This window comes from Talpa europaea (genome assembly GCF_964194135.1).
Source record: "Talpa europaea genome assembly, chromosome: 10".
Taxonomy (NCBI): Eukaryota; Metazoa; Chordata; class Mammalia; order Eulipotyphla; family Talpidae; genus Talpa; species Talpa europaea.
In genome coordinates, this window is record NC_140077.1 from 108,601,624 (window position 1) to 108,862,367 (window position 260,744).

General features: G+C 42.5%; 3 protein-coding genes across 8 annotated transcripts; 1 reads left to right on the forward strand and 2 right to left on the reverse strand.

Moving 5' to 3' along the window:
- Positions 1-38,637: 38,637 nt before the first annotated feature.
- On the forward strand, positions 38,638-225,081 carry SLC10A7 (solute carrier family 10 member 7; the record flags this gene model as incomplete). Of its 6 annotated transcripts, none has more annotated exons than XM_084244755.1 (12): positions 38,638-38,737; positions 44,113-44,195; positions 49,177-49,313; positions 50,565-50,640; positions 92,190-92,228; positions 174,635-174,670; positions 188,782-188,865; positions 193,881-194,076; positions 194,975-195,026; positions 202,938-203,011; positions 224,210-224,355; positions 225,052-225,081. In XM_084244755.1, the coding sequence occupies 12 exons, from the start codon at positions 38,638-38,640 to the stop codon at positions 225,079-225,081; spliced, it is 1,053 nt and encodes a 350-aa protein (XP_084100881.1). The 6 variants fall into 6 exon arrangements, with proteins under 6 accessions (XP_084100881.1, XP_084100882.1, XP_084100884.1 ...); XM_084244756.1 differs by having other exon boundaries at positions 193,881-194,046; XM_084244758.1 differs by lacking the exon at positions 188,782-188,865 and having other exon boundaries at positions 193,881-194,046.
- Positions 168,597-169,466, reverse strand: LOC311178511 (large ribosomal subunit protein P1-like). Its single transcript, XM_084245157.1, has one exon. The coding sequence runs from the start codon at positions 169,455-169,457 to the stop codon at positions 169,110-169,112; it is 348 nt and encodes a 115-aa protein (XP_084101283.1). The 5' UTR covers positions 169,458-169,466; the 3' UTR covers positions 168,597-169,109.
- Positions 225,082-243,636: 18,555 nt separating the features above from the next.
- Positions 243,637-253,362, reverse strand: REELD1 (reeler domain containing 1; the record flags this gene model as incomplete). The annotated part of the gene is given in 6 exon segments (XM_084245599.1): positions 243,637-243,802; positions 245,988-246,187; positions 248,298-248,463; positions 250,368-250,386; positions 250,389-250,589; positions 253,323-253,362. Coding segments are annotated over 6 exon segments (792 nt in total).
- Between the last annotated feature and the right edge of the window lie 7,382 nt (positions 253,363-260,744).

Genomic DNA, 260,744 nt, shown 5'->3' on the forward strand with positions numbered 1-260,744 from the left:
GGTGAATTCTCTCACCCTCCCACGCTTCTGACTGTACCCAATGCTTGTATGTATAAATAAATAAATAAATATATAAAAAAATACCCTAGCATCTTAACAAGTGTCCTTTATTTGAAAATATTAAAATTTCCCCTCTTCAAAACACAAATGCTGTGTACCCTGTGATACCATGTGCCCATACACCCCTTCTTTGGTTTCCATGGGCAAAGCCAACTCAGGCATTGTCTACATTGTGTTTACCTGGTGTATGCATTCATTTTCAATTATTTTTGTCTTTTTTGGGTATTTATTTATGCACACAAGAATGGGGGTACAGGCCAGAGGTGTGAGGGGTGAGAGGATTCACCAGAGACAGAGTGGGGAACAGAACAGGAAGACTGACTGAAATACACTGCTGAGGGGAGCAGCGGGCAAGTCAGGAGAGGTCTGCTGTGCCATGTGGGCCGTTCCCTGGCCGGGGATCGAACTTGTGCTGCAGCAACTGCGTAACCTTCGTAGGCTGTGTCTTAACCCCTTGCACCACCTGGGAGGCCCTGTTCATTTTTTAAAGTATAATGTCATTTCTTCATAAATGAGAACATACTGGGCCTCCCCTGGTGGTGCAGCGGTTGAACGCTGGGCTGCGAGGCGCCCCCAGCCTCTGCAGTGCTGGTTCGTTCCCCGGCTGCCAGCGAGGGTCCCACAAAAATAAATAAATAAATAAATAAGAACATACTAACAATGCGCAGTATCTCAGAAGTTGAAAACAGTAACGCTGATAGCACTGAATAGTTTTGTACCACTCTTCCAATTCAGTTGAGCTGAGAAGTCACTTTTATAATCTAAAAATATTTATTTATTAAAACTATATTAATACTTTTTTAACCAATACAAAAAAGATGACACAAATATGTGATTTACAGAACTGCAGGTGAGTCATGCCAGATCCCTGTGCAGGGAATTCCCAGCACCAACCTCTTCCATCCCACAGGCAGAGCAAGCCCTGTTTAGAGCACAGTCAGCTACTGGCCCTGCATGGTCAGCCTCCGCTCCTGGATGCTTTCCTTCTGCTACCAGCGTGCACGTCCAGTTCTGCTTCTTAGAACAGACATTTCCCTTCCGCATCCACCAGCCATTGGAGAAGTACTATGGCCTGGAAGATGATTGATTGCACCCATTCTTCTGCAGGAGTTTCCCGGTGGCATTAAAACCACAAATTCAGCTATTCCTCGGGAGACATCTGGTATCAAAGATAATCTCCCCGGGGATTGACTTCCCTGTCCAATACTTGTCCATTCCAGATGTAAACCGTCTAGTTCTTGTTCCTCATCTCCAGAGAGACTAAGGGTTCGGACCCTTCTCGCTTCTGAATCTCGTGTTCGTAGCCTCATCTTTCATGGTTTCTCGTGCCCTCAATGGACTAGTTCAGACAACATGACGAGTCACTGGCACAGTCATCTGGCTACACATTTGCTCTCTTCGCTCCCTTACCTTTCCCATATCAAGTTTTCTCCACTTTCTGTCTACAAACTGCTGATTTCACTGGACATAGTAAAGAGCGTGGGCTAGTTTTTCTGTGTGTCTGTAATATATTGGGACTCAGCTTTTTTCCGCTACGGTGTAGTTTGCAAAGCTAAAAACTGCATTTCCCAGACTCTCTTATAGCTCAGGTACTGGCTCTCATGGAGAGCAGAGGCGTGGATCTTTTCCTTCTCTGTCGGTATGACTATACAAGAAGCAGAATTTCCTCAGATCCACTCAGATGCGTCCACTAAGACGGTATATTCCTGAAGTCTGCAGTCCCCCCACTGTCCCGCATTGCTCTTCTTTCTGATTTTGGTGGAGCTCCCAGGCCTCCTGGCAGGCTAGCGCTGCGCCATAGTCCCAGGAGTCACTCTGGAGTCTGCTGCTTCAGCCTTTCCTAATATTTTAAGTATCTGTCCACGTTAAACTATCTCTGCTTGAAATAAATTAGGATTTTGAAAAGTTTGCTTCCTTCTACTTCTAGGAATCTCTTTTAAGAAAATGATTAAGTCCTCCCTGGCGGCTCAGGGGTTACGTCTCAGTGCCGGCAAGCTAGCACCAGCCACTGCAGCATTAGTTATGAGTTAGATCCGCTGCCAGGGAACTAACCCACGTGGCGCATCAGACCTCTCCTGTCTCGGCTCTCTGCTCCCCTCAGCAGTGTATTTCAGTAGATCTGCCTGTTATGCTCCCCACTCTGTTTCTGGTGAATCCTCTCACCCCCCCATACCTCTGGCCTACACCCCAGTTCTTATACGCATAAATAATAAATGTTTTAAAAAGAGAACAATTTAAAAAATGCACACAAACATGAAAAGCAATGTTGTTTGTAACAGTGAAAATTGATCACATTTAAATATTCAGTAATAGAGAAATGGTTTAATAAACTCTAGTAAACCATTTTATTAAATAACACTCAGTCACTGCAAGCATGTTTTTAGGGAATGTTTAATGACATGAGAAAATATGTCATTTAAGAAAAAGCAAACATGGTAACAAAGGTTCTGTTTGTTCAAAAGATAGAGATAGATGCATAGAAAACTGAAAAAAATAAACACTTCATTTAAAATGGCACATTGTGAGAGATTTTTCAAATTGTCCATGATGAATCTTTATTTCTCTTAATATCAGAACTCTATGTGTAGATTTAGATATGGCTATGGATATAACTTTCTGGGGTGCCTACTTTTTTTTAATGTAAGATTCATTGCATCTCTTATTTAAAGTGCTATGACTAAGTGATCCATCAGCTGAACCATCAACCAAACTCCTTCACTATCATGAGCTGCAGTGAATATTTATAGATTGGAAATGGTATTTAATTGACTTGAGAAGGATATATGTTGCCACCCAAGTTTTATAGTACATCTCTGAAATACAGAGAAGCTTACAGGCTTATCTAGAGGAGTTGGTGCAGGGGCAGGAGGGCACAGAGCTCGAGCAGATTCGGGGTAAAGGAGAGTCCTGGAGCCCTTGGTGGCTTTCTCCGGCCCTTACTGAGCTTTTACATGTAGTGCAGCAACCAGGTACACGGCAGGCAGGGGTGCCGGGGCCCAGAGGCCAGCAGGTGTCCAAGCCCCCAGGTCTTCACTCTGGCCTTCTCGGGCTTCTTTCTCCCCTTCTCTCTCCTGCCTCTTCTGCCTCTCTCCTGCTTCTCTTGGCAAATATCTCAATACTGCAGTCATGGCCACAGTAGTAAACAACACAACTATAACAATGTAACAAATGCAGGTGCCCCTTCAGGCAGGGTGATCCTAACAGCAAGAGGGCAGAAAAGCCTGAAAACCGTTTACCTACAGAGGCTCTCCAGGACAAGAAGTGCAATTTTATATTTCTTAATCTAATATTTTAAGATTCTATAAAATATCCTGTTGACAGGCAGCAACTTAAACAGAAAAGGGAATTGCAAAAATAAATTTTTGGAAGATATTGGAGAACTATGTAAGCAATGAGCTTCAGAAGAACTAAAATTCTAGGTTCCGGAAGGGCTTCAAAATGGTGAGAAAACATGAGGCTGTAGCTGGAATTCTTGCTACTTGTGCAATTTGAACCGGCAGCAATTAGTTTCTTAGCAGAACCAAATCACTTGCACAAAAAGAAAACATCATTTTAGATACAGAATCAGGTTTTCAAAAAAGATTTATTCATGCATTCAAGAACTGGGGTATAGGCTAGAGGTACAGGGGAGTGAGAGGATTCACCAGAGACAGAGTGGGGAGCAGAACAGGAGGATCCACTGAAATACACTGCTGAGGGGAGCAGCGGGCGAGACCGGAGAGATCTGCTGCACCATGTGGGTAGCTCCCTGACCCGGGGTGGAACTCATGCTGCAGTGACTGTGGATAGTTTCCAGAGCGGAAATGTAACCCCTTGTGCCACTAGGGAGCCCCAGAATCAGTATTGGATTTGATCAGCCAATTCTAATTTGAAGGAAGGGAAATAACTTCAGGGCCTGGGTGGGTCAGAGTAGTGAAACTTGCATGTAAATGCCAAGCTTTTGATTAGGAGTAGAAATAATTATGAGTTTATCCCACAGGGTGTTTCTCCTTTTTCCTCTCTCATGCTCTGTATCTGCAGAGTATTTTATAAAACTTCACTGAGGGGAGGAGGGTGAGCTGGCGAAGAGGCCATGGTCCTTGCCTTACCTTGTTAACACGCAATTCTGAATGCCTTTCTTGACTGCAAATTCCTGCTGTCACAGAGGTAAGGGAAGCCATAGATGTGAGCTGTGGACAGAATACGGTCAACATTTAGAGATTCTAAGACATTTGGTTTCTCGTTCCTTTTTCCTGAAATTTCAGCTGGTTGTATATTCAAATTTTACATGCGGAGGGCCTCCCTGGTGGCGCAGCGGGTTGAGCGCAGCCCTGTGAAGCTGTCCGCAGACTCTGCGGCTCTGGTTCGATTCCCGGCCAGCCAGGGAGAATCCCACATGGTGAGGCAGGCCGCTCCTGTCTCACCCGCTGCTCCCCTGAGCAGTGCTTTTGGTCTGTCTGCCTGTTCTGCAAACCGCTCTGTCTCTGGTGAATCCTCTTACCCTCCCGCGACTCTGGCCTATACCCTAGCTTTTGTATAAATAAAAATAAATCTTTAAAAAAAAGATTAATTCCATAAATATAAGTCTATTAGACATAATCTGTTATGCCTAAAAGACATAATTCCACGGTAATTTTAGCATCGAATCACTATTACCTAAAGCTGAGTATATTCACATGTAGATTTTTTTTTTTATATAGAGGCATGTTATTTATTTATTTGTTTGTTTGTTTATACAAGCACTGGGTACAGTCAGAAGCGTGGGAGGGTGAGAGAATTCACCAGAGCCAGAGCAGGGAGCAGAGCAGGCAGAAGGACCGAAGTACACTGCTGAGGGGAGCAGCGGGCGGCAGGAGAGGTCTGCGCGCCATGTGGGACCCTCCTCCAGTGGCCAGGGAGCAGCCGGGGATTGAACCAGCGCCTCAGAGGCCGCGGGCAGCTTCGCAACCCAGCGCTCAACCGCTGCGCCACCGGGGAGGCCCTCACATGTAGATTTTTTTTTAAAGATTTATTTATTTATACAAGAACTGGGGTACAGGCAAGAGGCGCGGGAGGGTGGGAGGATTCACCACAGACAGAGCAGGGAGCAGAACAGACAGACGGACTGAAATACACAACTAGGGGAGCAGCGGGTGAGACAGGAGAGGTCTGCCTCGCCCTATGGGATTCACCCTGGCCGGCTGGGAATCGAACCTGCGCCATGGAGTCTGTGGACAGCTTCACAGGACTGCGCTCAACCTGCTGCGCCACCAGGGAGGCCCTAAGGAATTAATCTTAATGAAGAAATTCTTCTTCAGCATCAGTGATAAAAAGTAGGACTATCATCTCAGTTAAAATAAAAGGAAAATAAAAGGAAAATAAAATGTATTTTGGCTCAACATTTTTATTAGAGTCAAACATTGGAATTTGATGAAGTGACTTTTTGGACTTTAGAAATGTATTATATACTTAAATTTGAAGCAAGTCTGCCTGAATATAGGGGCATACGAAATAATGTGGGACATATGGGTAGTTACTCAGAAAAACTCAACATGTATTCTTAGTCTGGTTCCTCTTATCTGGTACCTGTGTTAGCATTTGACTTGATCATCTAAAACTAGCATAATGAGTATTCAAAATAAAGTTTTGAGACTTACCATTCATTGGGTTTTAAATGATTGGCATTTGATTGCAATCACATGCTTGTCACTTTATGTACTGACATCTCTTACTTTCAAGGATGATTTTAAGATACAGTGAACTTTGATATTAATATAAGGATACCAACTATCTTTTCATTCTACTTTTGATTAAAAATTGATTTAATTTTTTTGTTTCTTTGTTTTTTCATCTTATTAACTCTTTCCATTTTTTTTAGTAGTAACCCATACAATTGTACCTTGTTCATTTAACAACTTGAAAAAACTTGAAGTTAATTGATACATTAACCTTTCTTCCAAAAAACATTAACCTTTCTTCCAAAATATGTAGCATCCTAGAACAATGTTATTCCAGTTACCTCCTCCCCAAATTATAATGATTTCTTTTTAACATGATAACTTCTGTGGGAAGAATGGAGAGTAGTAGGAACAAAAGGGGATGCAGGGGAGCTAGTCCCGAGGCATTGACAAAGGTCCAGACAGGTAATAATGGCAGCTCCAACTGATGATTGATGCACTGACAATTAGGTGCGTGCTTGAATACATGGAAATCCAGTACTATCTCACACACTGTAGCTGGTTTCAATGTGTTACTATAAATAATAGCTAATACTAATTGTGGGCCTCTGTGGATCAGGGCACTACAGTAGCACTTAAAATGGCTTCCTACTCTCATGCTCACATAAGTCCTGTAAGATAGGACTTCACCCCCAGAGAGACGGAAGGCTGCAGACAAGTGTTTGGCATAAGGAGGGTAAGAAGCCAGGCCACAGGGTTGACAGCTGGGCTCCCAGCTCTGATTCAGCATAGGAAGGAACCATCCCCTTGAGAACGAGAGGTTTAAAATCACCTGCTGTTGTTTGCTTGTTTGTGTTCTATTTTAAAGTAAATTTCACTATACTTACCCTTCCATTCTTGAAACTAAGAAGGATGTTAGAGAATTGGAACAAGTGTGAAAATACAGCCTTTTCTTTTTTCATTTTTACTATCTTAGGGTAGAGAAATAAATATGCAATTTCTCTTTGAACATACTCGGTTGCATAATCATTTGTACTATCTATTTTGCACTTTATCATTACCTCTAAGCTAATCATTACTGAAAAATAGTCTTTGTATTAAAAGGCTAAAAGATTCAAAAGGCTGTCTGTTCTATGTATGTAATTTTTTAACAACTAAATGTTGGTTAAGAGTGATAAATTTAGTATGGTATTATTTATGGGCAATCCTAATTTATAGATATTCAGAGCTCCCCAAATTTGTTTGCAATCTCATCTGCATTTCTGTAAAGACAGTAGTTTCAGTCAGCACATATAAAGGGCCTACTGTGCTTTGGGGGCTTCAAAATATGACTTGTTTTTGTGTCCCAGGAATTACTATGAGGCATGTGAATCACTCCCATTTTACAGATGAGGAATCAAGCTGAAACAGGTTCAGTAACTTGCTGACAGTCACACAGCTTATAAATAGCAGAGTTGGGATTTTAACACAGGTCAGCTTAAAGTCTTGGCCCTATTACACCATTCCTGACAAAACTCAATAAATCTATTAAGTCATAAACGCAGCTTGAACACTATTCCTAACAAGTGAGACTTTCCCTGCTCTCCCTAAGCTTCCCCAACCCTGAGCACTACAAGCTTTGACTCTTTCTCAGTCCAGAGGCCCAATTTGCTGTAATGTTGGAGCAGCCCACAAACTAGAATTTCTCTAAACCCAGACCTGATGCTGGATAGAGAATCAATTTCTGGGCAGTTCCCATAGCAGCGGGGCACATGGAAGCCCCAGTGACAGAGAGAGGCTGAGAGCACACCCTAGGGGTGTGGGAGGTGGAGGCAGACACTTGGGTCTGAGCAGAGCTGTGTCAGGTAGTGTCTGAGAAGGTTCAGTTTACATATGCAGGATGCTGGGGAGACATGCCAGAAGGACAGCAATTTTTCTTAGATTTGTATTAAGGTGAGGAAATTGTATATATTCCTTCTCTCTCCATAAATATCTTACTGGGAAATAAATGTATTTCAGCATAGTGGAAGGTAAATGAATTTTGGTAAATTAATTCATAACAGGCCTCCCTGCTTCATGTCTGAGTAGGGTTTTGTTTCTAATACTCTCGTGACCTTAAGCTCCACACAGAGAAACAATGTCTAATTTGTTTTTGTAGTTTCTATAAAAACTAGACGTAATAGGTATTCAATAAACATCTGATGAAAGGAATTGAATTGCATTCTTGAGGACCAACATATTAAAATCAGAAGCATAGTTCCTAATAAACTGCAATGAAAATGTTTGAAGAAGACAAGATTCAGAAAGTAGATAGCATTGTCATACATTAGCAAAGCTCTATCTGCTCGATTTTTACTTTAAGCAAAATGTTTCCAACCTCTTTTTAAAATCATCAACAATCTTTTCAAATTACTATTGAAATGTGGGTTGCCATTGCCTGAAGAATAAAATCCAAACGGCTCTCCGTGGCCCATTTGACTCTGCAAGGCCTGATGGGTACTTAACTTTTCATCTTCTTCCTCATGGTAGTGTCTGCCCCAACCTGTCAAAGCCAACCAAGACTTCACACCTGCTGTTCTCCCTGCTGGGAACAAACCTTTCACTGGTCTTTCATGATAGTTGAGTCCATTTCTCCTAGGTTGAAATTGTGTTCCCTCCATACCTTACATCAAGTTCAATAGCATATTTTACTGACCTTGCTGTTGATAATCCTGTTTCTCTGCAGTACATGAAGAACGTCTTAGGGACACACACACCTTAAAGATTTGTTTTCTCAATGCCCAGCGTAGACAAAGTTTTCCACCTATGTTTATTATTGGATTGTGTCAGTAGCTAGCTAGGTAAAAGTGGAAATTATGTCAACACTGGGAATTAAAAGAACCAGTTGTTTATTTTTGTATAGCTGCTGTCTCAGAAGCAGGCGAGATATTAGAGAGGTTTTCAGTGTGTGGTAGAAGCAGGCCGGTGTCTTTGTCTTGTTCAGAGTGGAGGGAGTGACTACCCAGAAGAGTGTAAAAACTTATAGTTGAATATGCATATTACAAGCTCAAATGTAAGCACTACCTATATTACATTAAAAAGCCCGGGAAACATAATAGTGAGTGAACAAATAAGGGACAGAATAATATGAAGCCTCCTCCGCCCTCCCCCTACCTCCTCCTTTTTTCTATTTCTTTTTCCCTTCCCCTAACCCCTTCTCCTCCTTTTTTTTTGATGCATATTTATTGAAGCTACGTTGGTTTGCAATAATTCACAGGTTCCAGGTGTCCAGCATTCTCATTTGACGCCTGTCTGTTGTCCATCACAACCATCACCAAGAGTCTAGTTTCTTTCTCCCACCTCTGCCCCGCTACCCGTGTCACCAGCCCTGGGGCATTCTCAATGGTCAGTTTCATTCATTTGTGATAGGCTAGGTTATTCATTTCAAACAGAATGTATTTGAGTCATTTGTGTTTCTTGAGCATCCCCCCTGCCAGGCATGCGATGGTGGGTTTGTGCAGCTTCTTCCCGGGCAGCCTGGAACCATGACAGATGCTTCATTTCTGGTTTGTTTTGTTTTTTTTCCCCTTCAAATTATATTTATGGAGGCAAAGTGTTTTGCATCATTTATCTGCCTTGGGAGTTATAGGTTTAAACCTCTACCAATGTTGTTTTCATACCCTGCCCCCCACTGGTGCTCCAGGATCCTCCGCCTTGCTCCATTGGGCCTCCCTCTCCCCAAGGGTCACTTCCTCTGTCCCCCTCCCTTCTACTTGCTCTAGTTCTGAGAACCATAACTGGTGCCCAGCCTCTGCTCCTGGAGCTTCCTGCCGTCACAGCCCCAAGAGTCCTTTCCTCTGATCCGCCAGGGTGCCACATGTTTGGGTAAGACTTTCTAGATGCTGTTGGGTTCCAGCCATCCCCGTGTGAGACGTGTATCCATATCATCCAAGTGAGCTGGTGTCTCCGAATCTCCTTAGCCACATGTTAGAGCCAGCCGTTTAGATTACTAATACATTCTGTAGTTCTGTTCATTATGTTGATGCCTATCAGGTTTACTCCTTTAAAATGACGTTACTATTCCACATTAACTTCCTAATCTGTATCTACAACACGCACACACTATGAAAGTCAACAGTGCACAGTATGTTAAGGAAAGTAACAGCTTCCTGTCCACCTCATGGGCTATTTTTTTTTTCATCTCCCTCCAATGTTTTCCTTGCTGTTGAAACCTGAGGAGGGTGCTCAGGAAATATGTTGTGGTTCATCTTCTCCCACAGACCATGCATGTTCTCCCAGAATCTTCTGTTCCCTTAGCATTGGCACATCATTTCTGGATGACTTGATTGTATCCTTAATAGACTGCCAACTTCTTGAGAGATGGGATAATCTCTCTTATTTGATTCCCACATGTATCTGAGCATGTGGTACAATAGATATTTTACAAATGAATAAGTAACATTACTAGGTGTTTATGATAAAATGGAGTAAGATATTGTCCTTAGATCATAATTTATTGTAGTCAAAGGAAAGACCCAGTGCTTCACCCATAACCCCCTTACTATTTCATTAAGCATAGGACAACTTCCAAATGTGTTTTTTTGCCTGTGACTTTCTCTGACTACCTGAGACCCAAAGGCAAGGGGTTTAGTGCCCCTCCCACCACCAACGGTAGCCCCAACCAGTGACTGGTGGGACATGGGGTATAAACAGCCAGTTCCATTGCCCCTGGCGGGATAACTCTCAGCCAAGTTTCTTTCATCTGTCCCCAGGATTTTCAAAGATTGAGTCCCAGTTACCAATAATGGTAACTTGTTTGAAAATGTACCAGCTGATACCAAAGTCCTGAAATTAACCTTGTTGCCTCTAACTGACCTAATTGGACCTTTTTCCCATGATGAACCAATCATCATCCTGATCTGATTGGCCAGACTTGGGTCACATGTCCACATTTGGAGTCAGGGATGGAACAAATATCACCAGAATCACAAAGAATAAGAATAAGAAAGAAAAGGAAATCAGAGACCATTTCCAGAAAGTACTGTGATTAGATGTGGAATAGTAAAAGAACAACTATGTTCCATTATAGACTGAGAGTCACTGAAAAAGAAAAAAGATTTTTTTCATTAAGATTTATAGCTACTCTGAATTATTTATCAGACCTTCTAAGGAAAATAATATTTCTCTATTTTAAACTTTTCCAGAGAGTCTAAAATGAAAGATTCCTTTTTTAAGTAAGAGAGATACATTTCTTTGGAGAGAGCAAGATACTATCCACCTCGGTGAGGCCATAGGCCAAGCGCTTGGATTTTACAAACATATTGAAATATTATTCACCTCTGCAAATATACTGAATGGACAGGATTTTTCAAAATAATATTTTAAGGAGTTTCATAAAGGGATAAATATTTTGAGCAGCTCGTCTCAGAAAGTGTGAGGTGTCAGCAATTCAACATACTTGAAGTTTCTCACATTAAAAGGCCTAAAATTTCTGAACTTACCTCCCTGAAGTTGTTCCTTTTTGCTGTTAGTAAAATCCTCAAATCCAACGTATTAATCATTTCACTGGACAATCTTATTCTTTTACTCTCTTACCTTCTACTTTCCTAGGAACTCTAAATTTCTTATGAGTTTAGTATTTCAAGTACAAGAATAATAATATCCCCTACCTTCAATTTGCAGTTTAACTAGTTAGCAAATTGCTGACTCCAGGTGTGGATGGGCAGTTCAATCTTATTGCAACGCTCGTCATTTATTTGAAGGCAAGTTACAGAAACAACTTAAGTGCCCAATGACAGATGAGCAAATAAAGCAGATGTGGTCTATATACACACGTGGACTACTGCTCAGGTTAAAAAAAAAGATGAAATCTTGGCATTTATGACAGTATGGATGAAACTGGAGGAGATTATGCCAAGCAAGTAAGTTAGAAGGGGAAAGACAAACATCAGATGATTTCACTAATGTGTGGAGTATAAAGAAACAAAATTAAGGGACAGGCTAAGCCAAACCCTTGGTATCTGACTCAGAATTGAGGCTGCCAGAGGGGAAGGGTAGTGTGGGGAGCAGTGGGGGAGGGGGCAAAATGAACTATGGTGGAAGACTAGGGGTGCCTTATTGATGGATAACATACATTTACAGAGGTGTGGACCTGTACCTCTAAATCATACACAGTGCTGTAAACCAACATCACCTCAATATAAATCAATCGATCAATCAGTTAGCATGGTGATTTGGGGGGAAGTTATCTCTTAAATCACCAGCGACAGGAGAGGCCTCTCCTCTGAATGTGCACCCTGAGCCATTTCTCTGGATGGGGCAGACAGGAAGGGCATCTACACATGTTTGAGAAACTCAAGGGTTGGGAGCGGAGGGTTCATTTCTTTCACGGGTCCATTTTTCCTAATAGCTCACAATCTAAAATGTTGGGAGGAAACACTGGTCAGGAAGCTGGGGACTGGTGAGCAGAGGAGATGGGCTTGAAGACTAAGTCTGCTTCCTGAGAAGCATCCTGAGAAGGTGAAAAAGAAACGACCATCAAGCCAATCCCCTAAACCTGGTGTGCCCTAAGAAACAGCTTCAGTAACTCTGAGAGTCAGAGAGACTCAAAAGGGAAGGCAGTAGTGAAATTCTTTAGACCATAAAACTCTGGGGCGAGGAAAGAGAAATTTTCTGCAAAGGCCAATACATATGGTATAGAAACATTTTTGCAGGCAATTTTGTGTTCCCTTAGACATCCGTACACAGATGCGCTGCCTGTCCCCTCCAGGGCTGCTTGGGACATTTATGTCCCCAGGGGGATCAACTGGAGCTTGACTTCAGTTAATATCAATGTGAAGGAGAGTTTCTTTTTAGCAGAAAGGAAATCTTTTGTGGGGGTAGTAATTGCTGCAATGAAATTCCAGTTTGACATCTGTTCCAGATTCACCTGCAGCTGTTGCTTGCCTCCTTCACAGCAGCTGGAGGGATGGCAAAACACAAGATGTGTGAGAGGAGGAGTTAGGAGAACAGACTGTCCGCAGCTCCTTCAGCCCAGCAGCTGAGTTGCACCAGGTTACCCTCTGCAGCGGTGTCTGGACTCTGGCTGCATAGCGGAATCACCTGGGAGCCTGCGAAAGCCTGATGTCCAACCTACATGCTAGACTCAAAGACTGTCACAACTGAGGTCCAGGACTAATCATATGTAAAACACCCAAGGCGTGCAGAGGGCTGCTGTGGTTGAGAACCACTGCCCAACAATCTAGGACTTGTGCTTTCCTGTGGGTGGGCATTAGAAATGAAGGAGAATGAAACTGTAAGAGGTAAAAGCAGCTGGGGCACGGCATGGGGACAGGACAGATAGAAGGGGTTCCATCTTTTAAAGACTTGATCATCATGTAGGAGACACACACTGCTGGAAACACATTAGAGTTAAGGTATATTAGAATTGGGGACTTTATAGTGTCACATTAACATCCACCTTACTTATATAAATTAAACTCATGTTTTTGGTTTTGCACATTAAAGCAGTTGAGAATAAATTCAGTTCTCTAGTAAACAACAGCCCTTTGAACAAAAGAGAGCTATGTTCTACTCCCTCCACATGCACACGCCACATTCCAATTAATGCTAATATTAATATATCAACTCAATAGTAAAAGACTTTTCTAGTCATAGTTACTTGTCCTCTCTAGGCCCCTGCAGTGTAGGCATTAATTGCTTATTTCCATTTTACAGATCATAAATGTGAAGCTTGGAGAAACTAATACTTGACCACAATCACATTTAGTAAGTGTCAGTCACACTTTGGCGGTGGGTGCCAAGGGTCACCCCAAAGTGACTGGCCTGGACAATGATAGGGAGGGAAGTGCCATAAACCAAGGTGGGGAGGGCTTCAGGGAGGGGAGAGTCTCAGGAGCTCAGTCTGGAATGTTCCGATTAAGATATCTATTATACTTGCATGCAGTTATAACGTCAGATGACAGGTGGATATGTGATTCTGGATGAGAGAGTTTGGGGCATAAAACCTACCTAGGCTGGTGTAAACTGTGTTTTTGATCATAGTTTGTTACAAAAAGGAAAGTTTGGAAACAGCTTGTATCAGTCATAATAATCTAGAGATTTCACAGGATTAAATTATTCCAGGAAGTTAGTAGCTCATACAATCATTGAAAGAGGGAAGAGTGGAGGTCAGGAAAATTTTCAGGAAGTCCAGAAATCCAGGAATGGAGAAGCACTGCTCCATAGACCTTGATGGAAGAGGACACAGGTTGAGGGCCCTGAGAATAAGAAGGTCGAGGTAGTCTAAACGTCCTCCGGAGACGGCTCATGAAGGTCAAAGAGCTGGTAGTGCAACAGAACCGTGGTTGCCTTCCCTAGTGCAACTCAAGACATTTTTTAAAAAGTTTATTTATTTATACATATAAGAACTAGGGCGCGTAGGGGAGCAGTATGAGAGTGGGGGAGTAGAACAGGTGAATTTACTGAAATACACAGCTGAGGGGAGCAGCGGGGTGAGGCAGGAGAGGTCTGCTGTGCCATGTGGGTTTCTCCCTAGTGGGGGATTGAACTTGTACTGTAGTGGCTGGGATTGAACTCCTTTTGCAGTGGCTGTCGATAGCTTGATAGCACTGTCTTTAACCCCTACGCCAGGCAGCTCTCTTTAAAAGCTAGCTGCCTGGGGATCGAACTCGTGCTGCAGTGGCTGCAGATACCCCAGTTCTTGTATGCATAAATAAATAAATTTAAAAAATAAATTTAAAAGCCAGCTGCCAATAAGAGACATAAGCACAGATGCAACTCTGAGTTTGTAAAATGCATATTTCCAGCTCACCACAGAGCTGGAAACTGATTCATTAGTTCTGGGATGAAGTCCAGGATTCTTAACAAATACCATAGATGATTTTGTGCACTGTGATAAACCTGCTCTGAGTTGCTTGCAAACTGGAAACTCTTGCTAGAAATAGCTACTGAGAGTTAGATTTTTCCTTGATTGTTGCTGGAGCCCCTACTGCCAGAGCCACTACTAACAAAGAGCAACCTTTGGAAGCATTATTATTACTCAAGTATAGAAAAATGCTGAAGATCTCCATTATTCCATAATGCCCTCCATTATTCTAGAATGAGTCACCCTTAAAGGAGTAGGTCAGGGTCCATTGGCTGCCTAAATGCTGGGAGGAAAGTAGAAATTTCTGGTATTTTCTTATAATTCTTCATAAAGAGAAGAAATAATAATTCTCTCCAGAAAATTTCCTAGAGTTTAGCTCATACACTGGTCTTTGAATCTTTTACAGAAATCCAAATAATAATCAGGCGCTCAAATGCCAAGCCAGGATGGTGTGTCCAAAAGAAAGTTAGAAAATACTAACTTTAGAGCTAGTCTTAAATTTCAACTATTATTTGATCACAGGGGGTATAGGCAGAGATAATCACATGACAAGTATAATGTGCAAATAAACAGCAAGCAAATCAACTTTTTGGGAGAGTTGCAGATTTTTTTTTCTTAGTAAGGTTGAATTCATTATAAGGGAGTTTGCTTGGTTTTTGTGCTAGAAATTTGTTTAATCAAGGTATAACTGTATTAATTTTAAGAAGAGTTTCAATTAGTTAAATCAAACCAGGATTTCAGAGGGTACTTGGTATATTTTCCTAAAAATGTCTTATTACTAGCAACCACTTAACAGCCCTCAACTATTCAGCTCAATCAATTAAATTAATTCCATGAAATAAAATGTGCAATAGAGATGATATCTGAGATCATTTTTATTCATGGTTAGAGACTGTGAAGATTCTTCTGACAAGCCCTTAAAAATCTTGTGGGTGATGTTGGAAACTTCAATGTACAAGTGCTGATTCAGTTGGGGGCGGGGGTCCTCCTGATTTGATAAGAGTCAGTTCTACACAGAGAACATGAGAAGAGCAAACCCCCAAGCTATACAAAGGCTGCTAGAGTTTCCACATGCTCATTACTGAAATTTTCTAATGCTGAACAACTGAAGAATATGAATATGCAAAGCTTGGAGACTGATCAGCGTCTGCCTCTTTCAGCCTGTCCTCCTTCTGAAGAGGAAGTCACTCTGCCTTTGGCTTTCTAAGCTCAGAGTCCCCAAAGCAAGCAGGAGAAGAGAGACAGAGGGGGTGGGGGTGTTTATTTTTAAAGTAAAAATGGAATTTGCATTTTACAGAGCATGTAATTTCAGATAAAGGTTAGAATTGAGCCAGTGACTTCTCATACATTTTCCCACAAGATTAGTGCACATGGTTAGCCAGAAATGAAATCAGAGAAATCCCAATGGTCTGGCATCCTGAATTGTGGTCTGCAAGTTCCTGCAGTTTTCTTCTCTCTGATTCTGTTTTTTTCAGCTAAAAATTAAATAAGCGAAGCAAAAGCACCAGCACGGGCACTTTATTTTTTTTATAACTGTTTTCATGCTCATTTTTTAAGAAGTCCTTGTCCTTTCGGAAAATTGGTACTGATTTTGTTCATCCTGAGAAACATTTTTACAAGAATGATTAATTTGAAAAAGGGCGTCTCCTCAGTCTACCAGCGTCCCATACATGTTACCTAGCGGTGAAGACACTGCCTTGTCTCCTTCACACTCCATTTGTGACCTTCCTGCCCTTCTCCAGGGCCAACAGCAACCAAACTAGCTTGGGCCAACAGCACCACCTATTGATCATAGCATCAATTGCCTAACAAAAACAAGGGGGCTTAGTAGCTGCAAAGCTCTAGCTTCCCATTTTACCTGCACTGGAAACTGTGTAACATCTTTTTCTTTAATTGCAAGTTACAAGGGCTCATACTATGGCAGTCACCAAGAGAAGCCCCAATTAGTGCTCATCATTTAAAATTACTTCTCCGTCTGGCTCTGTCTATCTCTATATGACCTGACCTCACACCCTTTCGTACGTACCATACGCTTTTCCACTCTGCCCTCTGGACGAATACTGGATGATTTCACTCATTTGTGGAATATAGAGAAACAAAGCCAATAGCAAACTCTACAAATCTGACTGTAGAACTGAGGCCACCAGAGAGGGAGGCGGAAGATAGAGAAAAATGTATCCTTTGGAGTCTAACGGACTATGGTGGAGGCCTGTGGGTGCTTTGGTTGTGGGTGTGGTGTGGTAAAAACACCTGAAGGGGAAGAACCTATACCTCCAAACCATAAACAACTCTGCAAACTAATGTTACCTCAATAAAAATAATTAAATAAGAAAAACAAATGGGCCTCTCTGGTGGCCTAGGGGTTAAGTCTTTACGCTCTAACTGCTATGGCCTGATTTGGATCAGGCCAGGGAGCTGACCCACATGGCACAGCAGACCTATCCTGTCTGGCCTGCTATTCACCTCAGGAGTGTATTTCAGTAGATCTGCCTGTTCTGCTCCCGACTCTGTCTCTGGTGAATCCTCTTACCCCTCTCCCCACATTTGCCCTACACCCAAGTTCTTCTATGCAAAAAAAGAAAATAAAAGAAGAGAAACAAATTTCAGTTTTATAAATATAAGCTTATATATATATATATATATCTGAGGCCAATTATGCCTTTGCCATCATTGTCCAGAGATGCTCTGTAGCTCTTGCATTAAAAAAATGTTATAAATTTTGAAATTAAATTCAACAAAATATAAATGCAAGGTATTCACTTCCAGAATTTGCTCAAGTTTCTCTTCAATACTTCATTCCATGAACTTACTTTTCCTTCAGTTCTAGCATTTGAGGTGTTTGCTGTGCCTTACCTACTAGGGGTGATCCTGGCCCTGGGCCCCAGCATGGCTCAGTGTGGCGCTCTGCTCCTTCCTCAGCACTGTGTTTGGTGGGGAATAAGGGTCTCTGCTTGTCCATTAATTTTTGTTTCACTGAAATCTAATTGTGTGTCGAGGATGGAAACTAGGCTTTTAGTGGTGACCATAATGTAGTACACCTGCTGTACACCTGAAACTATATCATGTTATAAACCATTGTTACTGCAATAAAAACAACGTTTAATCAATATTCCACCCTGCCTGCCTTCCTCTTAGCAGTGACCCCAAACACCCACGCTTGCATTTCAACCTCTGATTTTTAACATGTTTTTCATTAGTAAATGCGTTCCAAGCAGTGAGCGAATGAATGAACCTTTCAAACACAATTCAAGTATAAATTAGGAATACTGCTTCTTCTCAAGCAGGACCAAATTTGGCCAAAGAATTTCTGGTCTGACTGGGTGAGTGTAAATGAAGGCGAGGACAGGGTCCATGCTGGCAGCCCCCCAGGGAAACCAAGACTTCTGGGACACTGGGTTTATCCTTCAAAAGCACAGTGTAATGTTGGAGACAAGCACATTTAGCAGAAGTAACCAGATAACACTCAAGGTGACCAAGAGAACTCTGGAAACTCATTGGAACCTGAAAAAAGGGGGCTTCAGATGTTAAGTCCTGAGTCAGGGAAGATTCCAGCTGTGAAATACGTTGGCAACAAAACTTCTTCTGTTACTGGCTCCAGCTCCTGAGCTCAGAGTAAAGCTCCCTCCTTCCCAGCAGAGTCCTAATATGCAAACAGAAAAGTCAAACGAGGAAGCTAACAGGAAATTGTATCTTTTCAGAGGTCAAACTGGCTGAAACTTTTGAATAAGGTACACAAGGGTGAGAGGCCCAAGACCCTGGTGAAATCAGGACTGTGTCCCCTGCAGCCACTCAAGTGAGTGGGAAAATAATTTCATATCCTCATGCCTGGATTTTAAGTGCAGAAAGCAATATAGTGTGGCAAAAAAATATGGGATATAAATTTAATAAAATGAGTTTTATGAGACGCAGCACCACAGAGCTTCCCTAATTAAACTTTATCCTCACGTTAGGGCAATTTTCTTCTTTTGGAGACCAGCCTATCCTTTATTTCTTAACTTCCTATCTTTTTTTTTTTTTTTAACTGGGAAAGCAATTATTTTTACTAAAACCAGTGGACAGAGCTCATAAAATGACATTGTTTTGCTCACACTCTGCATTGTTGACGGTCTGGGGGATTAAGAATACACTTTTGGGAGGGGAAATAGATGACCAGGGTAAGTATTACTTATCATAGTAGATTGTGCCCAGGATTAAAATTTTAAGCTGGTTTTTCTGGAAGAAGATTGGAAACATCAAAAAAAAAAAATTGGAAGCATCTTTTTTAATACAGGAAAATAGTGTTTCCTTTGGAAACAAAAAAATCAAATAGATTTTATGTTAAAAATATTAACTGGTAGGACCAAAGAAAAATGTCCCTCCAGACCCTTAAGTATATTTTCTTCGGTCAGAAAACTGTACTTGAACCAGTCACCACTGCTAACCATGTCATGAAAGCAACTCAAGGTGAGTTGCCTGCACTGAGGCTAACATCCACCGGGAAGTGCAGGGAAATAGTCGTGACACAGCGGCTCCAAACGTCTACTATTAAAAAATATACGTCAAGGGGCCTCCCCAGTGGCGCAGCGGTTGAGCGCTGGGTTGCGAAGCTGCCCGCAGCCCCTGCAGCGCCAGTTCGATCCCCGGCTGCTCCCCGGCCAACAGCGCGCAGACCTCTCCTGCCGCCCGCTGCTCCCCTCAGCAGTGTACTTCGGTCCTTCTGCCTGCTCTGCTCCCCGCTCTTGTGAATTCTCTCACACTCCCGCGCTTCTGACTGTACCCCGTGCATGTACAAATAAACAAAACAAACAAATAAAAACATGCCTCTATAAAAAAAAATATATATATACGTCAAAGTTCACTGTTAAATAAACTTTCCAGCTATTGGAGAACCGCCCCGTTGAATACCGAGCAATATCCATTGATAAAGGACTAAATATAATTTAAATATAATTTCATAATTTAAGGCAAAACCCACATTTGTCATGGTGTTGAATCATTTGATTTGTTATATTGAGTTAACTTTTGGCAGATAGATGATAGATGGATAGATAGATAGATAGATAGATAGATAGACAGATAGATAAATAGATATTTAGAAGAACGCTAAAAAAAATGAGCTCTAGTCCCTTTAAAACAGTTGTACTGAGGGGCCTCCCTGGTGGCCCAAAGGGTTAAGTCTCAGCACTATGAAGCTATCCACAGCCACTGCAGCACATTTGATCCCAGGGAGCTGACCCACATGGCACAGCAGACCTCTCCTGCTTCGCCTGCTGCTCCCCCTCAGCAGTGTATTTCAGTGGATCCACCTGTTCTGCCCCCCACTCTGTCTCTGGTGAATCTTCTCATCCCCCACACCTCTGGCCTGCACCCTGGCTCTTGTTTGCATAAATAAATAAATAAATCTTAAAAAGAAAATGAAACAGTTGTACTGAAATTTGAAGAAAGGGATAGAACAACCCCTTTCCTTAAGGATAACACCATTAGGTATTTTTTTTTAAAGATTTATTTACTTATGCATACAAGATCTGGGGTACAGGCCAGAGGTGTGAGGGGTGAGAGGATTCACCAGAGATAGAGTAGGGCACAGAACAGGCAGACTGACTGAAATACACTGCTGAGGGGAGCAGTGGGCAAGTCAGGAGAGGTCTGCTGCTCCATGTGGGTCAGCTACCTGGTTGGGGATCAAACTCTTGTTGCAGTGGCTGCAGATAGCTTCATAGATTGTGTCTTAACCCCTTGCGCCACCAGGGAGGCCCCACCATTAGGTAGTTTTGCTGTTTCTTTACAGCAAAACCCCTAACTTATGATGGTAGTAATACAGCATGCCACGTTTTTCCAAGTCAATATTTCTCAAGATAACAGTGCATCCTACCTGCTGGGGTTCTATAAAAGGCCAGTGGTATTGGCAGTAGCCTCGGAATATCTTTTTTGAGAAAGGAAGAAGATGCTGACCACCAGATGCCCTTTGGATACAGATGTTACGAGATCACATACTTCAAAGCTACTGTCCAAGATGGAGTCAGGAGAGTCTCCGTAAGATTAATTGGCTTTTGTTATTTGATTGCTCTTCATGGAAATAAACCTGCAGTAATTCTGCCATCATGCAGGGGAAGCTGTGAAAGAAGAGAAGGGAGGTGGAAGTAGGAGGTCAATGAAGAAAAGAATCTGAAGAAAGGAACTCTGGTCAATACTGTAATTGTTTTTCTTGAAGAAAAATTGTGAATGTAAATATAGACTGTATTTGCTGGACCTCATTAAATAAACCTAAATAAGATGAGGCCAAGTGTTGATTTAATCGAGGTCCTTTATCATGACAATGTAGGCGTTCTTAATTTCCAAGGGCAGAATAGGAAAATTTAAAAAGCCATCCAGCGTTCAGGAATACTTTGCTTACTATTTAATAAACCTTTGTTTATGCCTAGAGGTGCCATTAAATTGCCAGGCAGGCATTAATATACAGTTCACCAGGGACTGGCAGGTATGGGGATATTGCTGGTGTTTCACTCAGGCTGCCTCACTGTTCCTGTCTACACAGCTACAAGACAGGAGATTTTTTAAAAAGTTTGTGCTTTGTTTATATCTCAGTCTGTTTTTTTTTTTTTTTAATCATATTCAGAGATATAGCTATGCATGTTGTGGATCAAATAACCACTGTAGTAGGCTTTTAAAAAAGTCACCTTGAGACATTAGCACTGTGATTATAGCAGAGGATAATTTAATTTCCTTTAATTTGAAGAAGTGGCTGAAAATATGGTGGTTGGTGCTGAATCACAGGTTTTGCCCTCCTTCAGCTGACCCTGCAGGACTTGGCATATAGTCTAGAGTGAAGAGGCTGGGTGCACCTAGGGGGGTAATGAAGGCGACGCCAATTTCTACCTGGGCAAACTTGTGCCAATGATGATGTATTTCAGAACATCAGTCAGAACATTGCTATGAAACTGGAGCCTGAATGTGTTTGGTATGTTAAGTCTAATTATAGTAATTAGATTATAAATAATTCATCCTGTATCAGTCCAGTGCATGGCATTTCTTTGATGGGTGATCTGGATTTTTTCTCCAGCATTTAAGACATAAGCTTGCTACCGCTCCACATTATTTTTTAAGTTATAATTCAAATTAGAGCATAGGAATTCTAGTCAATGATTTAAATGCACTTTCAGGCTCTTTTCTGGGGCTAGAGGCAAATAGCATGGGAGTAGGGTGACAATAAGACAGCAAGCCTGGCTAAATGGAGCTGTTTTCCTCTGCTGAATGGAGACAGTGCATTCTTAACTTTCTGCAACTGGTAGAACTAAGTTACTGCCCAGCACAGGCCCCGAGTTTGGCTATCTGGTGTAGCTTTGGAATCATGGGGATTAAAGGCCTGTTTCAATTCCTCTTAATATACATTTGAAAGGAACATTGAGCTAGGTAAAACCTGAATACTAACTGCATGTTCTAGCATAACTAATAAGGTAATGAGCTATAGTAATTACCCCCAATCATGTGCATATGTATAAACACTAAAAATAAATATTGGGTCAAATGCAAGGGGAACTTGCAAAAATGTTTTGAGAATGCAAGTCTGGGCGTAGCTATTAAGATTAGTGGTACAGGGCCTCCCCAGTGGTGCAGCAGTTGAGTGCTGGGTTGCGAGGCTGCCCATGGCCTCTGCAGCACCAGTTCGATCCCCGGCCACCAGGCGAGGGTCCCACATGGTGCACAGACCTCTCCTGCCGCCCACTGCTCCCCTCAGCAGTGTACTTGAGTCCTTCTGCTGTTCTGCTTCTGGCTCTGGTGAATTCTCTCACCCTCCTGCGCTTCTGACTGTAACCAGTGCTTGTATAAATAAATAAATAAAATCTTTAAAAAAAAAAAAAAGATTAATGGTACAGGGCCTCCATAGTGGTGTAAGGGGTTAAGACGCAACCTATGAAGCTCTCCACAGCCACTGCAGCACAAGTTCTATCCCAGCCAGGGAGATACCCACATGGTGCAGCAGAACTCTTCTGACTCACACGCTGCTCCCCTCAACAGTGTACTTCAGTCAATCTGCCTGTTCTGTTCCCCACTCTGTCTCTGGTGAATCCTCTGGTCTGTACCCCAGTTCTTGTATGCACAAATAAATAAATCGTTAAAAAAAAAAGATTAGTGGTTCTTTCCTAGCAATTCCATAAAAATGAGCCACCAGCAAGCACAAAAGGGTGTGTGGACAAGAATGTTTGGTGAAGCTTTGCTCGTAGAGGCAGAAGATAAGACACAAAGGAAACCTTCCTTATGAGGAGGTAAAAGAACTTAACCTTTTAAAGTTTTAGGGTAAACTGTGGTTCTGTATCCCATGAAATGCTATATGTTCACTAAAGAGAATGTGCTAGATCTGTGTGTAAAGTAGTAGATTTGAAGGGATTTTCACAGTATGTGTTTCATTGAGAAAAAAATTCTAATAATTTTTATAGGAATAGTAATAGGTAGTAATAGAAGAGAGAAAAGTGATAAACAATTTAATAAAATGCATGTTCAATAAGATCCTATTTGCTCAAAATTGTACCTGGAAGTCCTCACTTAAGCTTTCTTTGTTCAATGTTGATAGAAAAAAACCTCTACACCCAGCTGTGATCACTGCCTGGGTATATATTTTTTTAAAGATTTATTATTTTTAAAATTTTATTTATGCATACAAGAACTGGGGTGTAGGCCAGAGGTGCAGGGGGTGAGAGGATTCACCAGAAACAGAGTGAAAAGCAGAACAGGCGGATCTACCAAAATACACTGCTGAGAGGAGCAGCGGGCGAGACAGGAGAGATCTGCTGCGCCATGTGGGTAGCTTCGGTGGCTGCTGCTAGCTTCATAATGCTGAGACTTAACCCCTTGTGCACCAGGGAGGCCCTCGGCTATGTTCTTGAGTAACTTCACATTAGCATATGAGATCAACCCTCAAGCACATCTTCTGGAAACCTGGAAATGAGACAGGAGTGGGCTGGAGCTGGACTCCACAGCTTGCTTTGCCAGTGTCTAAGTTACTTGTTGAGCAAGTTGTTCTTTCTGAGTCCTGATTTCTTGAAGGCGGCGTGGAAATCAGAACTCAAAATTCAGTGCTAAGCGGTTTGCATAGATGAACTGATCTCAGAGATCCTGGTACTCTGATTATTGATAAATACTCATTTCCTGACTTCTTGGTGATAAAAAGATAAATTTCTATCAGCATCACCCTTCCCATGTCGTTCTAGTCAAATCGAGCTGGTTTAATCTTAGGAAATAAAGATTCTTAAGGTAGGCCTAATGAATTACCCTAATTGTTTGTAAGTGCTATAGAATAAAAACCAGTTGACCTTTGATTTAGAATCTGGGCATCACAGAAGCAAGTCCTGGAGCAGGCTCACATGGTCTCTTCTGCGGTGTCCAGGGACCTGGGACAGAGGGCAGCGGGAGGGGCCTTCAACACAACAGACTCATTTCAGAAGTCTCCTCTTCCCAGAACCCATTCTTCTGCTCTCAAGAAAGTGTTATTCTCTTAGGGGCGATAGAATTATGCCCTCTGCCCGCCCCCCAAACCTTTTGCCAGAGGCTGACTATTCATATACAATCCTAATATGCCCATACTTCCATGGGGAGTAGAGTTCTATTCTGCTCCCCTAGATACCCTCTGTGATGGGCTTTTGTGTGCTTTCCTTTGAACACTGGGTGCGGTGATGATGGGGGAGGGCAGTGTAGGTTATTTTCCCTCCCAGAGTTGTTACAAGGATAAATGAAATGATACTCATACAGCACTTTAGGATGTTCTGATAAAATGCACCTTTGTAAATATGAAGTATTCTAAAAGGCCAGTGACTGCAACTTCTATTGAAAATAAAAAGTGCTGACAGCGTTTTCAACCCTGGAAAGTAAGCACATCAGCTTGAAATTGAAGTGCACTTTGCCAGGAAGCAGCAGGCTGATCACCTATATGGGTCCTTACTGCAAACAAGGCTAAATGTTGCTGTGCACTGCTCTGATGTTTGGAAGCATCTAAGGTAATGGTCAGGCCCTGGGTTCTTTGTGACCCAGGTGGGGCTGGGTTTTAGGACCTCCAGGATCATCACAGTCTATGTCAGAAAGAAAGCAATGATAGTTGTGAGGGGAAGGGAGGCAGAGGGATTGAGATGGGGGTGGGAGGAGCCTAAGGGACTATGGTGATGATGCATGAGTGGAATGGTGTTGGAAATTCTATGGGGACGACACCTGAGAAAAGAAAGCAAACACTGTAAAAAAACAAAAAAAAAGAAAAATGAACAATGATGTAAAATATATATATATATAAAGAAATTTTAAAAAAAAAGAAAGAGAAGATAAGACATCTTGTTCATAAACTGCAGCACGATCCAAGCCTGCTTTTGTGGTTAACTCTGGTCCTTGGGGCATATGAAAGCCATCCTATCAGGGTTTGCCTGAAACCCCGAGACTGTAAAATCTTCAACCTGGAGACAGAAGCAAAACCGTTATCTCTCAGGTGCCCACGGTCTGGGCATGAGGCCATGTGGAGAGCTCTGTGGATACCATGTTACCCACTGACAGAACACTGGGGGATGTTCTACATTGTCATAGGGCACTGATGTGTTTTAGATTCTATCACGTAAAAGGTGGTCCAGGACTATTAGAGACCACACACTTATTTAGTGTCCTGGGTGCTATGATCAGGCGCAGACTGGGCAGTGATGAAGCTTCTGAGGTGAGTCATGCCAACAATGACTACAGGGAGAGCTGGGAAGAAAATGAATTTGGGAGATATCACCCTGGTATATACCCCAGGCAACTATGCAACTGGGACCTGATTCCAGAGTAGCTTAGAAGAAAGCTTCCAGACTCAGCAATGAAAACACAGGAATTTTAGTAAGAGGCAGTGCGATCTCCACTGAAACAAGAGAACTTCTCAAACAACTATGACCATGGCAACTGCATGTGACTTGCTGGCTCATAACCTCTTTCTTTGCTCTACCATGGAATTTTCCTTTGCCCTATTTGCCTTCCTGATTGAAACACGGAATGACGCCTCTGTTTAAAAATTCACAGAAGAGGGCCTCTCCTGCTGGCACAGTGGGTTGAGCGCAGCACAGTGAAGCTGTCCGCAGTCTCTGCAGCGCAGGTTCGATTCCAGCGGACCAGGGAGATACCCACATGGTGCGCAGACCACTCCTGTCTTGCCCACTGCTCCCCTCAGCAGTGTTTTTGGTCTGTCTGCCTGTTATGCTCCCCACTCTGTTTCTGGTGAATCCTCTTACCCTCCGGTGCATCTGGCCTGTACCCTAGTTCTTGTATGCATGAATAAATAAATCTTTTTTTAAAATAAAATAAAAAATTCAAGGAAGAAAAATACAACCTAAAAGTAAATACTGATTGCTGACACACACACAAATAATCTTTAAAAAAGTGTTTGTTTTCAGAAATTTGAATTCAATTTCCCTAGTGAAGTTCCTAACTACATGAACTTTCTCTTTCTTCCCCTCACCTCCCTTGTCTTAGCTAAGCTACTTAAAATGGTGCCTGAAGCAAATCGGGTGAATTAGTCGTGCTGGGTCTCTCACAAGTGCAGGAGGTATACTTGTTATTATTAAACGTCTAATTGACTTTTTCTCTCATCAAGAAAAGGAATTTTGAACGTCTTTGATATTCCTTTTGGCTCTGTTCTTAAGTAACTTGAGGAAAGTTGTTAACACTTTGGTGATTCTACGTGTATTTTTTTTTTTTTTAAAATCAGGAAAATTGTATGGCATTGCCCTGTGCAAAGATTCTAGAAAGGCATTAGGTATCTTGCATCATGGTGTTTATCATTAAAAAGTCTGAGACTTTCATCTCTTTCTGTTCCTAAACTCATCCCACAACTATTAATGTCTGGGGTCATTGTTGAATTTCCCTCTGTTTAGGTAAGGCAAAAATGGCAAAATACAAGATTGAGTATCTGTTGAATATTGATTATTAACTCTATTTCTAGGTGCTTTGCTATATTTAACCCTCATGACAATCGTATGAAGTAGGTGTTATTAACCATGACGTGTTTCATTAGGGAGTGGAAGTGGCACCTGCTTTTCGATGACCTTCCTGTGCAGTTCTGAAAGGTAACATGTCTTTCTATGGTTTTTGAGAATGTTAGTTCGCCCAGTATTAACCCGTTCCTTGGCTATTCCGTCTACCCGTGAAGAAACAGATCAATAACAGTGATCACATCATTTACCCAAATGGTGGATGTGGAATTTGAAGCCTCCGTGTTTGCACTCTCTTTATTCCTAGGCATTTTAAGCAAAGCCTTTCAAATTGGTTTTAGAAATGTATTCACCTGCAATCACCACTTAGCCTTCAAAATAAATCTTTAGGTAGATGACTAAAATGATCATGACAAAGTCATAAAGCATGAAAATGGAATAATTTGAAACATGTCTGTTCTTTCCCTCTTCATTGCTTTTGGAGTGTTTGGTTTTAGGAAATTCAACAGGTAGGAAAATTCTATGACATGTGATAGACACCAGCTGTTTGTAATGTGGTACCAAGTGAGAAGATGAATTATTTCTTTATTAAGGGGAGGAAAACAGACTATTTATGAAGTATTTTAAATTACTTTTCCCTTCTAGAAAACAATACAAAAACAGATTTGTCTTGTTTTGAGGTTGGTGATTTCTCATTCTTCACTTGATCTTAGCCAAAAGGCGGAGAAGCGATGATGATTTCTCATTCTTGAGGTACTCGGAAGTTTAGGCATGCTTCCTGTGGCATACCTCAAGCCCAGGGACCCCTGCCGTGCTGAGCAAAATACCTGTCATACCTGTCAGATACTCCTAGTTTTTTTGTTTTTTTTTTAAGATTTATTTTATTTATTTACACATATAGGAGCTGGGGTGTAGGCCGGAGGTATGGAGGTGAAAGAGACAGAGTGGGAAGCAGAACAGGCAGATCTACTGAAATACACTGCTGAGGGGAGCAGTGGGCGAGACAGGAGAACTCTGCTAGGCCATGTGGGTAGCTCCCTGGCCAGGGATCGAACAAGTGCTGCAGTGGCTGCGGACAGCTTCGTAGTGCTGAGACTTAACCCCTTGCGCCACCGGGGAGGCCCTTCCCTGTTCTTCTTAAAGTTAACCCAATGAAGACATGGCACATAATCAGAGGAAATGAAGATCTTATTCTTTGAGAAAAATCCCAGTCTTCTTGCAAGTCCATCAGAGCAGAGAACCAGAAATAGCTTTTTTAAAAAAGATATTTCCATTTAAAATACAACAAATGACAAATCCGTTCTAGGGCCCTTTGGGGATTTGGCTGCCAAATGCTGATGTATCACCGAAACATTTATTTGGTAAGTAATGTTAATGATATTCTCAGAGCTCTGTGTTTATTGTTTAACACTGCTATCATTTATTGATGACTAATGGCCAATAAACAGAGCCCCTTGCCTTTACTCCGGCTTCTAGTCAGTATTTATGGATTAGGCCCATTAGTCTCCTTTTGAAAGCCATTGGGACAATGCAGCTGGTCCCCAGCTGACGAAGAGATGCGGAAAACATCATCTGCCACTCCAGTAAAGACAAAGACATGAACTTGCAAGGAAGATGTGCTATTGCAGCCACAAAGAAGCACTTAAGACCAAGTCCTCTAGTGACCTAATGAATATCCCTAAGCATCTAGTAACAGGACTCACCTTTTCATTCCAGCTTCTATCTCTAACAGACCCCATGTTCTCTAACATGACCCCACAAGAGACAACAGGACTACAGTGTTGAGATTGTTTCAAGGAGGATAAGTAGGCAGGCACTTAGGAATGTAGAAGAAAATGTAGCAATAAAGGCAGGATAAGGAAATTCAGCCACTGGGAACAAACGGTACAAGGTATATGACACACAATTCAGAGAGAAATACATCCAAAAGACACAAGAAGTGAAAACACACTTTGTGAATTTGTTTACCACATAAGGGGGAAAGTGATAGCATGCTCTTCCTTCTCCAATTTTTTTTTTAAAGATTGGTTTTCAGTTTTTTTTTAAGATTTTATTTATTTATGCATGGAAGAATTGGGGTACAGGCCAAAGGTGCGGGGGTGGGGGGAGTGAGAAAATTCACCAGAGAAAGAACAGGCGGATTGACTGAAATACGCTGCTGCAGGGAGCAACAGACAAGACAGGAGAGGCCTGCCGCGCCCTGTGGGTCAGCTCCCTGCCTGGGGATTGAACTTATGCAATACTGCAGTGGCTGCCAATAGCTTCATAGTGCTGCGACCCAACCCCTGAGTGACCAGGGGGCTTCTAAATTGAATTTTTAACTCCAGTTGATGGCCCATCTCAGAGGACAGAGATACAACTATATGTAACTTTTTAGGAACAGATAAAAATGTCATCTGGAGAATAGTATTATGTTGGGCATTTTTCTCAGAAATATCAAGTGGGCGACCACTCCATAAATGATCTCTGGCCTGCCCTGGAGAATGCAAGCAGCTACCCTTTCCCTGGAAATCAACCTTAAATAAAGTTATCCAGGTACTCATTATATATATATTTTTTCCATAATGACATATTTATTTTAAACAACAAAACCTGCATTACTCCTACCATTTTGTACACACACATGCTTTGGAATCTTCCCTTTTAACCTTAGTCATTCTTCCTAATGGAGCCAGCCCAGGTCTGTCTTTGTTTTTAGCTTAGCTAGTTTTTCCAAGTGTTTCTGTGATATTGTTATGCAGAGTGTTGGCTTTATTTCTTTTATTTTTTTCTATCCTTCATCATTTATTAATGACACAGATTGTGTGATGAAGAGTTGTCAACATTATCATTTTTCTATATTTACAGGTATAATAACTGCATTGAAGTGGATTTGTCATCTAATAGCCTTAAATGATCTCTCTCTTTCGGGCTGCATTTCCCTCCATTATTTACCGTGCCTCCCAATAGCTCATCATCCACTGCTGTCTCCTCTCCTCTTTGTCCTTAATTTCCTGAGACAGATTTCCACTTAAGAGACTGAGAAACTATTAGATGGAGAGTTTCCACAAACCACAGGAGCACAAGGTCTGAGGCAGAGACACGTCCACCCACTACAGGTTAAAGGAAGAAAGTAGCCTTAGGTCTTCCGGGCTGAGAAACCCAGTCACTACCAGGAGGGCAGCACCACATTTGAACCGGGGGAATCGCAGCCCTCAGGAACACAATTACAATGGAAGCTGAGTGCCTAATTCCTGTGCAGAGAAAAGAGATGTGGCTATACACCTGGCTGAGCGTGAAACCAGGGCTCCGATATTTGACTTGGAATTTTCATGACTGTTTAATACTAGTTTGTGAGTTGGGGAGATCCCATATCAAAGAGGAAAATAGAATTCTGCTCCATAATGCATCTTAGCAACACTTAGAGACGCAGACTACCGGATATTTATTTGGGAAATTAGCTAGCCAGCTACAATATGTTTTCAAATTATGCATGCACTGGAGTATTCCTTTGCAGTTAGTAGAGCATTATATGTCTTTATCTTTGTTATATTCAGAATACAGAAAAATAAGTCAGCTTTTCCTTTCACAGTAACATTTTGGGGCTAACAATATTCACTAGTATAAAAAGCATTCTCTGATCAAAACAATTGTCCTTAAGTATGTTGTGGTGGAGCTTTTCATTTAATTTGCAATTATTTCAAATGATTTAAAGGAATACAAGTGACTTACTAGCCTGTCCAAAGAAAAACAGAAAATAGTATCACTCTGCTATATATCATTTGCACATATTATTCATCAGTGATAAATACATTTAAGGGATGAATGACTGAAGCAAACACTACCATCTAAATTATATTTCTAAGTATGGCTGGGTGGCCTTTTCTGTAACTTGTCTGGAGTTCTACACCTCAGATCTCCTACAAGCCCTGGTTGAGAAAGGACAAATTCTTGATGGAGGGGTGGGTTGAGTTAGCGGCCTCAGAACATGAAAATGTTGGTCAGTATGGGGTGAATTATGACAGCGTAGGCAGCCAACTTGGAGCATATGAAAGGAATGAATTGTTTGACTTTGAACCTAAGATTTAATAGAGACTCAATTTCAAACTTTTCACTTGTTTTTCATATAATACTCACCTCCTGCTAATTAGATATTTATTAAGTTCAGAAAAGCATTTACCTGGTGTCTAAGGTTAAAAACTAAGACCCTACTCCTTGCCCAGCAGGCAGGTTTGGGAGACTTGACTAGATAAGGGAATTGATAAGGTTGCTATGGGGACAAGACTTTCCAGCAGAACTAGAAAAACCAGCCCTGCTCCCGGAATGCAAAAGCAGACAGGATGTGTTTCTGCGTCAAAGGCCAGAGCCTGGGACTTGCACAAAATATTGACAAATAGTGACACTCCCTAAATTTGAAAGCAGCTTCATATTTGTCAGTCTTCTTGAATAAATGAATGATATAAAGCCCACTTTTTTTTTTACATTTTATTTTATATATTTTTTACATCATTTTTCATTTTTGCACAATGTATGCATTTTCGTCAAAGCCCACATTTCTTTCTTTTCTTTTCTTTATAATATGTTACATGTATTTTTCTTTTAAGATTTATTTATTTATGCATATAAGAGCTGGGGTACAGGCCAGAGATGCAGGGGGTGAGAGGATTCACCAGAGACAGAGTGGGGAGCAGAACAGGCAGACTGACCAAAATACACTGCTGAGGGGAGCAGCGGGCAAGTCAGGAGAGGTCTGCTGTGCCATATGGGTTGCTCCCTGGCTGGCTGGGGATCGAACTCGTGCTGCAGAAGCTGTGATCGGGTTGCTCCGTAACAATAGTACGGTGCTTAACCCCTTGTGCCACCGGGGAGGCCCCAAAGCCCACATTTCTTTTATTTATTTATTTATTTATTTATTTATTTTTATAAATTTTATTGTTATATTCCCCATACAATTGCAGCCCCCCCATTCTGACCCCAATCCCTCCCCTCCCGCCCCCGTCCCCCCAAAAGTGTCTCTGGTTCATAGTTTTTTGTTGATTTTGATTTTCACTTTCTTATAGTTATTCATTTTCCTGGTCCCTTATTTAAGTTTTCTAGATTCCTGCTATGAGTGAGACCATCCGGTATTTTTCTTTTTCTTTTTGGCTTATTTCGCTGAGCATGATCCCTTCCAGCGCCATCCATGTTGCTGCAAATTGCATGTGTTTATCTTTTTTGAATGCTGAGTAATATTCCATGGTATATATGTACCACATCTTCTTGATCCAGTCATCTATTTTTGGGCATTTGGGTTGTTTCCAAAGCTTAGCTATTGTAAACAGTGCTGCTATAAACATAGGGGTGCAGGTGTTCTTTGGAATTGATGTTTCTGTGTCCTTTGGGTAAATACCTAGGAGTGGAATTGCTGGATCATATGGAAGCTCTATGTTTAGTAGGTCCAGAAATCTCCACACAGCTTTCCACAGTGGTTGGACCAGTTTGCACTCCCACCAACAGTGCAGAAGAGTTCCTTTTTCTCCACACCCTCGCCAACATTTGTTGTTGCTAGTTTTTTTAATATGTGCCATTCTCACAGGTGTAAGATGGTATCTCATGGTAGTTTTGATTTGCATTTCCCTGATTACAAGTGATGTTGAACATTTTTTCATATGCCTGTTGGCCATTTGCATTTCCTCTTCAGAGAAGTTTCTTTTAAGCTCTTCTGCCCATTTTTTGACTGGATTATTTTCTTTGTTGTTGTTGAGTCTCATCAGCTCTTTGCAGATTTTTGTGATCAGTCCTTTATCATTAGTGTTGGGTGCAAAAATGTTCTCCCAGTTGGTGAAAGCCCACATTTCTTAACCGCTTAACTAACTTGATAATCCTGGGTTTACCACTCAGGTCTTGATTAGGCGGGAAGGAGAAACCCGAATGTACAAAGTTGTGGCAGGGTCTGTTCCTTCAGGAGGAAGAGCATCTGTCTAAGAGAGCATCTTTCTCAGTCCTCTTTCTTCACTTCTGGTGGTAGCCAATAATACTCATTTTGGAGATACATTCCTCCAGCCTCTGCTTCTTTTTTTTTTTTTAAATATTTATTTTTGTATTTATACAAGCACTGGGGTACAGTCAGAAGCGGGGGAGGGTGAGAGAATTCAGTAGAGCCAGAGTGGGGAGCAGAACAGGTAGACGAAGTACACTGCTGAGAGAAGCAGCGGGTGGCAGGAGAGGTCTGCGCGCCATGTGGGACCCTCGCCCGGTGGCTGGGGATCGAACCCACACTGCAGAGGCTGCGGGCAGCTTCACAGCCCAGCGCTCAACCACTGTGCCACAGGGGAGGCCCAACCTCTGCTTCTGATGTGGTTTTTTGAGTTATTGTGGGGTCCTTGTAACTTGGGAACCACGCTGGGCGCCAAACTGTTGTAGAGCAACCCCGATACAAAACGGGGTGCCTGACTGTGGGTCCTCACCCGCGCGCTTAAAAGGACTTATCAATGCTCTACTGCAGGCACACGCGAAAGGTTAATAAAAGGTTTATTTACAAGGGAAGGGGAAATGAGGAAATGTACAGCTCAGGGAGAAAAGTGGGAGACAAAGTTTTAAATGACTCCTACCTGATCCACCTATCAGGAGTCCCAAATGGAATCCCAAATGGCGCTCTGAGAGCTGGCCGCGAGCCAGGAGCCCTGAAGCCAGGAGGAGAGCGACAGCGAGCCAGCCCAAGGCCCACGTGTTTGGTTTTTATATCCAACCTGGCTGCCCAACTCCACCCTCAGGTCCCAGCCACCCTCCCTTTGGTGGTGACGGGATGTGTCTTTCCCAATGTCTTGATGGCTTTAGTCTGGAGTGGGGGGTGGGGTCCACAAAGCCTGTAAGGGATTAGCTCAGGACATCATTTCCCCCTAACAGGTCCACTCTGGGAAAGATTTCACTAGAGCTCCCATTTCAGCGGCATGTGGCGAGTTCCCCAGGCAAGTTTCTCCACGAGACAGACACATTAGTTATATTTAAAGAACAGGTTTATTAGGGGAAGGGAGAGAAGAATAAAGGACACTTGTATAGACACAAGCAGGAGAGCTGCCCTGAAAGGGACAGGTTTGTTAGAAGAGGCCTGCGTGGTTGCAGGTGGGTGGTATTGAGGAGTGCTGCCTCGCTGAGGGAGGTCAGTGAAGTCCTGGCATGGTACAGGTCACAGGCAGGCAGGAAGGCTGCTGCCCTGTGGAGGGAGAGAGTTGGTGAAAAGAAGCACCTGCATACTCACAGGGAGGCAGATGGACTTCTGCCCTGAGCCTTTGCAGAGACTGCAGGGATATAGTCTTCTGTTTGGGAGGGGTCACTCCTTGTTAGCCTTCAGGTTAGTTGCTGATTTTGGATAACTATGTCGAATCTGAAAGGGGCAGGAGCCTCCGCAAATGGCTCAATCTCCATATTTTTACCTTTGGGGTCTGTTGGGCTCAATCTCCATATCTTTACTCTTGGGCCTGTCCTCTAGACACTCCCTACAGCATCTGATACCTGGTTGGATTTTATGCTTTGTAATCTGGGCATTGGCCCCTAAGGATATTGGTTTCCACAGCTGTGTCAATGGCTATGCTAATCTCTTCTACCCCCACCTCCTTGTGTGAGCTGCGTTTCTGGTCTTGTGGTCCTGTTACAGGGCAGGAAGAGGGGCAGCCCAAACCCCGCAAACCTGCCTATTCTAAATGGGATCTGACATATACCGCATCAATACAAAACATGTGATTTTAATGGGAAGGAACTTTAATACAATTAGGAAACAATACAGGAAAGGCAAAGAATATAGTTTCTAAATCAAACGCCCAAAGTTACCCGTCCCCTCGTGGGTAAAACTCCATCCAAATGGGATTGGCCCAGAGCAAGGCCCCAAAGCCTGCCACAAGTCTAAAGCATCTTCGAGTGGGGACCCACAGAAAAGGGTCAGAAACAACCGGACAAGCCCGGAAGAAAAAGAGCAAAATCAAAATCAAGATAAAAGCCGCCAATGTCACCTCCCCACGGATCTCACCCACATCTGTGTCACCCAGTCCATGACCAAAAGGCAAGCGCAGTTTCTTCACATGTCTCTAGGCTCCATGTGCCTCTGTTATAGGACAGGGAGAGGGGCAGCCCAAACCCCGCAAACCTGCCTATTCTAAATGGGTTCTGCCATCCGCCGCATCAACACAAAACACATGAGACTTTAATGGGAAGGAACTTTAATAAAACTAGGAAACAATACAGGTAAGGCAAAGAGTCTAGTTTCTAAATGAAGCACCCAAAGTTACCCGTCCCCTCGTGGGTAAAACTCCATCCATATGGGATCGGCCCAGAACAAGGCCCCAAAGCCTGCCACAAGTCTAAAGCATCTTCCAGTGGGGACCCACAGAAAAGGGTCACAACCAACCAGACAAGCCCGGAAGGAAAAGAGCAAAATCAACATCAAGATAAAAGCTGCCATTGTCACCTCCCCACGGGTCTCACCCACATCTGTGTCACCCAGTCCACGACCAAAAGACAAGCACAGTTTCTTTACGTGTCTCTAGGCTCCATGTGCCTCCTCCAGGTCTCCTTCTGGCTCCCCATCCTGTTTCCTTCCTTCCTCAGTCTCCTCTGCAGCTTCTCTCCCTGCTCAGCTCCACCCTCCCTTGGATGGGGCAGGAAACCTGGAACCTCCCCCTTTCCTGGGGACCACCCTGTTATAGTACCTCCTTTTCAGTTTTTTTCAATTGCTGTCCTCCATCACTTTAATTCGGCTCGTGAAGTTCTGTGTGTCTTCCCACCAGTCATTGGGCTTATGATCCATCTGAATGCAACATGACCACATCTCGACTAACTATGTCTGCAAAAGCTTGATTGCCAAGTGAGGCCACATTCTGAGGTTTCAGGTAGACATGGATATTTGGGAGGATGCTATTCGATACAGTAGTCACCTCATTCTGAAAAAGGGTATTTGCGGACGTAGTTAAGGATCTTAAGACGAGATCATTCTGGATTATGAGGGTGGGCCCTACACCCAATGACAGATGTTTTTATAAGAGACACACAGAAGTGAAGGCAGAGCAGAAGACCAGGAGGCAATGTGCAGACAGGCACAGAGACTAGAGTGATGCAGCCACTGGAGAAAGTGGCGTGAAGACGAGCTGGCGGAGAGCCAAAATGGGGGACCCCCCCCCCCAAGCCCACATGTCTGGCTTTATACCAAACCTGGCTGCTTAACCCCACCCTCAGGTCCCAGCCACCTTCTCTTTGGTGGTGATGGCATTTGGAGTTGCCAGTGTCTTTTGGCTTTGGTCTGGGGTGGGGGTGGAGTCCACAAAGCCTGTATGGAATTAGCTTTAGGACATCCTTTTCCCCCTAACACAAAGACACATCCACCAAACCTGATTTTGGACTCTAGACTTCCAGCACTATGAGAGAATCAATTACTGTTATTTTAAGGTATCCAGTTTCAGGTATTCCAGTAACTACAGGAAACTAAAATAGGCCTTAACAGAATAGGATTCACAGTGCATTGTATTCTTCTTTAAGTTCTATTCAAAACAAAGAAACAAAAAACCTTGCCATGAATTAAGAGTCTGCTTTAAATAGATCAAAGAGTTCTTGGTAAACAAAAACTTGTGAGTAGCCATAAAAGGTAAACTGGCTCAGTTTCTGTAAGCAGACTGTTTAATGTTTTTTTTTTAAATTTTTTTAATTTATTTATTTATGCATACAGGCCAGAGGTGTGGGGAGTGAGAGGATCCACCAGAGACAGAGTGGGGAGCAGAACAGGCAGACTGACTGAAATACACTGCTGAGGGGAGCAGCGGGCAAGACCAGAGAGGTCTGCTTTGCCTTATGGTTTCTCCCTTGCCTGCTGCTTCAGGTTGCTTCACAGTGTAGTGCTTAACCCCTTGCGCCACCAGGGAGGCCCTAATGTTCTTTTAATACAACACATACCTTCAAAGACAGATGTATGACTCCTGAATCAAGTAAGAAATTGCTAGAAGAAACCAATTGTGGTGTAACTTATCTTTCCTGCTTCTGTACTTAACCTCTTCTTGCCTGACAATTAACATTACACTTTAATCACACCTCACGTGTTCTCTTCTTTCCAGGTTAAAATGTTCAATGTCCTGTGTTTTCTTAGTAAGTTCCTTTTAATCACAGGATTCACCTTTTTAAACATTTGATTTTTTTCTTATTCTTTTTTGAATTCTTATTTCTTTATTCTTTTTTCTTATATAAATTCTTCTTAATTCTTTTTTCTAATTCTTTTTTTCTTATTCTTATTCTTTTGGGGGTGCATCTTCCCCTCAGTGTATGTGTAATTTCACCTGCCACCTAAGCTCTAGTGCAGTTCCCACTAGGAGGGTGATGCCCTCTAGCGACCCCCCATTCCCTCCCCCTCTAGTACCACTATATTTTTCTGAGTCTTTTTTAAGAGTTGTTTTTGTTGTGATTTGTTAGTTCCTTTGCTGTGGTTATTTATATGCCACATAGGAAAGAAGCCACCTGATAATTATCTCTGTCTGATTTATTTTGCTTAGCATAATCACCACATTCCACCCATGTCCTCACAAAAGGCAAGATGGGATCTTCTCATACCAGAGTCATTCCACAAAGTCTATGCACCACAACTTCTTTATCCAGGCAACCCTTGATGGGGCAAGCTGGTTGTTTCCATGTCTTTGCTATTGTGAACACTGCTGTGACGATTCTTTATTTTGCTGCTATTATGACACGTGGCACGGAGTCCAACCTACAGCTGGGAAAACAACTGCGTAGCTGGCTCAGTTTGGGGCCATCAAGTCCTATCATTAAGATAAAACTAAACAGAGGAAATCACAGACTGAGTGGCTTTCAACCTTAGATAAACTCAGGGTCTGAATCAATGAATCCTAGAAATCCTTCCCAAACCTCAAGTTTCAAGTATTTGAGTATTTAAGTATTGGATGCCGGGCCACCTCCAAATGCCAAACTATGTTTTATTTACTTATTTATGCGGGGGCCTCACGGGAGGGTTAGAAGTTCATCACCTGGATCAAGTCCTCAGTCCTCAGAAAACACCCCAGGGAGGGATGCCTGGGGGAGGCTCACACGCGGAGCCCAGGCCGGCCGCGGCCCCGTCACCACCGCCTCCACCTGGTCTTTTTTTCATTTCCCCCTGGGGCTTCTGCCCCTCTTCCGAGGATTGTCCTCCTCGCTCTTGGGGTGGCCAAGCTCTGGGGGCGCCCCGAGACCGCGCCCTGGCGCTCCCCGCACTAACCACCTGGTCCCTCACTCTGCCCAGGTGAGCAGCCTGGAGGGGGCGCGGGCACTCACCCGGCGCCCCCGAAGGAAGGTCCGGGGCCCACCTCTCAGCGGAGTGGGGGGGATCCCTGCGGTTGTAGACAGACAGGGGGTTCCGGCCACGCGCCCACCACAGGTGACCGACCTGGCGGGTCCCGCCCGCCCTCCGGGGCGCAGAGGACGCGGGGACCCTGCGACGCTGACGTCTGCGGGGTGCTTAACTTTCCACCCCCCCCCCGGTAGAGATCCCCGCACGAGGAAGCCGCTTCGGGGCGCGGGCTCCCCGGGAGCGGAGAACCCCGCCAGCGCGCGGCCGCCCCTGCCCGGCCCACGTCACCGCCGGCGCCGGGAAGCACCGTAATGTCTGGAAAAAGCGCGCCCCAAAAACACCCGCGCCCCGCCGCCGCCTCTCGCGGAGACACCTGCCCCGAGCGCTCGCCGGCTCTTCCAGCTGCCTCACAGCGAAGCGACGGCGGGTCCCTCCGGGGATGTGCCCCGGGGGCGCGGGCGGCTCTGCCTAAAGGTGATCGGAGCGGGACCTCGATAAGGGCAAGCGGTCGCGGCGCCTGTCTGCCGCCCCCGCCTCAGCCACTCCTGAGCTTCCGCAGGACTGGGCCCTGCCCGCGGGCAGCCTCTCCGCGCCGGCCGGCCCGGCCCGGGGGTCCGCCGCGGAGCAGATGCGCCCGGGAGCCGCGAAGACCCGCGCGGCGGGGCGGAGTGCGCGCCGGCTCGGAGGAGTGCGGTAGTGATGGCGGCGCGCAGCGAGCCTTTCCTGTCACTGGGTACTACGGCGCCCGGCCCTCCTCCGAGCCGCCCGGCCGGGCCCCCGGGCTCCCGTCTACAAGTGGCAATTTGACTTGCTCTGCTGCATGTCAGCAGGCGCCGTGCAAAGTGTGGAGACGGCCCGGGGACTGCGCGATCGCGGCTTAAAAAGGAGAAAAGCCAAACAAATAAACAAAACCCGCCCTCCCTAGCCGACATGCGGCTGCTGGAGAGGGCGAGGAAGGAGTGGTTCATGGTCGGCATCGTGCTGGCGATCGCCGGGGCCAAGCTGCAGCCGGCCGTGGGGGTGAACGGGGGTAAGTGCTGCCCCCCCGGCTCCGCGCGACTCCCGCCTCTGGACCGCTCTGGAGTCCCGGCAACGAGGGGACCCCGCCTTTGGAAAGTGTCTGCCGCTCCCAGGGGGCCCCCCCAGCCCTGGGCTCCCTCGCTGGTCTCTAATCTGACACCCCCAGAGAGGGTTTATAAGCAGGAGCTGGGCGAGGGAACTGGAAGCAAGTACCTGTGCCACCGGCCGGCCGTGCGCGTCCTCGGTGGCAAGTTGGGAGGCAACTAGGAGGAAACTTACTCCTCTGCCTGCCGGGGAGCATCCTACCCAGGGGCGCAGGGCGCCAGGAGCCCCTCGTCTGCTTTGGAGGGGGCACCATTATCTTGTGTGGACTTCTGATAAGGCCTCTGCCCCAGCGTTTAAAAAAACATTAATCGGTGAGGGCAGAAACAGAAAAAGGCCCCCCCCACCCCCTGTTCTCCTCCCACTCAGATTTCGGGGCCCACATGTGGGAGAGTCAAGGTTTTGCTGCAGTGGCTGCCGCTTCAGAAACTCCCAGGCTGACTGACACGTTGCACTTTTTCATTGCAGGACACCACTTCCGTGTGCCCTGGCCTCAGTTGCCACACTGCAGCCTCACAGACACAGCCTGTGTTGGACTGGGTGTCCTGTGTATTTTGGCGAGGAGATGTAGGCAGGCTACAATCACACCCAGATCTCTGAATAGTGGGAGCCTTGTAGTATGAGGGTAGGCATTGGTGGAAATCGCTGGAAATATCATTAACCATTTATATCTCCCCCTCCCTTTCCACCCTTAGACAACCATGTCCCAGTTTACATGAACATTCGTTGCAGGTCTTCAGTTCATTGTCTTTTTCACCTTGTTGGTCAGTGTCTAGAGTTATTGATAGTTTTGATACATCAGTCATTCAACAGGGGCAAATAAGGACAGAAGTGAGTACATACTTTTATGCTAAGAAGTGCCCAGGAGGAGAGTTGAAGCTCTTTGTACCTTTTTTGGTAAAGAATGATGGCAGTGAATGAAATGATCTCTTAGGACTGCCGTGGTTCCTTCTACCCTCTTCTACCCTCCTCCTTTCAGAAGTAGCTGCAGGGAATATTTTATAAAGGGAATTATTTCAACAAAGATAGTGGGAATTAGAAACCTTTTTGTTTATGTATTTTTCTGCCCTATTTTCAACTTAGTGTAAAGTGTGTAGAGTAAGTAACTGTGAAATAAAGCTGTGATGTGTCATGGTTTCTCTTTCTGAAGGTATCAGTGTCTGGCATTGCCTCTTTGTGAAAGCTGGTATGTCACATTCTGTCATCTTAGTGCCATTTCTAGCTAGATAGTAAGAATTAAAGTTGGAGGCTGTCTTCTTGGTGATCTGGCATGTATATATTCACTAGCTTTATTTGCACACTTTATAGTTTCAGATGTTAGATTTTTTTATTTGCTTAGTGTTAAGGTAAAATTACAAGTGATGTATGATCTTTAGGTTTAAATCTGCAGGGGCTAAGTTTGGTCAGGTACTTTTTATCTTACATTCCCAGGATGCTGGGGGTGGGGGGTGGGGCTAGGGTTATTGGAAATCATTTTCCATCTGTGACATGTGTGAGATGAGTTCTGTAATCCTATTTGTTCCCTTAGACTCTGCTTCTTAAAGTCTTGGTATATTATTATACCATAGAAATGTTTTTCCCCCCACTTGTACTAATACTTATGCCATTGATCTAGCATAATTCATTTCTTTGTATAATTTTAAGAGTAGAATGTGCAGAACTGTAAGAGACCTTTAAAGTATTTTAAACCAACATGCTTCTTGTACAGTTGAGGCTACTGAGACCTGAAGTCAGGTGAGCCATTCTAGGTTAAATTAGCTAATTTATATAAGAGCAAAGGCTGGAGACCAGATACCTCCCACTTCCCCCTTATACTAGTTGCAAAATCCACATAAATTCTCTTGCAAAAAAAAAACATTAAAAATGAACAACCATTATTAAGAAAGGCTCTGTGTAATAACATTCCGTGCCCTGAATTTTAGCTCGCAGGAACAGAGCAGAATCAGCTAATCCTAGACAACAGCGTGCTCAGGTGACTGCTTTCAGCGCTGTCCATCTGCAAATATTACTTTTTCTAAAAACAGAAGTTAAACAATTGTGTGGGATTATTTAGTATAGCCTGGCAGGCTAATCTTGCCTCTTTAGTTGAACTTTTATTTGAATGTCCCACTTGTAAGCCCTCTTAAATAAAAGCAAACCTCCAAAATAATCCCAAATAACATTTAAAAATTTTTTTTAATTTTAATTTTTTAAAAAGATTTATTTATTTATGCATACAAGAGCTGGGGTATAGGCCAGAGGTGCAGGGGGTGAGAGGATTCACCAGAGACAGAGTGGGGAGCAGAACAGGCAGACTGAGTGAAACACACTGCTGAGGGGAGCAGCGGGCCACATAGGAGAGGTCTGCCTCGCCATGTGGGTTGCTCGCTTGCCCGCGGGGGATCAAACTCATGCTGCAGAGGCTGTGTATAGCTTCATAGTGCGGTGCTTAACCCCTTGCACCACCAGGGAGGTTGCTAAATCACATTTTCATTCCACTTACTGAGATAACAGAAATCTAGGAACAAGGATAGGAATGGTTGCTGTAAAATCTTTGTCACAGTCTACTCTTTAGAATGGTCTTTTTGCTGTAAATTTTAGTCAAAGATTCTGTTTTAGCCCCAAAGTAGATGGGGTGTGCTGGCTGTGAAGATGCATCTGTGGACAAGACCCTGCTCCTGACTGCAGCCGTGTTGCCAGCTCTAGCTCATCCTGTATAGAAATGCTAGAATCACCGCTGTGGGCAGAGCCACAATCGATTAAAAGTAAGGTCTCATCAAAAACAGGTGATTAGGGGCCTCCCCGGTGGCGCAGCAGTTGAGCGCTGGGTTGCGAACCTGCCCACGGCCTCTGCGGCGCCAGTTCGATCCCCGGCTGCTCCCCGGCCACCAGAGGAGGGTCCCACATGGCGCGCAGACCTCTCCTGCTGCCCCCTGCTCCCCTCAGCAGTGTACTTCGGTCCTTCTGCCTGCTCTGCTCCCCGCTCTGGCTCTGGTGAATTCTCTCACCCTCCCGCGCTTCTGACTGTACCCAGTGCATGTGTAAACAAAACAAACGAACAAACAAATAAACAAATAAATAAACATGCCTCTATAAAAAAAAAAAAAAAACAGGTGATTAGAGGAAAAATAAATAATATGAGCTTTAAAAAGCAAGATATTTAAAATTCCTGGGCTATGTCTACTTTCAAAACAAGAGTAGTTTTTTGGCCTTAAAATTTGCTTCTAAATCACCTTCCTCAAGTTGTTGAAGAAATATTGTTTTTAAATGTAAGCTGCCAAGACAGATTCACTCGCAAGTATAGAAATAATGTACCACTTAAAAAAAATTCTGGCCAGCCTTTACTGCCCTAAAACGTAATGCCCGTGGATTTGGCTTCAAGCTTTTGTTCCCTTTTCTCAGCTCTTCACAGAATATTTGGTGTAAATGCCAAGTGTAGTACCTGCTCTGCTCCCCGCTCTGGCTCTGGTGAATTCTCTCACCCTCCCGCGCTTCTGACTGTACCCAGTGCATGTACAAACAAACAAACAAATAAACAAATAAATAAATAAATAAAAAGAATTTACTGTGACCTGTGAGGAGATCACTGCAAGTGTTTAAAGTATGGTAGTTGCTCAATAAATACTGAATGTAGGATTTTTTCCTTAGCTTGAAATTGAGTGGTATTTGTAGGTGCGTTTGAGGGTTGCAAGGAATGGACGAACATAATTGTGGGCTTGTTGTTTTAGTTGTTTTTGTTGAAGTTGTATTCGTTTCCCAGGCCTGCGACAACAAATTACCGCAAACTCATTGGCATGAAAAAAACAGAAATTTATTCTGTCACAGTTCTGGACACTAGATGTCTGAAGTCACGATGTCAGCAGGGCACTGCTTCCATGGAAGCTTCCAGGGGGTTTCTAGTTTTTGGTGGTTACCAGCTCTCCTGGGCATTTCTTGCCTTTACTAACTCTAGTCTTTGCTTCTGTCCTCCCATGGCCAATGCTGCACTGTTTGTAACTTTGTTCAAATTCCATTTTTGTAGAATATCAGTTACTGGATTAGAGTTCATCCTAATCCAATAAAACCCCATGTGAAAAGACCTTATATCCGGAGAAGGTCATTCTCCTAGGTTCTGGGTAGGCATGAACTTGGGTGTATGTGTGTGTTGGGGGGCGGGGGTGGGAGGGTGAAAGCAGGGGGCTACATTCCTGTATTCAGTCCAGGACTAGAAGGCTGAATAGGATGTCAGATATGAGATGATCTCAGATTTTAAAATGTTGGTAGATGTCAGGGTTTGTCCACCTGGGCACGGCTGATATTTTGGGCGTGCTAATTCTTTCTGGTAATCCTAGGCCTTTCAGATGTTTAGCAGAATTCCCCACTTCTCTGTCTGTCAGAAGCCAATGATACACTCTTCTCCTCTTCTCCTGAGTGATAACAACCAAAAAAAAAACAAAAACAAAACAAAACTCCAAACGTTGCCAAGTGTCTGGAGAACCACAGGTCTGCCTGGATAAAATGACCTTTTTTTTTCTGAGTCCTGTCTTTTAAAAGAATGTAATTTTCAGGTTCACACATTAATTCTTGAAGTCAATTGTGTGCAAGCCATGAACATAAATAAATATTGGGTTTGCCCTTTTTGTCCTCACAGCGCTGAAATGACTGGGGTGATGAAACCTCACTCCAGACAGGGTCTTCCCGAGGGCAAGAATCAGGCTTGTTTGACTCACCACAGTGTGCTCAGGGCCTGGCACAATTTAATAATAATTACCGTTTTAACAAGATACCGTTAAGAGCTCTGTGACTCTATATGCATTATCTCATTCACATAGTAAGTGCTTCATAAATATTCGTGGAATGGATACTCTGGGGCAGAACCGAATGCATGCATGAATACAAGCTTTCATTTCTGGTTTCCTAGGAGTAAAATCCTATTTGCTAAAGAGAAGGCGACTTCTGGTTTTTTTCCCCTTTGGTTCAGGAAATTTTGATTGTTGTAAAAGCAAAAATCACATCTACTGGGTAGATATAATTAGGACCTGTGTGGAAAACAGGTAGCCTGTGCTCTGGTGTGACAGTGCAGTTTCCTTCTGTTCTCCTCGTCTAAGGAGACTGTGCTGAGCTGGACAGCCCAGTCCTTGTCCTCTGGAAAATCCTCTCTGGAGTTAGACCACATCAGAGCAAATGCTGGACTATCAGGACAGCGATGGGCTAGGGGCACACTAAGACTTAAAGCGCTGTTTGTGCTCCTCCAGTGGACTCTTCCATCACACCAAGTTATCTACTGGAAATTCTTATCTAACGGAAACTCATTTCTCTTTCTAGGACCGCTGAAACCCGAAATAACTGTCTCCTACATTGCTGTGGCAACGATATTCTTCAACAGTGGACTGTCGTTAAAAACAGAGGTATTGTTACTGAGGGCCACTTGAAAAGTAGGGAGAAAAATGTATTTTGTACTGTTTTGAAATTTCAGAATCCTTTTGCAAAGCTGTGTGTAGCTGTGGTCTGAAGGCTTCACGCAACAGGAAATAACTTGGACCTGTGTTTTGTACCTACTGTGGTAGACACCTCATATTTGAGTGTTATGAACCCTGAGGATATAGTTTTAATAGGGCACTTAAATTGAAGCATCTTCCTCAGGTAACAGCGGTTGCGTCAGTGGTACCCAGGGTGACACACGAGACCAACTGATGTTTAGTTGGGGGTTGCATAACTTTTGTGGGTCATTTTTTTCTTCTCAGGCCAGAAGTTGTTCAAATGATGCTTTTTCTGTTATAACTTCTAACTCAGTTGAATCTTTCAAGAGAGTTTACTCTTTGCTAGCATATCTGTTATTTTAGCTCTTTTAAGAGAAATATTGGTATTTTTCATATTAAGTCACAGTCTATCTTGAGAACATAGAAGTAATGTTATTTATCGATCCAGGTGCACTGAACATGGGATTCTTTTAAAATGGAAGAAATCCAGACATATTTTATATACAAGAGAGGAAGGAATGAGTGAAATAATACCGATTTGTTATTGAAGAAATTACATAGAGCTTGCCGTTCTAAGATGCTTATTCTTATGTAGACAGGGAAATTTCAGTATGTATAGGAAGGATTTTTTTTGGTGGGGGAGAAGCTTAAAGTTAAAATTTTGTTTCAGCATTATGCATTCCCTTTATTTAAATTTAGTTTTTTAAATATGAAGTATGATTTGAGTGAAGACCAAATTTAGTTACCTCCTTTTATAATCCTAGTATTAAAAAAAAAGGGTTTTACTAAAATTGTATATTCTGTGGTTAGCTTTTCATTCGGGCATTGTTGATGTAGATTGGATCCCAGAGTATTGTTTATGACTGATAAATTGTATTTCGAGAATGCTAAACAGTCTCACTGATTACCTGCTCTGTAGGTAACTGATACTGGACAGGATTTCCTAAATATGTCAAGTTCCCATTTTTATATGTTATATTGATAGGAAAGGGCTAAGATGAGTGCTTACAGGACACAGACATTTCTGTCAACACCCGAGTTCTACGATTGGCCTTTGAATGTGGGGCCTGGTGATGCAGAAAGACATTTGCCACTGACATGGTGCTGATCTTCCTTGGAGGTCTTCCTGCTGACCTTGGCTGATAATCTTTGCGGAGCCTTCCCCATGTCTTCTGTTTGAGATGTTGCTCTAACTACATGTCCCCTGGTGGCAGCCCAATGGCTATAGCTGTTACTTATGCCCTAGGAAATCTGGCAAGATTTGATCTTCCCCTCCTTAGCTTCCTGCTTAATGCTATTCTGTAAAGGAGCCAACTTTGTGGGATGCAGGAACTAAAGAAGGAAGAATGTCATAGATTTTCCCTGGGGATCAAATTCTTCTGTCAGCACCAAGGAGACCTTCAGAGCCATCCAACTAATTTGGATCTAATGATGAGATGCCTTGATCCTGTGCTCTATCTCTGTATCTAAGGAGCGATCAAAGCCATTTCCTCCATCAAAGGCCTTTTTCAAACTAACAGACATTAAGACATTTTCAAGATTCATTTAACTTAAGAGGCCCTAGATTACATCATTGCGTAATGTCAAACCATCTCTAAATTCTGCTAATTTCCTGGGCAACCAAATAATTTTTCAGTTAGGTGGTAGCGGTTTATTGTTCTTTGTCTTGTAGTTAATAATCTTAAATACAGTGGGGGACTACTACTTTTATATCCTGTAGGTCCTAGAATAGTGCATTTTTTGCACATATGAAACAGGACGTTACTATTGACTTAAGGGTCTTTGAAAACAAAATAAAGTTTACACTGGTCCCATTAAATTTGATTTATACTGAACGTTTCATGTAGTATAATTTATATACTGTCATAGTGATGTGTATTCTAAGATTTTTTTTCTAATTTATTAAAATGATAAAAAAATCATGTTAATACTTCATGTCAAAAAGATTTCATGCTAGATCTTTAGTTTTATGACTAGTGATTGCTAGTTTTTAAAGTATCTATTGAACTGATTTCCAAAATAAGATCATATTTGAAATGTATCTTTATATTTATTTAATGCAAACCTACGGTTTCAGAGGTTTGTCTCTTTAGCTGGCTGAGGCAGACCAGTCTCATCAACAAGTACCTGTCAAGTCCTGGCTACAGGTACTGACTGTGCTTGGCACTGGGATAGAAAAAAGATGAGCAGGATTGTGTGGTCTGGAATAGGCTCCTGATTAGGGAACTTTACACAGGCTTGTCTTTATTTTTCTAAACAGATTTTTTTTAAAGTTCCATTAGTTTGCAAGTAAAATAGCAAATTCTAAATTTTGGGTTTACTGTTTGTTTTCAGCCCAGAGCTATGAGACTGACTTTCAGAAAGTGAATCAAATAAAGGTCAAATAAGGGTTAGACGGGAAATTGATGTGTAATGAAAATACTTCTGCATCCCAGTCAGAGCGCCTGCTTTTAAGCAATTCTTGATGCTGTCGGTGAGAATCTGGTGTAATCAGTCTGCCCAGTGTCTCCTTAAGCTTATTTTAATGGAATTTGACCTGTATTACATGTGAATAAACAAAATGTCATGCAGAACCAACTCTTCAGTTATTCATGATGGCATTTATTTGAGAACTTGGGCCCTGACTTCTATATGGATATATCTGGAACAATTCTATTTGGGATTTTATCATGTTTCCTTGCTTTTTCTTTCTTAGGATTAACTTATTTTTTCTTTATGGTTGTATGAATAAGATAGGGAAAGTACATAGCACTCGATTTTTGTGATTGTCTTGAAAATCTCTCTTAGGGACATTTCATGCCTGTTATTTCCTGCTGTTACACGAGGACTCATAACGCAAGATGATAGGCCTTTGCGATTCATTCTTGCTGTCTTCTTTACTGTTCCGTTGTTCTGACACAATGCCATTTGCTTTCCATTGTCATGTGTCTGCTCGGTTACTATTTTTAAAATGCATTTTATGTCTTTGCAAGTTTTCTGATTATGGAAGTGCTAGTTATTGATTATAGAAAGATTGGAAAGAAGAAAAAATAGCTACTATTAAAATGTTTTTTTCTAAGATTTATTTATTTATGCATACAAGAATTGGGGTACAGGCCAGAGGTGCGGGGGGTGAGAGTATTCACCAGAGACAGAGTGGGGAACAGAGCAGGCAGACTGACTGAAATACACTGCTGAGGGGAGCAGCAGGCAAGTCAGGAGAGGTCTGCTGCGCCATGTGGGTATCTCCCTGGCCAGGGATCAAACTTGTGCTGCAGTGGCTGTGGATAGCTTCGTAGGTTGCCTTTTAACCCCTGCGCCACCAGAGAGGCCCCTAAAATCTGTTTTGCAGGATTTTTTTCTAAACATGTTTTATGTATAGAATAATTAAAAAATAAAATGTGTGTGTGTAAATATGTGTATATAGATACACAATCCATAGGCACATACGTAGTCACATATAATCTTATTTTTTCATGTGACATTGTAGATAAAACTTTTTCATGTAATTTAATATTATAATTTAATTTTTCCTTCTGTATGTATGTGATTTACATCTTGTTTAATTTAATGAACATAAGTGAAAAGATACAAAAGTATATGTGATGTGAAGCCTTCCTTTCCTCCATCCCCACCAGATATCTAGTGTCCTTTGGAGATAATCAATGTTAACAGTTTCTCTAGATTTTTCTGGAGATATTCTATACAAAACATACATCTGTGTATTCCCCCTTTAACTGAAGTATTTTATACTGTTTGCCACATTACCTTATTTACTCAAAAAACATATCTTGGAGGTTGTTTCATAGCAAACACAAAGGGCTGCCAATTTCTTGATGTTCAACGCTCCCTGAGACAAGGTTCTTTTTTTTTTTTTTTTTTAAGAGGCATGTTTTTATTTATTTATTTATTTGTTTGTTTATACAAGCACTGGATACAGTCAGAAGCGCAGGAGGGTGAGAGAATTCACCAGAGCCAGAGCGGGAGGCAGAGCAGGCAGAAGGACTGAAGTACACTGCTGAGGGGAGCAGCGGGCAGCAGGAGAGGTCTGCACGCCATGTGGGACCCTCCTCCAGTGGCCGGGGAACAGCTGGGGATCGAACTGGTGCCGCAGAGGCCGCAGGCAGCTTCGCAACCCAGCGCTCAACCGCTGTGCCACCAGGGAGGCCCCTATTTCTTTTTGTATGCTAAAAGGATGCCATTTTATGATTGTGTCGTGATATATTTTACTAGTCCCCTAGTGATGGACATTTAGATCATTGGCAAGGTTTTGCATTTACAAAATACTGCAATGGGTAACCTCAGAATAGGCCATTTCCCATGCTGGGAGTGTGTGTGCAGGATTCATTCCTGAAGGTGAAATTGCTAAGTCAAATGAGATGTACCATTTAAGCTGTGACAGGTCTGCCAAGTCTGTGCAATGGTGCTAGGTGTGTAGGAATTCGTTGCTGAGAGAAGGGATGAGTTGCCAGATTTTCTCCATAGGTCGGGTGACAATATCCCTCTACTGGTGAAGTAGGGGAGGACCCCATGTTTCCATGTCCTGTCAATACATTTTTAACATGATTTATAATAAGTCATTACCTGCTGGTTACACCTTAAGTTATTTAATTATTCTCCCATTTTTGGACATGTAAGTTGTTTCTAGATTTTAATATTAGCGATGATGCCGTGATGCTCAAGTCTTATAGGTAAAAGATTTAGTGATGAAATAAGTCCAAATGAATGTTGACTAGACTTATTGTGATGATCATTTGTAATGTATACAAATATGGACTCATTATGTTTTATACCAGAAACAATTAAAATGTCACATGTTAATTATGTGTCAATTTAAAAATAGCCTGATTCATGTAATGTTGTTTGTGTACTAGTTTCTCTTCATAAATGGTTTTTTTACACTGTTACTTTGTGTCCTTCATTTTTGCAGGAGCTGACCAGTGCGTTGGTGCATATAAAACTGCATCTGTTTATTCAGATCTTTACACTGGCATTCTTCCCAGCAGCAATATGGCTTTTTCTCCAGCTTTTATCAATCACACCTATCAATGAATGGCTTTTAAAAGGGTATGTTCAAACAGTTTGAAGGCTCCACTTTTTTTTTTTTTTTATAGATTTATTTGTTTATTTATACAAGCACTGGGTACAGTCAGAAGTTCAGGAGGGTGAGAGAGTTCACCAGAGCCAGAGCTGGGAACAGAACAGGCAGACTGACAAAATACACTGCTAAGGGGAGCAGCGGGAGTAGCAGGAGAGGTCTGTTGTGCCATATGGGACCTTCGCCAGTGATGGGGGATTGAACCGGCGCTGCAGAGGCTGTGGGCAGCTTTGCAGCCCCGCGCTCAACCACTGTGCCACCAGGGGAGGCCCTGAAGGCTCCAATTTTTAATGGGGACTCTCTAGTAACATTGTTTCTGTGGCAACTATATACAAAGGGACTTAGGTGCGATCTCTTATGAGAAGAAATAAAAACATTTTTAATTTTATTAGTCTTTAAAATGATTGTGTTTCATCAAGGAGGTTCGTTTAGGAATTTTATGACAGAAACTTAAAGCACCTCATGCCTAATTTTAAGGTTCTAGGAGAGACATTTTTCTGGGAATTTTAAAGAGATGTGATGGGAGAAGCATGGAAGGACTGGAGACTGTAGAGCCAGCACACACATGCATCATGAAGGCTGTGAACTAGGAATTTTAATTTTTGCATTTTTGCAAAAATTTTTAATTTTTGTATTACTAAGTATATATAGTAGCTCCTGAGTGTAACATGTGCCTTTAGAATAGACACGAAAGAAGAGATTTATGGGGAACAAGCATTTCCCTTTTCACTTATTCTGTTTTATGTTTTGTAGGAGGGCTGAATTAATGATCAATTTTTATTAGGTTCTTTTCTTCCATTATATATATTGCTATGATTATTAAAAGGCTTTAATGATCTTTAAAGCTTATTCAAAGTGGTTTAAACTAGCCATATTCTAGCATCATGGCATAATAGCTAAAATTCTGAGCCAGGAGCCCAAAGGTGGCTCTCTGACTTGGCCATCATGACCACACTTGCTGTAACCTGATTTTAATTATGTAGGAGTTTAAATAACTGAAAAAATAAAACCACTGGAGCCTGGAGATCATAATGAAAACTTAGAATCCAGGCATCTGCAGCCTCTGTCTGAGCCAGGCTGCCTCTATAGTGTTGTTTAAGGCAACAGAGCACAGGCATCAGCTGTGTTTTACTTGCTCAGCACAACTTAGGCTGAATGTAGTGAAGACTATGTGTGACTGAAAAAACCCACTTATAATTGCATTTTCTTTTATTTTGCAGTTTGCAGACAGTAGGCTGCATGCCTCCTCCTGTGTCTTCTGCAGTGATTCTAACCAAAGCAGTTGGTGGAAATGAGGTCAGTTATGGGGCTCACTGCATTTAAATATAAGTGGTGCTGAGGTTTTATTTATATATTATTTTATATATTAATATCATATTATATAATATAATACATATATTATAAGGTTATATAATATATTCAGATAATATATATTATATAGTTATGTAATATAATATATAATATTACATATTAATATTATATCTATTACTTTATGAAGAAGTCATGTTACAGAAAATGCATAACCCATAGCAGCTTATTAAAGAAGGGGATGTGTTCACATATCACATATTTTTGTGTTCACATAAAATTGGTAATGTTGTGTGGAATTTAGAATTTCAAAGAGGAGAGCAAGGGAAATGAGTGCAACAGAGATGGTGAGTTTTCTACTTCAGTGGGAAGTTGGGAAATAGAGGACAAGGAACCCAACAGACTTTTTCATCTAAGTTATATGCTGTGATCATTCTTCAGGACTTAAAATATTTGTAATAAACTAAATTCATGGGAAAAGAATCATTATAATTGTCATGGCAAGTGAAGATGATATAAAAAGGAGAAATGAGTCCTGATTTCTAGTTGTAAGTTCAAGAGCCAGCTGCTGTAAGGACTTGTGGCAAAAGAAGAGCATTTGTATGTTGAAATAAAAAAATTGGCCATTTCAGAAGCTACTTATAGGTGGTTCTTCTTGGTTGTGCGGCCCTGCCATTTTATACTGAGGGACTTTGCTTTGTAATATCTTGTTCATCCTTTTCTACTTATATTCTTATTATTTTGTATTCTTAGTCCGCTTTCTTACATTCAGAAAAGAATACTGTTGAATGGGGAGGTTGAGTGTGATTAGTTGTATCAAATTCTGCTGACATGAGTTGTCTAAGTGAATTCTGAAACTTGACCATTAAATTAAGCTACATGGAAGTCATTGGCAACCTTGACCAGTCATTTTTTTTTTTTTTGATGAAATGTACAGGCAAAAGCTTGTTGGCAACGGGATCAAGAAAAAATGGGAAGAGAGAAAGCAGAAATAGGAAGCATAGCTCATTGTTTTGAGATCCTTATTGATAAAAAGGAAAAGAGAAATGGGTCTGTGTTGGGGGATAAATTAAGATTTTTTAAATGTAGAAATGATAGCATGTTTCCATCATGATGGATCTGTACAGTAGGGAGGTAGCTATTGAGATAAGGGAATGCTGGGATGCTTTATTCCTCAAGCAAGAGAGAATGAAATTGAGTTATGTGGGCTTCTGTGGGAACTTGGGCCTTTTATTTATCATTATAGCTGGAAAGGCAGAGTGTGTGGATACTGAATCGTGCAAAGGGATGTCCTTCAGAATCTTCTTCTGATCCCTTTTTTTAATTTTCTTAATAACTGAGAGTGATGATGGGGTAGGCGGTATTAATCTTGAATGAGAGGAAAAAACACAATTGCCCTCTACATTTAGCCTCATGGCGTAGCAGTGGAATTGACAGATTGTTGGATTTAACCAGCATTACATTATGCCAGATAGTTGCCACAAAATTAGTGAGATAGAGTCTTGGACTAGTGCCTACCTTGATTATCTCTCTAATGCCTTGAAACAATTTGAGAAGTCTCTTTTGGTATATTTGAGAACACTGTTAATTGGCTAAAAAGTGTCATTTCTTTCTTTGTTTCTAATCTGATTCCCTAAAAGCTTCTAAGGCTCAAAATCCTGTTTGTTCACAAATGACTTTTGGCATAAGTTCAAAGTTCACCCATTTTCTTGATATTAACATATAGTATTAGATTCTTGTGAAGCGTATTTACATGTTCATTCCCCAGTAGACATTTAAATTTTTTTACATTAATGTTGCCTATTAAGAATGTTGAATTTATGAATATCTCCTTTGTTTTGTTAAGTCATCAGTCTGGTTCTTTAAATGTTTATGTTGTACAACATAACCATTATCAGGCATTTCTGTAGTGCTGGGTGGTAAGATATTAGCTGTTCTCAAATATTGAAAATTGAGCTGTAGATTCAAAGCTAGCAAAGTCCAGTTAGTAAGTTCTTCTGATGTAGAATGAATAGACTATTTTTATTTATGCTAGATACTGAAAGAAAATGATCTGCAAGTAAAGATATTAGATAATTTTAAGTTCAGTGTTTTTCTAAAATAATGTCACAAGGTAATGAATTTGTTGAAGTAAATGTAAGGGGAGATTAGTCTCTTGTGTGATATATTAGGAAAAAACCTTAAAGATAGGAAGTGAGTTTATTGGTGCACATAAATAAGAAGGTCCAAAAGTCAAGGTCACTTCCAGATGCCATTTGGTGAAGGTTTTGATGCTACGCTGTGATTCTCTGCTCTGTCTTGCACATAGTGGCTTGGTGCTGTCATGTAGGAAGATTACGGGGGCGCAGTCCCATACTCCTCTGTTCTTTCAAAGTCTTCTTTGCAGTGTTTATGACATATAGAATCTTTTTTCCTTGCAGATTTCATGTTACTATGCTTCTTTACATTTATCTTATGCTCTCGTATGTTTATATATACAATGTTAATATGTATTCATATGTTTAGTATATGCTCTTCTGCATTCAAAAGGATATGTGATTATGTAGCATGTTTTTATTTAGTGATTTGGGGGATGTATCAGATAGAAGAGTGTCATTCGAAAGGTTTCTTTTATTTTTATTTATTTATTTTTTAAAGATTTATTTATTTATTTATACAAGAACCAGGGTCAGGCCAGATGCGTGGGAGGGTGAGAGGATTCACCAGAGACAGAGCGGGGAACAGAACAGGCAGACTGACGAAACACACTGCTGAGTGGAGCAGCCGGCAAAACAGGAAAGGTCTGCCTCAGCATGTGGGACCCTCGCTGGCCAGCCGGGATCCAACTGGTCTTGCAGAGTCTGTGGACAGCTTCACAGCGCTGCACTCAACTGCCTGTGCCACCAGGGGAGGCCTGGTTTCTTTTATTTTTATTTTGCAAAGTTGTTGTATAATTTAGGAGGAATTTTTTCCCATTAATTTATACACCTATCATTTTAAATGCATTTTTGGATAAAACTGTTGTTTAGCAGAAGATTTTGTCATGGATTGAAAGAGTTGAATGCCTTTAAATTCACAGCTTGTACTTTGGTGAGAAGTAACCTCGTCAAGTTAAAAAATGTTTTCTGGTTGTATAAATTCAGTGGTTTTGTGTCAGTGAGTCAACTAGAATTGATAATGTTTTTACAGCAGAAGGAATTCCGTGTATTATATAATGATGTGGGATTATCCTTTAGGTGTTTAAAATGAGATTTTTTTTTTTTAAAAAAGATTTATTTATTTATTTATACAAGCACTGGGTACAGTCAGAAGTGCGGGAGGGTGAGAGAATTCACCAGAGCCAGAGTGGAGAGCAGAGCAGGCAGACTGATGAAGTACGCTACTGAGGGGAGCAGCGGGCTGCAGGAGAGGTCTGCGCGCCATGTGGGACGCTTGCCCGGTGGCCGGGGATCAACTGGTGCTGCATAGGCTGTGGGCAGCTTCGCAACCCAGCGCTCAACCACTGCGCCACTGGGGAGGCCCTAAAATGAGATTATTTAAAGTTATAGCTGATTGACAGTTTTGTTTTGTAGCTTTAATATTTTAAACCTTTTTCATTTAAATACCGAAAACATGGTTAGGCTCTTTATGTAATTGCTATTTATGCATTCCAGTGTTTTAAATGCAACTTTTCAAAACTACAAGACTATAGAGGTGCTGTCGGTATGGTCTGATTGGTGGTGCTAGATTATGTGTGTGTGTGTTCCTTTTTAAAATGACAGAAAAGGCAATACGACTTGGTAAAAAGGTAGGTCAAAATGTTTTCTATTTTATTCTAACATGGGAGACAGAATAAACACTAATTCCTTGCTTAAAACTGTATACACTCATTTGGTTTAAATTTCTGTTCCATATGTTAAGTCCCATGGTGAAAAAAATTACTATTTTTCCCACAACCTTCCAAAGGTTTTAAAACTGACAGGATTTGTGTGAAGAATTACCGTGTTTAAATTCAAGTAACATCTGCCCTACCAGAGGGATTCCTTTCATAAAAGTTTCTTTTCTTCTTCTTTTTTTTAATGAGTGCTTTTTTTTTTTAAACATTTATTTATTTATTTTTGTACAAGAACTAGGGTATAGGCCAGAGGCAGAGCAGGGAGCAAACAGGCAGATGACTGAAATACACTGCTGCCGGGAGCAGTGGGTGAGACAGGAAAGGTCTGTGCGCCATGTGGGACCCTCGCCAGTGGCCGGGGATCGATCCCGCGCTGCAGAGGCTGCGGGCAGCCTTGCAGCCCAGCGCTCAACCATGGTGCCACCAGGGGAGACCCCAAAACATGGTTATTTCAGCCATGAAAATAAGCAACCCTCACCACTAGCAGCAGAGCACTGGCTGCAGGCATGTATGTTTGCTTGTTAGTTGTTGTGTTTCTCAAAGTGAAATCCAGAGATGAACTGCAATTGCATGACCTGGGCTGATGAGGGGGAAAACGTTTTCTATTTTTACTCTACACCTGTTGGATTAGACTATGTGGTGGATGGGCCTCTGGAGTCTCCTTTTTAAAATGATGAAATCCACCCTATCTACAAAAGGTGTGTAAAGTGCATGTATGTATCTGTGTGTGTGCGTTTCAAGAGGAATAATCAGCACTGCTGCGTGTACCCTTCAGCTTGAGAAACAAACGTGCTGTTGGTCCGTAATTAAGCACCCGCTTTACGCGGACACTGTTTTCTACTATGAGGAACAAAAAAAAAGAAAAAGAAATCTGGTGCTTGCCTTGGAGAAGCCGGAGTTCAGTGTGGACATTCCACCGTTCAAAACCTCTATGTCATAAATCTTACAACCCAGGCAAAATAGAGTGAAATGACTTTATATTGGCTCCAATCCTCAAATTATTGGTGGAGGAAAAAACAAAAGGCACCCCAAGTGAGTTGAGCCCCACTCAGCTTCAGTGTGGGGGATCGGGACTATGCTTCTTGCAGGTGTTTACACAGCTGGCCTCCTTAGGAAGGCGCGCTACTCTCACCATTGAACACATTAACTGGCATTTTAATCATATGTTAGTTAGCAGCTTGGAGGATTTTAGAGCCCTTTATTAGTCCTGCAGGATTCCAAATACTTTTTTAAAATTGTGGTAACGAGGGTTTACAACACTGTGAATATTTTAGGAGTACAGGTTCATATGTTTGTTTGAATGTTGCTGCAGCACGCCTGCCACCCAAGTGCCCACCATCGGCCATGGAGCTACTGGGTTCCCCCGGCCCCCGTGTTCCTACTCTTCTTCTCTCTCCCCACTTGGTAGCCTCCGTTCTGCAGATTTCCAGGGTTTGTTTCCAAATACATTTGAAAGACAAGTTTTGATTTCAGATGCAGTAGAAAGGTAACAAGTTAAAAGTACGTGAGTGTTTAATTCATCAATGGGGTTACTGCCCAGATCTCTACGCAGGAAATTTAAGAATGTCTCCTGAGCAAAGAAAATTATTACATGTGGTGAACTCTTTAAGTCCTAGACGGAGGTCATGGCAGCCTGAGTGTATTTAAAAAAGGGTTTCTGTCTGCTTGGAAAGTAAATGAAGCCCTCATTACTAACTTTAAAACCACAGCTATGAGAAGGCTTGTGCCGGAGGTGAAAGATCAAGATCATCACAGCCCAAGTGGAGACAGAAAGTTCAATTTCTGACTTATCAGGGAGGCATGAAACATTTCAGGGTTATTTTGCATTATCAGTGGGGAGTTGATCTGGCTAATCCAATGCATGAAGATAAGATTCATTGAAACATTTATAAAGGCATTTAGAGTAGATCTAATCAGCAGAGAGAGGCCTTGAAGTGAGAGGGAAATCTGATCTGTCAGTCACTGCCTCCCCAGTGCAATCCCTTGCCTGCCTGGGCCTTGCCTTTCTCTTCTGTTAAATGGGGTTGGTTCCCGCCTTTGAGTGCAGTGCAAGTTTGATGGTGTCTTATACCCAAAAAAAGGCTGTGGTGTGGAGCTCTCTTGCAAGCTGTCAGGTGTACATGCTCCCAGCCTCCTAAACTCCCTGGGAAATGGTAATAGATTTTCCTCTTTGACAGATGACAGAACAGAAGTAACAGCAGTAGCAACAAAAAGATTTCATGTTCCTACTCTTCTTCCACCTGTACCTTTTAACTTCGGTCGCACCTTCTAGGTTGGGCTAGCCTTCTTCGCACGAGCAAGAGTTGACTCTTCTAAACTGTTGTAAACCTTGTTTGAAACATGCCTAGTTTCTGTCCCAAGGTTTTGTGTGTGACTTAGAACTCTCCTTTAGCCCCGCAGTGCCTTTCAAATCGTCTTCCATTTCTTTTTTTTTTTTTTTTAAATTTTATTGTTATATTCCCCATACAATTGCAGCCCCCCCATTCTGACCCCAATCCCTCCCCTCCCGCCCCCGCCCCCCTAAAAGTGTCTCTGGTTCATAGTTTTTTGTTCATTTTGATTTTCACTTTCTTATAGTTATTCATTTTCCTGGTCCCTTATTTAAGTTTTCTAGATTCCTGCTATGAGTGAGACCATCCGGTATTTTTCTTTTTCTTTTTGGCTTATTTCGCTGAGCATGATCCCTTCCAGCGCCATCCATGTTGCTGCAAATTGCATGTGTTTATCTTTTTTGAATGCTGAGTAATATTCCATGGTATATATGTACCACATCTTCTTGATCCAGTCATCTATTTTTGGGCATTTGGGTTGTTTCCAAAGCTTAGCTATTGTAAACAGTGCTGCTATAAACATAGGGGTGCAGGTGTTCTTTGGAATTGATGTTTCTGTGTCCTTTGGGTAAATACCTAGGAGTGGAATTGCTGGATCATATGGAATCGTCTTCCATTTCTAATTCAGGAGCTGGTTTCAGTTCTCGTTCTGCTCTGCCTACCTGTAGCCTCTGACACCTTGTCCACTCCCTTCTGCTTCTCTAATACGCTTTTCTCCTGATTCTCTTCCTACAGCTCTCATCACTCCTTTGCTCCTTGCCTGGCTCATTTCTCATTCCAGGGACCTCGTTTGAAAGCCCTCGTTTGGCATGACTGGATTCCTGTTCTGAGTCCATCTTCTCTTTACACTTGAAGTCCTGTGGCCCTCACCTTTGGGTCCAGCTCTGCCTCCAGCATTAGGCCCTGTCCTGACCTTGGCGGGGAGTGTTTAAGCCATGCTGGCTCTGCACGCGGTTTGCCACTGCAGCTGTTGTATCTTATTATAGAGAATTTGATTATTTTTACCTTTTATTTCCAAATGTGGGGCATGTGTGCTTTTTAGGTTCTGTGATTTTTCTTACATCACCTCCCTGCCAGTTACCGATACAGTTGTATTTATGAAGTTATTACTGAAAATAGGAAATTTATTTTCAATAAATTAAATCTAAGATAACTTAGCTCTTTTCCCTGGCCTCATCCCCAGCTAGCTGTATAATCTTGGGGTTTCTCTTTTTCTGTTTTTTAGTCCATCTTGTGTGGGCAGGGTTGTTTCAGATGAAAACCCTTGGGGGGAAAAACATGAAGAGACCTAGGTTTCATTTCCTTGTCAGCAGACTTCTGCCTGGGCTGCGTCAGAATTCATCTTTTCTTCTGCCCACAGGAGGATACTTTTTGTGCCTCTGTGGTGACACTCACCCTTAATCCGATGTTTTGGGGGCATGCCTTTGGCTCTCCAACAATTTTTGATCACTCTTTACAGGAACTGATTTTCTTTGTATCCCTTTCCTGAGTATCTGTGATAAAAATGGCAAAGGGGGGCCTCCCCTGGTGGTTCAGGTGGTTGAGCGCAGCACTGTGAAGCTGTCCGCAGCCTCTGCAGTGCCGGTTCGATCCCTGCCGGCCGTCGAGAATCCCACATGGCACAGCAGACCTCTCCTGCCTCACCCGCTGCTCCCCTCAGCATTGTATTTCGTCAGTCTGCCTGTTCTGTTCCCTGCTCTGGCTCTGGTGAATCCTCTCACCCTCCCGTGCATCTGGCCTGTACCCTGTACCCTTGTATGCATGAATAAATAAATCTTTAAAAAAAAATGCAAAGGAGGACTCAGGAAGCTAGAGATGACTCCAGTTTCCCCATAACCCTAAAATGGTCCCAACAGAGTTGCTCTGAACATGAGGAAGTCACTTACATCGTGGGGATTTCTACCATCGGATGTTCTTAATCTGTCTCTCATATATTGAAATGGTGGCAGAACAAAGGGGGTAGAAAGAGCAGAGTTCTTTCTAGATGAGATATCGTTTCTCACTGATGCAAGTACATTTCAGATCCTGTCCAAAGGGCTTATGTGGGAGTTATTCAAGAGTTTACACTACACAGTGTTGCTCATTTACTGAGACTACTGAGCCTTCACTTACAGACTTGGAGACAGTGTGATGCAAAGTTCCAGTCTAATTACAGTTACATTAACTTTACACTGGTTGGAAAAGAGTAGTTTCTCAGACCTTGATGTGTAAGTCTAAAAATCAGTCTGAGAAATTAACTATATGAAGTAAAGCATGTATGTGTGTGTGTGTATGTGTGTATAAACACGTACATATTTGTATATAAGTACATGTATTATTTTCACATTTTGTTTGAAGCACTTCTGAAGGTAAAAGGAAAAAAGCCTGCTTTAAGAAACAGTTTGCCAAAGGTTGATGAAGTTTTACAACTCTTGGCCCAATTCATTATGAACTGATTATCAGTATAGACAGAGAAAAAGAAGTTCATGAAGTTAGATGCTTGCTAGTTGAAGGAGTCTTTTACTTGTTGGAGGGAGCCTGACCTCAGGTCTTACAAAGCCTCTTAGAGAGAAGAAATGCTGGCATTTTTCTGCTATTGCTAATAAGGGCACCACTTGGGATGCACAGAGCCCACGGCTGGACAGCCCTGGAACAGCTGTGGTCAGTTGCTCCTCCTGAGTGCAGCAGGTCGCTGCTCACCTGCTTGGTCCCTGCTGGACCATGGTGAGCTCTTGCCATCCAAACAGAAGACTGCTTCCAGGGGCGTGCCCTGATTTGGTCATCGCTCGCAGTGCTTTGCACATATTCATTCCATTTAGCAACCTTTTGGGAGGGAGGTTATTTATCCCCCTTCTATAGATGAGCAAACTGACGCGAGGAGAGATTAAGAAACTCGTGTAGGGTTATGGAACACAAAAGAGGTACAGCTAGGAGGCAGGCCCAGTGCTCTGCTTTCAGTGCTAGTGCTGCAGCCTCCCTTTACTGCCTCTCTCGAGTTAACTGGAGGTGGGCAGATGTCCCCTCCAGCTTGACCTGGCTTACCTACCTGGACAACCTACATGAGAAAAATAAAAGTTGACCTGGCAATAGACTGCAAGGCCAGTAATGAGGTGAAAAACGATCCCTAAGGAGCTGTGTAGGTATTGATTTTCTGCATGACTGGAAACCTCCCTTCAGGAAGCTTTGCCAGTTTCTCTGCCAGGGCTCTGCATTACTTATCTGTCAGGCACAGGGAGCAAAGAAAACTGTAAACACCGGTATGTCTCACTGAGGCTTTCCTTAGATGGCAGGCAGGAAGATGTCTTTAAAAACCTTGTTTTTTTGAGGAACATTGGTTTACACACAGTTTCAGGAATATAGCATCACACCTGCACAAGGGCCTGTACCACGCCACGCCACGCCCACCACCAGAATTTCAGGTACCACTCACCACCGTCCAGTCAATGCCCTCTCCCCTTCTGCCCACTCCAGCCCCCCTCCCCACTGGTAACCACCTTTCTTGGTCAGAGGTAAGGGATTGTTTTTGTCTGTTCTCTGCCTTCTTTCCTTATGAGGACCTCTGTTTCTTATTCACAGCTCTATCCTCTGTGCTGAGTGCAATGTTGTCATATACCAGGGCCATGTATTTGACTAAGTGAATATTTTTGAAGGAATTTGTTTGACTCTAGTGGCGTCCAAATCTTGATTACATCGGTCTTAGTAAGACAATACTTCACAGCCAGTTTCACTTTGTCTTCTGTTAAATAAGCTTCTCTAGAGATATCATGCAGTGAGCTGTCTCTTATAAAATTCTTGCTTCTCTCAGTGTCTCACACCTAGCCTGCTTTGTCTGAGCATCAGCAGCCACAGCCGTTCACACGGTGGCAACCTCCAGAAGTGCTGGCTTAGTGCCTGGAAGGAACTGAAAGATTTCTAATGCTTGGAAGGAAATAAAAGACTTGTATTCAGTTGATCTGGTCTGGAAGGAAATAAAAGACTATATGGTTGACTTGCATGTTAGAGACCTATTAGGTGATGAAAAACACACACAGATATTTTAGTAGCTGAGTTGGGATTTTAGTCTGTTTTTTTCCCCTTTTTAATTTTGGATGATCTTATGCTAGCTAGTCAAGTGAATATCTCATGTGGGAAAATGATGTTACTATCAGAAGATATTAGTAGATACTTGACAGCTATTTTTTTTTGAATGAATAATAAGGAATTTCTTTTCCTTATTTAAAACTTCTGTATGCAAGTTTTAGTTTATGTAGAATTCAAATATATATATATACACACACACATATATATGTGTGTATATATACACACACACACACACACACACACGAGGAGACTGTCTTAGGTCATCTCCTATTGTGACAAATATGTTTCAGAGGGTTTTGCCTGTCTTATGAAATGCTTTACCTATATATTCCCTTTCTAACTTACCAAACATGGGATGAAGTAGATGAGACTGGCTGATATTATATTATCCTCATTTGTGTACTTGGGAAAATTACAATTGAGAGATGAGGTCCCATGAGGTCACACAGCTGGGAAGTGTCAGTTCCTTCTCCAGAACACTCTCATCCCGTTGAACAATATATCGAGCAAAACAATAAAACAAGAAAAATGAGTTACAAAGATAGAATAGCAAGATCTTGTGTTGTCCCCTCATTAAAGGTAAGAGATGAACATCAGAGTACTATTAAAACAAATTATTGAGCACTGGCAGTTTGCAGGGTGCTGAGGAGTGGGAGTAGAGTACAAAGGGAATCCAACCTACCCACAATAGATTGGTAATGAAATGGAAAAAACTGGTAGGACATTGACAGTGGGTGATTGTGAAGGAGCCAGAGGGTTAGTAAGAGGGGTTTGGAGAGACCCCTATAACTTGAGCCAGGCTTGTGGGTACTGGGTGGAGAGTAAGTCTTGGGAAGCGAGAGGTTTTCTAGTTACTGCATTTTAAAATAGGTCTCTACAGTGGATTAAGATGATAAACTGGTTGGAAGACCTGAGAGAACGGGTCTGATGGAAGGAAGCTGGTGCTCATAAATGCTGTCCCAGTGGCCTAGTCGATGAAACACACCTGCACATGGCACAGACATGCAGGCGGGCTGAGGGAGCAATCGTGTTGTCTCTGCAAGTGTTGCTTTCTTATAGTGAGTTGATGGCAGAATGATAGCTCTGCAGTGCCCCCGAGATAGCAAATGGGAATGAAATGCCAGACACTGGGTGTGGGTGGTCAGGGGCAGAGGTGGGCCAAGCCTGTGTGTCAAACCTCATGGAAGTTACAGAGCGAAAAGAAAAGATTTCCGCCACCCTGGACAGAGGGAGGTTCTTCAGTTACTTCCATTTCCCGCAGGATGAAAAGGTGAAAGCAAAGCTGAGGTTTCCTATTACACCTCAAGCATGCCAGGCTTTTTGCCTTCCGTTTGTTCTGGTTCCGCAGATGCAAACTCTACCATGCAGATGCAAACTCTACCATCGGGAATTCAGTCCCACCCAAGAACACAGCAGCAAGTTATCCCTTTCCAGCAAAGGTTTCTCTTGTATCTGAAACCCTAAAACATGTGCCTATCTTTTCTTTAAATGCTATTTCTTTAAAACAGATTACCACTTTTCCCCCTGATTGATTACTTTATGTAAAATATTTCCTGGAAACAGATATATGTCATTTGCTGCTATCTTGTTAAATGACTAAGTTCACCTATGTGAATGTGCTGTGTGAAGTCTTCCGGAGGTCACATTAGTAAAAGGTGTAGGAATGGTACACTGACCAAGTGCTAAGAATATCACTCAATGAATAGGGATTTTACTTATTGTACTGTTATTGCTTTTAGACATAAAATTCATAATAAAATTGCAACAACCAAAGGTTTGTTTCAGAACTTGTAAGAGATGCATTTCTATAGATGTAATCCACACCCTTGGTCCACCTTGGATTTCAGCGTCAATTTAAGCAGTCAGTTCCCAGTGAGCTTACTTTCAGCTCATGCTTAGAATCTGGTTCCCCCACCCCCACCCCCGTAACTCCTCCTCTGGAGTCAATGAGGGAAAGAAAAATTCTTTATCACTGGGTTTAACTTCTATCTGCAGAGTAAGTTTCTTATTATTGCCAACCGTCATGAACAAATGTTTGGACAATTGACAGCATCACATAGGATAACTTCGGAATAGACTTTATCAGAGAAATGACAAGCCAAAGTTCAACAAGAAGAGAATCATGCACATTCTCTCTCTCTCTCTCTCTTTGTTGATAATTATGTACCTTCTACCAACCCTACATTTTATAGGTAGAGAATTTTAAAGGTTAGAAATCTTGTTCAGTTTATCCCAACTAACTCAGTAAGTTAATAATGGGCCTAAGTTTAGAAAGGTGTCTCCAGATTGTAAATTAGTGTTTATTCCTTCCTACCAGTGGTTCTGAAAGTATATCCTCTGCAGCAGAATCACCCACCCATTTGCAGGTGAGAAATGTGGTTGCCTTAACCCATTCCAGCTCTCTCTGCTGGTCTGTCTCGTGGGTTTGAATATCACAAGCTCTCTGGTTTTACAACCTCCTGTGAGCACTTGGGGTTTTCATGCTTCTGGGGAAAAACACTCGGGGGTTGGGGGATCTGATTGGTCCAACTGGAGGCATGTATCATAATCAATTAATAGATCAGAAAAAAATGTATTCCCCCATCTAAGGATAAGCCACAGAATATCGGTTAGAGAAATGAATGTTAAAGAATGAAAGATAAATGTAGCTGGACAAGAAAAAGAAAAAGAAAAAGAAAGAAATATGTTTTTTAAATAATAGAATATAATAAAGTATACTTAATATTGGAACTGCACTGAATATAATTCAAAGTAATGTGATATTTAGAAGGCACTTAAAGAGCTGAATTACTTTTGGATCCATTATAACTTAATAGTGTGCAATATTGTAAAAAATATCTCATTTGTTGTTTTAAATTTTCTCTCTTGATTCTTCTGGAAATGAAGATTAATATTAATAGTTTTGTTACTTAGCAGCAACATTCCTAACTCTTAATCTAATTTCTAGATATCTGGGGAAATTTTTGAAATATTCTTTCTGAAATCCATTTTATTAATATGTTCTGGGACTGATTTTGTGCTAACATTTTTTTTCTGTTTCTTGAATGAAGATGATAAGACTATAAATTAAAGTGATTATTTATGATTCTGATAAACATTATACTTCTTTGGTCACGAAGAGACATTACAAAGAAAAGATCTCTGAATTTTTATTATCTTTGACTTTTCATATTATTATGTTTCTAATATAATTTCTTTTTACAAATTGTGACAAAATATACATAACAAAAATTTCCAGTTTATCTTTTTGAAGTATACAGCTCAGTGGCATCAAGTACATTTGCATTGTTGTATAATCAGCATTACCGTCTCTCTCTGAACTTTTTCATCTTCCCAAAGTAAAACTCCATAGCCATTAAATATTAATTCCTGATTCCTCCTTCCCCATCCCCCAGCAACCAAGTTTTCAATTTTCTGTCTCCATGAATTTGACTATTCTAGAAACCTCATATTAGTGGAATTGTATTTGTCTTTCTGTGACTGGCTTATTTCACTCTGACATAATTCTTTTGCTGTACTTGGGATATTATTTAATCATAAATGAATTATTATTGCTTAAAATTGTCTTTCTTACATTCATATTCTGACAGTTTTCATCTGTAGTGGAAATTACAATGGATATTAATAGCAGATAGTGTGATGATAAAATAAGATGTTGGAATTGTTAGCTTATGAGAACAGCACAAGGAAGAAGTCACTATATAGTTATGTATCTTTAATATTACAAAGATAATTTAAACATGAAACAAGGACTTTCTTCTAATGGTCGATATGAGGTGAACATATTAGACATTTTAGTAATCTGCTCTTTTCTATTGTCCTGTATAAAAACAGAAACGTGACATTGTAGTGCGACATTTGATTTCATAGATTATCCAAATGTATTTGAAATAAATAAAAGGGGTTTTTAGGATAAAATACTAAAGTTCCTGGATTAAGCAGTTACCCCGTTTGACTTCTATTCTATTTGTGTAACAAATGGTACATTATTTTTTCTTTCTCAGAATGTATAGATTGTGGGAATTGAACAATAATCCTTAAAAAGGTATTAAGATGTTGATGATTATTTGTTGCCTTGGGGAAAATATTGATGATCTCTGTCCCTTCAAAAATAGCATTTTGTCCTGGACTTATCTGTTATGAGGCTTACATCACTTCTTGCTCCTTCCACTTGGATGCCTCAGAGACATTTTAGAGAAGTACACTTTAATAAAATCTGGTAGATTGGTAGCTTAAATTCTTTCCCAAAATCCCAGGCAAAACAAGAAAACAGAACAGAGAGTTTGATATAATGGGAGTCTTACACTGTCTTTTGCAAATTGCAGACATTATCCCACAATTTTGGTGTAATCCTTCAGCTGACAATTAAAATCTTTGTTTTATCAGTCATCACCCAACCCTAACAGATGGGTGAAGAATTAATCTTATTTGTATTTTTCTCCACAACTTCTTCTACACATTGTAATATTTGATGATTAACATTCAGTGAATTCTTAAAGATGATTGATGGGCCTTCAAGACAGAATATATACATCCTATTTAAATCATGCCAGAGTAAAACCACAGAACAGAAGCAATCCTAAGACCCCTGTAGAAATTCGAAGACAATTTTGATACTCTCGTCCACTCAAAAAGAAAATCTGCTAATACTGTAATGTTTTTTCCCTTGCCAGGACCCTCCTTGCCTGGTGTCACTTCTTGAGCTCTCCTGGGAGGAGATTAGTCTAAAACAACAAAGTAGCCAGATGTCTGGTTCTGAGTGAGTCCCAGAGGCCAGGCTACTGTAGGCAACTGAAAGATCAAAGATACCTGAGAATGACTTATGGGCAGATAGTGTGTGTCATTCCCATTATTAACAGTCTGAGAAAATTTGTTTCTCTAATTAACCCTTTTGTTGGAGTAACCTTAAATTTTAGTGAGTCTATTTCTCTTTTGGATAGGTTTTCTTTTGTGTAGTTTTGGGAAGCGTGCATACCAAAAAAGAGAGACCAAAAGGACCTCCTGTGTTGAATGGAAATCTCTGAGTTGTTCTTCTTATCCAGAAGAGATATGCTCTCCGGTGTGTGATCATTTGGGAAGAAATAAGTGGGTGTTATGGTTCTAAGTTAAAATGACAAATGAATAGTTAGGAACTACATATTTTATATGTGGGGAAAAAAAAAAAACTGTTTTTAAAACTCCCACCATTACTTTTCAAGTACTGGGAATTCAACTTCTAACTGTTGTAGAGATTTTTTTGGACTAGAGCTTCCTGGTCGTAAAATGGATTCAGAATAAATCCCCAGCAGTGGGAAAGCTGAACCTTATTAATTGTTGACCTCTGTCTTTTCACATTGGTATTATGAAATGCTAATTAAAAATTCTTGTTGTCCTTTACCTGTTTGTGGTATAGGTAGTTTTACGTAGTTTAGATATATAACTTGGGAAATAGGAATACATTTGCTATTTTAGGTTTGTCTTAATCCTAAAGCCTCTGAAAGCTTTTAGCTGAATTTATTCGAGGCGATATGTAAAAATCTAATCATAACTTTTGATGACTTAGCCTCTAGATGAGAGTATCAAAACGACCAAAGATTTTGGCTGGCCTTGCCCCTGGGTTTCGGTTCTTTTCAATATCATTATGGAACAACAAAATCAAGTAACAGCCTTATTCTTGCCTTCTTTGGCATATAATCCTAAACCGTTGTTATCAAGAGGAACATTAGGCAGCGTTAGCACTTCAAAGTGCTAATAGCGCATTGTTTAACATCTAATAATATAAACTTGGCATGAAAACTGTAAAAATGGCTTTAACTCTAATTGAAGATAGACGTGTAGCAAAGTACAGTGCAGAGATTTCATGCTCTCCGTGTGGTGGCTAAGGCTGCCTTTTAACTCCTAGAGGAAAATGTAGCTCCTGGGAGCAGTTTTAAGGATTAATTGATTTATTTCTTTGTTTCTAGACTTATGTATTGAAGCCAGGATAAAATTGGCTTCTTGCACAACAAACTAGGGAAGCAGTTGTATTCTTTTTTCAGGCGGGCAGAGTTTATTGTTACTTTAGTGACAAAGGGCGAGCTGTGATTTCACCTTTCTACCTGTTGCTGTTGCTGGCCACTCTGTGTGAACGATACCATTTACCATCACGGAGCAGTTCCTCGATCTGTTTTCTTTTTTTTAGTGCCAGTTGAGTCAGTTATGACCACTGTACCAAAAATATTTCTAAGCTCAGTTAATGGCTTACTTTAAGCAAGAGTAACACTACTTTCCAATACGGCAGCATTATTGCCGATTCCTTGGAGTTGGTTTTATGGCAAAATGTGAGAGTCATGTTTCCAAGACCAAGGTCCGGCGGGAGAAGCAGCGTTTCACTCTACTGTGGTCCCAGGGTCTGTTCTTGTTCCCTTTTCCGAGGAGCTACTTGTGTCTCCCTTCTCTTCTCCATGACACAAATGCTTGGGCACACACATATAAACACACACATATTTAAAATACGTATATGCGAAGCAGAAGCCCCTAAAGGACTTCTGTTTTCACAAAGTCAATGTTACTGGCGAATGACCTGTTAATATATTCATTTTGAGTTGCATTGTGTATTGGCTCCCCCCTCCGCTTCTGCTACCTTCCATTTACTGTGTGGGCCATTACTGTAGGTGTCACCTCTTGGTGGAATGGTTCTCTCTCCACACTGTGTGTTGAGAGTGTTTAATTATGCTTTGAAAACATATTTTTGGGCCTCCCTGGTGGTGCAGGGCTTAAAGACAGTGCTATCAAGCTATCACCAGCCACTGCAGCTGACCAACATGGCGCAGCATGTTGGTCATGAGCCTCTCCTGGCTCCCCCGCTGCTCCCCTCAGCAGTGTATTTCAGTAGATCTGCCTGTTCTGCTTCCCACTCTGTCTCACCCCCTGCACCTCTGGCTTACATCCCAGTTCTTATGTGCATGAATAAATAAATCCTTTTTAAAAAAAAACAAAAACAAAAAACACATATTATCAAAGAGTGTTAGCTGTTTACTTCCCACTCTTTATTTACTCTCCCTTCCTTACTCACAGGCTTCTGTTCCCGTTGCTTCCTCTAGCCTGTTGTAAGGGTCAGGAATGGACACAGTGCAGGTTTTCTAATCCAGCAGACCAGGTAAAAGAGGAGTCAGAGTCCTGGTTTTTTTTGCAGGTCTTTTATTGGGGTTACCAGGTACACGGCAGGCAGGCGTGCTGGGGGACGGGGAGGCTGGCAGGCCTCTCGGCTTCTGCTACTTCTGTCTCGGCTTCTTGGCTTCTGCTGGTGTCCCTGTGACACCGACCTTAAAAGCCCAGTCTTAGCCCAGGTGAATCCCATCTACCTATGCCCACACCCTACTCCAGGTGCCCGCCATCAGGCATGCCTTCAGGACCGCAAGGATCCATCATCTATCCTGATGGCGGGAGGGCAGAAAAGCCTGACATTTTTCCTTACCCTACACCTGTCATGTTTTGTTCTTTTTTTCTTTATCTTTTAGTTCTTATTTCTGTCCCAGCATCTGTTGTAAGCTAAGTTGTAAGAACAGGCAAGTAAGCTTGCTTTTTAAAATTATTTGAATAACTTAATGCATGATGCTTTAGTATTTGAGTGGGTATTGAGGTAGTAAATGTCTGTAACTTTTTGTGATAGAATTATGTGCTAAAGAATAATGCTTGGGCCTCCCCGGTGGCGCAGCGGTTGAGCGCTGGGTTGCGAAGCTGCCCTCAGCCTTTGCAGCGCCGGTTCGATCCCTGGTCACCGGGTGAGGATCCCACATGGCGCGCAGACCTCTCCTGCCGCCCGCTGCTCCCCTCAGCAGTGTACTTCGGTCCTTCTGCCTGCTCTGCTCCCCGCTCTGGCTCTGGTGAATTCTCTCACCCTCCCGCGCTTCTGACTGTACCCAGTGCTTGTATAATTAATTAATTAATTAAAAAAAAAAAAAGAAAAAAGAAAGAGACATGGTTAACTGCTGGGTTAAAAAAAAAGAATACTGCTTACAAGATAAATCACGTTGGCTTTGTTAGAAGGCGGTATTCAACATGCATTTTAATTTCTCTTGATTTCAAAAACTTTGAGATTAAATGTAAATCTTAAATTTTTCATTTTTTAAATCTAGGATGGCTTGAAAGATCTTAACAACAGTTAATTTACTTAACTTTTAATTTGTTAGTTAAATTTACTGAGTTTTGATTTGTTAAATTTACTTAGTTTTAATTTCAGGTAATGTTTTTCCTTACCTGAGGTTGGAGTGATAGCCTTGAAGCACCTGTTACTGTTTAAAATGATTGTAAAATTGCCTGAGAGTGTGAGGTTGCAAAGTGGTAAGATTAGATCCCGGGGGGATGGGCGGGCTCTTCCCCCACGGCAAGGGTGGGATAAAGTGCACTAGAGGGGCGATCATGGAAGGTAAGTTATTTTGGGGTACAAAAATAATCAGTTCTTAACCTCTGTGACTTCTAACTCTGCTAAAACAAATAACAGCTTAATAAAAAGCAATTGAAAATTAAATATTGCCATAGGTTTATCCAATATGAACAATTGGTAGAAAAGAACTGTTTTGGGGGAGGAGTTTTTTTCTTTTTCAAGTAAGATTTACATGATTAATAGGAAATGAAACTGTAGCTGATAGATAATCAGGTACCTGAGAATAATGTTTGGGAAGCTGTGTTTCCTGAAGATATGAGGCTCAGTTATTTTAGCCTGGGGATTTTGCCTGGGGAAAAACGTATGTGCCTCAACAGCTGAAGGGCTATTCAGAAAGAAACAAAGTAAAATGGCATCTATTTTAACGTGTAATTTTGATATTTCATACTTAATCTTATCTGTGGCAGAAATGTCAAAATATTCCAGCTGCAAACCACCTCTGAAGCCATATCTACACTACCAAATTGAACTGGGTAGATAAAGTCCTTAGAATCAAACAGTTTTCCTTGGGGAGAAGAGGGTCCTCTCGAGGTAATTCTCTGGAGGGAAGGGAATGCTCCGGTAGAATCAAAATGAAGATGTGATGTATTTCAATTTATAAGAATGTACAACCTAAAGAAAACAGCTATGGGGAGGGGAAGGGCAGATTTAAAAACTGGCACATTATGCTTCCCCTGAAATCTGATTTCTTTCACAGCCTTTTCCATTCTGTTTGTTCCCATTGAAAGTTTGAAATAACACTTCCTTCATTCATGTTGAGTTTTGTTTTTTAAATTTTAACCTCATCCAGTATGGAATTACTTGTGCTAGAAATGGTTCTAAAATGCTGTCCCTTATTCCCTCCTCTACCATCCTTCAGAGATCAAATTATTCTAGCTGTGTAAGTCGCTGTTGAAGTTAAAATCGAGTTTTACTAATGGATAGCTAGGTTTCTGCTTGCCATCACTGCTTTTCTTTGTTTGCTCCAGAGTGGACGCCTCCTGCCCCCGCCCTAGAAGGAAGAAAAGTGGTAAAATCTGGGCTACCAGTTACCCTGTCAGCACGTGGCTGTTGTTTATTGTTTTTTAATAAAAAATCAAGTTTCTGTATTTAATGACTAGGAAGATGCATTACATTTTGTTAAACGTAAGTAATTATGAAGAATAAAGAAAGTTAGGAATGCCCAAAAGATCAAAAAGGGGATATGTGTAATTTCGCTATTTAACACATATATGAGCATTAATTTTTATTATTGAGTTTAGTATTTTGTATTTATACTTCCATCAGCATATACTGTATCATGATGTGGTGTTGAGAGGCCATTAAATAACTCAGGCTTACTCACAGAAGAACGAAAAAAAAAATTAGTCTTTTTCTCTTTTATTTGTATTTTCCCCAGATCGTTTAGTCAAGAGCAAACAAGTTTGCTCATAAAGAGGGCATTTACCTTCTTAAAAAAACCCCTCTCTGATATGGAGGGAGGTAATCCCAAGGCTGACATGCTGGGGGAGGGTCGCCCTCATCTGTGAATGTGCTGTACAGACTCTCAGTGCTACAGTGACAGGGTGACCCCGGGCGTGTAGACATGGCCCTTGATACTGAACTTTTACTTAATTATTAGGATGTATATTAAAATATCAGATTGTTTGGCTTAACAATCTGATTTGTTCCCTATCATTTAAAATTCATAGAAATGTTAGATAAATGCACTTTGGCTTGATTGAAGGATTCTTTTTTTTTAATTAAAATGGCTGTTAAAAAACCCAAAATGTAACATTATAGAAACTCACTTATTAAAAAGAAATCCTTGACTCACATTTAAAAATTTAAAAAAAAATTAAAAAATAGAAGAAATACCTGATCAATGGAAAATGTTTCCGTGGCCAAATTGGCGGTGTCATGCTCTTTTAAATAATGCTATTTGTAATACTCCTACAGTATTTTTTCCCATATGAAATTAAATGTCAAAGTATGCACCTTCTTTGCAACCTTTGTAAGGGGCAATTTCATTAAGAAATGAGATGACTATGTTTAATATACAGAAATGAATTCTAATTTCAAGTATGCTCATGGTGTTTTAAGGATGATCTGGTGTAACATAAATAACATCTTTTTAGTGGAATATACCCCCTGGCTATTTCTTATTTAATGGTTATTGTGACTAGGAAGGAAAACCCCACATAGATTGAAGACTCCAGAAACTGCGGTGTTAAAATAAAACATGTATTTCATACATGCATACAGTAAAGAAGCATAAACGTGACACCAGCTTCTTTTAAAAATGAGTCTTCAGTAATAATTTAGGGTTTAAAACAATACTTTTGTCCTGTCTTTTGTGATTTTCTTCTCCTTCAGTCAATCATAGTGATCCATACAGTTCCCATATGAGGTGATCAGCGAGCACAAAGGCCTGGGCTTTGTGGGAACTTTAGAACATGCTTGGATAAGAATTTTACAGACTATACTTCAAGAAGACATTGGTATAGCATTTCCCACCAGAGGAAATGATGGTGATGGCCACCATTTTGGGTCTTCCCCATCCCTCCCAACCACGATCTCCTTGAAAGACTCTCTACAGCATCGGTGACCCAGGCTTTTGTACTTGAAATCTGGTGTTGAGTCTCATTTCTGCCTACTGCAGTGCTATTGCCTTTAGACGACCAGAATTTCAAAAGTTAAAAGGGAATAAGTCAATCTCCTGGAAACGATGCAGAAAGGTATATTCAAATCGTAAATAAGGAATTGCATTGAGTACATTAAGCAGACAGAGAAAAATGCATTTCTGTCTTTTGTAGGAAGGTAATTGGGCACCACTACTTGGCAGGAGCTGGTGCTATTGAGCCGGCTCTGGCTGCCACAGGTTGACAGGCAGGTGATCAGGCAGCTTCCGCCAGGGTCTGCACAGGAGGCCTACCTAATATGCTGTCTGCCCTGAGGGCCTATGGGAACACAGTTGGATTATTATGTTAATGCATGAGCCTGCTGCCCTCTTCCTATCCCAGCTGGGTTCCCTGTTGTTAGGAACTGCTTCGCACTGACAGTGGAGTAATATGCTTCATGATTGAAAGGGCAAAGGGGCTTGGAAGGAAAAAAAAAAAAAAGAATAGGGCCAGCACAGATATGTAAATGAGGGGAGGAAGTCTGTAGGAAGATTGCACTGCAAGGAGAGAGAGAAAGTTTATTAGCTGAAGTTCTTTTTCTTGTAGCACTCTGAAAAGCCATTCATTTCTTAATTAATTGCTGGGCTTGTTTCCCTGCCTCGGTGGGCCTGCAGTACATGGAAGCGTTTTCCAGAAACAGGCACTTGGGTTGATTTGTGTTCAGTGGAGATGTACAGCACCCGCCCAGGTGGAGGGCGACAGCAGTGCATTTTCCCACCACCCCTATTTTTAAAAAATAGGGGAAAGTTAGTTTTCTAAGGTGCTGAAGGATTTTATATTTCACGTTAGCATCACTTTGCTTTCTCTTTGCTTTTGAGGTAGCTTTAGAAAGCTGCGTGACGCTGCATTTGGGAAAGGGAGGTGAGGAGATGCTTGGCTAGGATGGAGGGATCTTTTCTTGGGTTTAGGAGTTTGGTAAGAGGAGGTGGCTTCAACTGCACCATAAGTTGTTTTCGGATGAGGTTTTAAATGTTGTTGCCATAAGCTAGTGAGGAGAAAGCGTGTGGGCTTCTGTGTCTACAGACGTTGCCAAATTCTGCCTCTCTTAACTGCAGCTATCCAGATTTAGAGAAATTCCTTTCCCTGCCCCCTCTCGCAGCTGTAAAATGGGTGTAAAAGGAATTTTAAATGAGAGGATAAAGAATCGGAAATCCTTTAGTCTGACTCAGAAGTATTTGCTGTAATGATCCTTAACTGCCATTATGAGTTATCATTTTCAGTTACTAGACCGTTATTTTAAGATGTATGGCTTTGTACTACAGTGGATTTCAGGAGATTATGTATTCCCTGAGATTATCTACCTTTTGTTTTTCACCAAAGGGGAGTGACTTCAGTTTCAACCACAATTTGAGACTGAAAAATACTTAAATACACATTACTTAAAGAGAGAAAGACTCCTCAAGCAAAATCCTAGCATATGTTCTTAAGCAATTAGTTTTATAGCAAGCCATACTTGAAATGCTAAAAGAAAATTGAGTGGAAAAGAAAATCTGGTTGAGTCAGTTTCTAGAGATATTGTTTAGTGTATGCCAACATTTAGGAAAGTTTCTAGATATTGCTATATGTGTAACTGTTTCTGATACATTTGTTCACTTAAAACTAACTTAAAATGGCAATATGTGGTGGAGAACAGTTTTAAATATATCACCTGTGATTTGTGCTTTCCTAGCACTGATCACTGATCTATTGCATGGAGTGATATCCATAATGAGCACTTCGTATACCTTTGAGGGATTGGGACCAGGTGGTCTTTGAGATGAAGCCAAAGCATGTCTCATACCAACAGACCCTCCAGCATTCCTAAGGCTGTGCAGATTTACCAGGAGGAACTTGAGAAAAATATCTATAGACCAGCAGATGCAGAAAATCATTTAGACACCATAGACTAATAGGACGGTTACCATTTATCTCATGAGAAAGAATTCACCTGATTCTTTCTGATCATTCTAAACCTCCAGTGAAAACTTTGTCAAACTTTGAGGCCGATAACTGGTGTTAAAAAGAGACTCCTTCCTGAAAAGGCAGTTGACTCTACATCTTTGGGGTCAGGGGAAGAGTCAGTTATGTTTAAGTAACACTTCTTTATGTTATAGAGGAGTTCTTTTATAGCGTTACAAAATCCACTTAGTTGGTTACATACATGGTGTAGTGTGTGTGGTGCATGTGTCCGAGTGTGTGTATATATATATATATATATGCCTGAATATACATGTGCATCCAGGAATATACCTATGCATGCACAGCTCTATAGAACATGTCTATCTGTATCTCAGAATCAGCCATATAACAAGACGTGTTCCAGGAGGAGGCCTAGTCAAGCACATTCCTGAAAAATAACTTTTTCTTCCCTATAATTTCATTTTATCTAGCTTTTGTTTTTTTTGTAATATTTCTGTTTTTATTTTTTTGTTGAGGCAGCATTGGTTGACAAGACTCTATATGATCTAGAGGCATAGAATCAGACTCTCCCCATGTGTGTACCACAGTACCCCACCACTTGGGTACTCGAAGTCCTCCACTATAGCCCCCAAAATGTTAAGTTTGAACAAGAGTTGATGATAAGACATAGAAGAGGGAGGGCCTTTCTGGTGGTGCAGGGGGTTAAAGACAGCGCTGTCAAGCTATTGCCAGTCACTGCAGCACAAGTTCGATTCCCTGGCGTGCCAGGGAGCAACCCACACGGTGCAGCAGACCTCTTCTGTCTTGTGCGCTACTCCCCTCAGCAGTGTATTTCAGTTGATCTGCCTGTTCTGTTCCCCACTCTGTCTCTGGTGGATCCTCTCCCCCCACCCCCACCTCTGGCCTACACCCCAGCTCTTGTATGTATAAATAAATAAATCTTTAAAAAAAATTAAAGACATTGAAGAAAAGATATCAGAGGCAGCCATAGGATCATGAGATAGGTAGAAAAGTCAAATTACTACACCGCTTTATACCCGGTTGTTCTCCCACCACTAGTGCGGGCTGCATCCTCTCCTGTGGGCAGAACATGCGTGCTGTGTTTAAATAAATATGAGGAAAATCTGTGTTTAAATAAGCATTTGTCCAATGCCTGTTTTCTTTAAAGTAGATTTGGCTTTGACACATTCAATTCTACCTTGTAGGCTGAAATGTTCTCGAGGACAGGAATTACATATTTTTAAAAAAAAATCCCAGTTCCTTATCTACAGTAGGAATTCATCAAATGCTGCTGAATGAAGACTTGCGTTGATTTTGATGATAATATCCAGATGTCTGTCTGTGGGTCCCAGTGTTCGAATCTCCTTTACTCTTAACCAAGGAAGCATTATCCCACGTGCCCGTGGGCAGCTTTGTGAAGTTGCTGAGTTAAATGGCCAACCTCACACCAATAGTAACTTCTGACTGTGCCGACCACCTGCCTACCTCCACCGACCATTTATACCACTTCTACCCTCTCCACATTATTTTACGAGAGGCACAAAAAAAGTCCAGAAATGGAATACCACTCAACTGTTAAAATAAAAAAACAAAAAGAAAGAATGCCTTTCAGGACCAAGTGATGGATCTTGAGGGGTTATGCTATGTGAAATAAGCCAGAAATGGAAAAACAGTTACTGGATGGTTTATTTCACTCATGGAATATAAAAAATAAACTATATTTTTAAAAAGACTTGCCTCACACCCCCTGTCCATCTTCTTTTTTCTTCCCACCTAAATATATTTGTCTCTATCTTTTACAAATTTACCAAAAATGTTATCTCAGTTTCTGGATTCCTAATTTATCATTGATTAATGGTTCTTACCACTTTGTATTGTGATATTACTGATGATGATATAGTTAATAATATTTATTAAGCATTTACTATACTAATGCTTTACTTGAATTGTCTCTTTGAATTTTCACAAAATACTAATGAGTAGAGACTAACATTACACCCATTTTTGAGATGAGGGAACATATTTGAAATGATTAAATGTGTTTGAAGTCCTCTAGCTGGATTCAGACCTACATAAGCCAAATCTAGCACTCCCTAGTGCCTGCATATCAGGGTTGTTCTAGGGGGTAATCTACATACAGAAACACAGCCCTTTGGTCCCAGTCACTGAATTGTGTCCCTATCTGTGTGCAGCTAGTTTGGCACATTAAGCATAGTCATGTCACATAGATCTAAGACAATGGATCATGGATAAATGAGAGAAAACCCAGGTTAAGGAGTTTTTCAACCTTGCTTCTCAGGGTTGACTGGGTAAACAGCTTAGTGACTTGATATTATCGATAATGACTACCTCAAAGGGAAAAATAAGAATTAGCCTAACTAGTCTCCTTTTTGTTCATAAAGCTTTTTTGTTCATAAAGCTTGTTCATAAAGCTTTTTTTTAATTTTTAAAATTTTTATTTTTTTTAAGATCTATTTATTTACACAAGCACCGCGGTACAGGCCAGAGGCTCTGGAGGGTGAGAGAATTCACCAGAGACAGAGCAGGGTGCAGAACAGGCAGAAGGACCAAAGTACACTGCTGAGGGGAGCAAGGGGGGGACAGGAGAGGTCTGCCGCACCATGTGGGTATCTCCCCAGCTGGCCGGGATGGAACCAGCTCTGCAGTGGCTGCAGATAGCTTCACAGCTCTGTGCTCAATCCACTGCGCCACCAGGGAGGCCCTGCACTAGTTCTTTAAAGAGAAACTGGACCCTGGAGCTCACCCATAAGTGTACAGACAGCGCCTGGGAGGAAAGTTACCTAAAGGATACTTGGCGTTGAGGAATAAACCAGTTCTCTGCCTATGAGAAAGCTGCTCTGAGTGCTACACACTGATTGGGAGACCGTGGAATAAACACGGTGTCAGCAAGCCCTAGCATTTTGCAGAAAGAACCCTGAGGTGCCCAAGAATGGGACTTCTTGGGGTATTTTCTCAAGTCATCACCGGAGTAGACGGTGTCTGCTGAGGCACTGAAATCCCAGTGGCCTATCTGAGAGGATTGTAGCTGTGTTGAAATTTGAAGGCAGGTGCTGTGTCCTGGACGTTCTTCCTAAGGTGTCACATTTATGACACTGCCCTTTTGCAAGATCCTGGGTAAGAGTCCAACCTTCATCACAGATTCATTTGGCTTAGTTCTGTCAACCACTTAACATCGCTCGGACTTATATTTCTCCTCTATAAAATGGAATAATACCTCAGCAGGTCATTTGGAGGGTTAAATGAAATAATGCTGTTTGGCACATAGAAGATGCTTAGTAAATGTCAGCTTTTTTTTCCTTCTGTTTTTGAAGTGCTATTTTGAAGGAAAAGCAATAGAAGTTGGGTCATTTCATCATAAATTCCTGGATCAGAAAAACAGCTTTTGTCTTCTACTCTTAAAGATTTTGATGTATCATCTCATTTAAAACCCTGTGAACTAATGATCTGGGGGTTGGATGGGGGTGTGAGGAATTCAGTTTGGTTAATGAAAGCTCTTGGAACTGTATTGAAGCTAGGTTAAGTGGGAACCAAATGGGGCCATTGCCAGTAATTTTGGAGGTAAATTTTGTTTTTATTCTTGTTTCAGTGCTTTTACTCTTTGATCTCATTTTTATTCCCTTAGGTTCCATAATAAAGTCTTCAGCACTATACATTTTTATTACACATCTTTTTTGGACTCCAATTTACATTTCAGATAATATAACAAAATGTATGTGTTTCAAATATTCACTGCATAATTGTGATTAGAACATGTAATCCCTCAAAAGATGTTAATTGCAATTTAAATTCACGCTGAATTTAATTAAGTGAGTTGGGTATTAGAAAGTAGATGTAAGGAGTAGTTAAGGGAATACATTTTTTAAAAGCATCCATTTTTTTTTTTCTAGAAATGTAAACCTCTTTCAACTTTAAGATGAGAAAATGAAGAAAATATAGAAGAGAATAGGAGGAAACAGGTTAAAGGACATACAAGAAAAATCTTAAAACTATTTTCATGATTTGCATCTTGAATTTAAGCTAATTGTGGTCAAGGAGGGAGGGCTAGTTTGAATAACCTCATTTATATTCTGAAAGGGTCTTTCTGTACTTGTTAACTCTCTTGCTGTCTGATGAAATCTTCAGTTAAACTGAGATCTTTAAGAACTGCAGAGAAAGATTGGAAAGAAATGGCAACAGAGGTCTTTCAATTCAACTGTTATCTAGTGCTTCCATCCTCCTTACTCTGTCCTGGCCAACGGGGTGTTTTATGAATGATTAGATGCAATAGGCACTTTGTTACAGAGACCATTCATATTTAAACAGTGCTTTCCTATGATCACATCACTGTTGTAAAGGAAATACAGAAGAGCGTTGGCAGAAAAACAAGTGCCTTATATGTTCTAATTTCTAATGAATACTAAAACTTAAAAAAAGTGCTAAGCAGTGATATCAGTGATTGGAGAATGAAATTATTATTAAATTCATTAGTTGGTGTTGAATCTGAAAATGGCATTTCGACAGGCTGCTGAAATAATCTGCCTGTAAACCTCATTTTATCCTTAAATTTTTCTAGGAACACATTTGAAATCAAGAGTCTATGTTACGATGACCTAACCACAGTTTTATTTTATTTTATTTTTTTTTTTAAATTTTATTGTTATATTCCCCATACAATTGCAGCCCCCCCATTCTGACTCCAATCCCTCCCCTCCCGCCCCCGCCCCCCTAAAAGTGTCTCTGGTTCATAGTTTTTTGTTCATTTTGATTTTCACTTTCTTATAGTTATTCATTTTCCTGGTCCCTTATTTAAGTTTTCTAGATTCCTGCTATGAGTGAGACCATCCGGTATTTTTCTTTTTCTTTTTGGCTTATTTCGCTGAGCATGATCCCTTCCAGCGCCATCCATGTTGCTGCAAATTGCATGTGTTTATCTTTTTTGAATGCTGAGTAATATTCCATGGTATATATGGACCACATCTTCTTGATCCAGTCATCTATTTTTGGGCATTTGGGTTGTTTCCAAAGCTTAGCTATTGTAAACAGTGCTGCTATAAACATAGGGGTGCAGGTGTTCTTTGGAATTGATGTTTCTGTGTCCTTTGGGTAAATACCTAGGAGTGGAATTGCTGGATCATATGGAAGCTCTATGTTTAGTAGGTCCAGAAATCTCCACACAGCTTTCCACAGTGGCCTAACCACAGTTTTAAAGGCAAAGATTTTCCTATCTTTTAGTCATTCTTTATTTTCATTTGTCGAGAGAGGGAGATTTTTTTTTCCTCATGTTTTGAATAACTCACTCCATGAGGGGAGGTACAAACCTCATCTAGACAGTGAGCATGGCTACCTTATATTTTATAGGAGCCTGTGAACTGGCAATTTATTTTTTTAATTTTTTAAAGATTTATTTATGCATATAAGAGCTGGGGTACAGGCCAGAGATGCGGGGAGGGGTGGGGTGGTGAGATGATTCACCAGAGACAAAGTGGGGAACAGAACAGGCAGACTGACTGAAATACATTGCTGAGGGGAGCAGTGGGCGAGACAGGAGAGGTCTGCTTTGCCAGGTGGGTTTCTTTCTGGCCGGCCGGGGATCGAACTCATGCTGCAGAGGCTGCGGATTGCTTCATAGTGCTGTGCTTAATCCCTTGCGCCAGAAGGGAGGCCCTGAACTGGCAATTTAAAAACAAATTTCAAATGTTTAAAAATGTTCTCTTAGTGGAAATATTTCATGTGAAAAATCAGGTTTGGGAAGCTCTGTTTTTGTTACATGAGAAATTGAGCAACCTCTAAAATGGTTCATGAATCGGAACTAGACTTTACCTGTGCCATTTTAAGAGTAGTTAAAGAAATACATTTTTTAATGAATTAATAATAAGCTCTGTTTTAAAGGAAATTAAAAAGTCTATTTTACCTAAGATTCTATCTGTGGCTTTAAGTATTTAAACCCTCATCCATCATGCTTTCAAACCAAAGTCATTTCAGATAATTGTCTTCATTTATTTCTCTTTATTTATTATTTGAATATCTTCTTTTATTTTCAATTTAATTTCCCCCAAATAACTATTTGGATCATGGCTATCAAGGTGTCTTCTTTTAATAACATAAACTTGCCATTATTCTGAAAAAATGACTTTTTTCTTTGGGGTCAGGTTCACATTCTCACATAAACATTATTATTATATTTTTAAAAAGATTTATTTATTTATTTATACAAACACTGGGTACAGTCAGAAGCGCAGGAGGGTGAGAGAATCCACCAGAGCCAGAGTAGAGAACAGAACAGGCAGACTGACGAACTACACTGCTGAGGGGAGCAGCGGAAGCGGCGGGAGAGGTCTGTGCGCCATGCGGGACCCTCCTCCGGTGGCCGGGGAGCAGCCGGGGATTGAACCGGCGCTGCAGAGGCTGTGGGCAGCTTCGCAGCCCAGCGCTCAACCGCTGCGCCACCAGGGGAGGCCCATAAACATTATTTTTGACCAATGTCTTTTTCAAGAAAGGTGTCACACTCAGTCATGTCTTAATACATGCTGTGTGATAGCATCTCCTAGTCACGTGCAATATTCCAGAAGGACAGTCGAAAATTTTATCTTTTGTACTGGTTGAAACTTTTTCATCACTTATTTTTTCTTATGACATAAGCAGTATGTATTCCTAGTGGGAAATCTAGAAAATAAGGTAAACAAAACAAAAAAATCATAATCCCACTTGTCAGATCACCACATTGATATATTTATGTGATTCTTCCCGACTTTTATATCTGTGCACGTGTATAATAAGAGGAGATCACATAATACATACTTTTTGTAATCCTATTTATCCATGAACAATATATTGTGAATACGTCTCCAAGATCTTCTATCACATTGTTTTTAACGACTGCTGTTCTCATGTGTGACTATGCAGTGATTTATTTCATCCTGGAGAATTTCTGCTATTAAAAAAATAATATTCTGATAAAGATGCTTTCAGCTCTATCTTTTCTTGGATCTGTATTATTTTCTAGATAAGCTTTTAAAAATGTGTAGGGGTATTTCTGGGCATTTGAAGATTTTACTCTTGACTGCAATGCTTGAGTAAGGTTAGGAAGGACGTGAAGACATCTTTTCTCCTGAACTCTCATCAATGAAATGCATGGTATTTAAAAAAAAAATCATTACCCATTTGGATATTTTTCTCTCCATGCTTCTTTTGTCTCCTCTTCTCAATGCAGGTTGATCCATGTTGTGAAGATAAGGAGTTCTTGTCATATTTTCTGCTGTGTCAGGGGAAGATATATTTAATAAATATTTTAATTTCACACCCCCTCCCAAACGCTATACGCTATTGTTCACATTTCAGAGTAAAACCTAGAAGGCAACATGTAAAAAGTTGCTTTATTTCTTTTCGCTTCAGTCCAAAGAAACACAATGTGTATTTGCTGAATGTGCTGTTTAACTAGCTCTCTAACCATGTTATAAATGGTGCCTGCAGAAGGGTCTGGGGACAAGACCTTAAAGCTTTTTTTCCTTTTTTTAATCACACCTTAGGATCTTGGAGAATCTGAACTTATATAAGACTGTTTGGGCTCCTGTTATTACAGTGAAACCTTCTGAGAGTATCTTCTCAGGTAATTTTTTTTTTTAGAGAAAGTCACTTACAGATATAAAACGTTTGACCAGAAGAAAGCCTCAGGTTGTCAGAGTTACTTACACACCGTTGTTCAGCTGGGCCTCTTTATTAAATCATCTCTTGGCAGTCCATTAGTTGTGGCGCTACAGCTATTGCATGGCCCACTAAGCTAATATACGGTCAATCACTAACAGAAGGATAACCTTAATAAAAATTTGAAGTCGATTTAGTGCTCCACTGCTTGCTGACTAGTGTTTTACGTTTTAGTGTGTCTATACAATTTCCATTCTGTGTATTTTTGAAATTCACATATATCTTACCTACATAGAAGAGTAGAGCCAAATAAAGATTAATGGCCTAGAGAAAGAAGAATGCTCGGGACCTCTTTCTAGGGATCCCGACTCAGACGCTGACCAGACCGTATGACCTTGAGCAAGTCACTTCCCGCCCTGTCCGATCCTTATATGTCAAATTAGGAAATTGGGAAGGTGTTCTCTAATATTTCTTCCTGTGTTACTCTGTTATTTAAACTTTAAATTCTGCTGAATGTAATGCCTCGAAGGTTTATTTTTTAAATCTCACTTTGCATTTACAGGGAATAAAAAGAATTACTCTGTTCTGCCCCCCTGTAAAAATTTGAGAAGCTACATTGAAAAAAAAGGACCACATTATTCATTAGTAAATGATATAGGAGAAGCTCACTGAAAGTCAATTAACTTTAAAAAAAGAAAACATTTAGTAGTAATTACAGAAAACTATGCTTAATTAGTTTGTATTTTGAAAAAAATAAAATTAAATTATGAAAACAAGCTTATTTTATAATTCACTTAAAAATTCAGCTTATATTACATTAGTGATTATATATTCCCGAATTCTTGGCATTAATGAAGAGAGAATCAAATGCTGTGTTGAAAGGTGGGAGAATTAGTGTAATTGTCCCAAGGTGATTGTATCAGGACATGATGTTACATCTCTCTGTCCTGTTTATTTTTGCAACTGCAATCATAAAGATATAAATGGAAATCCCGGACCTTTGGGTGTACCCTTATAAGAAAACTGTAATCCTGAGTAAATGTAGCACTTTCAGTGAGATCAGTAAATTGTTCTGTTCACTGATTGAATCATAGGAGGTCATGGGACCCTTCCTTACCCCAAATTTGTAGCCACTAGGTTGGAAATACTGGTGCCTGGGATTCTGAAAGTGTGACTCCCATCTGAAGTGAGGGTAGCCTTGTGTAGGACTGAGATTTCAAACTGTGTGTCTGAGCTAATGCCAGGTTAGGACCAGAACTGTGTAGCGTACGCTTAGTTGGTGTTAGATCAGTGGCATGAAAGTGGCACTGACCCTATGCAGTAAAAAGCTTGCCATCTTTGCTCTAAAGATGTATCAGTATTAACATGGTTTCCCCCCCAACCCAAGAATCATTTTTTAATTTCATTGACCACCATTGGTATTGTTCTGGTTTTTATTTCTTAATTTCTTTTTTGTGCTCATTTTGTGTCTTTCTCTAATTTCTCATACTTTTAGAATTGCGCCATCTCTTGCCATCAGGTGTTAGGGACGTCTTGCTGGTCATGTTCACAGCTTGAAATTGGCCATGGTGAGAATATTTAAAGGCTAGAAATTAGAGATATTACAAACTTGTTTCATATTTGGTGGTGTCTTACAGCTCATTTTTCAATGTGGGGAGGGAGATTATGGGTAGGCTTCCTCCCACCTATAAGCAGTTCTTACGCACCAGCAGGGTGTCTGAGAATTGAATTCAATTCTGAGTTGTCCACCTGGAGAAGGTATCAGACTGCACCACCCCCCACATTATTAGCTGGGCTTCTAACCATCCAGCTACAGATCAGAGATTTCCATCAATCCTTCCTCAGACCTCGGATGCCCTTTACAAGCCCAGATTATTATCTGTGCTTTTGACCAATTGGCTGTAAACCAGAAGTTTATACCTCACCTCAAGTTTGATTGCTGTGCTAAAGTGACACACAGATCTCAGGGAAACCATTCACTATCTAGATCACTGATTTATTACAAAGGCTATGAATCAGCAGCCAGACAGAAGAGAAGCATTGGGAAGAGAAGCCTATGGAGAAAAGGCACGGACAGAACTTCCATGCCCTCTGCAAGTTGCCATTCTCCCCCAACTCTTCATGAGCCCTGTGACTATGAACTGGCATTCCTCCGCTCATTCTGAGAGCCAGTTGTGCAGACATGTAACAACATAGTCCTTGCAATAGCAATAGTACAACTCATGTGTGATCTTCCCAGGGGTCCTATCTTAAAAGGATGATCTCAGGGCCTCCCCAGTGGCGCAGCGGTTGAGTGCTGGGTTGCGAAGCTCCCCTTAGCCTCTGCAGCATCGAGCAGTTCGATCCCCGGCTGCTCCCTGGCCACCGGAGGAGGGTCCTGCATGGCGCACAGACATTTCCTGCCGCCCGCTGCTCCCCTCAGTAGTGTACTTCGGTCCTTCTGTCTGCTCTGCTCCCCGCTCTGGCTCTGGTGAATTCTCTCACCCTCCTGCGCTTCTGACTGTACCCAGTGCTTGTATAAATAAATAAATAAATAAATAAATAAATAAATAAATAAATAAACAAACAAATAAATAAACAAATAAATAAACAAATAAATAAACAAATAAATAAACAAATAAATAAATAAATTTTTAAGAAAGGATGATCTCAAATGAAAAATTACTTCAGAAAAAGAAGGGACTTGCTAGTGAAAAATGTGATATAAAATACAGATTTTTAAATGTAGAATTTTAAAGGAGATTTTACATCTCTGATCTTAAAGACACAAGGATTAATATAGGTAGGTTCCATTTGTACGTGATTTCAGCATAGTCCTTTTGGAAGAAAAGTGCCTTGATTAGATGATCTGCCGAAGTCCACTGCAGTTCTGTGAATGTATGGTAAGTTATTTCCCAGAAGATGGTAGCAAAGCTATTTTATTGCTAATGAAAAGCTGATGAGAGAGTTATTGCAGAGGGATTGATCCATTGCCCTCTTAAGAAGCTCTGAGATTCCCACACCTAAGGGATGGAAGAGTGCAGAAATAACAGAGCTGGGTAGCTAGAGTCTAAAATTTGTAAGAAACATTAGATGCTTTGACATAGGTTGTCACTTACATTTTGTGGATGCCCTTCTAAACTAAGTGTTAGGGGAATTGTGTTGGGGTGCTGAGAGCTTACTGCTTGTGTTGGCATTAAATAGAACTTCCATTAATTGATCAGAGAAATGCTTGCTGTCTATCAAGTGGGAGGTATCACACAAGCCCACTTGAAAGGACACTTTAGTTGCTCATTTCTGTGCTGCCGTTGCTCTTTGATCTCGTTGATCTTGGATTACACTGGTTAGGATGTCCATCTTCTAGGCTCATCCTAGGCGCCTAAGATATTTCTTTTTGTATTCTCGATGCTCAGCTTAGTAAATCACTTAATAAATTTTGTGTTGAATGAGTGACTAACTACAGGGACATTATTTTACTCCTTTTGGGCAGGACATAGGAAGCACAAAAGATGAAGGACAATTAAACTTGAGGAACAGTGAGAAATTGGCATTTTAAAAATGTGTAATGTGAAGCAGGTGTCATGTTTTAAGTTCCCTTCCACTACGTATTAGGTATTTACAAGTGCTTAACAAGTTATTCATGGATAAATATGTATTGTCTGGTTAATAGTTGAGACTCTGAGTTACATCCACTGTTTGTTCCTCTGAAGTGATCAGTGTTAATATAACACATGATTTATTAGTAGGTGTTTCTTCTTGGTATTTTCCTCAATTTCATCTAATTTTTAGCAGACACTGAGCACTGTAATATGTAATACAGCATTGTTCAAAGTTTGCCTAAAGATGAGAGAATTTCTAAAATGTCACTTAACAGGTAGCACTGTGTACTTTTTTCCATAATAAATACTAAGTCAGTACAGAAATCTTGAAAATCAAGGAAAAGCACAAAATTTAAAAAAAGATTCATAATCCTATTACTCCAGTGTAACTACTACTTATATTTTAGTGTAGGCCTTTTTTTCCCCTATAGCTACAAATATCTGTGAAAAATAATATGCAAAATAGATGGCAAGTGTACAGGGCACATCTAGAAGATGAGCTCTATTATGGCTTTGTCACCAGCAATCTGGAAGAAAGGGCCTTTATGTCTCTGAAGTTCTATTTCTTCATTTGTAAGGGGATTGTCATAGCGTCTAAGAGCCCTTCCCCTTGACAACTCTGATGTCATTGAAATCGAACACTTCCAAAGGCTGAGATTTCAGGATGCAATTGAAAAGTGTTGATTAAGTTTATGTTCATCCCAATTATGAGGCACATTTGAAATCTTGAACTTGTGTAAATATTTGCTGCTGATATCACTGGGTTTTGTTCTTATGTGCCAGTTATGCTTGCAGTGAGAAATTTCTCCTGTAACAAGAACCACCCAATGAATTGATGAAGTTACTTGAGCTAATAAATGTTTTGAAGGACATGCAAAAATAATTCTTGCAAACCTTTAAGCATCCTACCAGAAATAAGAAATATAGGCTCACCGCTATTTTAAGTACATCGTATTTTATCAGCATCCCAAGGAGAAAATCAGAGCAGCTATGTTACTTAATTCTTTTTGCACCTCAAGAATATTGATTTTGTCTTCCCTCCCTTACTGCATGCATATTTGAAAATGTAGATTGGTATGCAAGAACTATTGCATATTATGCACCAAAGCTTTGAAAGTGTTAAAAGCTGTCTGGATTGTCTTGGAAGGGTGAGTTTGCACCTTAAACAATTTTTGTTGAGCAGTTAAGATGTCCTTTTACTCCTGCCTTTTTGTAGTAGGGTTTTTTTTTCTTTCCCTTCTCTGTATGCATTTTAACGGTTATTTAAGAGTCCCTGTGTGCTTAGAAAGGAATCTGAATATATGTGCCTTTTAAAAAAAAAACCTCAGCACAATGTCGGTTATTCCATCAATACCATCCAATGACTGGGAGCTGCAGTTGGAACAATATGTAAAAATACAGCTTGTGAAAGATTTCCTTTATTAACTGTCATCATCCGCAGAATATATGTTCAAATAAACGTTGTGTAATAACTAAATTTGAGATTAATAGGCCCCTTAAGAAACAGCGAAGTCATTCAGAATAGTCAGTGAAAAATAGGCTGCAAGACTGTAACATGCACATATCGTCCTGCTTACATGCTCTCTCTGGTGTCATTCCCATTTATCACTGTCGGCGGACTCTGTTCTCATTAAAACACTCTTGCACAAAAGCAACTTAATTTTCTTAAGAGGAGAGGACACCTGATTCAATTTAGCACACAGAAACAGTAACTTGAATATATTTTTTCCTGGCCTGAATTGAGATGAATAGTTACAAACAAGAATAGCTACTCCTTCCCTCTCCCCCGCCCCCTTCATTTCAAGATAAAGGATATTAAATAGTTTTTCCACTGCTATCAAGATATGGACCTGTAGAAATTGGCAAGAAATGGAGCTTACACGCAGGAAAACAGCTGGATATCATTTACTTTTAACTTGCATATATACGAACTTCTGCTCATTTCTGCAATAGTTCTCAAGTCAAGAATTAAAGTGGTCGTTAATTTGAATGGTACATGTTCTAATATCAATCTTTCCTTCAATTGGTATATGCCTGTAGCAGTATTCTAGTCTCCATTTAGATTTATTTGTGGAGGGAAAATATTTAGCGATGATTTTGAAGTAAAATTACACTTTTCAGCCATTGCTGCTTAAAAAGCACAGCACCACAAATGGTGGAATGAAGTGAGGAGTGTTTCTTTAATGTTGAGTGTGGGGTATCAGCTCCCATTATAACTGCTGTTCTGTCCTTACTTTTCTGCGGTGTGGGCCAATGTACTAAAATGTAAGATGGGCATGCGTAACTCAAATTTCACTCACGGTGAGATTTACTCAGTGAAAATAGTGCAGTAAGCAATATTAAAATGTCCTAGCCATTAGGGTGCTTCTCAGAAAGCCAGTTGTAATTGGCTTTTAAAACAGACAGCATAAACTTTTCTTAATTTTTCGTTTGTTTGCATTTCCATAGCACTTTACAAAATGGCTTTCAAGTAAAAAGAAGATATTTTGCATTTCCATATTTAATGAAGACCCAGCATTGGAACTCAATCTTGTAGCTCTGTGTTTTTTGTTATCTGAATGGATACTTAGAAAGGAGATAAATATTAAGTTCAGTCCTTTCTGTGAACTGGAGGCTGAATGATATAAATTTACACAGTCAAGGCACTTTTCCACGGAAAGACAATGGACTTTGGTTGCCCACGGTCAACACCGCTGGTCCATTTTCTTTTCCTTATTTTCCAATGATGTGCCAGGCCATGTGCGGCGGGAGCCAGAGGTTATGCTAACTAAAAAACAGGCCACCTCACATTTAGATCCGAGAGGAAGCACTTTTGATTCTACAACCTGCTTAATTGTTCTTTATTATTTCCTCTCTTGTTCAGCAACGTGATCATATCAGTTCGACTCCAAGTAATAGAAAGCCAGACTAAAAGTGGCTTCAACAAGAAGGAACTTACTTTACTCATCTCCAACTTGCCTGGAGGGAGGGGTTGCTGGTGTTTGTTCTCTGACTCAGTGACATTAGAGTGTGCCCTCTGCATTGCTGTTGGCCTTTCTCTCCTGGAACAAGAGAGCTTTCTTTGCTCTAGGCAGGAGGAAGGCAGGCCTAGAAACTAACCCCCAACCCCCATCTAGAAGCTTCTAGCAATTTCTCTCTCACTGCCCAGCAGCTTGGTTGCATAGTAAACTCACTCACTCTTCCCTTTTTCTTCTATTCTTCAGTCTTCTTTTAAAACTCGTTTCTTTCACTGAAGGTGTACAGATTGTCTCCTGTTTTCTTCTACTTGTTTTACAGTTTTGCCTTCCAATTCTAGGTCTTTCACTTACCTAGTATTTTCTTTTCTAGTGTATTGTAAACAGGCCCGTTTCTTCTCCTTTCCTAGCTGCACTGGTCTTATCCAGCTTTCTCACACTGTAATTTGTTACTGTAAACTCCTGTGTAATGGGAATTGTCTTCTGTGGGAATCCACTTTATTCTGGGTTAATGAAATGACCCCAAAGAGAAGTTGCATTCGCTTCTTTCCACTGGTTTTTGATCAGTTTTGCCTTTTCATTTCTTTGAATCTAACATTAGTTTGGGATTCTAGAATCCCTTGCCAATGTAAGGTCAGGTCTGTGCACGCTCTTGATAGAGGCCTGTGGTTACTTTCTTGACTTTGCAAGTAGAGTTTTCTAGTTGGTGGGCAGCCTGTGCAGTGGCAGTGGCCAGTCCTTCCAATGTTCTACTCTGCCTGCTGCAGGTTCTCAGTGCCAGGTCTCACCCACCGCTGGCCAAAGCCTGTCATTCTCAATTCCTGGGCACAAGTTCTCATTTACTGGTTCATCAACTCCTGCTTGACTGCTCTGGCTTGGACAGCTTCTACATGTCTAGCTACCTGGCTGTGTATCTAGCACCTGGCTGTATGTCTGGTTCCTGGGTTTTCTGATTTTGTTTTAGTTTAGCTGTGCACTTAAAGTTTTGCGTTGTTAGGGGTACTGTTTGGATTTATACTCTGTGCTTCCCGAAAGGCGAAGTTTTGATCCCCAATAAATGCTCTTTGTTTTAAACGAACATTAAGTGGTTATTATAATCTCTAGCAAGTGGTGTGAATTTGAGGATCACAAACATAAAATCGCTCCTCACGTACTCCGGGTCCCCACCCCATCTTCTTCCTTCATGGCCATTCTGGAAGGTCTCATGGTTTTCAGGCCACTTTGGTTATAAAACTAGTCATATATTCAGGAATTAGGACTAATTCTTTTGGCATTAAATAATCCAGGGCAGTTTAGCCTAAAATCTCAAATTCCCTTCTATCTCAAACTCGGTCCAACTTGTGTTTTTACAGCAGAAAACTAGACTCTTTTTCTTTATATCTACACCCATGAGAAAACTTTAAGCATAGAGGAGGCTGGGCCAGAAAAGGGCATGGTCTGATGGAAGAAAAGAGAACAGTGCTAGGCCAGCATTTTGAAAGGTTTAGATAGAATGTCATAAAAGAAGACTTGGATGGGCTCCACGGTGTTCATATATTTGACGAATCATAGGTGCTGGTTGCCTGGTGAACCAGCCCTGTGACCTGAGGGCTGGACTTCCTAGAAGAGGAGAGGCCTGGAAATAGAGGTTAATCTCCTATGGCCAATGATTTAATTAGCTGTACTTATATAATGAAAGCCTCCATCAGAATCCAAACAGATGGGATTTGGACAATGTCTGGCTTGGAGCACCGAGAACATACCTTGCACTATGTGTCTCATCCATCTGGCTTTTCCTGAGTAACATCTTTTAAAAATAAACTAGAAATCTAGTAAATAAACTGGCTTGCCAAGTTCTGTGATCTGCTTTAACAAATTACTCCAAAATGAGGAGGGAGTCTTGGGAATCGCCAGGTTCTCACTGGTAGACCAGAAGTCCAAATGACAACCTGGCCTTTCAGTTGGCATCTGAAGTGTGGATGAGGGCAGTTTCACTAGAGTGAGTCCTTAACTTGTGGGAGCTGATTTTCTCTCCAGGTAGATAGTGTCAGAATTGAATGACATTGTAGCACATGAGCTGATATTGGAGAATTGCTTGGTAGTTGGGGGAAAAACATTGGAGGAATCATCCACACTGTTTCGAAACTTGCTTTTTTGCCTAAAATATCTTAGCTTGCTCTCACACCAGTGTGTGTGTGTGTGTGTGTGTGTGTGTGTGTGTGTGTGTGTATATATGTATATATATATACATGTATATATATGCCCATCATCTTCTTTGCAATGGCTTCTCCTTTCTGATACTAAAGGAGACATGTACCCAGAACCATAACCAGCCATTTACAAATGATTGCCAGATCTCATTGCACAGGAAAACTGGGTGATAGTGTCAGAAGGTGAGTTCAAATCCAGCACCACTGTCAGAGAAACCATAAGTTGGCCCATTGCCTTCATTGCTCTCATAAAGTGCAGAACACAGTCATTCATTGAAATATATCACTTCTGTTTGGGTATAAGAAGAGAACTAGTGGGGGAGAGGATGGCAATTTGATCTGAGGAGTAGTTGATACTGATTTTATTTTGACTTCTGAGTCTTTTTACTTCTAGGAATGCAAATTTTAAAATGCTGGGCAAAACCATCAGTTACCTAGTATGAAGTTGGTAAGAAACACAGGAAAGAAATGAATTTGAAAGAGAGGAGCACCCAGGAAGAGACATCATTCCTTTACCAAAAAGAAAGACTGGCCCCACTTTAAATACAAAATAGGGTCTAGAAGTACACTTGGTTGGTGGGAAGTGCATTTTATAGAAAGGAAGGCTGAGCCGTTGTTCTCACCACATCTCTTTTATTGACACTGCTTTTCTCTATACAGTAAACCTTTTCCTGAATCATCCATATTGGAATTCCAGGAAGATGTCTTAAATATGTTGCTATAGTTTGCAGTTGTCAACTGTAATGTTTTATTTAGCTCAATCTTTTTTTTTTTTTCCGCTGCTCCCTGTACAACACAGAACACCATATGCCATTGTCCCTGTCAGGAAGCAAAGGTTTCCCTGCTCTGTGCCTGTGTCGATGTTTATGCCACAGAGAATCTGTGGTCCGGTGCCATCTTTTATTGATAGGGCCAGCAAAGGAGAAATCTAATGAAATTATCAAAGCTTTGAATTAATTATGAACTTGAATAGGAGAGCTAAGCTCTCTGGAGCCAAGGATCTCATTACCCATGCACTCTCATTGCATCCTCTTCTGGAGCAGAAGGCATTTTCAGCTACAGTTCTTAGCTTGGCTTTGGACTTTATTCAAACTCGCTAAACTGACATCCTCTTTTTACTGCGATGTGGATGCTAATGTCCATGATGATTAATTTAATTTTGCTCTGGATCTACAGGAGATGTCAATAGGTTTCTCTACCCCCTCCTTTTTTTTGCCTTTTATTATTATTTTTTTTCATCAAATTGGATGCTATGCAAGTTTTTGTCCTTTTTGGGTAATATAGAAGCTTTCAAGATTCGGGTATAGTTTCATGGAATATAGTGATTGAGTTAAAAGTTAAGAGCTATATTATATCTACAGTGTATTCCCTGGATATTTCGGTAAGCACAAAGTCAAATATTTCTTCTTTGAATGTTGAACACCAAATGGAAGTTTCTCTTGCTTGTTTCTACTTTAGAGTAATGTTATGGCAGTAACTTCCATAATCTTAACATCTTTGTTCCTAATGTGTGTTGTTTGAGAACCACAGTTCTCACCTTGTGCTGTGACTTATAGCACTTATGCTTCCTGATAGAGAGTAGTTAATGCTTGCTTTACAATTCTGATTTCCCTTTTCCCAGTAATGTGAATTTGTTTTGATGAATAAATTAACCTGATTGTTTTAAGTCTAGTAGCAAAATCAATAACAGCAGGTTTCTATTTACTGTTGGTGATGGTTCTTTGATGCTATCATATAGGTGCAAAGCATCTCATGGCAAGCCTTTTCTGCTTGCTTTTGAGACCCATTATTTATGAATTCCTAAGCAGCAGCTCATCTGTCTTAGTAAACTACAGGCCACTGGCAGTTTTTGTAAGCAGTGACTAACTTTGCTTTATAGAGTCACTGTTTAAAGGTTTTGAATAGTGGGGGATGGGAGGATGAGAATCTTTGCTTTTCCTTTTCTCATTTACTTTCAATGAGTTGTTTTTCCCCATTTATTTTCTCCCTAGGCAGCTGCAATATTTAATTCAGCCTTTGGAAGTTTTTTGGTAAGTAAACATAGTTCAAAACTTATCTGTTATAACTTTTGTTGTGATATTTGTCTGAAAGACATAATGACAATTGGATTTATTTTACTGTTTGTTTAAATATAGAAATTCTTGAATTTTTTCATGTGTCCATCATTCATGCACTGAAGAAAATTAGTTATTAAATAAAGGAAATGTCCTCTTGTAATACAATTTGGAGGCTTGGGTTTAATATTTCATTTATTGGATTCAAAGAATCCATTAAAATACTGCATGTCTTCTTATAGAGATTATGTCAATGTATTGATCATCAAATGAGGTCCTTAGATTATTATTATTATATATCACAGGGCTCAGGATTTTGATAAGGGAAACATGACCCAGCTGGTCGGAAAGGGAATGCTAATTTACTTGTTGACATGTCATTTATTTTGTACATTTCACTGTCAAAGAAGCTACTGTCTTAGACATTGTGAAGAATTCTATGTGAAAAAATTTGGAATGAGGAAATAACTAATGAGTAATTTGCAAGAAAATTTAATGCTTTTTTGAGATATCAACTATAAATTGTTTATAATAAGATTAAAAATTGGTTCACCTTCCCAAAGTGGAAACAATATGATTAGAAGGAAAGTACTATTTTAGCATTTTGAATAATATTTAAATATACAATGTAATGAACATTTGATTATATTATAAAAGAATGAGAAAGAAATGGAGTTTTCCATTAATTGAATATTTTCATTTATACCCTAAACTTTGCTAAATTTATGACAATAAATCAGAATATTATGTTTTTAGGTGTGTAATTCATTAACAGATAATTAGTACAGTGATTTACAAATAATTAAGACTAAATCATTGTGATGTAAGCTAATTCATGAACATAGGTGAAATATCAATCACTTCTATTTAAAGTGTTATTTGTGTTGAATGTATTCAAATGTAGTTGAAGTTTTTAAACATGTTATATATGTTAAATCTGCATAATAGTATATAGCTTTTAATGTCCTATTGTTAAAGAGGTTTTAATAATGCAGCTTCTGCAAAATATATCCTTAGTTTATCTTATTTTTAAAAGAACAGTGTTACTCCTAATGTTGTATCATCATTGAGTTTTAGAAGAGAGGTTATAGAGTACAATGAAAATGACCTCTTGAGTTACTCATTTTAGACTCAGTAGTAGGTCTTTGTTTAGAGGTCTTTATTTCAGGTGTCCAAGCATTATTTTCTATATGTTGTCATAATCGACAGAATAACACCTGTGAAATATCTTATTAGGAGCCAATTTCTTGGTTGGTTTAGAATCATACATATCTACTATCAAAGTATAGTTTACTGAGTTGGCTCTCTTACCCTTTAAAATATGTAGGGTAATTCAGAAAATAAGGTTCAGGTAATTTTCTGAATAACTGGCAAAATATGTCTCTTAATTGATTGATAAGTTTACTAAGTATGATTTGAGCTTTGCATTGACTGTATGAACATGAACATATCATGACTTTTGTTCTTCCAGGCCCAACTCTTTGATAAGATCAGGTGAAATAAAACTTGTCCTAGGGGTTTTTTTAGGATTTTTATTATGCTCTTCCACTTGTAAGAAGTTGCACGCTCTTGATCCTTAGTTTTCTCCTTTTTTCCTCTCCATAATTTCTTAAGTGAGTTAATCACCCACAAGTATGTATTGGTCTCATGCCATACAGAGGTAGTTTTCTAGTCAATGGGAGAGGGCAAAGAAAGATGGCATGGCTTGTTCTACTAAATTCTAAGTGGAGATGACACATAGGAAAACAAATGCAATGTAGTAGTTAACAATTCAATCAAAAGATGTAACTAGATGATATGTGATGTCAAATGGCACAGGAAATACGCATTCTGAATTCAAAGGTGGATAGATGCAATTTCATGGCGTGGGGCTTTGAAGTATGATAGAACTTAAGGAGTAGAGAAGAGAGGAGGGGAATGGCTTGAGGAACGGCTGTGAGGCAGAAGTGTCTTTTTTCATGTTTCATTCCCCTCCTTTATATTTCCCCAAATTGAAAATTACCACAGAGGGTTTGAGAATGAAATGTTTGATTAGAGATGTTTTGCTCTTACACAAGACAAAGATTTTTCTCCTCTACTTTGTAAAATCTGGTAGAAGGCTAATCAGGTGTAGGATAGTGACTTCATGGTCTCAGTGTTCACCAAGAATCTGATCTTTGTCCACCACCCTCGGTACTGTAGATCTTCCTTCCTTAGGCTTGTCTGATGGTACAAGATAGCTGCTGGAGCTCCAGCCTAAAAGATATCTGGATAGCAAAGCCTTCACCTTGGGAAAAGACCAAAGAACTCACCTAACAGCTAAGTCTCTTTTCTTTAAACAACCTTCCTGGAATTTCCAACACCATGCTTGCAGTAATATCTTACAGAACTTAGTCATAGGATGACACCTAACCGCTGGAGAGATTGGGATGTGTGGCAATTTGTTAAGAGTTAATGATTGGATTTCTGTTACCAAGGAAGAAGAGAATGGGTGTGGAGAGGTAGCTAGCACTTTCTGTGTATGAGCAGTGTGTGGCAGTTGTCAAGAATTCAGAGAGATTAATCGCAGTCGAATGCTACGGAAAGCCTTAAGGGAGAAATAGTATTTGAGTTGGACTTGGGAAGAAGTCTTCTTTTAAAGGGAGGAAAATTCCAAATGATAGCTTTTGTGAGTTTTTTGGTTATTCTGAAAGGGGAATTGTTATTAGTCTTTTGAGGAAAATTTCTATATAAGTGGAAAATACTTACCAATCTTTAAAATTCAGGGTTATGGGAAGTAGCACAGTTTCTGGAGTCACACTATTTGCAGTTGAGTCCTTACTTGACGGAATGCTAACCTACCCATATGACCTTCCCTATATATAAAATGGGATAATGACAGTTGTGGTGAGGATTAAACTATACAGTTGTGAGGATTAAACAGAATCATCTGTATAGAAAACTTGCATGACATGGGAGGAATAACCAATTGGGTTTTGCATTAACTCTCCCATGAATTTTTTTGGCATGACCCTGGCCATCCATAGAATGAAGGAACTGGTTATCTAAAGAGTTCTAAAATACACCAAGGTCCTCATTATTCACTGGTTATCGGGGCTGTTTCTTTTGTCTTTACCTAATGGAATGCATAAAGGGTATTTATTTCAGATTACATTAAATTTTTGAATGAAAGGCTTTTATTAGAAGGATTTTTGAAGAAAGAACTCTGAGGGCATTCTTGTTGATTTTCAGACATCTGGGTTTACCAAATAAAATTCCTTACATATTTATAGTGAGTTTAATAATGTCCCAGGTCTAATTAAAACACAGTGTTTTTAAGAACTAATTGTTACAGAAAACTGGTTTGTTTTTTTTTAATGTAGCTAGGCTGGTAATAACCAATGATAGATGAATTCAATTTACATAAATTTCAGACCAAGAGAATATTTTAAAATCATGCCACAGAGGATTGCTTTAAGTTAAAAAGTTAATGTCATTATCTCCTTCTCTCATTTAAATTGTTTGGTTTACAATAATTGTGAAACATAATAAGTGTTCTGAGATTTCCCGCTCCATGAGATTTTAATAAAATTTGATAGTCAACCTAAATAACTAAAATGTTATTCACAGACGTATATTTTCCTATGTAAAGTCATGTATTTCGAGTGCAAACATCTCGTGTTGCCTCTTCATCAAAAGAATTATTTAATAATTAGATATTGACAACTTTTTGAAAAATTCTTTCTCTAATTTAGAAAAATCCAACTGTGCTGAAAAAACACTTTGACTCCCCCCACATTTGTTAGATTTTAGCATTGTAGATTTAGAGGCTATTTTCAGTATTTCCATGCTTGAAGAATTATAGGTGAAGGTTTAAAAGGAAAAGGTAGAACTTTTTCTTTTTAGACTCCTAAGCCTATTTTTTTTCGTTTTATTGGTATTTTGTGATCTTACAGGGAAATGATAGTAGGTGACACAGTTGATCACACCACGGTGAGTTCCCAGTCACTGTGTCACACAGCATTACAGCAATCATGGCAACGTAAATGCAAGAACTTCGAGACAGCAGCAGAAAGTGATAAGTAAAGTTAAGTTAGCTTTGAAAATGCACAGCGCATTGTGTACGAAAGCTAGGAGAGTCTGTTCATTCTCTCAGTGTCTTCATTTAATGTATCAAAAATGGATTTCTTTCATATAATTCTTTTCTAAAATAGTCATTGCTTAGTTGCTGGGACTACTAAAATTAATAATTTTGTTTCTTTTTATGCACTGGGTTAAAAGGCAACCCAGTGCCTTGAGTTGAAGAACTACTCAGCGCATAACAATTTACCCAGGGCCTCCCGGGTGGCGCAGCAGTTGAGTGATGGGCTGCAAAGCTGCCCGCAGCCTCTGCAGCTCTGGTTTGATCCCTGGCCACCGGCAAGGGTCCCACAAGGCGCCAGCCCTCTCCTGCCGCCCACTGCTCCCCTCAGCAGTGTACTTCATCAGTCTGCCTGTTCTGCTTCCCGCTCTGGCTCTGGTGAATTCTCTCACCCTCCCGCGCTTCTGACTGTACCCAGTGCTTATATAAATAAATAAATGAAATCTTAAAAAAAAAAAAAAGAATTTTATAAAAGCAAAAAAACAAAACAAAAAAAAAAAACAATTTACTCAACTATTGTTCTTGCTTCTTTGTTTTGCTAGGTCCGCCATTACAGCCCAGCTTTGTAGGATGAGTTGAATAGTTAACAGACTCTGTTGTAGTTGCTGAAAGAAAAGAAATCTCAAATACAAATGCCACATCTTATAACTTGGGTTGTATGCTATATGTTTGTCACCATCTCTTATTTTTCCTTTCTTGTACAAAAATATGCTTAGTCCAGCTTGGAATGGTCAGAATGGAAACACATTAAGTTTGTTGTTTGTTGGTTGCTGGGCAGCACTGCTTTTTAAAAATCAGAGTAGGATCTCAGGTATTAATGAAGAGGGTCAAGGATGTTCGAGACTCAACTGTTAATCTGGTTTTCCTTTTTCCTCAATCTAGGACGTCAATTTGTAACTTAATTCATGTTTATGGAATACTAATTTTGTGTAATACTTAAATTAGGTTGATTTTTTTTTTCTTAATTTGCTAAAAGTCTTAAACCCAAATTATTCAGTCGAGATCATGGTTTTTCTCCTGAGAGTTCAAGACTTGTTTATAAAATAGATTTTTATTTTCATGAAGTTGACTTATTGGAACTAACAAGCAACTGAATTTTTAAGCAGCTTTCAGTACCAATAATTAAGCAAAACTCACACCTTAAATTTAAATTTATTTTCAAGCAAATCTTTATGTCCACACTGTAAATGAAAAAGTCTCCTCTTGAACTGAAACAAAATAAAATTGGGGAAGAGCTAATATTCAGCTTCAGAAAAGCTGCTGTCTGCCCGAGGCTCTGCGTCTGGCCTCTGCCCCACTTTTGACAAAAAGGCAACATCGGTACCAAGCCAGGAACTCTCCCGACTGCAGTCCAGAGGATGAAGAGGTTTCTTGGAGGAGAATAAGTTACCCACTCGCTCTCTGTCCTTTACGTCCCTTTGTCACCTTGCTGTGACATTCACTTTTGGGCAGCACTGTCTTACACTTGGGGAAGCCCTGTCCCCAAGGTCATTCCCCAAACACTTCTTCCGTGAGGTACATCCAAACTACCTGGAGGGGTGACACAAGGAGACCCTCCAGCTCAGGGACTCTGGCCACCTGCACATGGTCCTGCTCTTTCATTAGAGCATTTTGTGTACACATCACTTGTGCAGAAGAGCAGGATGTGTGTGCACCGAACATGTTTATCAGGTTAAAAATACGCTCCGGTGTGTAAGGAAAGCCCTGCAGTAGCTGCCTCTGGATTTGGTTCTAAGCGAACTCATATCTGAAGTATAGTCATGGGAATAAAAATGGTCTTTGTTACTTAATAAAAATGTATAGAATCCTTACCTACTCCACTTGGGCAGCATGATGCTCTGCACAGTCTGACGGGACTTGTGTAGCAAGTAAATGCATTAGTCACAGTGACCATTTTTCTTGCAAATTTGTGACATAGATTTAATTATAGGAATGACCAGCAACTTACAAATCTAATTTTGGTGGAGGCTGAGGCCACTTTTTTTTTTTTATTTTAATAATGATGGATTTTTTTAAAGCAATGATTTCATTACTATTTAAAGAAATCTACTGGTGTAGAACTAGCCAATTGACTGAAGTTATTTTATTAGCCTTTAACAAATGCCATGTAGTTTCGATTTTTATTTTTATTAATTTTTAAAATGTCATCATCCCCAAACTGGAAAAGTACTTACTTGCTTCTGTACTCATTTAGGTAGAAATAAATAAATACAAATTTGGGAAGGAGCAGGGTATAAGAGGTCTCTTAAATATCATGAACCTAGTAGTTGGTTAAAACCAAGACTAATTTCCTTAATTTAAATTCAACCTACTGTAGAACTGCTTAGTTAATGGCCTTTAGGAGTTATCTATTAACTACTAATTGATGATAATGTGGTAGATCTCATTTCTCTGCTTTTATTTCTTCAAACTAAAAATTTACGATGATCAGTATATTAAGCTAACATTTGGGGGTGTGGGTATAATGGAATGGTGAGCTGGGCAAATAAGTTTCCTGTCTTCATCTGCATGACAGATTCTTAAGGTGAGAGTATCAAGCCTTGTGGCATCTGTGGGAGGAGTTTAGTGATTTTCCATTATTAATATTCCTCATTGACCGAACCCACTGCCATATCAAAATAAATCTGGACTTGCAGAAAGAAGCAGAAGGGAAGCAGAGGACTGTATACACTACGGATTCTGCCAACCAAAGAGAAACTTCCCTTTAAATATTGACCTTTGTGAAGAAAGCAGTGTTAGACATCCAAAGGCCATTATGGACTCAGGTTTTCAAGTAAAAATTTAGTGCTCCTAAGAACAAGTCTGTGTTCTTGGAAATGGCAGATTGTAGTTGGATGAAAATTTGAAAATCAGAGAATTTTTTATTTTTTAGCCCTGATTCATTGCATGCTATTGTTTTAGCTTTCTAGCAAATTTGTGAAACATTTGTGGGCTTCCTACTATGTACCAGACTCTGAGATAGGTTCTAGAACTAAAATGCAAATAGGCTATTATGAGGTTCTTGACACGTAGGAACTTAAACTTTTTGGATTTAAATGACATTTTTCACATTGGATTTAAATGACATTTTTCACAGTGAGATTGCCCAGAAACCTGATTCTCTAAGTGGTAATGATTTGACCCCACAAAGTTTGAGGACTACTTGTGTTTCACTATAAAACTTCAAGTAAAGTAGATTATCATTTAAACAATCTTCCATTTTTATTGCAACTCCAAAGAAATCTGAATTTTATTTTAAGTTTGTGTCTAGTCACTCGGGTGTTTTTAAAAAGCAGTTTAGTTGATCACATACTAAATTTAGTTTGTAAGTATATCAAATGATTGCTTAGAAAAGTGTCTTACCTTATATAACTTATTCTTTGGGAATATGGTGTTAAAAATTAAGATTTTAAATCTATTATCATTATAGTATATGTTTACTATTGAAAACTACCAATAGAATCAAGTAGATAATATTACTATTGGCATCTTGGTGTATGTACTTGTGTAGCACATAGTTACAAAAATGTTATTACTTTCTATAAACAATTTTATTTTCTGCTTTTTCCTTTTTATCAGCATATGTGAACATTTCCCTATGTTCTTATTGCTACTGTCAACTTGATTTTGCTTTATATGATGTATAATAAATGAATGGTGTTCTTTTGGAGGGAGTATTGGTTTTTATTCAGTTCATTTCCCATTGGTAGACCTGTGGGTTGCTTGTATTCCTTTATAATTATAAAATATCTGCCACAAATTTTTTTGCATAAATATTTGTGATTCTCCCTTTTAATTATCTTTAGCAAAAATTCCTAAACGAGGAATAACAGATTAGAATGCTATAAACTTTTAAAATTTTCTGATACTGCTGAATTACTCTCCAGAAAATTTGAACCAGATTATCATCCTATAATACACATATACAGAAATATTAATATGAATTTTCCTCATCTATTCTAGATAATTTAATTTTTTGATTGAGAAGTTGATCTTTTATTTTGTTATATTGACTATTGAGACTCTTCTATTATAAATTATTTGTTCCTATCCTTAGCTAATTTCCTTTATTAGAATGCTTATTGTGGTGTGAAAGTGTTCTTTATAAATATCTTGAGGACATGAATACTTTGTCACATGTGTTGCAAATATTTCCCTATGTATTTATATTTAACCTTTTTTTTTAGTGAATGAGATGGATTGATTTTTGGTGAACTGAAATTTAAAATTATTTTAAGTCAGGTTTATTAAGGTATACTTTTTTATACAGAAAAATTAACCCTTTTTAGATGTATAATTCTGTGAGATTTTTCAAATATACATGCAGTCATGTAACAACCTAACTCAAGATAAAGTATATTGCTTTCTCCTCAGAAAGTTCCTTCATTCCCCTTTATAGTCTGTCTCTTTCCCCATCTCCAGACATTAGCAACCACTGAATTTTTTGTGGTCTCTATACCTTTTCCTTTTCCAGAAGGGCCTATGAATGGAATCACACAGTATGCAGTCTTCAAGTCTGGCTTCTTTCACTTGTATGCTTTTGTGATTTATCTGTGTTACTGTATGTGTTTATCAGTACCCCATTCCTTTTTTTTTTGCTAAGTAGTATTACATTATCAAATACCAGCTAAGGAACTTTGGGCTGCTTCCTTTGGGCAATTATGAATAATAAAACCTTTATGAATATCTGTGTATAGGGTTTTTTTAAAGACATATGTTTTCATTTCTTTGGGGGAAACCTAGGAGTACAATTGCTAAGTCATGTGGGTATGTATCTGTCTAACATTATGTGAAATCACTAAACAGTTTTCCAAGGTGTAAAATGTACCATTTTACATCCCTGCCAGGTTGCATAAAAAATCTAATTTGCTCCACATCCTGGTCAGCCTTTGGTATTACAGTAATTTTTAGTTTAGCCATTCTAATAGGTGTATAGCAGTATGTCATCATAGCTTTAATTTGTATTTCCCTAATGGGTGATGATGTTGGATATATTTTTAATGTGCTTATTTGTTATCTGTATATCTGCATTGGTGGAATCTCCAAATATTTTGCCCATTTTTTAAAAAAATGAGGTTATCTGTTTTCTTATAATTGCATCGTGATTTTTAAAATATATTTTGGACACCCCATTTACCAGATACATATTTTGCAGATATTTTTATCAGTCTGTGCATTGTCTTTTTACTTTCTTAACAGTATCTTCAAAGAGCAGATTATAAATTTTTATGAAATCCAATTCATCTATTTTTTTCTTTTATGACTTTTTTGTATTCTATCAAAGCAATCTTGTTTAACCCAATGTCACAAGGATTTTTCTCCTATGTCTTTTCTTCTAGAAGGTTTGTAATTGTTTGTAATATTTAGATGTATGATCCACTTTTTTAAAGTTTAAAATTTCTTACTGTGGTATAATTTACACACAATAAAATTAAAAACTTGATGGTAAAATAGTTTTATTTGGTTGAGTTTTAAAAATTGTTGCTGTGTACCCAAATTTGAAACAATATGTAAAATATTTCTATCACCCAAGAAATTTCCCGTGTGCCTTTTTCTAGTCAACACCCTCTTTTCAAGTGACACTTTATGATTTCCATCAACATAGATTAATTTTGTTTGCTTCTGAACTGCATATAATGAGATCATATTGTATGAATTCTTTCTTTTCTGGCTTCTTTCTTTCAGTATAATACTTTTTAAGATCTATCCCTGTTACTGGGAATATCCATAGTTTGTTGACTTTTATTACTGAGTGGTATTCTATTTTTCCATCTTGGTGTTAATGGACATTTGGGTAGTTTCCAGTTTTAAACTATTAAGAATAAGGCTACTGTGTATTTGCTTATGGTCTATTTCCATTTGGACGTAATGTTTGTATATGGTATCATGCATGAGTTTTGATTCCTTACTTTGCGTATGGTTGTAGAAGTTTAAATTTTTATATTGGTCAAATATTTCCTTCTTTTCCCTCATGGTTTTTTCTATATCTTTGATTCTTATAAGCCCTTCCCTAATCACAATGTCAGATAAATTTTTCACATGTATTTTATTTTAGTTTTATTGTCAAAATGCTTATGTAATGCATGTTAAAAAGTCCATTATATGGGAATTCAGTTTGTACAAATAACAGTTTGAAAGTACTTCATTTGATTATGGTATCATAGGGTGAAGAAATGAATTTCTCTTGTTGCTATCCCTACTGGGTTGGGATTTTGACATATATGCTTGTCCCTGAACTAATTAGATCAGTATTCATGACTGTTAAAAATTGTTTCTCTATCTTAGGATATTACACATGACATTAATGCAATTACTTAAGATAAAATTATTTGTTTGAAGTGTAAAATGGAGACCAGCATAGAAGAATGAAAATTGTAGAAACCTCCTTTTGCTCACTCTCAATTTAATTTGCAAATATTCACCCAACTTTATGGTAAAATGTTTTTATTTGGGGCATTATGTAGAAAAGTGAATTGCTCTCTTAGTAACAGGGTCTCAGATAATAGAGACCTTTAAGAAATAAAATTTATAATTTTGAAAAGCTTGCTCACTTTGATTTTAACTTTTATAATTGAACAGATGCCTCTGGCCAGGAGGGGGAAATCTCAGGATGTGAGTGTGGTATCTTGGAAATGGAAATCAAGCATTATAGATCTCCAGGCTCATGATGAGAACACTGATTCATATTTCACAAGCTCAGTGGTGGTTATACTCTGAATTTACAGCTTTTACATTTTCTTTCTCTTTTGCTAGAATCATCTACTATTTCCATTCCTTGGGAAGCTTTTTCTGTAATGTTTCTAATAGTAGAGTAAATAAATTAAAAATCGCTGCTTATTTTTATTCCTTATTATGTTAAAGTCATTTTAAATTGTGAACTTTTAAGTCTCAATAAGACACATGCTAAAAGAAATTTGTATTGCTATTTATATTCAGCATTGATTTAGAATGGGGGTGGAAGCTCATTTTCACATCTAAATTTGATATGGGATAATTTGTAAGTTTTTTTCCTTATAATAACTGCTGTGACTAGATGAGCAGATTTATTATTATAATACAGATTACCAACCCATATGCCATTATTGAAATAATCTGTTTTAAATATCAAAAATTGCTATAAGTGTGATTATTCTGTACATTTAAAGAGCTGAAGAGTCATAAGTAAGAGGCTCTTAAGAAGTAAGTGCTGGGCCTCCTCCGTGGTGCAGCGGTTGAGCGCTGGGCTGCAAAGCTGCCCGCAGCCTCTGCAGCGCCAGTTCGATCCCCGGCCACTGGGTGAGGGTCCACATGGCGCGCAGACCTCTCTTGCTGTCCGCTGCTCCCCTCAGCAGTGTTTGTAGTCCTTCTGCCTGTTCTACTCCCCACCCTGGCTCTGGTAAATTCTCTCACCCTCCTGCGCTTCTGACTGTACCCAGTGCTTGTATAAATAAATAAATAAATAAATAAATAAATAAATAAATAAATAAATAAATAAATCTTTTTTTTTAAAAAAAGGAAATTAAAAAAAAAAGTGCCATTACATGATACTGTGGAGAGTCTTTAGCCTTAGAGAAAAGTGTTTCATCATTAATGTTTATCCTTTAACAACTTGGAATATGTATAATATAATTAAATTAACAAATGAGAGCTAAGTTTCTAGCAACATCATAAATGAAACTGTCTAGTAGCCAAGAGAAGAGGTAAAAATAAAAGTTAGCCTGAAGAATAGAAGAACCAATTTAAACGTAAATGAAAACTAGGTCAAATCCATATCTGAGGCTCAGGAGAAGTACTTGGAAGATAGATATGAGTAAGAAAAGGAAGAGAAAGGAAAAGAAAAGGAAAAAAAGCCAACATGATTATGAGAATGTTGGACTTGTAATATTGGCTAGCAAATGCCAGCCTGTGTAGTTCCTTCTTTCAAGCATTAAGTGGCCTCTACGGTGGCCTTTGGCAGGTTCATCATGCAGAATTTTGCTTTGTCTTTCATCTTAGCACTTCTCAGAGGTTAAAGTTGGTTAAATGAGATATTGAAAAGAATAAAAATTTAAGTTGGGCTGAAGGAACTTTGAAGAGTGGTATATCTCTATATGATGGAGAAGAGATAGAATTTTAGGATATTCGAAGGGATGGGAACCTTAATCAGACATCATTTTTAATTTTTATTTATTTAAATAGTTTTCTAAATGCAGGAATCCTCCTTTTTTTTTTTTAAAGATTTATTTATTTATTTATACAAGCACTGGGTACAGTCAGAAGAGCGGGAGGGTGAGAGAATTCACCAGAGCCAGGGCAGAGAGCAGAACAGGCAGAAGGACCGAAGTACACTGCTGAGGGGAGCAGCGGGCAGCAGGAGAGGTCTGGGCGCCCTGTGGGACCCTCGCCCGGTGGCCGGGGATGGTGGCCGGGGATCGAACCAGCGCTGCAGAGGCTGTGGGCAGCTTTGCAGCCCAGTGCTCAACCGCTGCGCCACCAGGGGAGGCCCCTTAGACATGATTTTTTAAAGGGAAAACTGGTCCATTTTCTTAGGGTAACCTAAAAATTATATGTGTGCCCTCTGTATTTATGATAGCAGTCTAATAGTTATTCAGAATTCCAGATCACTAACAGCTGGGGTATTATTTGGAGCAGGATGACTTTTCAATAATTAAAATCAATGATAAGAAAGGTCACTTCTATTCATCTGTACATAGTGTATGTAAAATATACATATAGGTACAAATATATAAACACACAAGTATATATGACATAAATAAAGTTTATATGTAGATTTACTTGTTTCTTTTTCTCTTCATTTCCTTCTACAAACTGAAGTGGAAAAATGAGTAGAAATCATTAAAAAACAGAGAAATGTGGAGGTTTCTTGCCTTATGCCCTTTAATTCCCAGGTATTTTCCTTCAAAGATGGTTGACTCCTGATTCTATATCATTAAATGTCTCTGTAGAATTTTGGATCTATATATCATGTAGTTTCAAGCCAAACAATTGTTGAAGTCAAAAGGTTAAATTCTCAGCTCTAAAAAAGATTGAATATAAACTCCCACTAGTGCAGACAAGTGGTTTTAAAAAAAGGCTGATGTATATAACAGTAGAAAACACCCAGATTAGGAAGTAAACTTCCTTTTGCAATAGAACACTATCACTCTTTTTTTGTATGAATTTTCCAGTTGTATTTGAAAAGTACCACGAAGAGCTCCCTATGGAACAATCTCAACAAACAATCCCTAGTGTTAAAACAAATTTTCCATCATGGTTATTTTTTTTATAGGCTGTTATCAACCTGGTGCCATAATCACTAGGATTTTTAGCAACCAAAATATAAACTAGTGAAAATCTCAAAGAGTAGTATGTATCTCTGTCGTCGTTTTCCTAGGTATATCCATAGTTGATTCCCTTTTGTTACTGAGTGGTATTCCATTTTTCCATCTTGGTGTTAATGGACATTTGGGTAGTTTCCAGTTTTAAAATATTAAGAATAAGGCTACTGAGTACTTGCTTGTGGTCTGTTTCCATTTGGACTTAATGTTTGTATATGCTGCCATGCATGAGTTGTGATTCCTTACTTTGGGTTGGTTACTTTGCCTATGGTTGCTGGCCTTTCATTTTTATATGAGAAATGTAAGTAGTGAGTCACCTAAACAATATATTGTAATATGTGTTTTTAGAAAATATAAACAAACTGGAGGGAGAAGTTTTTCTCTTTGAAGAAAGAGAGAATGAATGCCACAGAATTCTTAAGGAAGTTTTTCTTCCTTTCCTGAAAATCACTCTTTGATACCTCAAAGACCTTCTTTTCTTAGCTTTAGTCATTTCTGGCATAATAGTAGCCCTGAGCAGAATCATTTCCAGCAGTAATATTTTTTTTCACATCTATTTGACTCATCTCACATTTTTAAGATATTGAGCCTCTCTTCGCCAGATACACAGGTGGCGTATGCTTTGTAAATTTGCTCTAGTCTTGTTTCAGGAACCGATTCAGAAACATGTAACGGGGGTGGACTCACATTAGTCACACTCATTGACAGTGATGTGCAAAGCAGATTGCCAGTCATTCATTGGGAGCTAGAAAAATACAAGAAACTCTGAGACCCTTGGGTGGATGCATTCTCTCCTCATATGTAAATTCACATAAGAAAGTATTTTAAGTTTACTTGATGGGGATGGAATCAGAGGAAGGAGCGGTAGGGAAATATTGCCCAGGTCTGATTCTGTCAGTCGACTGTGAGCGGATGTGTCTGGCTCCGCCACAGGCCGCGTTGACCCTGGAAACAGAGAGGTCCTTCATTTGGACCAGAGATCTTCTTTCCCAGATGGTGCTTAGATAGGCATTGCTAATAGTTGCTTGTAGGTGCTTTCTCCCTCCTCCCAGTGCAGATGAACTAAAATGATCAGGAAAGGGAGTCCTGGAGGTTAGTAAAAGAACGACTTGAAAATTGAGTATAGCCCTGGAGGAGAAGATCAGCTTAACAGTGGATAGAGCCCAGCAAGGGCAGGGACCAGCTCTCTTAGGCTTATTGTTCTCTCGCCATATAGGTTCACACAGACATTCGTGTACATATATATGCACAAGCATATATACCAATATATATGCGCACACATGTGCATAGACTAGATAGATTTCGAAAGATATAGATATAATAGTAGACATAACGCTGGCATATAGTAGATGATCAATGTATTATGAATATTTGAATAGGTGGGCAGTTGTAGGCAAGGGACCTCCCTGAGCTGGGCAATAGCATCGCCTGTCTCGGGGTGCCTCTGCTTATCCTCAGTCAGCACCCTGACAGTCTGGGAGACGTGCTGGATGAGATCCCGCTTTTTTGGGGGCATAAGCTTCCGTGTTTTGTCTCCGAGCGAGGGGTCAGGTGATCTGTGCCGAGAGAATGTCCTCTGCTTTTCTTTTTGGAAACTTCTGATTCAGCCTCCACTTCTCTACTGCCTCTCCTCCCCATCCCATACATTTGGGGATATGTTCTGTGAGCTTACTTTTCTATTAGTTATGCTTGCTTGAGTTTATTATGTTATAAACCTTATTTTCTTCTTAAAAATAATTTTGGCCTTTCTGACAGTTCTATGCGTCGATTATGGCTAGATGGTGAAGAGAGATTCAACTGGAATGGATGGACGATGGCTTCAAGTTTGAGTTCATAGTGATTTCAGTTTTCAAATTAAAATTCATTTTAATTAGTTAAAATTAAATTTTCACTTTTAAAATGAAAAGTGTAAAATAGTAGCACGGACAAAATTCTGTTCATCAAAGGAACAAATAAATAAAAGCCAGTGATTCCCAGTTAAATTAGGATCAAAAATGCTCATAAATGTATAACTTAAAGTAAATTTAAAAAATCCTAAGCTTTCAAAATACCCCATCCTATTTCACTTTTGAAAATAGCATGGCAGTTTAGCTCAGAAGCCCAAGCAGAGAGCCTGTTCTTTTATGATGCGAGGGAGTTAACATGTTAATGCTAAGTTGGGTTACTTGTATTCATCAAGAGTAAAAAAATCAGCCTTGTTTTAGCGCCTAATTTAAGCTGCACCAGACATTCACATTGGAATTTTAAATGCTGCAGATGAGAGATTTGTATAGGAAGTGGAGCTCTAATGGCTAGGACCTACTCAGCCTCTAACACTCTCATAATTATTAGCCATGGGACCCTTGCTGTTAACATTGGACACTGTTTGAATGTTTTGTGATAATTTATAGGGTTGATTACTCCAGCCTCAAGTGGAACCTTAGGAAGAAGAGCAGCAAATGGTAAATCTTTGTGACGGTCCCCGGGGCAGCATTTTACTTTGAGGCTCTGAGTTATGTGGGTCTCAACCTCTTTTCTGTCCCTGGCCCTTCCTGTGGCTCATCGTCATCATCATCCGTTCAGATAATGTCTGTTCAGAAATCACCCGTCCCGGGGGAGGTGGGAGAGGGGAGAGTCCTGTTATAAGCACACTCGCTGCAAACCTTTCACCGAGCTGTCAAGGTGACAAATGTTTGTCCTTAAGGGAACACTGGAGGTTAAATCACCAGTGTTTCTCTCACTTATCTTCTTTCCCATACTACCCCAGCTCTTAGGCAAATTTATAGCTAAAAGAAGCTCAGAAAATTAGGCTACTCGTAACCTTTATGGACCTTGTTCAGGGATGTTTTGTGCAAGCTCCAAGTCGTGACTACATTATGTATCGAGGTCTAAGTAATTCAAGTTTGCTACAAGTCATTCTACCAGTACCTTTTTATTTCAGGGCTTATTCAGGAGGGAAAGATTTGGGCAAGAAACATTTAAATTTTGAGAGATAGTGATGGCAGTTTACTAATAGCACTGAGACAAGGTGAGTGATGATTTATTTTCACATCAGCCTATCTGAAGGGCGTACACATCCTCTCATTGACAGACACCAAAAGCTGCAGAGTGGCCCTGGATTTCTTCCTCTGCTTTTGGTGCATTCCATTCCATCCTCCATATAGCAGACAGAGTGAGCCTGAAAGGTGTAATTGATCTTGTCATTTTCCTGCATAAAATCATTCAGTGTTTCTTGGGATAGATACCAAACCCCCTGGTACAGCTTCTCAGATCCTACATGATCTACCCCTTGCCTTCCTGCCCTACTCCACCCCATGCCACCTCTTCACCCACATGGCTGCTTCTGGTTTCTGATGGTTTCTTCACTCAGCAAATACTTCACTGAGTTTTAACTCAGTATCGAGGTGACAGAAAAGTACTAAAGAGACAAAAATGAGGGCGCTTGTATTCTAGTGAGGGAAATAACAAATCTATATATTTACAAATAAAATATGTAATATAGTAATTATTTAAAATATTAATTATATATGTTTACTTGCAAACTGTTTTAACTACTATATGAATATATGCATATATTAATAGTGTGGAGAAGATGGAAAATGGGAGGATGATTGAGAGGAAACTAGAGGGACTATAGTTTTGTTTTTAAAGATTTATTTATTTATTTATACAAGAACTGGGGTACATGCCTGATGCGCGGGAGGGTGAGAGGATTCACCAAAGACAGAGTGGGGAGCAGAACAGGCAAACTGACGAAATACACTGCTGAGGGGAGCAGCGGGCAAAACAGGAGAGGTCTGCTTCGCCATGTGGGATTCTAGTGGGCCGGCCGGCATGGAACCCGCACTGCAGAGGCTGCAGACAGCTTCACAGCACATCGCTCAACCGCCTGTGCCACCAGGGAGGCCCACTACAGTTATTTTAAGAGGTGATAGTAAAAGTTGGTCTCACTTTGAGCAGAGCCATGAAGGAGATGAGGAAACAAACCCTGAGGATATTTGGGAAGTAGTGCTCCATATAGAGAAAACCCAATGTGCAAAGCTTCTGTGTAGAGAAGTTGCCAGAATAGAGTATCTGATAGAGCTAAATGCAGACAGATAAAAGGGGCCAGGTTATGTATTAGGGCCTGGGGGTGGGGGTGGGGCTATTGAAAGGCCTTTGAGTTTGTATCCCAGTGAGAGGGCGTTAGTGACTTGAGTTGCGAGCTGCTGTAATGAAATGCCATGGACAGAGTGGTTTAATACAGGCTTACCGTTCACAGCTCAGGAGGCTGGGAAGCCCAAGAGCAAGGTGCCGGCTGATTTGGTTCCTGCTGGGAGATCTCTCCTGGCTTGTGACCTCCTTATCAGGTCCTCACATGGGGGCAGGGGGAGGAGGGGGAGGAGGATCTGGTGTCCCTTCTCTTCCATAACAAGACAATAGTCTTTTGGATTCAGACCTCTTTGTTTTGACCTCATTTAAACTGAGTTTCTCTAAACAGAATCACATTGAGGGTTAAGGCTTCAACCTATGAATCTGGGGGAAACACAATTCAGTCCATTGCAGATGGGAAGACATTTGAGAGCTCTGAGTAGACCTGCGACATGATGTCGCTTAGTGACCAGGGGTTGCAGGACTAAGGACAGGAGTTGGGAGACCCATCGGCAAATGGGTGCTCTCAGCCAGCCAGGAAGTGATAGTGGTTAGGGCTAAGCATGGGGTGCTCAGCCCCCCTGATTGCTTGTGTGTGTATAGCATCTTCTAGCCCAGTCTTTTACCTACGTTTTGCCATCGAGCGCTTGTGAGGCAGGCGCAGTATTATGAACTGAGACTTCCAGGGAGGCTAGTTCCAGAGCCAGGCTGCCAGGTTTGCGTTCCCTCACTGTGGCTGTGGTTCCTGAGAACAGCGGCTGTGCCCAGCTTGCAAGATGTGCAAATGAAATGAAATACCCTGTGTTAAATGTTGATTAGAGAGCTTGGCAGATTAGTAAATAATACATATTAGATGTCATTGGCTTTGTCATTTAATAGATAATGAAATTAAGAGTCAAAAAGGTCAATCTGTCCAAACTTATCCAGCTAGTAATGAGAAGAATCACAGCTAGAATTCAGTTGCACTATTTCTCGTATGCGCTACTTTCCTTTTTATCCTGTAGCTGGTTCCATTTTAAATCAGAGGAGAGTTCAAGTTGTAGAAAATAGTAAGTTTCCTTCTTTTCCAATAATCTGTCACTTGAACTCTTCAGTGCGCCTTCTGACTCACATTCTTTCCTTCTGATGGGGTGTGTGTGTGTTCAGGAAGTCCAGTGTTTAGTTTCCCGAAGTTGTCCAAAAGCTTGCGCTTCCTTTGTATTATTAAATGAATCCTTTTTGAGATATCGCTTAGTTTCTTTTTGTGGGTTTCTCAGTAGTTCACTGTTTCATTAGGAATGACAGTATGGATTCTGGGGCTTGTAAATTAAGACTTTAAGGAGGTATCTGCTCCCCCATCTGACTTTTTGCTTCTGTTTTTGCTTGTGCTTTGTACTGATGAGCAGTACGTAGATTCTTGTAGGAAGCCCAGGTCGAACATCCATACAGGCTCTTAGAAATTATTTTCTCAGTGAGTTTTGACTACCCATAAATTTGATATCAGGCCCATGGCCGAATTTTAGAGTTGGCTAGAAAAGTTGGGAACAAAGCCGTGGTGTTTCCTTCCCGGATCACCTGGGCTCTCCAGGATCCCTGTACAGGGGCTGTATTGAATGTTGTTATCTAGAAGCCTCCTTTACCAGTGCTGTCATGACTGATTCAGATTTCCAGGAATTCACAGCCTCCCGAGGGCCAAACCCGAGCAAGTTGCCGATTAGTTCCAGGATCTGACTGCTGGTGTGTTTGTCTCACCCTCCCTTCCAACCAAAGACCTAGCATCTGACCTCCCAACCCTCCATATATCCCGAATTTCGTTTCTGCAGTTCTCGAAGCCTCAAACTTCGCCTCCTCACTCCCTCTGTCCTTAAGAGTTTCCTTGCATAAATATCCTAAATTTTCTCCTTTTGTGTTTGACTGTGCTGGATTTGACCCTTAATCTGTAATAAGCATTTAAAGACTTTAGAAAATCCTTTCCTCTGAAAATCTCTTTCAAGACTTTCCCTCTCTAGGAACTCAACAAATTCCAACTTGACTGTCAAAATGGAATAATGACTTCAATAAGCTGTGTCACCTGCTCGCCATGAGAAACCTAGTGACTTCACCTGAATGGCCACAAGGAGTAGTTGGATACCAAAGATAAAGATACAGTTGAATATGCTCATCATATTCTGAGGTTTTTCTTTTCCTTTACGAGCAAGATAGCTTTATTTCATCCTGGCAGGTAAATTATAACTTATTAGTAGCAGAGACCTGTAGGAAGGAGTGTCAAGCAGAGGGTGAAAGATGGCAAACTGAGAGCAAGAGACAAAACCATCCAGCGTGAGTATCTCTGGACGGATTCCTCAGTTAGGGACACCTACTCTGACCTACTTCACTAGCATGGGAGGGGACTGCTATATTATTTGGCAGGATATACACCCCAATTTTCCCTCAGCAATCTATAGCTGTAAAACATTAAAAAAATGATTATTACATTAGGTGAAACTTTTTGAACAATGTAGAAAAATAATATGTGCTTGAATGACTTAAAATACTTAGAATTGAAGTGTCTATGTGTCATAGTGGGGTGATCGTGGCTATCTTGAAAAAAATCAGCATACATAGAAAATACTACTCTGTAAGCATCTAGATTTATGAGGCTGTATTCCTTGCATATTCATATATTTTAAGTAAGTATAGAAATTTCAATGATCCTTCAAAATCCTTTCAGTTCAGTCTAGTAGAAAATTTCAAAATTCATTTTTCAAATGAATTATGAAAACTAAGATGTATTTACTCATTTCGGCTGTGTGCCTGGAACTAAGCTAGATGTCAGGAACAGAGTGGTGAGCGAGCCAGGCATTATCTTTGCCCAGGTGGAATTTACATGCAGATAGAGATGGGGACAATATAAAAAATAAATACTTTTTAAAAAAAGATTATTTATGTATGCATACAAGAACTGGGGTACAGGCCAGAGGTATGAGGGATGAGAGGATTCACCAGAGACAGAGTGGGGAACAGAACAGGCAGACTGACTGAAATGCACTGCTGAGGGGAGCAAACGGGTGAGCCAGGAGAGGTTCTGCTTCGCCATGTGGGCCACCTCTCTGGCCAGGGATTGAACTCGTGCTGCAGTGGCTGTGGGTAGCTTCATAGTGCTGCGTCTTAACCCCTTGCACCACCAGGGGAGTCCCTAAAATAATTACATTATAGTAAGTATTATGAAGTGTGGTACACCAGAAATTGTGCATGTCTAGTCCAGTTCTTTTCCCCAACAGCTCTATTTTTCATCCTTTCCTAAGGTCCTTGCTCTATCAGAGAACCTCAGTTTTTAAGTATTTTGCTTAAATCCTGCACATGCAGTTGTTTTATATAGGACTAATAACATGAGTCATTGACAGTACATTGGCTGACAGTCAACACTTGGCTGATATTTGCACTGATAGACCCAGAGCTTTAACAGAGGTGTTGCTAGCCAGACAAAGTTAGAAGTGCATCATTTTAATAACAGCAAAACAGTAACAAGCTTAAAAAAGGCATTGTGTCCCTTACAAGTGACATCAGTCATTTGCATTTCATTTTTTACATTTCTTTGTACCAAAAACAGGTGTTCATTGTAGAGGGGCATAGACACTGTTATTTTTCCTATACAGGATTAATATACACCATTAACTGATAGCTTGTCATAAAATTATCTTTTGATGAGATAAAGAAAAATCCCTTCCAGAAGTTCATGGGAATGATTCCCGAACTCTCTTCGGCCAAGTAATTATTTTCATAATGCAATTTTTTTGTTAGATGGACAGAATAAAGATAAAAGAGCACCATAGAGATAACAGCCTACTTCACAGCTGACTGGAGCAGGTGTTAGAAATGCAGATGAGGTGTGCTGACTAAAGACTGGACAAATTCGAAGTGAAAACGCCGCTGGTCTGCATGCGGCCCTGTGCTGTTGGAAGTTCAGGTAGCTGAATTATTCATTTTGTTGTGAAAAGTAGTTCAGGAGTTAGGCAAGGATGTCTTTTACATTTAAACTGTTTTCTTCCCTTTTTCCTTTTATCTGTGCTTGACAAGCCAAATGAACTTCATTTTCAAAGTTTTATTCAAACAAGTCACTGACTTAACAGCTCTAGCTGGAAACAAGACACCCAGGAACAGACAATGCAAAGGTTTAAGTGACAATTTCAAGCAATAGAAACTAAAAATCCTTTTTATTTCTCACCTGTGTGGTGAGGAAAGCCACTGAAGACGAATGAGAGCAGCTGGCTAGTCTCCCCAGTGCGATACACCATTTCCCCCGCTGGGAAGAAGAGTTTAAAATGGAAGCCACTCGCAAAATTTTACCATTGAAGTTCTGACTTTTTTTTTAAAGATTTATTTTATTTATTTATGCATACAGAGGGGGCGGAGCAACATGGCGGCGAGGAGACGCTGCGAGTAAGATCTCCCATTAAAAAAAGTTAATAGGGAGGAAAAGCGGCAGGTCCCAGTGAGAACTGGGACACGGAAGATAAACGGGTGACTCCAGCAAACTGCCCGAAGAAGAAAGTGGCCATAAAAGAGGACGAGAAGGGAGGGAAGCGCAGAACCCTGCTCCCCTCCCCCGCCCACAGAGGCGGCACTCTCCGACCGGCAGAGACGAGGGAAACAACAAACCAAAACGCCCAACAAGAAAAACGGACGCAGCAAGTGGGACTGTGAGTGGAAAGGAACTATTGCAGCCACCACACCCCGTGAACGGGAGAGGCGAACCCTGCAGGATCCGCCGCGGAGGTGAGCTCCAGGCGCCATTAAAGAGAGCCACGCCCCCCAGGAGGAGACCAGCACCAGCACACAGCCCCGGCCGCCCGGTAAGGTTGCGTGCGGAAAGCGGCGCGGATCCGGACCGGATCGCAGCTGCCCAGGTCCCCGCGCCTGCGACCTAGGCTTGCGGGGAGACGGCGGAGGCCCTCCCTGAGTGAGCAGGAACAAGGCGCCCAGGCAGGGGAGCGGGACTCAAAAGGCGCCATTCCCGCGCCACTGATCTGGGCTACAGCCCGCGTCCTGGAACTGAGGGCTTTGGAACTGAGACCCGGGCGAGGCCCTCCCTGAGTGAGCAGGAACAAGGCGCCCAGGCAGGGGAGCGGGATTCAAAAGGCGCCATTCCCGCGCCACTGATCTGGGCTACAGCCCGCGTCCTGGAACTGAGGGCTTTGGAACTGAGACCCGGGGCACGAAATTAGGGGGAGATGGCGGAGGCCCTCCCTGAGTGAGCAGGAACAAGGCGCCCAGGCAGGGGAGCGGGATTCAAAAGGCGCCATTCCCGCGCCACTGATCTGGGCTACAGCCCGCATCCTGGAACTGAGGGCTTTGGAACTGAGACCCGGGGCACGAAATTAGGGGGAGACTGCGGAGGCCCTCCCTGAGTGAGCAGGAACAAGGCGCCCAGGCAAGGGAGCTGGATTCAAAAGGCGCCATTCCCGCGCCACTGATCTGGGCTACAGCCTGCGTCCTGGAACTGAGGGCTTTGGAACTGAGACCCGGGGCACGAAATTAGGGGAAGACTGCGGAGGCCCTCCCTGAGTGAGCAGGAACAAGGCGCCCAGGCAAGGGAGCTGGACTCAAAAGGCGCCATTCCCGCGCCACTGATCTGGGCTACAGCCCGCATCCTGGAACTGAGGGCTTTGGAACTGAGACCCGGGCACGAAATTAGGGGGAGACGGCGGAGGCCCATCCTGAGTGAGCAGGAACAAGGCGCCCAGGCAGGGGAGCAGGATTCAAAAGGCGCCATTCCCGCCCCACTGATCTGGGCTACAGCCCGCGTCCTGGAACTGAGGGCTTTGGAACAGAGACCCGGGGCACGAAATTAGGGGCGTGGGTTCCCCACGACGGTGGGGCACAAGGCAGACACAGCACCCCAAAGCCGTTGAGGTGTACCCTACCATCCCCGCTCTGCTCCCTGTCCAACGGGGTGGAAAATCAGCTCCCCAAGGGCTCTAGGAGAGATCTCTGGCACCACCTAGCGACTTGAAGCCAGCAGAGGCTCCTGAAGGAGCTAGTGGCCAGCTGGGGAGTTTGCCCACACCGGGCCCCTTCCGAACAAGTAGTCTGAGCCCACAGGGAGAGCGAGCACCCACAGCCGGGGCAGACCAGGTGCGCAGAAGAGTGTGCCTGAGACCAGACACGCAGGGAGTGTGTCCCACATCACCATTTTAGAACAGGGACATTTCTTCAGTAAAGACTACCTGCAGAAGGCTTCCTCAGGAGCCAGAGGTGAGCGGGGGAAGTTCGCCCACACCAGACCCCCTCTGGCCTGCAGTCCAAGCCCAGAGGGGAGCAGGAACCCACCGCCGGGGCAGACCAGGCGCACAGGGGAGTGTGTCCCTACATTGGCATTTTAGAACAGGGACCTTTCTCCAGTAAAGACTGCTTGAAACTGACAGATGACTCCTGGAAGAACCAGAGGGGAACAGAGAAGCCCACCCAAGATGCCGGCCAGTCCCAACTACACAGTGTCCCAACGCATACGGCAAATTAGAAAACAGACAGTAGGGAAGAGAAGAACCACACGCAACCTAGCAACTCTCCAGAGAAAAAGCACACCACAAAAAGAAAGCCAGCCCCCAGATTGCAAAGACAATAACTTGGAAGAATTTCTGAGCCTTCCAGAAAGAGAATTTAAAATTGCCGTGATTAAAAAACTAACAGAAGTCATAAAGGAAAACAATGATAAGGGAAAAATAATCAACGATCAGAAGAATGCAATTGAGTCCCTAGAGAGGGAAAACAATGGTCAGAAGAAAGAAATTGAGTCCCTAAAGAGGGAAGTAAAAGAAATGCAGGAGATCAAAGAATTAATGGAAGAACTAAAGAATTCTGGGAAAAGCAATGAAAGCAGAATAGATGAAATGGAAGAACGAATAAGTAATCTTGAAGACATAGAAATAAAAAGAACCAAAACAGAAAAGGAAAGAGAAGTACGAAGGAAAAAGAACGAGGAAAGACTTCGGGAACTATCTGACTCCATGAGGAAAGGAAATATAAGAGTTATAGGAATACCAGAAGGAGAGGAGAGAGATGTAGGAACAGAGAAAATATTCAAAGAGATAATTGAAGAGAACTTCCCAAATGTGAAGAAGGAGCTGAAAATTGATATACAAGAAGCAAGAAGAACACCAAACTTCCACGACGAAAGGAAAAATACAGCAAGACACATAATAGTAAAGCTCCCAAGAATCCAGGACAAGGAAAAAATAATGAAGCTGGCAAGAGGGAAGAAACAGATAACATTCAAAGGAAAACCAATCAGGCTGACATCAGACTTCTCCGAAGAAACACTACGGGCAAGGAGAGAGTGGAGGGACATAGTCAACAGACTCCAAGAAAACAGATGCCAACCAAGAATACTCTATCCCGCAAAGCTCTCCTTCCTCTTTGAAGAAAGAATATGGACCTTTCCAGACAAACAGAAACTCCGGAATTTCATTGCAACTAAACCCCCACTCCAAAAAATACTACAAGGAGTCCTAAAGCCAGAACCTCAGAGGGACGAATAACAATGAAAGAAGGCCAAAAAAAAAAAGTTATTAAAAGAATAAATAAATAAAATCAAAGGAAAGACAAACACAATGGCAAATACAGATGTTAACATATCAATAATAACTCTGAATGTAAATGGACTAAACTCTTCAATAAAAAGACACAGAGTTGCAGCCTGGATTAAGAAACAAAACCCAACCTTTTGCTGTCTCCAGGAAACACATTTAGCTACAAAAGATAAAAATAGGCTCAAAGTTAAAGGATGGAAAACAATCCTACAAGCAAATGGACCAAAAAAGAAAGCAGGAACAGCTATACTTATATCAGATAAAACAGATTTCAAACTCAAAAAGATAAAAAGAGACCCCAAGGGTCACTACATTATGATCAAGGGGACAATACTTCAAGAAGAAATAACACTCATTAACATATACTCACCAAACGAAGGAGCACCAAAATATGTCAGACAACTGTTGTCCTCTCTGAAAACAGACATCAGAGAAAACACATACGTAGTGGGAGACTTCAACACACCACTATCAACAATGGATAGATCAACAAGACAAAAAATAAGTAAAGAAACTAAAGCTCTAAATAAGGACCTAGAGCAATTGGGCTTAACAGACATCTATAGAACACTAAACCCCAAAAAAACAGAGTACACATTTTTCTCAAGCGCACACGGATCATTCTCCAGGATCGATCACATACTGGGGCACAAGACAAACATCAACAGATACACCAAGATTGAAATCATATCAACCATCTTTTCTGACCATGAAGGCATCACACTAGAAATAAACCATAAAAAGAAGGCAAGGAACTTTCCTACCTCATGGAGATTAAAAACCACACTACTGGAAGACCATTGGACTAATGAGGAGATCAAAGAAGAAATTAAAAAATTTTTTGAATTGAACGACAAGGAGGACACCAATATCCTAAATGTATGGGATGCAGCAAAAGCAGTAATAAGAGGAAAATATATAGCAATAGAAGCTCACATCAAGAAACAAGAAAGAACGCAAAGAAACAACCTAATCTCGAAGCTCAAAGATCTAGAAAAAGAACAACAAAAAAACCCCAAAACCAGTAGAAGAAAAGAAATAATAAAAACCAAAGCAGAAATAAATGAAATTGAAACTAAAAAAACAATCCAAAAGATCAATGAAACCAAGAGCTGGTTCTTTGAAAAAATCAATAAAATAGACAAACCCCTAGCCAGGCTCACAAAGGAAAAAAGGGAGAAAGCACAAATAAACAGGATCATCAATGAAAGAGGAGAAATCACAACGGACACAGCAGAAATCAAAAGAATAATCAGTAACTACTATGAACAGTTATATGGAAACAAGTTTAACAATCTAGAGGAGATGGACAAATTCCTACAACTCTACAATCACCCAAAGCTAGATAAAGAAGAAATAGAACACCTAAACAGACCAATTACAATTAGCGAAATTGAAATGGTAATAAAAAACCTCCCCAAAAACAAAAGCCCAGGACCTGATGGATTTACAAATGAATTCTACCAAACATTCAGAGACGAATTAGTGCCTATCCTTCACAAACTCTTCCAAAAAATTGAGAAGGAAGGGACAATACCAAACACGTTTTATGAAGCCAACATTACACTAATACCAAAACCGAACAAGGACAACACAAAAAAGGAAAACTACAGGCCAATCTCCCTAATGAACACTGATGCAAAAATCCTCAATAAAATTTTAGCTATCAGAATCCAACAATGTATCCATAAGATAATTCACCACGACCAAGTTGGATTCATTCCAGGGGCACAAGGATGGTTTAACATCCGAAAATCAATCAATGTTATCCAACACATCAACAAAAAGAAATATAAAAACCATATGATAATATCAATAGATGCTGAGAAAGCTTTCGACAAAGTGCAACACCCATTCATGATAAAAGCCCTTGAAATTCTTGGGATACAAGGAACATACCTCAACATCATAAAGGCCATCTATGACAAGCCAACAGCCAGTATCATTCTCAATGGTGAAAAGCTGAAAGCAATTCCATTAAGATCTGGAACAAGACAAGGATGTCCACTCTCACCATTGCTTTTCAATATAATACTGGAAGTCCTAGCCAGGGCAATAAGACAAGAGAAAGACATCCAAGGAATCCAAATAGGAAAAGAAGAAGTCAAACTATCACTATTTGCAGACGATATGATATTATATATAGAGAACCCCAAAAACTCCACAGAAAAGCTAATTCAACTCATCAATCAGTTCAGTAAAGTGGCAGGATACAAAATCAACACGCAAAAGTCAGTAGCCTTCCTATACACAAACAATAAATCTGAAGAAGAAGAAATCAAAAAGACCATCCCTTTTGTTATTGAAACAAAAAAAATCAAATATTTGGGAATAAATCTAACAAAAGAGGTAAAGGACCTATACAAAGAAAACTATAAAACACTGTTAAAAGAAATAGAAGAAGACACAAAGAAATGGAGAGACATCCCCTGCTCATGGATTGGAAGAATAAACATTATTAAAATGGCCATCCTTCCAAAAGCAATATACAGATTCAATGCTATTCCAATCAAAATTTCAATGTCATTCTTCAAAGAAATAGAACAATTATTGATGAAATTCATATGGAATCACAAAAAACCCCGAATAGCCAAAGCTCTCCTGAAAAAAAAAGAAGGGAATGGAGGCATCAGACTCCCAGACTTCAAACTATACTACAAAGCCATAATCATCAAAACTGCATGGTATTGGAACAAGAACAGACATACAGACCAATGGAATCGAATAGAAAATCCAGAAATAAACCCACAGATTTATGGTCAACTAATCTTTGACAAAGGAGCAAAGAATATGCATTGGAGCAAAGAAAGTTTGTTCAATAAATGGTGCTGGGAAAACTGGGTCGCTACATGCAAAAGAATGAAGCTTGACCACCACCTCACACCATACACAAAAATCAACTCAAAATGGATTAAAGAACTAGACATAAGACCTGAAACCATAAAATATATAGAAGGAAATATAGGCGAAACACTACGTGATTTGCACATCAAAGACATCTTTACAGACACATCACCCAAAGCAGTGATAGTGAAGGCAAAGATAAACAGCTGGGACTACATCAAATTAAAGAGCTTTTGCACAGCAAAAGAGACAATAACAAAGACAAAGAGAAACCCCACCAACTGGGAGAACATTTTTGCACCCAACACTAATGATAAAGGACTGATCACAAAAATCTGCAAAGAGCTGATGAGACTCAACAACAACAAAGAAAATAATCCAGTCAAAAAATGGGCAGAAGAGCTTAAAAGAAACTTCTCTGAAGAGGAAATGCAAATGGCCAACAGGCATATGAAAAAATGTTCAACATCACTTGTCATCAGGGAAATGCAAATCAAAACTACCATGAGATACCATCTTACACCAGTGAGAATGGCACATATTAAAAAAACTAGCAACAACAAATGTTGGCGAGGGTGTGGAGAAAAAGGAACTCTTCTGCACTGTTGGTGGGAGTGCAAACTGGTCCAACCACTGTGGAAAGCTGTGTGGAGATTTCTGGACCTACTAAACATAGAGCTTCCATATGATCCAGCAATTCCACTCCTAGGTATTTACCCAAAGGACACAGAAACATCAACTCCAAAGAGCACCTGCACCCCTATGTTTATAGCAGCACTGTTTACAATAGCTAAGCTTTGGAAACAACCCAAATGCCCAAAAATAGATGACTGGATCAAGAAGATGTGGTACATATATACCATGGAATATTACTCAGCATTCAAAAAAGATAAACACATGCAATTTGCAGCAACATGGATGGCGCTGGAAGGGATCATGCTCAGCGAAATAAGCCAAAAAGAAAAAGAAAAATACCGGATGGTCTCACTCATAGCAAGAATCTAGAAAACTTAAATAAGGGACCAGGAAAATGAATAACTATAAGATAGTGAAAATCAAAATCAACAAAAAACTATGAACCAGAGACACTTTTAGGGGGGCGGGAGGGGAGGGATGGGGGTCAGAATGGGGGGGCTGCAATTGTATGGGGAATATAACAATAAAATTTATTTAAAAAAAAAAAAAAAAAAAAGAGCTGAGGTGTAGGCCAGAGTTGTAGGAGGAGGTGAGAGGATTCACCAGAGACAGAACGGGGAGCAGAACAGGCGGATCTACTGAAATACACTGCTGAGGGGAGCAGCGGGGGAGACAAGAGAGGTCTGCTACACCATGTGGGTAGCTCCCTGGCTAAGGATTAAACTCATGCCCCACCGGTTGCCAATGGCTTCATAGTGCTGAGACTTAATCCCTTGCGCCATCAGGGAGGCCATGAAGTCCTGACTTTTTAAGATGAAACTGAGGTTTCTCAAACATGGATTATGTAATCTTAAATCAGGGTTACTTTTAAAGGGAACTATCACAGTTCCTGGAATTATTTCTGCTCTGATTCTGGCTCACTGGCTCCCCTTGTTATATGGCAGCCCATTGGGTCCTAGAGGTTGATAATAACAGGGAAACACTAGCTTTGGGGGAACTTGGCTCACCTTGGGAGACCCAGAGAAGCTTAATGTATGTCAAGGAGGAAAACATAAGCATTTAAAGGTGAGGAAGCTATGAACATCCAGATAGGCCTGTGTTATATGTGTGTTCGTATGTGTGTGTGTGTTCGTGTGTGTGTTTGCATATATGTATGTATGTATTTATCTCTATAGAGATTCTGAATTACGGAATTTATGTATTTTGACTATACAAATATAGATTTAAAATGTCTTGGCTGCTAAGACAAAGGACTTCAGAGTCCAAAAGACGTGGATTAAAATCAGATTTCCATCACTTAAAAGCTGAGTGACTCTGGCAACTTATTAACACCTTTTGACCTGAATTTCTCTAAATGTAAAATGAGAACAATATACTAACAATTCCCGGGATTGTTAAAGATTAAATTCCAAAGACTAGGCCTGGTGTGTTGTAGGAATTCAGTGTGTCTACTTTTTTTTTTTTTAAAGATTTATTTATTTATGCATACAAGAGCTGGGGTACAGGCCAGAGGTGCGGACGGTGAGAGGATCCACCAGAGACAGAGCAGGGAACAGAACAGGCAGACCGACTGAAACACACTGCTGAGGGGAGCAGCGGGCAAGTCAGGAGAGATCTGCTGTGCCATGTGGGTTGCTCCCTGGCTGGCCTGGAATCGAACTTGTGCTGCAGAGGCTGCGGATTGCTTCATAGTGCGGTGTTTAACCTCTTGTGCCACCAGGGAGGCCCTCAGTTTGTCTACTTCATTTTTCACTGGGCAGAAGTTTGTGTTATAGAAAACCCTACCTTGCTATATGCTCATTTTAATTTTATAGAACCATTTAAGAAACAGTAAAGCTACATTTGAGACTTGATGCAGATTTTTTCCAATTTTGATTGGCTTGGTAGAGATTTGGGGAGAAATTTTGAAATAGATTACCTTTAATTGGCAGACTGGTATATGGAGAAAAGTATTAGATTTGCAATCAGAATATCCTAGTTCATTTTCTGAATCTTTATGTACTGACTTAGGACTATAGATAAGATCTCTAATCTACTGAATCTCTATTTTCTCATCTGTATAGTGGGGAAAATAATAACAATGCCTCTACTATCTAATCCTATGAGATTACTCTGAGAATCTGATGAGACAATATGTGTGAGATACTTTGTAAAATATTACATGTTCTTAAAAGTGAACTAAGCTGTTATCATTTGCAATTTTTCATTCTCAAATATATCAAATTGGCCTCTTCCTGTGGGAAGCCGCAGTGATGCTATGAAATATTAATATTAATTGCTTATGTCCACAGCAAAGGATATCACTTTGCACTCTCTTACTGGTAAATTAAATTAATAATTTGACATGTAAATTATTGACATATACTGGTTAATGTTCTTGGGTCATACTTCGTTAGATCAGTTGTTTACCCATAAGACCCTGTTTCAAAATTCCTCTCACTGAGTGTCAGCCATATATTGGAAATGTTCAAAGTGTTAAATTGGCTTTAAGAATACATATTTGCTTCCAGGTTTTCAGTTCAGAGATTTTTTTTTTTTTTTTTAATAATTCAAGATCTGTGTATGGAATGAGTTGTAACCCTTCCCCCACCTGCCAAGGTCATGTAAAATCCTAACCCTCTAGTGTGATGGCATTTGGAGGGAGAGCTAATCTGTAGGACTAGTGCCCTCATAAGAAGAGAAAGATACCCTGCTTCGGAGCTATGAGTATGGTAAAAATGAGTAGCGTTGAACCCACTATGCACTAGTAAGTTTCGCAGTGGTGACGGCATTAGTAGATATGAGGACATTAAGTAAGCCAAGTGGAGCCGTAGCGCTGATGTTCCTACAAAGTTGAGAGGTATCGGGTGTGCTTCAGGTTAAAAGAAAAATTGACTTAAAATCTCCTGTCCACCAGTTTATATAAGTCTACTTTAAACAAGATAGCTTTAACAAAAATACTCATTGATAAGAAGACGGAAAGTAGACAATTGCTAATCTTGGTTCTGATGTTCAGCTATGTAATCAAATCCTGGACTCCATCTCTCTACTCTACTCTACAAAGCTATTGGTCTTTTATCCTTATGCTTTGTTACCTCATGGTCACAAAAAGGCTGCTGTTGCTTCAGGCATTGTGTCTTTCTTCAAATAGGATGGAAGGGGAAACGCATCACTATGAAGCTTTCCTCTGATCTCTGTCCTTTTAATAGGTAAAAGCAAACATTCCTAAGAGGCTCTCAGTAGAATTTCTCTAATATTTCATTGATCAGAAGTTAATCATGGGGTTATTGCTAGCTTTAAGAAAAGGAGACAGGTCTAGTATCTATCAAAAGAAACAAAATTTGGCTGAGACCTGTGCTTCTTGACCTTCTGCCGTTCATGGCACACACAGGAAATGGTTGCGTGTATTGTACATCCTGGTGGTAAAGAGACTCTGCTGTCCAGGCCCTGGCCCTCTGCTCCTAGGCTTAAGAGGAATTGATAGCCATGCTGAGCTGCATTTGAGGCGTTGGTTAGTTGAAATTACTAGTTTTGGCTACTCTCATTATAGCCTATATTGGACATGTTGTTATCTCAAAGAAAACAGTTCTATTAGCAAAAGATGGGAATGGCTGCTAGGCATGCAGTTATTAGTAGCTGTTTGCTTTAAAAATTTATACTTGATTTTGGAATATGCTGATTGGATTTGAATAAGTGTGGGTCTGTTATTCTCAGAAGCCTCTTTTTTATTTCCTTTAGTAGTGAAACTATTACGAAAGAGGGTTGGAGATGGAAAGCTGACTTCTTTTTCAGCTATAATTTCAACCTCACTTGTGGTAGTATGAATTACTCTTAACACATTGGGTTATCTTGGTCCTTTGTAAAGGCAATGTGATGGTAGGAAAGGATCCACACCCCAAATGAACCGGCTTTGCAGATGAGAAAAAAAGATGCCCAGTGAAGTGCTAAGGAAGGAGCTTAGCAAGGAGGATCCCTGACAGGTGGGTACGCATTGACTTGTTATAGCTGAAACTGCCCAGGGGAGTCTGGCAAATCATCAGGTCTCCAGTCTAGCCAATCAGGATGCTCCTGAGAACAGAGTGGGGCAGGTAGGAGCTGCCACTGCAATGAGTTTCAGGGGGATGCAAGGCTTTTCTCTGCAAAGAGCTAATGAGAGCTGTGGGTGAGGATGTGAAACTTTAATCTTCTGCGCTCCAGAATAAATAGATGGAGTGCCTCAGGCAGAAACAGGAGATTAGGTCACATATTAGGTATTTAGTGATAGTCTTAAAAACAAAATTTTCCTATAAAACAAGCGTTCCTTACCCTTGAGAATTGGAATCCTGGTAAGTTCTGAAAATTTATATTCAAAATTTATTCTATAATTGCATATGGATTTTTCCAGAGAGAAAGGCCATAGCTTTTATCTAATTCTCAAAGATTAAAAACAGACAATCTGTTGAATGCTTAAATAACCCAGACTGGAAGCAATTTTCCAGGTCTCATTAGAGTGTTTTTAAGAGAACTACCGATTCTGATTGTTCTATGACCTGATAATCTGTTTGAACAGTAATTTTTCTTTGATGTATACTTTGCAGTATGTGGCATCAGTGGCTTTATGGAAAGATATACTTCTCTCCAAAATATTCATTATTCCTGACTGTACCAATTCAGTTTTTCTCCGGAGGAAGACATAATGTATATTATAGGATGACCAAAATTATGCATTTTTTTAAGAAGTGATATTATAAAAGTCATAATATAACTCCAAGAGTATATATCAATCTCCTAGAGTATATAGAAGTAAAGGTAAACTAGTTATAATAGTCAAATGCTTAGCTATTTACTAGTTAATCCAGAATTTGACTGCCCACACTATCTGGTATTTACTTAGTTTGGCTTATAATTATAGCAAGATAGTGAGAGATGTGAGAGAGAGCGAGAGAGAGCCCTGTTTTTCTCTATTATAAAACAATTATTAGTTCTTCATTGCCTTCAAAGTTATTTCTGTCCTTTAGATGTGTGTTTAAATAATTTTTCCCCTGTGGATGGAGCTGATAGTATTTTCCAAATTGATTTTCTAGCTGTAATATTCCAACCATATCTCAAACCTCATTAAAGCCCCTTTCATCATTTCTCTGACTCCATTAGTTATGGCAGCATTTCGAAATTTGGTTTTCTCAGTAAATTTCATTATTGTGGTTACCAATTCATTATAAAATGATCACAGGAGCAGGAGGGAGGGAAGAGGAATTGACATATGAGAACAAAGTGAAAGATTACGACTCTGCCTGGAAAATAGAAAGCTATCAAATCTTGAATGCACAGAAAAGGTGAATATGGACCAAGATGGCAGATCTGTAAAGACAAAGATGAAAGTGCATTCTTAAAATTCTTCAAAAATTAGAAAGAAATCAAGCTACTTAATAGGGACAGGAAAGTAACTTTAAAAGCTTTTCAGAACTTAGGAGAAACTAAGATGTAGCAAAGCTTTCTGTACACTCTGGACATATCCTAAACAATTATAAATATTATTATGTTGAATAATGGTCTCTTACTTTAAAAAAATCATATTCTCTGGACCATTCTTTTAGAAATATAATTTTGTACTGGTTAGCCAAAATGGGATCTGATCTAGAAAGATAATCCTTGTGCTGTTCTTACACAATACTGGCAAAGCCAGTGCAGACACATCAGTAAAGACAGCATGCTCAGTTTATTCTGACAGTGATGCATCAGTGAATTCGTTCTCAGTAAAGGAAAGCCTTTATATCTGCAGTTCACTGTAACAAGGAAGCAAAAAACAGTTCATGATATTTTAGTCTGTTATATATAAACAATTCTGACAGATAAAAAGAAACAAATACATATACTGACAGAAAAATGAGCAAAGGTCTTTAATTGACCATTCACAGCAAACCAATGATGAACAAGCAGTAAACTTACGAAGAGATGTACAACAGCACTGCCAAGTGTATCAGCACAAATGAAAATATTTCTCTGTTTTTTGAAATGAGCAAAGTTTAACAAGATTGACAAGTTCTGTTGTTGGTAAAAATGGAAAGACTTTGAAATCCACACTGTTGATAGGTATGTAAGTAGATATGATCTTTATAGATGGTAGTTTCCTAATATAAATTAAATTAAAATGGAAAATGCTTAGACTAGTAAGAGCAGTAAGAATAGCATCAAGCAGAGCTACCATGGATTTGTGCTGTGCTAGCCCCTCAGCGTGCGTTATATTTCTTCCTCACAATAACTGTTACTACTCCTATATTGTAAATGCGAAACCCACAGAGTGATACAACTATTATGTGATGCAGTCAAGATTTGAAATTACAGTTTTATAGTAGCTCCAGATTCCATAAGAATAACCACTGTGGTGTCCAGTCTATTCTGATAGGACTGTTACACATCTGGGAATGCATGTGAGAATCATCCAGTGCCCAAGTTGTGCACACAAGCATATGATCTGCCTTCACAATTGGGTGCAGAGTATATGTGCAGTGCCTTGAGATACTTTAAGGCAGTTCACTGGACCTGAGATCACTGCAGAGACCCAGCCAAGTGACACCATCATGTTGTCTGAGGCAGGATAAAAAGTTCTTTTGTTAAAAATGGAAACTCCAAATCTGTTCCACTGGTGTTTGTGGAATATAAATGTATACTCTTTTCATTAATACTATTTTAGGGCCTCCCTGGTGGCGCAAGGGGTTAAGCACCACACTATGAAGCAATCTGCAGCCTCTGCGGCATGAGTTCGATCCCCAGTCGGCCAGGGAGAAGCCCACAGGGTGCAGCAGACCTCTCCTGACTTGCCCGCTGCTCCCTTCAGCAGTATATTTCAGTCGGTCTGCCTGTTCTGTTCCCCACTCTGTCTCTGGTAGATCTTCTCACCGTCCGCACCTCTGGCCTGTACCCCAGCTCTTGTATGCATAAATAATTCTTTAAAAAATTAAAAAAATACTATTTTACTTGCCAAGACTAGACATTAATGTAAAAGTTAGTTCTAGATAGGAGTTGCAGAAACATTAGATTGGGTGATAATTTTCCAGAATTAGTAAAATACGTATCCTTAGATTGAAGTTCACCAAGACCCAAGTAGGATAAATCCATTTAAATCCACACTTATGTATCAGACTAAATTCAATATAGTAAAGATGACAGCAACTTCCAATAGTACCAGCAAATACTTACATAGTGGTTACTTTGTGCCAGGTAATCTTCATATGCCATAGGAATATGTATTGACTCATTTATAGGTAATAATTCACTTTTAGCCTCATGTTATTGAAGAGGAAAATAAGGCACAGAGAAGTTATTACATTTCCCCAAGATCACACAGCTAGTATGTGGTCAGGCTGGGATTTGAACCCATATATCTAGATCTCAAGTGTGTGCTCTTATCCACTATTCCTACTACTCAAACTTTTCATAACAACTGGAGAAAAAGCCAGTTCTAAAACAACAATTAGTTTGACAGCTGACTTTTCTAAATCAGTAATAATGGCTAGAAAACGAAAGAATGTTTTCCAGTGACTGGCTATAAAATTATTCACAATCATTCAAGAGTGAGGCTGAGCTCCTCTTCCTCCTCTTCCTCTTTCTTGTTCCCTTCCTTTTCCCTCCTCCTTTTTCCTCCTCTCTCCTCCTCCTACACCTGTGTCTATGCCCCACTGACACCTGTGCTTCTGATTATATTTCTTCTGTATCTGCTGCTTCCTCTGCTGGTGTTGCTGCTTCTCCGCCTCCTCCTTATTCTTCCTCTTCTCCTTCCCTCCCTATCCTCATCTTTTCTTTTCTTTCTTTTTTTTTAAATAGAGGCATGTTTTATTTATTTATTTATTTGTTTGTTTGTTTGTTTTGTTTATACATGCACTGGGTACAGTCAGAAGCTCAGGAGGGTGAGAGAATTCACCAGAGCCAGAGCGGGGAGCAGAGCAGGCAGACTGACGAAGTACACTGCTGAGGGGAGCAGCGGGCGGCAGGAGAGGTCTGCGCGCCATGTGGGACCCTCCTCTGGTGGCCGGGGAGCAGCCGGGGATTGAACCGGTGCCGCAGAGGCCGCGGGCAGCTTCGCAACCCAGCGCTCAACCGCTGCGCCACTGGGGAGGCCCTCCTCATCTTTTCTTTAAGAAATAAATTTGTTTCCCTTCCCTTCCCCAGAGGAACTGGAATTGGGGTGGTCTGTGGGTCCAGGGCTGAGGAGTCAGTCAGGAGCAAGGGGATGTTGGCCTCTGAAGAGGTGACAGGGATGATTTTGGGAGATGGATAAGACTGAGGGTACGTCAGGGCTGATAGGGCCAGGAGACTAGCTATTTGCAGGAGGATTGGGATAATTAGGCCTAAAAACCACAAGGCCATTCAGAGATACACAGGAGCCAGCTTGAACGGACATGTCTTACTTAAATCTGGAATTATTTGGCATCAAAATAAATCATGATAGTAAAAGATGACGACCTACGGAATAAAACAGAAATACAGGAAACCACGCTGATACAAATAAATGAGAGAATAAACAAACGAATGGGAAGAATTCAAAGCAATAAGCATAAAAGGAACAGCGGAACAGTTAGAAAATCATCATTTGCAGCTATAATAGAATACTATGAATTTGAAAAAAATTGCTAAGAATGGATGGGAGATAGACTTTTAGGGTGATCCCTTTGCAGTATACACAAATGTCATGTCATATGTTGTACACCGGAAGCTAATATAATCTTGTCCATCGATTAGACCTCAATAAAAAAAAGAAAATCATTTGGCACATATCCTCGGACCAATACTGACAATCGAGTCTGACGTGACTCACAATAGATGTTAAAATGAGTTCATGAACGTTAATAAAGGAACGGGGTGGCATTTTCACAAAGTATTTTCATTACAAAGGGAAGCATAGTAACTTCACTGAGGAGAATCCTGGAAGACTTCCCCTGAGCCAGTGACTGCAGTGAACGACACGGTCACGTCCAGACGTGAGACACTGAGGAAAGCAGGCGCACTTGGGTGGTGCTCCCTGCAACACCAGGTCACCTGCGCATACTCAAGATGGCGGCCCAGGTGAACCCAAGCACAGATGCGCTGCCAGGTGACCTTTACTCTTCAAGAACACTGAGGTTCTGAGAGGCAAGGAAAGATGAAGGAATCATTTCAAATCAAGAGACTTGGCAATTAAATGCAATACATGATTCTAGATTAGGAAAAGATCAAGATAATTAGTGAAACTTGATTAGACTGTGGATTGGATGGTAGTATCAGTATCAAAATAAGCTCCTGATTTAGTGGGTTTTACTGTGTTGAGGTAGGGGGGTGTCTTTTTTGTTTATTTTAAGAAATAATACACCCAAATGTTAATGGTATATCTTCTTGGCAATTTAGTCTCAGTTCTGAAAATAATGTGTGTGTGTATGTGTAAATTTTATTTCCTTGCAAACAGATCAGCATGATAATTTAGTTATTACCCTTTAACCTGGTTTATAAAATGTTTCATAAAGCTTTTTATCTTCGTTGACCATTGGAACCCGAACCACCAACTGCTGATTCAAAGCACCCCAGATCACCAATGCATGACATTTATAGATTTTGACTTCTTATTTTCACATAATTTCTTGTTTATATATTTTAAACACATGTCACCCTTCCCATGGTGTTTTGTCCTGGGAAAGGTGTGGTGTTTAGAGTCGGGCAGCCTTGGTTTCACATGCCCATCCTTTCTAGCTGACTGTGTGAATGAATGTGCGCAAAATTCTTAACTCTTTTGGCCACAGTTTCCTCATCTGCTGACAACTCAGGATTGTCACCAGCAGCAAACTTGGAACCATGACCAGTGTGGTGCTGGCACCTGGGCGCAAGCAGCCAGCTTTTCCTCCCTCACTTCATCTTTCCCCCCGCCTCTCACCTGCAGCCTCGCTGTGGGCCCCCAGGCACAGGGAAGCACGAAGCTTATTAACAGGGGACCACAGGAAAAGGGCTCTGGGCCTGCCCTTTTGTTCATATTCATCTTCCCTCCGTGTATCCAATTCTTGCCTTTATTTCTGTAATTAAGTCATCCATCATCATCCAGAAGATGAACCAGGCCAGACAGTGATCATAGTTTGGGGGGAGGAGGGGCGCGGCGCCCAGGAGGATGAGAGGATTGCCGAGCAAAGTGGGTCCCAGGGTGACCAGCCCCTGACGACGGAGTGAGGAGGTCAGGAGAGAGGAGGCCCTTCCAACCTGGAGATGATTATTGTCTGCTCTTAGAGGGGCTTGCGGCCTAGGAGAATACTGATTGATCTTAGCCCTCTCGGTGCACCTTTGACTCCTTATTCCACAAGCAGCGTCTTGGTGTCATAAATGTTTGCAATTTCTTCCCTTTCATTGATTGCCTCATTTTCCCTTTGTCTTTTTTGGGGTGTTTTTCTTACTGCTAACTTCTCTACACTGTCATGTAGGAATGTATATTCTCTAAACGTCAGGGTACATTTCATGCAGTCTTTTTACATGTTAATTATTTCTAATTCTTGTGTATTCTCCCCCCTCCCCCTTCTTTCTTCCTGTTCCCCTCCCCCTTTTGCCCCCCCCCCTCCTCAACCTGCTCCTCCTCTTCCCCCTCTCCTCCCCCTTCCCCTTCTCCTTTGTCTGCTGCAAGGCCAGGCTCATAAACCTCATATGTTTGTGGGGAGAGTCGGAGCGCTAACTGACAGTCTGTCCATCCATCTATCTGTCATCATATATGAACTACAGCCAGTTCAGTGGCTCTGAAGCTTAGCCCAGCTCTTTTCGTTCCTTGGAACCAAAAAGCTTATGAAAAATCCCACAGGTCTAGGATTAGGGTTTTGCTTCCTTAAAAGATCTCACGTGCTGAAATTCTGAGCCGTATCCTTCGTTCTAGTCCAACTTCTACCACAAAAGTTGAAACATAAATGTTTCAATAACTGTTAATTCTATCAGTGACTCCATAAATCAGTCAGTATCCTGCTTTCCACCCTAGTATTTGTACTAAAGCCAAGAAATCAGAATGGAATTGACTGTGGGCCTCTGCTGGATCGTGTGCTTGAAATACCTTCCACTTCCTTCCCAGCCACTGCTCCGGTGCCTGACTCATCTGCCAAGCAGAACTTGAAACAGCTATCCCGGTGTGCTCTTGTAATGCTGCCTCCCTGCCTCAGCTTGCTCCAATCCAACTGACCTCGGACTCTCCTTAGAACTTGACCCTGTTCTTATCAAGGGCACTGGTTCCACTGTTCAAAGCCAATGGTGATTTCATCTTCCCGAAACACTTGGCTGCACAATTGGTCACAATTGGACTTGTTTCCTCCTCATTTCTGCTCCTTCTCCTGGGTTTCCATCTGCCTCACTGACTGCTCCTTCCTAGTTTCCTATGCGGGTTCTTTGTTCTGCTTAAGTGCTAAGCCTCATGGTTTTATGCAACTTCAAAACGGTCGTGTTACCAAATTGACATCTTCAGCTCTGACTTCTACCCCAACGCCAGACTCATATTTCAAAATGCCTATTTGTTGTCTTGTGTAACTGGAAGTCCAGAGCTTGGGCCACCTGACACCACCCAATGCCAATAAAGTAAGATGGGAATTGAATCTTTAAGGTGCGCTTTAATCAGACAGCCAGCAATCAGGAAGATGGAGGGGGACGAGGGGTTACTCAACACCTAAAGACGCTGCCTGAACATTTAACTTCCAGCTGGTTCTTTATAGTGGGTTGAACAAAGACAGTTCAGTAGTAAGCAGGCCTTCACTGCCGCAGGAACCATTTTCAGCCCCCAGACTCCTTATTCCCCCGCCAGACACCTGGCCTTAAGCACAGCTCGAAGCTCCTGTGCTGATTCTGGTCTTCAGATAGCTCTGGCTCCCCACATTGCAGATGTGTCCTGGGGCTGGAAAATTAACTCAGAGCAGACAGGCCATAAACAATGTGTGTGCAGACTCTTCCTCCACCACGCCTGGTGCTTACCTGGTCCCCCTTCCTACCTCCTGTCATCACCTTGGATGCCTAAAGGGACCTCAAGCTTACCACACGCAAAATAGTGTTCTCAACACGCCTCCACCCTCCTCAGTATCCCCTGCTTCAGTGATGGGCTTGGCCCATTTAGGAGTGTTCCTTGATTTCTCTCTTTCTACCATCTCCCCCTCCCTTTATCTAACTCATCAGCAAATCCTGCTGGATCAACCTGCAGATTATATCTCGGGTTCATCAACTTCTCTTCACTTTCACTGTCAATACCTACATACAAGACACTGTCACCTCTTAACTGTTGTAATTATTCTCCAATTGGTCCTCCTGCTAGTACTCTGACCCCCCTGAGATTCTGACTTCATCATCTGCTGAAGTAATCTTTTTAAACTGCAAACCTCACATTGTGCCACCATACTCTTTCCTAGGTCTTTCCTCATTTTAAATCCTCTGATATCTTCTTGTTGCCCTTAGGAGAAGATCTGAACTCCATCTCCTGCTGGGAAGGCTCTATTATCATCTAGCCCTGTCTTCCTCCTTGACCTCATCTCACCCAACAGCCCATACCCTGCATGCTTCACTAACACAGAGTTTCTGTCCTCAAAACACTAAACCTCTTTTCCCTTAAGGGCCTTTGCACTAGTCATGCTCTGTGCCTGGAACATTCTTTCCTCAGGTCTTCACTGGATTGGCCCCTTTTTGTCACTCAGGTGTCAGCTCAAATGGAGGTGGCACCTCAGTGGCCCCCCTTGACAGCCTCCCCCGACTCCTCCTCCCCCCATCATATCCACCTGCTGTATGTTCTTAACACTCTCAGAAGTTAACTTGTCCATTTCTCTAGTGTCCGTCCTGGCTTAACCCCGGCAGAGCGTGAGCTCTCAGAAGGAGGGTCCTGCTCTGCATTTTCACCCCAGATCCCTGCTGCTTACCTAGAACTTGGCATCTAGTCTGTACTAAATATCTGCAGAATGAATGAGCCATTTTTCAGAACAGAAAGCTAGTACGAAAAGCAGGGGTGGGGGGCTTGCGGGTCTCATCTGTTCGTGGAGGTCCATGAGATGTGTGTGTTTACTGAGTTCTGCTTTCCCCATCGTGGCTATTTTTCTCTCCTTTTCACCTTCAGGATGGACTTGTCTTTTGTTTCTATCTCTAAATAGCCCTTATAAAGCCACGTTTCATCCTTCCTGTTATTTGACACCACCCAGAGATTCTTTCCTGAAGGAGAGGCATGCCAGCCTGCTGGGGTCCATAAAGTTCTTCCTTATTATATCAAATTACAGAACTTTCTGATCACCGACCAAGGCTTGTCTACTTTTCTCGTAACAAATGTCCCACTGCTGCTACCGGCAGTGTAACCTTGTGTGGATTCTCCATTGGTGTTTCTGATTTTCTTCATCTTAATTTGTCTGTTCTGGCTTCTTCAGTGATGAAGAATCTTTCCCATACTTCCTCTTACTACCGCTTTGATCACAAAGATAACCATGTACTTGAGTTGTAAAGGATGCCACCTATTCATTGTGTGAAGTGTGTATTATTACCTTTTCTCACACGGCCCCTCTCTATATCCTAATTGATATTTCATTGCCCCCCCCCCCCAAAAAAAACCCATCAAATTGTATAACACTGATTTATGTAAATTAATCTGCTCTTTTTTTTTCCCCCAATGCAAAATAGAATCTTTTTTCTTTAAGAAGGTCCAGCAGAAGAGGGGTTTGCTGTTTGCTCTTGTGCACATCCATGGGCACCTATTTTCACAAACTCAAGGTGTTCCTGAGGGCTAAGTCCTGATTATACGATGTTGCAGAAAATGGCAATGGCCTGTCGGCACTGCCGAACACTGTGGCATGACCGCCTCAGCCCTCCCAGAGCGAGCTATGCTCCACGACTGCCCCTCTGAAACGCTGGTCCCCAGACTCTCTGCCCACAATCGACAACTTCCTTTGTTATTGCTTTATCCAGCCTTGCGTTCAGCTTTATTTTTCCACTCGTATTTTGTATTGTTAAATCATACTCCAGAGACTTCTTAAAGGCATTTCTTTTGCTTGCCTGTTTTGAAGCTCCCTCAGATCTGCTCAGTACAGTGACCGCAGGTTCAGGAATCCTGCTGTGATCTCTTATTCAGTCTCAAACAACCCGCAGACTGACTTTCCAACTCTACTTCGGCAATGGATGGGCTGCCGGGCTGCCATTGGGTGAGCCTGCGACTTGAAATTTAAGAGCGTTAGTAATGAGAGGCCCCTAAACAGTCTGGGAAGGGAAGGAAAGGTAAATGCATACAACTCCCATGCCCAACCGTCTGACTGCTGAAGATCCGAGGCTGCTGTGCAAATTCTTCCTCTTGCAGACTTGGAATGCGGTCATTTTGTTCAAGCTAAAGGTCGTGTACCACAGCAAAGACAGAAAAATTACCTGTGATAATTATGTCTTCTTGAGAGTTGTGTTCCAAAGCAGAACTTCTCTTACCCTGAAATTCTTCTATGGCTTTGGTGTTGCTTAAAGTTCAAGTTGGAAGAAATTCTTAAATGTCTGAAAACTTTTCTGACATGATTTTGGTTGAAAACACTATACAAGGGGCCCTGTTTTTAAGTGACTGTGATTTAATCCACATTAAACCATCTTTTAGTTCCTACATCAGCCTTAACTTTATGAAAGTCAGAAGTAATGTTTAGGGAGGGTAAAGTCATAAATAAGATTCATAAATACTTAAAAAAAACAACAGAGCTCCTAGTTGAACAGAAAACTCACCTAGAATTGTAGTTTATCTTTGAAAGAAAAACTTCTGGGATTGAGGGTAAACCAGTTTTAGAAAAGAAATCAAATATTATGGAATTTGAAAATCTAATTTGGCATATATTAGATTAATGCCCTGTAATACTCTAAAGTCTGAATTCAGTTTACAGTGTTTGACTTAATTCTCTTGTTTCTTTTTCTCTTTTTTTCCTTTGTCATTTATGTTTAAATCTCAGTGATTTTTCCTTTTATGAGTTTAAACATTTAGTACTGAGTTTCTAAAGGGACAGTTCCTTCCCTGCTTTTTTTTCCCCCCAAGGGACTTTGAACAGGTAGTGGTCAGGAATGTGTGTGTAAAATTACTCTTTTTATGAATATATATTTATAAAACACCACAGTTCTACAGTGTACATATTGTTGCTTGAAAATGAGCAGGGACTTGAAAATTTGGTGCATAAAGAGCAACATTGATAAAGGCCTTTTCATATATTTGTTTCCTAATGTATTTTTATTTTTTAAAAATATGCTGTAGCTGATTGAACTAAATTTGATTTTGACTTTGCCACACAACTATAATTCCTTCAAAAGCATGTCAATATGTGGTATATTTAAGGTGATGTCAGCAACAATTCCTTCTTTATTTAGAGTAATGTAATCTAAAACTATCAACCTTTCTCCACCCATGAGCTTTTGACTCTTATACTGTAATGCATGAAATAATGTATTTTACTTAAAGCTTTTGGTAATATGTCCATCACTGAAGGAAATTTTTTATTTAGATATACTCTGTCCACTGAAATTTACTTTTCTCCCAGTATTTGTATATCTTTCAGTATTCTAAGTCCTTTGAATTACTTTGATTTATTTAGTTATCTCTTTATTTAAAAGTTGATGTAATAATAACTCTGCCATATGGTCAAAGAATTGGACTATTCAGAGTGATTAAGCAGGGTAAGATCATATCGAATGATACCAAAGTCTGGCTACCTTATCAATTCTCTTAATCAGATATGATTAAACCACCTGTTGGGTACTAGATCTCGGCAGAGAGTAGAATTTCTATTGAAAGGATGTGAAGGGGAAAAACCTTGTAGATTGATCTGTCCTAAGAATAATCCACAATACTAAACAAAGGCAAGAATTATTTGTGTCTTGGATTCAGTGGCCAACTTGGCTTATTTTTATGAGGACATCTGGTTTTCATGAGTGGTAAGTTCTATAAAGTCCAAATTGAGCAGAGAAAAATGAAAGCCCATATATGACTAACTGTAAGTACAGGGCTGAGGGGACTTCAAGGGCTAGAAAATGAATTGAAATATTGACTAACCCAAGTAGTATCCCTTCTCTGACAAGACAGTCTGGCTCTGCGCTGTATCTATACTTGCTATTTTGTCTTTTCACTTATTAGTACATTTTAGCATGAAAGAGCATGTCTGATGTTGGGGTAAGTTGGGAGCAAATCTGTATTGGCACCAGACTCCACTTGGCTCACGGACATTCATGTTCCTTTCTTGTGAAGTGAGATGTTCTATTATATGCATCCAGTTGGGGGAGGCAAAATAAAATCAAAGAAAAACCTACCCTGAATGAGGTTCTGCATTTAAAAAGGAGACATGGACACATCAATATATGAAATAAAAGATAGTAGAAACTGTGTACTTCATCTAGGGAATGTGTGATGGAAGGACAGCATGGAGTGGAGGCACAGAGCTTTAGGGCGGAAGATGGAGATGTTCCGGGAGGGCTTCATGGAAGAAGAAATGTTGACCAGAGAACGTATTCCCCGTAAATATTTCTGATCACTGAACAAAATTTGTCTTTGTCTAATAAGGCACAGATTTTGAAAAACTTAGATTATTTTACTCATGTGAATAAAAGTATGAGGACTGTGACCCCATAAATAAGAACAGGGATATGGGTGGACTACGGTGTCTTGGTGCTGGGTACGGTGTGGTAACAACACCTGAGGGGGGAGATCCTATATGTCTAACACATAAATAATGAGGTAAACCAATGTTTACAATAAAAAATAAGGGGCGAGGGAGGAAGGGAGGATACTTAAAAGGAAGATGTATGAAACTTTCCCAGGTCTTTCATATTTTCATTTGCCCCTGTGGTTCATATTTATTGTGTATATACATGGTGGACTAAATTAGAATACTGGTAAAGCTAAAATTACCGACTTTTTTCTTGATATCATCTCATAAGTGCTGATCTAGCATAATTGACCTTTATAATCTATGATTTAAAGTATAACATTTGTGCTCCCTGAAACAATTTCCAAACTGCCTCACGCCTTTGGCCATTTTAATACTCATTAGTTACTTTGTTTTGGAAAGGTGCAAAGGAAGAATATGAAGCATGTTCCATTCATTTTGTTGTTCAGTTGCAGCCCTGGTAAATAAGAGATTTAATGATGTTGAAATAAAGGCTTAAATCGAATTTTCATTCATGTTATTACCATGGATTATGGGAATTTGAAATCTAGGGCTGACCTTGACCAGTCCCCAGTGTCAGTGTTTCAAGAAAATTTGCACCTGGGCCTTACATATTAGGTCTAAGAAAATCTGCTGTCGTGCTGATTACATTTCCTAACATAATGCAGAATAATACTGACTCAGATACAAGGATTAACTGTAACAGTAAGGTAGATCTTCGATGGGTCTTTGAAACAACTTTACCTTAATTATAGATAATTTTTCAATGTGATTATAAATGTGTTTACACCTTGAAATTGGATTTGGGGGCTACCAAGCCTACTCTGAAAGCTACGGAAAACTCAGTTTTCGAGAATTGCTCTGAGTAATTGCTCTTCTTGGTAAGGTTCAATGTGGTGTTAGATGTGTACACTGCATGGCTTTTCCCTACAAACACACTAAGCACATTTTATATTCAGTTTCTATTTACTATAGACTTGATGGGATTTCATGTAGTACTTAAAATAAGTTATGACTACTTCAGCTTTCCAAATTCAGCACTTGAATTGGCTAGGCAGAACTTATGAACATTTTTAGTCTTTCTTTTCTTTGTTTTAAAAATGACATAATGTGTCCTGCACTCACTCATTGAGCCAGAAATGTCTGTTCACCTCTGCGTTCCGAGTGCACTAGCAATTATATAGTGAGGAAGGGAGACGGCTTTTCTGCCTTTATGGAAGATCCTGTCTGGTGTGGAAGGCAGACATGAAGCAAGTGATGATGTGGTGGTACCAGAGAGTATAGCTTGTGACCAGAGGCTGTGTCAGGAAACCGATACAGCAAGTTCTTCCTCCACCAACTGCCAGTGTGTGATCTTGCTTTTATTTCTTCATCTTTCTGGGAGTCATTCTCACATCTGTCAATGGAGGTAATCATAATACTAAGTTAATGGGGTTGCTGTGAAACCATGTTTTTAAAAAATGCCTATAAAAAGACAGGTGCAGTGACTAATACATAGTAACAATTGAATAATTATAAGCTATTATTTTTAGTTTTTATTGGGTGAAAGAAGAGGGTCAGAGAAGGGCTCTCTGAGCAATTGACTTTTGAGCTGAGATATAAGCAGTAGTTAGAACTTGTCATTTGGAGAACATTTTCTGAGCAAGAACACCATGTTCAAAGGCCCTGAGGCAGGACTTACCATAACGTTTTCAAAAAACTGCAAGGTTCTTGTTCCTGAAACTCAGAAAGTGCAGAGGGGAAAGGCTTGAAATGAGGCCGAGGGAATGGCTTGAAATGACAGGGGTGGTGAGGTCATGCTGGGTCTCACGGGACTTTAAGGAGGATTTAGGACTTTATTCTAAGGATAATAGGAAGAGTTTCCACAGAGAAATAACATGCTCGATTTGAGATTTCAAAACATTGTACTAGCTTTAGTACTGAGGATGCTCAAGAGCTTCCATCCAGAATTGAAGGTCTGGCTTGTCTCTAAAGGGATCTTTCAGGGCAAATATTGCTGGATATTTTTGCTAGTGTTACCTTGGGTGACTGCCCCTGGGACCATCTAGCTTTTCAGTAAATCTGGGGATCTAGATATGTGAGGGATTGTGTGTGTGTGAGTGTACAGATACACACAAATATATATAAACACACATACAGTCTCCCACCAGGGAGCGAACCCAACATGTTTTCCTCTCCAGTTTTCTGCCTCTGCCCATTCAATCTCAAGGCTTTGTGAGTGGTGGCATTTATGCTTAAGAGATGTGGGAGAGCAAATACCTGCACCAGCCCCTGTCATCCAAAAGGCGAAATGTCACACATGATGATCACTCTTCCTGTGAGATTGGGGCCATATTATGTTGCACTTAACGACTTCACCATATAGATCCAAAATTTCAGAAACCGTAGTGACCCGGGAGTACCTGATGTTGTTCCGGGCCAGGACGAGCACAGCAGTCACGCATCTACCCAGGAGTAGATCAAATTGAGCATCCCCTGAGCTCCATTTGCAGACCCGTCCTCTCTCCAACATGACAAAATCCCCACCAGATTTTGAATTATTAATGTCTTGGAATCTGCGGGATTCAGCAGATATGCTCTGTGTTATTGATGGCAGCAAACTTTATCTCTTTTATTTCTGAGACACATAATGAAATAGGGAGCCCCTCACACAGCCACAGTTAGTGTGGAGACTAATTTTGTAGGGGCCGGTGGGCTTTTGCCTTAATGTGTATAAATACGATTTTCTTCTCTCGCAGCAGATTGCAGGGTAGATAGAGGGAGAGTGAATTGGCACTAATTTATGAACCTTCCCAGCCTTCTCTGTGCAGTGCACCCAGCGAGGGCGAGAAGCTCTAATTACACTTCCTTCCCTTGATGAGCGCTTTTAATGACAATTACTGATCAGAGCTGGAATGTTTGGGGACCTTCCCGAAGCCATATTGACTTTCAGAAGAGAGGAGTTCTTGGGCCCTTTGTGCTGCTCACAACTGTCCTCCCACTCCATGAAATACAACTCCAAAGTCCCAAATCTTTGAGCAGACTCTCCACTCTGAATGGAGGGGCCGAGGCAAACTTTATTTCTCAACTCTAATTGGGTCAACATGTTCGAGAATTGGGCTTGCTTTTAGCAGTGTTTTCACTTGGCGCTTTTTTTTCCTTGGTGATGGTCACAAAGGCGTTTTTCCTTTTGGTAACCAGAATAACCCACTGTCCAGACTGCTCTTTGTAGACACATCGATTTGCTCGGCCATCGTGAGAGATGACACCGCTTTCCTCTTAACACATTGGCAGCACTCACATGCAAGAGTCAGTATTTGAAAGCTCTTGCATGCTGTATATTGTTACATATCAGAGGAGTGTCAAAGAGAGAAAAAAAAGAGATAATTAATAATGGACTAAGCTTGCATGGTCTACAAGTCCTTTTGTGAGCAAAACAGAAATTTTCTTTCTAGGTCAGGATGGCATACTATGGCATTGTCATCTCTTTATAAACAATTAGAAATTGGAATCACCAGCACACCATTTAACTAGCAGAATGAGTGTGTCCTACTCATTTCAGTACCATCTCCTTCAGGAAAATAAATCAAGGTTTGTGTCTCCTTCCTTTTCCCTTTTAAGTTGCTCTGAGCGTGGTTTCTCCTAAAGTCCTTCCTGTTTTTTCATCCTCTATCTTACAGTCCTTTATTTACATTTTTTTGGGTGTGTTTTGAATTTTGTCTTCTTTTTCTCCAAAGTTAAAATTGAAAGCAAAAAGTATTTGTAATGTAGGCAGATTTAAACAGTAAATTTAAATAACTTACAAGTAATGTAATTGATAAAGAAGGAATGGAAAATGACTGTTTCTTGGTTCCTCCTGCTCAGAATCTTCTTAGATAAAGGATTTGTTTAAAGAACTATCTTTTGCTGATTCTTTGTCCTTCCCCTGACTAGCATATTTTAAGAGTCACTATAAGTCATCAATACTACAATCAGTAGTTGAAACCAGAACACATGGAGATTGTCTTTTGTCATTGTCAGTAGAGTTTCTTGTGAACACAGAGATATATATAATGAAAAGAACTCAATTGTCATGTATTTATTCATTCATTCAGTGAACACATACCTTTCTTGACCGATTGTCATGGGTAAGGTATAAATGTGAGTGAAAATAGTCCTTCAAATAGTAGAATCTGGATATCTTTACCAAATTTTACAACTAAAAGAGTAAAACTCAGACATTTCACTAATGTCATATACTATTGTACTTTCAAGTATCGTAATCCCTCCAAAAATGAATTTGAGGAAGCATAGGTTGCATTCAACTAACATTTATTGAGCATTTATTAAGGTTGGTTCACTGTGCTAAGTGCTTTGCACCCATTGTCTCACAAATGCTGCGCCCAGAGCGGAGGGGCCGGCAGCCTGAGCCTTCACTGGATGGAGGGACGGTCTGCAAAGGGCCTGGTGGACCTTCCATTTTTGGTGTGCAGATGGCACCTTCTCCCTGTGTCCTCACGTGGTGGAGAGAGCGATGTTGAGCTCTCGTGCCTCTACCTCTTCTTATCAGGCCTCAGTTCTATTGATTAGGGTCTTACTCTTATGACCTCATTTAATTTTAATTATCTCCTAGGGGCCCTACCCTCAAATACAGTGTCATACAGCGTCAGAAGGAATAACTTATTTGATATATATGTTGAAAAACACTTTGAGCAGTGGCTGAATCAAAATCATTATGTCAGTATTATATGATGGGATGGGTTATGGGATGACCCAAGATTCTAGACTGAGTGGCTTGAGCCAACTCGCCTGTGCAGTGGCTCGGCCTCTTTCTGGATTCATCATTGTGAGCACAGTCTTGAGTGGTCACCGTGAGGAAAATGCTCACTTATGTTGTGTGCAGAGGGGCAGAGACCCAAAGGATAAGGAGACAAACTGAATATTCAGTTGTGTCAAAGGCTTGGGGTCAGGCTGGGGCTGGGGGTGAGAGGAAGAGGTGCCAAGAGGAGTTTAGAAGTTCCCAAGGATAGGCTCACTGATGTTGATTAGATTAGCCCCTCCCCCCCCCCCCCCCACCGCCAAATTCTGTCTGGAGATAGCCCTGACTCCCAACAGAGATTTCACAAGGCAAGACTGGGTTTTTTACTTTTCTCACGTGCAAAAAAATATGAATGTTACCAAAAGAAAAGCCAGGCTATGAGGTTTCAATCATAAGCAGTCTGAAATAAATGAGGTGATTTTAAACACATCTGGAGTAGTTTAAATCTTTGGGTTTTGAAATGTTCTGGAAGGAAGCATTGCTATGTGTTAAAAATCATTCCATGCTTAGGACTGCTTTTTGTCTGTTGAGAACATCTTTTGTGCCAACTCTAGAAAGTAACTTTATTATTGGTTTCCGATAGGCCATGCTAATGCCTAAAATATTGGGCTCCCTGCCAATCTCATTTAATTGAAGAGCACAATTCAAACTCAATTTTTAAAATACTTCGATCTCATCACTTGACATAATCCATCCCATGACTCCTTAGTAAGTTCGCTCACTCAGTACCTACTATGGGTTAGCCTTCCACTCATCACTCAGGGTACAAAGATGAAAACAGCCCCAGTGCTCGCAACCTCAGCACCCGGGAGTTTATCACCTACTCGGGTGAAATGGTCATGAGAACAAGCAATTGCAAACTGATGAACGTACTGTGATGGTGTGAATCCTGCGACAGCCCACAGGAGCGAATGACTAGTCAGAAACAGACGACAAAGCACAGTCCTGGAGCAAATTAGTCCTTCTATGGGCGAATAACCAGTTACAAGAATACAAGTCCCTCGACACCTTCCTCTAGCCATAGGTGTGTTGTTTTATACTGTTGCAGAAATCACACGAGATGTGTCATCTTCATGGTGTGATAACATAGCCCAGACTTCTTAGATTTTTGTGCAAAGGTAAAAACAACCTTTGTAACAAGGCCTTCCATGGACTAGAAGTTTTTCTTATCCCCTGAATTCAGAGAGATTGAATTCCTTCTCTCATGATAGGAGGTATTGTTCTTTCAGCTTCAGAAATCATCACTTTCTGCATAGTTATCTGTAAACGATTGGCCCCATACATGCTTCTTGAAAAGTCATTGAATGTCTTTTTTGCAGATTTTAGACTTTAGGGCTAAGAACTCTTTTGACAAGCAGAGAGCAGGCCCAGGAAAAGGTATAAATGCTGTCTAAGTGATTGATAATGTGGTCTTCTGTCTCAGGGGCTAGCTTCTAGAAAGAGCCTTCCAAGGGTAGTTTTAAGAACAATTGCCTAGGGCTGTCCTGGCCTGAATGTGTGGTAGAAGCAGAACTTGCTCCTGTGGGGGGAGGGTAAGAGCAGGCTTGGAGTCCCTGAAGACTTAGGGCTTCTGTTTGTCTGATGAGAGAGTGGCAGTGACAGAGTACAGAGTGGATGAGAGCAAATCTTGCTGGTCTCTAGTGAAGATTTTTCTTTAGCGGGGTGGAGGGATTCAAATTGTGAAGTCTATCTGAGATGAGTTATCTGCAGTCTCTCCCTATCCCTGGAGAGAATGAGAATGACTAATTGAAGCATCCCATAACAGTAATTGAGACAGATTGAAAGGGGAAATGAGTGATTAACCTTGAGCCTTCTCCTGATGCTGTGCATGGCTATGTTAGAGCAGGTTTCTGGGGGGGGGGGGGGGGGTGCCTTAGGAACTCGTTTTCACAAAAGTCCACATAGCTCCTATAATTACATTTCAGATAAATATGTTTCCGCCCCGAACTTAAGTTTCACATACTTGTTGCTCTGTTTTCCATCATGTCATTAATAAAAGCTTATTACTGCTAGCGGAAAACCGGAGACAGATTTGCTCAGAAGCTAATGAAGCTTAAACTCGAAGGTCCCTCTTAAGGGCCTGGAGCTAATTTTGCATTCCTTTCATAGAGAAGAGCCCCCAAATTGTATAGATTCAGGCCCCACCAAACATGAATCTGTCCAATTATAAATGAATGACAATGAAATGTTCTCTGAAACGAAGACCAGCATTTCTTCACTCCTTAAGGATTCTGGAACTGTTTAAATTTGATTAATGCTTAAATGGATGTGTTTTCTCTAATAATTTTTGAAATTCTGGAAATTAGATACCAGCTAATAACATTTTGTGTGAGTATAATTGTTAACTTTATTCCCTATACATAATGTTAAAAATGGAAAAGTAGGGGAGGAGCCCTCTGATATTAATAATATAAAGGTAGTAGCTTATTTCTGTGTAGTGTTAAAACAACTACAAATAACAATCAAATTGGTTAGTTTTTAAAAGATACATTTCCTGTATTCTGAGTGTGATGTGATGCCTCTTTGCACCTTTCAGCAGGACTAATTTTTTTTTTAGTTTAGATTTTATTTTTATATTCCCCATACAATTACAACCCCCTTATATTGACCCCAATCCCTCCTTTCCCCGCCCCCCATCCCCCCATAGAGTGTCTCTGGTTCATAGCTGTTTGTTGATTTTGATTTTTACTTTCTTATAGTTATTCATTTTCCTGGTCCCTTGTTTAGGTTTTCTAGATTCCTGCTATGAGTGAGACCATCCGGTATTTTTCTTTTTCTTTCTGGCTTATTTTGCTGAGCATGATCCCTTCCAGCTCCATCCATGTTGCTGCAAACTGCATGTGTTTATCTTTTTTGAATTCAGCAGGACTAATTTAATGCCCTCTACAGAGTTAGATGGTCAAAAGGTTTTGTTTGAATCAAAACCAGCTAAATGTTATGACTTGGATTGTTTTAAAACTAAAAAGAAAGGCTAGCAGAATGGGTCTGGTTTTTTAAAAAGTAAAACACACATAATCTAAACATAGTGGTTTGCACACTTATGGTGAATAACTTGTATAAAGCAAAACTCTCCCAGAAATCTCATAATCGTCCTTTGGCAAATACAGCGAGCACAATGCATTTCCACCGTATTACTTGATTAACGAGCGCAGGGATAGCTCAGCCATCCTGTGGACCTTGTATGAAAATTGACATAGGCCCAGAAGATCTGGATTTTTTTCATCTTATTGCTGTTGATTTTGTTTTTCTGTTTTTGATAGGGTTGAAGATTGACCTTGAGAAATTATAACAGCGTACACTTGGATTTGGGCAAAATTTTACTTGACTAGTTGTCTACTTGTATCTAAGTTTATATCCTTGCATAGTTTTCTTCTCAGTGGATAGTGAGTTTTGCTCCAGCTCTTTCTGAGACACAGGAGGCCAGCTCTCTGCTTACTCATGCTTTCGTCCACACACACAATACCTGCCCTCACATAGATATTTGGCAAGCAGGTATTTGTGTAGCATAAATCCCTGAAGAACTCTGAGCTGCATAATTTGACAATAGCTGGACCCATTCCTCAAACTATCAAGAATTTTACATTCTTAGCTATGAGTACTATATCTGATTCAATACTTGAGGGCAGAAAGGTCTAGAAATACTGAGTGGAAGAGTATAGTCTTGTATTGCCATGCTCTTTGGAGAGAAGAAAAAAAATGTAGAACGGAATACATTGATTTAGAACAAAGTGCTTAATTGGTAGTATCAACATTGTCCATCTAACGTTTTTTCTTATGATTAAAAGGTCAAGATTGGGGTTTATTTCTGAAGCTTATTTTTCACTTCTCTGATCTTAGTTATCACAGATCAATAAATGAGATAAAGTATTTGTTTCATTTTAGACCAGCTGGCCTGTTTTTGCTTATACATTTATCCTACCAGCAACAGCAATTACAATATTAAGATAACCAGTAATTTTTTTTATTTCAGGTCTTGTTTCTCAAAGACCTGTTTATACTGATGATCTTGCAGGGGCTTCTGATAAATCTGCATCAATAAAAGGTGTTGTATTCATCAATTAAGAGTAGAGCTGAAGCTGCAAATACATATATTCCATGTGTTAAAGAAAGATTGTCACTTTTGCTAGAAGTAAGGGCTAAGTCATTGTTGAGAACCTCCCAGCCCTCTGTGCAGCCAAGACTAATATGAACTGTTTTGAACTGTTGAAACAGCATATATCTGAACAAATAGGATCCTAATGGTTTTGTGAGCCAGAAGGTAGAATGAAAGTAATTTGGACAACATTCCTAAGTCTGCAATTCTGTTAGGCCAGTTCAGACACTCTCCCCAGGAAGCGGACATTGAGGTCAGAAGTTGGGTCAAAGCCTTTTCATTGTGAGCCTCCATGATGCCTCTGGGCTCGGGTCAATAACCCGAAAGGCTCTGTTTGTGGGTCTGGGGAGGCTACATTATGGGGGCTCAGGTGGCTACTAGACTGTTCTAATACTCAATTGTGAGAAGCAGATTATCTGCTTTGCAGATTATCTGATCTGCTATCATGGGCCTTCCCATTGGGCTCAGTTGCCAAGGACAGGGCTAATGCGTGAAGTACAGGGAGTTAGACTCTGTGGACCTGATGTGCAGTCCCATCCCAAACTAAATGTGAATCAGTCAACAGGCACTGCTTTGCTTAATGACTTTAGGCCAATTTAGTTTGGCATTTGTTCTGTTTTAATCTATATTCTCTAGAGTTGTTTAAACCTCATTTATTTTACTCTTCTCTTAGAAATCTTTAGATCAGAAAACATACAGATCATGCAATCCATGAGAGATGGAATACTCAAACACCTTACTTTTTTCATGTTCTCTGTAATGTAGCTGTACCATTACAGTGTAATTTAATTTCTTTTTTGGATTCATGAGGTCATGTCAGCCCAGGCTGCCCTTGGTGGCCTGGTCATCCTTGCTTGATTGTACCCTTGGCAAAAAGTGTGGTTCAGTCAAAAGAAAGATTTGTTATCTCTGTGCATTACAGTTTCTGCAGATTAGAAGACAGACTGGATTGCAAATTATATTTTTATTGAAGACCAGAATATAATCATTCTCCGATGTTTCTGAAACAGGGAGAGTGTGTGGCAGAGGGAGGGAGGCATGAGAACATGGAGAGAGAGAACATACTAATGTTGAGAAAGGTAGTATCCCAGATAAGTTGTTGATTGCCACAACACTTAGGCAAGGAAAGGAAATAAAAGATATCCAAATTGGAAAGAGAAAAATAAAATTAACTATTTGCACATGAAATATTATATATGTAGAAAATCCTAAAGCCTCCATAGTTACATGCAAAGGAATGAAACTGGACTAATATTCTGGACACACACTAATAAACTGGACACATGAAAAATTAACTCCAGATGGATGAAAGACTTGAATGTAAGATGTGAAACCATAAAACTGGGAGAAATATAGGCAATAAACTCCTTGACATCATTCTTGGGATGACTTGATAGGATCTGACACCAAAAGCAAAGACAAAAAAAGCAAAAATAAACAAGTGGGACTACATCAAAATAAAAAGCATCTGCACAGCAAAGAAAACCTTAAGCAATATGAAAAGGCAACCTACTTAATGGGAGAAAATATTTGTAAATCACAAACAGACACACACACACATACACACACATGTATATATGATAAGGGATTAACATCCAAAATATACAGAGTTGATTCAACTCAATAGCAAAAAAAATCAGTGCGATTAAACATAGGCAGAAGATGTGGATAAACACTTTGCCAAAGGAGACATCCAGATGACTGCCAGGTTCATGAAAAGAGGCTCCACATCAGTAATTATCAGGGAAATGCAAATTAAAAACACAATGAAATATATCAGCGCACACTTGTTAAAATGATCAAAAGACAAGAGTTGGCAAGGATGTGGACAGAAGGGAAGCCTTGCTGGTGGGAATGTCAACTGGACAGTCACTTTGGAAAACAGTATGGAGGTTCCTCAGGAAATTAAAAATAGAATAACATGCTCCTGCAATTCCACTTCAGGAATTTTTTTTTTTTTAAAGAAAATTAAAACACTAAGTTGAAGAGATATATGCATACCCATGTTCATTGCAGCGTTATTTTATTTATTTATTTTTTTAATTTAATAGTTTTTTTTTTTTTAGATGTATTTATTTATTTATACAAGCACTGGGTACAGTCAGAAGCGCGGGAGGGTGAGAGAGCTCACCAGAGCCAGAGCGGGGAGCAGAGCAGGCAGAAGGACCGAAGTACACTGCTGAGGGGAGCAGCGGGCGGCAGGAGAGGTCTGCGCGCCATGCGGGACCCTCCTCCGGTGGCCGGGGAGCAGCCGGGAATCGAACCAGCACTGCAGAGGCTGCAGGCAGCTTCGCAACCCAGCGCTCAACTGCAGCGTTATTTTAAATAGGCAAGGTATGTAAACAAGCTGAGTATCCATCAATGGAAGAAAGGAGTAGAAATTGTGAGATAGATGTAGATGTGATATAGAGATCCATACACATGGGATATTTTTCAGCCATAAAAAAGAATGAAATCTTACCATTTGTGACAACGTGGGTGGACATTAGTGCATGATGCCAAGTGAAATAAATCAGACAGAGAAAGAGACATACCCCAAGATCATACTATGTGTGGGATCTAAGACAAACTCACTCGTGGATACAGAGAACAGATTGGTGTTTGCCAGAGGCAGGGGGTGGTTGGTGGATGAAAAGAGAAAACAAATGGCAAACTTGTAGTTAGAAAATAAGTAAGTAGGGCCTCCCCTAGTGGTGCAGGGGTTGAGTGCTGGGCTGCGAAGCTGCCCACAGCCTCTGCAGTGCCGGTTCCATCCCCAGCCACCAGGTGAGGGTCCCACATGCCGCCGGCTGCTCCCCTCAGCAGTGTACTTCGTCGATCTGCCTGTTCTGTTCCCCGCTGTGGCTCTGGTGAATTCTCTCACCCTCCCGCACTTCTGACTGTACCCAGTGCTTGTATGAATAAGCAATGTTTTCTTCTTTGAAGAAAAAAACAAAACAAAACAAAATAAGTAAGTAATGGGGGACCTCCCTGGTGGCACAAGAGATTAAGATGCAGTGCTGTGAAGCTGTCCGCAGCCACTGTAGCACAAGTTCGATCCCTGGCTGGCCAGGGAGCAACCCACGTGGCTCAGCGGACCTCTCCTGACTTGTCCACTGCTCCCCACAGCAGTGTATTTCAGTCAGTCTGCCTGTTCTGTTCCCCACTCTGTCTCTGGTGAATCCTTTCAGTCCCCACACCTCTGGCCTGTACCCCAGTTCTTGTATACATAAATAAATAAATCTTTAAAAAAAGTAAGTAGTGGGAACATAATGTATTGCATGGGCCACATTCCGGACCAATTAAATTAGGAATAGTGGAGTTTAGACATTGTTAGGTTTTTGAAAACTCCTGGGTGATTCTAATATATATTCAAAGTTGAGTTACTGTATTAGACCATTTTATAATGAAATTTTACCATTAGCACCCCCCAGTGTCTCCTCCTTCCTCTCAGGATGAGGTTCAGACTTTTAATATGTCACGTGTTAACCTGGTGTCTGGTCTTACTTATGTTGCTCTGATCTTAAATTTATCTATAAAGGACATAAAATTTATTTTTATATGATAACTTCAATTTATTTTTTTATATAACTTCAAGTTATATGATAACTTCTTTTTTATATATATATTTTTAAAGAATCTACTTTCTGCCATTTACCATCTTTGCTTTTTTTTTTTTTAAGGTTTATTTTATTTATTTACACAATCACTGGGTACAGTCAGAAGCGCGGGAGGGTGAGAGAATCCACCAGAGCCAGAGCGGGGAGCAGAGCAGGCAGAAGGACCGAAGTACACTGCTGAGGGGAGCAGCGGGCGGCAGGAGAGGTCTGCGCGCCATGCGGGACCCTCCTCCGGTGGCCGGGGAGCAGCCGGGGATCGAACCGGCGCTGCAGAGGCTGCGGGCAGCTTTTAACCCAGCGCTCAACCGCTGCGCCACCGGGGAGGCCCTATATATATATTTTTTAAGATTTATTTATACAAGCTCTGGGTACAGTCAGAAGCATGGTAGGGTAAGAGAATTCACCAGAGCCACAGCTGGGAACAGAACAGGCAGGCTGCTGAAGAAATACACTGCTGAGGGGAGCAGCGGGCATGGCAGGAGAGATCTGCATGCCATGTGGGACCCTCGCCTAGCGGCCGGGGATCGAACCAGTGCTGCAGAGGCTGTGGGCAGCTTTGCAACCCAGCGCTCAACTGCTGTGCCACCAGGGAGGCCCTATATGATAACTTCTAATCAGCATTTTCCTTAAAATGCTCTTCCGGTAGGACTTCCTGTCAAATAATGATCCATAAATCTTTAGGTGCCCTAAGAAATTATAAATGATTTTAATAGATGAAACAGTTATTTGCAAAGTAAATTGGCCTCCCTGATAGGGCGGATTGACAGACAGACCCACTGAAAGATCAAACTGACTCTGGCAAATCAAAATTTAGATCCTCCTAGTAATGATATGAAACCAGGATCAGTTATTTGGCTTTCTCATTTTATAACTTACATTGCTAAGTGTAACTGAGGATATAGTAAACAATGGCCAAATAACTTATTTTGACAGTGTTGTGATATTTAATACAAAAAATGGTATTAAAGATAAAAAAGAAAAAGAAAACTGGTGCTTTTATGAATTTGTTGGTATTAGATAGGCTCACTTGTCATTTTATTTGGTGGGTAATAAGGGAAAAAGTATATTGACAGGACTTCTGAGTAAACTACAAGGAAGGCTGGTAAATTTCACCACTGCAGTATCACTAAAAAAGTTTTTTACTTAAAATGTTTTCATTGTATTCTTTTTTTATTGAGGTAACATTGCTTTACAATGCTTTATGTGATTGAGGGGAGTATAGGTTCACCCCTATTTGGCTGTATTTTTTCACACCACACCCACAGTTCCACCTTAAATTTATCTAATAAGAGATTTAGGAGCAAGAGTGGCTGCTTTTTAGGAGATTCCCTTGAGATGCTGGTGCAGAATATAGAACAGTCTGACAGGAGTAACCATTCATCCACTTGAGAAAAAATGTTGCTTCCAGAGCACTAAGTCAGTAATCGGGGGCCTGGGAGTGAATAGGTAGAATGAGAACGAAATACCACTCTGTCACCTACTTCTTCCATTTATCTGATGTTTGAGCTTCGCCCACGACCTGATCTCTCCGGTAATGACAACTCTAGTCATGGTAGCGATGACCTGCGCTGTTCCTGAGCCCCTGCTCCTAGAGCCCCCTAGAAACTGCCTCCTCCACGCGCTCCCCAGTGCCGCCCCCCACCATTAGAGCCGCAATGTGGGGAAATGCAGGAAAGTGGTGCCAAGTAAGCAAGTTTTGTAGTGGTGGTCGCCCCTAGTGGACAGCATGGTCCAGCTCAGGCTGGCTGTCCTGGTGACTCCACTCTAACCCCCCTGCTCTGCTGCCTCTCATCACACCATGTGCTGTTCTTTTTTACACCATGTGCGTTGTCAGCTCCATTATCCCCTCACCACACACTCTTTGCTGGGAACCCCTCACTTTCCAGTCTTCTCTTTGGAAATCCTGCTTGTTCCCCAAAGCCCAGCTTCTTCCGTCCCTTCTTTGGGGACTTTTTCTGGTCCCTTCATCCATTACCTTCACTGCCTGTAGATCAGATGAATTGTTCTCACCTTTGTATACTGGAAGGAAAGTAAACTGATACCTAGTGACCATCTAGCAAGGGCGCTCTGCAGTTTAGACCGTCCGAGGTCTGTGCTGTATGTGGGTGAGACAAATTTCAAAGAGGAGATTGCCTTTTCCAAGAGAAAGGCAGATTTGGGCCCCCATCTGTCTAACCTCCAAGCACTCCCGAGGCCATGGTACACTGTTCCAGGCTTTGACTCGTCCATCTCATCTCCGAGCACCCATCCTGCTGGGTCATCATGAGCCGTGACTTCCCTGAAGCAAGCATACCATGTCCATCTCTGACATGCATAAAAAGCTCTGCTAAATGAGTTTGGAGTTTCTTTCAATAAATCAAATCCAGGGAACTTTTATGATACTTGAGTACACAATTGCCAAATGTAGTTAACTTCCTTATTCCTTCTTCAGAGTGCACGGATTATCTCAGAAGTCACCAGAAAAATGCCCTTTGATGAGTAGTTTACTCGTCTTTTCTCTCTAGCCACGATATGATTTAGTGACTTTATTTGCCTTGTGACTTGTCTCTTTTTGGAGGAACCCCTTGGAAAGATAAATAAGAGAGAGAAAAGAAATGAAGAATGGTTTTAAGTAATTGTTGCTGCTACTACACAGTCACATTTTCTTTCCTGAAAAGCACCTCTGAGCTGGTGGGGGAGTTAAAAAAAGACAAAAAGACCAAATGCTGGCATGGGTTTTGCATGCTTGAGAATTCTGCCACCTCCATGTGCCCTGCAGTTTTAACGTGAAAGAGACCATTCTGACTTGACCTTCAGTTTCTCAGTCTCCTCAGGGGACTCCCTTTAGGAATTTAAGCCGGCACCACCTCGCCTGACCGTCTTTCGATCAATAGCATGGCAGAGAACACACTAGACGAACGGGCAGGCTGATAAGAAATAGGAGCGTATCTGTTGATACAAATGGGGCGATAAATGGACTGGTTTCTGGCCAAGGACTTTGAAGGAGAAATCAAGGAGGGAAGAAAAGGCTGACTGTGAATGTAAAGCAAATTAATTTTTTTCTGAGGGATATTTTCTCTTTCATTGCTTATATTTAGGAGAAAATGGTCAAGTTGCTCTATGTCAGAAAGGAATTTACTCCTCTGATTCTTGGGACAAACCTTTGGGGAACGTGCATTTTGTGACTAAATTTACAGTGGCAAAATTGTGTTAATTTGACTGACTAGAAATATTAACCATATTATATCAAATAACTGCCAGAAATAATTCTCTACCATGCCCTGTGACTTTATTTTAATTGATTTTTTTTTTTACTTTCAGCTTCTGTGATTTTTGTTTATTCTGACACTTGTTTATTAAATGTATGAAGAAAATTGTTTTGCAAATTATTTTTGGTGTTTTTATCTTGTTTAAATGGGTGGGTTAACTCTTTTTCTTCAGAATTCCAACCTCTTTCTTTTCTGACTCAATACTGCTGATTTGGCTTCTTTGCAGCCCTAATGGCGTTACTGGCCACATCAGCAGTCTATACAATTAAGCTGTATGCTTAGCAGTATCACTTGATGTTTCACAAAGACTTGAAAGTCAAAATTGAATATGATTGATTGCTGCAAGATAGGTTAATATTAGAATTCCTGAGCTATGTTATAGAATAAATCATTCACTGTAATAATAAAGATAATGCCTCTCACATTACTCATTTTACGTCCTATCAGTAATCAGGCCTTAGGAATAGGCCTCATTTGTCTGCTCTAGAGGCCTCGTGTTATACAAATCACAAAGTGAATGTTCATAGAAACATCATTTAGGATAGAATTTACATGTCAACATCACCAGCAAAGATATAGGGTAACTCTGTTCTTTAATCAGCCTTTCTTCTCTCCATTTTCCTTGATATATGATGTTTACAAATAAAGCCCTTTTGTTCTTTTTAACTACATTTGTTCGAATAGGTTAATAATAACATTAACCAACATTTTTTGAATGCTTACTAAGAGTTCCTGGCTACTACAGCTTACCTTCTGGAGGAATATGAGGCAGTCCCTGCACTCAGTGGCTGGCGCCTCATTTAGTGACAGTTATCATGACTAGTAAGTTATAATAAGAAAAAACAAACTAAGAAGCAGAGTAAGTGCCCTGATAGGTAGTTTTAAGTATTCAAGAACAAACAAGGACGAGTATCGGTTGGGTAGCTTTCAAAATAGCTTGCCATGATTTACTTAAAAATAAGATGCCTAAGAAAAGCTTTAGAATTTCAAAAATGCTGGTTGTTAATTTTATAAGATGCAGTGTATTTTTACATGTGTTTCTCGATACTGGTAGGAGTTATCTCTCACGGATTCTAGTTTGCTTCCAGAATCTTTTGCATATTCAGACTCTCATATGGGAGAAATGTTCCTTTTGTAGTACTCTTGCCTGTGATAGAAATTGAAATTAAACTTGATAAAAATGTTACATAATACCAGTTTACTATCTAGAGGGTTTGCTTAAGAAGTAGGAAAGACGCCCGTGTTGTATTAAATACATGTTGTATTTAATGAGGTCTTTCTCCTTGAAAGTGTTAAGCTTGACAGAGTCAGGACAGGATCACTACCTATATAAAAATAACAACTTGCTAATTTAATGTCAGAGCCTTTGGTGGATTAATTTCACATCATTGACTGTCAACACTTTGGAGCTTTTTGGCAGTTCTGGTTAAGTTAAGCCCTACATGTAACCTTATCAGCGGCAGGACATTCATACACTAAGCCTTCAAACTCTTACGCAGCTGTCAACACAGGGGCACTTTCTGAGCCAAAGTGTCTCATACTGGGCCCTGTCTGTAGCTCCCCGGAAGCTCAACTTTGACGACAAGGATTGATTTCTCTTCTCTTACCCGTGTTCTCATTTAGTGTTAAAACCTGCTCAGAGTCCCCCTTTTATTCTTGAAAAATTCTAAGGCACATATCACCCCTGACACTGTCGTGATGTTGAGGTAAGAGGCTTCAAAGACATCTTTATGAAGAAATGATTCTAAAGAGTTGGCAGTGTTCAATGTGAGCTCAGTGTAATGCCTGCTGAAAGAGAAGCTTTCTAGATATTTCCAAAAATTGGGTAAAGTCTTTTTTTGGGGGGTGAAGGGAGTGAGGGTAAAGTCTTTAGTACTGAGCCAGAGAGTTCATGTGCTGAAGTGGAATTAAAAGGGTTTGAGAGTGATAGATTTTTTAACTGACTTCGTCACTGCTCAGTTCCTTGATTGAAGGCCCATTTGTTATTGACTCTGCTGTTTTTGCTTGTTTTGTTTTTAATGTTTGTCTGCCTGAAGCCATTTTGGGGATATTTATTTGTTAGACATATTTGTAGTGTAGACTGGGTAGAATAACATGAAGAACAGGAGATTAGATGTAGACAAGCATAAATGTTGAATAAAGCAATGAATTGTTTAGTCAACTGTCATCAACATAGCCCAGTGGAGCAGAAACACTCCTCCATGGAGCCACTGACAGCTTCATTTTCAGTGATTCTACCCAGGTAAGATGGAGTAGAATCCCTCATCTGGATACCACTACAGTCATTTGAAAATTGAAGTGGCGTTCAGTGTCTCCACCAAGAAGGACCACATAAACATCTGGAGGCTTGTGGCCCTACACTAATACATTAGTAACTAATCATGTGTGGTTAATTAAATTTAAATTAATTAGACAATACAATATAAAATTTTATTTCAGTTGCACTAGCTGCATTTCAAATGTCTAGTAACTTCAAGTAGTCAGTGGCTCTTGTGTAGAACAGTGTGGATTGTGGAGCATTTTCATCACTGTGAAAAGTTTTGTGGGTCAGCATTGCACTGGACAGTAATAGGGAAAGTCAAGTGGAGGCTTTTGTTGACTCTGTGAGTTCTGGTTTTTAGTTATAATTTAAAAATTTCCCATATGGAAGCAGAGACAAAAACTATTAGGAGAATAATTAATTTAAGAATCTTGGTATTTGTGTGATAGCTAACAGTTCACAGATCTGTAAGTATAGTTTTCCAATAACTCAAAAACTGAAGAAATACCTTATAGGTTAGCAAATCCGTGATTTGAGTATGAGTAGCAGAAAAAAAACCAACACCTTGCTTATATGTTGGTCGGAAGAGAAAAATACTAGAATATGGAATCAAAGAGTAAAGCTTCAGTTCTTGATAGCTGAAGACCATGTCAATACAGGAAGCACAGAAGGCAGGAAGCACAGAAGAAGGGTTAATTTTAGTAGCAGCAGCAGTATCCTAGAGCTTCTCCGTGGCGCCTTTCTCATACTTTATATTCATTCATTTCCTTTCATTGACGCTCTGAAACAGGTGCAATTATTATCTCCATTTTAAAGATGAGACTACTAAGGCTCATAAGGGCTTACTCACTTGGCAAGGCCATAAAGATGATGGAGCTAGAATTTGAACACAGTCGTCTGGATCCAGAATCCAGAGTCATCTGTATATTCAAGTGAGGGGAGGTGTGAGCTATGCCTGGATTGATGGGTGGGGAAAGTCACACAAAGAGAGGCCTGCTGCTGTGAGCAAGTCCACTAGACGGTCATTTAATAAATACCCACAGTGTGGGAAGCACAGCAGAAAAAGAGTGAGATGCTGACACTGCACTCAGGGAACTCAGGCTTCCCGATGATCTACGTGGGGCTGTTTGCTAAAAGCATATGATTTCTAGTTGATGGTTTATTTTTAGTTTTGGGGTCCATAGTGTTTTTCATTGAACCATCAACAAGGCACAAAATATTTTGCTAATCTTCTTTTCCTTTAACTAATATTCATGTTAGTTATACATTTTATTTTTAATAAAATTAATGTTTTATTAATTACCAACTGATAATTTTTCCCTTTAATATTTGAGTGCTTACTAAAAGTCATCTTTGTGTGGATTGTGTAAGGGCATTCAGTATATGTTCAATAATGGAAAGTCTTGATTTTGTATCACTATATCATATCTATAATAATTCAGGAGTGTCTATAATAAATAGTGTCTATCTATAATAAATCAGGAGTGTCCCATATACCTTCACTAGGAGGATTGTTCCAGTAAAAAAAAAAGACCTGATATATTTCTCAAATGAATATTGTCATGGCAAGGGAAACTGACTAAATGAAAGAGCTAGACTTTCTTGGGTGCAAACAGAAAGCAATGTTAGTATCACTTATTTACACCCTTTCACACTTGCTCTGTGAAATCATTTCTTCCCCTTTTTGAATAAAATTTCAGGATGAACTTATTGTTTTTCCAGTCACTTTCAACATAGAACATCTGAAGTCAGAAAAATATAACTATATATGAAAAGATTGGTCAACTGGACTCCATTAAAATTAAATAATCCATTCAACAAAAGCCACCATTAAGAGAACAACAGGCAAACCATGACTCAGAGAACAGAGAATACACATATCGTTTGCCAGTCATCCAAAAATGGACTTGTCTCTAGATGACATAAATAACTCATACAAATTAATATAGTGGCCCACTAAAATGGAGAAAGTTTGAATAGACATTTCATTAAAGTTGACAGCCACATCTTCAAAAGGCTTGTGAAAAAGACTCAAGATCATTAGCCATTAGAAAAATAGAAATTAAAGCCACAATGAGATACCATTACTTGTGCTGCAGAATGGCTAAAATTTTAAAAAATAGTTCAATATCAAGCACTACTGCAGATGTCTAGGAACTGAAACACCTGTACATTGCCAGTGGGTGTGGAAAATGGTTTCAGCACTTTGGGAAACTGTTTGCTACCATCTTTTAATTTACTAAAATATCTATGGCAGTTCCTCTCTTCTCTCTTCTGACTACGTGACCTCTCACTCTTTCAGAAGAGCAGTTTTCTTTGGTTACAGGCTTTTGTAGAGCAAAGAGAGGGCTCTAGGAATTTACACTTTAGAAGCTTAAGCCGGGTATGGTGAATGTAAGCATAGAACTTGAGTTAGAGACCGATATTTGAATCCCAACGCCCTCCACAACTTCTAGCCATTCAGTCACTCAACACATTTATCAAAGGCTTATTTTGTGTCAGGCACTATTATAGACACTGAGAATGTTGGGGGGGAGTGTGTGCAGGAGAGACAAGATCACAACCTTGTGAAGCTTTTTTTTGGGGGGGAGGTGGGTCTAGATGAAGAAAACAGACAATAAGCTAATAACTAACTATAATGTCAAGAAGCGAAAAGTCTTGTGAGCAAAAATAAAGCAAATGAAGGGACTAGAAAGTGGTAGGAGAGAGAAGATGGCGTGTGTGTGCGTGTGCACATGAGCATGCACTCAATAAAGTGATGAGGAAGGTTTTACAAAAGACCTGAGTTAAGTGAGCGAGGAAGATCTAGAAGAAGGTAGAAGAGGAGCTGTCATATTCCAGAAGCCTAAGGAATAAGCCATTTTATGAAGGAGGATGTCAAATGCTGCTGAGTCGGTGAAGGAACTTGAGGATCTCTTTGTAGTTGTGGGCCGGTTATTTGCCTCCTTGGAGCAATAGTCAATAATATATTTCTCAGGATTAAGTGAGATAAGTTATGCAAAGTGCCTGTCACATAGTAGACAGGTGACTAAAATTTTCTTCACATTTTACGTGAGTAATAAAAAATGAATTTCAAAATTCATAGTGACGAATATGAAATGGTCTCAATTCAGTTTCTTTTTTTTAATATTTTATTTTATGTAATTCTTACTCAATTCAGTTTCTCACAGAATATGCAAACTGTGCAATGAACTCTGTGTAAGCCGAAATATGGAAGTCAGTAATTTAAATGATAATAATTGTGGAACTATAGCTTTGCCTATATTAGTATTTTATATATTATTAACAAATAATTTGGGGTGTCACGTGTCTTGTGATATGAGCCTCCATGTGAAGGCTCGTGTATTTAAATATGTTGGAATTTTTCCATATTCAAACTGGGCAGAAATCATTTAAGAAAGTGATTTTTTTCCTAAGAGCTAAGAAAATAAAATATTTCAGTCTTTATAGGTCTCTTTCACTGTTACAATTTGTATGAATGATCAGCAAATTATTCCCATTTCAAATCTAAGAAATAAAGAAATGGATTTGCTTCTCATCTGTTTCAGGCATTCTGTAATGGTTTAGCATTTATTTTTAAATATGCTTTCAATTTTACAGAATTTGGCTGAATAATATGACGCATGATCTAACCTGGGTGGTAATGACAAAATGAGACTGTTGCACTCTTTAAAATAATATGAAATTATGCTATCATTGACTGGCTACCTCACAGCATTTACATGTCACCTAAATTATTTTATAAAAAATCAGGCATAAAAAAAGTCTACCCAGAAAGTGATGAAGAATGAGGACATACATTCAAGCATGTGTGTTTAAATTTACATAAATTTAAATGATATGTTTCCAGGCACTATATTTCCCTCCAGAAGAAATCTGTATGCTTTTCTGAAACACAACTCTTACTCTTAGATTTTAAAAGCTTGTCAGATACCTTACAGGAAAGGAAATAAAGTCATTTTACTTAAAGTAAATCATTTTTCTAAATTTTCTTGAGCACATTTATGTAGGTACTGAGAGAGAGAGCTAGAGTTCTTTTTCACATTTTAAATACAAAACACACCAGCTGCTACCCCAGCTATCCACTAGAGAAAGGGAGAATAACTAAATTTCTGCAGCAATGTGTAGAAGTAAATTTATTGAAATCCCAGTGAAAGCTTTTGTTGTGTTTGGTATAATAGGGAAAATTCCATAAGATATCTTAGATTGCATTTTCTGCGTGGTAATCTTCCTGGTCCTTGTGCTCCCAGGTCGGTCTGTAAACACGCTTCATTCATTTCGAATGAAAACTCACACCTCAGAAGCCAGCCAGGTTTGGAGATTACAAGACATTTTATTTCAAATAACGTGACTACTCCTTGTTGTAAACACTGAATACATTGAATTTGGTTCAGAGAGCTGGAAGCTAGGTGACCCCCATTAGTTATTTTTTTCTCAAAGATATAGGCAATGAATTTGTATGCTCAAGTGGGTGGCTTGGATGAACTAATGCCAGCCTTTCTTGTATCTATTTCCTAGTCTTTCCCCCCTGGTTTCATTTCACATACTCCTTAAAAATCCATTTTTTCCCCTTATTCCAAGAAGTTAATGTATGTACTGAGTATTACTTATCTTTCCTTTCCAAGATCTTCCCCCGTTCACCTTGCCAGTGGTCTCTAAAAGAAGACACAATTAAATGTTTTTGTTCCTCAGAAGAAATCCCTGACAGCCACGACACTGGCTACTGCTTTAGCTGGGCGCCCCATTCATAATTGATGGCCTGCGGCCCAGCAGAGAGCGCCGGCACCCAGCCATATAGATTGCCATAGAGTGAGGGGCTTCAGGTCTTTGAATTTACCATTTCTGAATAGAAATAACTCCTCCCTAAATAACAAAAATTCCAGAAGGAGTAAGTCTCCTAGAGTAATAATCATTCTTCCAAGCACAAGGCATTTGTCAGCACTGGGAGACTTGGAATGTCCTCACATCTGACTACCTGCCCTATCCCGCATACCCAACATCTCCCAACTTTGCTGACATTTTGGTAATAATATTGAAAGCTAGGTTTAGTGTCAAGGAAAGTTAATTCCAAATAGCCCATGTCAAGGGATCCTTTGTCTGATTACCCTTTCTGTTCTTTTGATTTACTAGCAGATGAGAAGGCTAGTGGTGTAACTGGTGAGATTTTCATGAGGAATTTGCGAGACTCTGTCATGGGAGTGGTGTTCATTCTGTCCTGTTCTCAGGGACCTAACTTTCTTTCCCTCTAAACGTGGTAAGCACATTTCCTTGGGTGTTGGCCTTTGTACCTGGGTCATTTTACTTGGGTGTTAAGTTAGCATCAGCGAGGCCCACCTTGTCCATAAAAGTGCCTTCTGTTCCAAATGCTCAACCTTTCTGCTTCTGACAGAATCACCTTCCAACAGAGGTTTCAGTCTCATAGAAGTATTTAGGGAAAGCACAGACAGAATTGATTTAGACTAAGAGGTGAGCAGCTGACCACAAGAACAGTAGAGTCAGGTTTTTGGGGACCCCTTTACATTCTTAAAATTTGTTTATTGAGGACCACAAAAAAGTTAGTGGGAAAAGTACCATGTTTTATGTTTGACAAATCTCTTTAGTGTCAACTTTATAGAGAACAGCTGGAGTCTCGTGTCTGTTTCTGCATGAAATCTGTTTCTGTATCACATGTCACATAACCCGTGATAATGTACTATCGTGAGAATGAAAAAAGGCAAATAATGGCTTAGAATTATCATGAAGGTAGATTTTATTTCACTGGTCCCCAGAATAGTCTTAGGAAGCCTATACCACCCTCTTCAGAACTGCTCCCCTAGAGGGGAACATGCAATTTAAGAACAAGATGTTTATGAACTTGAAAGACTCTCACCTGATGTGGCCGTTCCGGTGGTAGACAGCGGGAGTTGGAAGAACACAGGTGCTGTGGCCCCCACTGATTTCTGCAGCTTATCCCCTCTTCTGCCTGTGTTTGAGCCCATTCCAATCTCCAAAAATGCCAAATAATTTTTAGTATTAGTAGAGACTCTTGCAGGTGTTGAACTAATATTGGAAATTCCTGAAACATGATATTTTTGCCATGGTTCTTGGTGTAAGATTTATTCTCCTTTTCAAAGTAAATTGTGATTCCCTGCTGGTTTTCCTGTGAGCAGCGGGTCACTTCGCTCTGAATGACACAGCCTCACCCAGAGACAGCAGCTTCCTTGTGTTTATCTTTCAAGAAGAACAGATTTGTGAGGTGTAGCTGAGGTAACAGGAGGACTGTTAATCCCCGTGGTCTCCTACAGTTCAAAAAAAAAAAAAAATGAAATGATTTTATACTATTTTCTTAGGTGACACATAAGCTCTTTCTGCAGATGGCTAGAAATGTTTGCAAGGATACAGCATCGAAAGCTCGCAATGACAAACTTGAAGAACAGCTTTCCTTTAGATGAGTTTTGTTGAATTTGCTAAACATTCATTTTCACTTTAATTACACCTTGGACCTATAATGGAAGTCCCGCCATCACTATTAGCCAGAATAAATTCTGTCCCTTTTTCATTTGTGTTTATCATGTATTTCTATCCATTCAGTATTAAACACTATATTTTTTCCATCTCACGGTCATTAAAGTACCTGCAAGGAGAGGAAAATCGTACAGATGGAAAAGGTGGCTAAATCTAGGGTTTTCTTTGAACCCATAGCCCTTCATGGAGAACTAATGCTCTTGACTCCTGTGTCATTAGTCATTTTTGTTCTTTAAGGAGGGGCATACATAAGTGATTTAAAAAAGTCATTCTGGAAGGACAGCAGAAATGTCATTTGCACATCTTCATTTGAACTAAAAGTGTTCGGTTTTCTTTTAAGATGTGTCACTCCTAGTTAAATGGTTAGGGATGTCGGGCTTGGTCAGAAGTCATAGCTGAGTGGCCCACAGGCCACGTGCAGATCACAGATGTGCTTTCTCTGGCTGCATAGTGGGGTGTGTGTGTGTGTGTGTGTTTGTTATTTTTCATCTGAATTTGAAAGCACCTACAGCTTTTCCTAGGTGTTCCCATTCCCTATCATCTTACAAGTGGCCTGATTCACACATTTACATTGTCTGCTGTAGGCATTTGAACTAGCGTATACATTTGGCTGCTGTAGGTATTTGAAATAACCACTTTTATGAGCAGCCACATCTAAGGAGGACAGGAAAATAGAACCCAAATGGCTACAATATACACAGTGACCTAAGAAACCACCTAGTAGAAAATTATTTGATGAATGTATAATTCCTAATTTCCTTATTTGTAGACATATGAAAAATAACTAATGATAAATGAAGCATAATGATGGAGAAGCATATATGAAGATGATTTTGGTACCTTAAGTTACTTTGTAATTTTGAAAGGGATCTTGTCTTCCTACAAGAGTGCATTTGACAAAACTTAGCTTTTTCATTGTTACTTTTGTTACTTATGTGAAGTTGGTTTGCCTAGAAAAATGTTTAATGTATATTTAAATATATACAGAATCAGCCACATAAGTAATTTATCAAGTGCACAACTTTGCAGTGTCGGTTTATCTGGAAGGTCCCACAGCACCACCTACTGCCTTCTATTTTATTTTGCATAATATTTTTTGTAAATTAAAAAATTCGCAAAATGATCACATCTTAAAATCAAACACAGCACTGAAGTAAATAAATGGTGTAAGCTGTATTATAAATAGAATGTGATAAAACAGTTTTTACATGTTTGATTGAACGTTTTAAATGGAACTCAACAACATGATATTGTAGAACAGGAACTATTATAAAAATTTGCTAGTGAAAATAATTACTGGTATTTCTAATTCACAACCAAAGACATTTCACTCTTTAGAAGATTGTTACATTGTGTGTTGATCTGATGGGATTGGTGGTTTCTGTTGTTTTTGTTTTTTTTTAACCCAGTGCAGATGTTGATTCCTTTTTTTGGTTATTTGCTGCTCTTTAATTAAAGGTATTTTTTTCCAGACTTCTTTTTGAAGGTCATGGTCTTCATAGATTAAACTACCGTAATTCAGATCACCCACAACAGCTGTTATCAATTTTAAGCCAAATTATATAACCACTTTTAAAACTAGAATTTTGAAGTACTTAGCAATGGAGCATTATAAGAGACTCTCTATATAAAATAAAATAAAAAGAGAAAAAAATGAAAAAGAAAAAGGTAATTAAAATGCTATTGTCACATTAAAAAATAAAATGAGTCAAATAAAAGAATGAATTCCACTTACATGTTTTTGAAAAGTATTCCAAGAAATATAGAGGAGAGAAAAAATAAAGCCATGTACAGAATGCTGCACACAATGAGATTATTTTAAGAAAGCTGTTTAAATTTGAATAATTTAAGAAAACAAGGTCAGTAGGTAGGTGAGATAGGTAGGTGGGTGGAGGAATGGCCTGATGGATACTTAAATATTATTTTCTTCCTGGAAAGAGTCACAAGAAACTGTTAACATTTCTAGGTGGAGTGGGGTGCTCGAAAAATTTCCTTTTTATTTTGTAATTCTTATTTTTTTATATACTTAGAAATTCTTAAATTAGATTTGTGTATTACCTCATTTAAGATCAAGATTTCTTTGCCTATTAAGATTATATAAACCATTTTGTTTTTCCTTGTAATATTTCTCTGTACTAAAAACAAAGCCTTTTTTTTTTTTTAATAAAAAGAAAAAGGTGAGTTAGAAAACCCAGTAAGCATCTGTCACGTGTTTTCCTTTTCAGAAGCCTTTCATGATACAGAGAATTTGGTCAGACTTGTCACACTGTGTCCTCAACTTATAAAACAATATCTAAAACATTGTTGGTGCTCAATAAATGCTGAGTGAATGAATTCATGATGCCATCACATTGTGTCCCACTCTGCATATTACTAATATGTATTGTGGTAGAATTTTATTATATTTGCACATATAGAAGTATATCTACCCAGTTACATTCTTAGATCTGATGTTATTTAAAAACAAGTCCCCTGGTTAGTGCTGTGTCACTTTTTAAGATGATTAATTAAATTTTGAGATGTTTGTATTATGGCCTTCGTTTTCTTTTTCTTTTGCCTATTCTTATAAAGATGATGCAGTCACATTAACTGTATTTGGAATTTGGTCATAATGAAATCCAATCAAAGTATTTCTGAAAGAGCAGTACTCTTATCTATTTGCCTTTTATTTTAGTGATTGCTAATTCTGTCTTAGTGACCTAAATGGTTATTACTACTTTTAAAATTCCTGTAATAACACTTAAATTAATTGTAAAATGCTAATTACTCATTATTAAATATACTTGATTCCTAATTGCATATTTAAAATTTCATGACATTTTATAGGTACCTGTTAGTAAAAATCCATTCATAGACATAAACGGTATGATTTTATTTTAGTGGTTTTGCTGATGTGCTAGGGATAGATTTTTTTTTTTAAACTGTCAGAGTGTGTAGAAGTTGCCCTCTACTGGGGAATCAGAAAAATTATGGTGCCTACACAGATTTTCAAGGTTTTTAAAGACTCTTCGTTAAATTCATTGGTTTGTCTTAGCAGATGACCACTTCTTGATAACTGGCACTTTTAAATTCCAACGATCTTGAAGTGGTCAGCAGATTACATTTATTTATTTTATTTTTTAAATTTTTAAAAAAGTTTTTTTTTTTTTTAAGATTTATTTATTTTATTTATACAAGCACTGGATACAGTCAGAAGCGTGGGAGGGTGAGAGAATTTACCAGAGCCAGAGTGGAGAGTAGAACAGGCAAAGTGACGAAGTACACTGCTGAGAGGAGCAGTGGGCAGCAGGAGAGGTCTGTGCGCCATGTGTTACCCTCGCCCAGCAGCTGGGGGTCGAACCCGCGATGCAGAGGCTGCGGGCAGCTTCATAACCTGGTGCTCAACAGCTGTGCCACCAGGGAGGCCCTATTTTTTAAATTTTTAAAAAAGATTTATTTATTCATGCATACAAGAACCAGGGTACATGACAGATGTGTGGGAGGGTGAGAGGATTCTCCAGAGACAGAACGGGGAACAGAACAGGTAGACTGACTGAAATACACTGCTGAGGGGAGCAGCGGGCAGTCAGGAGAGGTCTGCTGCACCATGTGGGCTGCTCTCTGGCCAGGGATCAAACTTGTGCTGCAGTGGCTGCAGACAGCTTTGTAGTGCTGTGTCTTAACCCCTTGCACCACCAGGGAGGCCCCCAGATTACATTTAAACTACATCATGATGTTTTATAGGTACCTGTTAGTGAAAATCCGTTCATAGACATAAACGGTATTTGATGTCTGATGTCAGTATACCAAATATCTTATGTCAGTATACCAACAGCCATTTTTGAGTGAAATCCTTCTTTAAAAGCTTCTTGGTGGCAAAATCCAATAGTATATATAGGTCTGGAAGTATTCATATTGGGAGGAGTCTTCATGGGACTATGAGGAAGAATCATCTGTATATAATTATACAGCCAAAATTGAGTCAGCACCATGTTTAATAATTCACCATTGGAATTTCAGGGATGAAAGTCTAAGCACACGCTAACTTTTTTTTTAGCTAGTTCTTTGCATTTTGCTAGGTCATAAGGTACAATTTGACTATGCAGAAGTGATTTATGTCTTGTATTAATTATTGACTTTTTATATGAAAAATCAATGTTCATAAAATGGTCTATTTACTAGTTCTTGGAAACTGACAAGACACCATTCTTCCTCCTGGAATTCTACGAGGCTCTGGCTCAGGGTCCAGGATCCATCTTCTTCAGACCCCAGTATCATATTGTGCATTTTTCTTCTCCTGGTCACTAATATTTATTAAAAATAGATAGGTTTTTAAGAAGGAACCTATTTGAAATAGGCATTAATGGTGGGGCGTCCATAGGGAAAGAAAAGCCTTCCCAGAGCTGGCCTGATAGTAGAATCCTACTGCCTCTCCTTGGTCACCGTGGAGAATTCACCTGCCATGATGCTCATGGAGGTGTGACCTCCATGAGAACAGCTGATGAACCACCGCCTTCTCCCCATATCAGCCTCCCTGAGTCACAGAGTTCAGGGTCAGTCTTCTAAGATGTAGGAATAACTCTGGCCAGGGAATATTATAAACACCAGAGTAAATCAGACCACTGATGTCTGAGATGAGGCGAGCAGGGTGCAGCCGTCGCCCTTCATTTTGTCCACTTCTCCGGCAGTGCTGGTCCTCCCTCAAGGCCCCCGATGGCGCGTGCTCCTTCTCACATGTCCAAGAGGGAGGGATGAGCTGTGCCAGACGCACTCGCCACGTGCACACACACAGTCTGGTAGTCGTGTTTGTTGGGTGTTTATCATGGCTAGTTTCATCAAACCATTATTTTTGAATGCTTATTTAAAAGGAAAGCAGTGTATAATTATTCCAGTTTGCTTTAACACCCCACATTCAAAGCTTCTTCCCCACATCTCCCACAAATCACTTTTCATTGCCTCACTGACCCTCGTTTATTGCTCCCCTCCATCTTTCTTGTCTCTACCTCCCTTTGGCATAATTTTGCAAAATGCCCTTCCATGGCTTTGCTGGAAATTCGTGAGTGTCTTTTGAGGAGGGATAGTGTAGGGGTGCCTGTTTCAAGTACTTGCTTTCCTTCAAAAGACCCTCCTATCATCTGGTCTAGCTTATCATCTGTGTCCTTTTCTGATGTCATGCACGTGACAAATGACGTCATGCCGAGTGCTTGCTATTAGGTCTTCCATGGGTAAGTTTTGCTCTGCTCAGCGGGCTCGTAGGAGGCAGTGTGGTATCAGAAGTAACGAACTAGCCAGGGAGTTGGAGACCTTTATAGCGCTAGTCCTGGTGTTTCAATGAACTCAGAGGCTCAGGTGAGAAATATCACCTCCTTGGGCCTCAGCTTTACAGTCCGTAAAATGAGATGGCTGGTTATCCCTGGTTTCCCTTTCAGCTGGATTTCACTGGTATCTGATCTCTTGAAGAGCCCTTAACCATTGCATCAACAAGTAATGGGGCTGACCAGGGGTTCTCGAGCCATATGCATAGCTGGCTTCCATTCTGATCATATTGTTTGGGAATTTTGTGTAACTTCTTCTGTCTGTCTGCCTGCCTCAATTTTTTACTGTGTAAATGGGAACCATAGTGGCACCTTTCCAATAGTGTGTTGGTCTAATAGATAAGCATTTTCAAGAAGCTCCTTTGGAACAATATTTATTGCATGTTTTATCTATAAATCTACAAGACTTTCACATGAAAGATTCTTAGAAAATACGGAAAATTCCCATAACCATATCTCCCATATCTCACTTTGACTTTAATTGCTTTTCAAATTGTGGTCAGTATGGATGGACCTGCAGGGGGTTTTGCTAGTGACATAAGCCTGACAGTAAAAGACAACCACTGTATGATTCACTCATATGTGGCGTAGAGAGGAAACAAACAGGTGAACTAAATAAAACAAAATCAACTCTTTGACTTCAAGACCAGTTAGTAGCTACCTGAAGGGAACGGGGAGAAAGCAGAATGGTGAAATTGGTGAAAAGGGCACAGTGGGAAGGTGAAGGGTAGATGGCTACTGAGTGGTGAACTCTATATAGTATATACACAGGTTGATTCTCAGTGATGAGCCCCCGAAGCTTATACAATGCCATGTCACCTCAGTAAAAACGTTGTTAGCACTCTTAATCTGCAGAGAAAAAAGCCAAGTTGACAGGTACTAGTTTTTTTTGTTTTTAAAAGATTTATTTGTTTATTTATTTATGCAAGCACTGGGTCCAGTCAGAAGCGCGGGAGGGTGAGAGAATTCACCAGAGCCAGAGCGGGGAGCAGAGCAGGCAGAAGGACCGAAGTACACTGCTGAGGGGAGCAGCGGGCGGCAGGAGAGGTCTGCGCGCCATGTGGGACCCTCCTCTGGTGGCCGGGGAGCAGCCGGGGATCGAACCGGCGCCGCAGAGGCGGCGGGCAGCTTCGCAACCCAGTGCTCAACAGCTGCGCCACCGGGGAGGCCCGACAGGTACTAGTTTTATTTCAGGTCTATGAGTTTACACCGTCTGAAGCGATTTACTTTTTTCAGTTAAAAAGTAAAAAGAGAGTCAGGAATTTGAATACTGTTTTTCAGTGTTAACATTTCTCACTGTGAGTCAGCAATGCACCTGCCAGTTCTCTTTTGTGTCCTTATCTTTTCCTTGTATTCCTTGTATTTAGGATCCTTGTGTTAGGATCCTAAACTCCACACATTCTGCCTGCTCGTCAGCAGCCTTAGTTCCCCCTCTCCACAGATCCTCCCCTATCCCCCCATCATGTCTGGTGAAGAGAAGTAGCTACAGATTAGAAATGGTAAGTGTTGGCAGAAGGAAAGTAGACCCACAATAAGCAGAGTCTAGCTGCTGACCCAGATCCATGACTTCACATGAGAGAACTAACTATCTCACAACATTTCTCTAACATTTTTTTTTTTTTAGTTCAAATTTTTATTGAACATGTTACAAAAGACCTTTAGTCAAAAAGACCAAAGCCGGGCCTCCCCGGTGGTGCAGCGGTTGAGCGCTGGGTTGCGAAGCTGCCCGCGGCCTCTGCAGCGCCGGTTCGATCCCCGGGTGCTCCCCGGCCACCGGAGGAGGGTCCCACATGGCGCGCAGACCTCTCCTGCCGCCCGCTGCTCCCCTCAGCAGTGTACTTCGGTCCTTCTGCCTGCTCTGCTCCCCGCTCTGGCTCTGGTGAATTCTCTCCCCCTCCCGTGCTTCTGACTGTACCCAGTGCATGTATAAACAAAACAAACAAACAAACAAATAAATAAATAAATAAAACATGCCTCTATAAATAAAAAAAAAAAAATTAAAAAAAAAAAAGACCAAAGCCCATGTCATCATCAGACTCCTCAGATTCTTCTTTCTTTGCCTCTGCTTTCTTCTCTTCAGCTGGAGCAGCAGCAGTGGAAGGAGCAGGACCACCTGCAGGGGCAGCCCCTGCAGCTAGGGCAGGCCCACCAGCCCCTACATTACAGATGAGCCTTCCAATGTTGACATTGGCCAGGGCCTTCGCAAACAAGCCAGGCCAGAAAGGTTCAACATTTACACCCGCTGCTTTAATGAGCGCATTGATCTTATCCTCCGTGACCGTCACCTTGTCGTCGTGCAAGATGAGAGCCGAGTAGATGCAGGCGAGCTCGGAGACCGAAGCCATGGTGCGGGTGAGGGCTGGACAGACGCTGCTGGGCGCGGTGCTAGTCGCCGGATGAAGTGAGGGCCTCACACCAACGCGGCCTTAGCTTCCTCGGAAGGACCGAGCACCTTAGCGACAGCTGAGGAAAGGAAGCACATTTGTCTAACATCTTAAGATATTACTGTATACTAGCCACAGTACAAAATGTGAAGACAGCCCTTGAGTTTTCGTTGGCGTTAATCTTTTTCCTTTTTAAAGTGACCTTTGCATTAACATCAATACAAGTTTAAAGTAAAGGAGGTGTCAGGGTATGATTTTCAAAAGTTGAAAACATAACTTTTTTATAAATAATGAACACGTGACATACATTTACTTAACTGAGTAATGAGGGAGCTAGCCACAGGGTAAAGTTGGCTTTCAGGAGATTCTAGAAAATGGGGTGTAGTCCATCAGAAAAGCAGAATGAAGTCTGTTTGCTCAGTTAGATGCAAGACTGGCTTAATCCCTTGTGAATGATAAAACTATAATCTTTGTGGTTACTTTTTGTATAAACAGAAATGATTTCTATCTCTACTGGAAAAAACCTTTGTGAAGTAATGTGCATTTACAATCTGGAGGCTAATCAAAAGTAAACAGAAGTCAAACAGAGGTGTGTCTGTCAGGTCATGAAATTGTCCTTGAGTTGGCCCCGCAGATAAAGCTGCAGGGTGACATCGCAAGGACATGCAACCAACTCTCTTGGTTCTATTTCCAAGTTTTGGTTAGTTTTGAAGTGAATATTGTGGACTACTAGATTCATCCGGGGGAGGTGATGGTTAAGAGAAGGCTCAGAACTTACCAGAGGAGCAAGAGTAGGGGGACCTGAAGACTTCTAGCCTGGAGAAGACTTAGCGTGGGAACCAAAAGGCTCACTTCAGCATTACTCGTAAGATTTAATCCCAAGAAAACAGCTCAACAGTGCAGAGGTTTTACACCACTCAAGCCAGGAGCGCACCAGAGTGGGAAGGCCACCATCACAAGTTGGAGGCGTGAGATGTACCCAGAGGGGTAGACAAGGCAGGGCTATGGTGGGCGTGGCCTGTGTTCAGTTTAAGAAAGAGCTGCTCACTGTGGGAGAGCACTGGTGCCTCAGAGACACAGTGTCTTCATAGTAGGTTTTCTGGCAAAGGTGAAGCCATTAATTACAATCTCATGTCACTGGGGGTCGAGGAAAGGGGAGAGGCAGAGGGGGCTCGCTGCAGATGAGCCCTGCTCTAGGGTAGCCGTGCGAGCCCCTGCAAAACCCAGATTCTTCTGTGAAAATTGAGCTGTCGCCCTCTAGTTAAAAATGGAAAGAACTTTTTCCAAGGTTTACAGAATGTCCTGGAGTGAGAAGCCCAAGAAGTCAGTTTTAGTATCTGGAAACACAATAGTTGCAGCAAAACCTCCCAATAACATTTTCTATTTTTTTTTTTCACAATGATAATCCACTTCAGTTTTGTTTTGTTTTCTCTTAACAAGTGCTGAGAGAAGTGCATTCGCAATTTTGTTGTTGTTTTTGTTATTTGGGAGGTTTTTATGGCCTGTGTTTTAATGCAAGTAAATCTACGTCAGATTTGACACTTTTTTCCCTCCTTCCACTAAAGTCATTGGAATATATTCACCCAGTCATTCACATCAGAGGTGTAAATGGGTTTTCCGAAGAGTTTTTAAGATACAATCAAAGACAGACAGTCACTTTGTCACTTGACTTCTTCAGGTGTTGCAGTCAGAAAGCTTAACACACCATCCAGATGGCAAGGATGCTAAAACTGGGTCTTGACCTTGAATCTGTGAGGAAGGAATAGCACCTTTTGATAGAAGTGCTCCTTCATCCTCCTGGGTTTTATCCATTTGTATCTGATTTACCTGGGAAACAGAAAGAAAGAGGTAATCAAATTGAACCTTCTCTATACCCAAGAGAGATTAACAGCTTCATCTGACTTGACAACTTCCAATAATAGTCGCTGTTATGGTTTTAAATTTTTAGCCTTTTTTCCATTGATATTTGCAAAAACCTGACTTTAAAAGAATGGGTTAGCCATATTGGCACCTACCAAGGCTTATTTCTCAACCAGTTTCACATTTTTCAACAATGCTGAGTCTGAGTCTTTGCAAAGGTTTACTTTTAAGATCTCATCCTGAGGAAACAGCATGCAATTGCAGAGATTTCATTTGCGCCACTCTGGGGCACAGGCCTGGAGTCAGAGAGATAGTGATTCTTGGTTCGGTCTCTTTCTTCTTCACCCAGTCTCTCTGAGACTCCGTTTCCTTCCCTGCTAGATAGGAAGAGCTCCTTGCTCAGGGCTGTGAGGGTGACATATCTGACACAAAATCCTTAGCACATCAGCTGATATGAGATGCACACTCCAGAAATACTGGTGCCAAGTGTTTCCATGATAATTATGACTTCACCCAAACTTAGTAATGGTGCTCTTAGTGGCGTCATGGCTGATTCGTTTCCAATACAACTAAACAACAGGTTTCAGTGTCCTCGAACAGTTCGTTCTTCTGAACTTGAACAGCCATGATTGCAAAAATATTGAGGGTCATTGAATCCAGAATTAGGAAATGCATTGTATTTGTTAGGGAATTTTTTTTTTTTTACATGTTAGGAACAAACATCTTATGTCCTTAGAGGTACTGCAAAGAGACTCTTGTGTCTTGAGGACTATACCTTTGAAATAGTCAGGACTATACCTTTGAAATAGTCAGGAAAACCTGCAGATAATGGTGTTCTGCCTTCCAGGATGAAGTGATCTCTAAGTGGTGAACTACTTGAGACCAAGATCATAGAACAACTAATCACTGTTTATATATCCTAAGCGGAACTCTGTAGGAAACTGTACTGGTGAATGAAATCTGCTTCCCAAGGACCAGACACATCGTGGAGTCAGCTCTGGATTTGGAGTAGAAAAACAGGCTCTAGTCCAGGCTTTTCCATTTATTTGCTGTGTGACTTTGAGCTGATTGCTAGACTTTTCTGAACTCCAGTTTCCTCATCAATAAAATGGGATGATTATGTAACCTAACTCCTTCCTTAGGGGAGGGTCACATTTTAAAATGCTCATGAAAGAACTGAAGCCAAATGCCACTAGTAGTGATAATGTCACTATCACTGAAGCTGTCATTAGTCCACTATTGCAAAGGACGGTGAAATGGGCCCAGTATGAACACGGGTCCTCCTGTACTATATGACACCAACATGGCTGCAACTCCTCTAACACAAGACAGTTGTCCCCAGAGTGGTGACAGTGCTCTATCTTCTTCCTGCGTGAAGATCCTGGGCGATCAGATATCATGCCTCTTTCTCAGAAGTGTTGTTAGTGCTATTATTATTCCATAATTGACATTAACATGTGTTTCTTTTTTGTTTTTTTAATCCTAATTTCAGTGAATTGATAGATAGCAAAGTCAAATCCATTCTCCCTATACTAAATTATTTAATAGCTCATTATTCCCTCCTTTTAAGTTCTTCAGTAGTTTGTCGTCCTTGATGGGATCAACTGCAGCTCCCCTCGAGACCACCCAAGCCTTTGGTGAGCTGGGCTGGGACATTTCTTCCTGCCCTGCTTGACTTTGGACAGCGAGGCGAATGCCCTTCCCTTTTCCTGGAATATCCTTACCCGCTTTCTGTTGGATCAGTTTCCACTAATTCTTTAATGAATGGAACAGTGCCAGACATATAAGTGGGCGCTCAATAAACTTTTGAACAAATTGACTTGAAATCGGATGGCTCCCACATACTCTAAGACAACCAGATATTTTTCATTTTCACAAGGCCTGTAAAGTTTGGAATGCCTCCTAAAGTCCAGATATGTTCCAAGTCCTCGAAGGACAATAGTGCTTTAAAAATGACAATTGTTTAGGCTTTCGCCCCGTTCGCTCTCCTAAATGGGCTGAGAGGAACCTGTTTCGTAGACACCAATAGAATTGATAAGTCACAATACATGCTTTAATACATAGATTTAAAATATATAACATTTATATTGAAAGGTTCTGTTGCCTATTGCCGATGGCAAAAGTTCTCACAATACAGAAATGTTCATGCGTGTGTGGATATCCACATGTGCACAGGCCTGGAAAGCCCTGGCAGCAGAGCTCAGATGAGGGGAGCCGCTCCCTCTTGGGTCACATCCAGGGGAATTTAGTTACTCTATTGACAAAAGAACTTCCATTCAAATACCAAGAGGGCTTTTTCTGAAGTAGTGAGGTGCCAGACCTGGATCCTGGGCACGGCACAGCATAGTCTCAGTCTCACTGTCTGTCTGCTGTCCGTCTGTCTGCCAGTCTGCTCCCACCTCCCACTCTCTCACACACAGAGTCTTTGGAATTTTAAAGTTCCAAGTAGAATTCATTAATACAAATATGAAATGCTTTTTCTTGTATAAATCATAATGAAGTGTAGAGAGATAAAGGAAGAACGAACAAGGGCGAATAATCACCTGCTCCTCTAAAACTGAAGCCTGTCAGGTTAACTCCCAACTCAGACACCCAGTTTTAAAGATTTACCTTCAGGAAACCTAAAAGCTTGTATCTTGCCTCATCGACAAGAGCCTCAAACTGTTTCCTGTCATCGAAGAAAACAAATCTTTTGCTCCTTTCTGTCTAGGGAAGGCAGAGGGACTGAGGTGGTCCTGTGTGGCTGAATTAGATGAAAGACTTGCCTTCCGCCATGGAGACGTGGAGTCTAATCAAGTGAAATGAGTTTTGAGATCCTGGCTCATTTCCTGGGGGAGATCCGTTCACATTACAAAATCACGACATCTCATTCATCACCACTGACGTGGTCTTTGCACAGGAGAGGACCCCAACTGGGACCGAACCACCTGTCTTCTCTGGAAAGGGGGCACTTTATCCAACTTAGAGTTGAAAGCCTTGGCATGAGGAAGCTTTCCAGCTTCCGCCCGAATAATCCACATGTAACAGGGAAAAAGAACTTGGGTGTAAAAAAGGGAAGGTGAGTCTGAGGAAGGTCGGCAGCGGTCTGGTTCATGGTGTCCACTGTGTTGATTGTAACGCAGACACTGCTGCACTGGGGTCCGGAGAGCAGAGGTTGGGGCTCCCTCTAATTCTTCTGCATTTCATCCAACGTTAGGAAGAAGGAGAAGTTTAAAATGGCAAAGTAAGTGCCCTGCTCTCCAGGCTGATGAGTGATCATCATCTCTTCTTTCTTTCAGGGCATCGTTGTGACACCCGTGCTCCTGCTGCTTTTTGTGAGTATTTTGATATTGTCTCCAATACCTCCCGTTACAAGCCATTGCCGCCCTTTTTTGAAAGGTCACTAAAATGGAGAGTTGAGTCCTTTCGGTCCTTTGCACACTTTGCAGCTCATTTTGAATTGTCCTCACAATCAAGCTGACTACCGAGGGGACCCAGCTACCCGGCCTCTGACTCCTGGCTAAATCACTCCTTACTACAAATGAATGGCCTGTGACACGGGTTGCAAATGTGCTACTCTTTGTTTTCTCATTATCACTAAATTCAGTGATTATTTTCTCATAATCACTAAAGTGATTGCTAGTGACGTGGTGTTTGATAAAAAGGCCCGTGGGCCAGAGGACACAGGCTCCAGGCTGGAAAGGATAGTCACTGACTTCCTCCCTTTGGGGAATACCGTCTTCATATTTTCCTCTGTAGAATGGGAAGTGGTGACACCTACCCCAGTCTGTCTCCCAGAGAATGAAATGTGCTTCGAAATAGAAAATACAAGCTACGGGTTAACTACATACAAGTTCTTCTGAAAATAAGAAATGCTAATTAACTGTCTTATTTCTTTTGGCACTAAGCATATGAGAAATTAGATGAAAGATTATATAATAGAAATTAATGTTATCTCATGCTGAGAAAAGCATATGTAATCATGAATGATACCTAAAATATTTTATGTACTGTGCATTTTTCATACACATATGTCCCAATTATAAATCATTCCACTTATCACTGAAGTATAGTGGGGATGCGTTTCTGGGAATGAAATGTAGCTGTTTGACTAGCACTATTTGTCACTGAATTAAAACTGTGGGGAAAATTTATTTAATTATAGTATAATTACCCAAGTTGGAATTCAATTAGAGTAATAGAGTGAAGGACTCCATTTCTTACAAGCTGGGTAGGAAGTGGAGAGGGGCAGAGACGCCACTCGACAGCCGAGTTCTGCATCTTTCATGAAAGACATTATCTTCAGACCCCAGGCCTCAGCCTCGCCGTGCCTGCTCGCCGTCCCTGCTAGCGTCTGCTAGCCCCATTCTGGCAGGGTCTGAGTGCTTCCCTCAGTGCCATGAACCTCATTCATTCAGACTTTCCCAGTTCAGAGTTTGCAGTGAGTCCAACTGAAGCGGAAGTAACTATTGATTTGCAGTCATTTGGCAGAAAACACTTCATCTGTTGCTACCTGCTGACTTGGTGGGAGGAGCTGGCCTCATCCCTGGTTCTTCTCAGACCTGGGATCCCAGGCTCAGGAGCAGACACAGGCTGCCCACCGGGTTCAGGTCCTGCGGGCAGTGGTCAGAGGACTGGCATCAAGCTTGGCAGCTAGTAAATGTGCAGAAAGTGACTGTTGCTAGGTTTTCTCCAGCATGGAAGAGTGGCCTCTCCCCGTGGGACTTTTTTTTTTTTTTTTAAGATTTATTTATTTTTGTACAAGAACTGGGGTATAGGCCAGAGGCGTGGGAGGGTAAGAGGATTTTCCAGAGACAGAGCGGGGAGCAGAACAGGCAGACGGACCGAAATACAGTGCTGAGGGGAGCAACAGGCGATACAGGAGAGCTCTGCTGCATCATGTGGGTATCTCCTCGGCCAGCCGGGGATCGAACCCCCACTGCAGAGGCTGTAGACAGCTTCACAGCACTGCGCTCAACCCGCTGCACCACCAGGGAGGCCCTAGTGGGACTTTCTTAAGAAGAGCAGGGTAGGAGTCACATCCAGAGCCAGAGGACTGAGGCCTCAGGTAGCGCTTTTGAGTGTCTTGGGGTCTGGAAGCTCTGGGACCTTGGCTTAGCTCACGATTAAAGACCCAGATGAGGCCCTTGCTCCTCCCCCACCTCCAGGCTACATCAGGATCCACATGGCATCGCACCCTGAAGGCTCCCCCACACTCAGCACACAGGTTGTGAGCTTTTTGGTTGGGTCAACATTTTAAAACAATAGGACTGCAAGAATAGTGCAAGAGACCCCAAGGCCCCCGATTTACTGGTTTAATTCTTCCTTTCTGAGCCTGCCAGGCTGTCCCGGGATGCTCAGTGGCAGGATCCCAGAGCCTCAAGAGATATTTGCACGTCGTGTGAGTCCGGATCACATGCACAGTCTAGAGCACCTCTGGCTTTTACAAACGATGGGAATTGCTACAACACTTGGGTTACCAGGCCTCATTTACTGAGCAAACGAGAGCCTGAGCAACTTAAATTATGAATACCGTAAAATGCATCCACAAAAGATACAGTTTTTTTTTTTGTCAACGCCCCAGCTGAGCTTGGGTTGAGCTGTTTCCCAAACAGATATGTTGAAGCCCTAACCCTGTGATTTGAGCCTGGGTCAGTGCAGGTGTATTAGCTTAGGAGGGGCCACACTGAAGGTGGGTCGCCCTTTGTCTTCTGTGGCCGGTGTCCTTCCAGGAAGAGGAGGCAGAGATGCACAGTGCACCCATGCTAGTAACTGACCAATGCTACTCTCACCTCTGTATGCTCACATCCCATCTTACCTGGCCTAGATCTCATGATCCATCATTCTAATTGATTCATGACCTATACCACCACCAGCAAGCCTGCACAGCTTTTCCTGTTTCATATTCTCCTGTCAAAGCGCCATCAGTCTGGCTTGCTGCACGTGCACCTGAGCCTGCAGGAGCACACCCTATCCTGCTGACTGGCCACACTTGAAATTCGTCACCACCAACTGCAAGAGCGCCTGGTAACCTACCACCTCCTGCTCATAATTCTCATTCCCTCTTTCTAGAGAATCACTTTATACCTTCTGCTTCTCAAATTTCCGATGCCTCTTCTCTTATTTCATCTCAAATGAGACAGAAAGGAAATTAGCTGATGGGGAAATTGGAAGCAATCAGGGAAATTTTACAAGCTCTCACCTACCTGTATCTATTTTCTTCACCTCCTCTCCTGTTTCTATAGATAAAGTCTCTTTGTGCCCATCCAAAGCCATTTGTCCCTCTAGCTGTGCCAGCTTTCACTGCCTACGTGACAATACGATTCACAGATTCACACAGAAAATTATAAAATTTTCCCCCTCTGTTAGGTCATTTCAGTTAGCATGTGCCCACTCTACCTTATTATACATCTTAAAAAGTAAATCTTACTGTATCTACTTGCACTCCATTTTTGTGCTCTCTTTTATTGTAAAATTCCTTTAAAAAGTTAACATTACTCATCACTCACTGTTGAGTTCTACATGGCAGACCCTTTCCTGAGTGCCAGGGATCTAGCAGTGAGCAAAACAGATCTGTCTCTGCTCTCATGAAGGTTATACACTAGTAGCAAGAAATAACCAAGAGGTAAAGTTAAAATATAGTGTGTAAAATGGGTCATACATGCCAAAGAGAAGAAGTAAGGAAAAGGAATAAGAAGTACCAGAGTGGGGTGGGGGGTGAGGGCTGATTTAATAGTGTGGTCAAGGTTGGGCTCACTGAGAAGGTGGTATTCGAGCAAAGGCCTGAGGAGATAAGGGAGCTTTCCAGGTGGACGGAGCAGCAAGTACAGAGGTGCCAAGATCCTTAAGGAACAATCCAGAGGCCACTGTGACTGAAACGGAGGGAAAGTGGGTGGAGATGAGGTCCAAGGAAGAACAGGGGCCACATAATGCAGGGCCTTGAAGTCCTTTGTAAGGACTGTGAATTTTCATTTCAGAGATAAGAAATCATTAAAAGGCTTTCTGTTCAAGGAAATGGCGTGATCTAACATACCACTTGAAAGGATGATTTTTTTTTTTTTAAGATTTATTTATTTATACATGCACTGGGTACAGTCAGAAGCGCGGGAGGGTGAGAAAATTCACCAGAGCCAGAGCGGGGAGCAGAGCAGGCAGAAGGACCGAAGTACACTGCTGAGGGGAGCAGCGGGCGGCAGGAGAGGTCTGCGCGTCATGTGGGACCCTCCTCTGGTGGCCCGGGAGCAGCCGGGGATCGAACCAGCGCTGCAGAGGCTGCGGGCAGCTTCGCAACCCAGCGCTCAACCGCTGCGCCACTGGGGAGGCCCTTGAAAGGATGATTTCGATGCTGGGTTGAGAATGAATTGTAAGACCAGTTAGAAAGCCAGTACAGTGTCATAGCAAGAGATGCTCTTAGCATGGACCAGGGTGGTTGAGTAATCTGGTGGGAAGCAGTTGGAAATAAACTTGAAAGACCTGAAAGATTGAATGAAGGTTATGAGGGAACGAGAAGAGTTAAACTTGACTTCGAGTCTTTACAACCGGAAGGATGGAGCTGCCATTTACTAAGATAGGGGAAAACTGTAGGGCTGAGTAGGTTGAAGGAACTGATCAAGAATTCAGTACTGGACATGTTCGGGTTAAGATGCTTTTTACATATAAAAGTAGAGAAGTCACATAAGCAAGTAACTGTGAGTGTAGAATTCAGGGGCAAGGTCTTCACTAGAAACACACAATTGGAAGCAATCAGCCAGGGTGGATTTGAAGTTAGACTGGGTGAGATCACCAAGAAGTGAGAACAGAGAAGGAAAGTTGTCAGTGGACTAAGTTTTGGGACAGTCCAATATTAACAGGTGGTCAAGTGGCAAATCAATAAAATTTGAGAAAAATTAAAAAAATATATTAAAGGTGATCAATAAAGAAGGGTTGTTTTAGCTTCTGCAGCTCCTGGAACATAATACCACAAGCCAGTGGCTTGAAACAACAGAAATCTAGAAGCTGTAAATCTGACATCAAGCAAGGCCGCGCTTCCTCTGGGATCTGTCAGGGAGAATCCTTGCTCTTGTCTTCTAGCTGCTGGTGTTTGCTGGCATCCCTGGGGTCCTTGGCTCATGGAGGCCACTCTCTAGCCTCTGCCTCCATCACCACAGTGTTCTTTTTCTTCCTGGAAGGACACAGTCACACTGGACGAAGGGCAACCTGCCTTCAGTGTGGCCTCTTCTAAACTAATATATCTGCACTGACCCGTGTTCAAATAACAGGGTGAGGACTTCAACAGATCTGTTTGGGAAGCAGCTCAACCCACAGCTCAGCTGGGGTGTTCATATTGTAAGTTGCTCGATGCCATATGGATCCTGATGTGGCCTGGGGGGCAGGGGAAGGGTGTCATCTGGGTCTTTAATTGTGAGCTGAGCCAGGGTCCTAGAGATTCCAGACTCCAAGATACTCAAAAGTGCTACCCGAGGTCTCAGTTCCCTGGCTCTGGATGTGACTTCTACCCTGCTCTTCTTAAGAGGAGTTGGGGTCCACCACCTTCCTTGTATGTGGATCCATTCACAAGCCTGGGAGCTCTCTGTGCTAGGCACTGGAACCAAACCCAAATATTTTAACAAAAGACAGTCTTATCACCCCGTCACTCAGGAAGTTACAAGGGTTTTAGAAGCTCTGTGCTAAGAACTGGGGGTGAAACCAAACCTCTTTCTTACTGTGTTACAACCACATGATGATCGGCCAGATGGATGGACACATCTGTCTAAAGAGCTGGGTTAAGTTACTTTTAAAGCTGGCATTTTCTTGCCACAGGCTTTACCCTTAGGGGCACATCCCTTATTGCAAAGCCTTTGCAAAGGGGCTGACTTTGCTTTCCCTCCCCCACCCCGCCTTGTAGAGAGGCTACATGGAGTGCTGAGAAGGTGGACGGTTCTGGTTCAGTTTGCAGCCATTCCCAGCTGTGAACAGTGGATGTTCTCGAACCCCTGCTGCCTCTGGCTTTACCCCAGTCAAATGACGATTATGATAATACAAAATGGAAGTGTGTTGTAAAGAACCAGCAAATGCTAGTTCTTTAAACTTGACACTTACATATATACCATGGAATATTACTCAGCATTCAAAAAAGATAAACACATGCAATTTGCAGCAACATGGATGGCGCTGGAAGGGATCATGCTCAGCGAAATAAGCCAGAAAGAAAAAAATACCGGATGGTCTCACTCATAGCAGGAATCTAGAAAACTTAAATAAGGGACCAGGAAAATGAATAACTATAAGAAAGTGAAAATCAAAATCAACAAAAATCTATGAACCAGAGACACTTTTGGGGGGGGGGTAGAGGGAGGGGAGGGATTGGGGTCAAAATGGGGGGTTGAAATTGTATGGGGAATATAAAAATAAAATTTATTATTAAAAAAATAAAAAATTAAAAATAAATAAATAAATATTTTAAAAATAAATAAATAAAAAGAAAATAAAAATAATCCCAGGAAAGGACTGGAGGCCTTGCAGAAGCACTTACTGAAACGCAGCAACAGTCTAGCTCCTCCAGACTTTAATCCCTGACTGGCTGAGCCTTAAAATTTGAAACCTTAGGATTCTATCATCATCTATAATCTAGAATATTACTAGTCTGGCATGTAAACAAACCCAGCATTTGCCATGATGACAGCGAGAGCAGTGCCGTGTTTCCTGAAATGTCACCATTTACTCTTGAGATTGAAGTGCTTTCACCGACATGGCTTAAGTTTCTTCAATAATTTACGTCTGATACTGGCAGAACAGCAATGAGCATCTTTTGTTTATTTTGTCAATAGGGATGTCTCCGTGCACAGAGTTCTGACCTACAAGGGTAAAGACTCTGTTCAGATTTGAAAAGTGCTCGTATTAATTCATCCCTTAGAATTCATTATGAATTTTGTATCTGAACAAAGTTGCATGTGACAAGGGTCCACTAGATCTCAAGTTCAGCTAGGCCCGGCATCACATGTGTGACATCGAGTATCAATATAGATAGAAAGGTAGATGAGTGATGCCTGATTCGGATGGCTCCTCCGAGAAATAACGGTTAGGAAGTTGGAGTCTCGGCCTGCTTCAGAAAATCTTAGTTTGTTTTTGCTATGAGGAAAAAATTCAATTTTTTTCAGTAGTATTAAATAAACACCCCCTCTTTGATCCTGTGTTTCATGCCTGTTGTGTGCGCTGAATATTACCCAGATCAATCTGACATTGATCTTTTTCCAAAGAATTTATGATTTAATAAAGAAAACAGAATACATGCACAGATAATTAAAATCCAAGGTAGAAATTACAAGCATCGCAAGAACATTTCAAAGGGGATTACCAAAATAGAAAACATTTCATTAAATGGAAATGCTTTCTTCTGCAATGAATATTTGTACTGAACGAAAACTTTTAATTTAGGGAGAAAGACAGTAGATGGTAACTTCTAATGCTTCTCTGGGGATCTTCCTCCTTGCTTCTGGGTTTTTCATATGTGTGGTTCTGATTCTCCTTATGTCTAACACCCTAATTTAGTGTAGCCTTCCCTTCCTCGTGCGTGGGGCACCGCTAGAACTGTGTTTAGCAGCTGCTATTATAGGCTACATTCAGCAGCAAATAATAGAGCAGACTGCAGGAGAGACAGGAGTTAACTTGCAGCGTGGTGCAGAGCGGTAGTTATGACGAGGAGGCCGACTCCTGTAGTCAGGGGAGGGGAGCTGGCTCTGGTCTCTCGGCCCAGCCCCGTGTCCAGCATGCGGCTCTCCCCACAGCCAGCCTTGTGGGCTCTGATCAGCCAATTTGCAATCCCTTTGCATCCATTTCACTGAACATCCTGTGTAGTCTGAGTAGCCAGAAACTGCCATTGTACAGTTTCCACCTGTTATTGAGAGGTGATCTTTTCATCACTTATTTTAAATTAGCATGTAACCAAAAGAAATGTTTTACATATAATTTTCATCTTTAAAAAATCACTTAAGGCCTATTTTCTTCACTTCTCAGAGAAGGAAAAATAGCATGCATCGCGATTTCAAAAAGGATCATTTTCTCTACTAAATATATATTTCCATGCATTAACCTAGTTTTAGTTTGAGACTTGCAACTGAATTAATATGGTTGTTTAACAACCACAGTCTTAATTTTCATGAAAATCAGTCATTCTTACACCGAGCTCATCGAATTTGTGTAAGTAGTCAGAGGGGCAGCAGGGGTGAAGACTCAGCTATGGATTCTGAGGAAAGGTGGACCCTAGAAGGGTTTTGGGGATCAGGGCCCAGGGCACTCGCCCTTCTGTCTTTGTGGTGCATGTGATTTGGACCCAATACTAAGCAGGCCCCTTCCTTCATTCCTTTTCCCCCAGACTGGGCGCTGGGCAGGGCGGGTGAAAATTGGGCAGGAAGTGAACAAATCCCACTTTGTGTCTGAAGCAGCTTCTTTCTGATTTTCTCGTTAAAGAGATTTAACATTCACCATTCTGCAGGGTAAACTCCAAACATCTATTCTTGCTTTCCCTGACTGTGGTGCTAATGAAAGCAAAGACCAATCATCAAGGGTGAATTATTATTTTTTAAGGGTGAATTATTTAATACAATAATGTCTTAATAGCTGAGAAGAGACACAAATAGTGGAGACGCTGGTGGCTAATGGATTTCCCTGGTAGGAGATAAAAGGCTGATTACACAGCAGAGCCAGTGAGGACCCGGTGCATTAATGACGATTTACAGGTCAGCTCACTTACAGGAGTGATTTAAACACACCATCTGTCTTCGAACTGTAGGTTGATAACTATGATTTCACAGACAGGTCACAGCTCCTCGTCAAGAATTGTTCCTTATTTGTCTTCCTGAGTCCTGCTAGGTTGGCCCCATAATATTTTACTAACTGAAGGCCCAGATTCTTTCCAAATCATATAACTTCTAAATTGAGTGAATTGATAGTAGCCAACTCCTCTTCCACTTAGCCTTTCTCTGCCTGGTTAGAGCATTATGCCTGAGAGCCCTCAGGCATCCTGTGTACGGGCTCACCTCCCTTCCATGCCTCTGCCCTGGCACTCATCATGTACCACCTTTGAAGGAGTTGAGAAAATAGTCTCTCAGCTAATTTTCTTGGGGTTCAAATCTGGATCCCCAATTGAGAAAGGTTGTACCATCAATCACTACTTATAAAGTCCCCTTACCTCTTTTTTTCTCTTCCTCTCTTTTCTTGTTTCTGCCTGTCCCCCAGCTTCCCCATCCATACATGCATTTGGGGGCACCCAGTGGGTATGAGATTGGCTTTCCAATGTGAACCCCAGTCCAGCAGCATCAACATCCGCTGGGACCTTGACAGGAATGCTCTTTCTCCCCATCTCCCCGTCCTTTCTCCTCATTCCCCAGATGAATCAACTCTGAAGGTGGGGCCAAGCCGTCAGAGTTTCAACAAGCCCCCCAGATGTTTCTGATGTGCTCAAGTTTAGAAACCACCGCCCTAGATGTAGAAAGTAGACACTTCTGGACACTGGAATATAAATATGAATGAGATCGCATCCTTGACCTTAAGGGGCAGACAGTCTACTGGGAGAGACAGACTTGTAAACAGGAACAACCCAGGATTCTGAGAGCCACAGTGGAAACCCAGAACCACCCAAGGGGCTGGCCAACTTGCATTTTGGAAGGAGGATTTAGAAAGGATTGCTAAAAGAAAAAAAAAGATTCTTGAACTATTAAGTCTGAGACTAGAACTGTCTAGTGGGATTTTCTGGGGGGGGAGGGAGGAAGGGATATTCCATAAAAAGGCGTCGATACCCCAAACATGCACGTGTTTGTAGTGATGGGCAAAGACCTCAAGGTCCAAAAAGCACCTTGTTGTGGGGGTTGCGGGTGGAGGAAAGTGGCCATTGTGTTGTGTTGATATTGAATACTGGGGCCCTGACTCAGGAGACACCAATATCTATTTGAATGAATCCAAAGGCCCTGCATGTCCACATTTTAAACTTTCACTAGATCATTTTTTTCTCAACTTGATATGAAAACAAATAAATCTCCTCTTGAGTTTTCTGCTTGACACACCATATTCCTTCACGAAATCAGCCACAGACTGAGGGCCATGCATACTGGATCATAAAGCTTGGCCTGGCACCTTGAGACGGGTTACCTTTAAATGTGCTAAGGAGCCAGGGCAGCCCAAGCACTGGCCTGAACCAGCATAGCCTGAACCGACAACTTGATCCAAATATGCAGATTATTGATGCTTCTCATAAACACATTGGTCCTTACAGTAGGAACCATGACAGGCTTCTCATTAAAATGTGAAAAATCAAAGGTCTCAGGCAGAGCATTTCCTTTGGCTTGAGTTAAAATCAACTCTGCATATGAGATGATCGGGCCTGGTTCTTTTCTAGTCATGTTGTCATATGCTCCCTACGCCAGATGCTCACTCGTCTTTCTTCTGGATGCCAGGCCTACTTCATAGCAGCAGAAACTGCCCCCAGGGTACCTTCACACTGACCACAGCGACAGGTCTGGTGGCCCACTCAAAGGGGAGGCTCTATGCCAGATTAGACCCGGGTCCTGAGGTTTCCTTCTTTTCAGAGGCACTTCTAAGGGAGCCGTCCTGCTGGACCTCCTCCCTAGCATCCCCCCGACCTGACCTGGCTCCGTGTACCCGGTTAATTACATCCCTGGCTGGCTTGCTGGGGCCTCTGATCTGACACAGGCCGGGGAGGGCTACTTTAACCTGTGCTCCTAATCAAGTCCATCAGAGATCACAGGCCTCGGAGAGTACAGAGGGGCCTTGGAGTTCGAGGACCCCTCCCCTCATCCAGAGGCCTCTCCATGGTCTCGTGGGAACACACAGCTTCCAGACATTGACCTTGGAGATGGTTTCGCAGGTGACGCATGGAGAAATGAAAATATTCCTAACAACCCAAGGGCAATGGGCTTTCCTTTACTTCTCTTATCCCCAAATTTAATCTTTTAGATTACCTCTGCAATAAAAAGAACTGCAAACGTGAACTTACTAAATGAGGTCCTGTTTTAACTTTTCTCTCTGGTCCACCTTTAGGCTCACTGCTTTGGGCATCCTTGCTGGCTAAGCCAGCGCGCCTACCCCAAGCCAGAGGGCTGCTGTCACTGTCGGGGAGGCTCGGTGCAGGGCTGCTTCCCCGGGGAGGAGCATGACCATCCTGACATGGCAGTGCGGGTCTGAGAGGTGGGACTTGCAAGTCGTGTCTCTGGATCTCAGTTTTCATGTCTTTAAAAGGAGGGACTGGGACCAGCAATCTGTTCCAAGCTTAGGATTTTATCAATGTTAGGTCTTCCCCTCCAGAGCAGCACTGAGGACCGGAGTAGGGAGTGCAGGAGAAGGAGGGCACAGAATGGGCGCAGGCCACCTTGCTCACCACGTGCACACACATGCACACACGTGTACCCGCTGTCCTTCACATGCTTCCTGCTATGACTGTGGCCCTCCGTTTCGGGTGTACTTTTCCATTGGGTGCATCACTAGTGATAAGCAGAGAAAAAACTAAGAGTTGTTTCGAGATAAAGAGTCGTTTTGCCTGTCTTCCTCTAGAAGAAAACAAGGATATGATTTTAAATAAGTTTGCCACTTTTACTTCTACTTTTCAATTTGCTTCATTTGTTTGTTCTGATCAAGTTTATTCATCTGCAGACACATGCCCTGTGCTGGGGTAGGCCCTGGGCTTCCAGGGCGAACATAGCTCTATACGGTTTGCATTCAAACATTTCAGAACACACTAGATGCATTAATGATGTTGATCTAGAACAGGGACATGTGAGATCACCGTGGGGTCCCAGGGACGGCCATCTCCCTTTTCCTTGCAGACAAGGACCCTGAATCCAAATACTATAAATGCACGCAAAGCGCATTCAGCTGGATGTTTTGAATTTTGGAACTTTGAAAACTTTGTTTTTCAAAGCTTGTTTTCTATGCATCCAGTGCCTCAATTTCTCTGTAAAATATTAATTTCAATCTTTGCCCCAGGAGCAGCCTTAGGGTTAATATGTGTGCTGAGAACTATTTGTTAATCACTTTGTTCCAGAACATAGTTGCTCTAACATCGGGTGTAATTGTTAATTTTTTCTTAATTAATGTATTAATTAAATTGTTATTTTATTACCTCGGTTTTACATAGAAAGAGTTAATAGCCAAGTGACGTCTAATATGCCAGGAGTCCCATTTGGTCTTCACCCTTTTTGCTTTTTCTGCTTGACTTTCTTTATTTCTTCAGTGTATTTTGGTTGGAGAGGAAAATATTATAGCCTAAAATTTGTGTAGGCCAAGACAGACAAGCCAGTAGTCATTAGTGTTAAGTGACTGTGGGGGGTTGGGGTGCTGGACAGAAAGCCTCGGCATTTTGAGTATGTTCAGGGAAGGCAGAGGACAGGGGCAGAGTTTCGCAAAATACCCCAGGGTCGTTACACCTCTGGGAAAAGAGTTTGGTAGGCTAGTTCATACAGAACCCAGAAATTAGTGAAAACGCTGATACCAACCACATCCTTTCATTCTAAGCTATTGACTTCATCTGTCTAAACATTTGATTATTGGATGAACCCTTCATTACGATGGCATTTGTCGTTCACAAAAATTTCTAAGTTTCTATTTTCTAAGTTTCTCTACACTTAGGCAAATAGCAAGCTGAGGCCTGGTCTGCAGGGGAAGGGAGATTATGAGTCTCAAGAGTCAAGGAGAGATAATTATTGATGGTTTGAGAGAACCTAGTTGCAAAATGAACTCATGGTAGAGAGCGCCCTTTATGGAATAGGCAATTGTTTGTCCAAAGAGGACTGAAAAGCTAAGGAGGTTTTGAACATTAGGAAGGTGACAGGAAGCAGCAGTTCCTGGTGGTTCAGGCTTACGTGAGGGTGTGATGCTGTTTAGAGTTATTACCACCCTGTGCTTCAGGCATTCGAGTTTTCTTGAAGCTGAGATTGCACTCACAAGCAAAGAAAACCACAACATGAGGAGGGAGAAAACTGGGCATTTTTTTTCCCTCTCTTATCTTTTTTTTTTTAATTTATTTTTTTATTTTTATATTCCCCATACAATTGCAGCCCCCTGATTTTAACCCCAATCCCTCCTCCCCCCCCCATTGTGTCTCTGGTTCATAGTTGTTTGTTGATTTTGATTTTTTTCTTTCTTATTGTTATTCTTTTTCCTGGTCCCTTATTTAGGTTTTCTAGATTCCTGTAATGAGTGAGACCATCCAGTATTTTTCTTGAAAACTGGGAATTTTTAATGTACACATTAAGTTTCGTAAGTGTTCAGACATACAAACTTAGGAGAGGTATACTAAAATTTTTCAATTGAAAAACAAGTTATGTTTCAGCAATTTGCTATTTGTTAGACTTTGTATAAGAATGCATTTTATTTATTTTTTTATTTTTTATATCTTTTATTTTTTTATTTTTTATTTTTATAAATTTTATTGTTATATTCCCCATACAATTGCAGCCCCCCATTCTGACCCCAATCCCTCCCCTCCCACCCCCGCCCCCCTAAAAGTGTCTCTGGTTCATAGTTTTTTGTTGATTTTGATTTTCACTTTCTTATAGTTATTCATTTTCCTGGTCCCTTATTTAAGTTTTCTAGATTCCTGCTATGAGTGAGACCATCCGGTATTTTTCTTTTTCTTTTTGGCTTATTTCGCTGAGCATGATCCCTTCCAGCGCCATCCATGTTGCAGCAAATTGCATGTGTTTATCTTTTTTGAATGCTGAGTAATATTCCATGGTATATATGTACCACATCTTCTTGATCCAGTCATCTATTTTTGGGCATTTGGGTTGTTTCCAAAGCTTAGCTATTGTAAACAGTGCTGCTATAAACATAGGGGTGCAGGTGTTCTTTGGAATTGATGTTTCTGTGTCCTTTGGGTAAATACCTAGGAGTGGAATTGCTGGATCATATGGAAGCTCTATGTTTAGTAGGTCCAGAAATCTCCACACAGCTAAGAATGCATTTTAAAGGACATGAGATTTATTGCCTTTGTTTTGAAGGAGTAAGAAAGTTTTATGCTATTTCATTTGCATAAATAATATTATCTTGATAAGAGAATAGTGAGGCATACCTGTTTGTATTAGGTACCTGCAGATAGGTAAAAAGTAGAAATCATACAAACTTTGGTTATCAGTGAAACACCATGCCATGTGATTACAGAGGCTGTGAACACAGAATGACTTTACAATTCAAATGTATTTAATAAGAAGAAATTTAAGTTGGTTGCAAAAGAATAATTATTTTCTCTCCATCTTAGTCTCCCAATAAAAATGATGTATTAAACTACTTAACTGTCTATTCTGTATTAAATTTAGAAAATTAAAAGTAACTTCACTTATTCTTTCTTTATAGCTACCAAAGTTTTGGTGCATGGGAGATAATTTATTTTGTTATTTACAGCAGTGTTTGAAAACTAATTCAAAGTTATTTTAACGCCTCTTATCTTCTTGTCTTACAGCTCGGTTCATCCTCTTCTGTGCCTTTTAGATCTATTTTTTCTCAGCTCTTTATGACTGTCGTGGTCCCCCTCATTATTGGACAGGTAAGGTCTCTAGTTCTCTCTGCTCTGTTCTTTATAAATCAAACTGTGAGTGCTTATGTCATGTCAAGACAACGGAGAGAAAAGAGAGAAGAAGAGAGAGTTAAATGAGAATTATAAGTCTGTAACATGAGGCTTCATCAATCACAAAATCCTCATCTGTTTTTTTAATTAACCAATCTGCCTTGCAGATAGCTGTGGAGAGACACCTGCACAGAATCTTGATTTTTTTTCAATTTATTATCCCTTCCTCATGGCTATGGCACTAGCTCTAAAACATCTAGCAAGTTATTACTTTATTCTGCAACTTCCAATATGGTCTCAGAAATTAGAATCATTTGGGGAATAAGCCTCTGACTTTGGCTGACTTCTTCATAGACTACTTCGACAGAGGCCATCATTTTAAGGGCGGAATTGATGAAATAAACATTTCATTCTGTTGCTTTTAAAATTGAACCCTGGAAAGTTTGCCTTATTGTTCTTGTTGAATTGGACTAATAAGTGAAAGACCTGTCTTTTAACTTCTTATAATAAGTTAATGATACACATGTAATTATACACATACAGATATAGAAAGAAGGTGGTGATTTGTAATCATGGTCACCTGCATAAAGGAAGACAGAATTTAATGTTCCAGTAAATGAGTGAGATTTAGACAATAGAGTATTAGGATGGTTAAGAGCATACATAGATGTTGGTTTAAGGGCAACTGGATTCTAATTTTTTTGCTGTGTGACCTTGAGTGAGTCATTTCATCTCCCCAGCTCTAGGTTCATAGCTTATTAAATCATACAATAATAGTGCTGTCTTAGAAAGTTGTTTTGAGGATTAAATGAAATGCAGATGTATGAGAAGTTTTTCTCATCATAGAGCCTGACACAGGTAAGTGTTCTACAGATTCTATCATTGGCATCATTATCAAATTCCCTGTCAACTTGCTGAAGTAATGGCTATAAAAACGGTGTGTGTATAGACATGCAATATTGACATGCTGTCAAAGTCCAGTCCTCTGGGAGATGGAGTCCAAGAGAGGATTTCCATGCTAGAAGTTTCTTGAAGAGTAAGGCTCAACATTAGACAGGGAATTCCTTTCTTCCTGCTGGGAGACAAGTAATAAGGGTACAAGTCTGTGCCCCCAGGTGGGGGCTGGGGGATGGGGTGGGGGAGGTGGTGCTGAGAACATTCTTTGAAGGAAGCATTCCGGGCTAGACACCTTTAAAGAGTAAAAGAAGTAGGACTGGGAGAGGGAGGGGTTGAGCTGCTGTGCAGTCCCAGCAAGCAGGCCCTGGAGCTGGACCGACCTCCCTGGGGTATGCAGACTCTGAACCATGCACTGGCCCCCTGGGCTAGAGGACTCTAGAGTCATAAGGCTTTTTTCAGGTGATATTCAGGGTCCAGACTTAGGACCTGGGGGCTCGAGTGTGTCCTCCTGAGTGTGTCCTCCTGAGTTCTGTGTATCCCCTCAGGAGACACAGGCAGAATCCTCCCCCGCCACCTGACATTTCTTGCACATTTTATGCAGGTCATTGAGGCGTCTATGTCTCATGCTCATTTTAGCAGGACAATATTTATCTGCCTTTCTCATGAGAATAAATGAAATAATAGTGGGAAAAATTTTGGAAAGTTAAATGGATAGTGGGTACTTGTTGTGTCCATGGGTCGTTATTATTTATCCGCTTTTACAAAGTGTGCAGATGATATTTGGAGTCTACTCAATATAATAAAAATAATTTTAAAGAAAACCATTGTATAAATTGGATTTGATCTCATATTCCTGATGACGTATTTCCACAGAATATTAGTGAACAAACGAATGCTTTATGAAAATATATGGATTCAGTGGAATAGAGGATAAAAGTAGAAGAATCTAAAGTCATCTTGAAGAAAAATACATTTTAAAATGCCTACTTAACAAAAAATTATTCACCATATATTCAGTTTGCTAATGTAAATTGAATATATTCAATTTACAAAAAAATCAATTTACTAATGTAAATACAGAGTAGGAAGGAAAAGAAATAAAAAACCCTAGGGAAAAAAATGAAGAAAACTGAAATAATGACAGTTCTGCTTCTCATCCATCTCACTATTAGACATTGTTCACCTGAGATCCATTGCTTCTCCAGATTTCCAGTCTCGGAGCCACAATAATCGGTGTGTGGCTCAGCTTCTCAGAAGTACAGGGATTTAGATTTGAGTTTCCCTTTAACCTGCCTGATGCTTAGTTTAAAATAAAGAAAATCAAAGTGCAGAAGATGAGGCAATAAAGGCTTCCTATGGAAGATTTTTCCCCCTTTGCTCGCCATAGAGAAAACCAATCATGTTGATAAGGATTTATCACTTGACTTTGAATGCGTGAGTGTCTCTGGGCCAACAGCAAATGACTTAGTATGGACTCTGCAGAAAGGGGCACCTGGCTTCCCCTGCAGATGCCTTTTCCCACCTCATCTTGACTTTTCTCCCCCAGGAGAGAATTTTGAGGTGCGTGTATCAGGTTGTGTTGATCTGTCTCTAGCAAAGTCTCCTTTCCTATAAGGCTGTTAGACATTTCTATAAGGCAACGTCTTTTAAAGAATTTAAAAATGACATGGATTCTTGACAAATGGAGACTGATTGTAGCAAAAGGAAGTGGCTAAACTAAGGAGAAAGTAAGGTTTCCCTGAGCGCATCTTTGAGCCACATCAACACAACTTTACCCAGTAGTTTATAAAACATTTTAACACTTTCTTACCTCTAGAGTGCAAAAGCAGCTTTGTGAATTTAATTTTAGAGTATGATGGAAAAGCTGTGTGGAGCCTGGTAAGGTAGAAAATAGATTACTTAGAAAACGCAGAAAAATATCACTGGAAGACTGAAAACAGGGAAAGGCAATTTGTTTTCCCCTAGGGTTATGTTGCACTCCCGGGTCGGTCTGGTTCCCAGCTTCCTGGTTGTGTTCTTTGTGGAAATTAAGTATCCAGCATTAATGCACTGATGTGTTTAGAGGAAAAGCATAGAGGCTAAGAGGACCCAGCACCTGGGAGCCCCCATTTTCTGCCATATTGACAGCCTTGTAACAAAGAAAGAGGCTATTTAGACGAAGTGAGTTAACATGTAGCTTGTAAGTTGATTGAAAATTAGAGATTTGTCTTGGTGTTTAAAATGGCTTTGGCTTCTGAGTTGTACCCCGCTTGTATTTACTTGTTTACTTTGTCAGAGGGGGGCAATGGTGGTGGAAGAGGAAGACATTTTTACTTTTGGAATTAAGGTCACATATTGTATGGCCTATTGCAGGGAGAGGACTTTGTGTTTTTAACCATTGTATATTCAAACAACATGGGAGAAGAGCATCAATTTTAATAACTGTAATTTCCACTTATTTCCTAAAGGAATTGAGTCGTGTTAAATGTAGACAACTATCAGATTTATGCCACCAAATACAGTGCATTCTGAGATGACCTTTTAAATGAACTCCTTCTGTACCTTTCTAATAGGCAGCTACTCCATGATGACACATCTGGACCTGGGGCCATGTGGACACTTGGGTGCTATCATCCCAAATTGTGTCCAAATAGATCTGCCCATAGTACTGTGTGACTGATCCTCTGATTTCTCTTTATGCTACTTTGTTGTAACTTCAAAGAAAGAAATGAACACTAGAGAAATTACTATGGTTTGGAGTTATTTCTAGAAATAAATCTAGCTGTAACATTAATTACAGCATCTACTTATTTAAAAAAATATACATATGTATACACACACGTGTGTGTGTTCAATATATATACACTCTTTCTCCTTCATTCCCATCCTACTTAACCTTCAAGGTTTTGTGAAACCCATGCCTTGTGCTAACTGGTCAGCTTGCCGCCAGGGCTCCCTTTATTAACACCCTTACTTCCCCTACAGAGTCCTTGAGAATGGACGAAGTTGATCCAAGAGCCGTTTGTCCAAAGGTCCTCTTGAGAGTAGCTTGTTTTGTGCCTGTGTGTCTGTGAAGGTAGGCCCCACTGCCAGTGCAGCCTTTTTCGTGACAGAGCAGAAGATGACAGAACCCCATCAGCCTTGTCAGGAGAAGTTCCCTGACCTCATTACTGCTAATGGCTCATGGTAATTCAGCCTGTTGTGAAATCTCATGTCCAATTATGCTGGATAATGAGTGACTCAGAACTTAATATGACTCAACTATAGTCCTTAACGTGAGACTTGTTCAGCTTCTTTCAAAAGTAAAAGGTTTTAAATAGAGTGGTTGACTTTTATATCCAAATGCAAGTTATCACCAATACTCAGGCTGTCCTGATTTTAAATATCTGATTTGATTTTAAAATAAGAGAAGATTGCTATAAAACTTTATGTTCACTGATCCTTTTGTCGGAAAGTTAGAACAAGTTTATTCATTTTTAAATGCTAATTCTAGAATTCTTAAAGCATGCAAATGGCATTTGTCTTTGGATTCACAAAAACTCTAGATATTCAGAGTTTGAATTATTTAAACTCCCACAACACATGCACTTTTGCTTTTCAAGCATGAGTTATAATTTAATTAAAAACTTCTGGTGCATTGCTAGCATGTTAAATATTAATATGTACCATGGATCACTTTCGATTATCTACCATCTTGAAATTCTTGAAGATGTCAGATTTTTAAGATTCCCAAAGTTGTACTTGGAATTGTCTGTTGAGGCAAAGGGGACTGTGATAATTACACACATCCATTAGGATCAGCAGAGGAGATAAACTTTGGGGAGGCTTAATGGGCATGTCTCGGTGACAGCTAGCAAGGAACATTTGGCATGATTAAGGGTGGATTTGAATGTGGTTGAAAATATACTCTCATTATGGACACCAGTGGAAGTTACCCTACAAATGTGGAATCCCCAAAAGAAGAGCAGCATGGCAGGGATGCTCTGAAATCCTCTGTGGCCATCGTCCATATTATTCTCTTCCCTTTCTGTCTTTCTGCTGTCAGAATCGCTTTGTGCTGCCCCCTTCGACTCCCTGCTTCTCTGAAAAGAGGCAACCTGTTGATCTCTGTATTTCAGATTGTCCGAAGATACATCAAGGATTGGCTCGAAAGAAAGAAACCCCCTTTCGGGGCTGTCAGCAGCAGTGTACTCCTCATGATCATCTACACCACGTTCTGTGACACCTTCTCCAACCCGAGCATCGACCTGGATAAATTCAGCCTTATTCTTATACTGTTCATAAGTAAGTCTTCCTGTCCCCTCGGTCTCCCCAGTAGCAAAGCACAGCAGTTTGTGTTTTCACAATTCATTTTGAATGTTAATTTGATTAGAAAAGAATACTTTGTTTCATAGCATATATACCCAGGAACTTTCTCACCTGTATCGTTCTTTGTGAAGCTATTAGTTATGCACTTACGATCTAATCTCTTTTGTTTTCTGTTTGATTTATAACAGTTCATGCCAGTTGAAGGAAGCCATAATAGCTGTAGCCATAATTCAAAAATCAGATGGTACTTTTCCCCTGATTTATTTTAACTTTAAGCTAATCTCACCCTTTATTTTGAATTAAAATTAAGATTTATATTATATGATTCTATTAACTTGTAAGTATAATAATTTTGGTTGCAATCATTCAAATGTGAATCTTTACATCATCTCTCTTATTAAAATATTTCCAAAGTGACATGATTGTAAGAAGCAGCAGATGGTAAAATGCTCACAACTGCTAAGACTCTTGTTATTCTCCTGTCATACTAAAGACAATTTTTGGTAATTAAAATATCAAAGACTCTTTTGTTATTAAAATCGAGATGAGTTCTTCCAAAATATATATTGCATATTGCCACGTTTATGCTATTTGCTATACTCTGGTATAAACCAGCTCTGTCTAAATTGAACAAGTTAAATAACCAAATATTAAACGAAAGAGGTTTTAGATTTACCCTGAGTAGTGACTATCATAGAGTCTGTCTGGGGATCTCTTCAACAGGTTGAGTTCCGCTCATTTAAATGAGTCTGTAGCTTAGGAATGTGTGGTTAGTTGGTTGATTTGTTGTTTATTCTTTCATTTGCAGTCCCATAAGTTTCAGCTAAAACTAAGCATACCAGTAAATATGCTACAGAGTCTGCTTCTACGGTGCTAATTTAGATTCAATCTTTTTTTTCTTCAGTATTTTCTATTCAGCTGAGTTTTATGCTCTTAACCTTCATCTTTACAACAAGGTAAGTGATTTGGCATCTCTTGCTGTTAGTTTCTAAATGAGAATCATGCTCTTTACTTGGCTTCTGTGCCACTGTCCTGTTCCAGTCTTTTGTCTTCCTGACCCTCCACCATACCCCTTCCCCCTCCGGAAGGCGTAGCTGTCACCAAAGGGTCTGTCCTTGGCTCACCTGTTCACACCAGGTGTTAGATGTCCTCCACCATTCTGATGATCTGAGCTTCCTGCTGCTAATGGTCAAGCCTAGCCCCTCTGGCCCAGTGTATTAGCACTCACTAGTGCCTTACCATTCTGAGAGAGTCACATGTCTTAACAGACCTCAGACTCAAGATATTCAATGTGGAATTAATTTCCTCCCTGCCCCAAAGTTTCCTCTTTTTCTCTCATTTCATTTTTTTATTTATAATGAAACCATCATCCAGAGAGTTCTTAGACTGGAATCCTTTACATCATTGCTTCCAAAACTATTGATACCCCCCTGTAATATGTCTTGTGCTCCCAAAGCCACTTCTCTAATTTAGATTCCTGCTGCCTCTTTTCTCCCCAGACTATTGCCACAGATACCTTCATCTCCAGGCCCAACTTTTCTTATGCATTTTGTACTCCTTCCAGAAACTCAAGGTTCTCATAATGCTCTCTCATTTAGAGGTCTTCAGTGGTTACCAAGTCCCTGCAGAATGAAGTTCCTTTCGGGGCCTGAAGCACAAGGTCCTCTCATCTTTTTTCTAATCTTACGACCCATCACAGGCATTCACGCTGTCTAGGCCTTAGGTCACAGTAAAATCTTTGCTGTTCCCTAAAAGTACTTCATACTTGTTTGCGCCATTCCCATGTCTAAATTGGACTGTGTGTCCTAGTTTATCTTTCCTCTTCTTAAAGACTCATCTTTAGTTTTATGCTTTCTTCTACCAGTTTTACGTTTTCAACTGTTGTTACTTGAGCCTTTAATGTGAGAAATTTACCACAGTGAATGCCACAAGTGAGAGATGATGCCAGTCCTGTGTGAGAGTCAAAGCTAGATAAGTACACCGACACCCATGTCCTGACCAAGTCATACAGTAACCCAGCCTGCCGCCAGTTAAAGAAAACCCCTCCAGAGAGTGCTAGATCAGGCTTCATGGAAAAGATGGGTTTTGACTTGAGTCATGAAGAATGGCTATTAATGCAGCAAGGAGAGACTCAGAGGAGGTTTCTCAGTGGCAGAAGAAATGATAATGCAAAGTGTACACACACATGCGCACACATTAGACATGGTGGCTAGTAGGAATAGAGGCATCTTGAAAATAATAGTCACTGAAACGATAGGCTTAGGCAGCGTGCCAGGCCCGTGAGCACCAGGGGATGGCAGTGAGCTGCCACAGGGAAAAGGGCCTGGCCGATTCTGAGGCCTGTCAGTGGGTGGACTGTTCAGGCCTCACAATAGTCTTGGCTTTTGGGGCCCCTGGTATCGCACTAGGATGACTGTATCCCATCTATAAACATGTATCCATCGGTATCATTTGAAGTATTTTTCCAAGCCTGTGGTTGTGATTTATAAAGCAAGAGTAAAGCCTGGAGCCATTAAGTCACAGAGATGTGCCTCAGTTGGGAAGATCTATGAGGAGGAGCTATTTTAAAGTTACTTTTGCAAATGAAGGTGTGACTTTCACTGGCTGTTTTCTGGCCGTTGTGGCAGAGTCCTCTTCAAGCAGCTCTTCCTCTCAGATGTGGTGGGACACAGATGTTCTGTCTCACAGCAGCCTCTCCTGGTCTTGCTGAAGGATGATGGAGGGGGTGGGGGAACGTAGGGGTATTGAATTGAAATTGAGAATTTTTGGCTTGGAGTAGATTGACTTTGACCAGGCCTTGTGATTTCGAGACCCTTCTATTCTCCCTCATTCTGCCTTCACTGAGGTTCTGTCACATGTTTAACTTGCTTGGTCCACCCTCTTTGACAAATAGCAGAACACGCAGAGGCCCTAATCATGCTCTGAGTAGTGGTTGTGTGGGCCCCAAATATTCCATTAAAATTTGGGGAATTTTCAATTGGCCAAGGTTAGCTGGTTTTTGCATTTTTTTTATATGAAAGATCCCTAGTGCTTGAGGACTTTATTGATGGAATAAAAGATGCCAACATTTATTGACCCCTGCCCTGTGCCAGGCACTGGCTAAGGACTGTATATGTTATTTTGTGTAAGTCTGACAGCAAAGACCATTTGGCTATGGAGTCTTATTGCTGTTTTGCAGAGGAGAACTCATATGGAGGTGTTGAAAAATCAAGTTTAGTAGTTTAGCAACGTCGCCAAAATCAGACAGCAGCTAGTACATGTGAAATTGAAATCCATTTCCATTTGACATTTCCAAAAACAATTACCCCTACTTTTTTGCACTGCACTGAACTAGTTCAATTACTTTCAAAATTCGTATTAGTTTTAGTTAGGGAATTTGTGTAACGTGTCTAATTGGTTGGATTCCTTAAGTTCATATACACACAAGTTAGTGACACACAGAGTTCACACGAAGACCCACTGCTTTATACTCCGTTGGGTTTCATTTTCCTTCCGATACTATGTCCCTTCCTACTTAGAAGGAGTGAAGGGGTGAGTTTTCTTTTTCCCATCATATTCGATAAATCAAAAGCCAATCCAGGTTTCAAGAGAGAAAAATCTCAGTCTGACATCAGTCTGTCTTTTTCAGTATGTCTCACCACCCACCTCTGTCAGTGGAAGTTTAATGAATCAGGAGAGACCCATCTTGGAATGTTTTCTACCATGAGTGTTGAAATACATTTGAGAGCTCTTCTGTATTTTCCTTCATCTGTGTACACAATAGTAACAGGGTTAAAAGTCCCAGTTGAGGAGTTAGACAGACTAGAGTTTCAATCCAGTTTAATAATATTGTAACTTTTGTCAGTGTCTGCATTTATAAAATGGAGACAGTCCATGTACCTGTTTCATCGTCTTAAATAATCTCCACATAAAGTCCTCAGTGCAAAACCTAGCCTGCCATAATAAGCACTACTGTATAGAAGCTACTATAGAATGCAAAAGAATTTGCATTATAGCAAAAGAATTTGTATTATTTCCAAAACTAATGATGGAGGAGTAAGAATTAGCATTTCTAGCTCCATAATACATTCTCATTTGACATTTTTCTGTCCTAGCTGCTAAGAAATAAGAGTTGATTTATCACACCAAGGGCTTTAGTGCCCTAAACTCTCCATGGCTTTGGGAAGCTGCCAAAGTTAAAACGAAAGATTGAAAAAGCTTAGAAAAAGAAAACAGTAATTGGAAACTTCTTAAAAAATATATAAAAGTTTGACAGACTAATAACTAGAGTAATAGAATCTCAAGTATCACTAAAGTGATAAAAGGAAGGAAACAAATATTCAAATATTTGTGAAGGTGTTTCAGTCTTATCTTATGAGTAAGGCGTCTCAACGGGTCTCTCACCCCTAGCCCTGGGAGGGCAGGAGGGCTGCATGGAGGGAGCGAGGGTGAGAGGGAGGGAAGGAAGACAGGAGTTATTGATGTTATTGCTCAGTCTCCTCCACCGTTTCAAGGTGAAGCAACTAAGCCCCTGAGCTCCGGGTGCTTTTCTGGGGCCACAGCTAATGCCAGACAAGAGCTCCTAAAATGAGTGAAGACAAAACACAGGTGCAGAGGTTAACAAAGGAAAAGATTTCACATGGAAGTTTCCTCCTCTTCAAACAGGGGCGCAGACAGAGCCATCTCAGAGGAACTTCGCTGCTCCACATTCTGTGCTTGTAGTAAAACCCTCTGACACCATCTCCTTTGTGGGTGCTGCCAAAGATGGCAGAGTAAATACCATGTGGCAAATGTGGATTGAAAGCTTTGTAGGAGAGAACAAAAAGGCCAGTTGGGAAGAAAAGGAAGTAAACATCTCAAGGGAAGCCAAAGTGATCAAAAGAATTATACAAACAAGATAAAAGGAAAATCAATATTAAAAAGAGATAAGGTAGAGTTAGAAAATAAATAGTAATGTGGTTCCTCTCAGGAGTATGAGCAGATGCAACAGAGATGTTAATCACTGAGGATAACTGTCTTCATTGCCACTCACAGGCCTCGCTTCCTTTCCGTGTCACTGTCCTGACTTTCCACCCAGAAGCCCCCCCTGGGCTGAGTGCAACTGAAGGGGGTTACCACCACAGCTGCTCCCGGCCTCTAATCTGTGGGGTGGTTTGGGGTTGGGGTGCTGGAAAGTGCTGTATGGATGTTCACTGCTGTGTTGGTTGTCTTCCTCCTCCTGGTGGACACGTCTGTGAGCGCCGGCCCTGAAGATGTTCCCGGGATCTACGAAGCCGAGCAACAGCTGCGACACGGGCAGAGTGCAGGCCAGTCCTGCTTGGGCGGAATGTTGTTCCTTTTTTTTTTTTTTTTTTAGATTTATTTATTTATTTACACAAGAACTGGGGTACAGGCCAGATGCGCGGGAGGGTGAGAGACAGAGCGGGGCTGCAGAACAGCAGACGAAATACACTGCTGAGGGGAGCAGCGGGTGAGACAGGAGAGGTCTGCCATGTCATGTGTGACCCTCGCTGGCAGGCTGGGATCAAACCAGTGATGCAGAGGCTGCGGACAGCTTCACAGTGGGGCGCTCAACTGCCTATGACACAAGGGGAGGCCCAGGAATGTTGTTTTTAACCATTTACATTCCATTTTCATGTCCCAGGCCTTCTTTCCTGGGATGGACTCTGTGTCAGTAGCACTGTGGGGCCCCGGGCCACATGGGCCTCCTCGTCCTCTCCAGGCCTGAAACAGGAAGAAGCACTTTGCAGATGTCCTCTTGGCCACCTTGTGGCTGCCGCCTTACCATGCGCAGGGTCTAGTGTAAGCTTTCTCAGTCAGAGAAATTTGACACGTTGGAAACATGCTGTAATCTGGGAAAGAGCAAGATCACAAGCAAAGTTCACCACAGGGAAGTGTATTGCCAGACTCTCTTGAAAGAAGCCAAACTGTATAAATCCAGATGCAGCAACAGTTGGTTATAAACAAGGGCAGAAAAAAGACTCAGGGGTCTTTTTTACTAGAGCCGTGAGCATCTCTGGAGAATGACCTCAAACTGGGCCTGTTCTCACATTCATTCCTGTAGATGTGTATTCTTCTTGGGTTGACTGGATACTATTTTCCTCAATCTGTCCATTTTAAGCATCTGTAATTTCTTTGGTTCTTAGGCCTCAATATTTCCTGATACTCTGTGCTGAGTGAAACGCCTTCCACTTTACAACTAAGTCAGCTCTGACATAACTTACCTCTGGTTTCCCATTCCCTGTGGGAAAAATATCTATATTTTTGAGTCACCTTATCTTCTTTGCTTCCTGGACAGACTGTAGAAACCCCTGCCCTTTCAGACTAGCCTGTACAGTCTCGTCTTATCCAGGATCCTTGAGGCCCTGGTTCCTGGTTCACTTGTTACTTCTAGCTGCTGCATATTCACGCCCCCTATGCACACCTTGTCCAAATCCCCCATGAGTCTTTTCTTCTTTTCACCATATTTCTGGAAAACACAGACCCTCTCCCTACTACAAATTCAACACACTTAAGTATCAACTCCTGGACCTTCTTGCCAGACCCCAGAAAGCCTCTTCTCCATTCTCTATTTCCATTAACACCCCAGCGCTCGTCTCAGTCCTCTGTGCTCATGGCCCCTCATTTCTCTCTGATCCTTCCTCTTCTCTCAAAGCAATAATAACAATAAAAGTATTGATGCACAAACATCAAATGCTTGCCAGGTGACAGATTCTTAACAAACTTTGCCACTTATCCTCACAAAGACCCTAAGAGGCAGGTCGTTTCATTTTATACATAAGCAAAGGAGAGTGTGGATTTAAATTCAGGTGTGTTTGACCTCCAAGCCTGTGCTTTTAAGCTCTTGGGAGGGAGTATTTCAGAGGTTAGCAGCTGGCAAGTTCTTTTACATCTATCTTCATGTCTTACCATCTGCTCCCCCACTGAGATTCTTCAGGCCTTAGAATCTGCTTCCTGCCCAGCCTCACCAGCTTTAGTCTTGTGCCAGGCTGTACAATTCCACCTCCGTAAGAACAGCTCTAGCCTGTCATTGCACCTCCCATGCCCTTCTGTGGTTCTTGTCACCCCATCTTATCAAGGCCACGCTCCTGGTGTCCAGCCAGTGTCCCCGAGTCCAAGACAGCCTGACAATCCTACTCTTTGTCCGCTGCCCCCCATAGTCCAACACTCCAGTTCCACATGCTTTGGCTAAAATACACATGTGCATGTGCCCAATCTGTTCGTCAAAGCCCAGCTCAATTGCTGTTTCCTCCGAGAAGGTTCTCTGTGAGCTCCATCATCTCCAACCCCCTGACAAGCTGGAGGTCATTCTTCTCTCGGGTGCTGAGCCTGCTTGCACTCTGGCTCTTGTTCTCTCTGGCTGTTGCGCTCTCTGGCTCTCTCTCCTACCCCCTTGGGAGAGTATGTATCTGTACCCCTTTCATGCATGCATTTACAGAACTTTGCATAGCCCCTTCCACGCTAGGCCTATGTGATGAAAAAAGGGAAAAAGTCAGCATGTCGTGCATTGTTGGGGAAAGAAACGCGGTCTCATCCTATAAATATGAGAGTAAAGTGTGAGGACGGTGAGGCCACCTCTCAAGTAATACATATCCTCAGGGACTCCCCAGCTGAGGTGAGACATCAAAATTCAGGTGGGAGGTTATCCAGACTGGTGAGAGAGCACCAAAGGGCGATTTAAATATCCTCAGAAGATATGTGCAGGCTGAGAGGACTCTTCTCCCTCCAATGAGTATATGAAAGAGAGAACAGCATCTGGGATCTTTCTAGGGAAGATTTTTAACCCAATGAAGGGTGAGACGTATCAAGTTGTATAAGAAGAGTGAGACACGCCCTTTCTTCAGAGACCCTTAAAAATCGGGTATAGTGTTAACATTTGCATCTACATCCCTATAGGCAGGTCCTAGAGAATTTTTCCATTTGCTACCCCCTTGTGTAAATTCAGGGCAGGAAAGGAATAGATTCACTTTATCTTAGAGCCCTACTTCTGCAGGAAGAAATAGTTTTAAACTTATCAAGATGCGAGAATAATTATAGTTTTAGCCTTTTGTACTCTTAATTCTCTAAATATTTATAATGTAAAATAGGAAATTTAAATGCACATTTATCAGTACTGACCTCCATAACATTTAATGGATTTTGACTAAATGGGATTTTTTTTAAATACTTTACATATTATGTAATAATAAAGTGTAGCAGTTAAGAACACAGGCCCAGAAAACAGGCTTGATTGAAGTCCTGGCTCTGTCACCTAGTGGCAGAGGGGGCCTGGGTAAGTAACTTAACTTCTGAGTGCCTCAGTTTCCTCATCTGTGAATAGGCATGTAGATCAGCCACCAGAGTGGTTGTCTTTACGTGCAAGGCCTTCCCAGAGTACCTGACACATCATAACTGCTCAACAGGTGATAATGTGTTACTTTCACTAAAACATAGGATGTTATATCATTGTTCCTAACATATGTTTCTCAAAAGTGTGTGTTTGCTGCCAAAAAGACTGATGTATTGCTCCTTGAAGGAAACATGTTGGCTCTTTCAGCTCACGGGTTAATATAAAGTCATCACCAAGTGATTTAGCTAAAAGGGATTCTTGCTGTGTGATTTTTCACAAAGTCCTGCACCAAGGCCGATTATGTGTGATCTAGGAGACCTCTACCACTTACTTTTAAAACTATCTCCTTTTCATGGGTAAGTGACTCAGAAATGATTCAGAAATTCTAAAAAGAAATTCAGACACTTAGGTACATTTAGATATAGAAATATTATCTCTGTCACCAGGATTGATCAAAAGGCTTTTAACATGAAGGTAGGTACTGCATTTGATTTAGGATGTATTAAAGAGGCTTTTGATAAAAGGATTTGTAAAAACACTTTTTTTTTTTTGCCCCTAGGAATAATTCGGGTTTCACCCCAGCGGATACCGTGGCCATCATTTTCTGTTCTACACACAAATCCCTCACCTTGGGTAAGTGATTCACAGAGTCAAAAACCAATTGAGTGTCACTCTCAGCTAGTTACATCTTACTACTTTGAAATTCAAGTCACTCTTCAAATGAAAGGGAACTGGGTATTGTCCACTCTGTGAAATAAAGGACAGTAGCAAAGTGAGGATGCTTTGAAATGCCATTATTTGATTGAACTAATTTAGGCCCTAATTTTTGAGGACCTAAATTTAGTGGGCTGGGATTTAGTTTAATCTGTAATCATAGCACAGTTTCTCATGAAAATATGTCCATGTAGGATGTTAGCATTTGGAGTTAAGAAGAAGGCAGGGGAGGTAGAGGAGGGTCAGTGTGGGGGCTGCTTCTGAGGGAAGAATCAGCAAACATTGGCTTTGGAAACTGTGGAGTTGTCCCTGGAATACGCTGCCCAGAGTCAGGGGTCACACGAGCCCGTGTCCTGGGAGCGGCTGCTGAGCTGAGCTGAATACACTCCAGCTCTGCAATGGGTGTCACACCCGCCCGCCCTAGGGGTGCTGTTGTCAGGAAAAGAGAAGTGGGTGTTTTGGTTCTGCCACGACATGCTGGGCTGGCACGAGCTCTGCCCAGGAGCACACATGGCACAATCAGCCTCCTTTTCTGCAAGAAGGGTACCTGCCGGTCAATCTTTCTTTTGTCTCTTAAAAGTTTGTCCTAATCCTAAAGCCATACCCTCCTGTTTTTGATGTTTTCTGAATGCTGGTGGTCATTTTGCTAAAAGGGGTTGGGTTGACTTGGATTTTTGTTTGCCTTTGAAATAGGTACTTAGATCTTCCAGGAGGATCCTAGCATAAGTATCTGAGTAACCGTGGCGTGTGAGTCTGTAGTTACTTCCTGAGTGTGATAGACGTGAACTGCAGGCCCCTCCTGACTGCAGGAGCACGTCCCCATCTGCCTCCTCGGCTCTCAGAAGGGGCATTTTACTTCCAACTCAACTATTTCATCCCACCTTGACCATACCTACTATCCCCTGCAGTCTCCTAGGAAGCATCTAGGAAAATAGCCTCTTTGCTGCTGCTTTTCTTATCCTGGGGAAGGGCAGGGATCTCCCTTGTCCCAGAAGCTCACTTATTTCCACAAGCAGCAAGTTCTGAGTCCTATTGGAATGGACTTGTCCAGCCCTTTAAAGCCCCATGATCAGCTTGCACAAGGCCCAGTGTTGTTTCGGTGTCGATGACCTGCCGTCTCTGGTACTGGGGGTGAGCCAGGACCTGATGTTCTTGACATGGAAGTGAAAGAACATCACACTGAGAAAAGAATTCATATTCCAGAGAGCTGGAGGACATTTCAGATTACAGCATTCAGTTACACTCTCTCTCCTCTCTCACACAAAGATAAAATTTAAAAGCTTACGCTATCTCTATTTGGTCTTTAAAGAATATATTTATCCCTTTTGGCCTTTGAAGAATCACTGTCATAAATATTCCTTCTAGTAACTTCACACACATACACACACGTATATGGACTACATTCAGTGAGGCTTACGTTGCACTCTTCACCATTCCATCTGGCTTTTGTATTTAAGCATAAATTGTCACAGACCAAGTGTTACCCATGTAACTAATGAACCAAAGATGAAAACTCTTGGTTGAGAGGCCTAAATCGTCTCTTCTACATACACTTTCAATTTATTTTATTGTTCTTGCTTTTGCCCTGTCTCGGTCTCTTCGTGGACTCGTATCTACACACACGCTGAATTTGATTCATTGCTTTTATTAGTGCATTTGCCATTGATTGATTAGTTCTTCGTATTAGTACTTTTTCTATTGATTGATTGCAGATGAAGTGACTATTTGACCTTTAATTATGAGGCTTCCTATTGAAAATGACATTGAGCTATGGCTTCACATAATCCATCTGGAAAGCCTGACGTGATACCATTCCCTGGAGTTCGTTCAGGAAGAGAGAGGAGGCCTGGAGGAAGCGTAGCTATCGTGCGCTTCATCTAAAACAATACTGCCAGGCTTGTTGCCGCTGTCCTAGAGTTTCAGCTCAGGGCGGGAGGTAATTTTATATTTTGTCAAGACAATATCCCTGCCTGTGGGTTACCATAAAAGGCATGAACTCTCCCAAGTTATTCTCCAGTTCGATGCTGATATTCGTATAATAACGAGAAGGTGTTTCACGGCGCAGGGCTTGAAGGCAGCTTGGCCCCTAGTTAACAGTGGCTCAGTGCACCTTCAGAAGAGCTCGTCAAGGAGGAAATTCAATCCCAGACCCTGTGCAGTTAGCATTCTCCTTTTCTGTTCTTTATCTTTTTCTCTTGGGTATCTAGAGTTCTAGTAGCGGTAGAAAACTTTTTCACTGTTCCTAGAAAGCAAATGCTTCAGAATGTCTGGGATCCTTGAGTGTATATTTGTATTAGTTTTCACTGTTTTAAAGGGGCAAAATGAAAGCAAATACTCTGAGAGCATGTCAACAGGCTGCTGGCAGTCAATCGTGAGATTTCCAGTTATTCTTTGCAAAAGCACTTCTGAGCTGTAAGATCGCTGTGTCAGTGCTAAACAGTGTCACGATCAACACGTACTGAAAACCCCCTGTGCGTCTTTCCGTGTTGCCATCCAGACGCTTGAGTATGAAGACGCGTGAGGCAGCTCTCTCTGTGGGTCTGTGGCTGCAGTTACACAGCTGAGCTGTGATGAGGAACAGCACTGACCACACGCACATATAGCTTTTAGGTAGGCCTAGGAGTCTAGAAAGAACACATACCTGTAACCAATCTGGATTCATGCTCCAGAGCTGGAACAATCACTTGCTGAAGGGCCTCAATTTCCTCAATTATGAAATGAGAAGATGGATAAGATGGTACTTGAAAGTTCTTTTAGTTTTAAATTTCTGGGAGTCTGTGCTCATTGTTCTAGAAGATAACAAGTTTCCCTGCCATATGAGAAAGGAAAAGCGTTCTTGAAAAGAATGGTTATGTCAATAATATTTCAATGCCACAGTAAAGGAAAGACAGCCATTTGCCGCCTCCTAAAGAGGTTAAAAGATCTTCATACTCTCCAGAGGATCTCATAGGAGAAACAAAATCAGAAAAGGGATCTTGTTTTCAATTTTACTTGGGAGCGTTTCAAGAATGTTGAAGGATCACCTGTAACTTGGGCAGAAAAGATCATTTAATAACATCTCGGCTGTTTCCTCAAGAGGAAAGAGAATTGAAATATAAATGTTTGTATTTCTGTTTTTCTTCTCTCCTTAAGCTTATCTGTGATTCTATTTGGCACATAAAAAGTAGTATCTTAATAAAACTACCCTACAACTGCGAAGCAATTGGGAATTAAGTGCTTTTTTAAAGCTCTCAACCCATTAAGTCATATTACCTGAGCAACCTTGAATATTAACAAGTCAGCAACTATTATTTTAATAGAAAGAAGAGCATAGGAGAAAAAATTAAAACATGTCCCAGATCATATAACTGAGGTTCAACTCCAGGCCTCCTAACTTCCAGAACTGCGTTAGTAATAGGACGAGAAAGCACCTCAAAGTTGGGGCCTCCATAGTGGGGCAAGGGGTTAAGCAGCGCACTATGAAGGAATCCACAGCCTCTGCAGCATGAGTTTCGATACCTGGCCGGCCAGGGAGCAACCCACATGGCGCGCAGACCTCTCCTGCCGCCCGCTGCTCCCCTCAGCACTGTACTTCAGTCCTTCTGCCTGCTCTGCTCCCCGCTCTGGCTCTGGTGAATTCTCTCACCCTCCTGCACTTCTGACTGTACCCAGTGCTCATATAAATAAATAAATAAATCTTTAAAAAAAAAAAAGATAATCAGATCTCTCTGGGGGAATCCACAGCCTGGCCCCCGGATTCCATTCATCTTAATGATATGCCAGGAACTGTTCACCTGGACCCCAGAGCCCTAACACCTGCTCTTCTCAGGGACTGGCAAATACTTTTAACCCCAGCTACAGTAAGAAACATATTTACAATGTGGTCTGGTACACACTTGCAGGTGTGTAAAAGTTTCACAAAACAACAGTCACTCTCACTTTATGTGGTACGTTTCATGTTCCACCCAAGGCTAGAGAAGGCCCAAGAGGTTGATTTTGCAACTCAGCAGTGAGTCATAATCCAAGATCTGAAAAATACCACTTTATACTTTACTTGGTGAGATTTTATCCTCTTCCTCAAATAGATACCGTGGTGGCTTTGACAATCACTGTTGCTTTTTTCTATACATTTTTGCTGATATAATATTTTAGTTCTCCATTTGACATGTTTTTAATGATAGTAGTAATAATACTATTAATAACAACAGATAACATGAACTGACTGCTTAATAGGCAAACACTATGCTAAGTGCCTGTTACATGAATTAATTTACTTGCAAATACTTTGTGCTGACAGGGTGGGGTTCTGTGTGTACTGGGGAGACTCGACCGGCACCAGCGACAGCCAGTTGCTCTTGTGGAAAATTCTCCAGGAGAATTGAGCTGCTCTTTTATCAGAGAGGAAATGCTCCTGAGGCAGCGACAACAAATGCTTATGTTTTCTCTGTCTCTATCCACCAGAGATTTTACTAATTTGCATAAGGAATGCAGAAATAGGTTTTAACTGATGAAATTACTGACTTGTCACTTAGCACGATAAATGTAATAAATGGACTCTCATGGAAATGTAGACTGTCCAGAAACTTTAGAGACTCTTCCCACTTGCTTCAAGAATCTAGCAAAACCCATAGCCTGAAGATGAAATCCTTGGGGCCGAGCTGGAGGTGCCATTCCTACCGGTTTAGAGCCGCTCCTGTTAGGACAAGCTGGGGTGTCCTGCCTCGAGGGACAGGGTGCTGGACACCGGTTCTGGAAGGCAACTGTGTGCTCAGAGAGACCCTCCCATGCAAGGAGCTGGTGAGCACACAAAAGGGCAGACTCTGGGTCTGCGGGGCAGTTGCTACTTTGCAGCTAGACTATTACTACACATTGAGTTAGAAATTCTTGTATGTGTGGCTACTTACTCTCATTCAAACCTGCTAACCAGGCTCGGGAGGGAGTGATCCTCACCTGCCTTAAACTTCTTTGGCCAACACACTTTATCTGTTGAAAAGAATCTAGAACCTAGGGTTAACCAGCCTGATCTTGGTCCCTTCCTAATAGCCTTACACACCCAGGCTCACAACACTCCCATTCTGTTCTACAACCACGTAGGAGGGAAAGCGAGGTTCTAACATGATAAACAATTTACTGTGGTCACATAATGCCAGTCACGGAGCTGGAACTCAGTCCAGCCTGACTCTCAGCAATGGTGCTGAGCCCTGCAGAAGGTCCTCAGGAGCAAGTGGAGCTCTGGGGTGAGTCCTGGGGTGCACTAGCTACAGAAAGTTTTGGCTAGATGCTTCTTTGGGCCCTTCTAATTCTAGTATTTGATCATCCTCCAGTTTTGTTTTTTTTTTTTAATTTATTTATTTTTATACAAGAACCAGGGTACAGGCCAGATGCGTGGGAGGGTGAGAGGATTCACTGGAGACAGGCCGGGAAACAGAACAGGCAGACAGACGAAATACACTGCTGAGGGGAGCAGCGGGCTAGACAGAAGAGGTCTGCTTCGCTATGTGGGATTCTCGCCAGCCGGCTGGGATCGAACCCACACTGCAGAGGCTGCAGACAGCTTCACAGCGCTGCGCTTAACCACCTGCGCCACCAGGGAGGCCTCGTCCTCCAGTTTTGAAAGTATTTTTCAGCCGTAGAATCTTGAGCCCTTCAGAGGGACATCATAAGATCAGTATTTCTCAAAGGGTGGCCTTAAAGTGATGGCAAAAGATTACTAGGCTTTATCTCAGGCCTACTGATTCAGAATTTTTAAGAAGACCCTGGAGTCTGCTTTTAGAACATACTCAAAAAACAAAAAAAATATTATTTGAGAGTCCCCTAACTGTACTCTTCCAGAATCGCCTCTCGGCTCCCAGAGACACTGGCTCACACACCAGGTCCCTTAGCGAAGCTTTTGACCAAGTAGAGAATTCAGTCGGGCTTTGAGTATGTGCTTTCTGATAAGCGTGGAAGCCAGTTTGGGTCCACCTGAGTCATTGTTCGTTTGTTTTAACTTTAGCCTGGCCCTGGGGTTCCCTGCTGGTGCGCCCCACTTTTAGATTTTTTTTTAACTTCTAAAGGAGATACTTAGGACTTTGATGCTCCTAGCATGCTACCAGTACTATAAAGAGATAAATAAGCCATTAAATTTTACAAAACAACCCAGTGGGCCTGGCGCCCGCTTTCTGGAATCATCCACTTCCTCATTCCCCGGCTCTGTGGTTGTGTCTAGGAAGGATAAACATCTGCTCCCACTTTTCCAATCTGTTCCTCAAGTTCCCACAGTCTCTGCCCAGTCTGGTTAAACCACAGCGTCGATGTGGAGCTCGGTGGGCATCTCACAAAATGAAGCCTGATCAAAAGAAGCCATCCATTTAGCACCTGTCACACCTGGCGCTGATTCCAGAAGTGGACTTGGCCTTCTTTAGACCATGTTGTCCTGCCTGAAGACGAGGGCAAAGCCTCAATACATTAAAAGCACTTCAGAACACCCACAATTTGAAAGTTTATCTTCTATGAATCCCTTTATAATAGAAAATACAATTTTTCAAAAAGTGTCACAGTATAATTGATACTGTGGAACGATTTCAGAAAGAAACACAAGATGGAGTCACGGCTTTCTAGAAGCCAGCGTCTGAAGGGGACAGCAGACCAGAGAGATTCAGATGTGCTGCTGGGTTGACAACACTGTTCTAATAATAAAGCTGCTAAGAGAGTAGATCTTAAAAGCTCTCTTCATGAGAAATAATGTTAACTGTGTGGTGACATGTTAACTAGACTTATCTTGGAAATCCTTTCATCGTGTGGATAGATAAATGGGATCTTCAGAATATACACCTGAAACTCATGTTCCATGTCAAAATAATGTCAATTACCTTTTAAAAGGAGTTATTTGCACTTGTCAAGAACTTATAAACAGATGGGGGCCAGGGGAGCTTGGGGCGCCCTTGAGGGGGACGCTATAACCATCCTCAGCAGCTGCCATCATCACAGCATCATGAACAGCACTGAGGGGCTCGGGCTTTGTTCTCCCCAGGGCTGAACAGGGAAGAAGGTGGTCACAGAGGATGAGGCTGGATGCTCTCTGGACAGTTTCGGTCACTGTCAGGGCACCATGAGGTGCAGGTGCCACGCCAGGCACTGTCCTGGGGGCTTTATAACCCTGTCTCACTGCAAACCCCAACTCCCTGAGAGAGGGTGTGTTCACCTCCTCTTGAGCAGATATGGAAGCCGATAACAGTAGGATAAGATGGCCCGATCATCTAGATGTCAGGATTCAAACCCCCTTCTGCCATCAATCCTGGGTCCTCTCATGCCTGGGGGGTGGTTTGCTGTCCCTGCACTGCCTCAGTGATGGAGCAGGAGCAAGAGGGGGCCGGTCTGCACTCGCCAGCTTCACTGGGCTGAGCTGACTCGCCGACAGTGGAGTCCCCCACACGCAAGGGCTCCTCAGGTGAGCTCCACACCTTCATCCTCTGCTTCTTAACGTCAACTCCAGTGGAGGGAGCTTTGAATTCTTGTTCCATGGTTATTTCAAAGTAAAACCACCTTATCATAGAAGTAGCTCTAAAGAGATCAGTGTCATATAATAATCAGCTCACATACCCAGAGTCACAGACACCACATGCTGCCGAGTGGAAAATTCCACTGAAGTGAGGGGAGCAGCCTGTGGTTCAGGAGCTTGTGCTTGGTCCCATCCAGGGGTGCTGACAAGGGCCCACCTCCCACTGCTTCTATTCTCTCTGCTTTTGCTATCGGGAGCGAGGGCTTCACCTATTATTATTAGTATTAATATTTACAAAGCTGGCCTCCAGCAGTACTGGTGGGCCTCACAGAGCAGCGGCTGTTGACTGGGTTTGCAGAGAAGCATCTCGCCCCACTCCATGTTCTGTCTCTCGATCTCAACTTGCCAGCGAAGATGGATGAGTAGCCAGTGTGCTTCAGAGTTGGGTGTCTCCAATTATTTATTCGGTCATGTCTCTCCCCAGAAGCCTCCTGATTGAACCAGACACTATAAACCGTGTGAGGCTGTGATGATAGCCAGCACCGTGCTTCTTTGTGGTAAAGAATAAGTGAACCAGCGGCAGCAAGACAAGGGGCCACCCATTGCCTCCTTGTCACCGCTACAGCCCCAGCAACTCCAGCAAGAAGCTACAGCTTGCTACCCCATTTTTTAAAGCCATGTGTACTCAGTAGGTTTTTGACAAGTAAGTCACCCAGGAGGCAGGGGGAGATGTGATGTTGGATATAATTAAAAAAATTCCCGGGCCCCAGGAAGCCAGCTCATTTGGATTGGCATCTCTCCTGAAACTGAGCGCCGTAACCATGCTGACGTGGTGACGCTGCCCAAGCCCGCCTCTGCTGCACGTTCCCTCCTTGCACTCGTGCCTTACTCCAGTACTAGTCCCGCTTACTCTAGTGCTGGTACTCAGTACTGCCGGAGCACGTCTGCGAACTGATATAATAATAATATTACTACTGATGAACAAGCCAGTGAGTGCAGAAGTGAACAGGAAGCACTGGCACGGAGTGGACCATCTGTCTACCTCCAGAACCCTCCAGAATGCTCCGAAGTCCTCCTGTTCCTGCTTCTTACGAGCCCTGGCTTCTCAGCCCAGCAAGGCTCACACTAGATCACCTGGGTTGTCCAACTACAGTGGTGCTGTGTCTGCTTCCCACACCCATGAAACCCAAATCTCTCAGTATAGAGCAGGCGTCACATCTTTCAAAGATCACCCAGGTAATTCCAACGCACAGCTGGGCTCAAGAGCCACCGCAATGAACTCTTCCTGTGTTTGCAAGCACTTAGGCACAACCATGTTCCAAAAAGAATCCAAGATAGGTTGTATCTACTCATTTATTCATAAAATTGGATATTTGAACAAATTTGTGAAAATCACACTTCTCTTTGTTTTGCGTAGATCTGTTATGTGCTCTGAAGTTAAGGAAAACCAAGGGGATTAGCAAAACATCATTATTTCCAGAAATGGATTCCAGGGTCTTCTTAATTTCTTCTTCTCACTCCTATTCTTGTAAATGAGGCCTTAACTCCCCAATCTTATATCATTGAGAATAAATTAATGGCAGGCATAGCTTCAGAGGACTTCATTTAAGCAAGTGAAACCACAGAAACCTGAGTCAACCTACTTAAGAGTGGATTTAAGGATGAATGACTTTGATTTCTAGTCCCCAAATCAAAAATCTTCTTTGGTCTCAGAAGATCTCTCCTGAGTTTTATTTTCACCAAGAAAATTATTGCCAGAGGGTGACAAACAGCCATGTTGACAAAACAAAAATGTGTATTAAAAATAATGTGCATTTGGGTCTCATCTTACACACCCTTACCACTTAACTAAGACTCCAGAGCCTTCCAGAACTTCCTACCATTGTTGAGAGATTATGGATGCAAAACTGCAGGGAGAACTGAGGTTGAGAGAGCAGCAGCAGGAATGAAAGCACTCGCCCCACCCACCAGCTTCTCTCTGCCTTGAACTTAAAAAGGTTCAAGTGTTTCTTCATTCGTGTAAAAACCACATCTAAAAAATTCTGTAAACTCGGACAAGGCTTTCCAGAGTCAGATGGAGCCAGACCTGCGTTGTGACCGAGTTAAATATATTCTGATGACCTGGAGTTATTTATGTTCTATGAAATGCTCGTTCTATTTTTGATGTGTTTACACCCTGTAAGTGTAAATATTAGCCAGATCTCCTCATTAGACGATGAATGACTCTTCACTTACTGTCTAGAAAAGGAGAATAGTAATCTCATCCATTTCCCCGCCCATCTGGTCTCCATAAATAAGGTGACCCCTCCCAGAAGACTGCACTGGAATGCAGGCTCGTGGCTCAGTTCTTTCATTCATTCTACATTCCCCCCTTCCTAATTACCCCGACAGCACTGTCAGACAGGTGAGGCTGTGCCTAATCTTCTGAGGCAGAAACCTTCCATTGGAAGAGTTAAGTGTTTCACTGTCAGCATCTGGTGAGCGGCTCATGCCATTCATTAAACATCCTTTCCAATCACAACGTACCTGTCTCAAAACAGAAAAACACCAGCTGCTCCTATGGGTCTTTTCTTGCATCTTTATGTACATAAAACTTTCAGCAGAGTGATGGGGTTACAGCCCAGGTAGCTGAAGGTTCAAGCACCATCTTTCATTCTCCTAATGAAAATAGTCATCAGTGACTTGTATTCCGGGCGAGCAGAAGGCCCAACACAGAGCTCGGTTGTGGAAATCCCGTCTCTTCTCTTCAGACCTTTCTTGGGTCAGTATTATTTTCCTTAGGTTTTTCGCCCTCTATTATGCAATGTTAACATTATCAAGCAGCGCTTTTCTCTGGGGTTCCTAAGTCCCTTGACAAATTACCATTCCAGGCCCAGAGCCTGGAGCCAGCCTGTCTGTATTCAAATCCCAGTTACGTCCTGTCACTTGCTGTGCGTGGCCTTGGGGACATTTTTATTCATTCCTCCACTGCCTCAGTTTGCTCATCTGGAAAATGGAGATGTTAATGGAGGCTTGATTCACACTGAAGAGGTGAGGAGTGAATGAGCTGGTATCTGCATGCTGTCAGAGCCGTGACTGAGGCAGTCCTGGCAATGATCTTGGCAATTATCTCCACTCTGGAGTCTGCCTTCCACATACAAGCAACGATACAAGCTGAACACAAGCTGTGGCGCCTGACGTCCTGGGTGGGGAGGGCCTGCTGAAAGGCTGAAAACTGAATGTTGCCACCTTTTTCCCTGAAGCTCTTGATTACTGAAAAGATTGTTCCTTTCTTTAACTCACCTTACACATCGAGTGTATCATTGGCTCATTTTCTTGCCCTTCCAGGTCGACATATCCGATTTAGATAAGGAAAAATGTTGAATGTTGTTTTAAATAACGAGGAGGAAGGATAAATCTCTTAGGAAAGTGTTACCTAAACATCTTTTTAGCATAGCTAGCTAACTCCTGACCAACCCAAGAAGGAAACCACAGCCTTACCATCTTCTAATCGTGGGGGCCCGTGGGGAGAGCTGTTCAGTTGAGACAATGTCTGAGTCTTTCGTGAAGCAACTGGCGTCTCAGCCGATGTGGATGTCAGAGCCCCCTCCCCTTCCCTCTGCTGTCTAGAGAGAACCCGATGCTATTTTTCAGGCTTCAGTGGCTGGAAATTAAAATTCCATTTGTACATATCTGTTAAACTGATTTAGATTATTGAGTTTTTCTGCCAGAGGCCTAAAGGGGGTTTGCCAGAGGGGCCGGGGATTCTGTGCTCAGCAACTCAGAAATGCTCCCATCCTTGTGGGTCCATGAACCAGCAGGCAGGTTGAGCGAGGGATGGGGGAGCTCTTAACTGGCGTTTGTCATTTCAGATGACTCTTTGTATCAAAAGGACAGAAATGTTTTTGTCTGGTAAAGCAACAATCACGTTCTGATGCTGTGGTGGGGTGGTAAGAAAATACAGCAGGAATTTGCAGTACAAGAGGCAATGACAGCAAGAGAACAAGGAAGCAAGTGAAATGTAAATCATGGGCCAGGGTAAGGTGGTGCCATCTGCATATTAACATACCTTGGAGGAGTTGAGTGAAAGACCAGTCACCTAGGAGGGAGTGAATGAGACCAACTCACCTGATCCGTGACTTTCTGTCCCCCTTCCTCAGGGAATCTGCATAAAGGAAAGTTCCCAGTGGGCTGGGAGGGAAGTCCTGCACTAGCAGGATCATGACCAGAATGGAATTCTGGGGTCTGGGCACATGAATCAAGGCCTGTTCCAGGGGCCACACGTTAGGACCGCTCCTGACCCTCCTAGTGGGCCTCTGATGAACAGCACACCACGCACACATCACCTGGAAGTGAGTGACCTTTCTTTTTACCCCCTCCAGACGAGGAACAAATTAGAATAACCTGAGTGTCCACTGACAACATTTCCCTAACCCAGCAGAGCAAATTCTCTCCCTGCCGGGGCCCGGATTTTATCCCCGGTGGCAGCTGCTCTTTGCGTGGCGCTGGCGTGGTCCTAACTTCCCTACCTGTTAAGTGAGTAGAAGCGCAAGCTCCAGGAAGGCAGCAGCTCTGCCCATTTCTTCACTTGCACCCCGAAGAATGCCTGGGCCATGGCGAATGAAGACCAGCTACCTCCCGCACATTGTGTCTGATTTTGTCCACAGTCTATTAAAAAAAAAAAAACAACTACAAAGTAGGTACGTTTTACAGATGTGGAGACTGAGGTTAAATAACTTGTCCCACGAAGGTGACACAAGAAGTAAGTGGTAGTTGTGGCCAGCCGACCCGGGACGGCACCTTCTCCACTGCCACACGGCTGGATGCCGTCAGTTAGAAGTTAACACTGTGAAATGACAGCAATTACTACTGAAAATTAGCTTGCTCTAGGATAACCCTAAAGCCTGTTCTGAGCAAATCCCAAAACTACTCTTCACCTCGTCATGGTGTCATGTAACGCTCTGGAAGTGGCATGTCATTGCGCTCTTTGGTTAGCAACTGAGATAAATCCGTGTGTGATTTCAGCTTTTGTCTCTGAAGAAAGATTTTCTGTGTGGGTGTGTGAGACAGAGAGAAAGGGGCACAGAGATTGGCACTTAGTGATTAGTGATGCTAAAAGAGCTACATTTTGATTGGGGAAAATCTCTCTCCCAGTGAATTTTAACAGCAAGAGTGGGTTCTTCTGAGAGACTCGCTAAGGAGGAAGCATTGGAATCCACTAACAATGTGCAGGACATTTGGATAGTAAACTTATGGATGTTTCCAACTAAGAACAAACCAAACAAAAGTAGGAAGTCACCATGACAACTGGAGAAGCAACTGGACTCCAGATTGGCCAGTGTCTCTCTCCAGAACTCACTGAAAAGTCTGAGAAAGCATTTAAATGGAAAACAAATCGTGTGAATTCCGGCGAAGGAGGCTCTGAAGGACAGGAAGTGACCCAGGTGCTGGGAGTGTCCTGTCTCTTAGCTCAGTGGGGAGGTCAGTGTAATATTAGACTGCAGGAGACCAAAAGGGTGTTTTGTAACATATTCCCCTCCTGCGCCACACTGGAGTACTCATTTCAAATTTTGTGTTTGCAGTTGGTCCAGTTTCTTTCGTTTCTGCCATATCGAATATGGTTTTGCCGTGTGCAGTCTAGCCCTGTCCAGAGGGCCAGAGGGGTGGGTGAAAGGATTGTCTGCATAGTCAAGTGAAGCACTGGTGTTTGTTCCTATCCTGTCTCTTTCTTCAGGAAACATGACTTTAGCACCGATTCCCAGGTAATCATTTCTGTGTTGGGCACAACTCCCATGCTTGAACGCTAGGGGAGAGTAAAGGCAACGAAGAATACTTAGCCTGTGTCCAGGGAAAAACATCGTACACAGAAGAAAATAAAGGCAACACAATTGAATGCTAAGCTATCGGTGCACCGAGGCTGAGTGCTAGGAAGGGTGCACGGCGGAGGGATGGGGAAGCAGAGGCCGAGATGCCATAGGGCTTAGGCCCCTAGAGAGGAAGGACAGGATCCAGGCCTGGCTTAGCTTTTACAGAGACAAAAAAGTGAGAGGCCTGAGCTAGTGCAGCAATTGGCAACTGAAAGTTGGACTCAGTGGAATTAACAGCTTAGTAAGAGTAAGTACACTGGGGTCCCCTGCTGCCTCTGCACCAGTCAGGTGTGTGCTGTCAGCCAGATGTGTGCTGTCAGCCAACACACCCAACTGCTCTAAAGCTCAGCCTCCTCATCTTTAAGTGGGAAAATCGCCACCTACCTCACTGGGCTGCTGCCGGAAGTCCCAGCACGAGGGTGGAGTGGGAGTTGTTCTGCGCTGAAGTTGAATAGGCGGCGGACGTGATGGATGGGCACCGGAAACCACTGTCGTTCTTGAGCAGGGCACTGGCCTTAATTAATGTGGGTCTTAGGAAGATTAATCTGGCCATGGTTTGTAGGATTGATGAAGGGCAGAGTCTGAAGACGGGGTTATGTCAGGAGGTTGTAAGAGAAATCGTGGCTCAAGGTTCTGAGGAGCGCAGTTACCCAGGTGGCAGTGAAAACAGAGGGGGCCAGAGGATGGCCATGTCCACAGGAGTTGGAAACCTGGTGCAGAGGTAGAAATGGGGTTAATCATTGATGATTCCCCCAACTTTGAGTTGTAGAAACTGGGTAGCCAGGGACAGAAGGGGTTAGAGAGAAAGCAAGCTGGTGTGGTCAGGGCGAATGACTAGAAGCAGGCCCCACCAACACAAGGACTTCCTCTCTTTTTCTCCTTATATTCCCCAGTACCGCAAGCAGTAACTCACAGGTAGCAAAGACCCAAAAAGTAATTTTTTAGATAGGTGGCGGATGGATGGATGGACAGATGGAGATTAAAGAAAAATTATAATGGTGACAGCATCGTGCACCTAAAAGTAGTAAATTCTGGAAGTATGTAAAGTCATTTTAAGATTCTGTACAACAAAGCAGACTGCAGTGAGGATTAAATAAAAGTCCATATTTAATCACAGAAGAAAAATGTCTGTTTCTCAAGAGAAAGTGGAAAGCTGTTCATCCAATAGAAAGTAGTGGCTGTTGAAACTTAAACACTGATACAAAGGGAATTTTCTAATGGCGTGAACATAAAATAAACATATTGAAAACGGGACCCAAAAAGCCATATTCTTGTAGGTATCGTTTTGTCTTCTCCGTCCTGGGCAGAGGATAAAAGAAACCCCTTTCTTGCTGTTAGAAGAAGAAATTTCTTACTTGATGTTTCTACTTGGCAGCTGTCAGTTGAAAGCTCTGCTCATGGAATCTGCCGAGTGTCAAACCCTGTTGGATAATTTTCGACGGATGTGTCGGGTGTGACATGGAACTACGGCGTGCTGTACATGAGTGATTTCCCAAGTGTTTGGCTCAGGTAGTCATGTGCAGAGAAAGGGCTCTTCATCCAGCCACACGGAGTACTTGTAGGGCAGCGGGGAGATGCTTTTGGTGGAAATTACTTTCGTCAGAAAAAGAAGCCATTTACAATCTGTGCCTTCGAACATTGTTCAGACGGCACATTGTATGAAAGACGCATTTTTTGATTAATGTTTTATAAACGTTTTTCAGCATGACAGCTAAAAGTCCCTGTAAAATTGTAAATGTGTGCGTGGTGTTCACTTCCATAACGTCAGATGCCATCTCGTAGAGTCTGCTTGCATCCTGTCAGCCAGGGTGACACGGAATCCATACCTGGGAGCATTAAAATTAATTTGCTTCACTTACAGGACGGCAGAGATAGCCAGATGAAAAGAGTCCTGTATTTAAATTTTACTTTAAAAAGAAAGTTGTTTCTAGTGAGTTTGTTTTTAATGATTGCTTTTTTCCTCCCCTCGTTACAAGGCCTGTGAAAATGAAGAGGTCTGTTCAGCGGCTTTAGGACGGATCTGAGCAAACGCAGATCCATTCACCCAGCACGCTCCTGAGCACCCCCACGAGCTCAGAGATGAGGAAACAGGCCCGTGGGCTCTTGAAATGGATCTTAGAAGAGCCCGAGAAGGTTCTGTGCAGCTCAGCCAGGGATGCAGGCAGTGATGCTGTGTGTGGCGAGGCTGGGCTGGAGCATGGGGTTAGTTCGGCTTAGCCGGGTCAGGTCGGCTAGAGCAGAGGCCTTGGGGGGCAGCCAGGGGGCCTTGAGGATGGCCTCCAGGAAGCCGCTTCTGAATAGAACACAGGGCCGCCTGTGTGGCCACGTCACCTCTCACTCCACTTCTCCCAACTTCTCCTCTGACCTTCAAGAAAATGACAGTGTGCTGTGTGGAGGGGAGGTGGGGGAGATGCTGACGGAAAGAGGAAAAAGACTGAGATAAATCGACTAGGAAGAGACACGAGTCATTGAAAAGGAAAGTAGATGATGGAATGGTTGAAAAGTGAGGTAGAATTTAGTACTGAGAACAAAGGTTCTGAAAACAAATAACATGTAACATAGTAACCCAGGACTCCTCCGCGGTCCCCTCCCTCCCAAGTGCAGGTGTGCCACAAGTGCATCACGTGAGGGGGACGTGCAGGGACACGGGAAAGGGACTTGGGGTCTCTGCAAGCTCAGTTTTCTCCTCATGTGTGTGTGTTTTTATTTATTTATTTGTTTGTTTGTTTATTTATACAAGCACTGGGTACAGTCAGAAGCGCGGGAGGGTGAGAGAATTCACCAGAGCCAGAGCGGGGAGCAGAGCAGGCAGAAGGACCGAAGTACACTGCTGAGGGGAGCAGCGGGCGGCAGGAGAGGTCTGCGCGCCATGTGGGACCCTCCTCTGGTAGCCGGGGAGCAGCCAGGGATGGAACTGGCGCTGCAGAGGCTGCGGGCAGCTTCGCAACCCAGCGCTCAACCGCTGCGCCACCGGGGAGGCCCCTTTTGTGTGTTATTGTCAGTCATATTTTTAGCATTGGTTGCTCGGGGTGGTGTGATGGGAATGTAGTGAAAGATGAACAAGAAGGCATCGCAGACACATGGCATGGTGAGAAGTCCCTGTTCAATGGGACAGGTGTCTACAGAAGCTCAAAGCCTTCTTGGATCCTTCTCTTTTTCACCTATAATATAGAGGACTAGAGTGTTCGGGAACTGGAGTGGGGACAGTGAAGGGAAACAAGAGGAATCACCACAGGAAGTGGCCAGAGTTGGGGGAACAGAGGGAGGAAGTTGAAAGTGGGGCCTCAGAGCTTTAGCAACAGGCTGGAGCCACCTTCTGCCGCCCCTGGAGGGTGTTTGCTGCAAGAACCCCAAGCTCCTCTCCCTGTCCAGCCTTCCTCTAGTGCCCCCCAACCCCGCATCAGCAGAGCTGCCCAGGAGCTGCTGACGAGAAGTGATGTTCGCAGGGTCCCAACCCCATCATGAAGCAGAATGCAGAGGGTGTGTTTGAAGACAACATGTACCCCAAGGCCTATTTTTTCAGAATCCACATTCTTTCGAAAAGATCTTTGCTCTTCCTCAGCCAGCGTGGGGACGGCTCGTGGCCATTCCTGAGGACAGGTTCTTTGCAAAGCTGTGTTTGTAAACTAGGCAGTGCTTGCATCGTGTTTGCTTATCCTCTGATGTAATAGAACATGCACATAAGGTCCATCTGGAAAGTTAGTCTTTCAATTTCCAGCCGAGAGTAATAGAGGACGTCCAGTGTAATGCGGTTGTCATGAAAGAGTAGGAAAATAAAACAAATAAGTAGGATGAGGTGTAAGTGCTGAAGCACCGGCCCAGGGCCGGAAGAGGCCTGCGGGCACCTTGGTATCAGGGCCCAAAGAAGGCGGCGCCCCTCCACTGTGTGCTTAGTGTAGCCACAGCCCCCGTGACACCCTGTGGCTCCCCGCAGAGTCCTAGGAACACCTCTGTGGGGTGTTCCTAGTAGCTGCTTCACCTCTTACCATCTGAGCTCTCAGGGCCATCCTGTGTGGGCCACAGGGGGTTGACGAGGGCCACTGCCTCTGGGGGTGCTTCTGGGAGAGGCCCAGGGAAGACGCTCCCAAAGGACTTCACCAGGAACTCTTGCCAACCAGAACCCCCTCCACGTCACGCATCTAGAGCCGAAGACCTCGGCGGTCAGACCCAGCCTGACATGGAGACCCTGAAGCCAAGCTGCCGTGTCTCCACCCAGACTCCGCCACCAGGACAAGTTTCCTGACCTCGAGCTGTTTCCATTGCCTCATCAGTGCCATGTGGACAGGGTGACAGCACCCCCGGGCTACTGTGAGGTTCATTCGCTCTCCCTTGGGCTCCCCTAGACACGGCAGCCCGAGGACGCACTGTAGCCTCATCGCAGTTTCTCTCTGCCTGCCGGACCCGTCGCCGTCCAGTGACTTTCTGTCATTTACATTAAGACACCTCGCGTGTCTTGCCATAGAATTTTTTGCTCATTTAGTGTAGCCATAGCCCCCGTGATGCCCTGTGGCTCCCCGCAGAGTCCACGTAGGCCCGTGAAGACCGACAGCACCACAGCCTCAGCAGGAGAATCCCAGGGATGCAGCCCGGCACCATGGGCCTTGATTTGGGGTCTGAAACCCCTGCCCTGATCATTTTTAAGGGGCAAACATCATATTTCTGTGTTTGCTCCCTCTGGGCTCCGCTCTAGGTCCCTTCCCGTCACCCCCTAGCTCCTTCTAGTTCCTCTGGGCCAAGTACTCTCCTAGAAACACTAGGGGCAGGTCCGGGCCTGCTTATTTTCTCACGGTCACAGCTTTCCAGGACTCAGTACCAGACGCTGCTTTTCAACTCTAAATGGATTAAGCGTGGTATTTTTTTTTTTTTTTTTTTTTTTTTTTGTGGTAGGGTGCACAGGTGGGGTCCCACCTCAGCGAGGTGAGTGGGATGGGATGGGAGCACAGGCAGAAAAAGCTTTTTTTAAAAAAGATTTATTTATTTATTATTATTATTATTTTTAGTTTTCAATTCTTTTTTTATGTCATATTTCACATTTATTTCACCAATCTCAACATACAAGCTTATATGAATTTTGTTTGATTGAGTGACAAAAACTTTGATTTTTAAATGACGATTAGTTTCTCTCCCAAAAATATACTGTATTTTTTTAATTTTAATTTTTTTATTTTTATATTCCCCAAGCAATTGCAACCCCTTTATTTTGACCCCAATCCCTCCCCCCCCACCCCCCTCCCCTCATAAAGTGTCTCTGGTTCATAGTTTGTTGATTATGATTTTCACTTTCTTATAGATATTCATTTTCCTGGTCCCTTATTTAAGTTTTCTAGATTCCTGCTGAGTGAGACCATCCGGTATTTTTCTTTTTCTTTTTGGCTTATTTCGCTGAGCATGATCTCTTCCAGCGCCATCCATGTTGCTGCAAATTGCATGTGTTTATCTTTTTTGACTGCTGAGTAATATTCCATGGTGTATATGGACCACATCTTCTTGATCCAGTCATCTATTTTGGGGCATTCTGCCCATTTTTTAATTGGGCTCGGCTCTTTTTTCTTTTGTTGAGTTTTATGTGATCTTTGTAGATCTTGATTATTAGCCTCTTGTCAGATCTATGATGTATAAATATTTTTTCCCATTCAGTGGGTGTCTTTTTGTTTTAATGATAGTTTATTTCTCCATCTAGAAGCTTTTTAGTTCGATGTTACCTGTTTACTTTTGCTTTTGTTTTCCTTGTCATTGGAGTTGAGTCCCAAAAGACATCTCTGAAGTCAATGTTGTGAAATGTTTGCCTTTAAAAAATATATATTGTACAGTTTCTGGCCTTACATGCAAGTCTTTAATCCACTTTGAGTTAATTTTTGTGTGTGGTGTGAGTTGTCTATTTTAATTTTTCTGCACATAGGTGTACAGTTTTCCCAATACCATTTGTTTTTTTTTTTGTGAATTTTTATTATTATTTTATTATTTTATTCTTATTTATTTATTTATTTTTAAATAATAAATTTTATTTTTATTTTTTATTTTTTTTATAGAGGCATGGGTTTTTTTTTTTTATTTATTTGTTTGTTTGTTTTGTTTATACATGCACTGGGTACAGTCAGAAGCGCGGGAGGGTGAGAGAATTCACCAGAGCCAGAGCAGGGAGCAGAGCAGGCAGAAGGACCGAAGTACACCGCTGAGGGGAGCAGCGGGCGGCAGGAGAGGTCTGCGCGCCATGTGGGACCCTCCTCGGGTGGCCGGGGAGCAGCGGGGGATTGAACCGGCGCCGCAGCGGTCGCCGGCAGCCTCGCAACCCAGCGCTCAACCGCTGCGCCACCGGGGAGGCCCAATAAATTTTATTTTTATATTCCCCATACAATTGCAACCCCCCAATTCTGACCCCAATCCCTCCCCTCCCGCCCCCCACCCCCCAAAAAGTGTCTCTGGTTCATAGTTTTTTGTTGATTTTGATTTTCACTTTCTTATAGTTACTCATTTTCCTGGTCCCTTATTTAAGTTTTCTAGATTCCTGCTATGAGTGAGACCATCCGGTATTTTTCTTTTTCTTTTTGGCTTATTTCGCTGAGCATGATCCCTTCCAGTGCCATCCATGTTGCTGCAAATTGCATGTGTTTATCTTTACTCAGCATTCAAAAAAGCGTGGTAGTTTTTTTAAAAGCAAGCACTTTTGCTTTTTGTATTAGCAAGAAGACGGAAACTGCAAAAGTCTAAGCGTGTACTTTTGAGGCGCTGAGGGAAGCAATGTGTGGGAGGAGCCGAACGTTTTCAGTTTATGGCAATGAATCGTGAGGCTATAATGAAGAAAGCAGCCAGGACATACACTTTGGCATAAAGGTTTGGTGGAAAAACCACAGGGTTAGAATAGCGAGTTACTATGTGCCATCATCGTGCGTGTTTAGGAGACTGTTCTCCTGAATCAGACTCTGTTCTCAAAGGAACAAGAAAGCGAAGCTATGCAAGAGATTCTGTTGGGAAAAACTGACCTCTGTGCACAGCAACCCCGGCAGCTGGGCCATATTAACACAACTGGTTGTAATCATCAAACGTCAAGCATGTCTTCTATTATAGACGCTTCGTAGGGACCCACTGTAGACAGCTGCCTACAAAGCGCGTGCACTTTGCCCTTTGTGTAACAGAATGGTGGGTATTATTCAGCAGTCATTTACCTGAGTTCCTTTAAGACCTTCATTCTGGGGTTCAAACATTCAGCACTGATCTTAGAGTTCACCTGCCATACCCAGTACTGGGAAAAGCACTTGGACACCCTGGGCCAAGGGAGAACATGCAATGCCTTCATTAATGCTCACTTGGCTAAAGTACCCTCCTACGTGGAGCAGTGTGTGCTCCACATCATCTCACCCTATCCTTTCGACTCTCAAAAGCGAACTTTGGGACTGTGAAGTGGTACCTGACAGGCCTCCCTCCAGACCAGCAGACGGCTTCATCCTAAGCAAGAAAAGATCCATGTTTAACCTTTGCCTGGCTTGTCTTTGTCATCATACGTCAAGCAACTGTGTCCCACAGTCTCCTCTCCTCTCCCTAGAGGGACTGCTGCTCTGCAAGAGGTAGTGGCTTCCTCAAACCACGGACCTCCTTTTCAGTGTGAATCTGTCCTCATTAGAGTTTTGAGTGTGAGGTCATGAAAGAAAGAGGGAAGATTTGGTGACTCCCGCGAGATCCTCCATTTTCAGTGCCGTGAATACGCGTGGGGGAAACAGGCCGTGACCTAGTCGGAGTCCAGTGTCAACGGGGCGGGTCCCTGATTTGACGGCAGACCCGGTGCATGTCTCAGCATTCTGTCTTCTTGTTCCTCAGGAATCCCAATGCTGAAGATAGTGTTCGCAGGCCACGAGCACCTGTCGCTGATCTCCGTACCCCTGCTCATCTATCACCCGGTCCAGATCCTGCTGGGCAGCGTGCTGGTGCCGACAATCAAGTCCTGGATGGTGTCGAGGCAGAAGGTGAGATGCACTTTCCTCCGCTCCCCCCACGGAGAGCCGGCAGAGGAGCGAGCATCTTACTGCCTTCCTCTTTCTTTCGTTGTTCATCCTTTACTATCGTGTACGGCTGTGCAGAATTTACACGGCTGAATGTTGACAAAGAAGAAAAGGATTTGAAAATCCTACTTCTCCATCCGTGTTATATACAGTCATAGTGAGCAGCAGATTCATCAAAGTAAAATTTTCCTCTAAATGTTTAGACATGCTAAGATTTATTCTACGCACTAGCAGAAGCATTTCCAAAAGGGAGACTAAATTCCACAACGCTGTTCATCTCCCCTTTACACAGAAACCGGAGGACCACTGGCTAACTTAGAATAATCCAGAAGGCTCTGGAGTATCTATGTGTCCCATTTGACCCCCAAAATAAGTATCAGGTATCAATCCTAAGGGTATCCTCATCTCCTCTGCTTTGCAGGCACCCCCCACCTAGTATGGGGGCACTGGCTCAGTTGCCAGGCCCCCAGGGAGGTGACCAGTCGCTGGCCAGTGAGCTGGGCTGGCGGGTCCATTTGTCCCCGGTGGCCAGGATCCCTGGCTGTGTGCTGTCTGGATGGACTTCCTCCTCCGAGCAGCGCCAGGGATCTAGTTTCACTGAGCATTCATTTTGCCCCTGATATTGCCCAACTCTGAAAAGCATCTTTTCCTTCCTCACAGGGAGTGAAGCTGACGAGGCCGACGGTGTGAGGAAGGAGGCGCTCACGCCGGGTGTACATATGTACAGGCTGTACATACACACACTCTGAAGACTTGTACTTGTGAATGTTGCTTCGATGCATATTTTATTTTTTTACACAAAAATAAGATATAACTGTTTAAGTGCCTTAAAAAATGTATTTGACAAAAGCATTATTTCCAAAACCTACTTTGTTGCTTACTGCTAGGGGGCAGGACAGTATTCTGGAGTCGTGTCATTTTCTTTTTTTTGCTAAACAGTCATCCTAAGCAACAAAAGCAGACACCCTGTCTCCTCCCCTCTTCCGTGCGATGCAACTCTACAGTAGTTACTGTACCTTGGAAATGAGGCCAGACCATCAGGAAAATGCCCTCCCAGCGATAGTGAAAATTTCCAAAGTCTTACTCACAAATGCTTTGATTAACTGTGTGATTCTTTTTTTTTTTTCCTACGACTGTGACACGCCTCTTCTTCATCAACTCGGCAGGGGTCAGAGTTAGAGATGCTGAGAAGCATAAGTGGTCTGCTTTCTTGATATCATATTTTTAGACATTCCTTTCACTAATTCCACATAGAAACGCCACAATCCTATGCTAAGAGATCACGGCTTGAAATTTATTATAAACTGCTCCAAAGAAGGGCCTGATATTTGAGTTTGGAATAAATAAGTGAAGTTTGGAGACACAAACTAGAGGGTTGGATTGTCAGGATTTTTAAAATTATATTTCATAGGTTTTTCCTTTTTCTGGCCTAATTCCTTTCTTACCTGTTTGCCAACATACAAACTCATGACGACAGCCAAACGCAAGACACAAAAATGTTACAATCAGCTTAAAAGCTGCAACAGTTCAACATGGATTATATTCACATTCCAGCACTGAGACCCAGTGTGTTACCTGTTACACAGGTGTGCTGGCCACAGGTCATTCCTGCTGGCCGGAGCAGACTGTTACATCCGAGATTAGGCACACAGGGCATTTGAGAACCGTTGTTCATGAGGATTTCCTCGGCGGACTTGACCAGTGTTTGCAACTATTAAAAATATCAATCCCTTTGCTCTTATGAATAAATGAACATGGAAAATCATGAACCCAGCGATGTTACATGTACATACTCTTTCCACCCTGGAGGACAGAAGTGGACACAGGAAATATAAAACCATCCATTAAACAAAAGATCAAGTAAAATTATTTCCCAATTTGGCATCATCTGTCAAAGGTGTGTATGATGTTTGCCTCTACTGTGACTGGACAAGTGTTCCCTGGACCCAATAGAGAATAAAGCAATGTCTAGAACTAAGGGAACCCTGTTCTCTGTTTCCTGCATCCTCTCTTTCCAGGTCTGGGGGAATATTGGCTCCCCGGGTCACGCTGAAACGCACCCACTTCTCAGCAGCGGTTTTGTTGTGGTTTTGTCCACAATAACAACAAAAATCATTCCTTAGAAACGTACCAAGTTGCTCAGTACTGTACATGGACATTCCTGTTTCTACCAGGTCTCATCTGTGTCATTTCTGTTTCATTTCAATGTGACTGAGCCTCGCAAGTTCCAGAAGAGTTATCCTCCATGAGAAGGTGCGGCTTGTGCCAAACCCTGCAAATTGTTTGCTGAGAATTTCTGTTGTCAAGAATTTCACTTGTGTCGGAAACGACAGCAATTCTGCTTTGTACTTTTGATACTCTCAAATGGAACCCAAAAAGTTTCCATGTTTTGTCTTCCAGCTTTCGTTGAACTTCTTAGGAAATGGAATTGCCTGTCTGAGCTGTCCTAAACCTTTCTTCCTAGCATTAGCAACTGATTTTTTTTCCTCCCAACTTATCTACCTCTATTGTCTAACACCTACAGTAGGTGTGATTATGGGATAAAATTTAACAGAAAATGCTGTAACATTTTATATTTTGCTTTAAAAAAGGTGTTTTGTTTTCAAATAGTCTTTGCATAGTGAATTTTGGTGGCTTTAGTGATATGTTTGTGCCTATTTCTTTTTTTACACAAATGCTGTGGCATATTTTTCCATAAAGAAGAAAAAATAAAATTACAATTTATTTTTAATTCATGTTTATTGGGATTTAATTATTCATATCTTAAAATATTTTATTTTGTTTTTATACCATCAAGCCATTTGTTTTATGCATCTGTTAGGCCTAAATGTATTTATGAAAGAAATATGTTAGATTATGTTTACTCGTTTTTCCATCTGGATTTTTAAAAAAACACTTGTCATGAAATTTAATTTTTTTAAAATGGGTGACATTGTTAATCTCGTCTGTTCCCTTTTAAGTTTTACATTTTTTGAGGGTTTTTTTTTTAATTCTTCCCTCTTGTGTTTAAAACAAATACACTCTGGCTAATGTTCAGTGTTTGTTTATGCTAAATACCAAATTTTTTCAAAGGGATTGATGAAGTAATGAAGTTAATTATTTATGATGAATGGAAGATGAAAATAATTCTATGATTAAACAAAGAGATGTTTCAGAAACCACCAGTGCACCTGTGGCTGATATTTAACCTGATTTCAGGTGACCTCATAATACCTTCCACATAGCTGTAGTTTTCTTTTGAGTCACTCCTGTACCTCTGATTTGTGATGTAACATTTGTGGGTTCCAGAGTCACCCCACTTAGCCATGCCCATACCTCCACCGAGCCATCATGTCAACATCCAGAGCAGCCCTGGTGTGTTTGCTGAGATTTATTTCCTCTGCATCAGGGCTGAGGACCCAATCAAAGAGGAAGATTTAAGGGATCTGAATTTCAGGTGCCCTGGTACTTTCATTGAGGAGTAGGAAAGACGAACCCCCAGCGTGCTTTTTCCAAACCCAGTATTTCCCTAAGAGCACGTCACCTCGTGTAGAATTCCACACTCTGTGATTCATACCTTGGTGTTTCGTTGTCCTGGCTTAGAAATCCTTTCTTCCTGGAAGGCTGACTGAAATGGCAGCCTCCACAGGCTCCTGCTTCCCCCGCCAGCCTGGGCTGGCTCCTGCCGCCGCCCCCTGAGACTCCTCCGCCAGTCCTTGACACCTTTGCCTTTCTTTCTCCTCCAATATGGGCCTCATTCCTGTTTTTCTTTTGCCCGGCAGAGTACCTGGCTCAGGTTCGTGGCCAGAAAATTCTGCATGGACTTTCCCAATCATGGTCTTATTAGGTAGGACATGGAGCTTCTGAATTATGAAAGAATTCTTCCCTACGTAGACATCACTAATTTCCCAGGAAACTGACTGCTTATTGATGACAATTCCCATTCTGAGTAAAACCACGAAGCTGAGTTGTGCTACTGGGGTGGTGTGTTGCTTCATGGTTGCATAAATAACACCTCTCCATAGCGAGGCTGTACGCTGAGGCCTACAATCTGCTCCGTGTGTGTTGTCACTGAGCCGCCAACCCTAGGAAGTCAGGCTAAAGTCTGTTGGGTTGATCTGAATTAGTGAATACTTTTTATACATAAGAACTAGAGGATTTCCCTGACAGTTCTGATACCGTGAAGACTGGATGCAAACTATTGACACCATGGCCATCGCTGGTTTGCATAGAGACCACACACAACCTTCTAAGAGTTCATTCTCTTGAACAAACCAACTAATCCTATTTCGCTATTGGACAGTTTCTCGAATGTGACAAGATACTAAGCTCATTCAGGTTAGGGGAAACATGGCCAATGGGCCCCGAGACCTAACTCTGTCCCTGGCACCCCCGCGTGGAGAGCCACCATAGCCCTGGAGAGCCTGTCTCCACTGCCCCCTATCTCACTCATCCCTTTAATGTTGACGTTTCCAGGACTCCTGGCTTTGGAGCCCCTTTGTGCCCAGCATCCGCCATCTTCTGTAAACCAGAAAACTATCGTAGACCTGAGCTCTTGTTTACAATTCTTAGGAGCCTCCCACCTGGATGCTCAAGGTGTCTAACCCACTGCAAGAAGGAGAAGACGGTAACCTCTTTCCCCATACTCAGCGCGCCCCATACCAGCTTCTCATGTCATGAGAGCCGCCAGACTGGCTTCCTCCCCTGCCCCTCGCTTCACATTCACAGTCACCAAGTTCTCTTGATTCGAACTGTGAAAGCTCTCTGTTATCTTGACCTTCTTCTTCGTCCCACTGCCACTCACTTAAAATTACTTTTCTAGTGTTTTTTTCTGCTCCAGGAACACCTTTCTCTGATCCAGGAAGCATTAGCTGATGTTATAAGGCCTCAAGCCCAAAGAGTGGGTCCTTTGCCCTCTAGGGAAAGAATTCAAGAGAGAGCACTAGACGGTTTTGCCAGGCAAGGCTTTATTAGAGAGACTCACGCATGAGGAGCCAGTTTGGAAAAGGAGAATAGAACTTGGCTCTCCGGAAGGGGTTAGGGGGAGACAAAGGGCGGCTCCAGGAGGCAGGGAGGAGAGCAGGCAGGGCATCTGGGCCGGGCCATGCCAGAGCACATGAGATGGTACACTCCAGGAGACCTGAACTAATCAGTGGTCGGGACCTGGTGCTTTGTCTCATCAAGGAGACTCCTGGCCAGTGTGGCCACCCAACGGACTTGCCAGGCCAGGAGGTGGTCCAGACAGCTCATCCTGCATGCTGGCAATCTTCTACCTAGGCTGTCTCGCTGGTCACATGCTGGGCTCTCTGCTAAATAAATAAATGCTACACATGGAGTACCCCATTTGGTCCCCATGAGGATTTTTTACATGGATGTGATCATTCCCACTTCACAGAGTGGAAAGTGGAGGCTCCAGGACACTCAGTGCCAGGGGTCAGAGCTTGTATGTAGCTAAGCCTGGTCCCCTCCCAGGTCTATACTCGACCTTCCTTCCATGGCTGCAGCCCCTCCATGGCTGCAACCCTCACTCCCAATCCATTCACTGTTATACACACACACACCCATAAGACACAGTTCTTGTTTTTAATCATCCATTCAAGGTCTCCACTTGCTATACTATCACTTACCAGGCTTTGCAAAATGATCCACATGTCTCTCCCTCACCAAATGAATCATTCTTTCATCGGGGTTCCTGTTTTATCTCTGTAGCCCTGGTAACTAGCAGAACACTTGTCAGACAAGAGAAACCTCAATAAGTATTTATTGAATAATGGGATAGCCCTTCAGGCTCTCTGGGTTGCAATCCTGACCCTGAGGGACAGACATCTTCAAATTATGAAATACTATTTTTGGAGACTGGCCAGTGACTCGTGATTATCACTGGGTGAATGGGAATCATCATATTAATCAAACTTAGAATTTTTTGTAATGAAAACAATCAGTAAAAACAATGATGACAATTTTGAACCCAGAGTGGTTGCGACTCAGAGAATCTACACCTCAATACCCCTGCCTGCCCAGCAGCAGCCTTCATGTGGGAGCCAACTCCCTGACCTGTGAAAAGGTCCTGAAGTCAAGGACAGGCAGCAGGCTTGGGAGCAACACATGGCTTTGGGCCCCAGGCTAATCAAGCAGGCCCCGCCTCTGTGCCCTTCAATTGCTCCTCTCCCCCATTCTGGAAGGCCCTGACTCACTCCCCACCTGCCCTCCAGGACACTGCCCAGCCAACCCCACATGCTAAGTTAGGCTCCAATCGAAACTCAACTAGCCGTGGAGAATGCAAGGGCAGATGCAAGAGAGCACTGGGTCAGGTGTCACGGGGTGCAGGCAGGCCCTTAGTGCAGGGGGAGCCCGACATCGAGGCCTTTTACCTCTGGGTCACTGGTTCAAATCCAGCTGGGCCCCCGCCTGACAGAAAATCATTACGGGCTCTGGGTCAGGCAGCTTGACAGATGGAAAATGAATTTCTGTCTCCGTCCAGCAGGCCAGTGTCCACATCACACTTGGCGCTGAGCAGCAACCCGCTGCAGGATCCAGAGAAGCTGGCAGCCCCGGCCGGTCTCAGCAGGCCCCTGAGGTCAGGCTGTGTCTGCCTTTCAGCTTTCCCTGAGCTGGGGGTGTGATGGCCCCCTCCCTCCCTCCTTTAAAAGCACTTTATTCATCCAGTTGGCTGTGGCTTTTTCTCCGAAGGCCTTGTTAACAAGCAGTTCGAGGTGATGGGACAACTGAGGGAAGCCGGTTCTGCAGCGTCAGAAGAAGAGCCAAAGTCACAACAGAAAAACATCTAAAAGAAGGTTTTGGTCCTGGGCGGGCAGGGCAGGACTGGCAGGCAGGGCAGGGCTGGCTCTGAGTGTATCCAGCGGGGAGCTGGAGCTTCCAGGCAGGAGGGGCATGGCCCTCTCTGGATGAGGGCCTTGGGGGAAACGTCCCTCTGTGGCATTTTATTTTCACATCTCTTCTTCCCTCCAAGAACCACGGAAGCCAGCATTCCACGCTTAGAAAACCTCTTTCTTTTCCTATGCATGGACAGACCCTCCCAAGTCCCAGAAGTGTCTACCAAACACCCCCAGACTGAGCTTTTCACCATCCCAAGGAAGAGGAAACCACGCTCGTGCTGGATTGTTCCAGAAAATGCAGGAGGCCACAAAAATCTGACAGCATTGTGTGTCCACAGCCCAGCCTAGTCACAGGTATCCTCCTGCCTCTCAGGAAGAGGGGTGTCTCTGCAGAGTGCACCCCTCCTGGGTCCAACTCCCAGATTCTGGACAGACGGAGCCCAATCATCTGCTTGACTTCATTCCCCGGGGGGGTTGCTGTCTGGGGACCCCTATGGCCAGCATGCAGCACACAGCATCACCCTGTCTGTGGACCAAAGTTGCCAGATCACAGAAGACTGGACCTAAATTGAGGGGGGTGGGTGGCAACGAGGGTGGAGTTCACAGCTGAGGCAACCTGGTCAAGTGAGTGCGGTGACCTTGGGGCATCTCTAAGTGCAAGGAGCCTGGGCCTGGAGCCTGGCGCCCGGTGCCACATTTCTGTCTGGGGAAGTCCACTTTCTCCCACCAGTGTCCCTCCAGGCCTGCTGGTGAGGAGGCAGCCAGAGCCGGGAGTTCCCAGACAAGCTCACTGACTCTTGTTGGCTGGAAGCCCCCAAACTCCCAAAGCTCAGTGTTCTTTCTGTTCCCACTGCCTGCCAGGCCTGTGGTGTCCCGTGGAGGCAGCCACAGTGCGTCGCTGCAGTTTGGACCCCGACGCGATGCCATCCTGAGTGCCACGTGCCCCTGCATGCTCCCTGCACAGGCCTCGCCATCCACCAGCCGTACTTTCCAGCCTGGCCGCGGCAACCCACGCTTGCGTGTCATGATGAAGGCCGCTCTGGCTGTGGCAAGCCTCCGGGGTGAAGACTGGGATCCGCAGAGCCCTGGCCAGGCATTGCTGGATTCTCTGGGCTCTTGGCCTCTGGACGTCTGCAGCTGCTGGAGCCCCGGGCCAGCGCGTTCTCCAGGACTGGCCGGCCATACCCCTTTACTCCTTCCAGAACCCTCCGGGCTGCTTTCAAAGGCAGCCTTTGGGCTCCCCTTGCACAGAGGAAACAGGAAGCCCAAGCACAGACTCCCATGAAGGGGGGCAGGTGGGATGGTCACCACGGAGATGGCCCCCATGAAGGTGACCACCAGCTGCCTGCCAGACCGAACCTGAAGCCGGCTGGGATCTCGGGCGCCGCGGTTAGGTGCTCTCCCAGGGGGTGGGGCTGCAGGGAGGACGGGACAGATGCCCAGCCCAGTTGTTAGGGAGGAAGGATGTCCTGAGCACACTCCACACAGACTTTGTGGACGCCACCCCCACTCCATCAAGGCACTGGGGAACACAAATCCCATGATCCCCAAAGGGAAGTTGCCAGGACGTAAGGGTGGAGTTAAGCAGCCATTTTCTCTGTTTGTAAATAAAACCAGCCATCGTCCAGGTCGGCAGAACGGGTAGGACGCATTTAAGACTTTATCTCCCTCTTTTCTCGCTGAGTTGTACATTTCCTCATTTCCCTTCCCTGGCAAATGAGCCTGTGTTAACCTGCAGTGTGGGCCTGCCCTTGAAGGCCGCTTTCAGCACGCGGGTGAGGACCCGCAGTCAGGCAGCCCGTTTTATATCGGGGTTACCCTGTAACACCAGGACAGCTAAGCTCTTCCTCTCCTGAGTCAAGCTCAGAAGGAAGCCGCTCCCTCAGGGGCCTCCTGCCTCCTCCTCCAGCTGCGCCTCTGGAACGGGTTCAAGGGAAGGCCCAGGCCTCGGCTTGCCACGGGGGCAGCCATCTTGGAGGAAGCACAAACAGCAGCTGCCCAGTCCACCCAGCACCCGTCAGGCCGTGACAGGTGCGCAGTGAGACCCCGTGTGGATGACAGTGAACTGTTTCCACTGCCTCCCACCCCAACCCCTGCTGGCATCTTTCTCCAGAGCCTCCCACCCCAACCCCTGCTGGCATCTTTCTCCAGAGCAAGTGCCTCTGGCAGGGGCTTCCTCCCCAGCAGCGGGGTGGTGAGACACTCACCCGCCTCAGGCGCTGGTCAGTAGTGAAACCAAGTCGCTCCCTGGACAACTGCTGTCAGCTCCAAAGGGTGAGCGAGTTCAGGAGCGGGCGTGTCGCGTGTACCGCATAAGCTCCAGAATTAAGGGTTTTCATGGATAAAAAGCAGTTTTAATGTAGCCATTGACATGCTTCTATTCATGGAGTAGAGAAATCCAAGTTTTAAGAATCAGCTCTTCCCTCACCGCCCACCACCAGTGGAACACGTTGGAGCTGCTTTCTTTTTGGGTGGAAACATTTTTTCTTTTTCTAAATTTGGCTATGAGCAAAAAAAAAGGAAAGGAAAAAGAAAGAGGCCGCTGGGACACCCAGGCAGCCCAAGCTACACACACCGCACGCAGCAACATTCTCACCCCAAGAGCTGGTCTTATTTACACGTATTTACATATAAAGCAGATCTCCATGGCTGCCTGCCTGGAAACTCTATTTTTAATTGTGTGACAACCCCGTCACCCCTTTGGCCCTTCCTGGCACTTTTCTGAGGACTTCCGGCCTCTGCTAGCTTTTGAGGGAAGGCCAGAAGAGCAGACTCCCTGGAGGGGCTCTCAGCAAAGGCTGAAGTCCAGTCAGATGCCCCCGGATTCTGCATCCCACAGCCCTTTCCAAGGTAGCTCTCCTGGCCAGCCGGGGCTGCCCCCCTGGGAAGTGGAGGGGTTGGGGCTCTGTTGGTCGGTCAGACGCATCCCATGTGGACAAAAGGGAAGCAGCTGCCCGCAGCTTCCTTCTTTAGCTGTGCTTCTGGGAGGATCAGGAACAGCTCCAAGTGAAGGCAAAGGTCTCGCCCTGAAAGTTAGACAGGCTGGGTTTTGTTCCTTTTCAAAACAGCCTTTCCTAGACAGAGCAATAAAATATTATTTGTAAAGATTTTCCAAGAGTGCCCTCTAGTGGACATCTATAGGCAACAACACGTCCTACAAGTGAGTGATTTGGATCCGGGGCTCCTGAATAAAAATAAAGCACATTTGCCTGAAACCACCTTCCCACGTGATCTGAAAACATATCAAATTTCTTCCGCAAGTCCATAAGCTGTCAAGTGACCTTGATCAGAAATGAAGGCTGCCTGAAGCTCTCAGAGTGTTGCTTACACTCTACTTTTAGAAATGCCCCAGGTACAGTGTTTGGAAACTTTAGGTGCGAGAGAGACGGCTGGCCTGTTCCTAGGCTGTGCATGGACTGCCGGCTGAGCGCTTTTTGTTTTGGCTGCAGAGGGAGCCAAGGCTGCAATCAAGTCCAACCCCAGAGGCCACACACGCTGCTGGGCTTTTACCTTGGAGGATGTGGGACAATGAGTCATTTGTGCCTCTTCCTGGTTCTTCCTGGCCAAGGTCAGTTTTCCCACTGGAACCCAGAAGCTTGGCACAGGGCCTGAGCTGTCTGGAGCCTTTCAACAGCGCAGCCCAGGGAGAGGGTGTGGTCCCCACCCCCACCTACCACCGCTGCCGCAGTTCAGGCGTTCAGGTAGCCCTTGTCCAGTCCCAGAACCATTCACTCTGCTCCATTTGGCTCCCAGGGCCTCCTGGTGGAGGCCTGAGGAAACAGACTGCATTCGGTTCCCTAGTGGATTCTGTGAGGAAGAAATTCCAGCAGCCTCTGAGGAGCCTCGGCCATTGTGATGAGCTTCCCAAAGGCGATGTTTGGGTTTGGGTTCATTCTCACGCCTCTTGTGAACGTTGCTACCACACCTCGTCATGAAATGGCTGCGGCTCCTTTGTTCCTCCATGGAGCAGGTATATTGTGAGCACTTACTGGGCCCCAGGCGTCGTTGGAGGCTCTGACCAGCAAGGTAGACAAGGCCCTGAGCTCATGGAAATTACAGTCGGGAGCAGAGATAGATGATACACAAGGAACTATGTCATTCTGATGCTCTGAAGGGGACCAGCAGAGTGTCATGAGTAGCAAGGGCACGTATCGAGACCAAGGGCCAGGACAGGTCTCTGAGGTTACAGTTAGGCAACTACTATGCATCCAATATCTACCATGTTAGGGGGGAGGATACATAGATACAGAAAATTCTGTCTGCATCTGGGGAGGGCTCCGAGCCCAATAGTAAAATAGTAATTTCGCAAGATTTCAAACAACTCAACCCTCAGCTCTACTGCTCCCCATGGATCGGCCACGCCAACTATATCATCCCAGCTTGTAGCCATGAACAGGGGGCCCCCGGGCATGGAAGGACTGGCCAAAAGCTGTGCCTTCATCCGTAGTGCTGTCTAGGTTTGCATTAAGGTATGTCTCAGTCCTAGACAATTTTATTTATTTTTTTCCTAGGCCATATTGCTTGATGGAAAAGGGGACAAACAATGGAATGTGACGTGTTTCTCGGCTCAAAAGCTTCACCCAGGCTCATGGCCTCATGTGGGTGGACAGAATGCTGCTCCGGTCCCTCAGCATCGGGCTGGCGGTCGTGCTAGAGTAGAGAAGGACCAACGTGGCACCCTGGGTGTGCCTCCAATAATGTGTTGCTTCAGTAGCTCTTGACACCCAAGGCTACCAAGACTAGGTACCCAGACCCCTCAGGCCGTGCCTAGAGCCGCCACGGACTGCCTCAGAGCTACTTCCACTCCCAGGCCTGCCCTTCAGCTGCCCTCCAGGACGCCTCTCACCCAGCAGCCAAGCACGCAGAACCCCTCCCCTTATGCAGAACTCATAAGGGCTGACCTGGAGCAGGAGTAGGAAGGAAGAAAAGGCCACCAGGAATGACCCTTGACTGTTGCTCGGCTGCTGTGGGGAAAGACAATAGCCCCTGCGGGCTGCAGGCAGACAGCAGGAGGGCGGCTGGGCCTCCCTCTGAAAGTCCCGCCATTACACAGCTCTCCCGCGGGAACAGAGGGCGAGCGGCCCGGCAACCTGGACAAGGTTGTTGACTTGGTGTCAGCTAACCATCCTGGATCTAGACTAAACAGGTTGCTCGGAACAGGGGTGTTCAACCTGGGCCTGCGGCCCCAGGACTTCAGGGAGCACTTTGAGGAGGAGCAACAGAGGCACAACTATGGGAGGGAATAGGAGCTGGGCCTGGCTGTGCTCTGCTCTGAGGACTTTCTGGGCTTCCTTTAAGAGAGACTCTGGGGCTGGGGTGGGAGGGTGGGTGAGGGGGCCGGGCTAGGTGAACAAAGCTTCACTCTGGCTCCACTCTGGCATCAGATGACCTCGGCACCCTGCTGTGGGCCCCCTACATCCAGGAGCAGCCAAGCCTGCTTCCCTCATGACCTTCCACGGCACAAACCGATGCAGCCTGTGCACCCAGCTCTGACCTCAGCGACCTAAAGTAACTTGGTTTCAATTCAGTCTCCAGCTCAGTTTGTTTTCTTCAGTCTTTTCAGTCTAAACCCTCCGATTTTATTCCTTTATTCCCTGATGTTGCGCTCTGCATCTTCCAAACCAGTGTTGAGCATCGTCCAGAGAGGGTTGGAGATAAGGCCAAGGGGGTTTCCTCAAGCTTAGAAAAGAAGCACTGTCTGTGGCAGGAGAGCACACCCATAGAAGGGGAGCAGCACCTGTAGAGGGGGAGCACAGCCTGTGGAGAGGGAGCACGGCCTGTGGAGGGGGAGCATGGCCCATGGAGAGGGAGCACAGCCCGAGGAGGGGAAGCACAGCCCATGGAGGGGGAAGCTGTGGCCCTGGCCACATCAGCCTGCCTTCCTGGGCTGTTCTGTAGAGACAACCACTGGTGCCACAAGTAGGACTCCTGTTTCACATCAAAGAAGAACTGAGAACACACAGCATGTCTACTCTTGCTAGCACAAGGGACAAATGTGCCCCTGCCAGTGTGGTTCTTAGAGGCTTGGGAGGTTACTCCCCTCCAGACACTGTGACTAACTAAATCTATACTGACTTGCTTCTATTGCAGAAATGCCTTGTTTCACCCATTATTCTTTCAGGTAGTGAATCTGTATTCAATTTCTGCCGTATGTCAGGCACTGTGGTAGACTCTGGGGCTGCAGTAGAAAATAAGAATCTCAACAGTTAGATTTGCATTCATTCACGTCTACAGCACCCATCTAGCACCTTCAAACCTCCTGAGAAGTTTAAAATCTACAAACGTGGGGCCTCCCCTGGTGGCGCAGTGGTTGAGCGCTGGGTTGCGAAGCTGCCTGCAACCTCTGCAGCGCCAGTTCAATCCCCAGCTGCAGGGGAGAGTCCCACATGGCGCGCAGACCTCTCCCGCTGTGCCCACTGCTCCCCTCAGCAGTGTATTTCGTCGGTCTGCCTGCTCTGCTCCCCGCTCTGGCTCTGGTGAATCCTCTCACCCTCCTGCGCTTCTGACTGTACCCAGTGCTTGTATAAATAAATAAATAAATAAATAAATATTTAAATTAAAAAAAAATCTACAAACATGGACTTACTCCCAAGAAGTTAGATTTAATTGAACCAGGATCCTGATATCAGAGTTTATACCTGAAGAACCTAGGGTCAGACATGAGGGATGCTGAGGGCTTGTAAAGAAACTCCTAGTCTTTTGAGCAGTTTCATGAGCTCATCTCCCTCCTGAGCCTCATACTAAAGTTAGACTGTTCTCCTAGTACAGGCGCTGGGAGGAAAAGACGCCATCTTGTTTCCTCTGGAATGACTCGACAGCATCCTGTGTCAGTTCTCAGATCTGGAGTCTTTTCTTCTGAAAGGAGGAGCTGGCCAGTTGGGTCATGCAGTCTGCAGCTCAGAGATACCTTCTCTCACCTGAGCCCAACTCACCCGCCTTTGACTTTCCCCTTCTCATTGGCTTTCTCTGCTTTGTTGCTTCTAAGCTCTTTGTGTCTCCACCTCTCAGACCCGGGAGGCTTCTGGGCTTTCTGCAGTTCTGAAGGATGGCGATGACCAGGATCATGAGTAAGGAGCCCCCTGTCCAGCCCCTTCCTTCTCTAACCACACATAGCATGTTTCTCTTTCAATCCTTCGCATTTCCACTGCCAGACCTGTCCCTTCTCCTGCCCCAAGTCGTTCTCTAAGCTTTCTCGAAGCACCCCTGCCATGGCATAAAGGCTGAAGCAGAGAGAAAGCAGCCTGTCGTCAAGTATCCAAGGGTGGAAACCGGACATTGCGAGGCTCTCCCCACTTCGTGCATTTCTGCATCTGGAGATTGCCCAGGCCATAGACATTAAAGAGTGAGCATAGACTTGGTTATTTTCCTTCACTTTGTGCTATCAAGGAGGAGTTGATTCTCCACTCCAGAGGGTCTGGGAAAGCGTCGTCAGAGGTGGGGGCTTCCCTGTGGCCTAGAAATAACAATAATAGCATAATGGTACTAATGCTTGTGCTACATCGGGAGCTTGAAATGATCAGTGACATTTCCCCTGATGAGGTTAAACAGCCTGGCTCTCGGGCTGCCCATTTGCATAATAAAGAGCAGAAGTCACTGCCTCCTACATCTCTCCAGGGCGCCAGCCTCGTGTGTCCTTGACGCGGGACACCACAGCCTAATGTACTTCCACATGCGGTCCTGTGCAGTGATTCTAATCTTTGACTTGCATGTGAAATGTCAGTTTTTTGTTTTTTTTTTTTTTTGGTCTGAGAGAACAACAAATTATGTTCCTAAACGAGAAGGTGCCATCTGTAATGGATAATATAATCTGAAAATGTGGAGGCAACATCTGTGACCCGTGGTGCTAACCTAGCAAGCTGCAGTTTATTTTTCTAGCCTATCAGTTGATAGGAAAACATCACTTTAGATATAATAATTAATCATTCGTCAAAATGGATACCCCCATTGGTTCCATGCTGTTCAGACAACCCTGCCTAGCCGGACTATAAATCAAGAAATACATTCTTTAATGTCCAATGGAATGTATTGCTAGGCAGCCGCTTGCCTCTAAAGTAAAAAACACTTTGCAGAAGCCGTCTAGCATCAGCTGATGGGGAAGATTCTCCTAAGTGCTGTTAGAAAGAAGGAAAATGCAGAGCCCAGTGGAAGGAGGATGGTGAATTCAAGATGGTGGCCGGAAACCAAATGGAGGCTCTAGGCTGGAGGGTGGAGGTGATGACGGCCAGCACCCATCCTACCCAGGTCCTTTGGCTTCATCTCCCCTGTCATGTCTTTCTCACCTTGGGGTCCCACCCCAGCCTGCCAGCATGTCTTGTGCCAGCTTTCCATGGGTGGCCTGGTACCCAGCCCCTTCTTGTCACAAGTTTTAATGGCAGCTGTGGATTCATCACTTCAGGCCAGAGCTCTGCTGGAACCCAGGCACTCTAGCACTCAAAATGCTCCGAGAAAATAAGTGATGGTGCAAGCATGGTGGAAAGAAAAGTGGGCTGGAAGTCAGGACGGGAGGGAGGGATCTGAGGACCACCCCCTCACAGACTCAAGGCTTGTTTGACTGTGACCTTGTTCGCCATGTTGTGAGTAATTTTCAATCTGTGCTTATTGAAGCCCTAAATTCCCAGGCAGGGCTGGGATCTCACAGCGAGGTGGAGAATCGGGCTGGATGTGGGGGGGAATTCCTCAAATTTCAACCAGAGGGAAAAGCTTTTATTTTTGCACCTAATTGGCAAACATAAAAATTCAAAAGCCACTGAGTTATTTCCAATATTTATTTTTTATTTTCTTTATTTTTTCCTCACCACCATCTCTTGTATTCCCTCGTTCCCTTGCCCTTGGCCCTCCCTCTTAACCTCAGGGCCCTCACAGTGTTTAGTTTATTAATGTCCGTTAGCTTTTGTATTTTACATTATTAAATTGTCTGCTATGTAAATGTCCAGTATTTGTTGTATGTTGGACACTCGAAACTAATATAGTTATAGGTCAATTATACCTACCGCCATTAAAAAAATGTGCAGGGCCTCTCCGGTGGCACAGTGGGTTGAGCGCAGCACTGTGAAGCTGTCCGAAGCCTCTGCAGTGCAGGTTCGATTCCCGGCCGGCCAGGGAGATTCCCACATGTCGAGACAGACATCTCCTGTCTCACCCACTGCTCCCCTCAGCAGTGTATTTCGGTCATCTGCCTGTTCTGTTCCCTGCTCTGTCTCTGGTGAATCCTCTCACCCTCCCATGTCTCTGGCCTGTGCCCCAGTTCTTGTATAAAAATAAATAAATCTTAAAAAAATAAAATTAAAAAATGTGCAAATTCAGTTTGTTAGAGGAGGCAGTCCCAGGGCCAGGGGCCCAGCAGGAAGGCTGAAATGAGGGAACAGCCTCCGCAGTAAGCGACAGTTCCGACTTTGCATATATCTGGGCACTCAGCATTGCCACTCCCCGCAGGCCTTGAACTGGACTTCCTGGGTGGGGGGCTGCTGGGAAGGAGGCAGGAGCTGGGTAGCCATGTTGAACTGGGGAGAGGGCCAGAAGCCATGTGGGCAGATGCTTCTCTGGGTCTTTCCTCTCTTTTGCAACGTTAGTGCTCTGGCAGTTGGCTCCATACAGCACTCCTGTGAGACTATGGCAGCAGCCTGGGCAGTATCTTCTGAACTTTTGCTCTCTCCTAGTACTCTGCGTCCTGCCTAACCTCTTACTTGTGTTTCCTGCCAGAAGATACCTTGGATTATTCCTTCCCCTGGCAGCACTTCTCTTGAGCCTTGCTTGTTTGGCTCAACTGGTGCCCACCAGAGAATGGTTGAATTTGGTATTTGATCGGGGGTCTATATTTTGAAATTCTTCTCTCTTCTACTCCCCCGCTCTCTTACTACCTTTGAGCATCTCACCAGTTAAAGATCTTCGCGCACACTTGATTTTGATTACTTTGCTTTTATGCTTCTGGGTGGCACAAACCCTTAGAACAGGGTATATGGGTTTCTCCGTTACAGTTTGAGGTCCTGGAGCACCCCCTGTTTTCATCCAATAGCAGTTCTGGTGCCTGAGGTTTTGCCCAGTATCAGTTTTACTTGCGTAAAAGAAATTCTTTGCCACAGACTACTTGTAAAAAAGGGGGGTAGGTTGGATGAAATAAATTCAAATCACAGAGTGTGCATTCCAGAAAAGCTGGAATCACAGATTAATACTGCAAGTGCAAAACGGGGAGAGGTGAGCTATTTTATTCCCTTCCCAAATAACTTTTCAAATAAAATGTGACACTTGTTTAAATATTTACTACTTTGTTGACCCACTTTGTTGTTGTTAATTAGCCTTTTTTTTTTTAAGGAAACAAAACTAACAAAACTAATTTGTAACAGCAAATTAGTTCGGACAGCCAGACAGTGAGATAGTTCAGCCTTAAGCTGTGATTTACCAAAATGGTTGTTCCTAAGGAGGGATATTAATTAGAAATATCAGAAATAGTTTCTGAACGTAAAAAGGTTAAGACTCTCCCCCATCCTTGATCTGTGGTTATTAAATAACCAATTGCTAAGGTTTCTTGGCAATTGTTTTTCTGTTGTTTTCCCTTAAATGTGTGTTTAGCTCCAAACCTCTTTTTCCTCCAAGAAATGATTTGCTGAACAATTCTGTAACTAGCTGTTCCTACAAAACAAACAAACAAAAATGCTATTTTAAGATGTTACATTTGAGTCTTTTGCCTTTTTGTAATGTGTGATGGCTTTGTACTTTAATAAGTGCTGCAGGTTGAGTTAACAATTCCTACTCACTCCCCTCAGGGGCTTCACTGAACTGGGTTCAGAGGACCTTCGAGATCACAGTAACAGGAGCGTGTTCATTTCCTCAAGTCAAACCCATGGACTTCAGCTGCCCTTGACAAACAAAGGGTTGACTCAGATGTCTCTGCAAGTGTGTCTGACCCTGAAGATGCAGGAAGAATCGTGACAAACTGGCGGGGTGCCCCTCCCATTTTCTGGGCTGGGGAAGAAGGAGCTACGGGGGAGCAGGTGGAACGGGAATAGTAGTTTGGTTCTTTTTTTGGGGGGGGTCATAGCATTTCTCTAAATGAACTAGAATTCAAGATAAGAATTGGATAGTGGGACTAGTTGGTGGTGGCTGTGGTGAGGCATGTACATGTACGATAAACCATGACATTTTATTTTAAAAAATCAGATGCCATAGGTGAAAAATAAAAATTAAAGATAATGTTGCAGCTGCAGGATGAGGTAAGTAGCAACGGCACGTCAGCTAGCTAGTTGTGAGTTACAGCTAACTATTGAACATGCATGTGATCTTCAAAGAGCCCAAAAGAGCGAGTGCTTGCACGATTTAGGCGTCCAATAAATTAACACCTCACAATTTATAGTGGATTTTGTTTCTGCCCTAACATGGACCGTGTCTCTGAAATAGGTTCACCTCTGAAAAGGCAGCTCATTCCAGTGTTGTGTTAGGTTAACAGATACAAGAACCTGGAGTTCTGAATCAAAGGGGTGTTCCTTAAGTCACTGGAGTCTACTGGCTCGTCCATGATGCTTCTTCCTGCCACCCTCTGAAAAGTCAAGCAGGGGCTGCTCTTCCAGCTGTGGTAACATTTGTTTCTGCAGCCTGAACTTTGGCAAAAGGCAAAATGGCTGCTGGCTGCAGGGACCAGACGCCTCCTGCATGGCAAACGCCAGGCCTATTCATTCCCCATGAGGGGCTCACTCCCCCACTCTGGTGCTTGAGGTCTGGTGCTGGTGCTGTGGTCGCCACAACTGTGTTCACTGGGTCTCTAATACGCCCTTGTTCGGACCCATTTGCTGATCTGCCAGGCTTCCTACATTACCTGGTCTGCTGAACCAGCAGCACTTTTGAATTCTCGGTTTGAAAACAAAACTCCTTTTGAGGCAATGTGGAGAGAGAGAGCGGGGCTCTTTTTCTTGCAAGAGACACCACCTCAACGTGCCTTTTTTTTTCAGACTTAGAGGAGATGAGCTGACATGGTGAGGAGGGACAGAGTTTCTATTTCTGTGGGTTCCTTAAGGCAAAGGAGGAAGCTTAGCGGCCACGGGAGTCTAGTTAATGAGCAGGTTATACAATATTCATTGTGTTGGGTTTAACTCTTCAAACAGAACGTCTAATTGCTAAAAGAAAAAAAAAAAAAACAGCTACATTTCAGATGTTAAGACAACAAAGTGGGGGAAGAACTCCCTCTGTTGATAAAACCATCCTTTCCCCGCTTCCTCCTGCAGCCACTCCTAGGGAGAACACAGTGCGCCCCTGTTCTCATCAGCGATTCATCAGCCTGTGCTGCCCGAGCCTCCCCAGGGCCGCAGGTACCCCGTCCCCTCAGAGGATGGCTTTCTTGCTACCCACAGAGGGAGGGATCCAGTTGGATTCTGCTTCAACCCAAACAAACCTCTTCTCCCCAGTTTCTGGCCAGCACCCTCTGGCCCCCTGGGCCACTGGGTCAGCATCTCAGGCAGGTGGGCCTGACACTCCTCTGCACCTGTGCAGGGCTGGGTGTCAGGGAGCACAGGCCAGCGGTCAGGGCTGTGCCCAAGGTGGCCGCAAGGCAAAGCAGTACGCCCAGCTGGGGACTAGCAAGCTGGATGCCCGAAGGCGCACCTGTTGCCCTGCCTCAGGCCTGGGTTGGGGCTTTGGGGGGCGGGGATACCCTGCTCCACCCTCCCAGCTTCCCTGTCCCACTCTCAGCCCCTGTGCACTGACCGGCCTCCTGCAGTGGGTGGCCCAAAGGTGACAGAGGGGTGGAGACAGGAGCTGGGCTGGCTGCCCCTCCCCATCTCCTGGGGTGCGCTCTTCAGAGACCTGGCGCTGGGCAGGATGGGCTGCATACAGAGGAGGAATCAGCCCCGACCTCCATCTTGTTCTGGAAAAGCAAAGGGAAAAAGAGAAGTCAAAGGGGCTGTTCTCCCCCACCAAGGCGCCCCAGAACTTTGCAGCTAACCTGTGTTCTTTAAACAACTCCAGGCAGCAGCTGAAAACCCAGCCTTGTACCTGCTCTTAAAAGAGCTCACATGGGGCCTCCCCGGTGGCGCAGCGGGTTGAGCGCCGCGCTGTGAAGCTGTCCGCAGCCTCTGCAGCGCAAGTTCGATCCCAGCCGGCCAGGGAGAATCCCACATGGCACAGCAGACCCCTCCTGTCTCGTTGCTGCAAATAAAAATAGTTTAAAAAAAAAAAAACACTCACATGGATGGCCCTGGAAGGAATCATGCTCAGCGAAATAAGCCAGAAATAAGCCAGAAAGAAAAAAGAAAAATACCGGATGGTCTCACTCATAGCAGGAATCTAGAAAACTTAAATAAGGGACCAGGAAAATGAATAACTATAAGAAAGTGAAAATCAAAATCAACAAACAACTATAAGCCAGAGACACACTATGGGGTGGGGGGTTGAGGGGGGGGGAGAGGAGGGATTAGGGTTAAAATAAGGGAGGTGCAATTGTATGGGGAGTATAACCAAAATGAAAATGCGTACATTGTGCAAAAATGAAAAATGATGTAAGAATTACATAAAATAAAATATATTAAACACTAAAAAAAAAAAGAGCTCAGAGTAGGACTCTGGCAGAGGAATATGCCCTCGGGACAGGGTGGCTAATGGAAGCCCCAGAGGGCGCCCGGAGGCCCGTGCAAGAATGAACTAAGGTCCTTAGAGCTTTGCTGTCTTGTTGTGCCACACCCTTAAAGACCACTTCCTCTTGCTGTGGGTGCTGATAAATTTGAGCAAGAATAGTGTCCATGCTTTATTTTCTGCTCCTTTTAAGACTTCAGAGGAAAAGTAAGTCGTGGGGATGTATAATTTTTGTCGCCCATCGAGTTAACCTCTGGGTCTGAAAATGGTGTTCCCAGGAAGGCCGCTGCTGTGAAGGGAAGGCGCGGAGCGGGGGCAGAGAGGCGAAGTGGGAAACGAATCACTAAAGCCATCCATTTCTACAACTGCTGATAACTTGGGAGCCACTGAGCCTAGTGGAGAAGCTGGACGTGTCTGGCAGGCAGTGTGCGGCTCCTCCTCTCTCGCTCGGCTGCTCCCGCAACAGCTGGTGGGTGTCCCGGCCTGGAGTGTCTGACTCCTGGGTCCAAACACCAGCCGCCCCTTCACCCGAGCACCTTGCCGGGCTACCTGTTTGTCCCTCCCTGAGGGCAGGCAAGTTTCTGACAAATCGAAACTTGGATTATTCTGAGTCCTCAAAGGAAGAACAGAAGTGCTAGGAAAAGGTCACTAAATGTTTGGCTCTAAAAGAACTTTTCCCACGACTGCTGTGCACACTGATCAAATCAGATGTTCTTGGAATGAATCTGAGTTTGGACCTGGAGGTTGAAGTGGGAAGAGGACAAATGCCAACCAAGACTCCCCAGCGGTACTTACTATTTTTTAAAACAATATATATTATAAATGGATAAATCTAGAACATAAGCGGTCTCTTTTTATTCTATTTTATTTACAGCAGTAGGTCAGAGACCTCGCCCCACCAGAGAGAGAAGCCCCAGCTGGTATCACCCCAATCCTGACCTTCTACAATGGGGGTTTCTCGTGCACTTTAGAATAAGCCTGGTGGGGATCTTTTTTCGGCCAGAATTCTGGAAGTTAACGAGTTAACTCAGCCCCCCCTGTGTTTGGCCTACACACCCGCACAGAGTGGCCCACCCCAGCCATTACCTGTGCCCGGGCACCGGGGCTGGGAGTCAGCCCATCCCAGGAGGATCTTCTGAGGCCCAAGAGCTGCTCCGGCCCCGGAACTTCCAGAGCCAGTTCTAGGGCCGGGCTGCTGTCCCCGCTGAGTCGCTGGCTTTTGCTGACCGCAGCAGCTGCATGTGAAGATGGTTGGAGCTCTGTGTGCTCTCAGGAACCACAGTCACCCCAATCCTGGCTGGCACAGGGTCTGAGCTGCCCTTTTCTGCAGCCCCAGTGGGAATCGCTGCGGACGCCTCTGAATGCAGCCACGTCACAGGGTCCAGGGGCCTGGGAGCAAAGCAGACACCGCAAAGGGGGTGAGGGCTCTGAGGGTACAGAAAAGCGCCAACAGCGCCGATAACAGGCAGCCTCCTGGAGACGGATATGGCCGAGACAGGCCCTCAGTGTGAGCCACTCAAAAGCGCCGCCTTAAAACCAGCTGCCCCGACTGAGCACCCACGGTCTCGGTTTCTCCCATCTTTTTGAAGTGTTGGCCTCTGGTCCTGTGGACTTGTGCATTCTTAAGAGCCACAAGGCAGGATGTAACAACCATGGGGACCACTGTATTCTTTTTCTCACCTCTGCCAGAATTTGCTAGAAAAAAGTACAATCCTACAAATCAAAGATTTTTAAAAGCCTAGATCGTCTTGCCACGTAACGCTGTATGTTCCCCGGTGACGACAATGGCTCAGCCTCTGCCGTGCCGAGGATGGTCACCCTCTGCTGCACGCCACGTCTCCTCCGGACGTGACCTCCAGAGCCTGAGAGACGGCACATGCAGGCGTGGCCAAACAGGCACCGGCGCAGGGTCAGATTACTGCTGGGTTTGGTTCTCCACTCTGCTGATTCCTGGCTCGGGGCAAGTCCTCCCAGAGCAACAGTTTCATCTTTTGCAAAACAGGACACATAACGGTCCTACAGCTGAGTTGCAGGGGAAGCGAAATGAAAGCATTGATGGAGAAGCAGGAAGCACAGGGCCCGGCACAGCGCACCTGTGCTGAGGGTTTCCATGGCGACGACTGGATGATGACCAGGGTGGCACAAAGAAAGGTTGGCGGGTGTTTCTCTGGCCAGAGCTCCAGCCGGATTAGACTGAAGTGTGTGTGCGTGTGTGCGTGTGTGTGTGTGTGTGTGTGTGTGAGAGAGACTTAGTTTCAATGCCTTCATCACTCAAAAGCATCAAGACTGAAGTGAAAAAACAAGAATTCTAACACAAACCACAGAGCATGGCAAAACCTGACAATTTCCCACTCCTGCCTGAATTCTAGTGGTGGCTGGACATTTTCTGCAGACCCACAGTGTGCTGAGGAGCTGGAGGAGATGCAGGCGCACAGTATGGTCTGGGCTGGGTCTGCAGCGCTGAGCGAAGTCAGGGATTCAGGTCAGATCCTGGTGTTAACAGATTAGCCAGGAATAAAGGGAGAAAAAGGAGACGTGGGGTCGATGGACGGGAATAAGTCTTCTGTGCGTGAGCCGGTGCCTGTGGGGTGGGATCTGTTGAGAGCACTTCACTCGAAATCAATAATGAAAATGGGTTTTGTGTCACCAGGAAGTTTCAGCTGGGTCAAACATTCTCTAGCTGGGTAGTTTTTTTGGTTTTTTTTTTTTTTTTTTTAATAGAGGCATGTTTTATTTATTTATTTGTTTGTTTGTTTGTTTTGTTTATACAAGCACTGGGTACAGTCAGAAGCGCGGGAGGGTGAGAGAATTCACCAGAGCCAGAGCGGGGAGCAGAGCAGGCAGAAGGACCGAAGTACACTGCTGAGGGGAGCAGCGGGCGGCAGGAGAGGTCTGCGCGCCATGTGGGACCCTCCTCTGGTGGCCGGGGAGCAGCCGGGGATCGAACCGGCGCTGCAGAGGCCGCGGGCAGCCTCGCAACCCAGCGCTCAACCGCTGTGCCACCGGGAAGGCGCTAGCTGGGTAGTTTTATTCCTGTTTTTGTTTTTTCAGAAGTTCCTGGGCCAGGAGCAGCTCAGAATCAACACAGCCTCCCTTCTGATCCCTCTCCAGCCTGGCTGCAAAGAGCCACTTCCCTACCGTGAGAAAAGATCATTTCTTTCTTGTGCTTGCTGTGTGACTTGAGGGGCCTGAAGACAAGAGCTGAGGTCCTGGGAAGGGGGGGTATGTGGCCCTGGAGGAGGGTGTGCTGGCTTTGGTTCTTGCAGCTGAGCTAACTGTTGCAGCCAAGCTCAGGTCAACTGAAGCTAACTCCTGCAGCCCAGGGCCCAACTTAATATGTGAGGCTGAGCTGGACAAGCGTGTTCCTGCAACACACCTGCAGCAGCAGCCCCTCCTTCTCCCGGCTGTCACCGCAGCCCCCCGGGCCAGGTGGTCACTGCGGGTGTGGACCCAAGTGGAAGCTGCAGTAGCACTGAAGTGAGAACAACTATAAAAACAAAGATGCCGGGCGGCTGTGAAGACAGAGGCTATCAGTACCTGGGCCCGGGTCTTCCATGCCCTCTGGCCACAGTCCGGAGGCCGGCGCCATGGGCCCTGCTCCCCGCGGCCATCAGGACCGGCTCTGCTGTGTGTTCGCTGAGACACCAGAGATGATTCTGTCCTCCTCAGCCAGTAAACAAAATATGACTGGGCCACAGACACAGTGGGAAAAGCAAGCAGAGCGAGTGGAGGATTTGGTTTCCCTTAGATAATACCTTGGGGCATCCTAATGGGAAGGAGAGAACAGACCCAAAAAATAAATAAATAAGAAGCAAGGCCTAAATGAATGCAGGCTTAGAAGCTTGCGTTACCCTTTGAGTGACTTCTTTCTTTCTTAAAAATAAAAACTCAAGTGCAGCACAAAATGGAAATAGGCAAGGATGGTACAAATCAATCCTCTCGCTAAAAAAGAGAAATTAAAATTCTGCTGTGGATGAAAAGGGGCCTTCCTGAACCGTTTAGATGCCAGGTTTCATCTTTCACCTGATGATTAGCCATTACTAGTACATTGTTAATCGAATTCCGCTGTTAATTGACAATTTCACAGCTCCTGTACACAATGGTACAATTCTATCGCAATTACAGATTCAATGGAACATTAGAGATAAATCATTAATACTCAAAATAATATTTTGAATACTTAATGGCTCTCCTCAGTAGAAATCACCTTCACAAACCTCTCATTTACCCTCTCCAAAGTTTCATCGAGGCAGAGATTGTTGGCAAATATGATTTTATCCTGCTTTCACAGAAGGGAATCACAGAAATGGGGTTAGTTTAGCTCAGGCCACCAGAGAGTTAAGGCTAAATAAGGCTCACGGTCTAGACTCGAGCCGAGGGACCCCATGGTGGCTGAGGACCCCAAGAGGAGAGGGCGCAGGGCGGCTTGGGGAGGGCTTCCGGTCAAGGGCTCGCTCTGTTCTCTGGAACGGTGGTGAGTTTCTAAACTACTTCTGTCATCATGTCAGCTGCGCAGTAAATCTGAAAATTGACATGAAGGTGCTTTGAGAAGTAAAACGAGCCACACAATTTAAGGACGCAGAACAACACCCCTGCCTTGGAGAGAACCAATAGCCCAGGGCAGCCTCCAGCGTCACCCACACTCGGGGCACTGGCCTCTCCATACGCGCAGACTGCGAGGGCCGGGTCCTCCTCCAGCTGCCCTGGCTGCTACAGAAGGCCCCGGGGATCGTGGGGTGGGGGTCAGGGGGAGGGTGAAGAGGAACACAGCAGGCTGGGGGCTCCCCAGTGCAGGGGGGAATCCTCAGGCACAGCTCCCTCCTGTATCCACCAGGGTGGGGAGAAGAAACTGAGGACACACTCCCTTTCCAGAAAGCACAACTGAAAGTCTCCTTTTTTGGTAAACACGAGTGTCTGAAAGCATGACAGAGCAAGTGTCCCATTCTGAGTACGGATGACGCTTGTGTCCTGCTTACTATCGCCAGCAGCTGTTCCAAGCACCACCTAAGCACGTTGTTCCAAGCAATACGCGAGCACTCTGTTGGGAGCACTGTGTACACTCCGTCCTCAGCACCACACTAACACTTAGACTTCAGCACTGCGTGAGCACTATGTTCTAAGCACTATGTAAGCTGACGCACGCTGGCCCGCGGGGCCTGCACACCCTACGAGGTAGGTGCTATCTTACTGCATCCATTTGATGGACAACAGACTGCGGCATGGAGTCTTAGGTCAGTGACCTCCCTGGGCTGCAGGCAATGCCCACGTTTCTGTGTGCCTTGGGCCCTCTCTGTCTTGGCTTTCTCCCCACTCACCCACCACCAGCTCTTCGGGTGCCAGTCAGAATTTCGTGGAAAGGTAGGTCAAGGTTCACCGGGGTTCCTAGGGAGGCCAGAAATCACACACCTGCAACTGGAATCACACACCTGCAACTGCAACTGCAAAGGGGCGAGCTGGGGGCAAGTGGTTTCTTAGTTATGTCTACGTTGGGGCAACCTAGGAGCCCTGACTTTGTGATCAAGTGGCCGGAAGAAGGAAGGAGACAAAAAAACATGGAGCGGGGAGGGGAGAAGTTTGTCGCTAAGAGCAGACTTCACGCCTCCTTACAGGAACATGACATCCCCCCAGGCTGGGCGGGCGCCTTCCACACAAATGATAGGTTTCTCTTCCTGGACTTGTCCAAGTGGGTGACTGCATCAGCCTCTTCAAAATAAGCCATCAGTTTGGAATAAGGAGGAATGAAGACAAAAGCACCAGCTACGTGGTGATGGGACACTCTTCTAGCTTGAAGCAGAAATCCCATGAAATCCAGGCTGCTTCTGATGGTCACTGCAACAGAAAGCAGTGTCCAGGTGAGATGCTGGATGTACCCTGGCTGTGATTTTATAAAGGCCTAGAAACTAAACTAAGGTGAACTGACAGCTAAGACCAACCCTAAGAAGTGAACAGTTCATGGGGGTGGGGGTGAGAGTGGGGCATTTGATGTGTTATTTTCACACCCCCAAATAATTCCATTTTTATCAAAGTTATGTAAAAATGCAACAGGGCCTCCCTGGTGGCACAGGTGGTTGAGCGCAGCGCTGTGAAGCTGTCTGCAGCCTCCGCAGTGCCGGTTCGATCCCCGCCGGCCTCGGAGCAACCTATATGGAGAGTAGACTTCTCTTGTCTTGCCCGCTGCTCCCCTCAGCAGTGTATTTCGTCAGTCTCCCTGTTCTGTTCCCCACTCTGTCTCTGGTGAATCCTCTCACCAACCCCCCACCTCTGCCCTGTACCCTGGTTCTTGTATAAATAAAAAAATAAAAAAAAAATGCAATACAAAAGAAGTAGAAACAATGGTTTGGTTTTTTGGGATTTAAAACATACATACATACATACATACATACATACATACATGCATACATGCATACATATATATATATATATATATATAGCATCAGGAGTGTCTCTCTAAGGAAAACCTAATAACCACAAAGGAAAAGATGATTGTTTAAATTCTGAATACAGAAGAAATTGGAAGGTAAATGATAAACTAAAAAAAAAGTATCTGTAAGCTATAAAACAGACAAATTGAGTTATGGTAAATCAACAAAAAGTGACCAAACCCTAAATTACCAAATACATAAATAAAAATTAAGACAAATTCAGTCACAATTTAAAAAATAATTACAAACGAGATGCTATTGTATATCAGTCATAACAAATTTCGAAGTGCATAATTACAACCAGGAAATAAGTCCTCCAGCTCTGACACTTGATTGTTTCTTAGAATTAAGCCAAACTTGAACGGGGCAAGCCCAGGCACAACTTGGAGCCTGCACCTGGGGCTCTGGGGTCTCTCAAGGCCTCGCCCAGGCACCTGCAACTGTGTCACCCGGTGAGCAGGAGACCTGCTGGGGAGGATGGTGACGGGGTGGGTTCCGGGGTCCTGAGGCTGGGACCCTGCGCGCGTGGGCTCCCTGGGAAAAGGCAGAGGAGCAGGACTCCAGAGAGAGGGCGGCGCAATCCCAGACTATGAGGGGTTAAGACGCAACCTGTGAGGCTGTCCGCGGCCACTGCAGCACGAGTTCAATCCCCAGCCTGCCAGGGAGCAACCCACATGGCGCAGCAGACCTCTCCTGACTCTCCCGCTGCTCCCCTCAGCAGCGTATTTCAGTCAGTCTGCCTGTTCTGTTCCCTGCTCTGTCTTTGGTGAATCCTCTCACCCCCCACACCTCTGGCCTGTACCCTGGCTCTTGTATACATAGATCAATCTTTTTTTTTAAAAAAAAAGGGATGCTCTGTAGATTATTGACCGTTGCATGCTAGTGCCCTTTAAAAAAAAAGAAAGAAAGAAAGTTGAAGAAATAAGACCAGAAAATGTTTGTATCATCATATGACTCCTTCTAAGATACCTGATCTCCAAAGGAGACATTGATATTCCAATATGGTGGCAGAGGCACATGGGCCTCCATTGGAAATGCCAATTACAAGTTCAATGCCACAGAACTCCGGCCAACTATTAATTATTTAGAGGCGATTGCTGAATTTGCAAAGCTTTGATAGCTCCTTGTCCTGTATCCTGTTAGTTGATTTATTTACATCCCTACTTTTCCACAAGATGAACAGAAAAGTTTACACCCAAGTGATCCAATTCCATTATCTAGTTAAGAATACTCACTAAGGGCCTCCCTGGTGGCGCAGGCGGTCGAGTGCCGCACCGTGAAGCTGTTCGCAGCCTCTGTGGTGTGGGTTCGATCCCGGTCGGCAGGCAAGGGTCCCACATGGCACGGCAGACCTCTCCTGCCTCACCCACTGCTCCCCTCAGCGGTGTATTTCAGTCATTCTGCCTGTTCTGCTCCCTGCTCTGTCTCTGGTGAATCCTCTCACCCTCCCATGCATCTGGCCTGTACCCCGGGTCTTGTATAAATAAATAAATCTTTTTTAAAAAAAAGAATACTCACTAAATAAATAAATAATAGGCTCAGGAATAGCAGAAAATAATTAGTGTTAAAAAACATAACACTACCATGCAACTCCATCTTTATTGGCCAGTACTAGTGTTCATCAACAGAAAGAATGAAAAGTTGACTGTGCAAAAGAAGGTCACAGGTGAAAATAAAGTGAGAACAAGCAAGACAGGTGGAAAAGCTTCCTGAATAAATATTCAGGACACAGGGCATTTTTAAACATGGTTTTATGTGTGTTTGTTTTTATAGTTTGCTTTATTTCAAAAGTTCTGCTACTCCCCCACCCCTCACTGCTGGGTATTTGTCTGCAGATATGCAAACATGAGTCAAAGAGGTATGTGCTCCTCCCTGCTCACCCCAGCGGTGTTCACACGGCCAGGAGTTGGAAACAGCCCGTGACCGATGTGTGGACAGGAAGACGCAGGGTATATTCACAGTGCAATGCCACGCAACTATTTAAAAAAACATGAAATCCTGCCACTTGCAACAGCATGGTAAGTGAAACAAGTCAGAAAAGGACAACTACTGTATGATTTCTCTTCTATGTGGTAGATAAAGAAGCAAATGACTGGACAACACAAAAACTCGTAAACTATAAGAACAAAATGGTGGTTACCAGAGGGCGGGGGAGGGTAAACTGGGCAAAAGCCGTCCATGGCCGGTGATGGATGGAAAGCGGACTTGTGAGCGCGACACAGTCTGTGCAGACTTGGCCTGTGACGGTACACCTGGACCTAGACAGCTTTATAAATCAACGTTCTCTGTAAAAATTTAATTTCTTGTACATTATGCTAATTTTTTGATCCAAGGAGCAATGCAAGGCATTGTCTTCCTCTCGAACTAGTTGGCTTTAAGAGGTAAAACCAAATTACTAAAAGTGTAGTGAAACCAGCCAGCAAAGCAATAGACTGAGGAGATAATCCATAGAAATGGATGATCACGCGCCAGGTGGTCCCTACGCATCCTCAGCTCTCCGACCCCACCCTGGCCGGGCCCAGACACAGGAGCTGTACGTACATCAGCTCTCTTGACCCACCTCAGAGTCCTTCAGACGACACCCTCTGCCAGATTTGCTCCCCACAAGGCATGAAAATGAGAAAAGCCTACACCAAGGGCCCCTCCTGCGGCGTCCTGGTGCACTGAGATGGTGAACCCCTGAGATGGTGAACCCCGAGTGAGTGACGTTCTCAGATGAGAGGCACCCAGGACATTTCCAATTTCTTTTATAGAAGAGCCACAAAGAAGACACCCCGTGAGCCCTTGTCCAGGTGGAAGGTGGTCTCCTCACCCCCAAAGCAGCTCAAATGCAGACGCCTGTGGTGGAAGGGCTGAGCCCCACACCCCTCAGGCCATAGATGCAGCCCACCTTTCCCCTCCTCGGATCCCTCCTTCTCTGCTTCCCCACCAGCTCCTTGCTACCTGCCCCCAGGAAAACACCCACTTCCCCAGGCGCAGGCTTCCTTGAGGCGCCAGGAACGCCTCCCCCTCCGAGCTGTGCAGACGCACAGGCGGTAAACACTGCCCGCCTGGCGTCTCCTGGACTGGCAGGGACGGCAGCTGTCGCCGCTAATTCTCAGCACCCACAAGGGCTGTCCCTCCATGCCCAAAGCCAGCCGTAATCGCATCGGTTTCTCAAAGAGCACACACACACGCTCACGCCCTTTCCACACCGACCGTGTTCAAGCCTGTGTGAAGAACTCGACGGAACCGGAATTGGTTTTGCACAACTTGGCCACGGTCTCTCAGCCAGATGCCTTCATCCCGGTCTCTGCCAAGGGGGAGAATGTTTAACTGAAACAAAACCCAGCGTCCTCTGCTTCGTGGTCAGTGTGGCTGCAGTGGTTATCCCTGGGAGGTGGGGTTGCTGCAGGGCCAGCGAGCAATGTCCCCTGTGACAACCGTACTGACAAGGTGTGTCTGGGGCTGATGTAAAACTTCCTTTTCACTTAAAAACAAAACAAAACTCTAGCATTGCCATCTTGTGATTGCCAGAAACCGGTGTCAAAGCCAGCCTTGAAGCAGCTCTAAGCACCTCTATATTTTATGGCATCTTGTAAAGCACCTGCTCCCTGCCCACGTTACCCGATGGGCTCCTGGTCCCTCCCGCTGCTGCACGGCAGCCCATGGGCTTCGAGTGCTGCCTTTTCTACCCACCCGGCTCCAAAGCCCCGGAGGAAAGGATATCGCAGAATGGCTCAGCTCCTGCAAAGCACCGAGTCACGCTCATCATGAGCCATCTGTGAGATAATGTAGCGTATGCACGCGCCGAGGAGGACCCAGCCACAGAGAGCTTGATGTGTTTCGTTTATTTTAATCATCCTTCCTCCAACCATCCCAGGGAAGCAGCAATAATACTCCCGTTTACTGAGCTCTTACTATGTGCCAAGCGCACATCGAATGCCGCGCCTGCATGGACTGAGCTCATCCTCGCCAAGGTCCAATAAAATATGCACTGATACCCGCCCCTTGTTACAGAGAAGGAAACTGAGGCATAGAAAGGCTGGAATAAACTGTTGAAGTCACACTGATAATCAGTGGGGGGCTGAGTCACAGACCCCTGCGGGGTGCTCTGGACCTGTGCCCCTGACCTCTATGACTTACAGCGGCCGTTGGTGTGTCAGGAGCCAGATGCACAGCTGCGGTGGTGCGTGACGGTTCCAAAGGGCGAACTAAGGACAGTGTTCTGCTTCTCAGGCCAGGGCTCGGAGGCCACGCTCGCTAAGAAAGAAACCTAGCTAGGACCAATCCTAAGCCTGCAAACCTGCTGCGAACAGGCAAACTCACAGCTTCAGAGCATTCAGGGCAGAGTCGCTGTGGCCTGGACTCACTGTTGAGCTGCATTGCAGGTTTTTCCTTCCTTCTGGTTATGGCAGAAAATCTCAAACGAAAGAACATTTTAAAATTCTAATTCTCTCTTGAAAATAAGGCAGAGCTGTGTCTCTTCCAGTGCTCGACGCCAGCCTCCACTTTCTCACCCTCATTGCCCTTTTCTTTCCCGTTATGAAGGTCATGCCAGCAAACTGGGTTTCTTTTTTTAAAGAAATGACCCAAACCTCTTAACCTTCTCTCACCAAGAGGGAGCAAAACTTGTCTGGCTAGTCCCTGTCCCCCTGAGGTCATGGAGAGTGATAACCTCCTTGCATGAGAAAGTCTTTCGTTAAATTAAAAATTTTTTTTTCTACTTCTTAAATATTTTTCAAGGCACCTACAAAGACCAAACTCCAAAAATCATTCTCTGGTTCACTTGTATGGACCATTTCTACAGAAACAGTTCCTTCTTCTTTGGCCTCATGACCTTCAACTCCCAGGGCTGGGTCCGTAAGTTATCATGGTCTTTTTCCCACTAAACACACTCGATTTCCCTAAAACCAGCAGGTGCATTCAGTGGCCTGGTAAACAGCAGGAGAAGGCAGCCGGGTGGGCCCCTCCATAATGACCCACTGCCCAAGTCTGAGCTCAGAACAGCGACCCCTGGTGCCGGGGCTCCTCCTCAGCACGTGGCCCACAGGCTCCTGAGTTTGAGATACTTGAATGTCCTTGTTTTCTTCCGATCATACAGCCGTCTAGGAAAGCTGGAAGAAGAAATACCTCCCCATCCCCAAGTCCAAACCAACGCTTCTTTCTTCCTTCACAAGAAACTTTGCAAATGGAGCAAAAGCCACGAGGCGACAGCACCCAGGAAGTTTCGGGGAAGGTCTGCCGTGGCCCTAACAGCAACAGCATTCACTGCACCTTTCCCGAAGCCTGGGGCTGACTCACTGGCTGACCTCACAGCCAGGTTTTTGTAGCATCAGCATGAAAATCCCACCAAAGAACCTGTCATTCCCTCCCAAAGCCCAACTCACACATGTATGACCGAAGGATCTATTGAGTTAAACAGAAAATATTAATTATTTCCATAAAGTTTGAGCTCAAACACACTCATGTCCAGCGGCCCCAGCATGTTGAAGATGCCGTGTTTCTCTGTGTAATATGATCAAATATGTGTAACACAATTTGAAATGTGCAAGAATTATCCCAAGTAGAATTTGCCTGTATAGCCAGATACTTTAAAATTACATATCTCACATAGTACAGCATTTTAAAACTCTCTTACCATGGGTGTTATTATTTTATTTCAATGGATTACTGAGTGGGTTAGACCCCTGCAACCTGGATGATTGGTCCAAGCTCTGAGCTTCCTGTCAGCTCAGTAAATAAGGTAACTACAATCAGCTGCTTGCTTCTCATTATCTTATGGACCATAGGGGGAAAATTGGGCTAAAATAACACAAGAACAACTGGGAGGACCTGAAAGTAGCTGCAGGACCTCTCCTAAAGGGCTGTCAGCGCTGCCAAGTCACCTGGACAACAGCTTCCTGGGCACCCTTCCTCCAGGGCTGTGGTGGAAGGTGCCGCAGGCCTGTGGCGCTGACCTGCGGGCCCAGTGCTGGGAGGAGCAGGCAGGCAACTGCATGACAAAATAATGATGAAAAATGATCTTGACAGGCCAGAGCAATGAGCTGAATCTAACAAGATGAAATTAAACAAGGACAAATGTTAAGTGCTTTTCTTAGGTCAGGAAAAAAAAACAACAACCCAAAACCAATGGCATCAGCCCAAGATGGCAGGGCTGAGGCTCAGCAGCAGGCCTTACAACAAATTTTCAGGCAACAAACAAACAACCCTTTAGAGTTTTCAAATGAAAATATGCCAGTGAAAAACAAAACAAAACATAAATGCAATTCTGTCTCCTGAAAAGGGATATGGTTGTCCCATTGTACTTTGAGGTCACTAGATTCCCCCTGAAATCAGATGCTGGGTACCCCGCTCTCTGCTATGGGAGGGAGGGTGTGGCAACATTAATGATCATTTTGACAGTGGCAAAGTGTTCACTACGAAGCTCCTCTGCCCAACATGCTATTTTCATAGCTTGCATGTCATGTTTCTTGTTGCATAAAATACTTGACAATAAATCTACATGAGAAAATAAATAAACAGGAGAACGATACAAATAGACGTGCCCGTGGAAGAGAGAGGCCAGAGTGACTTGTGGACTTTACATTTCTAAGAGTAGGTGAGCACATCCGGGGCTTCAACTTGAGAGGAGAGAGTTGACGGCAGCTGTCCTCACCAAGCTGGAGGCTGACAAGGAAAGGCCAGGTTCGACTGTAGTAAACTGAAGGGTTATAAATAAGAAGAGTGTGTGTGAAATCTTCAGTATTTTTTAAGCTTCAGAGCTTTTAAAGTATCTTCTTTTCCCAAAAAATCAATTTTTTTTTCCAAAAAATCAATTTTACCCTCACCATAGGGTTGGAGAGTAGTGCTGCTTTTTATTATTAATATTTCCAGCTTTACGGATTAGGGTATTTTAGATTAAAGATGTAAAATGACTTGAGCAAGACCACGTGACGGGATGTGGCAGGGCTGAACGCTGTGGGTGTGTGCAAGCGGCAGTGACACAAACTTGAGTATGAGAAGAAATTGTCTTCCTATGAGTCGGGTCTCTGCAAAGTCTAAATCCCTAGACTTCCCGTAGATAGTGGCTATTAATGAAGCCATGAAAGGAAGATTTTTAAGAATTGGCCACAGCAGTGGCTTTCAAGTTTCTCAACCACAATCTGGAGCAGAAACTATACCTCATGCCCCTCTCAAGTGCCTGCACAACCGAGAATAAAAATGAAACAAAAAACTAGCACGATAATTCCAGTGAGTACTAAAAATGGCACACTTTGATTTTTCTATTTATTTATTTATATATATTTTTAAACAATATTTTCTTGCCCCCACCCTGTTTTACTTTTTTAAAAATGCTGACCTTTATCCAGTAAATTGAGTTTGTCTCTTACACCTACTTGAAGAACACTGGGCTAGAGAATTATTTACTGGCACTGCTTGCGCGAGCTAAGAGACCAAAATCCCTTCCAACAAAGAGTCCATCATTCTGCATCTTTCCAGTGTTTGAAGGCTTCTTTAAAAAAATTAAAATTCCGCCCTTAAATTGAAGTACTTTTTGCTTCCAGTTTGTTGTTTTCATTCTCAATAACTTTAACTTATTGAGCTTTTTCACTTGATTCTCTCTCTCTTTCTTTTTGATTCTATTTCTAATATTATCTGCCCCTATCTGTGCCACACCAAGTAAAAAATCTTTGATTCCTGTATCTGAGTAATTGGTGCAAATTATGTAGAGACAACTAGGACACATTTTAAGTAAAGTTGTCCCCACCGCCATGCATTTCTTTTCTTTTCCAAGTGTTGTTTACAAATCCTCCAGTCATATTAAATCGCTTGCGTTCTGCATCCACCTGTTGAGCGACACGTGGCTGACACAGAGGGTGGCTGTTCTGACCTGTATTTGCCAAATGCTTTCTAGACATGACTGACACCCAGAACCGCCCAGTGGTCACCAGTTGGGATGACCTTTGCTGGCGACAACACTGGTGATGTGTTGATTATACCCGCAGCAGGCTAGAAACTACTGAAGACAGGACGCGGTCCTGCCACGCCATCTTTGAGAACCCATGCTGGCTCCTGAGAATCACCCCTTTTCTCTGAGTCTTTTCCTAATTCTTTGGGGTATGTCAAGGTTTAACATCAAATGTCCTGGTCTGTCTCTCCCTTAACCTTTTCTTCCTTTTCAAATTTTAAACCAGGGTCCTTGCACATCTCTCATTTTCTTGAATCTCTCACGGGCTCCTGAGGGTGTTTCCTTCCCAAGTGCTGCCTGCGAGCTGTGTGGTGCCGTGGGGTGCTGTGGAGGGCCCTGGAGATTTGAGCTACTGAAAGGGGCTGCAGTCTCTGTTTCTCTCCCAGAAATGTTTTCAGCTTGGAGATTATTCCTTTTGAGGAATAAAGAAACAAATGAGGCCTAGAGAGCCTGGGCTTCTGGCCACCTGCGAGCCTTGCTGGCCGCGGCAGGCAGCCAGGGGGCCCCGTCCCTTTGTTATTGGCTCTATGATAAAAAGCCAAAAAGTTCAGTTGAGGGTTTGGGCTGCTTGACCTAGTCAGGTGACCTGTTCAGGTGCCATTCAGGTGATGGTTTCAAGTCTCTGGAGCCAGACAACTGGCTTCAAATCCCACCTCCAGCGCCGCAGCACCACCAGCAAGTTCCTCTTTAGGCTTCCATCTCCTCATCTGTAAAAGGATGTTGTCACCTCATGGGGCTCCGTGAAGACCAATGAGTCCTAAGCGTTAAGAACAGCAGCCAGCACGGAGGCAGCCTCGGGCCACCTTAGCTGCCATCGTCACCACTGCTTGGATGCTCTGCAGGCCAGCCCTTCCCTCTCTCTTTGGAGTTCCGTGACAGGAAGAAACTTTACAAAGGTTTCTAAACTTCTTAGAGTCTCTTCCCGCAAGGTGCTGTTTTCTCTGCACTTTTCAACATCCGACTTCATAAAAGCCAGGGTGCGAGTCTGCCCACACTTAATGTTTATTTGATTCCCTGCTATGCCGGCCAAGAAGCAAAGTCACTTTCTTCCCCAAATTCCCATCACTTCCCTGTTGGCGAGCACTCCCTCCTACGGGTCCAGTGTCATCTCTCGCTGCTCTTTCTTCTGATTTCTAAGCGATGAAATTGTCAGCCAGGCGAGCCAAAAATGTGTCAGATGGTCTCCTTGTGCAGACGAACTTCCAGCAGATGGTCGAGACGGAACGTCCCGGATGCACTGGCGACGGCCTCTCTGCCAGTGTTTTCAGACTCCAGGACAACCGTGGGCTGATGCTGAGGAGGGGGCAGCTCGGTCTGGGAGCGACACGCTTGCGCAAGAGCCAGGACAATCACTTGCGGCCGCAGGGACCGTGTTTCCATGCAGGTTCCCATCACGCCCCCTGGTCAGCCACTGGCGACAAAAAGCTGAACCAGGCAGAGGGCTTCCCTCTAGGAGCTCCCGGCCTACCGGGCCCTCACCTCCCAATCCAGAGTCAGGGAGTCACCCGACCGTGCTCGAGTCAGCCTTGGCTCGAGGGCATCCCCCGCCCCGCACAGAACGCTGGTGGAGAGTCAGTTTGCTAAGATCATAAGGAAATGGAATTGAAATGCAGAACACGGGCACCTTGGAGA

Excerpts from the sequence above, each read along its gene's own strand:
- LOC311178511 (XM_084245157.1), bottom strand. The coding sequence starts at position 169,457 with ATGGCTTCGGTCTCCGAGCTCGCCTGCATCTACTCGGCTCTCATCTTG.